General features: G+C 38.4%; 1 protein-coding gene across 5 annotated transcripts; it reads right to left on the bottom strand.

Moving 5' to 3' along the window:
* Positions 1–34321: 34321 nt before the first annotated feature.
* Positions 34322–266722, bottom strand: LOC135325048 (ADP-ribosylation factor-like protein 15). 5 transcript variants are annotated; one of them, XM_064502465.1, is made up of 7 exons: positions 265743–266049; positions 252905–252996; positions 252202–252258; positions 187093–187237; positions 184512–184571; positions 173304–173512; positions 34322–38194 (listed from the first exon to the last, which is right to left on the bottom strand). In XM_064502465.1, exons 3-7 carry the CDS (start codon positions 252253–252255, stop codon positions 38042–38044), a joined length of 621 nt encoding a protein of 206 aa, XP_064358535.1. In that variant the 5' UTR covers positions 252256–252258; positions 252905–252996; positions 265743–266049; the 3' UTR covers positions 34322–38041. The 5 variants fall into 5 exon arrangements, with proteins under 5 accessions (XP_064358535.1, XP_064358537.1, XP_064358536.1 ...); XM_064502470.1 differs by lacking the exon at positions 34322–38194 and adding an exon at positions 172501–172716 and having other exon boundaries at positions 265743–266054; XM_064502467.1 differs by lacking the exons at positions 252202–252258; positions 252905–252996; positions 265743–266049 and adding an exon at positions 266618–266722.
* Positions 266723–270960: the final 4238 nt, after the last annotated feature.

Raw genomic sequence — 270960 nt, 5'->3', positions numbered from 1 at the left:
GTGGTTGATTTAAAAAACTAAGCTGGCCCTACAACAACACATTTTATTAAAAAAAGAATATGAATGATAACTCAGCTGAGTACTATCTGGCCCATGTGTTCTTTTTTGCTTGGTACCTTGTATTGCCAGTGTAGCTGTTGCTGAGCAACTTACTGATGCCTTTCTACCAAGGTGTGGCAGACCCGTGGGACAGGTGGTGGTTATGGACTAAATAGGCAAGAATCAATTTGAACACAGTTAGTTCTTAATATGAAGGAATCCACATGTCAGTCAGTGCCATTATTATAAAGTTCCTGACTAATACACGAGATTAAGAAAATGACCATGCCCTGGATAATTCACACAGAGGGGAAGCATTCATCATCTGCTTTGGGCTCTGCGAACTCTTCCTGCAGTAACACACACAGGACCAAGGGTGCAGCTTCCCTGGAGGCAGCAAGGTCCATTCCCACCAGAGCTTTATAAACCTTGCTAAAGTCTTTGGCGCTCTGTCTTAGTAGTAACACATAGGGGTGGTGTAACACAATAGAGATTTCTAACAACTGAGGCAATAGGTAACAAATTTCCATAGACCTTTTTTTTTTCCCCAGGCTTAAAAGCTTTAACCAGCTCTTGTGCATTCATGGCCCTGTGCAGTAGCCTTCAGGGCGGATTTCACTGGCTATCCTCAAGCTTACAAATGAGCATGTCGCAACTTACGCTGTGCGTAGAAAGGGGTGCACAGGAAAGAGTTACAAGGTAATGGACACTTTTTCCATTTTCCAATGTATAATAATGAACTATTCTCATCTTGTTAGTATTATCCTGATAATGAATAAGCTATACTATTCTTATTTTGTACAATATTGTTCTCTAAAACCTCCATTGCATTACTTACATACATACATACACACACACACACACACACACACACACACACACACGCACACACACACTTAAAAGTCTACTACAAAATTTTCTATTGAGCCCCCTGCCACAGCACAGCACCATTACAATGAAGATCTTGTCACAGCTTCTGGTGTTAAAACCCCCTTTCTCAGAAATTAATCAACCTGCAACTAAAAAAAAATCTCTACAAGTGCTTTTACTCTTTGGGCTGACTGTATGTGATTAACAATTAAAGCAGATATATCAACTGATGAGGAAGAAGGGCAATGTTCAGAACACAAAATATTTTTATTGTAGGTTGGGGGGGGGCATTTGTTTGTCATACTCCAGAAAAAAGAGGCATATAACCTAGGTCTATCATTTTAGCTAATATACTACTACATTACTATTGTACATTATGATTTTTCCTTAATTCTAAGTCAATCATTGAAACTGTTGTTATGGGTATATGATATGAATCCTGTGTGGGTTGTTGAATACATCACCTCTCCCCACTATAGAAGGGCACAGAGAATTCCATTTTTACCGAGAGGGTAATGTCAATATACTCTTCTATTAGAAAATAAGTCTAACATGAAAATTGAGTTTTTGTCATAGCTCCTGGCCTCTATAATGCAATATATAGCAGTTGCACTGAAACCCCAGAGGCTTTAGCTTTGAGTTGTCTTTCTTTTATTACTTTGCAAGAGCTCTCTTTTAAAACCAGGGCGAGGAGGGGTTAGAAATGTAAACATAAAACAAAGAGGTCAGTGATACCTACACTGAAACATCCATTTTCAAAACCAGTCTTCAGTTTCATCTCCCAGCTTTAGAGAGCTGCCAGACTCTGCTGGTTTTCATATATCTTCGTCATCCACAGCTCCTGTTTAGATGATTGTTACAGTGGAATAACAGGAAATGTAACCTTCTCTATATAAGGGGAGAAAGATTGATTTAAAGCCTGCAAAATATCAATTTTTTAAGGAATTACTAGGGATAACTGAACTAGAGCTAAGAATTCCAAACAGCTCCAAGAAATAAAACAATATATGTAAAGTCCCAAGTATTTTTGAACTATGAGAATTAAAAGGATGTTAAAATCCAGCTGAGTATAAGGTTGGAGAGATTTAGAGGTCTATTATATGTTCTACCACACTTTCATACCTCTTTTGGCTGCTTCTCTTCTTTGCCTTGAAACAACAGATGATTATAAAGTGAATTAAGACTATTTGAATAGGCCATGAGGTTTGTGAAGATAAAACAAACACACACCCCCATCTCCAAAAAGAAGCTTCACTGGGAATCAAAACACACTGCCGAATCTGTTTGCAAGTCAATCTAGATTTTTCCAGCAAAATTACACTCCTTTTCACAGAGTTCATTCGAGACTGCTACCCAAGCAAAGGTAAGAACTCTGCAATAGTTATTTATCATGTTACTTTATGCTACACAGACAAAAAGTATTCTAACTTTTTTCAACATTTCAGAGTTACAGGGAAGCCTTTCAGAGGAACAGTCAGCACCTGAATAATTTTATTACTTGCTAAGGCAGACTCATGGCTTTTACTTTTTCTATCTGATGCTGAGGTTGAACATACTTTGTAAAGTATGTTTAGTTTCCCTTACGCTACATTATGTGTGTATGAAAGTCAGGAATTAGGCTTCCTTTGAGCTTTTCCACAAGAAAAGAAATGTTCTTGGAACACACTGATCTAAGAATCATTGCAAAAACATGACGATCCTCCATATAAACAAACAGTAACAGTGTTCCTAAATGTACTTTCGTCTGCAAAAGTTTACTTATGTTTTCTTGATAATGGTAACAGAAACATTGTTGAATTTAATAAATCGCTAGATTAGATGTAAAACATACCATCATTTTCACTACTTATATTTAAATGCGAGTCAATCCAGTCTAGGGAATGATTGCTGGTAATTATCTAGTACATCAGTCATTTTAGTCAAATGCATTAGATAGCTTTGCATTATCAGAAAAATGCATCTGTAAAACTGCTGATCCTGTGAAGGCTGATGAGCAGAATTTTGAGAGGAAACACTAGAAGAGAATAGAGAATAGAGCAAGAAACTAGCTCTTTCCAGGTGATGCTACGTTTGTGGTTCTGGAAAAAATAATGCAGGTTTCAAAAGACCATTTGGATAAAAGCAACAACTTTTTCAGTTCATGGATAGTAACTGTTGAATAAATAGATAGGGTTTTTTACCTACGCTTCTCTGAACTATGCTGTAAATAGTAAGATTAAGGAGTAAGAAAGTAAAAGAGAGGAGAAAGAAAGAAAGTCAGGCAGGAGTGCTGTGAACTTTTTTTCATGACCCTTGGAATTTCTAGTTGTTTGTCATTATACAACACTGAACCCTATCCAAGAAGATAAACTGGTGGAAATCAAACATATTATAGTTGAGGAAAAGGAGCTATTTCAAAGACAGACACCACATCTGAGTGCTAACGCTTGTGTGAAGATGATGTCAAAGCCTCAAACTGCCTTTCTTTTTTTTTTAAGGGGGGATTTTGAATGGAAAGTTGGAGAGAAACTCGGTTCCAAAATTACTTATATATGGCTATTCATATAGGGTTACATGGAAGAACCACTGATGCACTAAGTCGGTAAGGTCTTATGGCCTAAACTAGCATGGCCTAGCAAACAAAATGTGCCAAACTCTGTATTTAACTTATGCCTATAAAAAAAAGAGATGTTGTTAGAGAAATATAACTGAAAAGATGAAAGGAAAGGCATTGGCACTTCAAGCTCTTTGAATATGGTGAAAGATCTGAATGGAAATGCAAATGAGAGCAGAATAAAGCACTTAGCAGTACAAAAGTAGTTACCATTATAGAAAGGTGCGTAGTCATAGATATGATAACTATAGAAAGATGCATGGCAAAAGGAGAGCACAGATGCCACAAGGGCTGGAGAACAGAACAGCTACCCTGGCCAGGGCATGTGGAAACAGATGTGCAAAGCAAGAAACCAACAGATAGGTGGAAAAAGGAGTCAGAAAGGGACTTAGGCCATGGAATCAGAAAATGGAGAAGAGAAGGAAGGTGGGAAAACAATTTTTGTTTTAGGAGGAGGAAATTAATAACAGTTTATTTTTCTTTATGACGTGGGGAGTAACACTGAAAGGGGAGAATATGGTGTAGACCATGCATGGGAAATGAAACTGCAGAGATATTTAGGGAGACATTTTAAGGTCATTCATTTCTGTACATTGGCAGTAATCCATTGTGGAGAACAGACAGCTACTGTAGTTGTTAGTAAAGATAAATGTCGTTGAATTATAGATGAACATAATGGAAAAAATTCATGTCTAGCTGTTGTGTAAAATTAGGAGAGGAACATACTGGCTGTGTGGGCCTGGTGAATGCCAGGTGCGTGGGTGAGCAGGGAGCGTTGCGAAAGGGTGTCCTATTCAAGTGGTCTATTCAGCTCTTACACCAGGGCTATAATGTCATTATTTTTTCCTGCTCCAACCTCTGAGTACAAACCAAAGAATAGTAAACACTAAGTGCGTTGCTGACTTGGCATGTCCATCTTCAGTGGAAGGAGCTGCAGAGGGGAAAGACTTGCTTTTAATACGATTATAGTTCATAGAGGCCCCCATGATCACAGCTAGACGAGACTGGACCACGCTAATTCACAATGCACAACAGACTAGCGGAACTCCAACCAGTTAGTCAGAGATTTAAGTAAGTTAGACCTTAAAGCCTTTAGCTCTTCTGACGGACATAAATTTACATTACCTAACATTCATTATTTGAATGGATAAAGTGTACTTTTCAAGTGATCTCTCTGGAAGACTTTTCTGTGTAACTGCTCTCCACATCTCCTTCTTTCCTTGGAGTGACAAGTCTCCCTTTTGCTGCCATACTGAACAGTGGTATCTGACTCCTGTAGCTGGCACAGTAGCTAAGGGGTGTTTTATTGTCTTGTGAAGCGTCTTTTCCCTTTACCCAATGCAGTTATGAACAAAGTCACAGTGATGGTGTTGCTGCCACTACTCCCATGCTATACAGCTGTTGCTTTCCAAGTATCCATTTTCTCTCCCTCTTTTCTCAGCTTTGGCTGTTTTTCTTCCACTATTCTCTACCCCACATACTATTTATCCTTCTGCATACAGGTTTGATATGACACACCTGCTTTCCCAACAAGTTGCTTCTTCTGTCACAACCATTAAACGTGTTAATAGCCAATTTGCTGTAGATTGTGCTGTCTGCATACAAAATTAACCAAGTTTGCACAGACTGCCTCTCAGGCAGTGTTGTGCAGTATTGGGAGAGTGACCAATACAGCTGGTATAAATTCACTGGACCTACTCAGCTGGGGGACTGTTGAAGGAGCAGAGTAGAATTAAATACACACAGCTAGCCACCAAGGGCAGCCTTCTACAAACAGGCTGCAAGGGCTGCTATCTACAAGTATGGCCCAGGAAATTATGCATATTCTGACACAAGTTGATTAGTGGCATACCTATGTAAAAACTGAACGATGTATTTTATGTGTCAATTTCTGCATGTTTAAATAAAATACATCTAGTATGACAGCTAAGAGGAAGAAACTAACCAACTGAAATCCTATTAATAAACAACTTCTCATTAAAAAAATAGAAACAAACAAACAAAAAACACTTCAAGCATATACCTTTCCTCTACTTTTGTCCTGGAGCAGCACAGAGAGAGAATAACAGAAGGCTTGGGAGGCAGACAGCTTACATATGAATCACTAAGAACAGAGCTGTAAAACGGTCAGGGCACCCCATTGCTGTTTTACATCCAGTCTGTAGCTTCTCCAGACCTATCGCTGTCTGTGACCTAACATTGAAGGACACTGAAGTCCATGGAGGCATAAATTTTCAAAAGAGCAGTTCCTCAGTTCTGAAAACCCTGTTTCTGGATATGCCCAACCATGTGCAAATTTTAGTGATGCTGAATATCACGTGTCTATCCCCATCAGGATTTCCAAAGTATCCATTTGGTATTAGTTTCCCTTCCATAACCTGCAAGGCTAGATCTGGTGGACACTCTCAGAGCACACCTACCAGGTTAGGATGCAAGGAAACCTTGCTGGAGATTGACCGTTGCCACCTTTTCCTGCTGCTCGGTCACCCTGGGGCTAGATCAGTCACCTAAGATGTTGGACACTTGAGATCATTCTACCTTTCACCCTCTGACCATTTCTACTTGGCTTTGATCATGCTTGAAAATGGGGAGGGGAGTACCAGTATATAAACTGTATCACGGCATACTTCGGACTTACTTTCATTGTAATTCTGTCTCTGGTTTATGGTAGAAATTAATCTACTGTCCCTATGCCTGCCATTGTCCGAAATCCAAGTATTGCTTGTAGAGAAAGGAAAATAATAGTTTTTGAGTGAAAAGAACAGAGAAAACTAAACACCACAACTATATTACTACAGGGAAAAGTGGGAAGGAGAGAGAAAGCTGCCACCTCTGGCTAGGGAAATTCCTTAGCTACAGGTTGTTGAAAGCTAGAAGACTATCCAAGGAGCTATCACTATGTGTTGTCTTATTCATATAACCTTCCCAAGATGCTTACTGTCAGAGGCAGTCTAGATTGGGTTATTGTCTTTACCTGCTCCAGCCGTTCTTATGCTCTTTGGTTTAGTTTCCCAGAGCTGGATTTTGCCCCCACCATAATTCTCTCCCTCTCAAAAACACACCTTCCCCAATATCATCCTCAGGCTGTAATCCCTTGGAATTGAAGGAAAAAGGCCTTTTTCCTTTCAGACGGACCCATCCCTTCATATCAGAAGAGCACAGTCATTTGGCTCCAGTTCCAACATGTATTATCACTTATCCCTGCCGTGTGCACATCACAATCTGTGCCACTTTCCGGCCACTCGGACACCCTCTGCTTCTATGATTCAACTTCTAAAGATTACCGCCAGCCTGAACGCCTCCCCTGTGATAGCTACACGACACGTCCTACAAGTTATTGGAAATACCCCATGGAAGAATGAATTATACATCTGTGTTGTGGTCAAATCCTGAATCTTGTCTGATGCAACCAACTCAATTCTAACTGGCAAAAATTTATCCCTAAACGAAGGACAAAATAACTGTCTTCCCCTTCTGATCTAAGATTATGGGAAATACACCTTACCCCAAACCAGACCAGCCTAGGAGAAAGTGTCTCATTATATGGTCTATGCATAGAAAGCAAACCCACCCTTCTCGTATGAATGCTCAAAACATTACCGTCTTGGAAGAAATCTGCCCTTCTTCCCCAGTTACCCTACAATCAGCATACTGCCAAGACCAAAGTCCACGTGGGGTAAATCCAGCCCTACTTGCTGCCCCACCTACTGGGGATAACACAAGGGTTGCTCCCTGATCAGAATCTGGTACTGCAGGGGTTAATGGAGAGGGGGTGTGCTGGGGAGGAGAGGGTTAGCAGAAAGAAAATAGCCCGACACTCTTCCCAGCTTGTTTGATGGAGATGCGACCTGGCAGCATTGAAAAGCTTCAAGATTAATGGAGAAAAGGCGGAATCTGACAGCTTTTCCGCTGGTTTCACTCCTCCTGGGTGGGCCGATTGCTCTTGAATGTCACTTGCTACTTAATCTTGTGTATCTGAAACAGACTGACGTGTTTGGGGAGCCCCGCTTGCTCTGTATAGACATCAATTGGGAAGGCAGATAAAAGGAAACTGCATTGAATTACTCTCTTATGCCTTTTATAGAGCACTTTCTGACTACAAAATAATTAGTAGCCCCATCCAACGAAACCCATCATGGTTAGGGTACTCTTTAAACACCAAAAGTGAGGAGGAGCAAGTATCCATATCCCTTACTCTCTTCCAGCTGCTTCCCAGAACTACCATGAAACTGAGACATGTTTATACTCAAATGGAAACATCCCTAGATAATGTCATTTAGTATCACCTCACTCTCTGTGAGACGCTTGCATCGATTTCTTTTTTCTGCACTAACTCTATTGATTTCTGTCTGCCTGCAAGATCAAGATTTGCTGCAGAGTTAACAATTTATATTTTATATACTTTCCCTGCTGAGCAGAAAAACACTTATGTACTCTCTAAAAAGGCAATATGTCTCACAGCCAGTGAACATGCTGCATTCTCCCATGTAGCAGATAAAGGGCTGCACAGGACACTAAAACTTAAGTTTTTCTCCATCTGCAGTGAAATCAGAAGATGACTGTCTTGCAAAAGACATTTGATTCTTTTTTTTCCATCCCAGAATTTCAAGTCCAATTCTTACTTATCTTTCACCCATGTAGTATCATTTACAGCAACCTAGAAAGGGTGTCAAACAAAAATACCAATCCCCCATAGTACATGAAATTTGCTTCATATCCCAGACTGATTCTAGCACTACAAACCTGAGATTTCTCCCACTCACTTAATAAAGATTGGTCCAAAGTTATACTAGTGGAATAACAGAGAGCTGACACAACTTCTCAGTCTACAATCAATAACACAAGCAAAAACCTGACAGTGGTTGAACTGGAAGTTAACAGCTGAACTTCTGAAACATTTGAGAAGTTAGGCGTGCTTATGTTCCACATGAATTAACTTTTGCCTCCTGTTAGAAAGTTGCCTCAAATATATTACGCTGAGCCAATTTGACACAAGACATATCGATCATGAAGTCTTTGAAATTCTTCTTTTCTTTCAAACAAAAAATTCATAATCAAGTTTCAAAAGTTTAATCTGTGACACACCAGCTTCTAGTGAGGAAAAGTGCCCCAGATTAAACACCAATACCACCGTTGTGCTTCAACTGCCACCTAAAAAACAGATAGTTTGAGATGACTGCTGCTGCACCAATTATGTAGACCTATTCAGTTGAGGGGAAAAAAATTGCTCTGTTCTGTGCAGTTTTCTTACAGCATTTTCCCTCAGATCTAAGTGGCACTTTATAGGAAGAAAATGTGATTTTACACAAAGACTTGTAACAAGCTAGGGGAATAGCAGCCACTTCACTGGTTTTATTTCAGCCGACTAATTTCTATGCCCTTCTGAGGAAGACAGAAGATAAAAACTGAATGATGAATCACTTCAGTGAAAGTGCCACAGAGCTCTGTTATTGTATTCATTTTTAAATTTGTAATAAGGAAATTCTCAGACACCTTACTATTTTTAAATGAGCAACTGTTATTTTCTGATTGTTTCTGTTTCAGCAAAGCTGTGGGGAAATGCTAAAATTTTAATCTGACCGAGTGCACAATTTGTGCCAGTGTTAAAAAAAAAAAAAAAAAAAAAAAAAAAAAAAAAAGCTCATATTTGTAATAGTTGTTTTACTTAGTAAATCAGGAAAACTTCGTAAGCTCCAACTTTTTCTTATTTTTTTGTGTTGGGCCAATGACTGTTTTTTAATAAATGAATAGGGTAATTACATGTATAGACATCAATATGTACCAGTATCAGCTTTCTTATACTTCAGATCATTAATTCCACACTTAATTTTTAAGGTCATTTTATATATTTCTCAGTGTTAATCCTTTAACAAAATGCAGAGCAAGATAAAGAGAATAACCAAGCCTGGGTAAGATGGTTTATAGTAAATGGATTCCTTTATCAAGCATATGCTCAGTTTATATGGATTTAGGAATGAAATAAGGGACGCTAATGAAAAGTAGGCTATTAGAACATTTTTACAATATTATGTATGAAGAAAAAGAAGCAGCATGACATCCTAGAAATTAAAGGGTCCTCACATATTTTTTTTTCTTCCTCTATCCCTGGAAGGATGTTTACATTGTTAAAAATATAGAGAGTTTTAAAGACATTTACTAAATTTTGTTGAAAATTCTTTCTGTTGATGCAGTCCAGCTGAATTTATATCAGACTTGTCAGAATAAATCTTAATCTTTTTAGATTTCACTTTGTTTGCTAAACTTACTGGAAGTTTTTAAGAGCAGTGGTCAAATTCTGCATATGTATTTAACTTCATCTGTAAAGTCACTATGGCTGTTGGCAAAAATAAAAGTGAGAAAGTGCACAAGTGCTTACAGGAACCAGACCTTACGTGTAAAATGTTCTTAAAGAAACAGGCGAACCTGAAGCATGTTAGAGTTTCCATTCTTTTTAAGGATTTGGAATAGGCAATCTCTGATAATTAAAAGTATACTTTTTCCCTTGGAAAAAAAGTAGCATATGTTGGTATCGTATCAATGTTTTATCAAAGTAAAAGTAGGAGATGCAGCTAAACCTTAGACAACTTTTATAAAACAGGTCTATGGATTGCTCTCACATTAGGCCACAAAAGGGAAGTTCTTATTTGGGGACTCTCAGTGCAACAAATTGCAACAACTCTTTGATTTGCAGCCTAGTTCAAAGTACTTGAAATCATGGGTCACTGACAACACACTGCAGTGTTTCCTTCAACTCCTCATGATCCATGCACAGTGTCCTATAAGGACTAGAGTCAACATACAACTAACCGCCATTCATGTGTGCAAACATACACACAAACACATGCACCAAAGCAAAAACCAGAGAGAGTTTTACTTTCCCTCCACAAGCAGGAAATGCTGCTCTTCCATATGAAGATGTAATCACAAACCAAGAATGCTCAGAGGAACAACCCTGGTGGCAAGTTATAAGCTCAGACAAAACAAAATCCAAAATGTTTAGACTTTTATATTACTACAGAAAAACAGAGACGTTTGAGGTTGAGTTGGTCTTCATAGCTACCCAGCCAAAGACAAAAGGCAACAGAACTAGTGGCTGGAATTTGCAGTCAAGGGAGAGGAAGCCTTCACATACACCTCACAGCTTCTGTGAAGTTTCAGCCCACTGCCCAGCAGAGACGCGACATCCTGACACTAGGGGCTTAGTCACTGTGCGGAAAAAAATTACATAATTTTTCATTCCCATACTTCTATTAAGAAATGTGCTTTGAAATCCATCTGTTAAAAGTTGATTTTAAACTCCCGGAGGTTGATAAATATACAGGTAAAACTTGTGCTGTCACAAACACCTTCTGCCATTATTCTGATCTCGACGCGGCAGAACCGAGCTGACCCCTCAGGATCCCTTCCTGTTGCTTCAATTCCTATTTCATTATGTCATAAGGAAATGCGAAGGAGAGAAAATAACTGTGGGGCAAGAACTACTTTTTTTTTTTTTTTTTTTTTTGAATATGAATGTACAGTCATGGGCATAAAGAGCCTATTCATGGCATGGTGCTTCAGAAAGCAAGGGTAATGTAATAGTTAGTTAATAATAATTTCTTTTTCAGAATTCCTTCATCCCAAGAATGCCACAAGAAAAAAAGATGCCTTCCTTTGGCAAAATGGGACCAAATTCCATTTTACCACCCTCTAGACATACTGACCGTATGACCGTGACGTAGCCTTGTTTCTTGTGCTCCGTCCTCACACAAACTCACTAATATTTGTATTGACCGAATAGTTAAATGTGTTAATTGTTTTCAGGATTTCCAAAGCAGGGTGCTGTTCCTTAATGTAAAAGCAAAAGCTAACATTACAAGATTAGACGGAATGATGGAGCCACCTGGCAAGTTGCCACAGCTGTGGATGCGTGTTGGAGCCAACGACATGGCATCGCATGAACCCATGCTGACAGCAGAGGTCTTGGACAGGAGCTGAAGCTGAGGAAACACCACGTGGTGTCCTCCAAGGCACCTCAGGTCCCAGGCAGCACATCACAAGTGCTGGAAGTCAATTGTTGGCAGTGGGAAAGTTTTTGGCACATTTGACCCCTGTTCAGCGGGAGAGAAGGCGATACTAATGCAACATCTCGTATCTCCCAGGTAGGGAACTGATAGTCTCAGCTGGAGATCTAACTTGCAGAAGCAGGGTGGGCGTACTGGAGGTGCTGGGGCTGCGGGAAGTATAATTGGTGTGGCTGGTTTGCATAATTATTAAGATGGAGGACGGGCAAGTGTGAGCCTTTTAGAGGAGAGAGAGCAAAACCTCAGAGGGGGGGTAGAGCTCGGCAGGGGCAGAGGCTCTGCATTACCGGGCAGCCCTCACGTTCCTTGCAGCACGAGCCAAGATATCGCTTAGCGCCATACACGCGGAAGAGGTCTGGGACAGTTAGTGCGTTGCCACACACACGTATGAGTGGATATTGAAAAATAAACATGCATGAGAAACACAATGCGATTGTCTTAAAATCTCATCTTTTGTGTCAAGATTTGGGAGGAGGGGGAGGATGACCAGTGATTAGTTTGGGGACTTGACAACACTCAATTTTTTGTGCGGTCTCTCGCCCCTCCCTGCCCTCCCCAGTTAGTCTCAAGAGTGGGATTTTTTCCATCGTGCTTTCAGCAGCCCCAGCCTCTACCCCAGGTCGCAGTTCCCCTGAGGCTGTGCTGGAAACCTAGCTCAGACCTCCCTTCTCCCGCGTGCCAGGGAAGCAGGGCTCTGCAGCCGGTCTCAGGGGTTGCGTCCCCAGCTCCCCACGGCGCGGCCCCCCGGCCGGCCCGGCTGTCCTCCCGCGCTCCCGGCTCGCTGGGCGCCCCGGCTGCGGGCCGCGCTCGGGCTGCCGCTTTCCAGCCCCCCGCTGCCTGGCTTCGCGGAAGAGCGGAGGGAGCAGGCGGTGTAATCCAATTACCTCCTCCCAGTGGGGAAAGGAGAAGAGGCAAGAGGCAGGTCAGGAGACAGAAAACAAAAGGTTGAGCAACCGCCTGCCGCAAAATAGGGAATTCCAGGAGGGAGTGCTGGATTTGGTGGCAGCCTGATGAAAAAAAGTACGCAGCCACGGCCTTGCTGAGCGGAGGGGCCCAGAGTCTGGGGGGACCGTGATGAAGATTAATTGGGTCGGTTCACAGAAATTAGAGTTATTGTTTCAGGTTCTCACTGGAGTTGAGGACACGACCATGCACTGGCTTAAACCGTGTATTTTGCAAGTTTTCTTCAAAACCGAAAGGGTTGCTTGTTTGTTTGTTTGCTTTCCCCTCTGAATGAGATTGTAAATTCCATTGCTATGAAATACACGGAGCTCTTTTAGTAACTGTTGCTGCACATAAACTATTGCCACTCTTTTAATGGATTATTGATGATACAGTATAACACACTTAATTAGGCTGGCCACTTTATTGAGGCCATCTGCCAGTGAATCACATCTTGCCTAATTTTAAAATCCTTAACTCATTAACCTCTTTCTCTCTGTCTCTATACACATATATATATTAATTATGCCTGCGTGTTTCTTTAACATTAGATGAAATCTGATGATAGACCAGGCCATGTTCCAGCAATACAGTGGTTCCAGCTGCAGCGCTTCTCATAGTGGACCAGAAATGCCACACGCTGCAAAGCTGTGATGCTCTGGAAACTCCCTCTGCTAGGTCCAGTTTGTTTAACGAGTTTTGCTGTTAATGTTGTTGCCACAAGCTTCACACCAGATGAGGTATTCTGCAGCCAGTGTGAAGGCATCAGGATTTTCATACTGTGGGGCCTGGCTAATGTGACAAAAACGTTCTGATCCACATCAAATCAGGTGGACGAACCAGGGATGACCCTGTTCTTACTTCAATGAGCCCTGAGACAAACTGCTGCTACTGCTACATATAAGCTGGTTCTCAAACGCTCTGTGAGAAGAATTCACCTGTCTTATCCTGTGGAAAAAGAGGTTCATACTGCTAAGTAGTATCTTTCCCAAAGTAGGAGGCAGCGTCATGTCAAAGGTTGCACTTCAGCGTCAGATTACAACTGGGGAGCATGCTTTTTAATGAGAGTCTTTTCAGTACTGTGAAAGCACATGAGCTGCAGCCCTACCTGAAGGTAGGGCAGAATTAATTCATGATTTTTATGCTCAGTGCCTGGTATTTGACACATCAGCAACACTCAGTTCCCTGCTCTCACCTATAAACCTTAGTTTAAGAATCCTTGACCTGAGGCTGGGGGAAATCCATGGCTCTGCCTTTGCTACAGCAGCTTTCTTCCTTTAGGGGTGCAGTAAAAGGTATTGGCTGTTCTTTGCCCAATCCCCGAATAGTCCTAGAGCCACCTACCTGAAGGAAGGCCTCTTCCCCTGTATCTCATAGCATTGTTTCCACAATCTACTGCATTCATTTTTCTTCATATTTCATGGTGTTTTATCTTCCAGGAGCAGAAGCAGGGCAGTTCTGGGCTCCCCACTGATTGGACTGGTTCTGCTGGTAATCTGCCAAAGCCTGTAGTTATCAGGCTTCAGAAGACAGTGTAAGTTATGGTTGTTTATTCTGGCCTTTAATTAAATCTTATAGCAACCCCTAGAGTTTATTAATTTTAGGTGATTGCCTAAATTTGAGCTCTGCTTTTATCTCTGTTTTAAATATCGTTACGATATCTTAAGGATGTAGCAAGAAGACTCCATCCCTCCTTCCATACCTTCCCATCTTCCACCGCTAATGCTCACATTTTATACCTCCCAGCTTCCTTTGTTTCAACAGCCCCACAATGACTTTTATAAATAGAGAAAATTTGTTATTCCCAGAACAAATTATTACACTTTTAAGTGCCTGGAAAGGTGGTCTGTAATGGCTTTGCTGGCAAAGGCATGACTTTAATTAGTGCTGACAAGATATTAGCTCCCCATTACATTTACCTATTTTCTGGCTCCAGCACTTGGAACAACATCAGAATGCAATTTCTTTCCTTTCCCCTTCTCCTGAGGTTTCCAGCACAGTCTGGAAGGGCAGCTCCCTGCTGCCGTGACGTGGTACGAGCCTGGTGTATACTCAGCTGACCGGTCAGTGGCATTTACTGGGCAAAGACACCCAGGAGCAGTAGCACGGTGCAGAAAGGATGGATGAGCACTGTGGTAAAACAAAAGGAAGCGATAGAAAAAATTCTCATTCTCGGGTATCATAGGCCTGAAGTGCATTGTTGGTAAAAAGTGTTTCTCCCTTTGTCTGCCCTTTCCCCTTTTTTCCCTCTCCATTCCCTTTTCCTTTCTGTCCCACAACCTCTCTCCCCCACATGCAGCCTCAGATGATTGCCTCAAACCCTACATCCCTTTTCTACTTTTCCTGGAGTTGCCAGGTGTGGGGAATGGGAGATGCCTGGATTTCCCATGCCACTCCTCACCCCTAGCGTCTGGTGCCACCGTTGTCTTCCTGGTCCCGGTGCCTTCAGAAACCTGAGTCAAAGGAAAGCTCTGCTTAAAGAGTCAGGCTTCTGAGGGGTGAGTGCTAACAGCATAGCTGCACTATGGGTAAGAGATTTTTTAAAAGACTAGGTGTTTAATCTGGGCTTGTTAGCTGCACCTAGGACACCCTTGTTCTCTCCAGGTCACCACATCTCTCCCTCTTGTTACTTTACTGCTGAAAAGGCCAGTTCTTACCTTGCAGTCTGGAGGCAGAGAGAGGGTACTGGGAGTTGCAGCTTCCTTTGGCTTGGGCTCTCATGGGGCTCCTTTGATAAACTGTTTGATAAAAGGCTATTTTGTCCAGATGTTGTTGCCAATGTTTTTGCGATCTTTTTTTCCCTGACTAGTAGAAGAACTAGTCAGAAGGGAAAAATAACATTTTAAATACATTCTTCTCTCCTTTTGTCAGGCATACACTATTTTTCAGATGAGTTCCATTATGAAGTTTATTACTGAAAACAGACAAATTATCTGATAATCACAGCAGGGTTTCTAGGATTTTTAACTGTACAAAACATCTCTCAATTTCCCCCTACAGGACTGTTTCACAGCCTGATCAGAAAGCAGCGTCTGATATTCAGACTCTTTTTTCTTAATTAGTCAGAGATTCAGACAAATAAAATCAATGAGCTGAGCTCTGACAAACTGATTTATTTCCAGGAGCAAGGTCTCACTTTGTAATATCCTTTGAGGGCTGTGTATTACTCTGTGGTTCTATTTGCCAAGCTCCAGACAGAGGTCATGTAAAATTAGTCACATGTATGAAAAGCTACTCTTTTTCTTCGACCCATTATTCTTAATTACCCATATCCTTGAGCCATTCTTTTTCTCCTCAATATTTACACCAATCTCATGTTTGCTCGTTGTTATCATCCCTCTTAACAGTCTCCTAGCCAAGTTCCACATGACTAACTCCCCTAATCTCTGTGGCAGGGAGGAGCAGTAGAAATTGCAATTGGTGTGTGTTCACTGGCAGCCCGACAAGACGTCGCCTGACAGATGAAACAATCCCCACGCGATATTCCAGTATCAGCAGGCTCCCCCCATTACCTGGCAGCAAACTCTCCAGCTCTGAGAGGTTTCTCAGGAAGCTGGCATGCTGGAAATGGGCTCAGTCTGGATTGCCGTGCCCCCAGCTCCCAGTTAAGCAATTTGACAACTAACTTATGCCAATATTAGCAGTCATGGAATTGCATCTTGAGCTGGGTCAGAGAACTTGTCTGGCTGAAAACTAGCATGGAAAAAGGAAATAGAAAGACTGGTGTAAAGGTGGGGGAGGAACACAAAATGCACAGCAGCTTAAGCTGATGCGAACGCGTGCTAGCCCTGTGGGCAGAGCCTCTGCTAAAAACCACCCTGACCGCACTGCTGCCCTCCTTTTTCTGTGGGAAATATTTCCTAGTGCCAGCCCATAGGGATGGAGCAGACTTCCACTGAGTTTTCTACTGTAAGAACGGCACTTCCCCAGTAGGACTCATAATTACTCTTTAACTACATGATAGACTTGTCAGGTAAATACTGACTGCTTGCTGCACAGAAACTGTGGTTCTTGGAGATAAGGGGTCCACACAGAGGCTAAGCATACAAGATCTCAGTTGCACTGTTGGTCACAAATGACTGGTAGGACTGAATTTTTTCCATTGATCTCTGCTTGCCCTGTTTCTGTGTCCAATCACTTTGTGAGGAAAGAGAGGTCCCCCTCTCCTTAGGTAGGAGGAAGCTCTTTATTCTTTGAGCGACTGTTCTGCATTGATTTTGGTAAACAGCAAGCAGCTATCTATCTGCTGAGATGGTGTGTATTTAAGAGTTTCCTTTTACTTTTTGCAGGACGGTCCTGGTAATGCAGCATCTGCCCTGGATGTTTCTATCAGAAAGATTGGCTTGGACAAAACAGTGCACCGCGGCCCTGCACATTGCAATAGGAGGGGCTTTCAAACAGCCGGTGAGATTTACCTCAGTTTCGCCAGACTAGGTCTACTCTGGCTGACATAAGTAAAGAGGTCAGGTCCCCCAAAGTCCCCATTCCTCCAGACTGTATAATGGCTACTAAAAACACTAACTTAATTCCTAATGGCTCAAAGTGAGCACATATCGAGCCCATTAATAATATAAAGATGTCCAAGAAAAACTGGGAGAAAAGCATTAGGGGGAAAAAAAAATCCCTGCGACATCCCAAGAAATCTAATCATGATAGGGTGAGAAAAGAATGCAGCCCTGGATTGATGGATGATGTGCAGATATTTTTTGTTAGAGCCTTATGAAACAAGTAGAAAGTCCAGATGTTTCAGAGAGACTAAATAGTTCAATATTTCTGAAACGGGTGTTGTCAAGGGAGCTAGTTAACACTGAGATGCCCAGATAGGCTGTGTCTTCCACTTGGCTTTATTAGTTGGTCTGGCTGAGTTTTTTTTCTATAAAGAAAACTGTTCTGAGCTTCAGCAGAACAACTCTCTTCATTTCAACTAACCACACCACACTGCCAAACGTCACCAAAGTAGATCTGTGTGTAGGACCTGGTTGTTGTTCCACATGACTGGGGAAAATAGCACAAATGGGGTGATTATGGGCCAACATAAACTTCAGTCCTATTTTATCCATACCCACAGAAACCTGGGGGATGGAGAAGTCACTCAAAGACATTGAAATTGCTCTATACTCATGCATTTCTAACTTAAAAGATCATTTTTTTATTCCCCATCTCTCTGGGAATTTGAGTCTTGTCTGTTCAGCTTGGAAACAACAGACTTCATTCTCCATTTTTACTGTCCCTATCCTTTGTTTTCATTTGTCAGTAACTCTGCTGGTTTTTATACTGTTATCCATTTACAGCATGACATTAGAAGAACCTCTAAAAATATCACTCACTCTGTTTCTATTTTAAATATATTAGTGAGGTTCTTAAAAGACTAACTTAAGAGAAAATATTCTTTCCTTTAATTGGTGATTTGCTCTGCTAAAACCTAAATCAATCACAGTTCTTCAACACTGTGACAAGACCTAAGTCAGCCAGAGCTTTGAGGTATATTTACCTTGACATTTTATTTTGGTTAATTTTCAAAAGACGACAAACCTTGCTTTCAGGCTTTGTTCCAGTCAATCCAGTGGCTTCCCAAATAGCAGTACACCTTAGATAATCTTCTGTACTCTGGAGAGTTTTTCCATCACAGCTGGGGCTTGGCTGCTGGCTCGCTGTTCCTCTCGGCAAGGTGTCCTTGAGCAACAGTCTCCCTGCTCACTGCTGGGATTTTCATCCTGCAGTCTCTGGGATGCCCTTCCACCGGCTTGCAGAGGAATGAGGAACTCCTCTTCTGCCTTCCAGGTAGCTCTACAAAGTAATCAGTGGCCTTAACAGATGTTCATAAACATCTTTTTCTCACTTTCTACACCTTAATCTCTGACGGCTTCTCTTATTCTTGACTGGCTCTGAGTGTTTTCACCTCTTCCAGGTTTTCTGACCCAACAAATGATAATTACAGACTTTCATGACCTTCGTTCATAACAGCATTGGTGACACCCCCTCAATGGCTTGGAAGATGTATATAGCTTTACAGCGGTAGTTGTTTCTTGCTTATATTATATTTCTTTCCTTGGGGGGAGGAAAAAAAAGTGAGATGATAGTCTCGTTCCTTCCTCCATCACTTTGCAGGCTTTGCACTACTAGAATTGGTGCTTGACCAGCACCCACCTCTAGAGGCTTTTACTTTTACAGTTTATTACAACATTCTCCTTTTGCATGTTGATATCTCAAAGAATCCCAATTGCTTGAGTTAAAGACTGGTATTTCATATACTGCAAGTCTGATGAGCTAATACTTTCCCCTTGTTAATTGCTTTTCTCCTAAGAATCTTAACTTACTTATGAACACAAAACAACCCATTTTCACACCAGCTAAGGTAGACATACAGGTTTTGTAATGATTGTTTCATGTCCTCTTTACAGGGAAAATATGCTCAGAAATACCATTTCATTTACATTTTATGATTTCTATCTATTTTCCAAAATCTGATATTTCTTGATAGTAATTCTGATAACAATTGGATTATATGCAATATTTTGCTTTGACCCAAGGAGTGGTATATGTACATATATAGGGGTGTGTGTGCAAGGAGAGACACACACATACACACACTCCTCTTTCTTCATGTATGGAAAATGTTTTTCCGTAGCAGATGAATGCACACAGATTGTTAGTAAAACAGAGAACAGTGCAAAGAAAAATATGTAGTTTCTAAGTGTGACCAGTGTATGCAAGATGTAATCATTGTTGGGACCACTGAAAACTGCATGACCAGCAATGATTTATTAGTAGTGCAGAATCCAGGGAAATACTCCCCTCTAAATTATTGTTTCCCTGGCTCTAAGCATTCAATAAATTCCCAGCTTGAGCTGAGCCAGGGAATGTATTTTCTCCTCTTCTCTATGTTTGTCTGTGGTCTGCATTATCATTTACTAAAATAATGCAGTGTCCAAATATATTTTCTTGATCTGCAGATTTGAAAGCTTTTGTGGCTCCCCCTTTGACCCCTCCTCCCTCTTAGGAATTTCACAAATAAATCACTAACTAGCATTCACATAATGAATTGCTCTCTTTCTTAGTTATATACTAGTTATATACCTTTTAAACAAGAAGGGCAGAGTAACACAGACAATCTAACTTCAACTCACTAGGTTGAAAGGCTTGAAATGTGTCATTTTCCTGTTTACACAGCATTATTTGTCCCTTTCTTTTAGAAAATACATCAAAATATTATGGATAATTTCCCAAAGTGGTACATTAGTGGCAGATCAGAAAAGCCTCTTAAAAAAAGAAATCTCTGGTTATTTGTCTGAAAAAGCACCCCACCCCACCCATCAATGTTTTTTTAACTACTTACACGCTTTATGCAAGTCTCTCTTTGTACTAATTTCTGCAATTTTTGGGGAAAGGGAGGGGGAAGTTTTTATCACCAGGTGCCAAGAAAAACAGTTAAAGCTACTTTTGCTGGGGACTGCAGTCAGTGCTGTTTTCACTATGGACGGCAATGACCCAGACTGAGGAGCCTTTCATATTGCCTAAGCAACAACTAAGTTGTCAAGCTGACAAGCTGTTGCTGCTGGAGTTGGTCAGAGTCAAGTTCATCTTGGCTGTGAATTTGCTGAAGATGTTACTATGTGCAGTGGGGGTTGGGGAATCTGCTGATTGCCATTTTGAGATGATAAAGGGATAGATTCATCTTTCAAAGACTCAGTCACACACAGGTAACCACTGGTACTTCGTGGTGGCCTATGGTGAATTTCTGCTGATCGAGAGAGAGAGAGAGAGAGAGACAGACAGACAGACAGACAGAGAGATGCCATGCAACTGCTGTAACACCAGTTAAAGAAAAGAAATTGCACATCTTCATGTGCTGTTTCCAAAACTCAGTAAATTTGTGTTTCACTGCTAAAGACACAGAAAAAAGAAAATCCATTGTATGCTGGGTCCAGAGACAGGTAGCTGCTGCTACTGGAGGAGGAGGAGGAGGAGGAAGCAGTAAAGATCTGCCAGGCCATGGGTGGGACAGGCCATTTAAACCAGCAGACAAAGATACGTCATTTGAGCAAGAAATCATTAACTGGGCCTTCTGGTTTTGTTTTTAATTTTAAACCGCATTGGTCTGGGTGTTGTTGGCTTTGTAGCCATGACACGGCTGGTGCTTGACTCTTTTTTTGCTAAGATGCTAGACAAGTTCATCTTCTGAAAATTAGCACACGTGACTAAACACACAATGATAAAAGCACTTATATTATTTCCATAAATTCCCCTGACAGCCATTTGAATGCAAATTGAGCAGAAAGAAACCCTGTTTAAATGAATTAACAAGGAAAGGCGACAGAGTGGGGGGAGGGAGGGAGGAGCAGGACTGAACACAGACAGAGGTAGATGCAACCTCTTAAAAAATAGAGTTGCTGCTTATTCAATATAAGTAAAGAAGGCATTTTTAACAACATTATTTAAGGTCATAGGCCTCTTTAGTTCATTTATCCAGCTCTGAGTGCACTGATACAGTCAAGATAGTGAAACATGCGTCATCTATTTCAATACTGCAAACCAGGGACTGCTTGTTATGTGTTGGCTTTCTTTCCTTTTGTCCCCATGAACAAAAGAAACAGAAATCTCTTAACTGAAATGATAACAGCACAAAATTGAAATGATACAGCACAAAAATTGTGTCATATGTTTAGGATCTGCAGCAAACATGCCTCCTTTTGGCAAGGCTCTTGAGATTGTGCCTGCTGCCCTGGTGCGCGCAGGCTGTAGAAGATAGATGACTGCTAGAAGATTTACAATAAAGCTACACTTAATCAGTCAACCAGTTTATTTTGGCTTGAAAACTGTGAAGTAAGACAAAGGTTTATAAAACTTCAAAGAGTATGGTAGATTATTTAGATTGAGCTTCTCTGAGAAAGGGTGACACTGCTCAGCTCTAACACTGCTTCCCTGCACTGCTCCTTGGTGCAAGTCGAGGCTGTGGCACTGTTTCTGCCTCTGGGGTCTGACTGTGAAGGGCAAGGGAGGGGGTAGGGGAGAAATATGCTTCTCCCAATAAACCCACTATCAAAGAAGCCAGATGGGTCTGCAGGTTTACCTGGGTATTAGTCATAACAAAGCATTGCATTGGAAAGGATTTAGACAGGAAAAATACGATTGATGGAAATTAATCCTGTATGAAGTAGCATGGAAAAACAACTCCAGGAGGAAACCAGACAGAAATTAGGCATATACTCTCCCACATGTTCCTAAATCAAGCATAAGCTGCAATACATCTATATGCAGTCCTTTCATATCTTTCATGGTGTGCAGCATCAATAGATATATAGAGACCTAAAGACAAACCAAGCGTGTTGCGAGAAGTGGTGCCGGTGATTCAGCGTGTGGTACTATCACTGCTCTACTGCTGTTCAGCTCCGGTGAGTCAGGGATAACTGTATAGCTGGACATATCATTTTCAGAAGATATATAAAACTTTGGCAAGCTTATTTGCAAATACTGTGTTTTCATTTAAAAAGTTATTCAATCTTAAATAACTTACCGTTTAAGAAACTTTAAATCCCTGTCACTAAATTTCCACTAAAACTGTAAATAAATTTCACGTCGTATGAAATATTTGAGGCTGAAATAGTCACGTGAGGCCATTTGGTTTAAATACTCTGAACTCTGAGAACCACAGTACACAGTTCCACAACTCAGCTTTATATGCAAATATGAATTTCATATTGCCTGAAAATTAGAAACTAATTGATTTGAATTAGAGTTAAGACATGAATAATACATTTAAATAACACCATGAACTGTCCATAAATCTGAGATAGCTAGTAGTACAATTTCATCCAAGAGAAAGAGTTTGAAATATGTAATAGGACAGATGCTGAATTGTGAACAGATATCCTTTCTTAGTGGCTGACTGGGTTTGAGTTCATGTTGTTCAGAAGATACATGTGAATGTTTTGCTACAGCTGAAAGAAATGAACTATATCCAATAGATCCTTTCTCATACAGAATACATCAAAAAGACAATGCCAGAATCTATGAATTGCTTAGACAGAAGATTCTTCAAAATTAGCCTTCCATGAAAGCAATTGTTCCATCATTGTCTTAAAATGAGCCAAGAGGTAAGCATATCATCCTTACGTGAAGTTGCACTATGGTACACACATTTTCTCCACAGATTTATAGTACTGTGATGCAAAACTTAGCTTTTATCTCAAAGGACTCTCCAAGAAAAATAAAATCCAAGCCATGCTGGGACACTACCTTGTCTCCTCTGAAACACAGCTGCAGAAGAGAGTCACAACTGTTTACAAGGTCCAACAGGACTACTTACAAATTGACGTCAGTGAAACCAAGCCTCTTGTCACCAAATTCATTTGGTAAAGATAACAAAGCAAAGGCCTTGACAACTCCTGAAAGTGCTATAGTAATCTTACAATTAAAGGATTACAACTTTACTTTGGTGGTCTCATGTTTAGAAGACTCTAATTGCACAGGGAAAGCACTACAATAAGAGCTCATGTTCAAATACCAGCTTTGCTTCAGAGTCTGGGTGATCTTCAAGTCAACATCACCATCCATTTTAGTCTACCTTCCTGCAAAAGAGAAGGAAAATCCCCCTCACTTTTGCAGAGAATGTTGTGAGGCTTAATTTTATGGGCTTGTGAAGTTATTTGGATAATAAAGGAGAAAGAGCCATAGGAGAATAATGATGTTATAAGTCAGGGTGTTCCAACCACATCAAACTATGGCATTAGTTACGTATTGCTGTGAGGAAAGCAAGTGATAGAAATAGATCAGCTACGTTCACATCAGACAAAACCACTTCTCTAGAGTGCTAACAGCAAGTATTGCCCAGATATCACGTTCAAGTGAACCGCATAAAAACTAGATAAAAATGGAGAAATATCAACAAGGCCAGATCTCTTTTAAATTTTATTCTGACTGGACGGCAAGATATTTTAGGTAAAGGTCATGTAGCAGTCATCCTATAAAAATGTGCATAGTTAAATGTGTTACATAGTCCTGCAAACAATTGTTTATATGGTGATGGCCTGAATGTCAGCAGCACAATCGCTCTCAATTCCTATCAGATAGGCAATGGAGGCTCTAGTTGCTCATCAGTGGAAGTTCTAGCAATAACTGGCAGATGTGAAAAACAGCAACACTTTGTTAACACTCTCGATACAAAGCTGTAAGTCAAATTTTCAGAACTGCCCTTTTTCCCAGCAAGATTTCAATTGCTTGAAAGGGGAGAGTGAAACTGAGATGGTATGTGGCCAGTGAAAAGACATCTCCCTGAATGATCTTGAAATGTTAGTAGGCAATGGTGTGAACACAACTAGTGGCATTGCAGCATGCTGTAAAGGTACTACACTACTCATAGTGTAGCCCTTGCATTACACTGTGCCATAGGCAGCACCTTACACTGAGAGGATGCTGCCTGCAGGCCAGCTGGAGGTCACCATTCACACCATTCACAGGCCTCATAGTTGTTGATACTGGTACAGAAAGGAGGTATGGTCCTTCTGAGGCTAGGGCCCTTTTCAGGGCCTTGAAGATCAAGAAATTAAGCAAGAAACTAGTGAAACTGTACTGGCTTTGTACATTTTTAGCTTTACAGATAAGATTAGGATCCATGTTCAGAACCGAAGTTTCTGGCTGGGTATTAGACTTACCTACTCAGAGAATTGCATGGCCTTGAGATGAAAAAAATGTAGAAAAGAGCAAAATTGTCTGTCCTAGGGAAAGGAGGCAAGGAGGGACATCTGGCCAGCCGGGGATGCAGATAGAGCACTTGCTCTATCTGAGTTCCAAGGATGGACCCACTTTGAGATACATGACCAAGGACCAGTGGATTGTTTTGCAAGTGCTGGAACAAGAAAAGCTAAGTATGTTTAATTCTCTGTTCATGAAACACATCTGCCCTAAGTGAGGGAAGGTGAAAACCGTCATCCCCTCTAGTCGGTTTGTATGGGTTTGCCAAGTTCACCCTGCATTCAGTCACTCTCTGCTGGGGAAATGAGCCCTTGCCACATGTATTTCTACTCTGTCTTTTCATCTATTGAAGGCCACTGGAGACTCCTTGCATGCTACATAAATGCTGCAGACTTGGAGAGAATTCACAGATGGAGAGGAAAAGGTATAATCCCAATGTTTTGCGAGACCATCGGCACCATAGTCCCTGTAGCTCAGAGACCAACAAGAGCCATAGGTCTCTGTAAAAGGGTTGATAATTTGCTTTAGCATGAAGGTGGCCCATTCTGCTCTAATTTTGAAACTGGAGATAACTACAACAGGACTGGGAATTTTACAGAAAATGAAATCTAGCCCATGTGCTGCGTGGGAAAGATGTGTTACAAGGGCAGACAGAGAAATGAGAAAGGATGACAAAGTTTCAAAATAAATTCAATTGTAGATAAGTATATCTGACACACAAGCACTTCTGACAACAGAAACTCACATTTACATCCTCTGAAACTTCAAGGTAATATTTCTTATTGTTTTTCAACACAGCATTTTCTCCAAGTGCCATTTTGAGAATGGACATCAATCTTTCTTACAACACTCTTTAATGAGACTATTTTGGTAATATTTTTCTCTCTGAATTTCCTATACTCATTAATTCAAGAAACTGAGCATGATATATTGTGGTGTTATGTAACCACACAATACAAACGTGCAGATTAGACACTACTCAGTAAGAGCAAGTCATTTCCATAGACAAGGAAAAGAAGCAACAATTCTGAAGAATAAATAAATATTGCAACAATGTATGTATTACAGTTAAAATGTCCTATAAATGACTAAATGAGCACACTGTTTTTAAAGAGAACTTTCCTTTGTTCCGTAACCACAAATGTATGAGTAAACGCCAAACTTTCATCGTAAGAGACATTAAAATAGAAAAAAAATGATGGCATTTACCTTACTATACGGAAGGCTACATATCTCAGTACAGTGGTGGTATCCAACATGCTTATCTGCACTCCCACTTGACTCTACATCTGTCTAGCTACCCAGGAGAATGATGCATCTGGAAAGGTTGAATAGGCCAAGGGAGTTGACATATATTTTGCAATGTTCTTGAGAAAACTTACTGGAGAGGGGTCAACATGTTTTTTTTTCTTGCATCTATTTGGATTAAATAAAAACATATTGTATGTTTTTTGAACACTCAAATCTGTTTTTCACTAGGAGTGCAGAAGCATATTTGAAAGCGTTTGCTTTGAAGAACCTTGGAAGGGGAATGCTTGAGAGGGCATATTAAGAGGGTTAGTACTGGGCAACAGACGTAGACAAAAAGAAACAGAACAGGTTTCTGATAGAACAGATTACAGCAGTAAATGCTTTCTGAACAAGTTTTACAGTTACAGCTGAAGAATTAGCATTGTTTTTTATGGAAAGAACTATGAAAAAATCTTTATCAGGGCAAAATGAGCAAAGAATATAGTGAGTAAAAGATTTTAAAATATTGAATAAAAAAGAGAAGTACATTTCTATATTCTTTAAAGATCAAATACTGTATGAGGAAAAATCACATGCACAAGCATTACTGTGTTTCAGTAGCCTGAGCTATTTTCCTCCTTATTAGGTTGCTGACCCACAGAGTGGACAGAAGCAAAGCTTTGTTCATTTGCTTTAAAAAGTCAGTGAGAGTAAGACCTAAGAGAAATCTGATAACTTGCACTGTGATTAAGACCAGTTGGTGATGGCCTCCAAATCTTAATACCTCTAGTTTAATAACTGTGAGAACTGAACAGATCTTTGTAAATCAATGAGTCCACCAGGATTTGTAGAGCAGGATGTTTTACCTGCCAAGTGGTTTCTCTTCATTGCCTGGAAGAGAAAATTTAGCTCTCCTGCCTCATTATACTTTCTATTGTTTTCTCAAATTTAAATAGTATAGTTCAAATAAGAAATTACTATCTCTGCAGCTATGGAAGAAGATATCTCAGTAAAAAGCTGGTTAAGCACTTAACAAAAATCCTGTATTTGAATGCCTAGCCAGTAACTTCTATTCCATTGGTTTAACTTTAACTATGGAAATAAATGAGTATTTCTGGATCAGTCTTGAACCCTCACAGAAATGCAGAACAGTTGTCATTGTTAAGGAATAGATATTCAGCAACAGTCACATCTCTGGTAGCTCATACTCTGACCAGATGTTCTTTTACATTTGAAACAGATCTGAAATCGAAACACAGAGAACTCATTTCAAAATAGTTAAGAAGACGATCCGACAACACTGCCACAGGACGTCTGCCACACTTACTGTTGTAAACATAAAGTTAGGCAAACAGCTCAGTTCTTGCCTCATAATGTAGCTGAAGACGCTGACCCAATGAGATACATCATTTCAGATCATTTTTCCACTTACAAGAACAACTGTAAAATCAATTTTTTTTACGGAAAAAAAACCCACAAATGGACAGCAAATTTTAAACCTATGTGAACTCAAATCATCCCATTTAGCATCCAATGACATTAATTTAAATAAACTACAACAGCATCCTTTGATTAAATGGCATAGTCCAGGGCAGCGTCAGCGAGAATTGGAAGGTTGGAGAGTTTTTTCTATGTCAGCCTTGGGAATTACAGACTGTTTTTTATTTCCTTTTGCTCTGTTTTGTTTTAAACTTTACCATTCTATTAATGGATCTACCTAATGATTCAAAGATTTATTCATAATTAATGTGTTTTGCAGCTACAGCATTCAGCAACTAGTGATTTCAGAAAGTTAATTTACACATCAGTTATTCACTACCAGGCTTGCTCGGCTGGATCTAGTCCAAACCTAACAAGAGGGTCAAATTTCAATATTTCAACCAGATCATAAACTTTCTCAAATTTGATTGCTTGAAGCGGCAAAGCTTCTAGTTTCCATATTAACCAGCAGACGTTCTTTAAAAGAGGCAACCGTGGATTATTTAAAATACCTGGAAACTTCCCTCTACGTCTCTTGGTGCGAGGTGGCCAGCATAAAGGTTGCAGGCTTGTTCCCCCATGTCAGTAAAGGCAGGAGCCCCACAGCCATGAGAGAATCCCACATTCTGGTGTATGTGAGCACTTCAGGAGAGGTTAATGAACCCCCAAAGCCCTTCATCTATGTCCAAAGCAGCAGTAAATCAATATTACATAGAGATGCTAAGAGAGCCAAGGAAGCAAGGGTCAGAGATAGGATTAATATGTAAGTATCTGTTGTTCACTTCTGTATTTTTTCCCCACTTACCAACACTTGTTTTCAAAGTCAAAAGGCTGTGCTCCTTCAGGATGCTGTGAGCAGGGATTTTTCAGCAACCTTAAGGCTGTAAGTGACAATGTTCATGGCATGGCTTAGAGCTCTTCAAGTTGTTGGAGAAGGCCACATGCTCGGGTTTCTTTCACTCCACTGATCTATACGGGAGCAGACTTTATATAGCAGTGACCTGGGGCATAAAACTCAGTCCCAGAGAAAAATCAAAACCTTCTCCCTTCTCCCATTAGCAAAAGCAAGTTAACTTCATCAGTTAAAGAAACACAAGGGTAGGCACAGGGAAGAACTGGGACACTGTAAATGGCTTTCCATGCCCCAAAAGCCAACTCTGATTCCATTTAAAACACCTCTGAAATCTATCATCTACATCGTCTTGCATTTCTGAACTACGGACATCTGTACCCAGATGTGACACTCTCCCTGCCACAGTTCCCAGGACACGACACACTAAGTCCAGCCAGAGCAGCGGGATCCGGGAGTCACTCAGCACCCCAGCTTGTTTGCTCTGATGGGAATACTAAGTACTTAAACACAGGTATTTTTGTTACCGAGCCACTTTGCCTGAAAACACCGGGAGACAATTATGTTGAAGAAGATGCCATTACCCAGAGGTACTTTCTGAAAGAAATAGTATGTTAGAGGTCTGAATCACTCATCTGAGTAAAGGCCTTGCCCCTGGGGGGAGGGGATGCGTGAGCTGTTTGCAAGGTCTTCCAAATGTCTCCTCCGACCTAGGAGCCGGGCTTTGATCTGCCCGGGATGACAGTAAGCCAAACTGTCTCTCATTCAAATGAATCTGCCAGACAGTTGGGAGACATTCCACAAAGGGTCACCAGCAAGGGCTGCCGAGGAGGGCGACTCCAGCCCATGCTCCTTTATAATATCTCCTCACCGCCTCATCTGTCTGCCGAACAGGCCTGCTGTGATTTCCCCCCACATTCAGACTCAATTTGTATGCAAATCCTCCCTCATTTGTTCTTGCTCCCTTCAGAAAGGACAAATTTAGTATAATAACTGTAATTGCTTTAATAACATGAAAAAAACGACACCTTTATGGGACCAACAATCAAAGACTGAAATTGTAACACAGCATGACAGGTGTGGAGGCATGCCACCATTACCGATTTTCCCATTTCAGTATTTCTTTCATCATCTTGAAAAGTGCTTATCTCAATAAGTCAGGCATGGCCAGCTTGTGGCTCTTGAACCCCATGCAGTTCACAATTTATGCACAGCTCCCATGCTAAAGGCACGTCACTGGTTAGCTGTGGGGCTCTGCAGGGTGATTTGAGTCCCTCCCTAGAGGAAGAAATGGGTCAGTATGGCCTGGCAAGGTAGAATGACTATCAATACTTCCTCAGACTGGCTTCTCCCCTCAGCTCTATTATGTCCATGTTTAATATCTTATGGTCTACAGGTCATCGACTCAGGCAGAAAATTATCCCTGCTACATATCATAGAGCCAGAGGTCACAGTGCCCATTCACAGTGCTGGCCTCTATCCCCAATCGCACTAAGCTAACCTTTTACATCCCTTCTGCTGATCTAGGCCATATCTGCTCTTGGCATCCATCTCTATGGAAAAGGAAAATGAATGGACAAGTAATTTTTCAAGCACAGCTACCTTTCTCTTTCTCAAACCTAACATAGCCAACTTTTTCTGGTTTAATTTCAAGATTAGCCAATGAGAATCCATTTTCAGCATCAGTCAGTTGCACCTGGGCATGTCTGATCTTGTTTTTTAGTTAAAATCTTACCCTTTAACTAAGACAGTTACATTTCCTAGTTGCTATTTTCATCATACTCTGCAGCTTTAATCATAAAACTGAACCTTGGAGCTAGTCTTACTGCAATTACTCCTGCTTTAGTAAAAGATAAACCCATCAAAGATGAGCTATTGCATGAATCAGAGTTGTCTGCTGGCTTAACACCGATAACAAGATCCAAACCAAAACATGCCATTAACATATAAATGAAGAAAGATGGTGAGAAATGGGACTTGATGCACACTCAGGAGGAGACAGGCCACAATACTGTGCCTCATCTGTAGACAACTGCAAATGGACCGATCCCTTTGAGTGTCAGGAGACCTCTCCTGTCACAATGGCCTAAGTGGTCTTGCCTAGACCCCTGCTGCTACACCTGCCTAGACAGCCACTCCGAGGGCACACTTGCATGATACAGGAGGGAATTGTGTACACAGCTGTGAACATCCAGGGCTTTTTTAAGCATTACATGCAAGCAGGAATTAAAGGATCAGATCACTAACCAGAAACATGGACTAGTAGTGGGCTTAACCACCTCCTTCAGGCCTTAATCAGGTTAGACGTGAAGTGGTTCCCACAGATGATCTGCTTGAGAACATGCAAATCATCAGTATCCAGATATTATAAAAAGCCAATCTTAAAAGAGGAAATAGTTTGTCTTCTGTTTAATTTGGCCCAAACCTAAAGGCAAAATTGCATGTTGAATCTCTCAAAAGCAACCAGAACAACAAGGTTCATCTTCCCAAAGACGTTTTATCGAAGATTTCTCCTCAGTGTTGAAAAGGGAAGAAACAAACAAGATTTCTCCTCTACAAACATTGCATGCATTTTCTTTAATGTCTAAGTTACTATCAGCTTATCAAAACACCACACAACATTTGACCTTGATATTAAAATTATTTGGAGATTAAAAGCAAGCACTAAAAATAGGCATGGTATTTATATAGTCCATTATAGTAGCCTATATAGTACTGACACCTCTCAGGGGAGACAGGACTGAAACAAATCTCAGGTTCACACATCAGAACAAGGGAATAAAAGACAAATCAAGAAGAGAAAAGAAAAAGCTGAATTTCTGATCTTAGAGCCAGCAGAACCAGGAACATTCCTGATAGCCCTAAAGCCTTTGATGCTTGAACGTTAGGTACTCTTGATGCTATGGGAGGAAAAAAAAAAGTGCTCTTTAATCTGAAAGTGAACACTAAAGTCAGTTTGTTATGTAAATGAAATGAGAACCCCAACAACAAAATCTCAACAACATACTGCTATCTTTGGGTAAACATTTGTTTGTAATATCTTTTAAAAATAATACTGTCAACTTCGGTGATTGACGATTTCACCCTATTTATCACTGACAACTAGAATTATTTTTTCAGCTGTGGATCATGTTAATTGTGGAAGCTAATAGATAGGAATGTGAGGTAAATGGTCTCAATACCTTTAATATATGTGATGACTTTACCAGACGTGCAGTACTGTATTTACTGTAACCAAAAGGTCATGCTCTATATTTTAAAGGTAAACAGTGAGCTTCTCTGCATCAGTCACACTGCTGCAAATTATGTATGAAAATATTTTTGGAAAAGGCAATTAGGATTCTCTCTTTCTCTTTTTTTTTAAATTAATCTTAGTTTCACATGCTTCAGAAAAGGCTTTCAACTTAAACCGAGATGTGTAAACCAGGGAGGATTACAACTATCTGGCTGGCAAACAGGGCATTTTAATAAGGGTGAACTAAGGCTGTTATAATTTACCTTATTGACAATGAATGCTCTTTTCTACAGCAAGGTAAATATTGAGGAAATGGTGAGATTGCATTGTGCATTTCAGTATTAAATAGAAAAGCAATTTCATAGATACTGTGGTTTAGAAACACTGTTACCTTTAAGTGGTGAAATCTCGTTCACATCTTAAATCTCTATGTCTTACAAAGAGTAAGTACTTCACTTTACATGTGAACTCTATAATAAAACAGTTCTGATACAGTTTGGTTAATAGACATTTGCTGTTACAAGCATTAAAAATACATCAGCAGAAATGTGGACTTCGAAAGGTATACACTACTACTACTATATAGGAGTCCAAAAAAGGAATCTTTTGGAATTAAGGAAAAGGAATAATTTGGGGGTATAATCTCCTCTGAGAATATACTATCAAAAATTTTAGTATGTACAGTCTGCTATGATATGCATATGATGCTTGTGTTTCAAAAAGCAGCAAGATATATGTTAGCGGAAAATGGATATGTGCTTTCACGTAAATGTGATGAGGTGACACCGGAAAGGAAATGCTGTTTTAGCATGTGCTAACAGAATGCAGAATGGATTAATTTCTATAAAAGAAATTTTTAGAGTGCCAACCTTAACACACAGCAGGAATTGTTGCTTTAAAGCGGCTGTGTCAAAGTTGACAGGCCCAAAATGTAACCTACCATAAAATTAAACTTTTTACGAAATGCCCTTTTGATCTTGAAAAATCTATCAACCTTCCAAATCCAAGGCTGTCACATTGTTAAAATACCAGATACTTTGCTGTGTGGACATTAAATTTAGGTTTGGTTTTGCAACATGCATATGCAAGTTGTGATTTTGCTCTCTCCTCCACACTATCTTTGGGACTATGCAAGATATTCATAGCATTTAAACAGTACCAGATCTTTTATTCGGGACTTCCATGACTTAGAATTTCAGTTAGCAGCAATTTATAACAAAGGGATAACATGAGACCTCTATACTGCAAAGGTAAATGTCTCCTTAGGAGGAGGACAATTGTTCTTCATTCATGAAAGTTGCCAAACAACAAAAGGATTTATTTTTATCTTGTTTGGCTTAATACATACAAATACTTTCCAGTGCATGCTGAAATGCAATAAATTATAGTTACATGGTATAGCAAAAAAAAAAAAACCAACAACCCCCCCCCCTCCCCCCAAACAACAGCGTTTCACTTTTTCAAGGTGACAGGTACAAGAAAGAGAACTGTTATTGCTCGTTTTGTTTTTTGGCATTTTTAGCTCAAACTCTAATAGGTAGAATTAAGAAAATTAATTGTGAATTGCTTTCTTTATATTGCACACAATCATAATAGAAAGCTACAATTCATGTCTATCTTATTAGCATGTGGCAGGTTCAAAAATACATACAGAGTTTTCATATGAGAGGTAATGTTTCTTTATTTAGAAATTAATGATACAACAGCTTTTCCTTACAAATATGCTTTTTATCAAAAATAAGCTTTTTTCAGGCAATGATTTTCTCCTTTCCCATAATAGTAGTATGGTTGGGCATGGATTTCATGTCACCCCTCCTCTTCACACGTTAAATACCTACTTAGCTTTTCCTATTTATCCTAAATGACCACAGGACCTTTTGCTAAGCACTCCTATTGGTTTTACTGTAAACCTGCCAACCAGATGATTACAATCTGTCCCTTCTGTTTTCACAGCCTTATTGCCACAGACAACTGGGGCTGCATGGACTGTTAGCACCAATACTCACATTTAAAAACCTACCTTCTCTAGACAGTTTCAGTGATGTAAAAAGGAAGGCATATGTAAGACACATCATAAGTGGAAGTGCTCGACGTGCCTGGTGCACAAACGTTCATTCCACAAATGAGGCTGTCCTGAATATATTCCACCCAAGAACACCAGAATACCACACGCTACATTTTTCTATGAAATCTGGTGAAAAATAGCAGGATACATAACATAATTCTGGCTTCTTAAAAAAATAACTGGAATGAAAGCCAAAATACGTTATAAGTAGCTAGGATTAAGCACAGATTTCTCACAATAACTAGTTAAATTAGACCTGATCTTCAGACCAACCCACACAATAGTTACTCAGCTCACCCATGCTGGCTGAGCATGGAGAGATGGCTGAGCATGATCTTCACCTAACAGAATTCAGCAGCCCTACTTGATTTCAGGGGTCCTTTTTGACTCCGGAGACTGAAAAGGTACAGTTTTTGTTCTCGTGTAGGAGATGGAGGGCTCTCTCATCCCTGTGTTAATCTAGGCCCTGGATGACTAACCCCACAGCTGACACAAACAGATGTTTTTACTTGTTTGAACTATTAGGTCAAAGGGCTAATGAGCTAATGAAAATTCTTTGAAGATCTATCAAATGAGACATGATTAGTAGATTTTCAGGCCCTACTCATATGAAAGAAAAGAATGAAGAAAATATTCTGCATTTACAAATCTACTTCCATCCAAGTCTTGGATAAGAGGCAGATTTAAAAATAAAAAAATAAAAAAAACATACGTACTTCAAGAGCTGAATCAGGAATCTCCAGTCTGGCTGAGCAGTGCTGTACTTCCATCAGCTATGTTACAACTTGCATTATGAGCATCTTTTCTACTCAAACAATGTGTGACAGAATAACATTAAGATTACGTTGTCTCAGCAAGTTTTTTTATTTTTCCCTATAGTATTTTTCTTTGCTCAACTTTTTTCATGTTTTCCTTGGTATATGTCCTGTACCGTGTCAATGTATTTAAAAATATGTTCTAGTCATATAAACATGTCCCTCAATTTAACATTTGGGATAACTGTATGAGGATTATTCCAAGCTGTGTTCCAGCAATAAATCCACAATGTATTTCAGAAATATTTCCAGAGTAACAACACCTTACTGTAGATATCAATCAACCAATTTTTGGAGGTTTATGTGTACCTATGTATAATTTAGCAATTATTATACAGTAGTTATTTGTTTTCATCTAGGAGTAAGTAACTTACTCTGAAGATTCCATATCAAGGTAATAAACCATGCTCCCAAACCGGTTAATGCTGAAGAAATCCAAACTTAGCAACTCAACTCTACACAGTGTTTATTTTCATTTTGTTTTTGATAGTGGAAATCGTGTATAAATCACAAACGGTACAAGTTTCTCATGTCTGGCAGTTGTCCACATGAATAGGTCAACTACTGTGTATAGACACTGTATTTTTAGTATAAAGTCAAGATAATATGGCAGTTAACTAATACTCTCAACTACAGTAAAGATACAAACTTTTGTAATATAAATTAATTGCCATTACAAAAAGGCAACTGTATTAACTAATACGGTACAAAAATCTGCAACTTCTATAAATACAAGGAAATGCAAGAAGTTAAATGAAATAATACATCACAGATTTCTGTAAAGCGCATTTGAATAGGCAAGCTAAGATACACATGGAACATTATACAGCAAGAAAGAATATCAAAACCCACTAAGATTTAACTTTTTTTTCCATACAGATGCTAGAAGTACAAGTACAGGACACGACATGGAAGCAGTGGGATTACCAGCTAGGAAGGGGTAGACAAAGAAGTCTTATTGACAAGTTGTAAAGCATTAGGCAGCAGACAGAAGCCTGTCAAAACCAGCTGTTGTTGGATACTGATTGATAATGTTTTCATTCTGACGGCTGAAACACTGCAGACAGCCACAGGTCTGAGAAGAAGCCCAATGTGGGCACATACACATACACACACATACACACACAAAGTAATTCAACAGATGTCTAAAGAACATTAAAGCACAATATCTTTTTTAAAAAGACAATGTTCACTCCTTAATGAACTTGCATGGAAAGTAGAGCCTAGTGCCCAAGTTTATTTCATCTAAGTGATGAACACATGTGAAAAGATAAAAAAGCAAATGAGATTGGTCATCTGAATGAAAACTGCATGGTGCTCACATATTCTACCATTGCCATAGTATTCAAGAACACTTGAGACAAGGAAGTGCGACAGGAGTTGCTATGAACATTTTTAATCCCTTCATAAAAAGGTGAAGGTGTTTAGACATTAAAAAGGTACACATCATTTAAGTCCATCCACAACACAAAACCACAAAAGAACTACATTCAAAGTAAAGTTAAGTGTTGGTCTTAGCCATAATCAGTTATGAGGTATTGTTTCAACCTGTGGTAAGGAATGATCACTATATTAGTAAGAATAAGCATATTTAAAATCATTTCGAAAACAATCACTGCTCCTGTGCAGTTGGTATTTTCCTAAAGAAAAAGCATTAAGCATCAAAAGGTCCTTGTCTAACTACATTGGCATATGCCAAAGCCATGCCTCTTTGACTAGTTGGGCCTTTTAGATGTTAGCCACGTAGCACCTTCCAACAGTGCATACTTGGGAAATCATAACCAAAATATAAATCAAAAAACCTAAAATCTTTGGGCCAGACTCCCTGACGATACAAATAAGTACAGTTCCAAGAATTCAGTACAGCGGGGATTATTTTCACTTGTGCCTTTGGTCCCTCACTTTAATACTGGAAAGCAGGGGAAAAATAGTAAAAACATTTTACCTCTCACCTTCTAACTAATGTTAAATGAAAAAGCAGTAAAAGCTCTGAATCCCTCTTTTTGCCTCCCCAAACTGCCTGCCTTCTCCTGGAAAATACCTCTCTGACCCCTCCCCACCATTTCTTTCTTGTCATTGTCCCTAAAAAGGACAGAAATCTGGGGACCTTGTAGAAATCTGGGGACTCTGTATTTGCTCATGTTAGCTGAGAGTCTGGAACTCTAAATCAGATCCAGTTCCTCTTTAAACTCAGGAAAAGGAGCCTCCTTAAGCCACACAAGAGAAAGTGATGGGCAGCTGGGTTGCTTCTAAATTGTACAGAGAGAACTGGAACCAACATGGGGCTCCTCAGTCTGCATTTTAAAATGAACGATTCCAGTTCTTGGGTATTTCCAAGAGTCTGAGGACTGAGGAGATTGACCTGGCAGGAAAGAGAAGAAAAACAAAGCAAGAAGAGACGTCCTTCAGGCTTATGAGCAAAGCTTTCTGGCTATTCTATTACAAAATTAAACAAGGAGCTTACCAGTTTCCCCAGCTTCATTCTGATAATAGGAAGTGAGTTGAAACAGTGATTATCAGGCCATGCATTTGGGCAGATAGAGTTCTGAAGGAGCAAGCCAAGAAATCCATGGAAATTAAAAAGTAAACAAAAAGCTATAAAAACATTTTGTTTAACAAAGAGTATAATTACAAATAATAGAGAAACGGCTTTTATAAGCCTTTATAAGCTGATCCTTGCTATTTTTTTTATTCTCAAATAAACTAGTGAGAAAATACAATATACTTTAAACTTAAAAAGTAAATGTTCAGAGTGGAAGGATACGTTGCTTAAAGCCCTGAAAATTGATTTACAAGTTTAAACACATGAGAAGCAGAATCAGTGAAGGACCTTTGGCACATCACTACAGTTTGTGTTTGCAGACACTTATGCACATGGGGAGCTGAATGCACAAGGCACAACATTCAAGGCGTGCACCAGTCCAGTGACCGGTTCGCACATACCCTGTTGTGACTGACTTAGTTGTGAACCACTGACCTGGCACATTTCTTTAACAGACCAAACTGGTTTATATGGTTTTAAAAACCAACAGAAGGCAGCCAAAAAACTGCAAACCTACAGTGGGGAAAACTTGGAAAGAGGAAATATGCACTGTGTTACTGCAACCAAATGGGATTTTTCCAAATATATTACAAATGTTCTATCCAGTGAATACTATTTTGTCTTCTAAGTAACATTCAGCCCAGAGGAAGTTTTAGAGAACAAGTTATAAATCCTTGAATAGAGAAGCTTATAATACAAACACTGGCAGGCCCTTAATTGTGGTATAGATAGATGCCTTGGCACTGTTACGATAACAGCAGTACTCTCTGAGCAAATGATACAGGAGGCAATCCTTATTTAAAATCAGTCACACGTCAAACTAGTAACAAAGCATGCCTCCACAGCTGATTTATGAGACATTTGCTTTGCTCCTCTTCACGAAAACCTAGTTTCAGTGAAAGTTATTACTTTATCCCACTTCTGTATATTTACTACAATGTTGTTACTTAGACCATCTTTTTTGTCACCTATTCTTAACAAATACTGCTACCTGCACATACATCTGTGCCTTAATTTCCTCTTCGGGAAACTTCCACCAAAATAATGTTTTATGCCTTTGACAAGGTTATGCATTAGGTTTTAGAAGAGGAATCAACCAACACGTCAATTATATTTTCATTTAGCAAAACTCCAGACTAAACTGTGCATTAACAAGAAACTCCTTGCTTTTAAAGGTATCATACATCAAGATTCTCAGTGGCTGTGCTTTCTAGACATACTGGGGGGTCAGTAAACAAGCTAATACAAATTAGTCTTACAAATCCCTAAGACATTAGTTATTTTTAAAAGCCAAGATAGCAGTTAGAATTCCTCCTTTACAGACTATGTTATTTTTGTGCGTGCAAAATTTCTTATCAAGGATGACGACAACGCAAGAAAGCAACATGCAGTGTGCAGAACTAGTGGTAAACAAAGAGGAACTCCCTATTTCAGTAGTGTAGACAATTTTACTGGAAATAATCATGTACCTGATTCACAGAGTGTTTAATTTAACAAAAGGGCATTCTGCACTAACTGTGTATGAACAATGTATCATAGCACAGTCTTGATACCACACCACAATTAAGCTGTGAGCAGAATGAACAGGTACAGTGATGACCGGAGAACCACTCTTCTCTCTTGCGTTTCACATTCTTGAAGGTTCGAAGTCTCTCTCTTCTAGTAAGTTTATTAGAAGGGAGAAGCTGTCTTTTACTGCCTCCATATCATCCAAGGAGCAGGGTTTAAGGATCCAGCGCTTTCCACGTGCAAGTGGCTCAAGTTCAAAATATTTTTTGATCTATTAAAAAAGAAAAAGAAAAATCTATTAATAACACAGTGACAACATTTTTTTTTTTTTTTTAAGATGAGAGAGACAAAAAAAATCACCCCAAACTAACATTTAGAAGATCAAGGATAGTCATTTTTAGAATCCTACTCACAGCTGTTCTTATAATATAGGTTATATGTTGTGACCTGAAAGTGTTTTCTTTCAGGGTGAGTGACCTGCTTGGAAGCTACCATTCTACCAGTACATTTAACAGCATGGGAGGTCTGGGGAAGAATTATACACACTTAGGACAGAGCAAAGCACACGAAGCAAGTGTTCAGAAAAAAATAATAATAAAAACAAAAAATCAAAAAAATGACAAAACAGCAAAAATAACAGTAAGAAAGTTTAGGTTAGGTTTGTACTTTAACATTAAGGCTGTATGTTTCATCATACTGTTATTGGTAAACATTTGAGATCGATTAGTCTGGTAAGAAATTTTGTAGCAACAGTAACTGTCAAAAATTTACAAATCTTAAACATTCCATGCAAAGGTAAACAATAGTAAGGGGTTTCTTAATGACCTTGAGAGCAGTAGAAAAATAAAAATTCTTCCAAAATCAGTTACATTTTTTAATTAAACAGAGAAAACTAGAATACTAATTTGATTAGAATAGTAGCAAGTATTTTATGTGAGATACGATGGTTTTCTATGGTCTTCATTCAAAATCCAGTATATTCCAGGGGGCTTAAACTACTTACTAACAATAGGTAATATAATAGGAAACCCCTTAACTAAATTAATTCTGTTTGTATTTCTGCAGCAACCATGCAGCAAGGAGGCACAAGAATAAGGTATAATATAGAGTTACAAGCTATATGGTTATTATATGCCTTGACAAAACATACTGAAGAAGATGCAGTTTTTTGGAAAGACCAATCATCACTGACACTAATTACATCAAATATCAAGTCAGAAACACAGGCCCACCAAAAGAATGCAAAATAAAAGATTTTAACTTGGTATCATACTCCAGTCACTTTTCAAATTAGCAAGTACACTGTCAAATCTGATTTTTGATCCTATTCATGCTGCATGGAAAAAGACAGCAGTTTGCAGGCTATTCTGATCAACAGATTACATTAAGCTGTTTTCCTAAAACTTTTAGTCTTTGATAGTATTTGATCCAATAGCCTACTCACATCTGACTTGTCAAAATAGATATTTAGTTTTTCCATTGAAATCATATCCATCAATACTTGCTATTGTCAACAAACCAACAGAAATATTTGGTCCTAACTTAGTTTGCACATTCTTGTTCCTTATATTTCCTGCCAAAATATTCTTAATTTTCTCCTATCGCAGACTGAGCCACAAATATGCACAACAACAGAACAGTTACTTGTATTGTGGTAGGCAGCAGAGGCCCTAAGCAGGCAGCTGGAGCTGCACTGGGCTGGGCTGTGCGCAGAAAACAGAAAGAGGCTTCGAAAGCCCCAACAAGCTGCAAAGTCTCTATACAGCTCTTTAGAGTATCTGTACAACAGTTTTGTTTAACGAATAGTTCAGTCTGATAGAAGAAAACGATGGTAGTTGTATTAACCCACATAAATCACAATCCAGTTGCGCCAAGGCTGCAGGATTTCTGGTATTGTCTAGAAAAGAACTTTGATAGAGCTGCTAGTAACAGAGTTATCGGGAAGAAACCTGTGGCTTTGAGATGGGAACTACTGCTTCCCTCAGCCAAGATACAGATGAAACCTTTTTAAAATCTATTTCTAACGAAGTAGAAGGGTCTCAGAAATGACCTGCAAACATGTAGACAAAGAAGTGAGGAACTTGAAATTCACTCCCCCTTGGAAAAATTTCAGAAAATACACAAGTGGAAATAAATGGGTCCGACAAGAACCAGTGTTTTCATATCAGTGTTCCTATTCCTCAGCGTTATTATCACAGTGACACAGCAGTAACTGATCCGTTAGCATGGTTACATGTGATCAAAATATAAATACGAATCCCCATACGGGATGTAATGAGATGTCTTCTGTAGCTGAATTAGCACCCAGTTCAATTCGCCCCCCTTAGTATGTTAAATTAACGGCACTGATCATAGGGCTCGAGTAGCAGGGTAGAGAAGCACTCTCGCGAGTTTTAGTAACAGCCCCCCTGGCTGCTAAACCGGGGGGAAGTGAAAGCTGCACAAAACACAACAAAGCAAGGTTTCAGCGTAACTAGCTGATGAAGTAGCCTGCTGGTGTTAAGCTGACAAATATGGCTGAGTAATTGGAGATTTCTCGGACCTGCAACCTAGCGGATGTCCACCACACCCCCCCTACTGGAAGACTGTTGCCATCAGCCCCCTGAGTTCACTGAAATCTGTCCACAACCTTATTTACGTAGCCTCTGGAAATAAGGCTGTACCATATGAAGAAATGATCAGGAAAAGGTCATTACATTTTAATGAGACTACTTAGGTTTAAAAGCATTAAACATCTAGAAACGCATGCATAAGGAAATGATGGCAGCAAGCACAGTAGCACTGAGTCTTGTGCATTCGTGAGCAAATACAACATTGCTTACCAAGGTAGCCTCTAGCCAAGAAAAACACAATGACTTTAAGCTGTATTTCAGTGCCTGCAGACTCCAAGATATAACTGCTATTTCAGTAGTAAAACAGCTTCAATTTATTTAGTGAAACAAATTTTGCAGAGAAATTATTTATATGGATCTGAAATCTTGATTTTTACTATACTTTTTTTTTTTTTAAACTATTTCTTGGTGTGTAATAAAAATGTAATAAAATCAGCAACGTGATGCCATCATTTTTCACATCTGACCATCAGGTCAGAGTCTCTGCAATAACAAGTCCTGAATGAACAGTAAAATTAAAAGTGATCATTAAGCAGCGGCTTTTAAAATGGGAAGTTTTGATAATGGCATTGTAGCATAATGGTTTGTATCCACATAAGCAGCAGCTATTTTAGGGCTACCTACAGAGAAAAGAATTTGCTAGATTACATGTCTCTAATCCAAACATAGGAAAAGAACACTAATCGGCTCATCAATATTAAATAACTAAAACAGAAGTAGCACAGAAGTGATCTTCCACAACCCAAGAGACACTTCATGGTATGTTACTGTATTTCCTCATTTAAACTTCACACTACAATGGAGTTTACTAAATACCTGAGTTTTGCAAACCAGCTCTACTGTTTTGAAACTTTCAGAAAGAAGTTTGCATATACACATATTTCCTCCTGCAATTTACTACAACATCCCCCCTTTTAAACGGAAGTCATCCAGTTCTAAAAACAAATGTTTTTTCAGACTTAAAAAGGAACCCACACAAGGGAGAAAACAATTACGCAAAAACAGACCAGCACACTCAGATGCCCAACGCTGTTTGTACAGTTGAGTTTTCCACTGGAGTGCTCTCTCCGCTCTCCATCCGCTTTCCTTCCCCTTTCCCTGTAGCTGCTTTCCGCCTGACGCTCATCACTCACACTTGTTCCTTTCTGGATTTTCTGCAGAGGATGCACACTAAACCATCACCAAAACGTCCAAGGGATGTTGAAATTCTGTGACCGCTTTACCTAGGTAGCTCTTGCAAATCCAGACACTTGGCAGTAACTATTTCACCGCTTCCTTAACTGCACTAGTACAAAAGAGGTCTGTTGCCAAGAGGTGCTCTTTTGTCCTCCTCTGTTGCGTAGCTGGTGAAAAGCTTTTTGACTGTTCGTGGATGCTGAGGCAAAACACGAAGACTCAAACATACTTCACACCGCTGACGCATCAGATATGCATTTACATAGTACCTTTGCATAATTATGTATTTATTTGGGGACTGCTAAGTATTTAAAATATAACCTTAGAGGAAAATACAGTCTATTAAATCCACATTATTTTAAGATGTCTTTACTACTGTTTTACAGGACCTCACTGTATGTCTTGACTCCACATGGGGGACTTGTTTTATAGAGAAGCTGACATTGTATTTTTGCCACATTTTGAAGTCAATAAAATCCAGCAATACCCATTTGCAATTATTCCCACTCTTCCCACACTCCACCTTCTAAGTCCTATTCTACTGGCACAATACACTAAGCACATGGTTACCAAACGTTGCTTAATCCATGTGCTAGAAAAGTCAAGACACAACAAAAGGATAGATGCCTAGAACCTCAGCTGGTGTAAATTAGCACAGCAGCGTGGAACGGATGTTACTACGTAACCGTAGTACTACCCTACCTATGTAAGCTGAGAACCAGTAGCGCTGAAAGCTTTTGCATGTTCTGTTATAGAACCTCATCTATCCAGTTCACAACACACACAAATACAAGGCATGCAGGAAAATTTAGTGTCTGTAATATAGGATTAAAGAGTCATTTCTGTTTTGTACTCAAAATCAATAAAACCCGTTTGAAAGTATTACTTTTCATCAGAATTCAAAATGTCAATACCAAATTTCATCAACACTTAAGAAAATTCCAATCCACTCTAACTAATCTGTTGTGAACAAATGTATGCTGCAGAGAGTAACATACACTAGCAGGCTTTATTCAGAGAATTTGGTGGATGAAAAAAATGTCTGTTATATTGAACAGTTTTACTGGGAACACTGGAATTAAAAAAAAAAAAGTAATAATATGTGTACGTGATACCTAATCAAAAGCAGCACAACCATGTCATTCCTAAGGCAGTGTTCCCACTGGTCTGGATTTTTCAAAGACTTTTACAGGATTAAGCAAGGACCCCTACAAGCAGGTGACTGGTGGAGATAAAGTAAACTAAAATTTCCTAATTTGCTGAGTCCATAACATTAACCATTAAGGAATGGTGCATTCATTTACCCTAAATCTGCACAGACAAGAAATGCAGCAATAAAGGGAGATCTGAGTTCCCCATATGGACAGAGTAAATGTTTCTTTGGACTGTGATGCTGAGATCACATTTTCAGACATCATAAAAATCTGCCTTTTGGAGCAACTGTTTAGAAAACTCAAGAGAAAGAGGCAATTTTTGTTTGTACCCTGAGTACATGAACAACAAAAGAGCTGGCTGCAACTGTGACCAAAGCATGCTCATATTCAAAATATTTGGAGAAGAGAAAAAGCCAAAAAAATCCATTATGTAACATTAAGTTTTAAAAAGAGAAACTACATAAAATGAGTAACTTAAAGGAAATTAAGAGTGCAGCTAAAAAGGTAAAACGCTTGCAGGTGGCCTAGAAAAAAAAAACATAATTAGAGGCTCAGAGTATATTTATACTGCTATAGAAGACTTTAAAGGAAACAAAAAAAGAAATCTTTTAACTGTTGCAATAAAGGATGGTATTAGAGGTAACAGAAGTCATGTCTAAAGAAGGAAAACAGAAAAGAAAAGAAAGGAAATTCTGGCAAATTAAATAGAAACCACAAATGTTGACCTACTAACCATAGAGCGCAACCCATTGCTTAAAACACCACTGATGCTAAAAAGTACACTGAAATCCACTCCAGTTTATGTCAGTGTGCTAGAGAGCAAACTGCACAGCCTTGGGAGCAGCTACACAGGCTTTTCTGCTGATCCTGTTCTGAATATAGTGACTTACAAGAGTGGCTGGAATGGGTAGGTAGCAACTTCATTTTAAACCAACTAGTTGCACATGAGTCAACACCTTCATGCCGTTCCCCTAAAAATCTGCTAATAACCTCTTCATCTGATACACCACTGGGCCAACAAGGACCTCATCTGATGAGAACAGCTGTTCTAACATTCAAAACTCTCAGCAAAGTTACGTAAGGTTTACTCTTCCTACAGAGACACTTCACATATTCCTATAGGGAGACTTCATTCATGCTTGCTCTCGTATGCTTCTTTACAGTAATGATCTTATCCACGTCTAGAAAACCCCCTGTAATGTACCTTTATCCAATAAACAATCCTCCTAAAACACCTGTACCTCGTATCTATTGAATCTATATGGAATACCTTGTATGCGACAAGGACAAGAATGAAACCTGCTTCAACTGATGCGAAGGGGTGGAGATACTACTGTCATCTGGAACAGACCTCTTCAGTAACCTGTTCACAAGGATATTTCTAGGAACACTATCTTGAGATTAAAATCAGACATAGAAACCCTCTTAAATTCTAGCTTTATAAAGTTACTTAATTGTCAACTGATCCTTATATGCCCAATGATTCTGAAGTCTGTACACACAATGTCAAAAATTTACAACAAAGTAATTAAAAACATATTATGATAATTGGAATGATGTAACCAATGTGCTTTTTTGTTTTTTGAAGTATGACCTGCTGAAGTAAAAACAAAAGAAAATCCAAGATTGTCTTCCTCATAATTCAGAATGATTCCTCTAAACCATATCTCAAAACCATCAGAAACCTTTTTGTAGAACTTCTCACAGGTAGTGATGGATGCCTTAGAAATTAGTATTACTAATTTGTACAGCTTTTCAATCTGTTTTAAATTTTGTTCCTTACAAAAGATTATCTGAAACACTTCCAGCTGAGCTTTGTACTTAGCTTCATAATAGACATGGCTGATATTTTTGGGTCACAAGTCTCTACAAGAAGGAATACAAACACAGGTACACATAATCCACAAAATAATTTACACAGCAGTTTGTAGAACAGATGCACTCTTTCATCCTGGTTATCTTTAGTGGCTACAAGACACTACACTTTTCAAACTGTAAGTGATTGCTTAAAGAAATGTATTTTAAAGAAGATTCGTAACTGTTCTGGATGAGGAAATAGGATGCCTGGCAAATTAGCATAGACTTGCTGTTCCAGACAGAGAGCATGCAGTACTTGCAAATGCAAGTGTGAGACAAGAGAAATGGAGAATAAGATAGAGAGCTGGAAGAAGAATATGGAGGGATACTTATGGAAAAATATCAAAATATTGTATAATCTATCACTATGGAGAGAGTGGAAGATTTTCAAAATGGATAGGCATTTTGTATACAGATATATACAGACACGTTGTGACAGGTCTGGGACAAATCAGATGGATGAGAATGAGGATAGAGAAGTGCTGAGGGTGCAAAAAGTACTACTGAGATTTGCACGAGGCACTGTATTTAGGTTAAAGCACAGATAGGCTTTGGGGAGCTACTAGCATCTATCAACTCTCTTCATGCAAGTCTTTACCAAAGCTACAAAGTACTATAGAGTATTAGTTTTTTTTTGGTTTTGGTTACTTTCTATTAATTCGTTCAAAAGAAATAGTAAGAATCAGGTAACTAGTAAAAAGATATATCTATACTTTGCCTTTCACGTTTTCTTCACCAAGAATATTCTGTTTAACTAAGTGTGTGCTTTTCCTACAACTGGAAGACATATAGATAACATGACAATGGTGGCAGCATATCTACATAGAGAAAACCAGACATCCAGATGAAGATTCATACAATCTGTGTTGGCTGGATAACCAAGATAGGCGCTCACAATGTCCAGTCCCACAGGGAGCAAAACAACATCCACTCGTGAGTGGAGAGTGAAATAATAAGGAGAGAGAAGGTATATTATGAGAAGAATGCAATTAAAGGACAGTAAAACATTTTCCCTTAACATCTACAGCTTCAATTACTTAATTTATTTTAAAGAATTAATTGGTAGAGAAGCAGAATTCAGATCTTTAGATGCAGTATTAACCTCACATTTCTCTGCATTGGACTGCACATTTTAGCCCCACAACTAACCCTGTAAATCACTGCTCCTATTGCATCTTCTCCTACTAATTCTCTTTTCCAAAACACCTGGGGTCTCAACAGATACTATCTGACAGTCCTAACCTCAGTTCTTTTTTTCCACCAACAAATTATTAGAATAAAAAATCCCAAAGAGCAATGCTGAAAATTAGCTATGGTCAGATTCAGATATTTTGAAGTTGTCTAAAAAACACATTTTTTTCTGTGTACTGCATAGTGAAAAAAAGGTCAATTTTCTACCTATAAGGGCAATTTTTTTATATAAGAGCACTCAACATATCCAAACAGATTCTTAAGATATCCTAAATTAACTGACTGAATTTAAGATCAATTTAAATTTCGCATAATTTGTTTAAATAGCTATCACTGCACCACACATCTGTTAAAAAGTAATGTGGAGCATATCCAAAAATAATTTTACAGGAAAGCTTTTAAAAGCTTTTATTATACCACCGTTCATCTCCCCTCTACCTTCTCTTACCCTGTTTTGGTTCTTTGTTACATCTTCAGTTAAATAACCTAAGGAACACAAATAGCTAGAAGGAACATAATATTTGAGACCTTTAATCAGATTTCTATTAGACTTTCAGAGTTTTTGTAGATTTTTTTTTTTAACAGACTATAGATATTCATGGTTCACTTTAGAAAATGATAGTAACAAGATAGTATGCTGACTTCAGCAGTAAAATATGCTAGCTTTAAGTATAGATTTTGCCTTTAACTAATAAAAAAACTTGAGCCACAGGTACACAAGTGCTGAGTTTTTACGGAAAAAAAAATTATCTGTGGTGTCAAATGCCAAATAAAACTTTAGAATAATCAGAAGTCCAAAGATCAATCCTTATTATGACATCCCTTCTGCAAATGACATGTTTTCTCTTCAGACAACAGTTAAACGCTGTTTTCTGAAGAGGTGCATATGTGATGATTCATCTGCGTTTGCCTGAACATGTATATGAATCCAGTACTTGAATAAATAACGTCTGTATACTGTGCCCACGTTTGCAAAGCACCAAAACACTGTATGGACATGTATTCTTGTAGCAACAACTAAGAACAGAATTTCTAAGGGCTTTGTGGTTGGTTCCCCACATTTACACTGTTAAAACTGTTCCAAGCAAGCAGCCAAGACGAACACAGAGAAAATCCATTTATTCAACAGCAACCTTGGTTCTTTGCTATGTGTTCTCACATACATAAGACCAGAGAGTAGTCGTGTTACTTGTTCTGCACCAGGTACGGAGCAGGGTATATAAAAGGCAGGATGGCTTCCACCTCTCTTTAGTTCCTTTGCTGACGAGAACATTTGTTATGCAGAGTCTGCACAGTGGCAATGGAAGGCCAGTCAGTAACATAACTAGCTACAATCAACCACATCTGGCTCAAAAGCAGAAACTGTAAAACAAATTCTTTTTGGAAAGAGTTAACATACAATGTCTCTGAAACAAAATATGCTCCCAGGGACCCTGGCACCACCAGTTTCAGGTACTGGTTCCCAGAACTCCACAAGGTCTGTGATTCTCCAACTTCTCCAATGCTAGGGATGACTTCTACAGAAGCTCATTCTGAGGCTTTCCTCCCAGCCCTAGGGTCTGTGGAGGCAAAGCTGCACTTAGCTTATTCTAGGTCCAGGCCTCTGGCAGTGCCAATGCTTCCGAACTTGGAAACCATCGCTCCAAATTCCAGAGACCTCCAGACTCTTCTCCATATCTTGATATAAAATAACTCTTCACACAGAAACACTCAGAACCCCTTCGTGCTCTGTGCTGAGACTAGGACTTCACCTAAGTAAGGCCTCTCACAGCTTCCAGATCCTTCACAAAGCAGAAGGACACAGAGTAAAATTACATAGCTCAAGTCAGAAACATATGGCGATAAGTCCTCCCAAAGAAACAATCCTGTACGCAGGGATATAGACAACATCTATGTGCAGAACCAGCCTGACACTATGACTAAAATGCTAGTAAACGCAGGAAGCAGCATAGCCCGAAAGCAGAGCACTTTACACTGAGAGAGGTTGTTTCTAAACAGATACCTCAGATATTTCCTGTGTTGTGAGGCAATAGCCTCAATACTTCAGAGGTTTGCAGAGAGGGTACTATGAAAGGCAGGGATGACCACAAGGATTTTGAGAAGATGTGTGAATACAATGTGATGCTGAAGAACTGTACAGGCCACCACCTTCCTTTTGGCTTTTGAACTTGAAGGTAATAAACTAAAATCTCTCTTCTTCCAAGCTCCAGTGTTATTCCTTCCCTTACCTAAGTTGCAGTAGATAGTTCTACCTATTTCAGACAGGCATTTGTCAGCTGATTCCCACGCAATGGGAAATGAGTAGCAAAAGCAGGGTTCTGCAGGCTGACTGACAGCTTCTACCCTCTACCTCTGAGCTTGAATCACAGTTTTATCAACATATCCTAGCATTACAGCTTGGATAAACTTCTAACTGGAAAGAAAATTCAGCAAATACATAAATGACATCAATTTGGAATCATTTGTGACAAAATTAATGCCAGTTGACCAAGGTAGCTTCACACAACAGATTTTTCTATTCTCTCCACACCTCAGATAGAATAACCTGATTATGCAAAATTGTGGTCTAATGAAGGTATAATTGCCTCTTTAAATTTTGGATTCTTAGTGCTCAAAATAAGTCTCAGTTCTGCACATTTACCATTTCTAGTTGAGTTTTCTTTAAATTAGAAATCACCATATGATAACTTTGATGACCACTGGCAATCTAAAAAGTTATAGTGCATCACTATTTTTTGAGAATGTACTCAAGATTTACACCTTTTACCCCTTCTTAATAATGAACTTTTAAATATGACCACAGCTAAAAAGAACTTAAGTATTCTATACTAAGCCAAGAAAGGTTCTGTATATCGAAGTTAATGAGTTTAAGTCCCAAGCTCACATATAAGAAACAACCAATTATCCTGTCTGAAACACAGGCTTGTAAAACTATCAGTTACTTGTAAAATGGTCTGCTACACACGAGTAAGATGTTGTTTAAATGACTTGTTTGACTAGATGCATTCACCATGAAATTGATTCTTTTAAAGCATTATTTTTAAACTTAATGCAAGTTAACTGCATAAACTGAAAATGGGGAAAAAAATCTGGCATTATAAAGTGTACGTTTCAGTATGAGTCTAGTATTTTATGAGGTCGAAGGTTACTTGAACAAGAAACTCATCAAGAACAAACAGTCATTTCTAGGGCAGTAATTGAAAGGTTTAATACAATTAAACTGTCCTGCTATTTCCATGCCAAGATGTATGATATAGGATCTACTGTTATTACACCACAGCCTGTGCAGCTCCAAAGTAGCACAAAGATGGTAAAACAATACATAGAACATCTTTCAACTATAAAGATGAGAAATAAATCAGAGTTGTTATTTTTCTGAAGTATGAAAGTAACACCATGTCAGTGGTATCACACCTGACACTTTGAGTTAGATTTAACATTACAATTTTGTCATGCCTTTTAAGCAGAGGGTGGCACGAAAAGGAGGTAACTAGCAACAGACTACTGAATATTCCTCAATCATCAGCTTGGACTCACTTGCTCAACTTTATACTGATCCAGACTTAAAAGAAGAAGAAAACATTGCCAAGAAGTCATGGAGTTGTATACAGCTAAAAATACATTCTTTAATAGCATTTTAGATCTGAATGTTTAGCATGGCTCTATAAATACAGACAGATATACCAAGCCACAGCTACTAAACAGATCAGAGTTTGCACAGTAATGTTTTATGTTTCCTTCCATATGAGTTACCGAAAAACATTACTACTGGTTTATAATGAATCAACGTATTAATGGTACATTGCTAATAATTCACAGATGCCGTAGTGACTTAAATTAAAAAAAAAAAATCTACATGGTAATCATTAAAATTTGAAATCTTTGTAACAGAACATTTCCAGTTGTTCTCTCATAAAAGAAAAGACCTCATTACAAGATAAAGCAGTAACAACACTTTTTAAAAATCAGTACAACAAAGTGTTTCATATTTCATGCCCCCAAAGCTGCAAAAGATACTATGCTGCCTACTGCAAAACAGCAATTTTGGAGAAGAATCAAACTGTCAGATTTTGAATAAAGTATTTGCATGTTGTACAGCAGTTTCTTCAACACCAAGTGAAGAGTGCCACCAGCCACACTGTTTTACAAGCCCAGCTGTAGACAGATTAATAGAAAGGACAGCGTCATCATCATGTCTGTCAGACCACAGGCAGTGTGGAAGGAATTGGAGAGGGGAAGTGGAGAGAGGCGTAAAGAGATCAGCCACATAACAGGGCTTTAGATGACTTACAAGTAATAAAGCATGTTACTTCTAAAGATGTCTGTTTCATCACAGCAGAAATGGCATCATATTGAAAGATAAAATTTCAACCCATCTGCTAGTACATCAACTAGATGTTTGCCAACCGGAAAGCACAAACCTGCAAATGGACTCGATGGTGCTTGCACTATGCTGGAAAGGTGGACAATGCTCAGCAAGCCGAGGTGCAACACTGACATTTGTCTCAGAAAACCAAAAAGGGTTCATTTGTTCCTTTGCTAAGAGTTAAGATGCATCAACTACAGCTTCAGTAAAAATAATGTATAAATTCAATCAACTGGTTCAGATTAAAGATAAATTCAGGATGAGCAAGTAAAACTGGATCCTATCAAAAATCCACTAGCTGATAGTCTGACTGGAGCTTCAGCTATTCTCGGGGGAAGCGAGAGATCAGTTATGTTTATTTTATACAAACCACATGCAACAACATAATGTTTCTAGTATGATTTGCTTACTTCATTTTTATGAAAGGTTATCATGTGTAAGTTTTATGAATTTTATAAATTTTACGAAAAACATTAGTTAAGACACTGTTCTTTACTTTTTAGCCTTGACTATACTTTCAAAACAGTATGCAGAGATAAAAAGCCAATAAAATTATTTGTCGAAGATACATCATCCTGCTAATTTAGCCTGTATGCTCGCAAGTAATATATAAACCAGTCTTTCTTTCTTTGAGCACATTCAGTCATTTACTTTGCGCAATACATTTTCTAACCTAAAGGGCAAACAGGAACAGTTCAATTATTTGCTTTTCATTATTCACAGTGTATGATTGATCAGTTAAGTTGTTTGGTTTTCCTCCTTTACTGGATGACATTTTAAACACAGCAGTAACAGACAGAAAACTCAGTAAAAACAACCAACACTTGTGTTTGTTCACAGATACCCGGGATGACACGGAACCTTCTCATTCTCTATGTTCCTATCAGTAACACTGTCAGAGATGACAGTAATCTTATTACCAGTTATATAATTTATTTGCAGTTGATATAAGAGCACAAGTAAGATACAGGATTGCACTTGATACATCAGCTACAGATGTTAGTCTATAGGCATGAAGAACATCTGAATTTGTATGACACAAAAAGAAAAGGTAAATTCATTATTATTAAAACAGCTGCACACAAACATCCAACTGAAGCAAGAGGAGAAATAAGGAGGTACATCTTGTTAATGTCATATCCAGTACTGCTTAGTCCCATTAAGCACTCCCAACATCTTGATGGGCTATAAAGCAGTAAAAGCACTTGGTCAAGTAATTTTCTTTCCCGAATGGTTTGTCTACCTATCAGCAATCCCAATTAGTGGGGATATGTATGCATCCAGTGTAGCAGAAACCCATTTTAGAGGAAGAAAAAAAATGTCTATTGTCTAATACTTTAAGCTGATATTGGCATATAATTGTGTGCAGTGCATTTTTACCACACTGCAAGTTAGACTCAAATTCATTTGTAATCACACACCTGTGCAAACTGAACAGTATGTACAAGTGAATGATTAATTGCATGGAAAATGTGAGGAGAAAGGAGAGAGAGTAAAACAGGAGTTGTCTGTGGGGAACAATAAAAAAAATTGTTTGGAATACAGACAATTCAAGAAGCTTTTAGAGTCCTTCTTATAGATATTTGGGAGAGAATACTGCTATTTAGTTTAGTTACTCTTTCCCCATTCAAACATGTTTTAATGTTACTCCTTCCTACTGGTAAAAACAGCTGCTGTTCAGACAATGTATTGGGCTTGGCCACACGCTGCTGACCTCACAGCAGGCACCCTTCCAAAACCAGAGGTGGGGCGAGAAGAGGGCCATTGCACCTCTCCTAGTTAACAGGTTTTTTTTTTTTTTTTTTTTTTTTCTGTAAACACTACAGATTGCCAGATACTGAGAAACTACAGTGCTATAGACCACGGTACTGTCTGATACAGATAGATCTGGAACATTTTGAATCCTGATTTTCACTTAAAGCTGGGGATATTCAGAAGCAGAAAACAGTGAGGAGAAAAATTAGTAGAGGAACATCAAACAGAAGAAAAAAATTCCTTTTCCATACAATTGCTAGCATTAATATATTTTAGGACCAAAATTTAGGCCATCTTCCTGCAGAAGGAAGTTTGTGCAAAAAAAGTGGAGGTCAAGCCTAGAGTGACACGGTTCACTGAATGACCAAACAGAGGTTTACATATTTCCTTTATGGCTGCTGGCACTGTTTTTGGCCTAGAAGCCTCTAATGAACAAAGAGAGCTCTGATCCCTTCTGGAACCATTCATATGTGATTAAGATCCAACAATACAGCACTTTGATCCACTTAGCTATAGAAGGAGTGGATGTTTCCTGAAGGAGTCATTTCGGGTGAAAGGGGAGGAGAAGAAAAGAAGAAGGAATTTTCCCGATCAGGTCAATCTGACTGAGACATCACTCTTCTCACATCTAATATGCACTGTACTCTCTTGAGAGTTTTGAAGCTTTGGAAAGATGACAGATGACTGAGGTATGAAAAAGAGGAGTGAACTGTGGTTACAGTGTCTCAAGAACAAAGAATAAATTTATCTTTTTGAACATGGAACAGGATTCATTTTCAAGGGAAGAAAATTGAGTTAGTTGTTGCAAGCCATACTGCAACAAAAAAGGATATATAAATGGGTGATCATTAGAGCAAATTGTTGGCATCTTTCACAGATATATTTGGACAGCTTGCAGTACCATAGCCACAAATACACAATTCCTCACTCTGATACAGCTGAAAACAGCAGGAGATGTAAGGGTAGGTCTATAAAAAAAATCCCAGAGAATGAACACCTGGTTCCTTGAAAGTAATCTTTCTATCTTGACACCAATATACTTCATATAACCCAAGAGAATTAAAGGCCTGTTTGAAGTTAGAAGAGCATGTACATGACACACCATTTGGAGGAGTATTTACTTTTTTCAACAGACTTAAGTATTAAGCACAGGTGATGGATTCGGATCCCCAGGAACGAGCGGAGGATGGAATGTCTAGACTACCAGGAAAAGCATAACACAGGTGTGACAACTCTGCTCCACTATCACATTCCAACATTTTCATATAAACTAAGTAACTTCCATCATCTGTTGATATAAAAGCAGAAGAGGGAAAACATATTTGGCTTTGTCTACTACAAACGTCTACTCCTGATAATTTATCTTGGAAGCCTACTCTCCTTTTCATATTTGGATTGGATGCTTCCAAGTCCACCTGGGGATGGCGTCGCGCTCTGGCTAACCAGCAGAACAGTTTTTGGTTCAGAAAACATTTTAAATTCAGTGTCAACGGTTTAGCCAGATTGCTCATATTTGTGTACCTTTTATGCGGCTGTCCCTACTGGACAGCAGATGATTTTCTGCTCAGGAGAAAATCTTCATATCTGGCACTTAGACTTCAACTTCTTGAATCCCTTGCCAAGTGTATGCGTACTATGTGTATGCCATAGTATGCGTACTGTGGTTTCCTCACATCCAGCTGAAGCAAAACATACCATCTTTCCTCAGGTGATTTTGAAAATCAACATAAAAGCAGAGGTGCATGGACAGCCAACTACCAACAGCACAGAAACAGGAGTGAAAGGAAAGTGAATCAACAAAGTAGCAACCCCAAAGCTAAGATCTACTGTCAGTATTTGCAATAAAATGGGTTTTGCTACCAATCTTGTACCATGGAAAAGGCTACCACACACAATAAACTACTCAGTTTTAGTTCTCCAATGTCCAATGTGTATCAAATAAATCTTGAACTGCTGTACTTCTATACATGAGCAAGGCAAATTAAAATGCATCAATTCCTTAAAGCAGGCTAGCAGAAAAAAATATACGGAACTAACATTTTGCATCTGTGTGCTAGTTCAATTTCTATGAGGTTTCCGCCAATTCTAAAAAATGGTGTTCACAGTAGAAAGATGGAACTTACTTTAAAAAGATCACTTGCAGCTTTATACTTAAGCTGCCTCCATTCATAGTAATTGTGGGAGTAAACATCAATTTCAAAACAGCACAGACCATCTCTGTCCCTGAACACCTTTCAGACAGCATGGGATTTACAACACCACAATATCAGAATTACCTACTAAGCTTCAATGTCAATAGCATGATACCATGCATTCTGAAATGACAGTGTTTCAAATTCTTTTTTTAAATTTATAGTCAAAACAACTTTGTCATATTATATGATTAAATTGCAGTTTTGCTGCTGGTTAGAGTCTAGTCTCTTTTTATTACTCTCAACAGTCATTTCACCAATGTAATGTAGATACTGCCATTTAGAAGAAGAATTTGAAATTAATGCATTTGCAATGAAAAAAGCAAGAAGTATACAAAACTACTCCAGATTCAGAAATTTCTTTCCAAGTTACATCATAGTTTTCTTAAGAGGCCAAATGGCTTTTCTGATGCATTTAATATGGAGAATAATTGCTCAAATATACAAAAAAATCATTTTTGTATCACTTCATTTTTAAATATATGGATACCAGAAATGGAAACTGTATTTCTTAAACTAAGCTGTTGGCTAATTACTACTGTTCCTACACCAGAAGCGTTAAAGAGAGGACTACATATCAAGTGATCTGGGTACAAGCTACCCATTTTGGAGCTGCAGTTACAGAAAGGGAAATTTTATGTCCATATCCCACATCTGTAGTAATACATGCTCTGCAGAAGGCTTCTCAGTAAAATCTTTTTCAATAATTAATGTTTGTTTATTCCTGTCCTAGTTTCATCTGTTTAGCAAAAGATAATCAATCTCAGATAGATTCTGTTAATTTTCATCAACTAATTAAAAAAGTATTAGAGCACATTTGCTATTAAAAATCCATGAAATTGAGACAATTTAACAAATCCATTAGACTGGTACAAATACAATTTTGTTGAAACCATAGAACTGTAGCGAAGAAATCGGTCCCGTTGGAAAGTTAACAATAGGCTCTCCTCTAGGACTGACTTGCAAGTTAGCAGATGGGAAAGAGCCTGGACAGCAGCATCCCTCCATGACATTACAAAATCTTAGCTCATTAAGTGTTCTATAATATTATTGCTAAGAGCAGATCATCATCTGATAGACCAAAACATAAGATTCTCAGTGGACTGTGTTGATCAGCTGATCTGTCACAGCGCCCGCTTTTATTGACCCTTCTTAGAATTAACAACAAAGGCAAACAAACTGTTAGGCCAGGTGCTAATTACTGCTAACCTGCAATGGGAATTAGGCACCTCAGTGACATCTGTGCTTTTGGAAACCACCCTACCCACATATACAGTTGAGATGCTTGACAGTGAGTTAGAGTGACTGCTCTTCACCTTTAGGAGTCCTCCATTTTTCAGACCTGTCTGTACTGTAAAACCAGCCCTCATGTAATTGTCTGACAATTAATTTTAAATATTTCCATTATACTCTGTGTTTTGGAAAGTCTGTGCCACAGTGATTGCACTGTCTTAGATGTTGTTGCAACAGATTACGACAATCAAAATGTATGCAGAGTATTGCTATATTGCAGCTGTACGGTTATGCCCAGCTTCTTGATCAAGCTTTCCCAGAAAGCCTTGTCCTTCCCTTCTTGATTTATGTTCAAAGTCAAAGCCATAATGAACTTTTGACTGAACTTGTCTAAAATACATGTGTAGGGCAGGGCTTTCACTTGGGTAGCTGCCAGTCCACCTTTGGCTCACAGTGACAACCAAATATCCAGCTGCAGCGAGGATGAAGGATAAGAATTTGGCTATCTGCAGCGGTCAAATAGGAAAAAGTTTACTTCAGTCTCCAGGGTAAGGGATCACCTTCCTCTCTTTGACTGGCCAGCTGGAGGAAGGGGCACATTTTCTTTGCATTCATTGACCACAAGCTCAGTCTGCTCCTTTTCCTATTTGAACTTTACCGAATGAGAAGACTTGTCCACATGACTGTTGGGAAGATGCTGGACGCTGCAGGACTGAGGGCCAAAGGCCCCCCACAATGCACGGTAATTGTCGTTCCAAGTGTGGGCACACGTCAAAATTAAGGCACGTTTGGCCAAAGGAATTGTAAGTGAAAGGAACTAAGGGCATTACACAAATTAGTTTATGTTTTCTCTCTCCTCCTCTCATTTAGCTGCAGCTGGTGGGAACAGGGGAAAAAATGGTGAAGGACAGACAGAGGCAACTGGCAAAAAAAGAAAGATATGATGCTTGAGGAATGTGCCGAGACAGAAGGAGGGAGAAAGAATGCAAGGCAGAAAGAACTCAGATCATGATTAGTTTCAGCTTAGTTTTGTCTGTTGGCACTTGCAAGAGGCTGATACCAGGCATTGCTGTACGAGAACTCCATCTTCCGTTAAATGTGCTCATACACTAATCCTCAAATATCCCCAGTGGGTTCCTGTTCACTTCAGAAGCCAATTGAAAGCTCTCCTTCAGTTAAGCCCATGTTTTGGGATACAGTCCAGAGTACCCAAACAAACAAATAAAACACAAAACAAATAAAAAACACCCTTATACTTTACAGATGGTACTGAGGTGTTAAAATAATCCTGTTATTCCATGTCTTTCAAACCCACCTTAATCTGAAAAAGCCTTAACCACATGCGCAGAGGTCTTTTTATTCATGCTAGCTGAACAGTGCTGCTACCAATTGCAAATCACCATCATCACAATCCCAGAAAACACGGTTAAAACACATGATAATATTTACCATCATCATATCCAACTACAGTACCTACTATTCAGCTAGCAGAATATCTAGACTCATACACCATAATTAGAGATGAGGTAAAACATTCAAAGTGTGTCTTAATTAAGATTAAATTTCATATCTATGAATTTATTTCTTTCTCTCTTTTTTTTTAAAATAAATAGCCCCTGATCATTATGAGTTCAGCAAATTTAGTTAACTTATTGCTACGTTGTTTCCTTTCATATTTAAGGGCACCTCTACTTTTGGCATCACTTTTGTCAGGCATAAATATGCTCTATTTGATATTAATTATGATAGGGACACAAAATCTCTTTCTCAGAAAGAATTGTTTGGACTTCTGTAATGTTTTTGTGCAAGAATCTCACCTGACATTATAAATATCAATGAAGGAAATCTCATACATCTCTGTGAGCTAAACAGGTATCAGTTGCCGAGTTTTACAGATGTGAAGCTGAAGTTAGAGATTAAAACCCTTGAACTGGCAAGTTACTTTATCAAGGGTTTGATTATCAGCTGTGAGCAATCCCACTCGAGGGAGTAAATAATTCACTTCTGGCCTACAAGCAATTTTTTTCCAGTTCTTCCCTACCACTTCCCATTAAAAAGTATCTGAAGAGCCTCAAGGTGGGGCCATGAGTGCTGCCCAGACTGGGAAGCCAATCTTTGTTATCACAGATAAGTGAAATATCTTGGAATAGGCTCAGCTAGGTAATGGCCAGCCATAAGAAAAACAAAACTTCCTTTCAGGAACTGACACCAGCTCAGGCTTGCTCTTTTCTTTGTTCCTAGGAGAAGTTCACGAAACATAATTTCTGCGCTGAAACTGCCGCCTCCATAAAGAGCCTAAAAAGAATCACAAATGCACTCTGGCAGCCCCTGCATCTGGCACATCCTATGACCCCAGAAAGGGAATGAGACAGGTGTGCTGGTAAGCAGCTGTGGTGCATTTCCTCATTTTCCTTAGGCCCTTTTCTTTTTGGAAATCATGGGGAATTATTAGTGCTTATCATCTAGCTATTCAGTAAATTCCTTCTAAAGGAGTGAACGTACCCAGGCGCTCACTCTGTTAACTAGCCAAAAGCTAGATTGTCGGGCAGGCAACAAAGGAAAAAGGTACAGAGGGCTGGTACGCTCCAAAGACAAATGTGACCTGACTGTTTTGATCACAGGAAAGCAATAAACCACAACAATTTGAAATTATGAAAAATTTGGAATTTTTTAAATTAATCTCTTCCCTAATATGTATTAGTATAATATGAACTATACTTGCTGTCAAAACAGTACTCTTCCTTATCCATGTGTCTCAACTTTTTCCATCACTGTGATATGCGTATATAAAGTGCTGATTTCCTTTTCCCTTCCAGATAAGTTTGAATATACAAATTCAAGGGTTTTAAAGTAAAATAAGACCAAATTTATACAAACGATGTTTTGTTGACAAATATATTACTCTTCTGGATAAGTTTATGTATAAAAAACTGCAATATGGAGAAAAATTTTGTTCCATTACCTCACATTTACAGCTGTAGTAGAAGTCGCAGTACTACGTATTTGCCACATGAATAGCTGTTCAAAAGACAGCTTAGACTTCTGCTTGGCATGGAGCCAGGAAGACAAGATACTAAAACCTATTAACAGTGCATCATGAATGTGAATTAAAGAATCCTGTGGAACCATAAACTGTCTAGCAAGAAAATGAGAAAAATAATAAAATTTGATCAGAGGGTTAATATATTTTTATTAGTGCCTGGCAGCAGACTAGCAATAGACCATTTAAACGTGTACAGCAGTATAACTGACTTGTGTCAGATGCATAGCGGTGAAGAAGCCTGCAGACAGTCGAGTATTTATAGCTAATAAAAAAAGATGAACCTGACTAGACTTACCATAGATTTTATCTTTATTTCTCCAACTGATGTTATATGGAACTTGGAGATTCTCCAAAGGAACCAAAACATTACAAAATGCTTCCAGGGTGTCAATGACAGTAACTAAATAGCAAGCATTGTTGAGGAACTAGAATTCCCACTTTAAAATGTTCCCTAACAACCTAAAAAGCTCAAAAAGCAAAGCCCATGACAGAACTCTAACTAAACAAGGTAAAAAGATCTCTTCCTTGCACAGAAGCTTTGCCTGGTCCGAAAGATGAATGCCATGAGCTAGAATCATGTCTCTGTCAGTGACTGCAAAAAGTAATATTTGTATGGATGTCTGGCCCATTAGTCAAGAATACACAGTAAGTCTCAGGAATCAAATTGCTAGTTTTTCCCTACTAGATTCTACAATGGGTAAAAAATATTTTGTAAGTTAGTTTTTTCTGAAGTATCCTCAAACACTTCAGTCTGAAGCCTGACTTTATGGATGTAGAAAAATTTAAATATAAATACAAGTTCCAGGCCCTCTTTCTGGCTTTCCCATTTATGTTCTGTGATATCACTAAGCTAATATTAATTCATTTTAGTTAATAACACATTTAAGAAGTTCCTGGACAAAAAGCCTATGAACAACACTGAAAATTCTCTGAATAAATAAAACAATGTCAGAACATTACTATTTACTTGTTAAGATATTTGTACATATTTACACAAAATTTAAAGACAGAAAGGAAAAACATCACAGAAAAAGGAGATAATAAACATGGTCTTCCTCTCCTGCTTTTCAATTGGAAAATTCCCTTTCCTCCTCAGCTGAGTGCCTTTCCTGTGCTTACCTTGCTCTGATCTTTCAAATCCACCCAGCTGGACAAAAACCATCTGCTACAGCACCACAGCCCACAAGAACAGGAATAGTATGGAGAACCATAGCATCACTTAGCCCACAGGCTGTTTTCTCACGACTGCTGAAAACGTGTCCAAGAGCCAGGTCATACTGCCTTAGAGCTCCCACAGAACAGATTGCAATGACTCAGGATCCTTCTGGGTCAAAAGAAGTCAGCTAGGCCGACTGGTCTCTTTTATACACAGAACTAATTCACCCCTCTTATGACCACACTCTGCACATCCTATTTCTGAATCATTTACATGTATTCTGACAGTCAGATATGATAAATAAGCACCTGTTAGCAGCAGAGCAAAACGAAACTTTGGGACATTCAACAAGAACAATTCCTAATTTGCGATTCAATTTAACAATGGACAGCTGGAAGGGGATACCATTTTTTGTTTATGTGGGTTTTTTAAAGCAATGCTACACCAAACTATGTCAAACAAAATAATGGTATCAAATAAAAATTTTTTGTTGCATTTCTTGAGGATTTCTTGGAACAAGTACACATGCATAATCTGAAGATCTAATGCCTTGCTGTGCTAAAGCAACAGTTGTGTTAAAGATGTGACTTTAGCTCTAGGTCAGTAAAGCCTGCACACATTTATGTGAGTCGACTCCACAAACAGACTGTAAAAATGATACAGAGAAGCCGACTGATTGCCACTGGAGACAGAACCCCAAAGAAACCCCCAAACATTCTTAAAACCATTTTCTTGGAAAAGAGCCAGAAGTAGTACCTGAAGTCTACAGAGGGCCTTTGCTATTGATATTTTACATGGAAGCAACTTGGATGTGAAATCTTCATACAGAGAGACAGCTATGCAAGTGAAATGGCATCAGCTATGCAAGTGAAATAGCACTGGCTTTTCTTGGTATTCTTTCATGTTCTCTGCAGGAGAGGTTCACCAAAGTCTCAGGCCAGTACTGCTCTAATGATGGCAGTATCAAGACTGCATCTAGAATATCTAACATAAAGTAATGCAATGAGTACATACTTGGTATCATAAACAGTTCATTTTTGCAATTAAAAACTACCAATAATTCCACTAAAATGTTTGTATTACAATTCATACATTAAGAAAAGTTGGAGATATGTGAGCTGAAGTACAGAAACAGAGATCTGTTTTTTGCACTACTTTAAAAAATATTCTAAAAGCCAGCATGAGTGAAATTTTGGAACACCAGAGCAAGGCAGCACACCCAAGTTCATTTCAATATAACTTTTTCACTAATGTTAACTTGAGAATCAGAAAAAGGAGACATGAAAAATAACAAGGAAACTATTTCCTTGAGCTTTTGTGAGGTCTGCTAAAGCACAGATGGAAGATGACTGGTAGCTGCAAAGACAAGCAGCAAATAAGAATCTGGGAAGTTACCACACACTGTGTACCTCCACTACAAATGCCTTTTTTAAAAAACTCTGAAAAGAATTCCAGCAGTTCCAAACACACAAGGACTTACAAAAAATACAACTTTGATGGCTTCTAGTCAGAGTCTTTTGCTGTTGACAGGTCTTTCCTTAATAACTATAAGCAATATAGTAAAGCTGATTTGTAGATTAACCAAAAAAAAAAAAAAGAAGAAAGATGAAGACTCGAAGCATTGCTAGTTGACTATAACATAAGTGTCAGGAAATATGGTAAAACATTGGGACTCTTCATGTGGGACAAGTGAGGAGAAAAGCACAGTGGAGGTCCTATTTCAGAGAATAATGTTGTTCCAACTCAGAGGTCTGTAGCCCTTTAATGCTACAAGGTACCTTGCTGTTGAACTACAGCAGTCTTCTCTGGTGCTAAGCATGACAGAAGTTCAATATGTGCACTTACAAAAACAACTAAATACCACGGGTCACCAAGTGAGAAACTCTCAGGCAACGTGCTGTAAGCAAGCAGGAAGTGCCACTAATCTGCTGCAGCTGGCGGCTATTACGGCTTCCCCTACCGGAGCAGTGGAAAACGAGACCTTGCCCACCGCGAATCCCAAGGAATGCAGAAAGGAGAGTGCAACGCAGCCAGCAGACCGCAACCAGACAGCCACTGTGCTACCCAAGCAATTATTTCTGCATATTGGCTTTTTGTATCTAGACAGTCAGATATCTAAAAGTCTGGCTGTGAAACGGTGTTTTAATGCTCAACGGAGCTTGTTTCTGTTTTGAAGGCCCTGATACTCCAAAGCAAAGGCTCTGAAAAAGACTGCTGAGTCTAAGTAACTACCATAAATCCCTGTGACAAGAAGGAAAGAATTGTTCATAGAGGTTCTGTGTCCTCCCCTGCTCCCTTCCAAGGCAACTACAAGTTCAGCTGCAGCCACTCACCTGGGAAGCTCTGCCAGGCTATGCTTGCTTAGACTGCTCATGGAACGACAACACGAGTAAGTGCAAAAACTCCCTACTGAGGATAAAGAGCTCTCAGATGAAAAGAGAGACACGTCAACCTGAAGAAACTGGGATTTTCTGATGGGAATATCCCCATGGAAACTCTTCCAAGTCTCATATGTGAGACTATATCTTTTTTTGCTAAGAGTTTGGTAGGGTAATGTTAATTTTTTGCATGAAAAAGAACTTGATAAACATACCTTTATAGAAATCGCATATAAAGAATAGTTGGCTTATTCATTTTATATCAGCTATCCTAAAAACCTGAGCTACAATACTAAAGGCCAAAATTGTCTACTTATTCCAAATTTGACACATTGTGTGATTTGTCTAAGTTCTTAGCATTTTTATAGCACTCTCTAGGTTCAAACAAAGTGCCTGCTCTGTCTGTGATTGGCAATATTTAACATATAAAAGTTCTTTCAAGTTGGGTATCAAGTAAAGAGAACTAAAAGAACATAGAATTAGGAACCACTCATCAAAAGTCAGGTTTCAGTGACTTACTGAGCATTAGACAGAAATTCTATGGCAAAGGGACTCAAATGGGGAAGCACTCAATTACTTTAATCATGTACCTTGTGCATTGCCTTGTGGATGCTCCCATTTTGATCCTATTCCTGTCTCCAAAGATCTCCAAGGATCTTATATTTCCCACTACTCCAAGGAATACCAAAGACCATAGTTAAACAATAAACAAAATTCTCTTAATTCAGTAATGCTTTTAAGCACATGCTGAACTTCAAGTACATTAAAGTCCTATTAAAAACAACAGTAGCAAAAAACAAACTGAGGAGCTTTAAGGAAGAGAGATGGGATTCTCCCCATCTCTAAAGATCAAGGCTTAAATGCTACAAAGTATTACTAGCTGCTGATCCCCCAAATCAGCTTTGTTAAATCCTGTTTTCCTTTACCACAGAAGTAGCTTAATGCACTTCAGCCAGCCCGATGGCCCATTTTTGGCTTTCCGTGTTTGGTACTAAGCTCCATGGAGAACATCTTTCACAAAGACACTGCAGAGGAAGCTGAAGAAGGAAGGTAACATCCCGGAATGTCAAAAGCACAATACCACATTACTGATATTAGCACTTCACAAATTTTCTTATTCACTGGATGGCTAAACGATATTATAGTCATAATTTATACACAGGAACTTATATAACCTTCTCTGAGATTTGAATTAAAGAATATATAATGCCAAAAATAGTCAAGAACGAGTTTGGGCCAGATTTTTCAAATAAGATGCTTACAACTAGATGCCTAATCCAGATTCAAATGCAGGCTTCAGTACTGCCCACTTTTCAGAGATGCCGAGAACTGACAAATCTCAGGATTTCTGTATTTCAGCATCACTGAAACATTAACATGTTTGTTAACATGCCTAAATACAAATTATGTAATATAACTTTAGGTGGCTGGACTGACAATGCCCAGCCTTAAAATTTTTATCATGAGAAAATTAAAATTAGTCACTAGTTTATGCCAATTAAATGACCAACGGAAGCATCGAAAACCATGTGGTGACTTTTCATTTTACAACAGTATGCAGTCCTAAAAATGTGTTTGCTTGAAACTGAATTTCAGTACCTACAAAACTACTTTCAAAATTATTCATCTTGGATATATCTTGTTTTCAAGACGGAAAATGAAAAAGTACTGACATTCTTTTTGTACACAATTTTGAATCATTTTTCCTCTCTCAAATGAGGTTTTTTGGAAATATGATTGTAAATCATTCAGATAAAGAAAACATTTCCATAGATGGCCAAATCACCCCACAGCTGAAATGCATCCACACGAAAACTAAAAATAAAGCAGGAATTATGCATCCGACTAACATAACTGTTATCTATTACAAAGAGCAACAAGAATGTAGCTTACAGTGATCACAAACCATAGCATGCTTAGAAGGAAGACCACGCTAGCCTACATGCTACCAACTGATAACATAAGAGCAAAAATGACAACTACAAACCATGGCCATACAAAGCCCCCTTAGATGCAGGTCCATGCAAGATTTTAGTATAACTGGTCACTGTCAGTTACTGTTGATACAAAAGATAAGCAGAGAAACAGAACTCTACAGTTAGAAATCTGCCGGAAGCCCAAGCCGCATCTCCCACACACCAACAAGATCCTATCTAGCAGAGTGCTGGAATCCAAGCACACAGGTCAGAACCTTAGTACAAGCTCCAAAAAGTAAACTAACTATTTCTCAAAATAATTTATAGACCAATCAAAAGCTGGAGAATGAATTTCTAGAGAACAGGAAACCACTTCTTAATGTGGCAATATTGACCACCAAAACCCCAGCAAATATATGACACATTAGGATGAATCTGCAATCAGTTAAAATTTCATGAGGATGACGGGAGATAAAGGTGAGAAAATTTCCCCTTAAAACCATTAATAATGTATCTAATGTATGCAACATTCTTTCATATTTTTCTTTATATTTATCTATATATGCAAAAAATACACCATTATTTTAGTTTAGGAGGGAGAAAATTTTTCTCCTTCACACACAGATGCTATCTACATAGAAAAACAGCTTCTAATGCAGTTAAGACGGAAAATTCTCTCCCCTCCTACAATTCCCTTCTTCACCCTCAAATGACATATTATACATAATACCAACTTACACATATCTATAGAGAAATAAATGACTTCATATACTGTTGTATCAGAAGACACCTGGAATGTTTGTAATATTCTAATAAATTGCCAATTTTGGGAGAGCCCACATACTTGAACATTTGCTTTGCTTCCATCTGCCAAAAAATGTAATGCAATGAGTGTTTGGTGCCTAGTTTTATTTCTTGATTCTTATTTGTAACTGAATTACTAAATGTTTTATTAGGAGAAAAAGGACCTTAACAAAGTAAGAATTTTGGAGAGAAACAACTTCTTTAGCATTTTTCACCACATCTGTTTCCCCTTATTCAAACGGTACACATTATGGCACAAATGGATATAGCTCAGTGGAGAAAAATTAAGTGTTTAAAACCAAATACAACCAGATCAGACTGATCTAGTTGCAAGAGATTACATCTTGTAAACTCATTTTTCTTTCTGCTAAGTAAGATTCTCAGTGTCTACATTTCCCTCCCTGAAATTATCTGTCTACTTGTGAACAGGGGTCCTTTAAAGGAAAAACTTTTCCCACACAAGGTACAACTAACCTGTGAAACACACTGCCACACAAAGTTATGGATGCCGGAAGTAAAAATTTATTTACAAACTAAGTTGCAAATTCTCAGAAGAAACATCCTGTTAGAAAAACATGAATGCAACTTCCATGCTCAGGAAAGCCCTGAACTAAAGACTGGAAGCTGGGAGAGGATAATGGATGAAGTATCGCTGTATACTTAAGGAGTTCTTATACTCTTACAATGAAAGTCTGAGATCAGCAATTATCAGAAAGAGCACACTGGAAAAAATATACTTTTGCTGTGACCCAATGCAGCAACTCTTATGTTCTTCATGTGGATGGCCATTCCAGTCATGAAGTTCCAAATTTAAGTTTTTATCTGAAATGCAATCTACTTTATGTGATTTTAACTTGTGCATCATACATATCATTATATATACTTTATATATTAGCTGAAATGTGATGCTAATTAGAACAACTCGTGAAGCCACTGTTCAGATGACTGAACCTCCTTGGCACTCTGTACACTTATGCATGCCACCAGCAACTCTATATACTTACGGTGCTCACCTATGATCCGTACCTACATTAACACATTACAGCAATACAAACAAGGTCTGGGAGAAACTAAATGAGAGTTAATGAAAAATGACTAGTAAAGATTTTACAAAATTAATAAAGTTGCTCTAAAGTTCGATCAATAAAACATATTATATTGTCTTGCAAAGGAAAATGCCAATATCGTACCCATATTCACAAAATGCAATAGTGTTAATCATCTTCCAAGACAAATAATTTTGTAGAATTATTTTTTAAATTCTTTTACTAATCTGAGGTCATCTTTGCAACAATGCAAGTACATAAGGAGACGTTTCTATAAATCACCCATACTTTCCGAATACAGGAATTGATGCTTTCTCTGAAAAGATCGCAGGAAAGACAGAGCTCTCTGGACCTGGGAACATGTGAAAATTCTTGATCAGAGAACAGAACACCTGGAATCCAGTGCAGAAGACTGTGTTGCTCAGCTGGATCAGACATTGGTTTCCATAAACAAGAAAATACAGCTATAATTTCCTGTGTAATATTAGAATATAAATTAAAAGCAACCCTTATAAAATCATGTTTAAAAAATCCAATTATTTCTGAACAAGAAGATTACACTAAATGGTAGGAGTCAAGTACAACTTTGATTGACATTAAAATGTCGTCCTTTTAAAAGTGCAAAAACCCAATCAAACCAATGACACATACCAAGGTAAAAGGTATGTTAGGAGTCACTTAAGAAACACAAATTCTGTACAAATTAAACTTAGTTCCTGTGGGGTTTCACTCCTCTCACGTACTAATGTAAATAAGGACTAACGTCTTTATACTGAACCAGTTAGGAATCAGAATTTATTGCTAGTTTTCAAAATTAAGAGAAAAAATAAAGTGAAACCTGAAAGAATTGAATGGCATTAAACATCTGTCCTTTTAAACAAGGAAGCAAAATAACTCCATAATGTCATGAAATAAAAATTAAATAGAGATTAAAAATCACTAGTGAAAATACTAATCTGTGGAAGCCAATTGCAGGTTTCTACCAACACAAATTAATTACAAAAATTCCAAAAGGACTGGTAGGCTAAATCATAAAGAGGTATAAATCCCTATGCTTCAGGGGATTGCAAGGTTGAGCCAAAAAAAATGATACTGTGATAGGGTGCAGTCATTTATGAGTACTTTTGCAGGGAAGGAGGAAACATTCCTCAGTTATAAAGCATTAGTAATTAGATTGCTACATGATTAGCATGGCAGCTTCAAGGTTTCTAACACATAGCATTCTGCATTATATTATTACAATTATATTGGTTAAAAACAATAGTAGTATGTGCTTTAACCTTGCAGTCTTGATGTGTCTGTTGGAGTTGACTTTCAGAGGTTTTATGACTGCAGGATATTCAGCATACTGTGAATGGCCGTAAATGGTTTAAACATCACTCAGAGCTACCAAAAGATATCCACAGCTGAACTACAAACCAAAGTGGAAGAACTCATACACACAGCACATCATTTGCAGCCAGCAAAGTTCAGACCTCCCCAGCTTCTTGGGTTATTTTTCATCTCGCTTTAGGAAAAAGAAAACAAAATGTTTTGAATTTACAGACTGTTACTGAGTTTCTTAGATGTCAGCCCTGCACCAGTTATGGGAAGATTATTTTCACATGAAGGATAACAGAAGTAAAGTAATTTTAAGTAAAGCATTATGTAAGAATCCAGACTAAATCTTACGTTGTTTTCACCAACAACAGGCTTGGGAATCAATTAGGTATAAAAAACAGCATATAAAAAGGAGTGAGCATAGGCCAAATGACTGCTGTGCAGAAGGTATCATCGCCAGATCAAAACACGGAACTCCTCACAGCATTCCTCGACTGTGTGTCCTCTGGACTGTCTTTTTTTTTTTTTTTTTTTTTTTTTTTTTTAGTTTTGGTTGGTGCATAGGCAGAAAAAGTTAAGTAGACTGAAAATTCATGGCTGACAGAGATGTACAGGGATGATGAGAATGGCAGGGAGGAGTAGCTATGGATGGATCTCCAATATTATTGTTTTGGAATTTTTGTACATGAATCCTATTAATAGAAGGAAACAAAAAGTCCTATTAACTTTTCTTAAAAATGCAAAAACTCAAATAAGAGTAACAGGGAATGTGTTCCCTTCCTGCTCCACAGAAGTATTCCTTTATCAGGATGATTTAGATGAATATAAAATACACACTGATGGAGATAAAAGCTTTAGTGGACACAAGCAATTAAGCACAACACCTGCTCTTTTCATACAGTCTTAAAACAATGTTAAGAGTCTACACATTTTTCCCCACTTATTTCCACACTTTTTAACCTGTTCACCATAACTTCCATGTGACTTTTTCAGCTCAGTTTCACATCACAGATTTTTTGAATTAAGAGCTTTTTCCCTCCAGAATGACTTTTCCAAATCATACTATGAGGAGATACCTGTGCAAAACAAAAGCCTACTATATTACACAATATAATTTTGAATTCAAAACCTGCAGAGGGAATCATTAGAAATGACTACCTTGATTTTAGAGGTGCATCCTTCAGCAAATAGTATTTGTTAGAACTCCATATTTTAGAAGGCTACTTATTAGATCTGTAGATCTAACCCATGCTGTGCCACTGTGAATTGCTTTGGATGAGTTCATTTTGCTTGGCTATCCTATTCCCAGCAAAGGCAACTAGAAACTGTATTTCCCTGCCTGCAATGCATGAATAATGCTTGCTTTGACCTACCTCTCAGATGTAAAGGATAAGTTACACTCATCAAACGCTTTGAAAATTCAAAGCCCTATAAACATACTTGTTATTAGAACCTGTGAAAAACACCCGCTTTTTGGTATGTGCTGAAAATGGTATGATATAATAAAACCGTAAATGTACAAACTTCACCTAAACAGATAGCTTTTCATGTACTGGAAAGAGTCAGTGGCATGTTTCAGCAACGTACTTTCTAAAGCCTTTGTATCACCATGAAGCATATGGCTAAGAATCAATGCAATGAGATCAGACTGAAGTTCATTGAGTTACACAGTGATCTCATTTATCTTTGTTTTTGGAAGACAAGGTTAGGTAGGCTATATTTTCATATTAACATCTGCAGAGCATTCCAAAATCCTGGCATAACCAATGACATGTAAGTTCCACGTCTTGTGATTTATCTTTCTCCAGCACACATATATTAGTGTGCGTAGATGGAATCCTTTCACTTCAACTAAAGTATATAATGTAAAATAGTTTTAGTTGACAGATTTTTTTCTTCACCTGTTTTTTTAAATTAATTTACAAGTCATTATGATTTTATTCAACATTAAATCCATAAATATATCCACAGAGATTCTCCACTCATCTCTGGCAGAAATTAAGACAGGAAACAGCTGAATAGGAACTCTAGTGCATTTGCTTATTAAATCTCTGAGTTCAATAGGCAAAACTATATATAATGATAAATAGTAAGAATAAAAAGAGTGCATGTATACCTGGTGGGTTTGATCATAAAGCACATAGGCTTTACTGAAGTTCAATCATATGTTTCCATTCCTCAGTTCCTACTGCGAATGGGTAGAATCTGTCCTTTTCTTCAAGCAGGCCAGCACTGTTCAAGTTTGTCTAGTCAAATAACTTCACTACAGCCTTTTCATGTGAAGTTGAAACTATTCATATGTATATGTAACTCGTAATGATTTTTGTTCAATTATATTCTTAATTTGATGGCTTTAATATTCAGACTGGGAAAAATGAAAGCTTAAACACACACATTTGTCAGAAACTGAACTTTACCATGGTGTTCCATGCAATACAGGGAAATAAGAAACAGCGTATTATTCCATCCTATTTCCCAGCAGAGTTGCACATCAAAATACCTTCCCTTGCAGTTTATACAAAGGCCAAATACAGAGACAAAGGCACAAAGTATGACATTAACCATACTGGAGCTATTAATGGGATAAATGCTGCAGTCAAAGGCCTTCTGAAGATAAAAGCATCACTCTCTCCCGCCTCTGGAACTTTGCCCAAATCACAGTCATATTTTCATATTTGTCAGCTTTTTTTCCCTGTAATCAAAGGATTTCCTTTATAATAGTAAATAAAAATTAACTGTTCCTTCTGTGCTTCAAAGTAAAATGGTTTCACTAATCATGCACATGAAGTTTGCATCTTTCTAGGGAAAGATTTACTGCTTCAATTTCCATTCAAAAATTCATATTGCTTCAGAGTTAAAAACACTAGGACATGTAATTATGCAGAAATTAATTTCTTACAAGTGAATTGGTTGCTTTTTCTAATATCTAACTTTATGTTTGAGAAGAGCCATATTTACCAGTTAATTCTCAGAGAAAGAGGCTTTATAATGTAAATATACATGGAGTAAAATTGTCTTGCACAGTCTACACTAAAACCATGTTAAAAACTTGAAATTAAAATGTTAACTAGACTTGGCCTTAAAATCCATTCTGCAGGAGAAAGAAATTGAGCTAGAAAGGACAGTTATGTTAATCATTGATTTGACAGATTGACGGTAATGTCAGTTATGACAATCTCAGGTCTTATACACAATCTAAAGAGTTTCTGTACAAATCTCAGCTATTACTGTCTGAACTAGAACCAAACTTTAAGCAAGATATCTGGTTTAGTTTTAAAAATTGCAGAAGCTTCGCATAGGAACAAGTTACTGTGGAACAAAGAGTTACTATATATCAGAACATCCATGCCAACAATCCATGCACTCATTCACTTGAATTTGTCAAGCCCATGACAAATTCAAGATAGTTTACATCCTCTGAGAACTAAGCTCATTCAAATTACTTTGTGTTTGCTGAAGGCTAAGTGGGCAGATGGGCTATCACTGTGAATGAGCTGACATATGGTAAGTTCCTACTCTGCCGCAACTTTTTTCCTGAGCCCATACTAGAGTAAGTTAAATTATTTCAGTTGTTAATACCCTATCACACTGAAGATTCCTCTTCTACTCAAAATCCTCCAAGAACTTACTTATGGATGACAATAAAGTCACTTCTCAACGTTTCATTTGATTAAGTAGGAGATTAAGCTTCTTATCTTGCCTAATAGCAAGGGGATTTTGCTGTATCTCGAATCGGCCACTCTAATGATTGAATCTAAAAAGCTGGCTCTGTTTTGTTGCTGCACAAGACACTCAAAATGCAGCTTCTTGCTCTGTTGGAAACAGGGACAAAAACACTAGAAAGCGTTCAAACCTACAAAGACAACGCTTTCTTTAGCTGAGTTAGGAATGGCAGTTACAGTCTTTGGTGTCCAAAGTAAGTCTTGCTGTCGTCATCGCCCAAGGAAGTCGGCTGCCTTAAGGCAAAGCTTAAGCATCAGAAAGAAGATATAAACGCTGAAGTTACAAACTTCACCTCACTTTATGCCACGTTTCATCTTACCACGATTGCACATCAAGTTAAACTATATGCTTAACTGGTATTCTTCATTTCCTAACTAAACTCTCTGTTAGAAAGAAGAAAAAAGTGTTGCTGGCATATAGTAGCCCTTCAAATCTCTTTTGGATTCCTTTTCCATATACTGCAAGAGTGAGCTATTTTCCATCCTCCCACTCTCACCCAGAAGCAATGTCTGCTTGTCACTTAGATAGCAGTTCAAGAGGGATATAAGTAGTAACAAGTTGTTGATTTCAATATTTAATTTATTGCCAAGAGTAGAAGCAATAAGCAAAATTCTATTCGACTATCAGCAGTCAGCAGATTAAATACCACCACAAACAAGCCTGTACCCTTTAAGTGTAACTTAACCACACCTTACAGCTCTTTTGCTTCATGCTGCAATCCTTGACATAATGTCTAATGAACCTGCAATTTCTCTAAATTGGCCTAGCTACCTAAATCACTTGACATAATACAGTTGAACTGTTTCTTGCTTGCCAGTCCTTCAATTTTTTTTTTATTATTAGCAGCAAATTTGGAGTAGACTTGGTGACACACTGTGGAGAACTGGTACTAAAAGCAGTTTTGTCTCAACATTGCTGCTGCTGCTGCTGCAGAGCTGCTACTGCCAAGGTGTGTTGGGCAATGCTGCACTGGCACCCCCGGGAGCCGTCCGCGAGGTAAACAGCCTCGTGCACCTGCACGGGGGAAAAAGGGCGCGAAAAGGGCAGAAGGCCGCCTCTAGAGGAACAGCACGTCTGGCACAAACTGCATGTACACATCTACCATCTGCGCATGAGCAGGAGACCTCCCCCGATGCCTGCAGCCTGTTTCTGGAAGGTTCCGAGAGGGCGGACTGCGCATGACAGTTAATCTGCATGGGAAGCGAGGAAGCACCTCCCAGAGGCGGGGCAAGAACCTACAAAAACTGCAGACTGGGTGACTGGGGGGGGGGGGGGGGATATGTTTGCGATGACTGAGGATCTCGAGTGGAGGCGGCGGAACACCATCGGACTTGGCATGGCGGTAGCTAGTTTCTTTTCTCCTTTTCCAACTTTATCTTTTCCCCTTACCCTTGTTCCCCCCTCTCCTTTGCCTTTCTCCACCTTTTCTCCCCACTCCGTTGGTTATACGACATTTGACCGGTTTTAGGGTCTTAATCTTGAAACCTTCCCGATATTGGATTGGGACATCTAATTGGCGTCACGGACAGGATGCGCTGAGATGAGTGTCGTACAACCTTATGGTGTGGTGAGCGATTGTGTGTGAACGAGACGTGCGAACAAGTAGGAAGCGACTGCAGAGTTCCGATCCGCGGTTGTGCCCTCCCGCGAGGGAAGCGGCTGGAGACGAACGAAGCGAAAGGAAGGAGTGAATGTTAATGTCTTTAGTATAGTACTTTATGGTTTGGTCTCCTGAGGGTGTATAGGGGAAACTTGGATTTTAAGGTGTGACCTCCTCAGGACGAAATCCCCATTGTAGGACAGTGTTTGTAGTAGGTTATGGTTTGGTTTCCCGGAAGCGTATAGGGGAAACTTGGACTCTTTTAAGGTTTGGCCCTCTTGGGACGAAATCCCTTTTATAGACTATGGCCGCCCAGAAGGCAGGTGATTTTTGTGAGGAAATCGAGAAATTGTATGACCTTTTAGAACTACACCATTCTCGTCCCTCGCCCCCGGGACGAGACTGGGCACGGGACCATTGGTTCCAGTTGCAAAGTGTAGTGGACCGAATTGCGGTCTTGCAAAAAGAAGGTAAAGTTAAGAAAGGCAAAGGAAAAGCTATTCTTTGCGCCGTACTAGGAGCGTGCCTAGCGGCTGCGGTGGAGCAGAGGAGGCAGGCACCTTGTGAGACGGAGGCTGTGGGTGCTGCGCTGCAAGCGGCGCTAACGCCCCTGCAAGAACAATTACGGGAAACCACGCAGACGCTAGAGGAGGAGAAGCACCAAAATCTGATACTGAAAGAGGAGCTAAGAAACCAGCTCCTGAGGGAGGCAGACACCCTCACTGAAACTGAGGCGCTGCTCGAGGGAAAAGGGGTATGCCAAATTCACCCGCAAGGGGACCTAGAAAGATTAAAGGAGGCCGTAGACGACACCCCCCCATATGTGCCCGGTAGTCAAAACAGAATATATATATGAGGACAACAGCAATGACCGCCCCCAGATTGTTACCAAAGAAATTCCTTTCACAGCTACCGAATTGGCCAAGCTGCGAAAAGACTTTGCCAGAACGGCTAGGGAATCCGAAACCGAATACGTGTGGAGAGTATCCCTGTCGGGGGCGGGGGGACGGAATCCTGCTATCAGAAAAGGAGGCAGAGGGATATTGGGGCCCGGGCGTGTTCCTCACGACCGGCGATCGCCGAGCCCCGTGGTCCCTGACTCAAGAGGGCCGCATATTGGGTGGGGGGGTTGAACCCTTTGGAAAGGGGGGATCTCCTAGCTATAACAGGTTCTGTTGATCAATTGTTGGAAAGTGTACAAAAGGCAGCTTGTCTGCAAATGATGTACGATCGGGAACTCAAGCCAAACCTGAGCGCTCTGATGTTATTGCCGGTAGATCTTGAGCGGATGACTCCCCTAATATGGGGACTTACTGATTCCCTGAAACCTATTGGGATCCAATTGCAGGGGAGAATCCAAAATGTGCCCCACGAGGAGAGAATCGCAGCTGCCCTGGAGGGGATGGTAACCCCCAAGCATCGGTGGCTGGGGAAAAAGGTGTGGACCTGGGGGGAGGTAGCTCAGGAATTGATTAATTATGGGAGGAAATATGGGCCAGTCAGCCGGATTTACCAAAGGGTGGAAACTAGAGCTGTGCGGGCGGCAGAGCCAGCAAACAAGCCGCTGGCATTTTCTGGGAGGAGCCCAGACTTAGCCAGAAGAGAAAGATCCCTGACCTGGCAGGGACTATGGCAATTGGGGCTGCAAAAAGGTGTGCCCTGAGACTTGATGGACGGGCTCCCGACCAAAAAACTAGAGCTCCTGGTACGGAGGTGGTCTGGACAGGGACCCCCGCACCGGCGTTAAACGTGTGTGTGGGGGGGTGAGTTCGAGGAGGACAAAAGGGCGGTGGGAAAACTAGCTCCTCCACCCTCTCAGGGTGAGGGGGGAGGTGGAGGGCAAATGTTTGTAAGACAACTCACCTACAATAACAAAGGAGACTTGTTAATCACCGTAGCGGTGGGGCCAAAGAGAATGCCCGTAACCTTTCTAATTGATATGGGGGCCCAAATTACAACGCTAACACGGAGTGAGGCAGAACGGTGTGGCATCTCGGTCCCGTCCAAGCTCCTAATAGTTTTAAATGCTCTGGGAAAGACCCAGACTGTGCCCATGACCCTGGTAACATTGTGGTTACCAGGGGAAAAGAGTCCTGTGGACACCATGGCAGCTGTGGGGCCTTTTCAAATGAACCTTTTAGGTATAGATGTCCTGAAGGGGAAGCAGTGGTGGGATACCCAGGGGAATTCGTGGTCTTTTGGTGTTCCTCAAGTTAGAAGACTAACCGGAGATTTTGGTGTGGCAGTGCGCTTGCTGCAAGCAGCGCCTCCCCTCCCCCCTTCCCGGCTGACTAATGTAAAACCCTATCTGTTACCTTTGGGAACAAGAGAGGGAATTACCCCAGTACTGAAGGACCTGAAAAAACAGGGAGTTGTGATCCCGGCACAGTCACCCTTCAATTTCCCTGTATGGCCAGTTTGAAAACCAAAGTGTAAGTGGAGACTAACTGTAGACTATTGGCAATTAAATAACAATACAGGCCCATTGATGGCAGCTGTGCCAAACATTGCTGAATTAATAGCAACTATCCAGGAGCAGTCCCACCCTGTGATGGCAACAGTTGATGTCAAAGACATGTTTTTTATGGTCTCTTTGCAGTCTGAGGACCAAGAGCGTTTTCCTTCACGTGGGAGGGACAGCAATACACGTTCACTCGACTACCTCAGGGGTAAAAGCATTCCCCTACGCTAACCTATCATGCGCTAGCACAAGAGCTGGAAACTGTCCCCATACAGGTGGGAGCTAAAATTTACCAATACATAGATGATGTGCTTGTGGGAGGGAGCCAGGTAGAGGATGTTGAGAAAACGCAGCGTGACATTATTGCTCACCTAAAGCAGACAGGGCTGACAATTCTGCCTGCAAAGATCCAAACTCTTCTCCAGTGAAGTAAAATTTCTGGGAATCTGGTGGGAGGGGGGGATGGCCTGCATTCCCCTGGATACTCTGTCCTCATTGGACTCAGTTAAAACGCCGGAGTGCAAAAAGGATTTGCCACATGCTCTAGGGCTGCTTGTATTTTGGAGGAAGCACATTCCCAATTTTTCAATTATTGCCAGGCCATTGTATGACTTACTACAGAAAAGGGCTCACTGGGAGCGGACCTCGGTCCATGATGAGGCGTTGCGGCTGCTGGTTTTTGAGCCAAATGCCTACCAAGCTTTGAGGCCAATCCACCCCACTGACCCTATCCAGATCGAATGGGGGTTTGCCTGGACTGGGCTCTTTATCCATCTGTGGGAGAAGGGGCTGTTTGTAGTCAGCCTTACTGTAAGGGAGGCTGAACGAGCTATGGGAAAGCAACTCCTAGCTCTCCAAGGTCTGTTTAAGGTGACCAAAGTGGTCCTGGCAGGGACCCCGCCCCCTGACAGGGTGGCTCAGAGAGCCTCCATACAGAAATGGTATGCACAAATAGAGCACTATTGCGAAATCTTTTCTGTAACAGAAGGATCTGCTGAAGTATTAAATACACAAGATGAGGCAGACTTGAATAAAGAAACCCCCCAACTTCCCCATGTAATTCAAGTAGCTCCTACATTTTCTGATCAGATCCTAAATGCATGGTTCACAGACGCTTCCTCAAAGCGGGAAGGGAAAACCTGGAGATACCGGGCTGTGGCGCTGCAAGTGGGGACTAAGGAGCAGATCATTACAGAGGAGAGAGGGCAGTGCACAGGTGGGAGAGCTGGCTGCAGTGTGGAGCATATCCCAATGCAAAAGCCAGGCTACTTCCCCTGTACATATCTACACGGACTCACATATGGTGTTCAAAGGCTGCCTGGAATGGCTTCCTTTTTGGGAGCAAAATGGCTGGGAGGTTAATAGAATAATAAATATATTTGGAGAGCAAAAGATGCTAGTGGGAAAACCTACAAGATTCACACAAAATGGATTATTCCCTCCTCCTGACCTGAGGAGTGAGTTTGTTCTTATTTATGTTTTCAAAGGTGGTGGTCTGACCAAGGTGCATCTACTGCTCCGGACCATCCTGATTCAAGGATACATCCATGAGGGCGACGAACGACCACTCCCTCTACCTTCCCCCCACCCATTTAGTCCCTTCGAGAACAACAAGTTTGTGTTGCTGGCAAAAGCAGTAAGCCAAACTTTCAGTTTAAGCCACTGCTGGGTTTGCGGAGGACCGCTAGGGTTATCAAGTTGGCTGTGGATGTCCACACCCCTCACCCCAGACCAGATCGTAAGCAATTGCAGCGAAACCATGGTCAACACGTGGGACAACAGTGGGACCTGGCCAATTCAGTTTCCAGCCATGGGGCAATATTGTTTAAACTGTACCCGGGGGGAGGGATTGAAGTGGGGGAAAGTAAATGTGGATGGACACTCACTTGTAAGACACTCGATAAAGACAGGAATCTCCACTCATGGATGTGGCTTGATGAAACAGGGCGCAACTGGGGACTTGAGGGATACTTGTCAAACAAAAATGAAGCTTTAACTCTCCAGCGACCCAGTTATTCCCCTTACAAGCAAACCTGCAAATGGAAAGACACTTCTGGGGCTTGATATTGTACTGGCCAAATAGGTGATGGGGCAACCACATTTTTTAGCCCTCTGGGTGACAGAGATGCAACTTACTTTCAATTCCCACCAGAGATAAACGGGCCATTTGCTCAGGGCATCGGAGCCAAGAAGGGGCATTATTGGATCTGCGGACACAGCATATAAATTGTTACCCATGGGGTGGTTGGGAATTTGTTATATAGGGATTATCAGACCTTTGTTTTTCCTTTTACCAGAAACAGGCAGACCTCGGTTAGGCATAAAGGTATATGATAACCTTGGAGACAGATGTGTTGCCCGTAAGACGTGATCCATTAAGGTAGATTTGGGTGGGATGCAAAAATGGGGAAATGAGTGGACTCCTGAACGAATATTTCAACATTATGGGCCTGCAACCTGGAATCCTAATGAGCCAGTATTGGGGGCAAGAGAACCAATTTACAACCTAAATTGAATAATCAGACTACAAGCGGCTCTGGAAATTATTACCAACAAAACTGCTGATGCAATAGATCTTTTAACTTGGCAATCCCAGCAGATGCGCATGGCAGTCCTTCAGCACTGCATGGTTTTAGACTACCCGTTAGCTGAAGAGGGAGGAGTGTGTGGGAAATTAAATATTTCTAACTGCTGTTTGGAAATAGATGATGTAGGCGAAGTAGTCCTCCAGTTAACCAACGATATCAGAAAAATAGCCCATGTCCCCGTCTAAACCTGGAATGGCTGGAGTGGTGATTTGTGGTCCTGGTTACTGGGGGCACTGTGGGTGAAACAGTTAATACTGTATTTGTTAGGTGCAATTGCCACCTTAATGTTCTTACCTTGTATAATTCCTTGTTTTGTTCAATTAACCCAACATGTTGTATCAAATACGCAGTTTGTTTCTACCACCTCACCTGATGGTGTAAAGAAAGTCTGTGCTGTCCATCAGCCATGGCCAACCACAGTACCTATCATTTAAACCCATTCTCAGTTTCTCCTGAAGGAGGAAATTGCATATTGACATCCACAGCACATTTGCCAGCTGTTTTATGCCTACTGTAACAATCCTACCTTGTTAACTCAGTTTTGATGTCTGTTCTGTGAAGTTAAATGTTGTTAAAGAATAAGCTTGCATTGAGCAACACCTCTGTTCAATCCCTGTTAAGCACTTTATTTTTTACCCAAACCCATGTTGCTCCTTTAACCCTTCCTGTGACTTCCCCCTGCCCCTAATTCTCTCTCCCTCCCTTCCTTCCTTCTTCTCTCTTTCTCTCTCTCTCTCTCTCTCTCTCCCCGTGTCTCTCTCTCTCTCCCCCTCTCCTGCTGCCAAGCTGCAATGTTGAGCCACGGGGTGGTGTGGAGAACTGGTACTAAAAGCAGTTTTGTCTTGACATTGCTGCTGCTACTGCCAAGGTGTGTTGGGCAATGCTGCACTGGCACCCCCGGGAGCCGTCCGCGAGGTAAACAGCCTCGTGCACCTGCACGGGGGAAAAAGGGCGCGAAAAGGGCAGAAGGCCGCCTCTAGAGGAACAGCACGTCTGGCACAAACTGCATGTACACATCTACCATCTGCGCATGAGCAGGAGACCTCCCCCGATGCCTGCAGCCTGTTTCTGGAAGGTTCCGAGAGGGCGGACTGCGCATGACAGTTAATCTGCATGGGAAGCGAGGAAGCACCTCCCAGAGGCGGGGCAAGAACCTACAAAAACTGCAGACTGGGTGACTGGGGGGGGGGGGATATGTTTGCGATGACTGAGGATCTCGAGTGGAGGCGGCGGAACACCATCGGACTTGGCATGGCGGTAGCTAGTTTCTTTTCTCCTTTTCCAACTTTATCTTTTCCCCTTACCCTTGTTCCCCCCTCTCCTTTGCCTTTCCCCACCTTTTCTGACCACTCTGTTGAAAATGTAAAAGGTTGTATGACATTTGACCGGTTTTAGGGTCTTAATGTCATCCTTGGGATCGTAACGAAACCTTCCCGATACTGGATTGGGGCACACACTGTGACCAATGCTAATCAAGCTGGCAGAGGTAGGGTGTTCTCTCTCTCACACACTTCCCTTTTGAGCCTGCAATTTCAGCTGAAGTAAGTACCCTTTTTTGAGCTGTAAGTGTGAAAGGACTTCTCAGGTCTCAGAGACTTGTAGCAGGTATCCAAGTGTGTAGATACAGGGCTTGGAGGATGCATACTAAGCATTTTGAAAGGAATTACCAAGCCCTCAACCCCAGAGCTTCTGTGAGGGAAATCAGTACTGCTAATGATACATACTTCCCAGTCCAGTTGTAGGAAGACAAAATTGAGATACTTACAATCTCTGTAATTTTGTCTAATTCCAGCAATAAAATCAGTTAAGATAAAAATAGGGGCAAAGAGAACACAGAAGTGCAATGTTGATGGAACATTGCCAGTAGCTCCTCTCCTTCAAATCGAGACCTTTTGTTTCAGCTCCCCTGTCGATGACTGCTGGAATAAAATGCCTTGGCAAGTTTCAAGCCCTCAGGTGTTCGGCAGGCCAAAGTCAGTATTTTAAATACCACCACAAAACACCAACAGCATTACTAACTTAAAATTTTATCATGAGTCTCAGGATATTTGATGATTTTTTTTTTCCACACCCTGGTTTGCAGAGTCATGCAGTGACATGAAAAACTCACTTGCTGTTTTAAATGAAACGTGTTGTTGGAGATACAGCCACTTGAGCAACCAGGCTACCATGTTCCTTACCACCTTTAGGTTATGAAGGGGATTAAGATACAAAATACTGCATTACGCACTTTCCTAATCATATGCAGACAAAAGAGGTCTGCATTAAACAACGCTCTACTCTTAGTCTCCTACAAAAATACATACGGAGAAATGTTTTTTTGGCCATTGCTGCTACCTGATCATTGCCAGCAGCTAGGAATATAGTAAGATTCTTAGCTCATGAACACTTGACCAAATTTTCTGTTAGCTTTTCTCAAACTGGAACCACTATTTTCTTTTTTTTTGTTCTTGTGATGGAGCTTCTGCCAACCAACTTTCTTTTGTGAAACTACCAGTCCTCAAAATAGTGTGACAGACTGCTCAGACCAGCTTAAAAGAAAAAAGCTTATGTTGATAGGATTATGACAGCACCAAGCTTGTAGCTCTCTATTCCTGTTGGATTTTTGATGGCAGGAGAATGCCCCTAAGAGAAAAGTACTTCTTTAAACTCCCTGGGGGGATGGTTTGCAGGAAAGGAACATTTGAAATCAGATTTGTCCACTGAATTAACAGTGCTAAAAGTCTGCTCAAATACTGTAACAAACACATGAAGTACAGCGCAGCCAAGTAACTTTATAAATCAGATCGTTTTCATTTCCTAAATTCATTACCACAGTGATGCAATAATGGAAACTTTTGTATGTTTATAAGTTAGATGACCCACAATCGTTCCCTGCAGTAAGCACTAGTAATTTCTGATTATTAAAATAATTGTTATATTCAATTGCTATAGTTTGCTTAACATCGTAAGCCAGTTTTCTATTTAACAAACTGTATTACATTGGCAGCAAGATTTCTTACCTTAGCCAATGGTATTGGATGTGATTAATTTCTAACATTCTTTTTAGAAGGCAAAATAAACATCTACTCAATTTTCTTTGTTTGCCATCTCAACATCCTAAGCAGGCTGGCCTTCTCACAAATTCATGTTGGTTGTCCCTAATTAACTTCTTCCTCTTAAAAATGTTTGAATTACATCCAGTTAAATTCTTTTCCTTCAAACTCCCTCTCATCTAATATTAATCCCCAATTGTTATATTTAAATGACAATCCCACATTATTATTTTAAAGTAAACTTTCAATTAAAATAGACTGTTCAGATTTACAATAAAAGTCCTTGATGTGGCAACTGAAGACAGGAAAAATGAGGATACTCTTTACAATACTCCATATATAAAGTACTGTACAATAGGATCAAATCTTAAGACACTGCCACATCTGATCAGGAAAGCTAATACGTATAGTTCTGGAATATTGAGAGGCTTTGTTTTGGGATATTATTTTTTAATCCTTTAAGTTACTGCAGTCTCAATATTCTTGCGCTGAACTTAATTTGCTTTTTCAGCTTCTGCCATAGATTCCTCACCATGTAATCAGCAAAACAGCTGAAAAGAGATCTTGGAGATTTTCTCAGAGAGTATTCCTTTCAAGTAAAACAAATCCAAGCATTTCTAGAATAACACACAAATTAGCTGTGCAAGGTTTGATTCTATTCTGTACATTGCAAACTATCTAATATTCATGCATTTGCTTCAAACCTTCAATTTAGTAGCTGCTTTTCAGAGACTTGAGGACAACCTATGAACCCTCAGATGAGAGATCAAACTACAGGGGTCTTTTAAGCAAAATAACCACAGAATGGCTTGCTGGAAGTAACAACCACATTGTGAGGCTCTACAGATGAGATGCAATGAAGTTCTGTCTATATAATCTGCTTCATCCATTTCTTTCATAATTTACTTTTTATCTTCTCATCCTATGTCTCATACTTAAATTGTTTAATTGGTTGAAGTCTAGTACAGCCTCCAGCTGTCTAGACCATTGAACAAAGAATGCAATCCTGCACTAGCTCAAGGACACTGCCCCAATTTCTACTCTTGGATCTTTAGATTAGCAGTTATTCACACTGCTTTCTAGTTTGTGTCTGTAAGGTATTTCCCGTTCTACTTGTTTTAATTGCCTATCTTTTGTTTTATCCATGAATTACCTGACTACCAGAATATTTACCATAAATATAAATCTGTTTTGCCCAATTAAGTATTTTTGTGTGTAGGTCTTCCACCATTCTGTTCTTTTATTTCATTTACAAGGTATATTTTATGTTCTTCCATGATACTAATTTTCTTAGGTCAACCAAGACTGTTCTGCTATTGCATATTGCCTCAGTACAACTAAATAAATGTCTCCTTTCTCTCTTCTCCCACATCATACTTCTTCATTATGGGTACATGACCCCAGTTTCCTCTAAACTTTTCCATCTACAATGTCTGCTGAAAATTTAGTATTTGTAAGTTTATTTTCTAGAGACAAGTTCTCTGTAGCACTAATGTAAATAATCATTTAACCTAGATGTCTAAGAACCCTGGTGATTATACAACACCCATTGCCACAGGTGTTGATTTTCTCAGTCAAAACAAACCTCCTTATCATAGTTCCTAAAGAATTTCATTTGTTTTTCCACTTCATAATGCAGAAAATATATTTGGGCTGTGTACTTGTGGCATGGGGTGCATAATCCAACACTCTCACGGCTTCAGTTCACAATTTACATCTACCAATAATTACCTTGAAATGCCAGTCAGTGAACACTTAAAAAGGATTCTGTGATAAGGATCTAAGCCAAATCAGTTGTCTCACTCTGCCTTTCTCTCTCTAGAAGAAAAGAGTCTTGGTGCACTAAGAGACTTCATCTGTCTGTCTCTGTCCCCCTAGTAATTTGGCACAGGGGAGGTCTCTCCAAATATACGAAACCTTTGAGTTTGGTGAAAATGAACAACTGCAAAGAGGACTGTAAGCCCATTAATGGACCCACTCATGAAAAGAATGCAGCCCTAATCCAGTCTTCGTTAGAAACTGGAGAATCCACACAGGAATGTAACAGAGTACACACTTCAACCATGGCAAAGCCTCAGACAATGTTCAGGTCAACTGTAAGACTCAAGTCCGCCAGAACCCTGTAGCTTATAGGACACTTCTTTCCAGAGTTTTTCTCATCTTCTCCTTTTTAATTTAGCATCTGAGGATTGCACATCTCCCTTCTTGTTTCCATCCTTTTTGTCTGCTTATCTGTACTGTTTAAGAATTTGAAAGTTTATTTTCTTGGATTTGTATATCTATGAAGCCAGTTACCCTTCTGTATGCCTCTCCTTCCATTACTAAGCAGTAAAACCTCAATCAAGTTTTTAATCAGTTTTCCTTCTGCTTATTTTTTCCTTTTGATATCTGCCAGATCTCTTTATATCCCTTTCCCCCAGCTCCCCACAAGTTAGGACTTCTGTTTTATCTACATTTTCGTACTTCCCAATTACATTTACCAGATTTAAAATCTATCTTTACATGTCCCAGAAAACCCATCATTTTTTCTTTCAGATTATTCTTTCTATTTGATCCTTCCCACTCTTCTGTTATCTCCATACATTGTCAACATCTTTTGGACAGCCTGTAAAGGGATTACTCACTTTCATGACATAGTTATTTCTACTTGCTTATAAGTACAAGCTTACCACATGTTAATTGTGCAGTCCTCCCCCCTTCAGTTTTAGTCATCTCTTTCTTCTTTCTTGGGTCTGTGCATAGTTATTTCCTCTTTACATTTTACATGCTCTCCTTACTAATTTATTTTAACTAAAAATTCAGACACTACCAGTAAATAAAACTAACAACACGTGTCTTGTGTCTGTTAAGAAAAAAATTTCAACCTCCATCCAGTACTGTATCCAAGATGTAAATTATTCTAGTGAAGTGATTGGGGAGGAGAGACCATTTCAAAAAATACTGACTGCAAAAAGCGTGTCTCCACTAACATAGGCAGAGGTGTAAATCTAAGCACATTTCTGAATAAGATCAACTAAAATGCACAAGAAAACCTCGATCACCTGATCATTAAAAACATCTTGAGCATCTGTAGGAAAAGAGGCTCTTGAGCCTCTCATATTATCCTCATGCATAGTTACCCTCAAACTTCCAGAAGTTTTTCACTTACTTTCAAAGTATCAGTCTTCATATATAATCAGAAAAAAAAAGAAAAGAAAAAGAAAGAAACAGAAAATCACTAAATCTCTCTTATCAATCTGAAGACGACAGGAGACAAAGAAGTGGCATGCAAAAATTTAAGTCTCTGCCTTTGTATAAACATCACACCTGATCAGACTTGATTGGAAAAGTGACAGTATATTTGAACTGTAAAGAATCTGACGAGAAGAAAAACTGGAAAAAAGTTCAAAGTCAGCCTATGGCGGTATTGGTAAAGCAGCCAATAAAATACAGACTAAAAACTCACACTGATTTGTTGCTATGTTTTTGAAATAATTACGAATACTGAAATAGAATTGAAAATAGCAGCCAGCCACAATATTTACCTCAAACTATAATGAATTATTGTTTAAATTAAATCATTACAAGAAAGAAGATACACAAATGTATCATATTAGAAAACAAGCTTATATTCAATAGCAATTATGCTGACAGTATTTGATGCAGTTCACTACATGTAACTGTAATAGCACAGTCCTCTCCAAGAATGGTTTCTTCCAAAAGATGATAGGACTTTCAAATGTGAAGGCTCAAACTGAAACTATAATGGTACTCCTAATGCTTTTTGAAAAATGAAGTCATTTATTTACATTGCAAATATGAAATTTGTAGCCTGCTTCGACCTCAAATTTTGAAAAGTGATGGGATAGATTTATCTGGAGCAATCACTTGATTACTCAAGTGAACAAGAGGTACAAAATTTAAGATCCCTACAGTCTGCAGCCCCTATTATGGCACTTAAACAAAAACGGAGGAAGGAGATTTACATTTTAAGAACAGAGCTGGCAATGAGATATGAGGTTCCCAAGCTTTCAAGGGAACCAACTGTGAACATGTGGAACATAGGGAAGGAAACAGCAGCTACAAAAGCCAGCGTACTTAAAAGTGTTCAGACAGTAAAAGAGCTTGCTTGCCTGAAACATTGAATCAAAAACAGTTTCAGGACATAAATCATTGTTGGCACGCACGTCCTATAGCTCTGAATATTACTACCACCCTTTGAATTTTCTTTGAATTAGGGGGTGACTCCCAGCAGCAGCTTTTCAAGATTCAAAGCTTTATTTAGTTGAGATAATTTTCATGTATATTTTAAAGACATTTGAAGTCCCCTGAGGAAAAACTGCCAAGTATCCTAGCAAATACGTAATCTGGGCTCTCTACCATATGGAAATACAGATAAACTCTAAATGGATAACTGACTTTCTCCATACACTTTTGGAGTTGGTTGTGAATGGTAACTAACTAATCCTGATTATGATGTTAAATGGAATCGACAAAATTAAAGCAGAAAGTGCAGAAAATTATACCACCAAGCCTAGCACTAATAGACAAGATAATAGTTCAGAATTGTGCATGTTTTCAGTAGTTGCAGAGTACTACATACCTATGTTTTTCAGATATCTAATGGGTATTTTCCAATTTAACAACGTGGCAATTATGTTGGACCTTTGCAGGTTTTACTTAAGCTAGTACACATTTGGACCCAATACAATATTATTCTCTTTCTCCTGAAGCCAATTCCTATTCAAAACAGCAGTATAAACCAGAAAACAGTTTCCAAATATCAAATTGGAAGAAAATGATCTGCAGTAATTATTAGAACTACTTTAGAGCAGCTCAAGATAATTAATTGCTATCACTTTTTTTTTTTTTTGGAAGGGCTGAAAGTAGCTAGAAAAACAGTATGATGCATTTATTATGAACAGAAAGAACATAATCATCTCTCTCTAGTCTTCATAGGGGAGTGTTTTGCCAAGCCACTTTCTATGGCTCTAAAGTGGACATGAAAAGTTGAGAATAACCTTCTATCCACTAAAATTATTTCTTGTTTGATAAATATGCATGTCACAATAACCCAAGGTCGTGGGTGTACATTTTTTTCTACAGAGAGATAAAGCCTATGGACCTCATGAGAAGCTGGCATTTAAATCTAAATCCTAAATGCTATGACATATGTTTTCATTTTCAGTTTTTTTCCCCCTCCCTGATTCAAAGCACTGGCAACAGAAATTGCATCAACAGATTTTTGGCATAGCCATGACAGATCCCACATTACAATGAAAAAAAATCCCTCAAAAACTGTGTGACATTTTCTTTTTGAGACCAGGGAAAGTCCAGTGTGTCACAGCCATGACATGTCAGATTTCCAATATTATTGAATTAAATGCTTAAAAAACCCAAAGTGTTGACATGCCTGCTAAGACTACAGCCCTAATATCTAAGATTCAGAGATCATTAGACCACCCGATTTGACAATGTGCATAATGCACACTAGGCATTTCAGATGGTGTTTCATGCAATCACTGCAATGACATGCAACTGGTAACTCATACACCACAGTCTCCCAGGATGCAGATAACTGGAACGAGAATACACATGCAACACTTCCGCTTCTCAGAGGTACAAGTGCACACTATCCAAAAGTAAGTGTTAGGCACGGGAAGGCTGGAAGAGAAGGAGCAGGGAGGACAGAACCATAGTTTGCTTAATGTTAGCACCTCAAGTGAGCTCACGGTACAAACACGTAGCAAGCCATATTTTAGGCTGCCATGGTAACCGGCACCAGATGAGAAAATTTCCACCAGATTTAGTTTTTTGTTTGGACAAAAAAAATCATGACTGTCATGAATTTCTGGGTATATTTTCTATACCACATATACAGAAAGCCAGGTCAGAAAAGACATTCAAAGTTTGCACTGTATATACAAATAATCTGCATCTTCTTTCCAAAACGCTCAGTCTGACCTGCAAAAAGACGACCTGTTTAGCTTCACAAATAAAATGCTACTGTTTCACAAATGTAGCAAAGAAATAGAAAGGGATGAGCACCTAGGGGCCTGTTTCAGTGCACAAACAACAACTAGAAAACCTTCTCAACGTTGCAAGAAAGATGGATCAGGACAAAAGGCATATCTGAGAAAATTGTTCTGTGTGTACATCGTTCTTTCCACTTTTTTTTTTAAATCCAGAGCTTATCAAAGAGCTGTAACACTTTTGTCAACTGTCCAGGCTCAAATTCTCCACTTCTCTTGTCATCTTCTACTAAACTAAGGACAGCTCTGAACATGGTTTTGTTTTATATGGTTTAAAAGGGAAGCACTAGCGTGTATGCATAGATAAAAGGAAATACAGGTAGCAAAAGAAACCCACAGGTTGACTGGAAGACAGGTAATCAGATTTACAAATAACACGTAATTACATTTTAAGAGTGCTGACTAACACATAGATACGTTCTGTTTATTTGCATGCTACAGTGCTACTTTACATCTAGCATAAGGGTAATAAAGTAAGCAGATAGGTTAAGTAGATACACAAACGAATACTCACAGTATGGCAAGATCAGTTCAGGGCTGCAAGAAGTAGGTGACCAAACAAAATTATATTTTCAGCATGTCTGACAAATTATCTATCATGATAAATGGGTACCAAAAACTTATCTTAAATGACAAAATTAACCCTGCAAAGTGACAATTAGAGATAAGAAAACCTTAAGAACAAATTCACACCTAGTGCAAAAGGAGAAGACTCTGAAAACTTGCTTTCAATGCTACATTTTATCAAACTTAAAAAAAAAACACCACCACAATAACCATGTATGTAATTTAGGTAAGATTACTACAAGGTGTACCTCAAAGTATTTTTCTGCTCCAGAGAATAACCCTAGCTGAGTGGCTCCTCGTTTGTATACAATACTCTCTAGATCCAATTTATTCAATTTGTAATCACAGGCTCCAAGTCTGAGAAAACAAGAAGGATGGCATAATGTTTCATTTTCTATGTTCTGTCATGAAATAGTAGCCCACTGAAGCTAAGATTTCAATCTGAGAAATCCTATCAAAGAAAATGGAATTACTTAAAATTCAAAAAGGTAAAAAAGGAGACATGAGGCTAAGATACCAGTAATGCAAACTAAGGCTGGAATCTGACAGCTTAAGTATGATCTGTTCTTACTATCAGTCACAGAATCTGCATATTCCCAAAGATGCTATGCAAACTGTGTCATGTGACTGAACTTTGGTGGTACAAATGTCAGAATACAAGCCAGCTTTATGTTGATACTATAGAGCCGACAGGAACAGCAATCAAAGAAAATATACTTATTTTATTACATGGGCAGGCAGATGCAACTCTGAGTACATACAAGGAATAGATCTGTTGAGTAACGTGACATTTTTACACAGTCACTTTTCAAAGTAGAACTACATTTTAAGGGCTTTTGCATATGTTTTACCTAGAGACCTCTGTGATGAAGTGCCAATATCAACTTCCCCTTCTCTTTAGTTGCCAGTTTGATTTGATTTCTTTCTTCAGATATGTGCCAACCAGTTTCAACTTGTTTAACAACATTTTTTTAAAATCAGCTGCTTTGCTGGAATGTTGAACTGATGCATGTGTGGGTGTGTTTATAATACACGCAAAAAATACATTAAAGCAATATAAAGGGTCTGGTTTAAGCCTATAAAAGCAAAGAAATTAAGCATTAAGGCAAAAAACTGGAGCAGACACCTCTTTACGTATCATAATACCTTACAAAACAACTGCCTAACTTACAGAGAAAGTGTGAAAGTGGAAGTGCTCTGTTCATTTAACATTGCTGTGGTTTATATGGTTGAACTGCAAAACTAATGGAATATCACATGCCATTATTCTTCAATGGAAGAGGTTATGTTTGCAAAATATATTATCCTCAAATATCATAATATGTAATAAAATTATGCAGTGCAATGTATTTGAAGATTATTATTCTGTGCACTAACACAAAGTTCTTTCCAGCTAGATTATTTATGAAAATGTTAATGACACGAGTGTAATAAAGGATTTAATACTTGGATATACTATTAAAGGAACCAAAGAAGTGTCTTGATTTGGAGAGGCGTTAAGATTTCTCATTTCCTAATGAAGTCAGCTTTAGACTTGAAAGCTTGGCCGTTTCAGTCCTAGATCTCTAAGTTGCCCTAAGTCAGCATTTAGACATTCCTCAGGAAATTCCAGTTGCGGTAACAGACCTTTATATATTATATCATAACACAAAAATGCTTCAAGATGGGAATATTTCATAAACCCTTACATAAACCTAATGACAGACACACTTCCCCAGTAGCACACCACCTAATATCAGTGCTCACACTAACTTTAAATTCTTGTACTTAGCTCAGTATCTAATATTCTGACAATTCTTGAACTACAGAGCTCCTAGTTGAGCTCTTATTTTACAGCTACTTTGTAGCTCCAATAGTGATAAACCATGGAATTTGATGTAATATTAAACAACAAATATTAAGGTTTGCCTTGTGAAAGCTTAGAGAAAGCAAAGGAGAGGGGGTACGTGTGTGTTAGGATAACTGCTATAAAACTGACGTTTTTATTTATCTCTTTATTTTAACAGGACCTATGAGGAAAACATAGGCTTTAAACATCTGGATGATCGTCTCTTCTCTAAACAGTAGCTATTTGCCTAACTCTTATGATTTGTGACTTCAAGTCCTATAGCACGAACAAGCTTGTTTGCAAAAATAAGTACAAGTGTTTCCCCCATCATATAAAGAAACCTATTCAGAAGAACCTTATTCTTCTCTTCTAGTTCTTTTTGTGCCACATTTCTGTTGTCTGAATATTTTCAGTGTACGTCAAGCATAATCAAATGCCTGTGATCTTCTGTGACGCCTCCGATTTCCACATTTTCCTCCAATATTTTTTTTGCCGCAGCTGTCTGAAAGAATTATGCAGATTCCTTTGTTGCATTAAGTGAATTGCCTCAGTTTTCACAAAAAAAGTAAACAAAGAAGCAACCCACAGCACCTGCTTGGCCTTGGCTTTTGGCTAATCATGGCTGATTTCACTTGCCTAAAGTGTTTAATGATTTACTGGATCTTGCTTTTCCTAATCATTGCTTGACTTTTCCCTTATGTGAAAGTAATTAATTTCTTTAAATTAAGCTCTTTCAGTATGTAGAGGGTATCTTGCATCAAAAACATTTTAAGTGTCCTCCAGCTCAGTTATTTTGCTTGCCTCTTTTTGCCTCACTAGAAGATTGAATTTGAGGGAAAAAAATGATGTTTCAGCTTGTCTAAGCCTTATTGAAGACACATGGACAAAAGAAAATGGTAGTCTGTGAATTTATTTTTTTTTACCTTTTCTTTTTTTTGGTATTGTTTGCCTTTTCCTGTCAGTCACTCAACGGTGGATCCAGAAAGTAGTAACTTGAGATTTTACTCATGCAGTACTGCAGCAGAAGTTCCTGGCACCTGGAGTTCATAGAAAAGTCCCAGGGGATGTAAGCCAACTAGCAGTTGGCCCAGATTGGCCCTTCATGTTTCCATGCTTTCCTTTTTCTAAAAAATAAAAAGATCCCTCAAACAGTCCTTAGTGACTGCAGACACTGACCTAGCACGTTGAAAAGATAACATGCCAAAGAATGCAGTGTTAGTGATAAAAAGTTGTGCATACTCGCCTGTTAGAGTACTAAGGTTCTCTGGACTGCTATTTTTAAACACCTAATACTCAAAAATACCTAGCATAGCATAATTATAAGAGGAATTCTTATAATACTATGCACCCATTCAGATTTCATGTGTTCTTAGTTGTTGCCTTTATTGATGCAAGGTTCGTTTTTTAGGGGCCTGCTTATATAGCTTTGGCAAGTTGTATTATTTGCTGACAGTCACTGCATAATCCGCTGTCCTTGCGTGCCCGCGGGCCTGCTGTGGGGCTACGTTGTTGGTCTGCCTGACACTGAGGGTGTTCGGTTCTCTCGTACTCCCTCGCAGGAACAACCAAGCGGTCAGGCGCTCATTCGCACAATGCCCACTGCAAGGAGCGACTGGCAGGCACCCACTAACCACTGAACAAATGTCAGATAGGAGTTCAGGTTTAGAGGCTCCAGCACCAACTTCTGCATGATCTTCGAAATCTTCCTGCCAGTCCGACCACCTGAGTCTCCCTTACTTGACCACAATGCTTTCTGTATCCTTCCAGCATTCAAAGGCACATACGCATTTGACCCAGGAGCTCACAAGCAAAGCACTTTGTCATCACGGTTATGATCTAACCGAAATCAATTACAAAGCCTCATGGAGAAACCCACTCATTTCTAACAGAGAAGGCAGACACTAACACCAAAATGGTTTTAGTTCAGGCAGACCCATTGCCACACGTATTGGAGAATAACGCCCTGCCGTTTCACGAAACAACTGTCCTTTAAGTTAGCTTATTGTAATTTGATAAAAGTGTTTCACCATCCCAATTTAAGACTTATTCCTCTGATAATTATGTTTCTCTCCCAAGCAATATGGCCATTCATCACTATCTTAAGTATCAGAGTAACTGAAACCAAGCCCAATACCTCTACTGTTGAAATAGTGTCATATGTAGCTTGTAATGTGTTTGCCCCCATAGCAATACCTGATATCTTATTCTACACAATCTCTATCCAAATTAATCCATTTAAGTATTTCTATTTTACTAACGCTACTGTAAAGGATACAGCTATGACAAAAACAGATTATACAATTCCATACATAAGAATTAAAAAGCACATTTGATATAGTAGAGAGGAAGGTTTCATAGACATTCTTATACTGATGATGTCAGAGTTAAACTTATATCAGAGCTATTGATATGTGAAGATGCTTATAACATAAAATTTTTGCTAATTAGTTTTTGCATTTTAATGTAATTATAGTGAATGAACTGATATTGAAAAGGTTAACTTATTTTTTTATTACTGATTTTTATTACTGATTATTTTAAAATTAATAGTGTTTGTTCATAATAGTGTGAACAATTTATGTCAATCTGTGCTTACTACTGTGTCACATAAAAATATACCTACTTAAATGACCGAATGAAAAAAGAGGGAATCAAAATCCTCAAATCATTTAATCATTTAATTTTTATAACTTACATTTCTATCTGTGAAACAGCTCATGCATTAAGTTAAATACACAAAGATAGATGCATAAAAACATATTTTTAAATACACAAAGGTAGATACATTAAGACCTATTTTACTGTTTGGTTTTGTTGGTCTCAAAAATGAACGCAAGGCATTGACTTTAGGCAATGACTTGCTTTTTGTTAACAAGTAAATGACACTTCCTCTTTGCCTCCATTGACACCTTACTTTGATTCCTGAAAACAAAAAATACTTTTGATTTCAGCAGAAGATACTAGACACTCAGGAACTTTATTTTTATTATTCAGCTGTCTACAGCTGTACACTTATTTTTTAAAACTCTGGTTGTTCTTATTCAAACATTGTTTGTCCAAGTAGCAAATACATTGAACAACATCCTGAAGATTCTTCAGGGTCACGCAAAAAGAACAGCATGATGGACTTGCTAAAAAAGGAAATATTTGGAAAAATAAAACAAACTCCAGAAAGAATAGGAGTGAACAACAAACGGATAAAGGATGAAACAACCCATAAAACTTCTCTGCATAAATAAAACAAGACATACTTTTCCATGCAGAAACTCACAGCACTTTTCCTGCTAGACAAAACATTGGTATTTTAGCTGTGGCGGAAAATTAATAAAACCAAACAAAACAGGACAAGCCTGAGATCAAGGCACTAGGTGCAGATGTGATTAGGAGTCTGAACTTTAACCAGCGTGCTTTTAAAAGAAAGTGCATTTTCCTTTGAATAGCAATATTTTGGAAACATATCCTCAAAATTATACAGAAATGAAAATTTTCTTAGAAAGCATTCACCCATCTCATTAGGACAGTAACTGGTAACTCAGAGAGTTGTAGAAGTATTAGCATTAGGTGATTGCAAACGGAAAGAACAGAAACAAAAACCAGGTGCCTGGGGACAAAAGTATCTGATAAGCCCTTTCTATTACTGCAGGTATCAGTAGTAAGAAAAAATAGTATCCGAAATCTCCTTACAGAGAATACTAGCTACCACTCTATTTATTTCGATTTGTGAAATCAAAATAAAGATTGAGCACCTACTGTTTGATGATTTGGTGAATAAACATTTCAGTGCATTACCAAATGCAGTTTAAAAGACCTATTCTTATTTTCACTGACAGACCCTGGCAGCTTAACCAATTCTAAAACTATGTATATTTAATTAAAAAAAATATTCTTTGGTTTTCAAAGACAGACAACTTATTTTTGGAAAGGCTAAAAATCTAACTCCAAATGATCACTTGTTTATATTTTAGGTAGAGTGTTAAAATAGCGTCCACATAATGATACGAATGATTCCTTTTTAAGGAAAGTCCATCGGCTGTGGCAAAAACACACAACAAAATATAGGTTATAAAAATGAGAGCAGGACGAGTGGTGCCACTGTACGAAGGCGAAGGCCGAGCCAGGCGGGCAGCGTGCCTGCCTTCCCGAGGTCCCTCCTGTGAGGTCCGACTACCCGACGGAAAATTTTACCGTCATATGAAAGAAACTACAGAACGTCCAAGGTAAAACCATTACAAAAAGGAGACAAAAAGAGTAAGTAACAATTATGTGGAATACCCAGAAAGCAGCAGAGCTTTCTTAGCTTTCCCAGGACCAAGGCGGGCAGTACAGGGAACAGAAAAGAGGGAGCTAAGCCTGCTTCAAAGGACAAATCACTTCTCATACATTCAGTTTTAAGTTGACACTCGGAGGCATGTATGGCTGAATAACAGGGCTTGCAAGAATGTAGATGTCAGTGGTTTGATAGTCACCATGGAAGCAATACAGAATCATGTTCATGACATCAACTAATATATCTTAAAATAAATTACAGAAAATCTGGAATACCTTTTAAAAAAAAAGAACAGATGATGTACTCATCAACATCAGACAAGTGTCCACACTTTCAAGCAACATCATGGAAGAAAACTGGCAATAGCAATAATACAAAGTCTATTTAGAAATGAAGCCAGATCTCCTGGCTTGCACACCTGTACAAGCACTAAATCAATCATCTCTCAACTCACCATCCAAACAATCTAGCCTGGAACAATACAAAGTCATGCAAGAATCGGTTTAAAAAGAACAATCGTTCCCAGCTTGGAAAAGAAACAAATTAAATCCATATGTTACATAAGAAACAAGTGGTTCCATAAGCAGGAGAATGAGTAAAACTTGGTCACCTATAAAACACAGATTTGTGTCTCAGAGCAGATTTCCTTGCATCGATTCCTCGGTATCTATCACAGGGTGAACTTGTGCTGCCTTTTCTGCCACAGTGATGATATTAATAGGGTCCTGTCTATATTTAGGGAACTTGCAGTAGTGCCACGTTTTTCAGGAGAGCACTCAGAGATGATGCTGAAACTGGACTAGATTCAAAAGTTATTGCTAGTGGAGCACATGAGCAGGCATATACATGCAGAAAGCACAATCACGAGTACTGTTTCCTTATGAAATCAAGTTTAAAAACAATTCCTCAAAAGATATTTATCTTAGAGCAAAACCTTACCTGTGACTGAATGTTCCTAATTTACAAAGAAATAACACTTACATACTTCTTTAAAAATGAATGTTCTCACAAAATTTCTTGGACAAAAATCTAAAAAACCTGTATTAGAAAATTAGACTAAAAAAAAAAAAAATGGTGTCATTTCTTTTTTAGCGCCTGAAGAATCAAATTTCCAAAATAGAGAAAGCATCAGAATTTAACTATTTTAGTACCCCAGAATCCAAATCTTTTAAATTAACTCCTAATCTCCTCTTTGTACTACATTAAAAAGGACTGTACAGATCAAAAAAGTTTTAAACAAGAAATAGTTCTTCATTGCTCTGAACTGATCGATTGAAATGAGATTCTTTACAGAATCTCATAGCTTCATTACCATACTTTCTGCAATTAAATCTGTAGTCACGCTGGGGTTTTTGTATTCAGAGAGGAAAATAAAATCTTATCTATCACTGATAGATATCACTGATGTTTACTCCATAATGACGTCTTATTTAGCGTACAACTTTAGGAATATCAAAAAAGCTCACAATAGTACTTTCAGGAACTAGAATTTCTTCTTATTTTAGTTAATTCCAACATTTTACAAAAGTTAATTCAAAAACTGGTATTGTAGAAGTCTCTGCCACAAAATTCCTATTACTAATTGGTTTTGAAAAAGAGCTAGCTTTAGGGTTTTTGGTTTCAAAAATGTAGTGTTTCAATTATTATTTGAATAATTTGGTTTCATCTTCGATATTATGTTATTAGAGTGAAGGCTAGAACAATCTTTTCAATATAAAATAAAATAAAATGTTAAGCTTTTCAATAGGTAAGCACCATTAAACTTACAGGTTCCTACAACATATTTCAGGTTCAACAGAAGTTAATTGGTTAACAAAGCACTGTTCCAAAATAATAATGTGGGGTTAGTTTTTTTTCCCAACTTTATCCCAGACCAAAGCAATTAAAGTTGGTATTACTCTAGTATGGTGGTCAAAACGGAAGAAGAAATAGTATGCAGTAGGTCCAATGTCTTAGTTGAAAAGACATCAGCCAGTAGCATGTTTAAAAATAATCCAGAAGCTGCAGGCACAGTTCCTAGATTACACAGTGACATGTTTCGGCAAGGTTCACCAGTTGCCCAATTAATCTTAAGTTACATATATCAAAAGGTCTCTTAACAAGCGAGTTAACACAGGAAAATAATAGTTTAAGACTGCTAAAATACAGATTGCCATTGATTTTAATTATTAATAATCTGAAAATATATTTAATATTGTTTAAGGTTTCATCAATATCTTTCTACCTCACAAGAATCAAAAATGTATGTGCTATATATACATTTCTCATATTTCACAAAAAATAGATTTACTGCTTTCTCATCCTAAAGAAATCAGTCAGCAGCTAATGGCAAAGACAATAGCCATTAGTCAAGAAGATGTGCCACATAAACATATGCAAGCTCAAGACATGATCATAGTGATAAGAAACACTAAAACAAAAAAAAATACATATATATATAAAATGAACCATCCAGTAGTTACAATCTGAAGAAGTCCGAAAAAGAAACAGAAAACTATACTGACTCCTAGACAGCGTCACCCCCCATCCTAACCCGAGAGGAGGGAATCATTCCTTAACAGGAGCTATAGTAGCACCAAAAGCTTTGTTGCAGGTTTGACCCTGCAGTCAGCTTTAATTTTTCCTGCTCCTGGTGGCTAGTGCAGTTAGTTATCCTAGTAATTTCTTTCAAATATCCTCCATACACACGCTTCACAGAACCGAGGTACACACAGAAAAAGCATGAGCTTTCTTTTAAGGTGTCACAAGAAATGTACCTCAAATGTTAAGTTAGTATCTTGATTAATGCATAGAAAATGAGATTCAACTTACATTAAGAAAAGTTTATGGGCTGATTTTCTATAATCAAGTACTTTGCAACTTGAGACGCTAGGCTTAAAAATGCGTACTCAAGACAAGGTCAAAGATTCAGTTAAATTATGCACTCTTGGCATAAGCATTAGTTGTATTAGAAAGTATTCAAAAGGACTGCAGTCACTTATCCTCAAGTGAGCTCAATTTAGAGTATTAAACACATGCATCCTGGTATCTTTAGTAACTATGTTTACATAACAAGCATGTCCATCTATCACAGAATATTAGAAAACTACTATTACTTATTCAAGGATTTGAATTCCCAAGGAAATTATGTTGGGCCAAACAGTATTATACAGTTTTTCATAAGCATTTATGGCAGAACTTTAACTACTTTTCTGTTAATGAAATGTCCTGAGTTTTCTCTTTCTATGTTTATCTTTAAAAGATTAATTTTCAGAAATTAGAAACATGTGACAATGATTTCCGCATACTGCCAGAAGCTAAACGCAGTCTTTATAATGAGAAAGATTTATTAGAATTAACTCATCTCCAGGTAAATCAGCTAGATTTATCAAATATCAGATAAGTTTCCACAGTCAGAGCTGCAGGCACAAAAGCCTTTATCAAATAGCCTTTCACACTTCTAAGAGCCAGAGAATACCTATTATACAGAACATTTAGCACAGTATTTTTTCCAGTTCAAAGTCTGATGAAATAGCAAGTGCTCACTTTCTTACAAACAGGTCAATATTACGACCTCTTCAGCTTAACCAAATAGTCTCCCAGCTGAAGGATCTTGGGCCCTAAGGAATTTTGCACTTCTTTGAAACAATACCAAAGTAAGGATTTTCTTTTAAAGAATACCATAAATAATAGTAAAGCATCAATTCCCACATGAATAGCACCAAATAAAATTTTATTAGACCTCCTAAATTCACAGTGGAGTCACTGGCATAATTTAGCATGTCTAGATTGACAAGGAGGCTCAAATTTTCGCTGCATGCAAAACCCATTATATATTACATTTTAGGAGCACACACCCACTATATCAGATCCACACATAATCTTAAATACGCTCAAATAGCGTCACAAGGGTATTTGTATGCAACTTTCTAGCAGAAGAGAAGTATTGATGCTCACTGTGATCAGGACTTTTACTGTGCTCACCTCACACTAGCAAAGCAGAAAGCTCACCCCGAAACAGGTTTCTTCAGGCAGCGACAAGAAGCGATCTTTGCCTTCATGCCTCCCATACATACTGCGGATACAGAAAATGCAACTTGCAGCACGTTTAAAATATGGTATATTGGCCATCTCTGAGAACACGGGTACTATGGATACTTAAGTCTACCTCTTTGCCTAGCCTGCGCCATGGTGGCATTACACCAGGAGGTGACTGGTCCCTCGGGTGGTGGCTGTAGCCACACGCTGTCCCCATCCCTGTCCCCCCTTGCACGCTGACGATCCCTCTCCCGCGGCCTGCTGCCCTCGCTGCTCCTGCAGTCGCTTGCTTGCTTAGCGCCGTCAGAAGGGCTAGGGCTAGCCTCGGTGTTAACAGTGGGGGGTTTTTTTGGTGATACCACTGATCTTCAGGAAAAACCGGCAGCACACATCCTTCAGCAAGCACCAAAACGCGCAGTTCGCACCTCCTCCGAAAGAACTGGACAACCCAAACGAGCACGTTCCTGATCACCACTGTAATACCTAATAGACCACTTTATTTTAGAAGTATGATCTAACATATTGTGAGAGTTGGGATATAGTGTTACTATGGTTATAACCGCTTTTGCTTTGTTCCCCTTGCAGGCAACAAATGAAAAATAGAGCGGGATATCGTATCGTTCACAGCATTAACTGGCCCAACTCTGGATTCTCCTCTTAACGCAATTCTATTTCTCCATAGTCAATGAAAGTTTATTAAAGGTTATAAGAAAATAAATGGTTTTGTGTAGCTAGGCTAGGGGATAAGCTTATTTTTGCTAATCGAGATGGAAAACTTTTGAGGCCCAATTCCCACCTTAGGCTGCTTACTAGATAACGTGCCAATCTTTAAAGCTGTTACAACTAGGTTTCTATGACCCTGCCAGACAAAATACACAAGGAATTAACTGGAATGTTCACAAATGTGCTCTTTTTTTTTCAAAAAATTTTGACTTACCTAGTTTGCCAGAACTATATTTAAAATAGAACATCTACCAAGAGTTTTATATGGCCCCCATAATTGCTGTGCACCTATCTGAAACCAATCAAAACAAGTAGAAGTCTATTTAGGAATATGGTTGGGAGATATTTTAATCTATAAATAATATATGAAACTGTCTAGGGAGGATTTTAAAAAGGGCTTTGTTGACATGGGTAAGAAATTTTGCACTAGCGAATAGAAACAGTTGAAAACAATGCAATCTTCTTTGGATAATAGATCATTTTATTGTCCACTCTAAGTATTGTAAAGAAAACCAAAGAGACTCAAATTATTGGCTCAGTTTAGAAATTATAACATCGAACAAATCAAAGTTGAAAAATAAAAGCCCAAAACAATACTGGGAGATGAGAGGTCTGGTCAGGTTTTAGACAGACTATCCAAACAGCTGGAAAAGATGTTGATTCTCTGAGGGAAATTTGTAATGTATTTGACTCATGTTTTTGTGGAGCTGCGGAGTATCCTGAGGGGTTTGAAAGAAGGAACATATGCCAAGAAGTTAAGAACATTATCTGGAAAATGATAGTATTTTACTAGTTTTCCAATATAGCCAGCAATAGATGCTAAAGTTTAAAAAAAAAAAAAAAAAAAAAAAAGTAAAAAAAAATCTGATGAAGTAGTTCAAATGAGAGATTATCTATTGATGAAGGGGATTCTTTTTTGCTGTGTTTTTACAAAACACAAGTAGGCACATGTTTTTGAAAACTAGTTTTTCATTTCAAAAAATGTTTACATAATTAAATCAAGTTTAAAAAAGATTACCCATTCCTTCCTAATTTTCACAATTATTCCATTTACAATCTTTAAAATGCTAGAAGAGAAATAAAATTCATCATTAATACAGCTCACACTGACTTTTTCAAGTCACATATGTACTACATGTTATACGTGACAGACCACCCTTAACACATTATACTATCTTCACAAGTAAATCTGTTTTAAAATGATTATGACTTTACAAACTACTTATTTTTAGAGATTTGCAATATGCTTCCTCTCACCATTTTGAACTACTTTATGAAACTGGTAATTATGGAGAAATTTTGTTTCTTTCTGCGATTACATGTTGTTTCAGAAAGCAGCTTTATATCGTTAAAGATAGGGCAGGAATGGCTGACACATCACTTTTCCAGGCAAGGTTTGCTGCCTTCCCTTAAAATGGCAGCTGAAATTTGTGAGGTATCAATCTGAAGTGAATAGAGCATGTCTGTAAAGTTAGTAATAAAAGTAAATATTTGGAGACTAGTCCGGGTTACTACTACTTGCTACAGTGATGAAGTCTGGGGTTTTTACTTCTATTTACGTGATCCAGGACTTAATATTTGGGGGGAAAATACATGAAATATTACAATCTGCAAACTCTCAAATGCCCTTTGATTTGGCATCTGGTGGGATGAGGTGGGTTTGACCACGAGGCCAGGGGTGCGATGGCCCCGGGCTCGGTGCCCCAGCGGGGTCCTGTGCACTGGCCTCGGCGGTCCCTCAGCCGCCCCTCAGCACCGCGCTGCCACCGCCGCCTCATGCACCCAACTGGGAAGTCAAACCTTCGACCAAATGACCACGGTTAGCCTGATGAGAGCTGAAGAGAGACCACGATGGCGTGATGGCAAGCAGCACCGAGATCAAATGCATAAGGAGGGATTCACTCTCAAGGATTTACAATTCTGTGATTCTCGCAGAATATGGGACTTGACTGACCTTGCTCCACGCTGGAGCGGGACATGCATTCTTTCAATTTCTGGTAAACAGTAAAAGCTAATCAAGTCACCAGTCAAGCTGAAGTTATCTTTGTTCATTAGAAATTTGTATTCCCTTTTAGCATGGAAAGCCTACAGCTGTATCTTCCACTCCCACTGCTAAACCTCCACAAGTGTACTACCAATAGTGCTTGGATTACTACACAGAAGGCCCCCTGGCAGCTGCTGGCATTTTAACTGCTATATGGCTAAACCTTCTCTTAGCGGGTATAGCCATATTGCTGGGGTAATTGGCCATTTAGCCTGAGTAATACGAATTTTAACAAAGTTAAAAAAAAAAAATACACAGGCTAAACAAGGTAGTAAGAGCCCGATTTGTTCTCAGAAAAATTCAAAAGCATTTTTGCCATTAATTTTATTTGGAATAGGATACAACTCTGCAGAAGAGTAATCAAGTTCGAATTGTTTGCAAGCTTAACAGTTTTAAGGCTAAATGATGAACACATCTAAACCTTCAGGGAAAAATTCTACTTGCTCTTTTAGTCCAAAAATGACAATCAGTTTAAGCGGCACAGTTGAGCAGATCCAAACACCAGTTTAAAATTCAATCCAGAATCCAAAACATAGCAGCCAACATAGAAGTATCTAGGGATGCCCAGATCAGTCCAAAGAATTTACAACACAAAAACAGCATTTACTTAATAATCATAATAAATGTACAAATGCACGCTAATATGAAGGCCAAAAAAATCATTATATTTACAGGCTATGAAATTCTGACTAAATTCTGTAGCAGATCTGTTAACTTGAAAAAGGCAGAATTGAATTTTCATTACACCTTGAAAATTCCTAATCAAATAAACAACAGAATTTTAATTCTGAGTAGAAAACTAGCAGCAAACACGCAATTAGAATGCTTCAGGTAGAACAGACAACCCAAATCTATTTGAAAGTCACTATTTTTTTTTTTAAATACCAAAAGAAAGGATCACTGATTCACAAAGAAAATCTTTCAAAGTAAACCTGTTTTACCTATGTTCTTGATTTAAACCACATCTCAGTTTTGGATCTATCACAGAAGTGGAGGCAATCTTTTTAGAAGAGTTTAAATCCTTATGCACAAATATTTCTGCATTTTAGGAATAAGACAGATCTGTTTTAAGACAATAAGACGTGACAGGTAGCACATTTGTGGGAGATCAGTGAGTCCCTTGGCTACTCTGCAAGATGCAGGTCTAAAGGCAGAGCGACATCAACCAGCCGCGAAGTGCAGTAACCCCCGGGGACAAGCTGTCATGTCTTATTGTCGTTATGAAAGAAAAATGGTAAACAAGGAAGCCAGTCTGCAATTATGAATTTATGGACGTGTGTTAATGAGTATCTCAGACCTAGTCAGACAGCTCCTTTTGGAGTATTTTTCAAATTTCACTGGCTATTTCAGAAGGCTCCTTCAAAACTGATCAAAAATGCCACCGTCATTAGAGTATATGAGAAAAAACACATTAATATGTTAACACAAGCTGTACATAAATACACTCGGAAAGTCTGGGGAATACCCTCCCTGTAAATTTCAGGCATCAGCTCTTTCCAGGGGACAATAAAAAATAATCTGTGTATAAAAAGAAAAAGAGAACGAGAACGCGAGCGCGAGACTGCGAGAGCGAGCTCCAGCACAAGAGTGCAAGCATGCGAGAGCACGCGAGTACGAGCGCGAGCGCGCACAAGAACGAAAGAGCGAGAGCGCATGAGCAAGCAAGAGCGAGCGAGCGACAGAGAACGAGAAAGGGAACGATTAAATTCATAAAGGCACAAAAAGAATGACTGAAGAAGACTCAAAGGACCGAATTTACTATATTTCTGGTTTAAAACACACAGACAAAAATGAGGTATCAGAAATCATACATTGTGATTTATGCTAAAGGAATCCTTCAGAAAAATCCCCAGGCAATCACACAAAAAGATAGTGAGGATAAGATGATACAATTTAAATGCAGATCACCCAGACAGATACCCTCTCGGTCATTTAGTAAGTCCAGACAGATGGTTCTTGCAGCAGTTCTCTTAACCTGACTATCCTTAAAATCAGTGTAAATCACTTGGATGAAACATGATTTAAATGCAAAACCTAGCAACAATTTTTTTATATATATATACACACACACATACACACACGCATATACATATTTATATATAAAAATATATATACACACTTACTAAATATGTATGTATGTATGCATGCATTTCTCAACATGAATTTCAGGATTAAAAAATATAAAATGCAATTGGAGCAGGAAGATACTGAGAGAAAGAAAAGCACTGATTATTTATAATGAGTACTGGTACCAGATATGGGAGTAGGTTTGTGATGGCAGTGGATAAGCAGTTCATAAAAGTGTCTTGGGCTACAGGTCATATACAATATAACACAATATCTTTTTTATGGGAGAGATTTAGTTGCATGTCTATTTAATCCTTTGCTGCATGCCTTGGTATACATACTATCCTTAAGAGATCCAGCACAGCCTTGTTTCATATATGGTGTTTAACAGTACCCAGAAACTATTTTGCAGTTCGAGTTTTATTCCTGAATAGAACATATTTCCCCCAAATAAAAAACACTCTTTCCATGACTTTTTGAAAAATGAATCCAAACATCCACTAAACTCTCTGAAAAATTCTTAAGAGCATTCTATCTGTGAAATAAAGATGAGCAGACACAGGAAAGACAGCACTTCTTGCAATAAGCTAAGATCCGACTAAGTAAACAAATTTTGTCTGAAATTGCGTTTCATCTGAGTTATGGGAAAAACTGTTACTAATCATTAATATTATGTCTGACTCCCTGCAGATTAATTCAGGAGTTGCATGTTGCAAGACTCGGACCAGTTTCAGAGCAGCGTGTCAGTACGTTTGTAGATTTGAAGACATTCTGGTCTAAGGACACGAGAGGCCCCATTTCTTCCTCCGTTTAGTATTTCACTTCGAAAAGTCGTAAGAAGGAGGGGGAGTATGACATTGCAGCTGCAATATATTTCTAGTTACTGGTGAATACTCTCCCTCTTCCCCCCAAACTGTCTCTGCAGACCCTCAATCTAACAAGCTTCCTAACAGCACTAACGCACCCGCAAGCGGAGCAGTACTTCACTGCAGGGCTGTGCTCCTGGCTCAAGCAATTGAACTGGCTCTGACAGAGCCAGAGAAGCACTGAGCAAAATCACAGAGTGAGCTTCATGTCGCAGTTTTGCAAATCTCTGCTATATATTATTTTACACATTCAGGTCACCAAAGCTGCCTTTGCTCTAGCTCAATGTGTTGCAAAACCTTGTCACCTTCCACTTAGGAGGAGGCAGATACGCAAACGGAAATGCTACTGCTGGACATACACTACCCACTTGCACATGACTTGGAATAACAGATAACCTGCTGGACTTCTCCCCAAATCCTACCAACACTTTGGAGAGATTTATGAAGGGCTTAGTCATGTTCAGGTAATAACTGATCACCTGTTTCACGTCATAACATACTTAGTCTACATGCCCCATAAGAATCAAACTACAGGAAAAAAACCTCAGAAAGTCTAGAAAGATAAAAATTTAACACCACCTTTGGGAAAAAAAGACAAAGTATTCTTATTTAAGATGATAATTCAGAGGACAGCACATGACAATATCTGTCTCCCTTAAATTCCAGCCTAAGAGTTTTTAAAGGTTACTTCTAAACAAACCACCTACACTTACACAAGCTTCATAGGTCAGAGTAAGTTGTCACAAATATGACTAGGCATTCTCAGAGACTCATGGATGAAACTGGCTGTACTCTTCACATATGTGAGGCACGACATTTTGCTCCACAACTATTCGCATTTCTATGAAAATCATCTGATAAAAAATGCTTATTGTTTCTAAACACTTCCATGCAGTACTAACGTAAGCGATCCAGAAATGCGATTGATTCATTTTCAAAAACCAGCTTTAGTTATGTAGCCAGAGTAAACATGTAGCACACAGCAAGAAAAAATATTTAGAGTATTTCAGGTGTAATTACATGAATTATCATTAAAACATAAGAAGGAATCCAAACATACTTAAAATAATATTATTTCCTTCAGAAATAAAATTACTGAGAATGATCCAAAACAGGATCAGGGATCCTATATCTATGCAGGTGATGTTATTTTACACAGACCAAAATATCACAGCAAGATTAAAATATTTGAAAGACGCAATTTTATAATGTTTGGATGTGGCATGTTCCTACTCTTACATGGTATTTGATGCAGGTACAGGGGTCTTCCTCGTTCAGACACAAATAGATCTGGGTGGAATCAGATATCTTCTTGCTAAACAGCTGTAGCAGTACACAAAGTTTTCATGCTGCAGATGTTTCTACTGCCATTCCCCCCGACAGGCACTTGAGCAAGATAAAACAGCTAATTGTGTGAGCTCTACTACATTTCAGCTCAAAGAAAAACAGGTTAGTTCAAACTGTCTTCATCGGTGGATTACACTAACACATTTTACTTCGCTTGGAAAATAATGAGGAGAACTCATTGATGGTTATGTCATCTCAGTCCAGGGGACTGCAATAAATGTTTTGTGGGATAACTTCTGAAACCGCTTGTGGCTGTTTCACACAGACTGACTTGGCTCCATTTTCATTCTGGTTGTTGCAATTACATTTTCAAGTTGTAGACAGCAAGAAAGAAAGATGGCCCATTTTTGCTACAACAAATCCACTGGTTTTTGTATTTTCTTGGTGCCAGCAAACAACACTGTAACAATACACATGCTGTTGTCAAAAAACTAAAGCTTTTTAAAAGAACATTAACAATAACATTCCTAAAAGGAAGTTTTAATCATAATCCATACCAGGAGTCTTATGAGTCCAGCATTTCAGAGAAAAGAAGTTAAGAGTCTGAAGCTCAATCAAAAAACTCTGCATGCAAGGCATCAATATTTCTCCATTTTCTCCTATCTCTAATGGAGAACTACATTTTCTTGAATTGCTGGTATTCACTTTATTAACAGCTTCCACTGATGCTTGCCAAGAATCATTCATATTGATTTTTATAGTTACCATAAATCAGGCTCTACAATGGTAAATGTACACACAGTGTACAGAACTTAAGTTCTATTGCCTTGAGAAATAATGTAGCTAAAGAATTTCCAGGAAAGTGGGCATTCTTTTCTATCAAAGTAGGCAAAAACATCGCAAAAAGGTAGGGGGTGTGCAGGCTGCCACTGTGTGATCTTGTAATTTAAATCAAAACCTTTATTCCTGCCTTCAAGAGTGATGAACAGCTTGCTGAAGGCATGTGACTAAGGACTCGAGACAAACTTTATAGGGAAAATCTGCCTCTACAGTTTCTGATCACTTTGACTAAATCAAACCACAGAGAATATTCTTGTCAGAGATGAGCATGGCTTTTGCAGACACCCAGCATCCTAAGGAACAAAAGAGCAGTTACAGAACAGGAACTGTCTAGACAGTCAGCAGAAACTTGCCTGAGCATTAGCAGGCGGCATCAGCATGCCTCTGAGCCATGACAAGGGAGGATTTTGCTCTTCCCCTAGAGAGACTCCTCTCGAGCAGAGTTCCCACCTACGAACAAAATGCAGAACCACTCCACAAGCTTCTTAGCTCTCTTGTCATGTCTTACCTACTGTGCAATTTCAGGCCGTGTGTGAATGATCAAATCCCAATTTTGAAGACACTGACACAGCACTTAAATACTCATACTATGCACCTTGTCTGCTATTATAGAAGCATGTACACAATAAAAGAGAGGGAGGCCAATAGTTCTAGTTTCACATCCTACCTTTGCTCTTGTTTGGGATGTGGGCATAATATTAAAAGGACTCCAGAGTGCCCTGAAGAAGGAAATCTAATAACATCCTAAATGTCCTCGTAACTTAAGCATCAGATTACTGCAATGGTTATTTTTGTTCTATAACAAAAACTGCAAGTTAATAGCAATGGAAGCACATGGAAATATACTGAGAAGAATGTTAATCTTAAAATTCTTTAAGCAAATAAGTATAACTTGTTTCTATTTTTATTTTGGCTCCTCTCACTTTTTTTTTAAAAAAAAAGGCCAGTTGGGTTTTCATGAATACATTTCTTCTGCAAAGTGATTCTACAGATGTTTATAATTTTTAAAAAACTAAAGTAATATTGTTACGGATCAGGCTTGGGAGAAATCATCATAGACTGTTTTCACCAACTGCATCACAAAAACGTTTCAATATTGACCCTTCACCAACTACAAACTATAGCAAGTATTGAGTGTATTAGCTATTTCCTCCCGGTACCTAAGTTTTGAACATTAGTGCATAGATGACTAACGTGACAGCCAGCTGAATCTACAAAAACTGGTTTGGAGTGGATTGTTCTGGTTGTAGGAACTTAATTCCATATATTAGTATTTATGTACATTAGCATAATATTTAAATATATTCAAGCTGGTTTTCTTTTAATCTGAAAAACTCAGCAGCTCATTACCACTGGCAGTTAAAATGATCCTAGACTCAGTGGCAGTGTGCCCAACCTCAAAATCATTGAGGTTCATTGCAGCAAGCAAGTCTCTCACTCTCCACAGTGTCCAGTGGGGACAATCAGAATTGTGCTGATTGAGAAGAAACTACAACAAGGATACAAAAAGGTCACCACACCTAAACAAACATTGTGGCTGAAGTCAATTTAAAGCTTTCTATGTTTCGTAAACTGCGAAGATTTTTTTTTCCAAGGAAAAGCAAATTGAGATTAATCTTTTATTCCATTTAATTTCTCTTAAATCATCTGGTCTTTCTAGTATTTATTTTTTATGCTCTGCCAAGCAATATTATAATTTACAGGAGTTTTTGCTGATATAAGAAAAATGGAAGCCCTCTCCAATGCCAAGCAACAGCAGTTTAGAGAGTTTAACTGGTGAGTAATGCACTGATGCAATACCACAATGCAAATTTTTTTCAAAATATTTAGGACTTGGAGATTAGTTGCGGAAATGGTAATGTTTCCTAACAAATCAAGTGTTTCAAGAACAGACCACCCAAATGTATTATCATAAAAAGATGTCAGTTACTTAATTACATGATAGGACAACACATTTCTACTTTTTCTCCCTGCTCCCCCCGCTTTTTTTTTTAAACACAAAATGTATCCTCTCTAGAGAGTAAAAGGTTTACAGCAGGAGGGGGGCTGACTTAACTTTGCTAGCAACCAGCTTCCTCATGTTCCAATTATTTTGGAAATAGTTTAACTTGAACCATGATAATGTACATATAACACAGGGGAATGAAAACACTACCCCTTTTCTGCATCTGAAATGGCTTTACTGAGACCACCTACGGTGACTTAAACTGAATGTACTTCCAGCTAAATTTAAAAATACTTGTATTCTTTCAATTATTATTTTATATCATTTCAGCTTCCCCACACAGATTGGTCAAAAACTTCTGTATTTCCACAGTCTGTACGAAAAGTCAGCCATTTCTTGGGATATTTCAGAAATTTTACAGCAGACTGCTTACATGATATCGTAACTACTACCACTTCAAGAAAACATACAACAGAACATTAAGAAGTCAAATGTAAGTGAGAAATAATTTACATTAAAACTAATCTGCACCATGATGTGTATTTATTTACATCAGTTTGCTGACAACAGTCAGCCATTCAAAATAGGACTCCTAACTATTAATGCAAGTAAGTGCAGTTCTTACTAATGTAGAAGATCTTCATAAATGCTGTCTTAATTTACACATACATTACTGAGCTTCCTCTCCATACTTTAATTCTCTTTTAAAATGAGTAAAAAGATTTGGCTAAAATGTATGCAACGATAATGTGCCTGAACGTTTAGAGTGGTATCTACTAGCAACATTCCTTACACACCTGGATATCCTAGTAAATATTAAACAGATGCAGCCTGTATTTTTCTATTCAAGAGCAAAGTGCTGAAACAATTACTTTGTACTTCACTACCTATAAGCCAGTATTCTGTGTTCATCACCATTTTACAGGATAGTAAAGTCTACTAAAGGGACCATCAACATTTGATGAGAAAGCAATATGTATTGGCAATCCATTAAAAAAGGGTAACTAAAGGACAAAGTATTTAAACAATTGAATTTCACAGCAGATAACTTTAGTGGGTGTCATAAAATGTGCTATATCTGTAAAAACATGAACATACTGAAGGGGAACATGGAATAAAATTGGATCAGAGGTGCTCTGGCAGAGAAAGCAGAGCAAGAATAGGGATTTTGTAAAAGAATTCAGCCCTGTTCCTCCCCCTTTTCTGGGTGATTACTGTACATGTCCTTTTGGGATTGTGACAAGTTTTTTTTCTTTCTTTCCTTCTTTTTTTTTTGCTGCAGGCCTACCATTTATTTTCAAATATTCAATGGATGACTCTGCACATTTCATGGGTGGTTGTCCCACTGGTGTACTTTTTACATAAACCTGAATTTGAAGGGAACCTATACCTCATCTGAAAATAATCTACTGTGTAAAGAAACTTCTATTTATCTCCTCTCTGCACTAAAACTGTTTAAACCAGATGTGTCAAAGTTATTCTGCAAAAAAGGGGCTGAATTCCATCTTTAATTATGCCCCATGGAACAGGTCATAAACCTTGTGCTATCACTGACAAACTGTTTTTGATCCCTCTTGAAGAGAAGCTGCTTTGGCCCAGTGACTAACTACAGAAAACAGACCTACACAAATTAAAAAATGTTTTAGTCTTGCTTTGTAAACATGGGGAAAATAATCTGGGGGAAAAATGCTATTAGATGTTAAGGTAGCATTGACTGGAAGACTGGGAGGCAAACACTTGGATGATCCAACTTGATAGGAAACATGTAACGCAGAAGCAAAACTTACTCCAAGCCTCACTTCTCGGGAGGTACCCGGTTGGCTGGTTGCTGCAGTTAAGTGACTGGAAGAAGCTCCGGCCCGTCCTGTGCAACAGCGCAATGTGGCTGCGCTGTCAAGTGGATCCCTGAACCACCCCACAACAGAGGGGTCTCTCTGGAAAGACGGCAGGGTGCATGAAACGGGGTGATTCAGGTCACAGCAAAGAGCCCTCAACAGCCATGTTAGCACAGCTATCAAGCACTGCAAACTTGGAGTTTGGGAATGAGAACAAGTGGCCAATGACAGGGCTCAGGGAAGGAGAGGGGGGAAAAAAAAAAAAGACAGAGAGGGAAAAAAAAACACGCTTGCTTGTCAATGCCAGTATGCAACTGAAACTTCTCCCTCATCCTTTTCCACCCATGCATCATTTAAATTTTAAGCATTCTTCATGCCTCACTACAGTACATCAGTTAATCAAGGCTGCTTCATACCTTATTTGCTGTTGACAGCCCTCCCCTAAAACTGTGCTTATTCCTAAATTATTAGCTGGTTCAAAAAAAAGATTTTTGCAGTGAATATGTCTGTTCCTGTTATCTGCACTACAGTGTCCAATGAACATATGAACAAAAGACAGTCCACACAGTCAAATAAATTGGATAAAATTTACATAGTTAATATATAAACTTCAGTAACCCAATTGCTGTCTGTTCTGATGATGAGGTCTACTTGCAACACATCTTCAGGTAAGAATTCCACCCTCCTAGTAATAAAGACTTCAAATTTACATAGGGAAAAGCAGAGCTGGCATGTAGGCTTAGCTTTAACAGTATCCATTCTTGAGATACTAGCCACTAAAATCTGGTGGGAACTTAACAGGAATCAAATAGAGGGAAGATGGCTGTTCAAATACTATGATCGGATAAGCTTATATGTTGAAGCAGCTTTGAAAGAACTAGTTTGTCTGTACCATGAAACAGATAATCCTAGATCACAAAGTCACTCCATTTTCTACCAGTCACTGGGGAGAAAGTCATCATTTTTCCTAACACTGGTACTTTGCAAGATCTTGGATCTTAAAACATCCCTTTTGCTGCTTACTGAACACTTACTACAACAAGTCCTTTGACTTGGACCAATACCATTTAAAAATCCCGTGTATTTTTGAAAGCTTGCTATAGACCTTTCAGAGGCAATACTAGCTATCTAAACCCTTATTAGGCACCTAAATAAAAGCCCTTTGTTTTTCACTGATTAGGACGCTCTGTCATGCCATTCCACATTGTCTAATTTCACTGTTTTATCCACAAGCTATTCCCTGAGACATTCTGCTAAGAACAGAAAACAACCACTACGCTACAACACTGAGCCAGAAAAGACTAGGACAGAGGTAAAAATGGTTATGCTTCAGATGATAAGACATATTATCATGCCAGACTAAGAGGGCACGAAAGACCTTAGGAGCAGCAGAAAGAACAGAGAAGCACCAAGTATTGCAGAGTGTTACCTTGAGACTTCACACGAGCACTGTTGCCTCATCTATATCCCTATAACAGAACCTGTCACCCAAGCTCAACAGCACCTTCAACCTGGACTAGACCTGAAAGCTTTAACTACGATCCCCTAAGGCAAGGCACCCCTTTGCCTGCAAATTGTTACCCTCTCCTCTCACAGTCCACAGCTAAACTGGATCCCTCCGGTATTTGCCACAATTCCTTGGCATGCCTCAAGCAGAAGATTTTGCCTATAATTCACTGCAAGGAATCAGAGATCCCACACTGGTTTTCCTTACATGCATAGGAGAATGCCAGCAAGGAGTCACAGAAACAAGACTCTGGAGGTCACGTAGTCCAAGCCCCTGCCTGAAGCTAGACTACCGCCATCGCCAGGCCAGCTGTAGCTTTATCTAGATGAGTCTTGAAAAACTCAAACAAGAGAGACCCCAAAGCCCCTCTGTTCCAGTCCTGCACTACTCTGCTGGTGAAGATCCCCTTCCAAGCTGTCCAGCTGGAGCTTTCCAAGCCCCAGCTTCTGCCCATTACCCTTTTTATGTCACCAGGCTCTACCAAGAAGAGTTTGGCTCCATTATCTTTGTAACTGCCCTTCAGGTAGGCAGTTATTCTGACCACCTTTTAGCCTTCTCTTTAACAGACTAAACAACAAGCCCAGCTCCCTCAATCTCTCTTCCTAGGAGAGACAGCTACAGGCCCCTGGCCACCTTGGCAGCTCTCCACTGGACCCTCTCCGTTTTCTCCACATCCCTGTCGAACTGGGGGGCCCCACACACACTGAAACACCACAGTATCCACAGGTGAAGGCAAAGGGCACAACAACTTGAATATGGCTCTATAGTGCTGCTGCTAACACCCAAAATAAAATTTGGACATTCAGCTCATGGTGCTAATCACTCGTGTACAATCTGTGCAATCAAAATGTAACCAGAAAGGGAGAGATCCAGATGGTAGTGGCTAGAACTGAAATCTAATTAGTTCAGTCAATACAGTAGTGTATTTTTAGATCTTCCACTAGTCAAAACAAGAGATGTTGCTCAAGGAAATTTAACATTGCTAAAAAAAAAAAAAAAAAAAAAAAAAAAAAAAAAAAAAAAAAAAAAAAAAAAAAAGAACGATTGCAAAAACTGTATGCATGTTAATTCTATAGAGACTTTTTTGACAACTTAGGCAAGAGCTGGAAAGCATATTTTAATTCATACAATGACTAAAAGTAAAAGCAGTGCCAGAAAATATGATTTGGAACAATTCTTGGAATACAGAGGTTCATCTGTTTTGCAAAAGAAAGAATCAGAAGCACAGAAGTATAAGCAGTTATTTTAAATTTGCCTATTAAGCAAGGACAACAATAGCTAACAGATGCACTTATTTCCAAATGATTTCAGCAAAATGTATATACTACACATGACAAATCTTGTTTTCTTTTTTTAAACCCAGACTGAATCCTATGTCCTGGTACAGACATGAGGAAAACACAATCTTGCCTAGAAAACTCAGCATTTTTCTGAGGAATGTAAGACTATATATTTAGTGTTATGGTAACAATATCTTTCAGATGATTTCATAGCAAAATTGGAATATAAAAAATTAATCTAGATTGTCATTTCCCAGAACTATTGAAACCATTCATTAGATACCTGCTTTTGTTGGCACTTTTTAGTTTGGAGCAAGAAATAACCATTCAGACTCAGAAGGATCTCTTTGTTAAAAACAAACCTAGTTATATCCAAATACATCTTAGACTACTGATGAAACTTAAACCTTTGTAAAGTGTTTTAAGCACCATAGTTTTGATTATTATTGACACATAACACCCATTACATTGTTTGGGTCTGTTTTGGTAAGTGTTACACAAACATGTTAAGAGCGAAAACACAAGAGGAAAACATATCATCTGGGAGGAAAAGAAAAGAAATAGACAGCAGCCAACTAACAGCTGGCTACTGGATGTCTCTAGCTGTGTATCTGGCAAATTGCAAGAGCCAGCAGTCAGGTGGCAGGCTGGGAACTTCCAGAAGAAGGGCAGCTAAACTGCAGATCTCTAACCAATAAGCCAACACAAGGAAAAGGTACCGCAAGCAGAGGCAGTCATTCTCGTACCGGAGGGCAAGCAATCTGGTTAAATGCAAGGTAAGAGCTTCCTAATTAGAAAACAACACATAAACCTCTTAATTTTAAAATAAACACCTTGACCTCTCCATTTAATAAGTTCAGTTTTTACTTTGCTGTATTTAGGATGCCACAAGAGCGACACTGATAACAAAACCAAAAACACAAAACAAAACAACATCAACAACAGACAGGGCCCTAGAACACCAGGCAAGGCAGGAAGGAGTTCTACATTTCAAGAACCACTTAGGGCAAGCTGCCCTAAGTCGGGTTCAATTCTGTGTTATTTGCCTTTCGGTGATGAGAGAACTTCAGTGGGATGGTGAAGAGTCCCACTGGCTCAACACAGAATAGTAGCAATAGCCAAAATAACAGTGACAAAACCACTTTAACAGCTCCAGTCCACAGCAGGCTTCAGCAACTTGCCAGTTGTATTTCAAAGACATACCAAAAAGGCACAGCAACCCAACCATTAAAATTATTCATTCAAAACACATTTGACAGTTTTCATGGGGCCAGTATTAAGATCAGGAATGTTTTATTTTCTTTCATTTTTTAAAATCATTTTTGAGAAGTTATAAACCCTTTCATATGTAGTCTGAACGTAAGATCATTTTTTAAATTCATGCAAACGTTGTTCAAGTTTTGTTCTGTTTCTCATATTTTGGTTTCCCTTCTTCCCTAAACAGTTTTATGAAATATTCAGAGTTTCTGCCACCTTCTACCCACATTGAGCAATCTGAGATTTTAACCAGGGTAGAGTTTTCAAGCTGAACACAGCGTATTCTCTACTCCCCTAATCCTGCAGAACCTCCTCCGCCTCACATCTGCAGCACTGGAGAGTTGCCAGTGGCAGGTCTGTTCTTCGCGGCACCATTCCTTCTATGCCTGTAGGGAGTTCACTGCAGAAGATAATTCTGACCATATCTTACTAAAAGTTGATGCCATTTGATGATAGCTTGATAGCCTGTTCAAATTTAATCGAGGGTCTTGCTTAATTTCTGGAATAGCTGGTGTTCTCGATAATAAAGAAACAAAACCCCAATTCACACTACCACAGTGAGAAGCAATTTTTGCAGCCTCACAGTTCAGACCCAAGGCTGGAGTGGCACAGGAATACCAACAAACTCCCTCACTTTGCAAACCGGCTTTCAAAGTTGGCTGGACAGCCAACAGGAGGAAGACTGTATTGAAGGCTGCCTGCACCAGACAACTTCTGGGCATAAACACATGACAATTTCTAGGACTAACAACCATGAACTTTCCACAGATTCTAAACTAAGTTTAAAATAACATTTGCAGGTACAGAAACTCTAAGTATAAACAGAGCTAATCTCATGCTGTATAGTTGGAATATTGCACCTGAAATTCCTCAGAAAGTATGCACTTTCCCTTAATATAAAATTAAGTTTGGGTGTAACTATTATTTATATTCCAGAAGAACCTCAAAACTTTCTTTTTGCTAGATGCCATACCTAAGTGTAACAAAAATGATGTTCTCTACACCCACAAAGTTTAATTTTAGGATCTAAAGGCTCTTGAAAAGCCCAGAGGAGCCAACCGCTGACTCTCGTCTTCCTCCAAGAGCAAGTGGAAAGATGGAAGCCCTAAAGAAGGAGCCCTAACATTGTTACTCCTACTGCTCTACCTCTCTTTTCCCCTTCCTCCAAACCATGCCAACCACCTTAAACTCGATTACATTTGGAAAGGTTCCTTCACTTTAGCTACTATCTCAGATCTGTCTCAGATTACTGATTTTTGTTTGTTTGTTTGTTTTTGCGTTCCGGCAGAAACATACAAGAACAGATCCTACATTTTTAAGCATAAATTCACTTTTTAAATACTGTTTGTGGTTACTCATTTTTTCTGCAGTATTATCATATTCCAGGCTTTAGCTGCTGCTCCATTTCTACCAGATGCTGCAAATCACTAGAGAATATTCTGATTAATATTTTTTGTCATATGAATAAGAGAAAAATTTTTTTAACCAGTTCCCATGCTTCATCTTTGTTTTTTGCTTTTTAAAAATTAAATTCGTAGTATTTCTCTCAATTTGAACATATCCTCTATTTTAAATGAGAAATTAACAGCTCTGCAGGTATTAAAACAACAATTTTAGCTGAACTGCTAATAGCTAAATAACTATTTTTCTGTATGTATGCACAGAAAGGCAATACCCTAATGCTAAACTATATTTTCAAGAAGATTATCCTTTATTATTTTTATCATGGTAAATTCACAAACCCCACCAGAGACTGGGGCCCCCTGTATGATATGCTGCACAGACAGCTATTAAGAACTCAGCTCCCGCATGAGAGAGTTTACAAATCTGTATTTCTCCTACAACTGACATAAATACAGTGTGGCTGTTCAGGTCTCCAGGATCAGCCTGCATTACACACTTGAGAACAAACTATTGAACAATGACTCTTCTTCTGAGTTTGATCAGAGGTACTGTTTTAAAAGCATGCAAGATTTTGAAACACAGTATTCAGGATTGGGCCACAGGCAATCTTCAGACAGCAAAAGGCGGACCTTAACCTGATTTCTCCAAATTAATCACGTTTCTGTGCCCTGTGTGGGCAGGTCTCAACACCTGCCAATAGGAATAAACCAAATCAGCTTTCATTAACCACCAATTAAATTCCACTTTGTGACATGAAAATGGAGGATTTGTGCAATTGCATGAATCCCCATTTTGCTTATCTAATTGTTACAGTACTTATTATCCCCTAAAGCCAACTGTTATACAGTGCTACAATACAAAATCATCCATGTATTTTTTGTTTGTTTGTTTGTTTTTAAGATTGAGTGGCACTTTGGATGAAAAATATCAAGGAACACGCTATTAAAAGAGTAACGCCAATGTCAAATTGACTTTGACACTTCAGAAAATGAAACCCTACTGAAAAATCAAGCGAGTTTATAACTGCTAAATAGAAGCAGTCAAAAAGCAGTGCTTTTGGAATGGCAAACTTTTTTTCCATTTTGGAAGAGGTAGGGTAAATGTTTCAGTCCAGCTTTGGATGGAGAAAACAAACAACCCCCTTCTTCCCCCCCCCCATAAAAAACTTGGCCTCTCATAATATCAAGAACACCAAAGAGAACACCAACTCAGTGTTTTTTTTCTAATTCACTCATCTCATGATATTTCTCAGTGCTGCACATTCACTGTGACAGTGGTTTGTCTGACGCAAACACTTGTTCATTATTTTGTTTTACTGCATTGCCTGATGTGCAGCTGTTGACTTTTACCCGTTGCGATAGGTGCTGTATATACAAAACAGCAGCTCAGCCCCAGAGCTTACAATGCGAGTATAAGAACACAGATGGATGCAGACAGCAAGCAAAAAGGCAATAAAGCTGGTCAGAGTATTCTCAGCACGTCAGCAGGTGACTGGTATTTATGTAGACAGCAAGTTTCTTTCGAGTATGGGGGCATACAGAGAGGATAGAGATGCTTATTTAAATACTAGGTGAACAATGGAAGCTAGTACCATAAGCTGAGTTAGACAAATACTGCATTTCACATAGGCCAGTAAATGTTCCTGTTTAAGTATTTCATTTCCTCACAAGTGGAGTCACAAATAGACAACTATCTTGCTAATATGTAATTTGTTTCCACAAGCAATCCCCCACTAGTCAGCCCTCTTATTTTCATGGTAAAAAACCCCTAAACCCAATGCATCAGTGTTTATCAACCAAAGGGATGCCGTGTATTTCCAAATTTTGCAGTGACAGTGATAGGAATATAAAAAATAAATTTAAGAGCATATGAATAAAAAGTTTCACCACACTCCTGTAATTATTGTTTATGGTGAAGTTACTGACAGATTGATCTGATTTCACAGTTGTATCTATAAGTTACCGAGCAGGTAGCCTCTAAGCTTCAATTCTCAATGTAAACTGGGAGTAGCATCTAAGGCAAATGCAACGCCACTGGGCTCAAAAGTACCACATGAACCGTTGTTAACACTCTTGCCATTTCCCAATGAAAAGTAGCACATCCTGTTAGTCTCTTGAAAAAGTGCTACGTTCCAAAATTATGTTCATGGCATCAAGGATATAAAGATGCAGAACTGTTTACCTTCAAAGAATCAAAATATTAAAACGATAAAATAGGTTAGGGGATCAACACCACTGGCACCAGAGAGGAAAGGCCTGTCACCTTGTTTTTTCCATTGGTATTCTTCCCCCCCTCCTTTCTCTTTTCCACTCATATCACTCCTCCTCTTCCACCATCTCTCCAGAACTCCAGCAGGAGATCAAACGATGCTCCACCCATTGTAAATCAAGCTAGAGGTTGAGAGGCCAAAATACACAGCCAAGGCATAACTGAAGAGAAAAGCTTACAGAACCGCAGTTGCATCAGCAACAGAGGTTAATCATTTTTAAAGGGTAGAAGTCACACATTCACTGGTTCCACAACTACAAAAATGAAGTGTGTGGTTTTGTAGCCAATAAAAACCAAAGTTAGAACACTTCACGATATTCACTCACTTAAAAGCCTAAAAGCTTCTTTTACTCAAAAAGCGTATGAAGCCTGTTTCCACTATTGTGTTAGCAAACTACTATATTTTGAAACCCACTGGGTTTCTTTTTAACATTCAGATTTGTATTCAGCATGGTTCAGTCTGATTTCTATTAACTTGTCTGCAAGTGTAACAATATCCTTATCCTTTTTAAGCTGTTTGAATGTTTTTTTTTCAGAGTTTTATTTAAAAGTTTAACTGGCTGTTTTATAATTTGTCACCTTTTGTCTTCTTTCAGCGGTATGTCATTAAGTCTTTAATTTGGCGTTTCCTGTTGTCTGCAGTGGGATATATGCTGTTTTAAATCCAAAGGATTGCAGACATAGATGGTGGGTAAAAATCTGTGAACCATAAGTAAATTCTTATAAGGAACATACAAAAAAAGATTGTTCTTCAGTCAGACTTAAGCCATTACTTTCTTCAAAAGAAGAAAAGCCACAAGTTAAGAAAAAGGCACCGCCAAAGACCTTCTGCCCAAATGTGCATCTCCATGAAGTTTCCTGCTGAGTGCATATGAATGCACTGCGATCTGGGAAAAAGATCCAAATAGGATTTCAAACATCCAAAAATTTTAACTCAAACATTTAGGTATTTCACCATGCTGCTATTCATTCATTCACTGATTTTTTTTGTCTTAGTTTAAAGAGATGCTAAACAAAAGAAGAAGAGCTCTACATGTATTTACATTCCAAAACTAAGCTCCCCTCACCACCCCCCTAGTCTGTCATCCCTTCATAGCTAAACAAACCGTAAAGTCTAGCCCTATATTCTTGAAGCAAAGTAACAAACACAGTAAGAGAAAAGTTTGGTCTTTCAAGGAAAAAAAAAAAAAAGAGCCAAAGCAATTTTAATCTATTATAGCTGCCCATGTTGTTTTGACTACGAATGGCATCACATTCAGATAATATGTGCAGACTAAACTGGCGGAGGAGTGGGATCAATTTCTTTACTATTTTGGCTTGGCTGAGCGCTTTGTTCTTTGATAATTTTTCAGTCATTAATAGACATTCGTATCCTATCACTAAGATGGACTGTTATATACAAACGATACATTTTTCACAGAATTATTTTGCAAACAGAAATGAAGGGTAAATATTTTAACATGTAAAAAGTAGCAAAGAACTGTAAGAACTCTACAGCAGAGGGTTTCTCGCTGGGTGAAACCCTGAAAGGCCCCGCGGTGCTGCGGCACGGGGAGGGCAGCAGCCCAGGAGAGGCTGTGGCTGGGCAGGGTGGCCCGCACGCGACCAGCACACTGCGGGGCCCTTCCTGCAAGCAGGTGGGACGGATGGTCGGGGCAGGTCGCACAACTGCAGAGACCAAACCCTGCCAACTCCACACCGGTGGCATAGCAGGCTGCCGCGGAGGTTGTCACCACCTTGGAGTGCTTTTGCGCCAAATGTTTTGTAATTTCCTGGCGTAAGAGTAACATACCCAGCCTTTGTTCAGGTTTCAGAGGCTCATCCATTAACAAATCCCATTTGTACTTTAGAAGGCATTTTCCCCATTTCTGAATCTGCAACACCAACATTTTTCACGCAGTACAAGACATGGCCTAGGGTTTGTCTCCTTCCCAAGGAGTTTGGACTCTAAGTAAGATTAAAAAGGCACAACATCCCACTGGGTCATTCCAAACTATTTTCTGACTGTGCTGAAGACCTCTTGGAACATGGGTTCTCTTCTGCTGAACAGGTAGAAACATCTCATTTGAAGCAGGGAGAAGAATGAGAACAGAACAGCAATGAGCTACTGGAACAACAAGGAGGTTCCCTTAGGCACAGGAGAATGTATTTAAGTGACTGTTTAAAGAAATTCATTATGAATTATGTTATCTGCTGTTTGTTCTTCATATTTTGAACCTTCACCATAAAACGTACGGTTGAAAGCTTTTAAACATGGGATTTCTACTATAAAGCAATTAAATCTTGTGAATATGCAAAATGATATATTGGAATAATACATCCACCTAACCAGGTCCCTTTGATGGAAACGGTGAACCTTATTCTTGATGCACTTACAAAATAACTTTTTGGAATGTCAGAAAGATCTGTTGAGACCATAATTACAAGGAAGATAAACTGAGTTACATATTGTTCACAGTTGCAGTTCTTCAGGTGAGCCATTACTGATCAACATACTGTTTTTCCTTTCTGAGCATTAAATGTGTAACAGTACTTTTTTTTAATGGCCGGTGCTAAAGTGTATTAGGCTACTAATACACTTTCCAACCGTTTTTATGATATGTGTTTTGCTTTGTTACTGGGATTCAGCCTTAAAGGCTGGAGAATTTCAGGACGTGACTTTTGAACCAGTTGATTTGTAAAGTTTTGGCCTCCTCTATGCCAAAAGAATAGCTATCTTTGAAAATTGGGGCTCCCTATATTCTGCTTTTAAGCGCAAGATAGAAATTCAGAATCAAAATTACCACAGCATTTTTAACTACTCAAGCCCAGCATTTATTGTAAGTCACATTCATATTGTTTTTAAGAGGATTCAATTATCTTTTAATTACTTCATAAATACAAAGTTTTGGGGAAGCTGTATGCTGCTGCAAACTCAAAGCAAAATTCTCATTGGTAGTAAAAGCCCATAATCAAATAGGGACAGATAAGAAATGCTCAAAACTGTTCTAAAAGGTTTGTCAGTGAGAAAATGAAGAAATACAATAACTATTCCATCCTAACATTCTCTGGACACTCTTATTAAAAGCCTTCCTATGGTTTTGCTTAATCCACTTTCAAAGTGGACTAAAAAAGACACTCTTAACCTCCACTCAGAGAGCTACTGTAGAATAGCTATTCCATGATAGCTAGTCTGGGTTATTTCTCCATGCAGACAAGCCCTAAATGACACCTATCTTGGCAGTACTTCTTAATGTTACATCATGCACCATGATGCTTCACAGCCTTTTGGAAACAACTTTGTGGGTAGATCCAGGTATTCTGCATTCCAATTCCTGGAAACTCTTCTGTACTTCTAATTTATAGAAGGCCTGGTATATAGAAGTGGGTTTTCATCAAGCATTTGTACAGGAAATGTGAACGTTTCTCTGTCCCATTCTGAAGGTTTCCACCCTTATCTCTCTGTCATCCCAGGAAATTTTCCATCCAAATTAAAAACAAAAGTGCCAGGTTTTTGTGTATTTTTAAACAACAAACATTAATAAAATTGCTGTTTTAATTTGTGAAATGATGTGTTTAGAATTTCAGAAACATTTACAAAAAGCTATAGGTCTTCACTTAAAATTGTTCTTTTTCCTTACCTCCACAAGAGGAAATTAGTAATTCTGATATGGTAGTTACATTACTAATCCAAAAGCTGTGCATTAAATCTATTCTATGATGATACAAAACATGTGCAACTGTGCAGATGCATCCATCAGGAGAGAGGCATACAATAATTTAAAGAGTAAGGAACAGCAAACTTTGCACTCCCAGAAAAAAAAATATTTGTAATAATCCACTTTATCAAAAGAAGCACTGACGAATAGGTAAGCAAAATGTCTCTTGCTTTACAATAGGGGAAGAAACTCTGCCAGGCAGTGAACTCCAGCCAAAGTTACAGAAAATTATCACTAAATAACACTCATTTGTCATATAATACCTCAACTTAACTGCCAGCATTATCACCGTGAAAATCAGCTTATTTCACTTAACTGTAAGTTTAAAACTGTTAAAATGGGATCGCAATGGTTACTTGTGTTTCAGATATTTCATTAAATACATTACCACATACATTCAAAAAAGCAACACAACCAAAGTTTCCATTTCTCCATAAACAAATTTAAGACACATTGGCACATCATTATTATTTTGGCACATGCTAACCTAAGTTTGATTACACAAAAAGCAGGTCTGCTGGAAATGAATTATTCAGTCTCAAAGGATGGTAAGGCCAAGAAACTAAAACAATTTATTAGAAAAATGTTCCCAACATGACAAGAAATAGGGCACTGTAGCAAACAAGAGAAGTGTTCTGGACATCATCACAAGGCTCTTCGTGACCTGGTTAGAGAAGATGCTCAGAGGCATGACGTGGGGAGTCTTGAAAAATACGTAGAGTCAAACTCAGTGACAAAGTGATTATTTTCCTGGCCTGTTCCAGTCTGCATGATTTCCATCTGCTGTTTACTCATTTGCTTCACCTTTATCTGCTGGTCCACATTTTATGAGAAATGGACAAATTTCATTTCTGTTTTATACTTCAGCTTCAGTCCCCTACTTCCCTCACTTAACCCCAACTCTTAAAAGGTTTCTAAATTTTTCTAATAGCTATTTTCTACTATATACAAACCAGTTGCTACAAATGGGGAAGATGACCATAGCAGTCCTAACCCCCAGACCTGATCATTGAAGCTCTGCTTTCTAAAGCAGGTATGTCTAGCATACAGCCTGCTGGCCATACCCATCCCACTAAACAATTTCATCGAGCCTATAGGATTTTCATAAGTTTGTAAGCATATCAACAAATAAAGCACCACAGAAGACCACAAACCCAAACTAGCAAAACTGCAAACTGACACGTGTTCTGTGAGTGAACACACCCAAACCATAACCAGAAGTGACACTGCCAGGTTCACTCTTCCCCCAAACTAATAAACCTTTCCAAGAGCCCATTGCTGCTTCGGGGTCCAAACTGGCTTCAACATGACTGCTTTGTTACCCCTATTTTATTAATATCTATTGAACGGGGCTCAAACCAGTTACCAGAATCTTACATAGTTTCACCATTTGAAACAAATTTAAAGTTCTTTCTCTAAAAGTAACTCTGCAAGAATGAACATTAAAGTTCTGCATGTATGTTAACCTGAAGACGCCACACCAGTGATCCTCCTCCTCTGCTGAAATTCCAATAAGGTGGTAGAAGCAAGCACTCAGAAGTGGAGAAAATGGCTGCTTAAGCAATCTGAACTTTGCCCTCTTTTGCATTGACATTACAATAGCAAAATAATTACATACATCAAATGCTATTTTTTGTCAAGACTGCTCCCCAATTCCATGCAACAGGACCAGCCTCTGGAGGAGAATGAGTTATACATCTAAATATATGCAGGTTAGATCAAATTAACAAAACAATCGTGCAATTTGCCTGACACACTGTGGCTAACCAGCAGAGATCTACTTTTCTGTCATCCAGTTAGGAAGCTAAAATTCTCCATTTTAGTTCAATTCTCCTACACTGAAATCCACAACTACAAAAAAGCATTTAACTCCAAGGGGAACGTGGCTGAGAACAATGCACAGTGCTCTCAGAAACCCCTATTCTGGGCTTTATTCCCAGTTTAAGGACTGGGCTTAGAAAGGTGTTTAGGTACCTTCAGAGGAAGAGGGATATCTGATGGCATCTACAAAAGGGCCCAGCAGAATCGCCTTGGGTTGGTTAGAATTCCTCCCTCATTAACAAGTGATTATGAAAGCACAGACTATTAACATCAGTCAGCAGACATGACACTCGATCTCATGCTTTTCTGATTACCTGCCCCAGGACACCTTTGTCTGGGCCAAAGGGTATTTAGAGGGAGGAAGGCAGCTGCAACCATAGTCACCACTATTTTATCTGTGTCCTGTCTGGAGTTTAAATTTTGTGTGTCATACTGACGCAAGACACTAAGATGGTTCAAGTGTTGTGCTAATAATGTTTAGTGATTTTGGCAGCAAGCCAGGAACACACTGTACAAAGCAAAAGCTAGATGGGTGATGACAATTTTCAACGGCTCATAACTTGTACAAGTCTCAAAGTTTTCAAGGGGCCAGAAAAGAGACTCCCTCCTATTGGCAAGCTCATACCTATACTGCATTCCACTTCTCTTTTGCAGGAAGGGAGTAACTGGAAGTTACTAACGATTATTCAAACCAAGAAGTATTATCACAGAAAGAACTACCTAAAATACAGCAACTCAGCACTTTCCCTGAAAAATTTAGAGACCATCTCTATGGTAAAATAATTTTTAAAACTCCCACAATAGCCAGTTATCATCCTGAAAAATCCTCATGAATCTTTGCCTTGTAAAACCCCAGTTCTACAGTTCTGACAACGCATTTGTAAAAATACCAGAAGCTTTTTAAAGGTAAAGGACTTCTAAGGTGAACTTGTTTTACTGGTAATAAAACTATCCATCAAGATAACAACTTAGAACAACTAACTACATGGTGCTACTCACAACTATGAAGCACCACACAGCAGACAAAAACAGGGCTTACCCTCACTATCTCACTTTATACGATGGAGTTCTTCCCCTAACTATATAAACTGCCAGTTAAATACTTTTGCAAGGCAGCTTAATTAAGGAGGAGAAAAAAAAATCCATTAAATTACAGGAGTGGTCAGCGGGATGACAGGAGACTCATTGTTGCATGAGAGCCTACAATTCTTGGCCAAGCTACTAGAAAACTAGAATTTTCAAAAGATGTTTTCTCTATATAAGCCTTGATTTGACCTAATTAGAATCTTAAACAGATCTGGAATCCTTCTATAAACTGCTAAAGGTCTTGCCTGCAGGAATCCGCTTGCACGACTGATATCATCGTCCCAGAATTGTGTCTAGTCCAAGCTATAACAAATTGACAAACACTGGGAGTAAGTCTTCTCAGAAAAGAAACTTGTTTAGAAGTTTCAAATCCAGGTAGTTTAATTCCCTGCGAGTGAGCTTAGGCAGTTTTGGAACTCAATTCTCTAGAGAAAACTGTGACAAAGGCTGAAGTTTTCTATAGTATGCAAAAAAGGGTTGTGAGAAAGCAAGTGCCAAGAGGATTCAAGCTTTGGACTGATCTCCAACAGAGTCCCATCGACTGACCTATTGGTCTTCAACAGCTCTCCAATTTAAAAGTAAAAGGAGAGAGACTGTATATTGCGCAAAACAAAGACAGCACTTAAGATTAATAACAAATACTTCAAAATCTGTGTTGAGCATTTAGTTTCAGACAAGATGTAAATTCCCTCTCAGTTTTCTAATTTGGCAGGAGATTAAGCCCCAGCAGTACTCTTAACACCTGTCGCACACAATGCAGTTCTTCAAATGGGCTACTGTTGTGCCCAGCAGCAGGTAGAACAGTCTGATTTTATTTTCATTTTTCCTTTTTTCTTGAATAGACTATGACAAGAGCTCTCTAAACAAAAAAGCAAAACAAAACACAGAATAAAAGCCTGAAGCACTTTCATGCCTTTCTCCTATTCAGTTTCCTATACAGAAACAGACGAGGAAAGAAGCAGGAACCTTTCCTGAAAATAAATATATAGTAAACAAATAATTTGTGGGGAAGAGCCTATAATGTCAGAGGTTTCCCTAGGAGAGAAAAGGACCATAATACGATCATTAGATAAAGCTCTTGAGTTTACAGTCACCTACCCAGATTGAGTTTTATCTGGTTTTCTTATAATTAATCTATTTCCCAATACCCTGTATTGTACATCAAGTCTTTGTACTCATTTAAAATCTGACAAATCTATTTACAAAAACATATTGTGCCTTGAAAATGCCACTCCAGAACAATAGATCTGTCTTCACTCTCTGGATTACTCAGAGACGATATCCTGTTCATCTCAATACCACTTTAGTCTTACAAAAAGCAAACAATAAAATTGGGGGGGGGGGGGAGGGAAAGAGGGGTGACACATAACTGCATCCCATCTTGTCCTAACCAGTCTGAAGCAATTCTACATGAGGAGATTCCTCTGGATATTACTTAGGCTTCCTTAATGAAATTCAGGTGTAATCCCTAAGGCTTTATAGCAAAGAGTATCTTTAGCTCAACTACAGAACATAGTATTTGCCAAAAGGGGATTAATTATGTTTAGATGTGTCTACTATGAATACCAACAAGTCTAGAGCCACTATTTAGAGCACATTTCTAAAATACACTCTTAAGACCTTAACATTCAGTAAGAAACAAAATATAAACAGTTTAATCTTAAAAAATATTTCCCATTGTATTTTTCAGAAATACTTCAGTTTTATTAGTTTTATTTTTTATGAAGATCAGTGACAATACGATCACCTATTCTTGCCCTCTTCCAACGTGAATGAAATAGAAATTTTCAAGGATGACATATAGTGAATGCCCAGCGTAAACATCTCTGATCAATGCACTGAGACAGAAAAAGATTTTAAACTTAAATAGCACTACTTAGCAATACTTTTCTACACTATAAAAAGCACAGATGGGGAGCAAAAGCCTCCACTGCACTCCCACATTGCCCACAAGTCTGTGGCATGAGGCACGTTTTCCAGTGGTGCACGGTGGGTCCTGGCTAGCATTTGTCTCTCAAGTTTGTTCTCTCTCCCATCCTTTTCCCGAGGAAAAAGTTTTATGCAGGAATACCATTTTGGTAAGGTTTTATGTTTCTTCAATAGTTTTCATACAGTCTAGATTAGGTGCAAAGCGGTCATGCCCTATATCTCCTTTGAGCAACAACATATTTCCCAGCAGCTTCAGTCTTCAATTTTGCTTTTTCTTATACTTTCAGCCTGTCAATCCATCCTCTCCCGCCTGGGATTGAAATGTACTCAGTACTCCAAGCATTCCACTGGTCCATGGGGTCTGAGACTGCTATTTGTTGCCAGACAGAGCATGTGTGTAAGGAAGAAAAGTAAAAATACTGACTAAATGAAAATGGAGGAATAGCTCTAAATGTAAAACTGTGAGCGCACATTATCCTAAACACCAGCAGTTCTATTCTTATATTTCAGTAAGATGTTGCATGAGCTATGTATTTCAGACAAATATCATCAAAACCAGCTGATATTTCACTTTCAGCCTTCTGAAATCCTAAAAATATTGAGACATTACACTTTGAAAGTTAACCATTCATTCTTTAGAGAGAAAGTTATCAGGGGACTGGACTGGTAAAAGGTGCAAACGAGACATCTAAAGAATCAGCTAATGCATGTGTTTTTGGAAACTCAGTGGCAAGAAAAAAAAAGTACATCATTTTGAAATACCAATCTAGAGCTTTTCCAAGTTGTAGAAATCAGCTGGTTTATCACACAGACACTGCAAAGGCTAACACAAGTGTCCAAAGCTAGCTAACCAGTACTATGATCAACTAAGGTACAAAACCCTAACACTCGTTCAGTCCCAACTGTATCCCTATATAAAGATATCCAGATTTTAAAAGGTTTGAAATGGTGGGGGGAAAGGGGAGGGGGGGAAATCACAGAAGAATCAGTGCTGAAGATCCTTGAAAATTTTAGCATAGCTTACGCATTCGTCAATTCTTTGCACATTGACAAAATGAAACAATGTCTTCACTTCCCTCATCACTTTAGGATCTTTATTATCCTTTTGCAAACATTTCAGATTAAATTCGCTTACCCAATTGTAAATTGCATCTCTGTGAAGGGAGGGGAGGGGTTAGTTTAAAAGCAAAGGAATAGATCATATCAAATACTCCAATACGTACTTCTCTAGATGAAGAAAATCTAATTTAACATTGAAATGTGGTTTAACCAAACTTTGGCCACAAATCCTTCAGGTAAAGGGAAGCTGTAAGTTATGTGCTGCATCTACATTTATAGTACTAACAAAACCCTACATTTTGAGTATTTCTAATTACGCAGACTAGGGAGGTCTGACTGAAGTGATAATTGATGTATTTTAAATTTTACAATAGTGTGAACAATAGTGTATTGTTTACAACTAATACAATCCATATTCCAAGTTAACACCTGGAACAGTGTATATTCCAAAGCCCACCTGCTTTTTCAGCCCCAGCAGTTATCTCTGGCTATAAAACTTGCCCTGCTACAGACTTTCATGACTCAAAGACACACAGTTCCTTGTGCTGGTAATGGCTTTTGTGTATAATGAATGGATCAATTGATCAATTCAGGATTGTATTCGATAAAGAAAGGGTAACAATACAATTCAGGTTCTTTTAGTTAACTACCAGGATAAAATATTCCCAGGCACCCTGTGATACAAGCCCACATGAAAGCAAATAGGTAAGAGGTCTGCAGGAAAACAAGAAAAACACAGTAGCTCTTTTCCCTCTCACGTATATGAATACACACACTGCATTCTGCTAATAGCAATATCTTTCTGAGCTCCTGTGTCAATTCTATAGCCAAACTGTCAAGTTCTAGGGAGAGAGACTTTATATAGATCAAAAAGCAAGCCCCAGTTCAGTGTTTACCCAAACAAGGGTGAGCAAAAGGGTAACGCTGTTCTGCTTCAACACCACAACTACGGAAAAGGGCACCTGTAGTGACTGATGAGATGACCAGGTGACAAAAAAACAGCCTCATCTCTGCTCTCTTCAAACAGAAGTCCAGAAATAGTTAACCTAATTCATGAACATGCTTGAACGTCAAATTCTTCAGGCCAGCATAATGCATAAAATATACATGTTAGTCTAATAGCCAAATCCTTTTAAAACGAGTAACTTGGTAATAAATCAAATTGTCAAATGGCTATTAAAACACATCATATTTTAATTTTTAAGTAGGCACAGAGGAAGTTTTTGTCACCCAATTCCTGTATCAAATATGCTTTAATTTAGCAGTTATTCTCTTTGACAGCTATAATATGTATGTCCCAGCTTGCTATATAAAAAGCTCCCACAAACAATACAGCACAAAAAGGATGGACATATTTCCAAATTGGAAGCAACAGACACTACCCACACAGTTCAAGCAGTACAGCCAGTAAAAGTAATTACACAATATTGTGATGTGTTGCATACAATAATGTAATATGTTACAATTACACAATAATATAATACGTTAAATCAAAACCCAAACAGTTTTGGGGGTCATGAGACTGGAATTTTTTTTTTTTTTTAAATACAGATTTTGGCTCCCTTAATCCAATGCATTTTAATTACAATATTTAAGTTTTTATTTTCATTTTTGCTCAAGAAACCTCCCCACATTTGACAGGATTAAGCTTAGATTTTCACAAGGTGTTTTTGATCGAGACATGTACAGTAATAAGCAGCGAGTATTTGGGATGGATTCCTGTAGCATGCCACAGTTTATTAAAACCGTGAAGAACCCAACAGAAACGAGAGGCTTTTGAAAAAGGCAGGCAAGCCTGAAAACGACAGGGAGAGGCAAAGCGGGTCAGCCGAGCTGCCTTCCCCTCTCCCAAACAGGGTGTTTGGGGAACACCATGTCCTCGTTCTGTTGTGCAGATTGTCCTGTATTTTACATCTTGTGTTCCTTCCTATTACACTAGGACTGTAACATCACTGGCTGTGTCTGGAAACAAGAGTAATGAGTAATTACAGGGTTAAAAAAACCCTCCTCTTAATTACTACATTTCAAAGCATCTTCTTTTTGACAAGGCAATAACAGCAACACTCCAGGCTTTTAAACAGACTGTCCTAATTTTTACCACTTTAACTAGAAGATCAGGCCAAATAGGTTTGATGGGAGGAAAAAGAGGCAAGGAAACAAGTTGGAAGAAGTAACTTTTTAAGGGTGATATAGGGGGAAAAGAAAAGTTTCAAATCATCTTTAAACAAAGATGTCTACAGGATATTTCTTTGCAAGGTATTTAAGGAAAAATCCAACCCAAGTTGTTCTGGGGGCGGTGAACCTTGGAAGGCCAAGTTTCCTATAGCTTCTCTCAAGGGCACAGACTGAGGCTTTGCATGCAGTTACGACCACTGGTGAGCTCATGCTGCAACCCTTTCCTTCGCAAGGACTCTGCACGATCAACTCCTGTCCACCCAGCTGCCTATTCTCACAGCATGCACAGCAACTTAATTCTCTCTGCAATCTTGCCATCAATCTCTTTAACATAAACCAGGCAAGAAGATTTAAGTTCAGGTTCAAATAAAAGCTCAGACCAGCCACAGGTAGGAGGGATGTGTATTGACATGTGATTGTGTCACGTGCCGACAGAAGCCTTTGCACAAGCTCAAACCGCTTGTCCAATCCATTTGCTCTCATCTGGATAACTACAGCATTGTACTTTCTAAATCTGGCCATCTTGATACTACACATAGCCTTCTCAGGCTCACAGAAGCATCCTGCAGCCAAAATCCTACTCCAAAACCATACCAACACATAAAATCCAGGATCTTTTATCCACAGGTTTTCACAACTTTGCCCCTTCTCAGCAATTTGCATTTTGTCTTTCAATAGGCACTACTCCTGTCGGCAGGAAAGATGCTAGCTTTCATCTTGCATACCTTTCATGGAAGGAAAAAAAAAAAAAAGGAGGGGGGAAGGGATGGGGTTTTGAACTTTCTTCCAATAGTTTTTCCTCAAAGAATGACCAGAAATGATGGAGAAGAGCGATGGTTTCCTATACGAACTCCAAACAATCCCAGAATACTGCAGCCAGATATTTTTGTGGAAGAGCTGAAAACCTAGATGTCATAACTCTTCTTTCACACTTCTTTAAGAGCTACTGTTTATCTACATATTTAGAAAAGACTTGCTGCTATTGTGCAATGTGTGTGACCAGGCAAAGTTATAAGTGTAGTGCCTCAGCCACACTGTTATATATTTGGTTCTGTATACATAAAAAGACTGATGCCATGATAGGACAACACAGTAGAAAAACATTCTGTAAACTAGTAATGAAAAACAGTGAAATAGTTAACTTCGACAGGCCTTTCGGTACCATTCAGGAACTTGTATTCTAATAGCAACCCAAAACAACAAATATGCTGTGCAGATGCATCTTTAGACCCAGTGAAAGTTCCCTCCCTTTCCAATCAGAATGGGCCAGAAATACTGTTTTCTTTGACTATGTTTTGCAGACACCTGATAGAGTTTCTTAAGGTCAAGGAGAATAATTGATAGTATGGCTCGTTAACTGTGATCACTACAGAATACAGATACAGGAGTAGACATACCCCCTACCCTGGGATCTTGAAATCCATGACTCTACAAACACTTCCATAGAGAAGCTTTTTTTCTTCAGGGAGAATAGCTTTATTGACTTTGAACTCAAATGCTTAATTCCCTGCAGGATTCAGTCTTGTACATCTACTGTTCTAGTTCAATCTGTCCTGTAATGTATTTAAATCATCATGTTCTTAGTCAAAGTTTTTTTTTCCCCCACTGACAATTTTGCTAAAGTATGCAAGACTCTCCATTTTTACAATATGCATTTTTAAAATAAATTCTACAATTTACTTTTAAAATTCATTTTATAGTTTTTATAATGTATAAAAATACATCTTCATAAGTGAAATTGCGAACTGAGACCTCACCTTAACGTCATTACATAGGCTGCTCTGTTTCTGGATGCTGAAACAGACTGATCACTAAATTCCCAAAACAACAGCTGAATGCATTCATCATGATTTTAAAATGACTCCACCCTAATAATTATGCCAAGTGAAAAATACTTTTAAGATCTCTAAAATAGAGGGGTGAAGACTTTAGAATTTGTGTAGCAGATTTTGTATAAACTGAAGAATTTCTAAAATATTATCTATCATACAGTATGAATTTTTTAAATAACATACTAAAAGTGTTTGTCATATTTAAATGGTAGTCTGATACAGTAAATATGTTTGAAAACAGCAATTGAGATGTTATCTTAGCAACTCTGTTGATGGTCTGCTATGGTATCTCAACAATCTAAAACAGGACAGCTATTGGAACAAACTAATGTACATCTAAAACAGGGTATCAGCATTTGTGAGGAAACAAGGGTATTAAAACAGGTATCCATATAACTTTTAGATCTGCTTTTCTTGTTTGGAAAGACACTGGCCTAATCCAACCTATTCCACAATGCTTGGCTTAACCTAAATATGTACCATAACACTATGTGCCTATTTATTTAGCTGTTACAAAACCTGTCTACCATCTTCTCCTTGCTTTCCTTTTTTAGCAGAACTGAATGCAGCTCAGCGACACTTTGATAACCTTTAATAAGAAATGCATAATTTGACACAGAGATATTTATTAACCTTAGCTTCAAGCTAAAACTCAAAGTCTGGATTTTTTAGCACAAAGCTTCATATGAAATACTTACTTCATTTAAACAACAAAATAATGATGGAAAGTAGAGGGAAAAAAAGCATTAAGCTAGCTATATATCACCACTATCCTGAGAATTATGTTAAAATGATATGAAGGGCAGTGCTTGATAATGCTAACAGCTAGAGTGATGCAATTAATCTCACTGCATGTCAATGCTGATGGCCTTAGAAATATGATTTGCGTGTGCGTGTGCACATGTGCGCGTGTATATATATATATAAAAACTTGTTTCAACTCAGTCAACAGATATTTGAGATTTCACTTTCTATAACAGAAATACACAGCCCATTAGAAATTTTGGTTAAATGAAAATAACTACAGAAATGCGTTATTTTAGATAGAATAGGAAACTAGTATTCCAGGGCAAAACTGCCATCCGGTTCAGTGTACTTTACTAAAACTGTAGATAAAAACATTCTTCCAGTTTATCAGACATCATGAGATGCAAAAGTGAAACAAAAAAGGATGGTCCAGAACTGACAGGACAAGGAAGCTGTCCTCTACTATTTTTTCTTTTCCAGAAGGCTGAAGTCTCAGAGAAAACACAAGCATAACTGGAACATATAACCCATTCTTTTTATGACTTAAAAATAATAAGCACATGACAGTACATCATAGTCGCATCAGTTTGCTGCAGAATATCTTCTGAGCCACAGGTAAAGAATTTAGCATCCTTTGTAAAATTATCAAGATGATACATGTGACTGTCATTCACAAAACAGAATAGCAGGCAGTGAAATATTTACCTCATTTGAAACTAATACAAGATTAAAAGGAAATATATGGAATTGATTTGGATATTTTTAAAAAGTAGGATCACTAGAAAATTATCAAAAGATTGATCCACATTGACTAAGCTTTTTTGATCATATGGGATGTCTGGCTCTCATACTGAAGACAGAAATTATAATAAAATGTGGTGGAAACTGAGGAAGTGGTGAGAAAGTGGGAAATGTAAGCCAGTCAGATGATTACATGTGAATGAGAAACTTTTGGACAAGACTATTAAGTCAATAACTCAAGACCAAGTTACACCATTAAAGGTGCAGGTATACTCTTTATTAGTAACAGCTGATGAAGGAGAACGGGAGGTGTCTTTTACTGTTCTCTAGCACTAATTGTTCACAGCAATTGAAAGATCTAAGCCTCCACACAAGACAGGTTTTTTTTTTTAATCATTCTTATTGATGGAAATCTGAGTCTCTATTAAGAACACCACCAATTATATTCCAGAACTAAAGCACAGGGATTAATTTGTTAATTCAGACAAGAAACCATTTAGGCAAATGTTCTATGGTACTCAATACATCTCTTGTCATAAGCAAATGTTTTCCTCTTTCTGTCATAATTTTGAAAGACTGTAAAAACAAACGTTCTATTACTCTCCTCAGTATAAAGAAATACAAGATGTAATTATAACAACATATAGAACTATACCTGAAAGTTTTGGGTGGGAGGGGGATGATATTTTCATATATTTATGCATTTTTATTCAAGTAAGATTTTCTAGAGATTCTTCTTTTGCTCTAGTTCTAACACCGCTTCCCAAAACAGAATAAATATGGTCAGTCATGTTCCCTTAAATTCACCAAAATATTCTGTTCAAGAAATCTGTTTTCAAAAATTCAAAGCCAAAAGGAGGAAGAAGAATGTTAGCATATCATCCTTATTTTTTAGGAAAATGTTCCCATCAATGATAATAAGGAGGGTTCTGGTAACATAAAAAAAGAAGTTCGGTGTGATAGAGCAAACTATTTATCTAACTATTTATGTCCCTATATTGCTCTTAATCAAAGCTGCAGAAGTGTTTTTCCATAAAACTGGTTTTCATAAAAGTATTTTTTGAGAACAAAAGGTGTCATTAAAACATCATTTTCAGCAAATTTCTGATGAAAAATCCAGGGACCGTCTTTGCTGAAATCATTCCTGTTTTCTTGCCAGTTTGCCAGACAGCTTAAGACCGAGTCCTTCAGAGCCAGTGGCTCCACAGCACCCGAAATGCGTTCCCTGCTGCGACAGGGAGCGCTAGGGCTTCCCGTGACTTGCGGGAGCTGCCTGCGCAGCGGCCTCCTTCCCGTGGCTTGGGAACCACCTCCCTCCGCAGCTGCGGGAAGCCCAGTGTTGGGGAGCTCTGGGACTGCTGGCACCTGCATGGATGGACTCGAACCTGAGAGCAGCAAACCAGCCCCAAACAACAAAATTTAATATATCAGTGTGATTTCACCCCAACTATATGGGACTGGAGAGCTGTGAAATTGAAAAGAATGACAGCTTCAGTCAATGGTTGCTACAGAGTCCAAAATAATGTATTTTCTTTAGAAAACCCTGTATTGCCATGGTTGCCACAGGTTTAAAAAATATATATTTTCTTTAGAAAACACTGTATTTCCATGTTGAAGTGAAATTTCAGAGGTTTATCATTATGCCTCTTCCCCAATCCCCCCCAATCTATTTCTTGGCTTTCACCTCAGTTTGAAGGGAAGAGTTCTCAATTCCCTCACAAAAGTAGTGTGATTCATTTCTATCTGTATTATGGAAAAAAGGCAGTAAAACTGGTTGTCCAGGCAGTTACAGCAAAGTAAGCTGAAGAATATGTTTTTGCGCTACCTTCCTATTGCAAGACAACTTCTCACAGTACAGTTCTATAGTTCTTGTTCTTTTCCCACTCTAGTTTTAAAGGTTGTAATTCTTGGGCTTTCTACCATTTCTCTTGAGATTCTTTCAGTATCCTTTGAGAGAAGAATCTCTCAAAATAATTATAGTACTCCATACACAGTTTTCCTTCCTTTGTTCAATGTCATCAATATTAATTTTAATCACTATACTTATCAGAACAATTCCTTTGCTTCCTTAATACTCTTCAAATATTTATAGACAGCTGTTTCCTTCTTCATCTACATTTAGCTGAGCTGTATATATTAAGTTCTATTACTCATTCCTCACAAATCAGTCCCAGAATCCTCTCTAAAATGGGCTCCATTTGTATGCAAAATGTAGGTAGTTATCATTCTGGTACTGAAATGTTTGAAAGCATCTGGGCAAGATATGCAAGCTGATCCTGAATATGGTTGCTTATTGATTATACTTCATTCTTGAGTAGATCAGAGATATTTTACTTCCTTACTACTTTCTGTTAAGTTTTTATGGACTGAAGTGAAATTTATTGGCAGCAATTGCTAGGATTTTTTAAATACTTTTTGAAGGCCTTGAGTACATTATGTCAATACCTCCCCTTTTTTTCAGAACTTTTAAAGCATATGTTCCCAAAAGTTCATTAGCCATTCATTCATTCATTCATTCGCAGTAGCACCATATTAACAAAACCCCCACCACCACCACATACCCCTAACTTGCAAATTAAGGACTAAAAAAACAAAAAAACCTGATTCGGAGAAACATACATTGATACAGATGATATTTATATATTTTCAAATACTACTACAGAAAAGCCTTTTCTACATCAGATGCTTCCAGGAATTTTCTTCAAAAACTGACAGACAACTATATTTGTACATTGAAAGTCATATCTATTATAAAAATATGCCTTTTTAATAGGGTGAAATGCACTTGTGTTGATCAGGTAATAACAAAAGCCATAACTGATTATTAAAACATTTAATCAGCATTTAACCCTTTAAGTCTTTGATAATACATTTGCACCTTTTGAAAGCATTTTATTTTGGGGAGCTAATAGTTTCACTAGGAATGAACAGATGTATAGAACTAAGCTGTGAGTAGTACGAACAATTTTAAGCATATATGCTACCCTTCACTTCTATATCCTCCATAAGCAGGTCATTTTCTTTCCCTGTCAGTTTACACTTCTTCCTCTCCTGGATAGCTTTCAACTATGTGACAACGAAGAAATCAAACACCAAAATAGCAGCAGCTACATATCCTCTGCATGACAGTGTAATTTCTTCTGCCTTAAGGCAGTGTCTAGCACTGCAGTCATAGCCTGCTTACTTCTAGCTGGTGCTATATTACACCAAAGACTTAACTCTTGCTTATATAAAACTTGCACAAAGACCAATTTATTCACAGTGGTCCTATATAGGGTTTGGAGTCCACCAACACTTCCTTTTACAGCCAAGACAGTGACAGCAGTTGGACAGAACTCTATGTCTCATACAAAAGTACAGAGGCGCTCAAGCCCTAGTGCTACTTGTATTCTATAAATAAAAAACAAAAGAGCAAATGTCTCTGCACATCCATCATTTTTTTCATTCGGAAGCTGTTTAGAATGGTTTAAAAGCAATCATCTTATACAATTTTTCAATATCCTTTACCTAAAGTCAAATTTATCTGAAACAAAACTTTCGTATGTTAATTGAAAGGTAAACATTTGTATGAAGGGGTACTTGCAGGATCATCAGAACTGGGATGCTGCCTTCTGATAACCATATGAGCACCAAGGAGGAAAAATCTGAACTGAAATGAGGACATGAAAAGGCAACAATAGATGTTGCAACTTCCAAAAGGGGAAGAAAAAAAAATCATTAAGCTGCATACATTCTGTGAGCATTCGCAGCTTCACAAGGTAGTAGCAAACAGAATGAGAATGACAAGAGACAAGAGCATTAATGCAAGATGTGTTAGAAGAGCAGCACTGCATATGCAGCTCTGCATATAACATTCCACACACATGAGAAGCTGCATCCGTGCCCACTGTGCCCTCTGTGTAGCATGACCAGATGATGTTGCTAGTGACTACCTGCTCATTGACACTGCAAGTCTGGAAGAGTTTCAAATTGTAATTCTTCAACTAAAATGCTTCCTTTATAACAAACTTTTCAGATATGTCTGTAACAGTAAATTAAACATGTCCATGAGTATTCCAGGGAACTGAGGCCAACTGGTACAAAATGACATATGCCTAGGGTGGTAAACTCCCCTAGTCTGCAAAACAGAGTGGCCTCACAGAAACTGCCTTTTGGGAATGATCCTTGGAACACTGATCCCCAAATGGTGTCCAGGAATTAGCTCACTAGTTTTGGCATCAAGTTAATCAGGACATTTTTCTGTAAAATTTTTAGTTTGGACATAGCTGAGGAAACGCAAAATGTTTCCAGATCTAGTCTACAACCACATAGAAAGAAACTGCAGCCCATCAAACCATTTTCAGTTGGTAGAGGGGAAACAGTTCAATGTCATGCTAATCATATCCAGGCAAAATTGAAGTCCAAAGCTGAGGAATCGGATACCACTTTGTTAGTGCAGTGAAAAGGCAGGTAAGGAACAGCATATTAAAGAATATTCATATCTCTTAGAATAGGGAAAGCACAAATCAGACATGCAACTATCATAAGCTTTAGCTGAAAGGGACAACTGCAATCAAAATCTGGTTAAAAACTGTTAGCTTGCAGTCCACACACTGCAGAGAGGCAGTGAAATGGGCCTGTCCCTGTGTTCCTAATATACATGGTTGTCCTATTTAACATCGTCATCGTCCTGTCCTACAGGACCTGACATGATTATCCTACTGGAGGGGAACTGTCCCATCCTCCACTGTTTCCCCAGCCTGGCAATCAGATGTCAGGAACCAGCTGGGGACAAACAGTGCCCAATTCCCCAGCTGGAAACAACTAGGAAATAATCATGATCTTCACACTGCAAGTTCCAAGGATCTGATGAAGCCCCAGCCCCAGCCCATGATGTGTCTCACATCTCATCTTCCTGCGCATACAGTAAAAGGAAATACTCATTAAACAAAGTTTGAATTGCAGAGCATGCACTTCAGAAAACTGTGCTTTGCTGGTCACATTTCTCCCTCTTTGTGCATGTAGCTTAGAAGTGTTCCTTGGGCCACATTCCACAATATTCTTTAAGATTGCAATATTTTCATGTACAATTCAGTTAATCACAAAGCAGAACACACGTACCCAGTCTACATATGCTACAAGACTGACCACTATACTAGAAAATTCCATTGTATTTTGGCAAATCCCTATTTTGTCATTGGTTATAATCTATTTTACATAAACTATGCTCATATAAACTCTTATATAAAGCTTATATAAATTCTGCTTACATTAGCACATTTTGCATTCTAATAAGGCAAATTTCACCAGCTTTAACATTTAAAAATGTCCTTTAGTGATGTCCTTTATCTGTTACAACTGATAGAGAATAATTTTCTGCACAATAGCCTATACTACCACTACTTGTTTACAATTACTCTACCCAGCTGTTTTGCTACTGCCAGCCATCTTAATGTGTATTGCCTCCTAGTATTAGAGAAATCAACATACCAAATATATTTTCACATGTCCCAGTAAAAACTATTCTTCTTTTTTTCCTCCATGTAGTTATTTTGAAAACAAAACCCTTATCTTCCGTAGGTGTAAGATGCATAAACAACGTCTGTGTATTAAAATTATCTTGAAGCAAGCGTTGATTTTATGGCATATTTCCAAATCCCAGACTAACAAAATATGCAATATATCTTTTATTGTACCAGAAAATTAGGACCGTTTCCATAGCTAGCAATTTAGTCCTTTAACTGAACTCCTGTCAATGAGCATTGTGAATTTTTAACCCTTGCTTCTCCCTTTTTAAGCAGAGACCCTTTTTCCTTTATGCTTTTAATACAAATGGCCTCACAAACATAAGTTCTGCAATTCCATAAGTTACATCACAGCATTAATCTAAAAATAGCTTTTAAAATACAATCTTAAAAACATGCTTTCAAAAATCAGAGTCAATAAAAATTGCTCTTACTGCTGCCTCCCTGGTATAATTTTCTCCTCTGACACTTGCAGTGAAATACAATCTTCAAAAGACTGAAGCTGCATGAGTCTGAAGTACCTCACATGGCCAGCTCTAATTCAAAAAAGTCAGTCTGTTTTACTGAAGGAATGCTATAAGCCTGACCAGACAACCACTATCAAAAAGTTTTTAATTTCAGAACCGCAAAACTGATCTTTTGCTAGCTAGCATAAACCAATTAAACTCCTATAAAGAAAATAAAGCCACATTAAAAAAAAAATCCTAATTCAAATCACCAGGTCACACAGAGCTATGTATCATCAGGAGTTTCCAGTAAAGGTGACCTGTAATCTTTCCTATTCATATTATAACAACACTTGGTCTTTCTCGAGCATTTACAAAGTTTTACTCCTGACACCTATAACGTTAGATTGATATCAAAATTAAAATTATATTACAAAAGTTAACTTCTGAATTTAAACTGTGCCCTAAGTATAAAATGGGGGTGCCATTCTTCAGGTTTTATTTATTTTATATTATGTGCTGAGGTATAGCAAGAGTGAACAGAAATGGTGATACACAAAGAAGTGTTTGCAAAATACCATAGCAATAAAAATTCCTACAAGACCACCTTATTGGTAAGTCTTCCTTTTGCTGGGTCACAGGACTCAGTAATTAACATTAAGGCTCTGACACTGAGTAAAGCCTCAGCTTTCATCTATTTCAGATGATCTCTTCAAAGCTTCATTTTAAGATTTACTTGCACTAATTAAGAGAGATCAGAGTCAATTAGCTATCTGCAGGCTGCCCATCACATCACAAGGCAACTACATTTGCAGTGATGCTGCATGACAGCAAACTAGATCAATTAACATTACACTAATTTTCTCCCCAGAATATGCAACTCAAGATTTTGGTCACTTCCATGCAAATATTATCAAGGCTTCTAAACCCAACATTAGGCAAATAACAATAAAATTCTTTACAAATAAGAATCACTTTTTTTTCTCTAATCATAACAATAACTTCCAAGAATCACCATGAAAAATGATTAAAAATTCAACAGTATTCTTTCACCATTCCAAAAGTAAGCATCAAGCTTAGCTGCTTTTTATCTCCATTTCAGAAAGCATTTAGGAGAAACTGAACAAATCTGAAGTAAATGCAAAAATAATTAATGTTTTCATATTGTGATTACCCTGCAGTGCCTCTCTAAAGTGCATCTTCATCTTGAAGCTAGGCTGGGCAGCAATAGCTCAGTACCAAATCCTGCATTCGGACCACAGAAGAGTTTCACTTGGCAAGTGATTGCACTGTAAGTGCTGAGGCAGCACTATCATTCATCTGTCAGTTCTGCACTTTGCAGAATATTTGTCTCTTTGAATACAATGTAATCTTATGTTCTCCATTAATTACAGGCTCAGCAACTAGTGGTAGAAAGTCTCTATGCAGTATATAAAACTAATGACATTAATCAATTACAGGAGCTAAGTCCTTCAGTTAAGCCAGGACATGCCAAAATGAAGCTTGCGTACCTCAATCTGCCCCATGAGAATATGCATGGAAATATAATCCCAAATTATTTATTAATATGTATTTTGCACTACTATGTCACAATGACCATTATACACGTAGCTCCAAAATCCACCTTGAAGGCAGACCTGAGCTTCCTTTGCTTGGACTTCAACTGGACTTCAACCTTATAGAGTACAGCTATGACTTCTGACCAGCAGCAGAGCACCCACAGTACTGTGCTGAGTGGCAGGACATCCAGGGCTCAGTGTCACGCCAGCATCAGTGCAGGACTTCTGGGCTACTCAGACTACAGTCAGTTTCCTTGGATCTGCAACTAAAGCCTATCTGGAAAATATTGTGCAGACACACTTCCTAAATCTTTGATTTTACATATCTCTTCAAAACAAATATGTACTTATTTAACATATTGAGCTAGATAGTTTAACTTTTCTTTGGTGGGAGACTGCAAACTACTGACTGTATGCACCTTCTGAGTGCTTTTTATTTTCTTCGTTTTGCAGCATATTGAAACAAAACTAACTCATTCTGAATTCTTAATACCATCTTGTTCTCTTACAAACGAGGCATACTGGCATTTTCAAATACCAGAAACATTTTAAGATGTCACAAAATCATTCCTTCAACCAATGAGACCATTTACAGAACTATTTATTACTCGGCATGCCACAGATGTGAAAATCATTCATATATATTTTTAATCAAGATAGTCAAGTAAATAAAAAAATATTTTTCTGCCGTCTGATGCTAAAGTACATGCATATGTGGAATACTTAATTATGTTAAAAATGAATATTGCATTAACTTGCAATCTTGATCATGATGCAGGTTGAGTCAATTTATTTAAGTGTTGATACAACATTAACATATTTGTAAGTAATCTTGAAAACAGAAGGAGCAATGAGGTGGCAAAATTTGCACCTAAAGCAAAAACACATGTTAGTAAGGAGTGGAAACATCTGAAGGACAATTCAGAGGGATCTAGCCAAAGTAAACAAAGGGCAACATGAGGTAAGATGTCTTCAGTCACAATAATTATATGTGAATGGCTTCCGAGGGGAGTAAAATGAATTACACATATACCTTACTGAGCTCTAAATTGACCGTCAACTTCAGAACTAGCATAGGAACAGAAGACTACATGGAGCCTGCTAGGCTAATCAAGTGCATTCCTCTTTTCCTGCAGGCAATGGCAATCTCTGTCCCAGCTCTGAAAACTGATGAAACTATGTCTTTAAAAGTAGTTTGCTCTCTTGACCTGATTATGATTGTAGGTTTATTAGCCCAAGACACTTGGGAAACATTGCATTCATATACAGACATTTCCATTTTTGCCTTTACTAGCCAAGTCTTGCTCCAAGGCTGGATCATACAACCTTTCTCACTAACCTAAACCTGACAATGACACAGATCATACCTACACCACTTTCTCTACATTTCCCAGAATAAAGTTCAAAATAAGTGGACAGCTCAATGAAGATTCCTGCTATGTATGTGGCAGTGATTAAATAAGTAAACTAATATTAAGAAAGGAAAAGAATTAGTGGGAAAAAAATCCCCCAAAATACTGCTTGTATACCATAATTTGCTAAGGCTCTATTCAAAAAGAGTGGTGTTTAGTTTTTTGTCAATCTCTGGAGAAGGCTTTCAAAAGTAACATAAATATCAACAAGTCTATGATGTATTGGACTTTAAACAGAATTTAAACTCCTAAATGATTACACTGCTTTCAGAAATGAGAGCTCAGGTGCCAAGTCATTCATTCATCTTTAAAACTGGTCTCACTGAAATACTAGTACTAAAAAAGTGTCGAGAAATACATGACAGAAGGATCAAGGACATGGCAAAACCTGTACTAGGAAGCAAAATCAAAGATATCCTGCTTGTAAGAGATGAACAAGTATGCAGTAAAAAAATTTTTTTAAAAAAAGAAAAGGTTGAGGCTAATAAGATAGATAGGACCTTAAATGGAGGGGATATTTTATTATTTAATAAATTCTAAATCCATAAAAATAATAAAGCTTTCTTCCATCAACAACCCATTAAGGATTTCAAAAACTTAACATATGTTATTAATCTCCTCTTAACCTGCTCAAGCCCTTTTCTTCAGAAAACTGAAACTTCAAAACCCACCTTGCACATAAGATTCTAGGCTAGGGGCTATTTCTTGTATTTGCAGGAGAAGGGTTACCTGACTGGCTTGCTCATGTGTGCATCATCTCCCTTTTCATGTCTACAGAAGGGCCAGGATCCTGAGAGACACCCTCTAAAATAAGCAATCACATCGGTTCTGACAGCTCTCAGCCTCATAAACAGACAATTCTGGGAGGCTGGACTCCTAGATCTCACAAAGAAAAAGAACAGTGTGAGGCAGAGAGGAAATAGAAAGTACTTATGTTTCCAAGGCTTTGAAGCTCCGCTGGATTGCAAACAGCTGCACTTCTTTATCTTGCACTTTTTATTTTAATAAAGCTGAACTTGGCGGTGTTTAAGTATATTTTTTTCCTGTTTAATGGAACTAGCTGTGATGCCCGGTATTGATTATAAAACTAGACTACTTCTCCTTGATAATGTTAGGGAAGGTTAGTAACTATCAGTAGTGTGTTCTCCACAGACCACTTTTACACCTTACTTTTCAAAATAATACAGCTGAAGCAAGAAGATAGCAGTTATGAATACTTTTTGCAATACTGAAGATAAAAGCATTGGATTTTGAAAGTTCTTTTATAAATCTGAAGAATTTGTACAACATTTTCTCCAAAAACATTTTGTGTGAAGAGCCTGATAAACCTGCTTTCTGCATCTCGGGAACAACTCCCTGCGCCCTGCCTTGACACATCATGCCTCTATAAAATCACGCAGCACTGCAACAGGTTCCTCATGTAAGGAGACAGAAGGGAAGGAAAAAAAAAAAAAGCAACTAAGTGCAACTTTTCTTTGGAAAAGCAGTACAACTTTGCTGCTGATGCTGACCTCCCCTGAACACAGCTAACTCCTTTTGAAAACAAAAAGCATTCAGTAAAAACAAAGAGGTGAGGCTATGGTAAAAAGGATGAGGAAGAGGAGAAATGGAACACAAGGCTGGGGAAGAACCATGGGGTCAGAAACGACACCGGAGAACCCTACTCTTGTCTATTTTCTGTCACACACTAAATGGAAATCAGAAGAACGAACTATTTTAAAAGTATTTTAAATTGAGCTGCACTGTGAAAGAAGTCAAAGATGTACAACAATTAAACTAACTATAGTTTCTTGAAAAGCTTGCTCTGGGCCTTGATCACTGGCCCTAAATCTGCAAGTCTTTTTTTTTTTTTTTTTTTTATTTTTTTTTTATCCCATTCTCACTCTTGCAGAGGAACATAGGCAAAGATGCTTTCTCAAAGCCAGATCCAGTCAGAGGCTTTTCTTCCTCCCCACACCGCAGCCCAGCAGAGCAGAAGCTCTCCACACAGCTGTAGAGCTGCAACAGCTCTGAGTGACTGATCCCTTCAGAGAATACTAACTTTGCTTCCTATCATCTTCTATACCCTGAGGCAAGCAAAGACTTGCGAGTGTTTTACTTCACTTTCATAAGCCTTAAAAATGGTTCTGAAAAGCAGTTTTTAAGAGTAGATTACCATTATAAGTAACATTCAGAGAATGCAATCCTATTGAAAATCGGAGTAAATTACTACCAAAAGACATGTTTAATCTTATTCTAAAAGCTTTTTGAATGGGCCAGGTCACATTCACAGCTCTGGAAATTATGATTCAACTTCTATCATTCATTTCTGTCATCTCTATCTTAATGCAAAATCTTGTTCATTTGGCCAAAAAGTCAGCAGTACTCTACATTTTACTGAAGTAAGAAAGATTCTGAGGTTTTCGGGTTGCAGGGATGGAAGAAATGCATGACTGTTAACTGGTCTTTTCTTTCCTGAATGTTTCGATAGCCTTAAGCTTTTTTAAAATGACCAAAGTGAAATGCATACTTCAATTCCATTCCCAGTGGAAAGTGGAAATTTTTTTCTACTGTAATTAAAAATAAAATCACTATAATTGCCGAATCACTAGGAATCTCTGAGAAGAGACACATGAATAGTCTTCTTCTCTGAGAAGAGACACATGAATAGTCTTCTTTCCCTTAAAAGTCATTGCTATAGATTAATACTTCTGTTGGGTCTCCTCCTCCTATTTTCCCTTTTATATTATTTGGGATGAGCTAATTAGTCCTGAAGCAGCCTCTTAATCCCCTAAAATCTCCCATGCTTTTCAAGTTCCTCTTTCCTCTGCTAGCTGTCTTGTCCTCCCTCTGTATTAAGCAGGAAAGCAGTTTTCTTCAAGATGTCATGATGTTAAACGATCATGCATTGGGATGAGAATGGCATTTTTTCCTATCACTAGCAGGGGGGAAGAGGGGGGAAGAGGGGGGAAGAGGGGGGAAGAGGGGGGAAGAGGGGGGAAGAGGGGGGAAGAGGGGGGAAGAGGGGGGAAGAGGGGGGAAGAGGGGGGAAGAGGGGGGAAGAGGGGGGAAGAGGGGGGAAGAGGGGGGAAGAGGGGGGAAGAGGGGGGAAGAGGGGGGAAGAGGGGGGAAGAGGGGGGAAGAGGGGGGAAGAGGGGGGAAGAGGGGGGAAGAGGGGGGAAGAGGGGGGAAGAGGGGGGAAGAGGGGGGAAGAGGGGGGAAGAGGGGGGAAGAGGGGGGAAGAGGGGGGAAGAGGGGGGAAGAGGGGGGAAGAGGGGGGAAGAGGGGGGAAGAGGGGGGAAGAGGGGGGAAGAGGGGGGAAGAGGGGGGAAGAGGGGGGAAGAGGGGGGAAGAGGGGGGAAGAGGGGGGAAGAGGGGGGAAGAGGGGGGAAGAGGGGGGAAGAGGGGGGAAGAGGGGGGAAGAGGGAAAAAACTTTCTTCGCAGCATTAAGAAAATAACATTTGATGGAAAGCTATACAATTTGAAAGTATTAGGAAAATTAAGATGGTTAAGTCCACTGCAAGTGATAGCCACTGCAAATAAAGGAAAAAAAACCCACAAAGACTAATTCTCAGAGATAAATAAAGTCTGAGACTTCTCTGATGACTTCAGAGCTACCCCTCCTTAGTGACCTCTCCTTTACTCAGAGAGGAAAGGAGAGAAGATTAAAAGCAAGATGAGTCACAAGGGTAGACCGAAGTGATTCTACCCCAAAAGTTTTTGCCTCAATTGTACAATATTGCACTGCAACCAATTAAAATGCTTGGCCTGTATGTGAGAAAGGAGCAAGACAGCATTTCTCCTCAGAGTTAATTTGCGCCCAACAATTTAAAGCATATGTATGTCATTCACTCCCTCCTTGAATAAGATGAAGACGTTTACAGAAAAGTGGATCCTTTCCAGTACAGCAATCAAAGATGTTAATCTCAAAGGCAATCAAGGTTTCCTTACACTAAATCACAGATTTTCTGGAGTAGAGTGAAAATTCCTGAAGACCAGTATGAAGACCAGCATGAACATCTACATTGCAGTGTAGACGCAACAGGTTGTGCTATAAAAGCGTAGAACTTTTCAGCACATGAAAATTGATGCTGCACATAAAAGAAGCTTAGGCCTTTGTTATAATCTCTATCTCCTTTAACTCTAGGTATATGAGGCCAGATTTTTTTCATACCATGTTATTTGTATATCTTTCAATCCTTCTGCCACTTTTCATTTCTCTAGAAGGATGTTATTTTCCAAACATCTGGATGTGTTCTTTTCTCCATAATCTAATGAGCAATATTTTATGGGCTGTATATTCATATAGAAATATTGTATATGTCTGCAGTTACATACACTATGTTGAATGTAAGAAAGTAAAGGATATTGCTTATGTTCTCTATACCTGATTGTGTTTTATGTTTCTCATGATGAAGAACAGGACCAGCAAAGTCTACACACATTGTAAAGGCCTGTTTAAAAACTACTCACCTCATGATCTAAACTACTTGCAATAACAGATTATCTGATTAAAGGCTCCTCTAACATAAGTAGATAAATTTATCTTGCCTACAGGCATAAATGAGAGTGCATCTGCAAACTTACAATAATGTTTATCTATCGGTCTCTTTCACAGCTCAATAACGTACACTAAAGAAGCATTTGAATAAATTCATCTGCCTTTTGTACTTTGGGGGCAGGGGGAGAAGGAGAAAATGCAGACATCTCCAGTTTTCGTGTAAGCCAACAATTTAAAAGGGGTCTATTACAGTACACTTGGCTCCTGACGGAACTACTCGAGAACCTGTCATATGGCATGCCAAGTTCTTTTAAACTCTCTGAACAGGTTTATTATTACTACTCTACAAGTCTGCAACAAGTCTTGGCAAACCTACCACTCAACATGAGGAACACTAGACCAGATATGTTTAGAAGCCAAAAGAGCAAAGTTGCCATTTTCCATTTACAAGTCACCTTTAATCTTTTAAACTAACCTTTCAAACTATAGCCAATCCAGGGTCTTGTCTACTCTAGCAAGACAGATACATGGCAATGTAATGAGACAGTTCAGTTGTCAGGCAAGCTCTTCTTTGGCCAAAACACATTTCTACCGAGTTAATTAGTCTTTTGGTAAATGTAACAGAAGACAAACTAAAATAAATAAATGCTGCTGGGCAATAAAAGGATAGTGTACAGATATAAATTATTTCTGTTGATATTCACCGCAGCAATGCCTGGAGGATGCATGTAAACATACAAGCACACATCCAATTTAATTTTGAATGATCCCTTCCCCTGCTCTCGCCCGCTTTTCATATACCTACCAGATATCATCCGGAATGACAGAACTGTTGTGTTAGAAGCAGCCAGTGATCTCATTGATACTGATCAGATGATCAGCTATAAGATAGTTTCAAAATGCTGCAGTCCTTAAGTTTCCAAAGGTATTATCACATCCATTAAACTCTGTATTTGTATGAGTTTCCAGCTCTCAGAATTGAGATAGAAACAGTTTAAGACAGAAAATTAAAAATGAAAATTCCAAAACATAATTCTGTGGCAAACAATGACAGCTCTAGGAAATGCAGTGTACAAGTAATCAGAGCAAAAAAAGCTTTTCATATAAAGCCATATATGTCAATGGCCAGTAGATGCTGAAAGTTTCTCAGAAGTTTATAAAACTAGCTAAGATATGTGTAACAGAAAATTATTGCACTATGTCAAAGTGCAAGCATAAGCATACATTTTAAGCTTCAAATGAGCATTTTCTAAATAGGTATTTTCTCACCTGAAATTCTTAGAAAAATACCGTCTTTTATTAATTATCTAAGCAATCAAATAAAGAGTACATTTTAGTAAGTTATTATAAAACAAAGGTGGGGTACTATGCTGAATCCAGATTAATAGCGTGAATTAATGCTTGAATACGTTGCCTAAAGAAATATACCAGAAATGACTTTTTTTGTTTTGTTTTGTTTTTAATAAGAGACGGTAACACCCCTGGTTTTACTAAGGATTAGAACACAGCAAAAAAACAAGGAGCCAATGAGAAACAAATGTGCTGAATATTCCAAGATCATTTCTAAGTCTTCAAAAATGTGGATTTACAGTATGGAAGAAAACTTACATTACGGACATTAGTCTGTTTGTTTTAAAAGGGCAGAGACCCCGGTATAGTAGCTCCAACATGACTTAGGGAGAACAAAACTTCAAGCAGCTATAAACCATGATCAACAAGCATTTTTAACTTAAGAGCCTGGTGACTTCACAAGAATCTGAACTGTCGACCAACACTCAACTCTCCCTGAAGAAACCTCCAAGCTCCGTACTGACTACGAGGATCTGTCTGAGGACATTCTGCCAGGCCATATCCACGCCGCTCGGAACTTTAAACTACACCAGTATAAAATCTCAAAACATTGAATTAGTATTTGCTATCCATTTGGATCACCTATGTGTTGGTCACAGAGGTAAGTGGAACTCTAAAATTTTAATCCACAAATAAGGAGCAGGCAACACTTTTCTGCCATCTTCACAGTGATGGATGCTAATAGGATGGTAGCAAAAAATGTTTGTCGGATTTCTGTGTTTAGCACAGTAAACCTAATTTCAGCACATAATCTAGGCGTTCTGGTTTGTCCATTGTACAAGCCAAAATGAGCTGCCCAAATCAAGGTAACCTTATAGAAGTAAGCATCACACAGTCAGGGCTTGCAACAGGTTAGGTACACATACTCTTGTCCTTATGACAAAGACCAGCAGTTGGAAAGGTCATGACAGACCTCCCAGGATGATGAAGAAGAGCTGCTAATTATGCCACAAGTTATGCAACTGCTTGGGGGAGTGGGTTTCAAAAACCCAAGCACACAGCTACAAAGATAGGCCTATGTACAACAGATAGATATCTATATAACTGTAGGGATAAATACTTACCTGTATGCACAGGCACATCAGACAGAGCCAGACACTCTTCTCCTCAGGGGAAACTCACTACCATGAGACACTAAGCGTATTTTGGTCTACATGACCACCACATACCTTCCTATAGGCCGCAGAGATGAACCCTGGAATCTGACTCAGAGACTGATGAAAGTCAGATTATCCTCATTAATAGTGTGATAACAGTACATTAATGGAGTGAAAGGATAAGCATACAGGAAATAAGTAAAGGGAATATTTCTATGGATTGGTGCTTCCTTTGAAAATAAAATTTGGGGCGAGCAAACTGTAGGGAACGAAAAATTGTCTGTATAGGATTTTTCCACTCCGGTCATGCAGTAAGAGTAATCAATAAATAACTTCAAGAACTGCTGAATAACAAACACCCAATGCTGTACAATGGAGTTGTTTCTTCTGACGATATAAAGAAATATTTCAAATGACACAAACGTCCTTTTTCAACTCATTCTGAACTTACTGCCAGAACATGCTTGGTTACTGCTTGACAAGTTAAGTTAATTTTCTCCTTTGAAAATCACTTTAAAAAACTGACTAATTAATGTTATTATTCCATAGCAACTTCCTTCACACTGTCACAACAAAGATCTGTCCCATTACAACGAGATTACATAAAATATGCATCCTGCTTAGTTGTATAACACCACCTAAAATGCTCTTTACGTAAGCTCCTTTACCAATGATTCTTCTGAACATGCATGCCTTTTGGACAATCAAAAACCTAAATTTGCTTTCTTTAGTTAGAAAGGGCTGTTTTTATGGTTTTGCTGCTGCTTAACTCCTTAAAGAACTTATTAGCATTATTCAAAAAGATAGTTGATAAAGAACATTTAACTGTTTAACAATACTCAACAGACAGTTGATTATAGAAAGACATGTCAGTGCACATATGGCAGGCGGATAAATTATGCACATCTGGATTACTTTTGGCAAGAAACACAGTTGAGTGTCTAAAGCCAAGTTTAGCAATCTGTCACTATCAATATGTGCATTTATTTAAAAGACGTCAAGGATTCAAAGTCATATTTTCTATTTCTTCATAAATGTTCCAGCGCTTCATGAGACGGTAAAGCAGGTGACAAAACACATTGCTTAAATTGCCAAAGGCTGTATAAACAGGGATAATTTTGAACTCACCATGCATACAGGAGTAGCCAAATTCTCAAGTCAGCTCTATTCTTCAACAGTCTATACTAAAATCTAGCATACAGAGAAGACCCATAATCAAGTTCAGCATAGCCACCCTCAAAACTCAGCTAAAAATTATTAAAACAATTTCATAATTTCAAAGAAAATTAACCAGAATGAAATCACCAGAAAAGCTGCAACTGCAACCTAATTTATAACAGTAATTCTTTACATTTAGTGATAGTTTAATGAGAAAATATTCCACCCAATAGCTAGCTTTCTGGACCAAAATAAAACCACAGCTATTAGCTTACACCATTTTGAAATGCAATCATAAAACTGGAGGTTTAGAAGTCATGCTTGTTCTTAATTTAAATCTAACATGAGTAGACAAAACAAACATAATAAAGACTTAATAAACTCAATAGGTATGAATTAATATGCGCATCGCACACCAATGGTTGTATAAGAGCAAATTAGGTGGCTTAAAAGCCAGAGCTGTTTTTCTCAAAATAACAGTGAATATGACCAACAAGGCTTTTATAAATCTAGAAGTATTAATAAATAAATAAATAACAGATTTTTTGGAAAAAGTCTATATACTTTCTTAGGCATTAAAATCATTCAACTCATAGCAAAACTAGCAAAAAACCCCAATATTAACACTACCTATCACTTCCCATAAAAAAAAAAAAAAACTACAGAAAGATTTTAAGAATTCTAAGAGTTCTCATTGCATAAGAGAAGGTGAAAATCCCTTCAGCAGATATTGTCTCTTCTTTGCCATATGAACTTTCATCCAGGTTTAGCTGAATGGTCATATTAAACTCATCCACACTCCTGTTATGATTTATATTTATTGAGGAGAGCAAGCCCAGCGTCTTGTTTACACAGGCTAGATGTACACAGAGACAGCATTATGCATGTATAAGTAAACTGAGTTCTAACATTCAGTGCTTGACTTGATTAAAAAAAGTTATTTGCTGCATATTTTGTATGCAACTCATACAGCAACTCATTCCCATACCCGTATATTAATATATAAGTACATGAACTACACAAAGATTTTGATTTACAGTTGTGATTGATCTTTAATTATATTCATAAGAAAGAAGTTACTTGAAATGGATTATAATAATTTTTCCACGTATTTAACATATCCCATACCAAAATTAAACAATTTTGGAATGCATTTCTCCACCTAAAACCTTGGCATGCATTCTATAAAAGCAGACACAACTCACATTTTATTTCACACACAGAGGTAAATAACCAGGCACAACATGCATTATATTATAAAATAAGGAATTCATTCATCATCGTACTGAACACTAAACCTGCAGCTAAAAGCTTTATTTCTCTCCCTCTCTAATTTAAAAAAAAAGTCTTAACCTGTAAACCTATGAAAAGGTTATGAAGAAGAAAACCTGGAAACCAGAAAAGAAGCAGCAGAATTATTTCTCTTCCTCACAGACAATCTCTTTTCTGATGAAAAGTAACACACTGACTGTCAGGAAAAAAATTCACAACATTCTCAGGACAAACGCACTATGCAGCAGGAATTCATGCAAGTGTTCTCTAGAGATTCACTTAAGATGGCTTTTTTGTTTGTTTGTGTTTTCTTGCTTGTTCCCTTTGAGTAGATCATTTTAGACATTTCTGACCACAAATAATTTACTTCTGTTTTCTCCAGTACCCCTATAATTTTCATTCTTCTTCATGAGTACCCAAAGTATACACACAAAATTTGGTACAAACTTTTCCCACCAAAAAAGAAGTACTTGACAAATTCTCTTGACAGGCATGCATACAAACATATTTTAAGTAGATTATTAATTAAATTGAACTGAAAGAAATCTTTCAGAAAGGATAAGTGCAAAGGGCTGCTTACCAGCACAAAATTCTTACCCAGCATTGAAATGGGTAAACAACAAGCTTAATAGTGTCTGAGGTTAGGTATAATATAAGTTGACAATACAGCGTACACACTCTATCGGACACTTGACATGAATCACTTATGTGTCAAGGTTAAAATGAATAGACAGGGAACCTGATAACCTCAGTTGTACTGAATTTCACTTTAAAATGCTTTCAGTAGATTACTAATAGTTTATATTGTGGATCAGTGGCTTTTTTATTGCATAAACATGTTCAGACTCAATTGACTTTACATCAGTGTCTGGATACACCGTAATGTCTTGAACATTAAAATCTCTGCCAGCAGAGGGGGACCTCTATTGTGATTTCTTTCTTTCAATGCACTCAAAAGGCAGTCTTCTAAATCCATTATTTAACTTCAAATGCATTCTTCTTGCAAAATACATATACAGGACTAAGCAAATATTCCTATTTCCCATGGATATTCAAGGCAGAAAACACAAACTGACTGTTTGTTCACGTTACTTTGATCACACCATGGGACAACATTTTCTAAAGCTACTTCTAAAATTCCAAAGTACACCAGCATGACAGTATGTTAAGAGAACTGTATAGAGTTTTCTTGACATTTTAGGCCACTGTTACAAGTAACGTCTTATCAGTTTATACAACTCATCCTGCATCACTGAATCTTTGGAGCTGTTTTTCTATCACACAAACCAACACATTTCTTCCAACTGTACTTGGGTCTCCTCATTATTCAAAACTGTAGATTGCCATTATAATCCTAGAGTTTTTATAGAACTTCTCTACACAGACATAAGCTGAAGGGCAGGAGTGACTTCCACAAGATTGTACAGCAAGTTTCCAACAAAGATGGGAAATGAACCTGAATTTGCTAACATCTAAATCCCTTTCAGAGCAATTGTAATGACTTCTTCTGCTATAAATAACATTTATTTCTAATCTTAATTTCTCTTCCCCCAAAGCCCCTCTTTCATTAAAGCAAACTATGTGTTGCTACATGAAGAAACTGATATTATAATTACCTTTTACGATGAAAGAATTAAATTACATTATATTGTCAAAATATGACTTTTCTGCAGACAGCAATTAAAAATCTTACTGCATAAACATTTTGAATTTTGAAAAATGCAGGTGATGGACATTTAATGATTTTGCTGGATAGTCATCAAGCGAACAACTTTATAGAACTTTATAGAAGCTTCTTATGAGCTAAAATATTTTAGATATACTCAGTTTTTATTTCATTTACTTTGTGAGGCATTACCCCATACAAGCTGGTCTAGATGGTATTTGTTATGGAATCCAAGGAGCAGAGAGAAAGAAACAAACACAGATCTAAAATAATTCAAGAAATACATCTTGAACACTTTTTTTGGTGGGGGGTGGGGTGGGGGTTGTTTGGTTTGGTTTTAAGAGCTAAAATTACAAGTAGTCTTAAAAACCAGCCCCAGGTAAAGTATATTGCTTTAAGGTGTAAACCACTTTTGTCACTGCAGGAAGCTGGCCACATAATAAAAAACAAAACAAAACACAAAAAACCCTGGCTAACTTTGCCAAACCCTAATCTGGGTGCTTAGCCGTGCCACTACGTTGTGCTCAAACAAAACTTTGATCATAAATTCCTTTTCAGCAGCCAAAATGAATGACAATAGGAAAGCAGGTTTCTATGGCAGGGCTGTTCGGCTAAAGCTTTCAATAACCATGTCAGCTCCCAGGGGCTTTAATTTGCTTCTGTGGTGGCCTTTGTCTTTATCTTTAAAGAATTCAGTAACTACATGACACACATGCACCGATTTTTTTTCAGTATTCTTTGGCAAAATTATAACTGCTCTCAGACATACATTTGTGGGGGACGATGATCACCGGCACAGATTTGCAGGACACCAGACAGGTGAGTCTCCAGGCCTCTGGCAGTAAGTTTTGAATCCTGACAATTTCATGTAACAATTGGTACAAGGATTTTTTTCTTGGAGTCAAATAGGCAAGCACAGCTCATTTGCTGCTTTTTAGCATTCTTCTGCCCATCTAATGCTTGGTGGCATTAGCTGGTATACCTAGTCTGTAAATATTCCTTTTGCTGCAGAACAAGTTTCATGAAGAAAAAAATTTTAAGAGTCTAGTTTTTTTCTCCTCTTCATCTCTTCTCCCTTGTCATTTGTCTGTTAAATTTAAGATGAAATACCTGGGTCTGCAAAGACAGGCAGGAGATTATTACCATGAGACAAAAAACACCTCTTTTTTAAATAGCCTACCAGCCTCAGAGACTGAGTACAAGAGACATGGCTTGGCCCCTCCAAGACAAAACTTTAGCTACTACATGTACATAATAATGCTGCCCTAGTACTATGAAATATATTAAAAAAGCTGATATGGCCCTGAAATACAGTACTGCAGCACAGTAAAACCTTGCACTATCCAGTATGTGTTTGCAGCACAGAATTTAAAGGGGAAGTAGTACAGGGTTCCTAGAAAGCTTCTGGTATTGATCCAAGACTGGCATGGAAAATTATGATGATAGCGTAAGTTTTATTTTGCTAATTGCCCTCAGCACCTCAAAGCTCATGAATAAGAAGAGCACGACTGCTTGTGGTATCTATAACACTTCTGTAGGAAAAGCTCCACTAAAAGGCTACGTATAGACTCAACTTAAACACAGAGAGGATTAAAATAAGGTGACAAACCCATCAAATCTCTTTTTGAAGGACAGCTATTTCCAATGGCCAAGAACCAGAAAGTTGCTCAATAAAGGTAGACTTCATTTTTTCTTCTATCAACAGGAATTAAGACTTTCAGAGTGCTTTCAAATAAGACAAATGTAATCATTATGGTGATGAGTAACTGTTCATACCTGTCTCAGTAACAAGAGCTGCAGATAAAAAAAAAAAAAATCTATTTCTTTGATCATTGCACAGAACAGGTATCTAAGCAAAGTCTGAAGATGCAACAGAGGAAAATTTGATAGAAGCTGCACGACTCATGGTCCGCCTCAGATCTATCTCTGTTGAAGAGGGAGGGCAGTTGTCCAGAGTGCAGTCAGCTGAAAAATGCTAAATTTGTGGAATCCTGTGGTGTTTCGCAGGATTTTTGGCAGAGTTTTCCTGCATTTCTATAGAACTACATCGGTTTCTTGCTGTGTCTTTTGTGGGGCTCAAGCTGCAAATTCTGTTAATAAGTACAGGATTGCCACACTTTTCAGCAGTAGCACTTTATACTAATCTTTGCAAGTCTCCCATAAACTTGACTCCTGAAAAGCCACATCATTTTGAATTGAGAACAAAGAAACTGATGAAACAGCAATTAAGGTCTAAAAAAAGAACGAGGAATATGTTTTAAAGATTTCATTTTCATCTCTGGAAACATGCAGAATTGCATCTTAATAAAAAGAGCCTGCAAACCACTCCACTATGCAATCTACCATAAACCATTTTTTTTGCCTATTAATGCAAGTGTAAAGAATCTTTGCTCTATCAGCACTTAGAATTCTGGCTTGTACTTCTAAATATTCTAAACAATTCTATGTCTGTTTTGTTTTGTTTTGAAATATACAAAACCCCCAAAAGGTGAATGTAAACTCCATCAAGAATATGCAGTTAAACAAGGGAACCAAAAATAATTGAAATAATCAGGATCAAAAGATGATGGAACTCTTAATAACACAGATAACTAACTAGGACATACATATTATCCATGTATTAGGTAACTCAGGCATGCTGTTTCAGAATTTGACACTGCTATAGTTATTTCAAATTATCACAACAGAAGAGAATCCAAACTGATAAACTGCTCAGCAAAGCCTTTTTCAAGAGTTCAAAAAAGTTTTGAATGACACCATGCTCAAGTGTCAAAGCAACATTATTATCTCTGTAAATTAACTTGCAGCTATTGCTGTCAAAAAAGTTACAAATTGACAAGTTATGTAAATATTCTAAAAATATTTTTGCATATAAATTCAAAATTTAAACCCAGCCTCATAAGTGCATTGGAAATTTAAATTAAAAAAAAGATTAATTTTCAGGTGCATTAAAATCAGCTGATGATTTCCATGGATATCTTTGGCACATTTTTTCAGCATTTGACCTATTTTAGTCACTTGAATATGATGTAGCCTATCCCTGACTGATAATTCTAAGCAATGTGAATCAACTCTTCCTCTACTGTTTAATCATAATACTCAGACAATACATACAGGGATTCTCAAGCATTTTCAGCTACTCATTGCGGGTTCCCAGAATATTTAAAGTTCTACTTTTCAGAGCACAGAGAACTTGAAATAGTTTACTAGAAAACTGTCATATTAGTTTACTGCTATCTTGTAACTGAAGTTCTTGTAATTCATGTCACCGTTCTTTAATTTGCAGATATCAGGCTTCAGTGCTTATAAAGGCACTGGGATGTTGACTGAATTAGAGACATCTTGGAAAAGGAGAATGGAAATAGTCAGAAAATAGGGTGATAGCACCAGCTGGGAGACAACAGTCTGGTTCTCCGCTATGCTTGTCCAAACTTTCACATTAAGCAGCTTAACTCCTGCTTTAGATCCAAACTTCCATCAGAACCAACACAACTAGATGACCATTATCTTTGTGGTTGTAGATGACAGTCCACCAATGCTTAAATTCCCTTAAAATGAATTTGAGACTGTTTTCCTACCTGAAAGGTGTCAAACAAATATATTTAAACACTGAGATGTTCAAATACTACACGAGGTCAGTTAAATACTTAAGTATCCTGAGCAAGAAGCATGAGACTATCAGCAGGCCTTTTACCTAAATACAACTAAGAAAGGCACAGTGCAGTCCTAGATGTAAACCTGGTTGTCTCTTGTATGACGATTTATAGCCTGGGCAGACGATTTATAGCCTCGGCATATTTTTAACTCAGTTTTTGTGCGTTTGAAAACAAAATGGAATGCGGGAAAAAAAAAAGAAACATAATTATGAATCTGAACTTTCCTGAGAAGGACAGCCTTACAAAACAGTTTGCACTGAAGAAGTCAGAGTTCTAGTCTCCCTTCAGCCATGACCTGTGCTAGGACATTAGTCAAGTTCCTCCTCTTTCACATCTTTGTTTCCTCCTCCCCCGCAACCCTGTCTGTCTGTCTTGTCTTCTGCATCAGTATTTCATTGCGCTGTCCTTAGCTATTACATCCCAACAGGGTGTCAGTTATGGCTGCAGCTTCCAGGTAACACTTATCTAGAGATACTTAAAACATACCACTCATTTCACCTTCATATGCTTTATAGAGATTCAGATATGTGCAGGTCCTTCATGTAGGAATGGACTCAAAATACCAGGCCATGACTGAACCAAACCAACAACACAGAGAGGCTCCATATACCCCACTGCCAGACATATTGGACTTTTAACAATCTTACGGCAACGCTCTAGCAAAAAATGGAGATGTCACTTTGTTGACCTACCCTTCAACCACAGCTCACTTCTGGATCCTCCATCCCTCTGCATACGGATCAGGGACTTGATGATCTGCTGCCCTCCGCATGCGCAAAATGCATCAGAGAGATCCCAGGCCTTGCCACCCAAAAAAGCAGACCCCGCAGGCTTTTACCCAGGCGGGACAGCAGCAGCCACCTTCCTAACTCAACTATGCTGTCAAGTAAATAACAACAAACTAACATATAGCAAAACGAAGAGCTTGATTCATTTTTCCTAATCTCAAAACAGGCAGGTCTTCAGACAATAAACATTCCTTCTACGCTACACGTAAGGGAAAGGTGACTAACAGAGGCAAAGGGCATTTAAAAAGTCTGGAGAGTTTGGAGAGGGTTTGGAAGGAATAAGCTTGCCAGAAACTGCTGGCAAGCACAATCCTTACAACAGCAGGCAATGGGATATCCAAGCATGCATTTTTGCTTCCCTTCCCAGACATAGTATTACCACCCCCACCTTCTAATTTATGCAGGGGCAGGGTGGCATTATTGTATTCACTTTCTTAGTTAAGCAAGATTTTTTTCCTATTGCACAGAAGGAATAATTTCCAAAGCAAGAATTATTCAAATATATCTGGGGAGTATTTTAAGCTCATTTTACAGTTCTGAAATTTGAACTGTTAGACTCCATTGGCATAGCAAAATACTTCATTTTTATGCAACATATTAGGCTACTGCATTCCCAGTTTAGAACATTTTAGAGGTATATTTCTAAAATATAGCCTGGAGACAAAAAAGTGACTTAAAAGCAGCACAAGAAAGCACATCCATTTGCTTTAGGAAAGGAGCACCTTCAATTACTTTTATATTTTGTTTCTCCCATTTTGCTGGACATTACTGTTTCCATCTTGTCCATGATGTGGCTTAAATCACAACCACTTTACAACATTGAAGTTTTTAAAATAGATAACCTGTAGCAACTGTATCTTAACCTGAAGTATAACATTTTGCTGCAGGTTACATATCATGGCAGACAAGATGAACAGCAAAAACTTCTGCATTGCCTTTCAATGTGTATATACAGAGTTAACCTCTCTACTTTAAAAGAAATGCTTTCTTAAAAAGCCGTAATGAATCAGAAGCAAAATTTTCTGAAAACCTGAATTTGGCAATAACCCTTTTTTTTTTTTAAAGCAGTCTTCCTGAACTGAGCAGCAATATGTGTCAAAAAAGATTGTAAGAGTCTTTTCATACAATACCTAGCGAGTTTATGTAAAAACAATTTATATAGAGGCAAACTTTTTTTTAAGAAAAAAAGAAAGCTCAGACTGCAAAAGCTATTCATGTCTAAATAAATTTTCATATATTTCTGTTGCTTTTCTAAATTCTCCAGATGGGGTAAGTAATACTACTCTTTCAGTGTCTGTGATTGGCAGTATCAGTAAATAAATCTACTCTTAGATTCACTTTTGGTTTTAAGCAAATTTGAAGTACTGTTCGAGTGTCTTGATTCCTAAACAAACACCTCCAAAAATTAGCACAGCAAGATGACAGTGTCTTCTCTCTGACCAAATGCCTTGTAATATGCAGCTTGGCGTAGATGACTTAATCCAGACACGCTGAGTAGCTGAATAATAACATCAAATAGAAAAGCTAATAAACAGTGCATAGACACTGAACAGAATGTTATTTAGGGAATAGAGAAAGTCAATGGAAAGAGAATAGTAGCAAAGCTTAAGTGTATTTTGATTGGGTATTCTGATTTGTTAAACATTTACCCATTATTTTATGCCCTAATAAGTTTCCATTGACTAACATGACCTAAAGCTGTAGAGAAAGCTAGTCAAGTGTAGAGTTCCCTAGAATGTTTCTCCAGCAAAATAATCTAAAGTTGTGGCAACTGAACATCAGCTAGAACAATCCATAGCGTGGAAATATACCATGGTACAATTATTTGATTCTAGTTTGCGGTAAGCACTGGGCTACTTTGGACACCACACTCTCTCAAAACAAACTAATTCTGTATCAAAGTTTTAATTATAAATTAATTCTACAAAGTAGTAAAACTAGAACTGGAACATTTAGAAAGGTATACGTTTGCCTTGTAGCTTAAATAATAACAATTTTCCCCTTTAATACATAAATCACTGGAACACCTTGAAGTACCAAAAGAGCAGAGAAGAGAAGTAGTTAAGAAACACAGCATTGCATATACAAAGTGTACTTTGTCTCCTAAGTTCAACTGTCATTTAAACTTAAGTTTACCAGGAGGTAAAACTATAACATACATACACTGCAAGCAAAAGAGAATAAAGATAATCCAAAAATAATCTAGTGTCACATACTAATACACAGTCATATGTAACTAATAAACAAAATCCGATGTTCAATGTAATTAGCCTGACATATGCTGTTGTCTTTTGTTCCCTTTAAATCAAGTAAAGACACTCCCTTAACGTCAATGAAATCATTTGAATGAACAAGAGGAGTATAGTTCGTAAAGTCAGGTAATAAAAGTTCTCTCAGTTATGGTCAGCTATTCTGAATCATTTAATTTCGTATATTTACTAGTCTTGATGAGACACAAAGATCAAGGCAACAAACTCAGGCCCTGTAGTATAATCTAAAAGTTAACACAGTTGTACGCCAATTGTGGAAAAGTGATTTTTGACAGCCAGCAGGAGTAAGAATCAATTAGTGAAAACTTCTGGTACCAGACAGAAAAAAGTATCTTATCCCTAAGACCACCCATTTGTTTTATTACCTTCTGCTTCAATGCACAATGATAATATAGCTAAAAGGCTGCACTTCAAATTTTACTAAAGCCAGATGAGAAATAGCAATGACAAGAGTTTGCAATGAGTTAAAGGCTATCAAAGCAACAGATTAAAAGGATATTCTACATGGTACTTGTACTCTTCAAATCATGGTGGTTCAGGCCATTGCTAATTAAGAAAAAGAAAAAGGAGTAAAATTCAGAAATAGGTAGTGCCCACTTCTTTTTGCAATTGCAAAGCAGCCATAAGAGATGCGCAAATATTAACCAAAGAAGACGGAGTATATTAGTCTGCGTTAAAGACAAGCTGTCAAAGTCCAATTCATGAAGCAACGCTCACTTTTGGGAAAAATGTTTCTTCAGAACATGAAGACAATTTTTTTTCTGGTCTTTACATTTGTAAATGTAAATGTGAGATACATTTGTATCCAGATCATGACCAATTGCATGAGGTTGGGTATTCAGTGTTCACTTGAAGAAAAATTATAAAGGATATGAGGAAAAAAAATCAGAATATGCTGCAGAAGACTAGAAAACTATGTTCCTGGGCTACTGGCGCTAGAGTTTTTTATATACATATGTACGTATATACATATGTGTGCATATATATATGTGTGTGTGAGTGTGTATAAAATTTGTATATTATACAAACACGCGCACACATATACTCTACAGCTCTCAAAATAAGCAGCACGGGCACATAATTAAGGGGTCCCCAGGGCTCATAAAGAAAGTGCAACGACCTTGTTAGTGTTTGGCCTTTCTTTCGCACCCAGTCTCATTGTAAAACAGTCAACCATGAAAGTACTTTAAAAAGCTGATTTTCTTTTTATATTTACGGCATGATTTTATAATGTACCTTTCATGTTTTAAAGAAGCTGGTACTTCTGTATATCTTCCTGGCAAATTCAACATGAACCACAAACTTTCTAATTGACAACTTTCAGAAATCTGAATGCTTTTGAATACTGGGATTTTTCAACTTTGCAATTTAATGACAAGCCTGCCTTTGGCCTTTCCTGACCTGTTGTGAAGTAAATCAGGCACACTAATGTGGGCTAACAAGTCTTTTTCACACTGTTCGATCACCCTGCATCTTTTTTCTCCACAGACACCGCCTCTCTCCCACTCGCTGTCTAGCCATCCTCCCTCAAAGCAAACAAAATGGTCACTGTAACCCTGCATTACTGCTCATTAGATCACAGGTTAGTCAAGTGGAACTGCCTGAGGTTCCCAAAGGAGAGCTATACTTCAAAAATCTGTCCATGTCAAATGAAGAAAAAACCCCTGAGCGTGGGGTCACCCAGATCAATGATCAAAAGAGACTGAGAATAGTGGAGGGAAAAAAAGAAAAAAAAAGCCCTTTTTTTGTTAAAAAACAGCCTTCTGTATAATAAATCAGAATACAAAGATACTAAGCATTTTCTTCCCCTTAACAACACTCCATTTTCATTTTAAAATGGAGTAACTTATTTTAAAAATTATCTTCTGAGAAACAAGATTATTTTTAAGTGTTAAGCATGAGGTTTTAGTAAGGCCCAAAATTACCTTCACAAAATTAGCAGTCTCAGCAAGAGAAATAATCATGGAAAATACTGGGGATTTTCTCTCCAATGTACAACCATTTAAATATTAAAACATTGTAATTAAAATATTTTTTAACTCAATTATGATTTTAATTTAAACAGATGCATTCTGAACTTTATGAGAAATCATATAGGCAGTATATAGACTCCAAACAAAAAGCAGGCATCCAAAATTATATAATTTGAACTCTTCTAGTACATGACAGATGTGCAGGCACATGTAATATTTGAAAAAAAAATGTGCAGCACTGTTTCTGTAGCCACTGTTTAAGAAAATGTAAAGACAACTAAAAACACAAAGCAAGTCCTCAAATATACAAAAAATTAATAAGAGAATAACTATCTGTAAGTAATTTTGACATACAGTGCATGCCAAATTAGTCAAAGAGTAGTATTGGCTGTATAATGAAATTTTGTGCACACATGCTTTTGAACATTGGATAGCCTTATACAGAACGACTGGAATACAATATAAAAAAAATGAACCTAAATAATGCACTGTAAAATATCATAGATAACCAAGCTTATTTAAAATGAGTTACTTGTTTGTAAACAACAAATAGAGTGCTGCATCATAAAGGATCGAAATATTTGTACAATACTGATGACAGAACATCTTTTCATCTACAGCTCCAAAGACCTTTATTTTTCTACACCAAAAACTAATGTATATTTCACTCTCCCATCTCCTTTCTCCTCAGCCTTGAGTAAAAGCATGATTAGGTGAAAAGAACAAAGGTAGTACTCTTGTAGTTAATATATGCTCTGTTCTAAAAGAAGGACTGCAACAGAACAAAGCTATAGTAAAGAAAAGGAAAGAGAAATCCTTAAAATACTTTCAAATGTTTCATACCATTTCAATAAAATAGTTTATTAACTTTTACTACCACACAAAAAAAGAACAAAATGAGAATGTGACTGCTGTGATGATATATTATATAAAAATATTGGGAAAATATTACAGAACAAACCTGTATCAACAGGGAAATAGACAGTACAACGTAATTTTAAATAAATAATGGTATTGTAGCAAATATATAACAGATCCATAAAATGTAGTAAACCCAATTATCCTCCTTCGTACATATGTGGGGACAAGACAAAGTGCATGTTAAGAAAAACTCATTCACTACTGCAGTTTTTTCAAGTTTGCTAGATGCCTCACAGTCCATAGGAATACTTAAACATAGAACTTGAGCATGCATTAACTTTAAAAAGGCCTACACACACATTTTGAAGTTTTAGTTTCAAGACAACATTTCTGATGCTTGCAACTTCAAATATGAGCAGAATTTGAACAACCAAAGAAAACAGAGAAATTGGAAAACCAAAGAAAACAGAGAAATTGTGTGCACGCACTGGCACTCATTATTCCATACACTATTAATACTCTATGCTATTTAAATAGTAGACAAAAACAATTTTAAGAATGGCCTAGATGAATCTGAATACCGCATCAACAACTACAACACATATTTTCAAGACAGTATGATTTCCCCAAGTATTTTTTTTATAAGTTCTCTCATTTATTTGGATGATCCTTTACTAATAATTCTTTTCTATACAAACTCAAAATTTCGACCTGTTCAATTCCAGCAGAACAAGTGTACTGTTTCATGTCAGACTGCTTTAATAGACTTTCTAAACATTTAAACTATTTTGAGAAAACATTTATGCTTATAAAGATTCCAGCATGACTAATGATATCCTGCAGAATCAACAAATCATCATTAGAATAATGTCATTATATTCAAAACTCTGCTTCTAGTCTTATAAAGAAGATTGTTCCCAGATGCTAGAGAGTGGATAATTCATGTTTCTTCAGGGGGTATGTCTGCATCTCCTGTTGAATCACTGGAATAAGCTGATGGGAGAATGGTTTTCTCTTTTTGAATCAAATGCCATTATGCATTGGACAGAAGAGATTTCTGAAGAAATAATAGACACTGTTCTCAACATGTATCCCTACAAAAGAAAGCCTCGAATGAACTGCTTTAAGCAAAAACTCAGCAGTACTCCATCCTCATCCTCCCTGACCTGTGGGACCCTTCACCACTGTTGAACTTGCTGAACTCCTCTCCATTCTTCATTTCCATTTCGTCCCCAGATTCCTCTCTAATTATCTCTTCTGCTTTATTCCTAGTACAGTTTTGAGGGTGGCAGGAAGACAGCTGGACAAGATTTGTTATTGGTCCTCTTACATTACTCCTGCTACTCCTTATCTCTGGGTTATTCCACCTCAAAGACATTCAAATACACTTCTATGCTGATGAACCACAGATCTGCCTTTAAATCCATACCAGAGATGCGTAACAGTTATTACCTCAGGCTCAGCATGGCTAAATCAAAATTCTCAGTCATATAAACTGAACTCGAAGCTATCTCCCTTCTTTGCTGCTTTTCAGCCATTTTCCAAACCCACAATGTTCTGTCCAATATTCAAGCTCATAACCTTGGAACAATCTTTGACTTTGCCTTCTCCCACACCCACAGAGCACCTCCAATTTTTGCAGAAGCATAATGGCTCAAAGATATCTGGGACAAAGAGTTTGGGAGCATGAATGGATAGGAGAAGATTTCCTCTCACCTCACAAAGCAACAACATTCATTCTTTGTGCTGTGACAACAGCAATTTTGTCCTAGTGACATCTATTCAGAATGCTGATGCAAAGATGAACCCTTTCCAATCCTATCACTGCTCGGAGCTGTTTTGTAAAGTCTCAAACATACACTACCTCCACTTTCAGAGCTGCATGGTTGAATCCCCCTCATAATCATGGGAATCCTATGATCACCCATCTAAAGCAGTTTCAAGCTCTGATGGGCCAGCGATGCATCCATTTTCAGTCTTGCTTTCTCTCATTCCTGCTGAATGGCAGAGCTCAGAAGGTTGTGATCAGTGGTGCAAAGTCCAGTTGGAGGCCAGTAACTAGCGCTGTGCCTCAGGGGTCAATACTGGGTCCAAGCCTGTTCAGCTTATTCATCAATGATGTGAATGGTGGGACAAGAACAAGTCTGCTGATGATACAAAACTGGGAGGAGTGGCTGATATATCAGAGGGTTGTGCTGCCATTCAGAGGGACCTCTACAGGCTGGAGAGATGGGCAGAGAGGAACCTCTTGAAGTTCAACAAAGTAGTGCAGAGTCTTGCACCTAGGCAGCACACCAGTACAGGCTGGGGGCTGACCTGCTGGAAAGCAGCTCTGCAGAGAAGGACCTGGGATTCCCCAGTGGACAAACTGACATGCCCCTGTGGCAAAGGCGGCCAATGGCACCTCGGGCTGCATTAGGAAAAAGCATTGCCAGCAGGTCAAGGGAGGTGATCCTCCCCCTCTTCTCAGCCCTGAGGAGGCCACACCTGGAGTGCTGTGCCCAATTCTTGGCTCCCCAATACAAGAGAGAGATGGAGCTATTGGAGTGAGTCCAGCAAAGGACCGCTAAGATGATTAAGAGACTGCAGCATCTCTCATATGAGGAGAGGCTGTGACAGCTGGGACTGTTCAGCCTGGGGAAGAGAAGACTGAGGGGGATCTTATCAATGGGTATCAACAGCTGAAGGAAGACTGTAAAGACGACTGAGCCAGGCTCTTCTCAACGGAGCCCAGTGACAGGACAAGAGAAAATGGATACAAACTGAAACACAGGAACTTCCATCTGAACACGAGGAAAAACTTTTACTGTGAGGGTGACTGAGCACTGGAAGAGGTTGCCCAGAGAGGCTGTGGAGCCTCTTTCCTTGGAGATATTCAAAAGCCATCTGGACAGGGTCCTGGGCAGCCTGCTCTAAGTGACCCGGCTTGAGCAGGGGGTTTGGACTAGATCTCCAGAGGTCCCTTCCCACCTCAACAGTTCTGTGATTCTTTGCGATTCAGCTTGCCACTCATTCCCAAGAGAAAAGCCTCTTAAGCATCTTCAGAAATAACTCAGCGCCTTCCTTCCCATTCTCCTCAAAACACTTCTTACACAATGCCCACACATGATTTAGCGGTAGGGCCCTGCCAAGCCGTAACTACTGTGTAATACGTTGATCGATACTGTATCATCATTTTTGTGTATCACTAGCTGTACTTAGCAGTTCTCTCATTTACTGCTACTACTCAGTTATTCTTCAACCTCTGTTCTGGCACAACCAATAAAGATGTTGACCATGATGTTCCACAAACGTGAGCATCTAATTCCCAGGGAATGGATAGAGTCCAAAAATTCTTTTCATACACTGCACACCTACTCTAATTTAATGATGATTATGTGATCATAAACAACCTGAAAACATTTTAAAAAATTGACTACTCTGCTCAACCTTGAGTAACAAAAGCAAATAACATATAAAATAGTTTAGTTAAACAAAATGATCAGACAGGCTCTTGCCTTGCTAAACATAACGATCACAATATATTTTACTCCCCTTCAATCAATAAATCTATTTAATGCTAAAGACATTGATACTTTCTCTTTTAAAAAACTGAAAAGATATGAAGTCCTCCACTTTTAAGAAGAAATGCTGCAGCTTGATTTCTTGCATTCAAGAAATCATTTTACTAAAAATATAAAAAGGATGTTTGAAAGGAAACACATCCTGATTTATTTTCTTATACAACAGCCGAGTTTGTAAAAACTTGGTCCAATGCATTACTAAATGCTTTTCCATTCCTTTTCATCTGATCAGGAGATTTCTTTCTTTCTTTCTTTCTTTTTTTTTTTTAATTGCTGTAGCATTCTATTTGGAAAGCAGTTCTACAGCCACTGGTTTGTTCCACTGGAAATATTTCTTCTGAGAGAAGTCATCTTTTGCTCATGAAAAATGTCTCAAACAGTAATTAAATCTTTGAGCACTCAAGAATTCCTCTTAACAGCAGTTTCACAGACTTAGAGTCTCAAAAGGATCATTACGATCATATAGTCAGATTTGTATCCAACAGATTTTGTTTAATAATTCTCTACTAAAGCCCAAAAACTTGCAACCAAGCAAGAAAGGTTTCAGAAAGAACTGTTTATAAAGCTCAGCTCTTCTCATCTCCAGCAGTCTTTAATAAATACTATGTAAGCATAAGTACACAAATAGTTATGAAAAATATTTACTAGAAGATGAGAAGATCTTTGTATCTGAAAGCATTTGAAAGTTTCTCTCACTTTGCTTTTCATTTATTTAGACTATGCTCTTGACTTTGCATTCACTATTACAAGACCTTATGTTTAGCTCTGCAAGTGTACATCCTCTTTGAACAGCAGTTTCATTTGTCCTGGCTAGGAAGATGATTGGGACAGTTTTCAATGCACATTGTGAAAACAAATGCTTTCTTCCTACTTCTCTCTCAATTTGAGCAAAATTATTTCCACACCTATCCAAAAGCTGTCATTGTTAAGGAATCTTGGAAATAATTTTTCCTTAATTTCCTGCATAACCTTCCTCAACAGAGATTCACTCTAGTGGAACTAGCCAAAAAGGTGAAAGAGAAAGATGGGAAAGAGAAGCTCCAAGTCTTACTGCGTTTACGTATGATGGATCTTAGACAGAATTCCACAACACTTCATGCACCAGTACTAATTTCAGCAACTTGCATTCACTCTCACCCTCCTACTGCCTCTCTTTTATGCCTGTACACCTACTTGCCCAGTTGTCTTGTGAACTGATTCTTTTTAAAAATAAGACCAGGAAGAAAGAGGTGAGCAGTAAGTAAATTTTAACTCCAATTCAGTTCATCACATGGCTGCACAAATAGTTGGGCTGTCACACCTGAAGAAGAGACAAGACAGAGAAAGGGGCCAGCACGTAAGTCAATACTGCTGACAAAAACTCAAAATTCACCCATCTACGCGATATATTTACAAGAAACACTTGCAGACACTGACAGTGCTTTAAAAATCAAGTTACTCATATTGAAAAGCTATACGCAGCAATACTCTTCAAAATCTTCTCCAAAACATGTACCTTTTTTTGTAGAATTGTACCACCCGATTAGCTGCAAGTGCCACTTAAGTTTTCATTTTCTATGTAACTGTTTGATGCCATGAAATTGGTGTATGGGAACTGTATTTCCATTTCTGTGTCTTGACTACTCTATTCCTGTTCTTCAGTCTCCTGCACATTGTGAAACATGCACATCTGCAAGTGTCCTGAGAGCACTTTTGTCTGTACCTTTAGGAGGGTCATTCCAACTCAGAATTTCTAGGTGCACTCTTTCAGCTGAGTCCATTGCAGACTTTTTAAAATTCATCAAGAAAAGTATCAGGAATTTATTATTCAGAGATTTTTGTTTCTTTGTTAAACTGGGCATGTACATTAGTACAGCACAGTTATTTGAAAGCAGTATTATTCACCTAAGAAGCATTAACAATTCCAATTCATCTTTTGATCTGATGAAAATATATGGAGGATCTTATCTGTCACGACCTTGTTTATCATAAAACAGCAATTGAAACAAAAATCAATCTAAACAAAGGAGTATATTTATTGTTTGGATTCCTCGTGTCACCTTTTTATGAAGGGTTTTCACAAAGTGTAAGGCCTTTCTAGATAATTTTATTTATTAATTCTTAAAAATACTTCACGGTTCATTTCATACTGTCTTAATTTCTTCTTTGCTCACCATTACTTCCTTCCATGCCAGTGACTTAGAGAACAGACAAATCCAACTTCTTCCAAGATCTGAAATTTCTCATTTTAAGAACTTTAAAAGGTCACTTACATTCTGCAGCAGTAAATATTTAGTGCACAACTCACCATTAGTGTAATCATTCTAACTATGCAATGATTAAAGCAAACACTACCTGCTTAATATTTACACTGGACACAGATTTGCAACCGTATCAAACTGCTTTGGTCTTCACATCCAGCTACAAGATTCGCTTCATGATGTAGTAACAAAATATTGTATACTGTTTGATTAAACATTTGGTAACAGTAAATGCCATATTTATATATATACATATGCAAGCTTAAAATTTCAACAAAACCAGCACAAAATAGCTTATCTTCTTTATGAACTTCTTGTATACTCTAAGTCTCAAAATGTGCCAACTTCCACCTTAAAAAAAAAGTAACAAAAACCCCAAACCAAATGCAGTAATAAAGGCATTTTCAAGTTAACTTAGAGCAGAGGCCTGTTACACCAATACTTTGGGGTCTTTATTGCCTGCCACTATTTTCCTATAAGAGTGAAGAGGACAATTTTAACCCACATAGCTTTAAATGGTTTGTAACATAGCTATCTGAAAGATCATTGCTTTTTATAAACAGTTACAGTTAAGACAAACAGATTTCTTAAGCCAGAGAGCCATCATTTAGGATGGGAAGAGGTCACAGGCAGGACATGCCCCATTAGATTATCTCCTACTTTAGAAATTCATCATTCCAAGTGGCTATATGGAAATCATTATTAGGATTTTCTGTAAAGATCAATTTTTAAGAAGCCTCTGCTTAATTGCTGCCACTAAATGTGCTAATACAATGTGTATTTATTAATTCAAATCAGATTCTTGTTTTGTTTTGTGTTAAATATCTCTACCAGGTCATATTAGTAACTATTGTTTTAGGATCTATTTATATGTAAATCATCTCCTTAACAGCTCTGAAAAAATTCTTTATTCAGAAAAGGACTTCCTATGAGACACGTGAATAGGAGTCATTTCTGCATTGCTCTAAACATGGCAAGATTAATAATCAAAATATTTCCTAAATATCAGTTTAATAGTGTCCTCCTCTCCTGCAAGCGTGTTCGTAACTGAAGTTGTGAAGGAAGCAGCCAATACTGAAAACAGCAGCTTCCAGTTCCAAAACAATCTTCACATCTCAGGGGCACACCTTGGATGGGAAGAGGTATTTGCAGTGAGGGGATGGCAAATATTAAGGTCATTAAGGTCACAACTATCTTGAAACAGGGTAGGAATCCATATTTTGGCTATATGCTGCAGTAACTTGAAGATAAATTATTTCAGGAATAGCTTATTAGGAACTAAAAACCTGCCCTCAGTTTAACTTTGGTATAGATATCCCTGTTATAAAAGAAACAGATTTGCAACAGCTGCTTTTTAAGACTTCTCATAGGTAAATTTGTTTGGGAGGCCTGACCAGAATAAGAATAGGTCAGACTGCAGAGAGTGCTTCCATTTTCACTCTTGCTTTCACCCTGTTTTTGCATTACTTACTGCTGGATGCATTGTCTGTTCAAAGCTGTTAGCTGCAATACTGCATATCTCTGAAACTTAACCTCCTAATGTGTCATTGTTCAATGCTGTTTTTCAGATTGTTAATAATAATATCTATAATTATATTTGCCCACTGGTAAGTTGATGGCGTTTCCAATTAGAAACTTTTCCCTTAACTAGCAGCAAATAATGAAGGGATGAACTACAGCAAAAGTGTATGAAGCCACTGATCCCCTGATTTTAGTAGTGAGGTCCTGGAATTAAGCCTGCCATAGGCAGGCAGCTCAGATTTTAAAGCATCAGGCCCGGAAAAAGCAGTTTCTGTAACACGCCAACTTTTCAGCAGGAGGAGGAGCCTCTGCAGATTCCAACAACATCAACGATCTTCTGGGATGCTTGTTAAGCGTTAAGACACTTAAACATCAAGGAGACATTGTTTATCTACAAAATTATTTTCAGATATAAACAACAGAGGAGAAACTGGCAGGGTAACAGCTAGCGGTCCTTACATCACTAAGGTGGCTCTTTCGCAATAAGAGTCAACCTCCACTTTTCTGCCAGCAGCAAATGGAATTAAACACTGTGCACTATTCAAAAACCAAATACCTTGAAATACTCTAAAATAGATAAATACAATCTATATAAACATGGGATCATTCTTTCAAATTTGCTTTTGAAAACATTGTTTGCAATTCAAAGACATTTTTAATCGTGTAACAACAAAGAAAAAACAATAGAAAAAAGATAGTTTTCTGGAGTTTCACACAGCCATCATCTTGAAAGAAAGATCTTGTATATACAACATACTTGTGATCAGCTTACGACATAATATCTTTTCACTTTTTCCAAGTGGTGTCCTGGCAATATTTAAAATGATAAAATAATCTTAAAATAGACTGAAAAGATACCTTCAATTCATTGCCTACTCATTTGTAAATCTATATAGAAAGTTCTGTTATTCTTCAAAAAGGTAAATTACATGACACCTTTAATGATTTCCTGCAGTACTAATGGTCAACGATATTTATGCAAGAAAAACCTATTAATTGCCTGCACTTTTGTATAACTAAAAAAAGAAAAAAAGAAAGAAAAAGAAAACCAAGACAAACAAACAAAACCCTGGAAGATTAGTCTTTAAATGTCTTCACATACAATCTTGAACACAGCATAAAATAAATAAAATAAAATACAAAGAAAAACCCCAAAACCAACGCCCTACCACCCAAATACGCAGCTGCTTCACCACAGAACTGGCAAGGCTTCAGTGCTTGATACGATTTTTATTTTGACCAGTTCTACACAGCTTTTGTATTCAACAGCCTGGTGAACAGCTATACACTGCAACCAATTTTGCTTAGAAATGCAAACAGTGCATACAAGTCCTCAACAATTCAGACAAGCATTGCTCAGCACAGCCTGTTCCCAAAGTACGCTGGCTACGGTCAACTTCCAACCCATCCTACCTGCGACTCCCAAGCGTTGCTCTGACTCAGGAGGGAAAGCAACCCTCAGTTTGCATACTGTTTCAAACCACATGAATCTGCTGGTTTATCCAATCTCTGATATTATTACGCAAAGTAACAGAGATTCCAGAATAAAAATCAATGAGTCGGCAATCACAGTAGCTTTGCTGTTCACTTGCAAAGCAATTTACAATGCTTTATTACCATAAATCTCCTGCAACACTTAGTCTGTCACAAAAATCTGACTAATCAAAAACACTTGTCTGTAATCAAAAGCAACTTTCATGATGGAAAACCAGAAACATTCTCTGTCAGTAAGGGCTTTATTAAAAATTATAATTAGGTAAACTGTTCTGGAATTGTACTCAGTATTTTGGAAACAGTGACCAAACACACCAATCAATATGCCACAGTTACTCCACTTTCCCATCTGCTGGATAACTGAATTTATTTTTCACTTGTAACTATTTATATTCACTAACTCAGAAGGGACCCATAACATCAACAAGAACTGACCTGTGCTTGATTAATTCCTCATAGTTATAATTTTAATCTAAAATCTAGTTACTTTGTAGCATACCTATTGAATAGGATTGTCCGAGCATTACTGTCTGGTTAATATTTGCAGTTTTTATTTCAATATGATGTAGCTGAAATCACTCAATAGCTATTTGAAAACACTTATATATGTAAGTTGTTTTGATGTTCTTCTGACAGTAGCACCTATTTCTTTCACATGGGAAGGTAGAACAAATACCATACAGATTGACATAACAAGAATAAGAGGCACAGTATTTAAAATGACATCTTAATTTATAGTTTCCAGTATGAAGTGATAAAGATGAAGTACTCTTTTGGTTTCATTTAAAAATTTAAATAACTAGGAAGTAAAACAGACAATCAGCAACTGAATATAGGAAAATAAGGTTACATTTATGACTGGTATTTCAGTTTAGCTTCTCCTATAATTTTCCCTGATCACTTTAATTATATGAAGTATATTCCCCAAACATGCCTGTAAAACAGATAAGGTTCAAATGCATTTCATTAACAAAATTCTCATTATAGTTTTGAATTTAGCTATTCATGACATTGCCTAATACTTAAGGAATGCAGTTTCTACAGTATTGCTTTTGTCTATGCAATACATGAAGAAAACATGCTAAAAATAAATTGTAAAATTTTGGAAAAATTCAAGCAACCACACTTCCCAACAATAAATACCACTAACATCTGTTGCACAAACTGCTTGGTACTTGCACAGTTTTGTGAAGGATTTTTGCTGTAAATAAGTTTTTCCTATAATTCTTACTATGCACTACTCGCCTTTGAAACTTCATTTAATTATACTCCAATGGGTTCGTTCATATGCATTAAAGAAAAGCAACATGTTGTCTAAAAGAATGTTTACATTCTTTTAAATTTCAACCGTTGTTCGTTTGTCTTATGATATACATAAAAAGAGCAAGGCAATACTGGTATTTAATGCCCTGGGTTCTACAAAAACGTTTACCAAAACGCTCACATTGCTCAACACATTTGTTAAAATTTTTAAAATGTTCTTTTTGAAATAGGAAATGGTCCTATGATAATTCAAGCATTTTATTTTCATTTCACATTTCACTAAGGAGAACAGAGGCACGGCAAAACATTTAAGAAAGCAAGAAATCTCTATTTCATCATCTGCAAAATTCACAGAGTAAGGTTCCCATTTTGCATTCACAGAAAATGAAGGACATCATTTTTTCAGGAACAAAATACCAGCAGTAACTTTTGATGGTCTCCTTCAGTTAATCAAAATACCCTTTTTTGTAATTTTGTTTTTCCCTATTCTCAACTGAAGAATTTCAGCACAGCCATACAGCGAGCTCTCGATTTCCCCCCCACACCCCCAAAATATGCATAAGCTGTGCACATTTAACAAAATTCTTGGATTCAACATTTCAGGCAGACTCAAAATAGCAAGACTTGTTTATCATGAAAATAAACCAAAAGATTTTTTTTTTACACATAGTAGAAGCATATTAAAATGCTACTGTAAGCATGTAAAAATCTTTTCCTCTACTGAGATATCAAACAATTGGTAATGATGATCATTACTTATGTTATTAGGAGTGTCGGGCTATAATACCTGAGCCTAGAAAGGGATAAGGAAGGAATGAGGATCCTCTCAATAAAAGAAGAAATGCTAGCTGTAAATATGCAAAGGATTCAGTACAAACGCCAAAATCCATCTGCATGGCCTTAACCGCAAAATGGAGAGTCTGTAACTGCTGTATTGCAAAATAACTGGCATATGTCACATGGCATAAAAAGGGTGTTCCTTCTCCAGTTTCATAGGAATAGTGAATGTAGGAAAGGAACATTTCTTAACTAAGATTTCTAATCAAAGTCTTCAATTAAGTTTAAACACAATTTGGCCATTTTAGAAAGGAAATAGTAGTAAGACAACGAACACTTTAAAAAAAATCACATCAGATTGAATTGGTATTCTTCAGAAAGACCGTATTTTAGATAAAGAAGCATGTCTAAGAAAGCAGGATTTTTTTTTTTTTTTTTAAATACAAAGGAGCAACAGAGTAAGATGCTGAAACGGTTTTGACTCCACTGCAATGAAAAACACCATTCACAGAACAGACAGGAGATTTCACATAGCCTTTAATGTGAAGAGTCCTTTAAATGACTTTTATATATGAACAGAATGACACAATCAACCATACGTCAGCATAAAAAAATTTAATTTCTTCCAACTTCAAAAGAATACGTAGAGCTTCTCAAGAGTCAGTAACCTTCAACACTTCCTCAAAGATATAAGCAACATAATAGAAACGTATGTAAGAAGAATTTTTCAGAAACCTAAGAGCAAAAGGTATACTGAATAAAACAATATATAATTTATTATGTGATACCTGCAAATTAGACAAAGACATCACATGTTAAAAGAATAAAGCCAGAACCAAATAACAACTTCAGAATAAGAACTGCAACTTTGCCCTCACACCGGTACACAGCAACTAAGAATAAAGCTTTTACATAAAAGGCTACCCATGGCTGCAAATTTAATCTACTGCTTTAAGCAGTGGTGAAGAACAGAGTAATGGGATAGTGCAAGATCAAAACTAATAGCAAATAAAAACAAGCAAAACAAAAAACACTCTCAGCAGCTTTTGATAGGAGTAGTTAAAAACGCCTTTCTCCCTTAAGCAGAATATGGTGAAAGCAGGAGAACTGTGTTTACTGGTGTGTTTTTCAGAACAACCAAGTCTGTACAGAGTGCATTGCACCGAGTTCTTAGGGGCAGGGACTGTTCTGGGGCTGTGTACTTACAATGAAAGTTAACTGAGGCCAATCCTTAACTAGGATGCCAGGGAAACAAACAGTATTGGGTCAGTAGTATGCAGATAGTAAATATAAAGAGGCAAGATGCTGCCATGTTAACATACCTCTTGTACGGAGCGAGCTGCTGGCTTGTCTTGATGATTGGCCAGTATTAAAAACGGCAAAGTACATAACTGTGGGTGCTGGAGAGCAGAATGCAGTTCATTCCTAGCAGTTTCTAGATCATCTTCAGAGGAGGCACTGTCTAATACGAATATTACCCCTTGGGATCCTTGGTAGTAACGACTCCAGTATTTCCTGATATTGTCAGCCCCTTTCAAGACAATAATAAAAACTAATCAAAACAAGTACAATTAAACAGATTTAAAACGCTTATCTGGTAACAACCCTCCTGCTTAGCATAATCAAAGAAACAGGAATTTTTTACTCCTTAATATACATCATTGAAAGAATAAAAAGAAAACAACAATCACAAGTCTAGCACATGCAAACATATCAACCGAACAAGATTTTGATAAGGGAAGAATCTGACTCACAGTTCTTCATCACTGAAAATTTCTGCTCCATTAATGAGCACCGGGGCATTATTATGCTTCCAGTGTTATCTAGCCTAATTCCGTATCTTCTCACAGAAATATCTTGTTATTAATATATAAATAAGTCATCCTTTGCCCATTCTCTTTTCCTTAGCCCTGTAGCTCATTGCTGTCATTTGTCATTTCTGTCATGTCAGTTGTTCATTTTTGAGCATGATCAGATCTTTCAGTTTACCTCCAAAACACCATGCAAATGCTTCATCATTGGAGAAAAAAGGGTCAGAAAAGTCTACTCAAGTTGTAAATGCACATTTAATGAGGAGAATCAGGATACGACAGTAAGGTGAAGGAGGAGATATGGTGATAACTTGCACAGGCATTCACTGCAACTAATTTTGCTCTGTCAACCATGCTAAGGATTCTGGAAAAGTCCAACAGAGCAGACACATCAGTGACTGTACAGGTTTATGTGCCATAGTAATTTTTAGGACACAGTTCAGTGGCACTCAGCCAACTCAACACAAGCCAAGCAATAAGGTTATCTGTGGAAAGCGTTGCCTCCTCTGGAGAGCAGCATGTGTTAAAACATTGAGTTAGAAAAAAAAAAATTCTTATTTGACAGCTGTCAAACTAAACTATGATTTGGATGTGGGTTATTCTTTGTTCGTCTGAGAATGGCACTACACTCATGGGGACTAACATTAAAAAGGGAACAGCAGCAGCAAAACTCTAGCATAAAAAGCGACGCATCTGTAATAAAGATAGTGATTTAGAGAAATGTGCTAAAGGTATCTTTTACATGTACTATTCTTATTTTCAGAAGGGGAAAAGTGAGACTTTAATGTAGACACAGATATCAAGTACTGATAATAAGAAAACTCCATTTCTTAGTGAAACAAAACAACGACCCACAAAAGTTCTGACTATGTGGCAAGCATGAAATGAGAATTTAATGCAACACGATTACTGTATCATTGATATGGTACTTAAAACATTCACTTAATTTGTGCATTGTGCAAAGACGATCATTAAAGAAAAAATAAGGAAATTGGTATTCAAGAAGGAATTCATACCATATATAAGCATCCAACTCAGAGTACTCTAGTTTCACTCCATGGAGTTTCTTTGTTCTGTCTACTGACTACACTGGGACCTTACAGATCTAGTTCCTGTCTTCTCTACCTAGCACAATTTAGGTGGCTAATGGAGTTGTGAGCACACACTTTAAAAATACATTTTACTACAAAGAATATTCAAGTCAGAACTGAATAATACTTTCCTATAAGAGACCTAAAAAAAGAGATCATAGCATTTAGACAAGACCTTGCTTAAACTCTCTATTAATTCAGCCAGACTCATAAAATAACAATGTAAAAATGGGTCATTTTATTTTATCATCAACTTATCAAGTTGAACATTACTTACACAGGAAAGGGATTACATTGAAACTGAACTGTATGTTTCCATACCACCATAACATCTACCAATTGTACTTGTAAAGAACTTCATAGCATCTATTAAATGCCCCAGTCCTTCCAGCTTTCTGTGTCTGTACCAATTTAGCAAGTTGCTACAGGAATTTTCAGCTACCTAGAGATATTATTTACATGGCCATACACAGCAGTATCACAGCCACAGGATCCCAGTTATCACATTACTTCAATGCTGGTAGAGAATCATTTTTCATTAACTGAGAGGCTAACAACACAATCAGTTCTTTGAAGGTCTTTTTTTCCTAGCAACATGACATCCATCTTACCTACTTGAAGCTCCAGCCAGATACTTTTCAACTGTGTGTTCCTGCCTGACTCTTAGAAGTCTTATCTCAGTAACAGTACTGATGATTTCTAAGAGAAAAACTGTGTCCTGAGCTGTAGAGTGCTTGACCTATTCTATCCAGGTACAGCACACAAATCCTTAAACAAGACGCTGGACTTTTTGAGCTTATGATCCTGTCTTTTTGGTTCAAATTCCTTAGCTTGGGAGGGCCTAGATGGGAGAACTTTGTTTCTTCACATCAACTGCCCCAAAAGAACAAACACCAGAACTCAGTACTGCTCTTTGTGGCTCTGTCCAGTTACCAGTGAGTCTCAACAGTGGCATAGTTTTCAGAACCACCTACTAACCTCCAACAAAACTTGGTATTTCTTTCAAGATCTTCCATTAGAATATTCCATTAGAACAGCAACCTGATCTGAACTTTCTTACACTTCAATTCTGATAAAATCACAGCCTGTGGTTTAAGGATTAAAAAAAAAAAACGTGCACTAAGCAGACGAGATAGAAGACTGAGAATGTCTGTACCTCAGGGTGCCATTTTAACTCATTTTCCTGGCAAATGCACTTGAAAAATAATTCCTGGCATCAATAAGCTATCAACAACTAGAAATCACAATTTCTACAAGACAAATAAGCTTACATTCTTTTGCCTTAACTCTTCATATGGGGAACACAATCCACTCTCAGCTTCCTTCTCCCAGGCATTAGGTAGTATGTTGCGGTGCTATTCAGGACAATGGCCTGTGAATAATGACCCAGCAGTTGCACTTCTTGATGGGACAAATTCAGTCTTACAGAACAAGAAGTTGTTTTTAAAGGTCTACTTTAGCACAAACCATCCCATGAAATAACGTCTTCACCTTTTCCAAAGATTTTTAAGATACGGAAGTTCAAAGTATGAGTCCTCTGCCAATCCAGACTCCAACATGTATCTGTTACACTCCGAGACTGTCAGAGGCCAATAATATGAACCAGCAACTTATATGGTACCCAAGCTGTCATATCAAAAAATATTAATATACATGATAAGCATTTAGGTTTTTCAGCCTAATGTCATGCATTTCTCCAATAACTTTGCAGGTCCATGTCTTTTAGTCTTAAACCACTTCATGCATAAACTAAACTACAAAATTTGGGCAAAAATTCCAAAAACATCACAAAAACTTGACAACAATTCACATTAGACTTAAGGAACATGTTATGTGGAAGGTTTGCTAAAATATGGCATTTAGTATAATAGTTTTCTCCAAGACAGGCAAGAGGCATGACTCATGCCCAGGTGTACAATTTGTTTCCCTCAGCTATGAGCCCATGAGTGCCAAAACTCCTGTGATGTGACTAGAACATCCTATTTACATATAAATTTAAACAAAACACAGTCCTGCTACTTAGAGAAGCAAAGATAATATTTAGTCACACAGGTTTGAATTACTTTATAGAAGGAAAAAAATTAACCTTTGTTCTCAGAAAAAACTAAGGGGTAATATAGTTCAAAAGGATACTTTTCCATCCTTACTACAGGACTGGAATCATTTAACTAATTGTTCAAAATTAACAAAATTCTGTTTTCATATATAATTTTGGAAATATCAAATAAATTTTTTTTGTTAACACCAAGAGTACAGTATGTCCATATTTGCCACAGTTTATGATTTTTTATCACTGCCAATAGTACCCTCTCAAATACCACTTGGAAGCTGGAGGGAAGAGTTTATGTGAGTTGTGTGTCACTTAATATATATCCAAAACAGGTTGCACAATTGTTCACTCCAGTAAATATTGTGTGAAATGCACAGTTGCAAATCTTACTTCTAACTATTTAAGCTTCTGTTTAAATCTTCATTCAGGGCAGTATGAGGCTACCTTTTTCTTCCTTTTCAGTACTTCCAGGAGAACCAAATATAGCATTACTGAAAAATTTCATCTGATCCAACTCAAAGATGTCAAATCTGTTCATTGTCAAACTTGCCTCATATCTCCATCAGGAGGACAAAGAATGCCACACACTTCTTGGTTCAAGATAGTCTAGCCTATGCATGCTCTTACTGACCTCAAAATAGTCTTATTAACATGAAGCCCATCACTGCTTCATAAGGCAAACTGACATGTCTCTTATGTAACCAGGAGGATGCTTGATATACTAGCACATTTTTAAAAGATCTGGCTTTTCCTTAACTAGCTTGAGCATACTCACCATTTAAATCTCCCAGAAGGAAGATCCAGAAGAAATATAGCCTACAGATTTATGGATTTTTTTAAAAAACCCAAAATATTTTTCAACCTGTTTAATCCTTTTTGTTACAAATGAAGTTATAAATCCTTTCTAAGATGTAACTGGTTTTTGCATGTACATGTTCACATGCCCAGCGTGTCCACATTCACAGCCACATCCACACACATAAATACAGATGCTTCCTGTGGCCCTAACGTCAGTCACACATCAATGGTTACTTTGTCTTGATACTGCTTATCTATAAAATGAGCAGCAATATAGATGCTAAAACAAAGCCTTCCTCAAGATTCAAAAGTTCCAAGACTGGTACTTTCTAGATTTTTCAAGATCAGCAGATCACTGTCTGTTTTCCCTAGGGTTTCAGGCAGAGTCCTTCTGCAATCATTTACAAAGAATGACAGTAATGCATTGGCAGACTTTTTTCCTCAAGAAGAGGACTCTGAGACTGCTAGATCAGTTATATTCACTGCAGTAATTCAGTGATATTCTGAAAAAACAGCATAACGACCTGAAAAATGCTGAGGAATAAATTTTGGTCTGTGTATTCAATATATACAAAAACCAGAAATTACAGTTTATTGTATTTACATTTTTCTTAATAAATAGCCTTTTATGAAAACTATCTCTGTCATCTCTTGCCTACCTTCCATTTTTTCCCAGGGAGATTAATCTGGGAATCAAGCCTTCAGAATTAGCTAATACAGGTGCTGTCACCAACTTTGAATCTCCATCTATTCTGACATTTAAAACTGTTAAGAATAATATTTAGGTTGCAAGCACTTAGAAATTATAAAAACACCATATTTACATTTGCCTGTGAAAAGTCAGTTTGATCTTCTTAGGCATGTATGTTCTACTGTCATCCTAAAAGGAACATGCAATTTAAACCAAAGATCTCCTGTTCTGTTCAGGAGACGCTTATAGATTATTTTTAAAGGAAGATAAAAATATAATTGCCATGCAATAAGCTCTAACATTGTCAAAGCCTGAACTCTGAAACTTCAGTAGTTTGCAGTAGATGGTACACCACACTGAACTGGACTTCATGTATGGCAGCAGTTCTCAGACTCCTCCCACCCTACTTTTTTCATTTTTCCTTTCAAAGGTACAAACACACAGTAAGTTCCCTAGGGCAGAGGAAAGAATAGTTGGCAGCAAGATGATCTAGTGGACTCCACTCTCCATCACTCCATCTCTGCCCTCTCTCAACCTCTGCTGGAGGAGGACTCCTAGGCAGCTGGGACATCACCAAGCATCTAGCACCACAGTCCTCCTGGCTGAAGACTGCTACTAGTACCCAGGCAGCTTGGGGGTACCTTCATATTAGCTGGAGTCGCACCTTTGGCTACAATGCGGATAATCTCATATGGAAAGGTCTTTATGCATCTATCTCTTTGGCACCTAACACTAGTAGAAATATACAGAAGGAAACACATCTACCCCAACTGTGTATTTCTGTCTATCTAGCCCTTCTGCTAATAGGCTCGCAAAAGCTTGGAATCAGCTTTTGCCTTTCAAAGGATCAAAGCCTTTTCTGCCTAAAATCAAAAATCAAAACCTTTCTTTTTTTTTTTTTGGGGGGGGGGGAGGGAGATTCAGAAAATGTGGGCATTATACTTTCTGCTGATAAATTAGGCCACCATACTCCATCCTTTGGGTTACTCTGAAGAAAACAGCCTGAAGAAAACAGAGTTTCAAGTTTTGTTGGAAACAAGTTTGCTAAAAACACTGCACTTTTCTTGCCACAAAAAACAGCAAGAAGATTTTTATTGCTTACCCTTTTGCAGCTTGCACTTTGACAGCTGTTCATGTGGCACCTATTTGTTTTGAATCGGATATGCAATGGGTTGTCACACAGTAAAAGACTAACGATGGAAAAGGAAGAATGTTTCCAAAGAGCAGGGTAAAGATCACTATTGCTGAATGCTTATCTGCATTTCCTCAGGACTCAAGCTCATATGATCAGTAAACAGGCGTAAGTGATCCCTCTTATCTATGAAATGAGGAAACCATGTGAAAAAGCCAGGGCTTAGACACCATTTGACCAGAATGCTAAGCATGACTGATAGCAAACAGATCTATCTTTAATACTTTTGGAAGCTGAATGTCTCTGCGCAACTCACAGCTTGTATAGCTCATCAGGGTCATCTAAAAATTTCATCTGTTAAGATGTTCGGTAAGCTGTTAGATGCAGATATGTCTCAGATGACATTACATGCACTCCATGACCAGATTTTGTAGATGTGTCAACTGCCTTTTAGACAAATGCAGTAAGGAGATTTTATTGCTTTGTTTTAGTATGTCCCTGTAAGGATGACTTAGGCTGGTATTTACGTGTGGGATCAGTTTTCTGATGACTAAACAGATGAGATGTTAGTTGCTCTGCCAGGCTATGTTGTTGGAAGGTTGTTCAGTACTTCCCTCTTTCCCTATAGAGCAAGGGAGGAGGGCAGTTTTCCTGTAAACAATTTAAACATTAAATTCTAATTAATAAGCCAACATAATTTTCTTCTTCCTTCCTCATTTTTTCTGAAGGCAGATGCTACCTGACATCTGTTGAAATCTTCTCCAGGGGTTCATATTTTCCATTTGATTTGGCTTGCATGACAGTGTGACTCTCCTCCTACTCTTTTGTCCTTTGTTCTTCACTTCCAAATTAAAGGCAAAATACACATGCTGTATTTTACACCAGCCCTATTTAAAGTTATTTGCTCTGGAGTTCTCACCTAGACAATTAGTTTAGATGGTCTAAGAGTGTGAATTCATTATGCTGGTCATGAAGCTTATGGATAAGCAGTAGTGGGGAGGACAGTTCTTTTATCTCTCTTTTCCTAGGAATGCTCAACTGAATGGAAATTTGAGCATTCCAGATATTAACCACTCTGTTCTCACTAAGCAGTTAACATATTTTGTCTTAAAAGAAATTTAAAAGATGACTAGACAATATGTTGATTCTCTATGCTTGTGGAAAAGGTCTTCGGGTAGATTAAAAAAAACCTTGAACATATGACAATATAGGACATAAAGCAGAGAAAGCTACTAAATGCTGTAACATGTTAATATTTTTAAACGTGATAAGGAAAAACAGAGCTATTCACATCCAAAGTCATTCATTTAAATTTCACTAGGCTCTGTAGGAAGCAACAGGTATCTCAACAGTAGTTTCTAAGCCTACATTTACAAGGTGGCAAATTTAAACTATGAAATACTTCGTTTTGCCTTTTTTTTTTTAACTGTAAATTATTAGATGGCCTCTGGAACGGGTCTGTAATCTTGATTTAGACCTGAATAAGTAGCCTACTTAGCATTCCATTTACCGCATTGTAAAAGTGAATGACTGAATAAACATACTGATAAATGATAGTTTCAGGCACTGTGTATCCAGGTTGGAAGAAACACTTGTTAGAATCAAAGAAAAAGCTTCACCTTGTCATTGGCCCTTCATTATCTCTCTTGAGAACAGCCCTCAGCATTCAGTATCACATACTTCTTTCAGCAAAACCCTATTACATGCTTTTGAACAATAACTGTTAGCATCTACCTTATTTTTCCAGTCTTTCCCCACTTCCCATTACATTCATCACAGACAATTTCATCCCTATTTCCCAGAGATTGCTGCACTGTAACAGGAAACAATCAAGTCTGTAATTTCTTCCTATACCATTACTAAGTTGAGTAATATAGAAATATTTCAACCTATACTGATAAGAATACATTGTGAAAGCATGTGGGCTAAGGCATGACACATCCTCACAATAATATAAATCACATATACTCTTTTATGGATTAAGAGTTTGGAAGAAAATGCTATCTTTTGTATTTCTCCGAGAGGAGGAAGGGATTATTGGTATATCAAAATAGAAACTTGGAGAATGAGAAGTTAAACATGATCAGTAAATAAAGCAAGAGCTGCTTTTCAAATAATTCAAGCATGTCTGTGTTCGGTTTGAAAGAAATTATATATACATACATACACACACACGCACTCTTACTGATTCAGGATATAATTCTATCCTTTTAAACAAAGCTTTTAACATTTGTGAAATTGGATAAAAACATGATTTCTTGCAGGAAGCTAGTCTTGCTTATAAAACAAAAACATTAATCCACAAAAAGTACTAAGGTATAACTCACCACCACCACCACAACAGGAATTCATTTTCAGTTTTAATATTTTGATATCATGTACTTGAAAGTAAAACTTTTGCTAAAGAGCACAGCAAATTTTATTCCATGTCCCTAGTTAATCCTAAAGACTGATGAAGAGATAATCAGACCAGAAACGGACAATGAAAAAGAGACTGTTTTCTATATGCTTTGCATGAAATTTTTTAATCCCTACAGAAATGAAGAAACAAAGCCCTGGCTTCATTAGCAGCTCCAGAAGGCAACCAGCACAGTAAAAAAATAGCACCATCTTCAACCTCAAGGAAGGATACTACTTCAGCCAAAGAAAAAGAATACTATGCAGTCAGCATGTGTTTCCCATAACTGCTTGGCCGCTGAATGTAAGAACCTAAAAAAGTATTAGTTTTGTTGTAAGTTCTTTAACATTGGCCATGAAACCTTTGCTGTATAAAGACACATGAATTTTGCAAACTTCAGGTACCTAAACCTAAATGGTAGTTTTAAAATAGGGTATCAAAATTAAAACTAAATAGAACTTTACCCTTTGAATAACATATAGCAATGAATAGCGATCATTAAAAACAGATGCCTTTCTACCATCCTCCAAGTTTCTAAGAACAAATGCCTGGAGAAGACCTCCACAGTAGAGAAAACAGAACTTAGGTAACAACACTAACAACTGAAGGTAAAAAACAGGAATAAGAACAAAACCATAGGCCTCTCTTCCTCAACATCAGAATCAGAAACCCCAAAATAAAATTTAGCAGTGAAGCAGAATGGAAAAATTATTAAATGTCAGATTCATTTCTAGATTTTCAGAGAGCACCAGAGAAACCAGGCACACTCCAGAAAGCTCAGGCTTTACCTTGATCACACAGAAACACTTCTCTCAATGAGAAGATTAAATACTGACCAACAAGTTGGGAAACTTTTGGAAGTCTAGTTTAGCTCTCTTACTTAGGCAAGTAAAAGCCTATCAAAACTAGCATTTTTCTCCAACAGCATCTCATAGAAAAAACAGATGACACCATCTCTAAGGACGGACATGCAAACGTTCATAGTTAAAGGGAAAAAAAAGAAAACAGTGGAGGAAATCAAGTATTCTGGATTCCTTCAGGACATCCTGTCGTGAGACATCAAAGCACTTCACTGAGATAATGTTTCTCAAGACACACATACACGCATAAAATAAATGTTATATGATAAGCCTAAATTCAGTCTAAGGAACAGACTCTAAAGAGAATCTGCTATGGAATACTCAGACTCAGTTGTTGATACTAAAACTGCATTTATTTATCCTCATTATACATTTAATAGCAGAGATAGCAAAATGTATAAACTGGGCTGCAAAAGATTTGTCCTATTTCAAAAAACAAAAAATCACCTAAGTGCATGTTACGTACTTAAACAGAATCACCACTATATCTCTGCTGTGCTCCATTTACTGAAGAAAACTTCCACTTTCTTTATAGGATACATGAGTAAACAAGCATACACGTGGACCAATAGCAGTAAAGAGGAAACACTCTCCTTTTAATGCATGCTTACCTGGAAGCTTTCTGAAAAACAGTCTCAGATAAGACAGCCATCATAAAACTTGATTTTATAGCAAAGCTTCCTTTGAGAACCAAGATAATTTCTTTCTCAGAGCACTTAAGACAAGTTTCAGCCTTGCTGAAAATCTAATGAACATCCTCATGATTCATTCTACTGTATTTATGCAGAATGTAACATCTACAGAAGTTCTAGAATATAAAGAGGATCTATATGGTTCTTTAATTAGAAGAACACTAGATGAAACTAGACTCCATAAGAACACCCAATAGGAGAGTATTTTCACCCTCTCCTTTTAACAGTTCTCTCTTGACCACTTAAGACTCAAGGTCTGACACTAGCTAACCAAACAGCCTCACAACAGAGGAATAAGAAGCTAAGCATGTCTGTATTTTGAGAGGCAGATTTATGTAGGGATTATTTGCTTATGTAGCTGTTTCTCATTTTGTGCGTGCACATCTTTCACATCAATTTGAAGGAGAAACAGAGCCATAGTATTTGGCAACCAAATAGCTTACCTGAGCAAAGACAGATTTAAAACAAAACAAAAAAAAAAAAAAAACCCACACCCAACTCTCCTAAACCCAATAAATACAATAGGATAATAGATTTCAATAAATATATAACCCACTGGAAGCTGACTACCCTTGCAACACTTTTAGTGGTGCAGCAAATGCATTGGTTCTGCCAGAAATACTTCCATACTCACATAGTTCACTGAGCAGTTGCTTAAAAGTAAAAGCTCACACATACAATAAGTACAGGGAACACTTTCCTGAGCTGCCGTATGAGCCATACTACAGTTATAGCCTCACTCTGCATTTTTTGCATGGCTTAACCTCTGCAATCCAAGAAATAACTAAGAAGATACACAGCACTATCTGCCTTCCACTCCTCCAACTTTTTACTTTTTTTTTAATTCAGTATTTGCTCCATTTTTCACAACTTTAACCACTGTGCTATAACTCAAATTTTAAATAAACTGAAGCCATGCTGATTCATCATTTTCATATTCAAACGAATGAACAGTTTGATGAGTATAACTTCTTATAATCAAATGAATAAATGATTAAGTGTTATACCTCCAAGTTCTTTTACATTCAAGATGGCATTCTGGAATGGCACTGCTTTTATGCTAAAACCTAAAAACAAAAATAAAGAATATTAGTAAGTTATTTGTTAAAGAGGACATTTGAAATCAGCTGCATACATTCAGAAAAGTCTAACTTGTTCACCAGGATTTTGCATGGAAAATTCTCAGCCTAAATAAGATGATTAAAAGTATCAGTTATAAGAGGAAATAAAAGATCAGGAAGAACTATGAAATTAGCAAAGACACTTTTTAATAGCTGCAATATATAAAATTCAGCATAACACTTACATCCAAGTCATCTACCACTTGGCAGGGATTTAGTATTAAGTACATCTTTATAAAAATCACCTTTTAATGCGTCTGGAACTGAAGTTTAGATTTCAAATTATCAGTAATATGAAGTGATCCTTCCACAATTTTTAGGAGACACGGAAGACAATGTACAACTCTAATTACTGCTTTCTTGTATTTAAACTTCACAGTTTTGGGTTACAATTGGAGTATTAAGCATGTCTATACATATTAACAGAAAGAACTTTTTACAGACCTGAGTGGTATGTACAAAAATGGTTACAAGCACATTAAAAATATCTATGGATCCTCTATTATCCTTTTATATCTTAAAACAAAAAACTTCATAAAACACTTTATTTTCCTATAATTGAAGAGTGTGTCATTGAAGTGCGTCATTCCAGGTTTACTAGTTATCAGTTAACAGAAACAAGGGATTTGTTCACCCATATCAGACCAATATGATATTCTAATACTCTGACTCCAACCCCAGTCAGTACTAGATGCTGCAGAGGAAAGTGCAAGAAAATCTGGAGGGAATAATTATGCAATAGCTTGCTTGTTATTTTCTTAAAAATTAATCCTAGAAAGAAGTAAAAACTGAGATGGACTTGAGTGGCACTGATGAGAAAAGCAAAAATATAGGTTATACTTTGAAAACTGAGTGGAGAAGCTGCCACATTGAATTCTTGGATTTCTAATTATATCTTTTAATATAGCATTTACTGGTACAGATAGGTAGATTTACTACGATAAACTGAATGACTTAAATACGTGTCATTTTGATTTGGATGCTGCCTAATTTTCTCCAAAGTCCATTTTCATTGCTCAAGTTGCCTAACTACACAATAGTATTTTGTTGCATCTAGAAACATAAGAAATGTAATTTGGAAAAAAAATCATATTTTCATTGTTGCTTTTGAGAGCTACACTGCTATTTATATTACTGTTACTAAATCTTTCAGGGTCCAAAGCATTAAAGTTTAATTTGCACTAATTTCATCTGAACTTTAAAGGTAAAGCTAAGGAGGAAAAAAAGACTGAATTGCTCAGTGATTTCCTTCTAACCTTTCAAGTTTGGCATTGACATCTTTGCCACACAAAGAAGTTTCAGATCTCTTTAGAATTCCTAATAACACAAGTGTGAAGGCAGTGAACTCAATGGGTTAATTATGCATTGCAGAAGAAACAGTATTTTCTTGTACCTGTTTTACTTTGTTGACTTACAGTTTTATTTAATAGCCTTATGTTCTTGTAATTTAAACAAAGACATACTGAAAACCAGTTAGGGTTGCTAAGGGACAATCATATAAAATTCAAGCCCACGAACCATAAGTACAGTATAAAGCCATATAACCATATATACAAGTTACTCACAAAACACCCACTATTTTTTCCCTCAGCAAATCAACCATACTAAAATCACTGTAGCCACACAAATAGATTTCTTCCAACTCTATGACCTAGTCTGTCCTCTTTCTGAACTTTGCAGCCAGGTATTCCTTTTTCTCATGCTACAGTTTTGTTTTGTTTTCTTTTTTTGGGGGGGGGGAGAAGAGGGAGAGGGCAGTGTCAAAGTATCCTTTCAATATTAGGCATTCTAGTTCACCCATATCAGTATGCACGCTTAAGTTTTTTGCACTTAGGTGCCTTTAGTTGCGGTTGTGTCCGTTGTTATTTATCTTCTTAATACCACCATAACCTTTTGTAAATTTATTCTCTGATCTTAATCTGCCCTTACTATGTAAACAAGTCTCTTTGTTGATCTAAAAGAAAGGATTATCACCAGAAATAAACATTTACATTACATTTATTCTTTTGGTTGCTAGCATAGACCACAAAGCAGTACTGACCAAGTATGAGAAGAAATAAATCCTAATGTAAGTTGCATAGTTTCACTATCCTATCCTGTTTTATATCACATTTCCTCCTCTTTTCCATTTCTGTAACAAGAATGCTTAAAAAACAAAAAGAAAAAAAACCTCTGACATCCATGCTAAACTGATACAGTTCACTTCCAAGGGTTCTACCTTATTACACCACAATGTATGTTCTGACTTTCAACATACAGTAAACTGTACACTTTCATGAACATTACCCATTGCATTACCAAACTCTGAACAAGTAAGTTGACTTAACTTTAAAACAATCAATTATTTATTTTTAAAAACAGGATAGAAAGCTGAAGTTCTCCATTGCATATGCTATGTGTTTTTAAAGTTACCCATAAGCAGTGTTAGAGCGCACCATGGAATAAAGGCAGTATCCTTCCTACCTACCTGTGGTAGACACTATATTCTCTGCACTTTCACTGCAAAGCTGTGACAGAAGACTTGTCTTGCCAGAACCAGTGAGGCCTATGCAAACCAAGTCATATTCCGGTCGTGGTGGTGGCGGTCCCTTGCAGCAAAGTGCTCTAAAACACTGCCAGAAAAAAAACAAAATAAAAGGAAGAAGTTACTTTTTTTGCATATCTTTCTCTCGCAAGATTCTAAAAGTCGAGTTTATAAATTTAAAGGTGCTAGAGAGAAGCAGAATACCATTCCAACTTACCATTTTGGCACTATCAGCAACTAACAGAGCAAGATCAACTCAAACAGAACTTACAACAGCTTTATAAGATAGCATAAATGTACCAGTTAACTTTTCACCTAAGTCTCATATAGCTGGATTGAGGAAAGCAACTTAAGTTTCCTGAATAGCATAAATAGTGCACATATGGTGAGACAGGTGCATGCTCTACTCAGTCAGGTGGTTGGGTATCTCATGTGTTTGCTTCCAGAAGCAGAACTGGCAGAAAACCTCTGTGCTAGTCCAAGACAATACCTGGCCTGAGCATCAAAGCAGCTTCTGAAAAGCTGCTGGCCAGGCACTCCCTGCTGTCACAGGCAAGAATCAGAGAATTTCAGTCCACTGATTTCAGCCTCCTTCCTAGGCTTTGTCACATGTTCTGAAGGAAAGCACTCATCCTACCTTTTAACATCAACTGCTAAGAGTATATAGCTTTTAAAGAAATATATTTTGCTGGACATAGCTTTAGTCATAAAAATGCAGATACCATTTCACTGTGTCTCTTGCTATTCCCTAGAGAAGCATGAATTAATCACAACATAAAGCATAAAAATCACTTACACAAAACCTTCTTCATGGATATGCTCATGGCTCTTAAAAAGTACGGCCCAAATAGGCCAAGCCCATCCAACAGGTCCCTTAAGCCCTTAGGAAGGTTCATTAGACCCTTCTTTTTATGTTAAACAGAAAACTTTTACATGAAAATCTAGAAGATTACTATTCCGGGAAAGACAGCAAGTTCACATTTGAAGTATGGGGTTTAATCACCTGCTAAAGTCTGCAAGATACATTTAAATCTGCATACACACACGTGCGTGTGTGTGTGTGTGTGTGTGTGTGTGTGTGTGTGTGTGTGTGTGTGTGTGTGTAAAATATATATATCACACACACCCAGTATCTGCTACCTTCACATAAGAACAATGAGTCTGTTATAACAAGGAACAGAGAACATATTTGCGCAGTCTCTCTCACCCATACACATGCATGTTCTACGTCTTTACATAGCATCAACTTCTAGAATATCCAGCAATAGACACTTGAGTTTCCCCACCTAAACTGAAGGTGCTGTTTAATATCCCATTTAAGTAACTTCTTCCATCTTAACCGGAAGCCAACAACAGCATTGGGTAAAGAACTCCAGTCTTTACATGACTGCCTAACTACTCTCACTGGGGGCTATTTGAGGAACAGAAAGACTGAACTGAAGTTAGTAAGACACTATCACTTGCCAATAGCAGGTTCAGGGTCTGCAAGCAAGTCAATAAAAGACAACACGATTATAAGATGACAGTTACCATGAGTACAGAACTTATATTGGATTCTTTTGGTTTCGATGTTATATCTGAACTGTCTGAGTGTTAACAGCATAATTGAGGTTCTTTTTGGAAAGAATGTGCAACTCCCAGTTATTTTAAACACGTCAGAGACTGAACTCATATGCATATACACCAAGTTGAGCAGGTGATAATTCATCCATCTGAAGACAGGTTTTGGCAATAATTCAGTCTTGTTAAATATTTCTTCTTGTCTATGCCTGCATAAAGATTACAGTTCTACAAAAGGGATATCATGCACAATTTCTGTGAAAAATGCCACATCCCAAAGTCTTGTTTTACTTCCTTATGCAATGCTGTTGAAACAATACTCTACATTGGTTTAAAGAAACAAAAGATAAGTTCAGGGAAAAAGTTAAGAAAGTCCATCAGCACCCTATAAAAAGGTGAAAGAAAATATTTTTGGAGTAAAACCATTTACTGTAGTAGTTAAGCTGAACAAGGGCAACAGATCTTAAAAATAAGAGCTTTATTTCTGTTAAAACTTGACTCTGAAAAATTATTCTTTTCAAGAAGGCTGGGCCTGAATTTGTGTTCATAGCTAAGCAAAGTAAACATGCCTTCTAACTTTATTCACTGATGTCAATTTATATTTATCCCAGAGATTCTACAAAGCCATAGCAAATATTGGAAGATCTGGTACTTAAGTGAGAAAGGCAAATTAAGCTTATTGCACAATATAAGCTCCCTAAAACAAAGTTTCCACTTAATGGAGATCAGGCTGATGGCCACTAAAAAAAATTCTTTCTAGCTCCCCCAAAACTCCGAGGCTTCGAGCCAGGTCCCTTACCAGCCAGTCTTTGAAAGAGTCAATTTGTCCCCTTCAACACGGAATATCTGCAACAGATATCACAAGTTCTTGAGGCCATACTGAGAAACAAAGAAATGGATGTGCTGATGGACATCTATGAACACTATGACAGTCTTTGTGCAGCCAGACAAGACTCCTACAGCCCTGAGGACCTTAAACATTGAGATGGTTACTAACCCCAGTTCTGTCAGTGACCATCAACCTCTGTAGGCTATATACAAAAGAGAAGCTTCACAGGCTGTTTTTGTGAACTTAGTACTGGTGCCTTAAGTCTAACTTTGTTAGCATCTTCATGTGCCACTGATTGTATGCATGATGGAAAATCCAAGTCAGCTTGCATATCCAAAGCAGAACCTTCACCCACTCACTCATCCTTTATCAGTAAACACAGTCAGATATGAAAGATCCTGAGATTCAACAAATGCAGAACCACCGAAGCCAAGAAAATTGCTTGCTCCAGACCACTTTCACATTTTATTCAATATGATTCTACTATCTTCTTCAAATGCACATCTTTGTCCCTATGAAAGGCTAATTTCCTTCAGTAGATATTCTGGTTATGCTGGAATGAAAACAAAACCTTAAGTATTCTAGACTCAAAAGCTGATAAAATTCAAGCTGATGCGTACACTATTTACCACTGGCTGACCTGAAAAATCCCACGATTCTATTATTATCAGCATGTTTTAGGGGATACTTGTAATGCTAAACTTTATAAACCTGTTTTGCCATCTTCCTTACTCAAGCTCAAAGAACAATTCTTCCATCAAAAACATCACTATACAAGCAGTATGATCACTGCCTTCACATTCCTCAGCAGCTTAAAGCTACTTGGCCTCTAACAAAATCAAGACTATTTAGACATCCATTACAGAGACTAAACCTCTGTATTCTCACTACTCTGGCAGCTGCATCTAGCAGCTCCACAAGATCTGTGGTAGAGTAAGTCATAGAGCATGAAATAAAATTACATCCTACATTCTGCTTTTGACTATGGACAGGAAACGCATCCTGAGATATTTTGTACAACGTGGACTAGAATCACAGCTTTGCTTAAGATGCCATCATGCTTTACAGTGCACTAAGAAAGATACTGAACTGCAAATAATATGTTTGGGTAGTAACAAAAGAAGTCATTCCTCAATTCCAAAACACCACATAAATGCATCAAAAATATTGAGAGAGTTGGTCAGTCCACAGTTAGCTCTCACTTTTCCAGAACCGCCAGGGTACTTTCAGCTCCGTTTGGACAGCCCAAAGCGCAGAAGAGAAACTTGAATTAATATTCTCTAACTGGTCTTCAGACAATCCTCAGATATGGACCTGGAATTCTTTTTCGCTGATTCCTCAACCTGATCTCCTCGATGAGTGACCTATCAAAACAGCATCATGCATGTTCTGCTTTGTAAGGCTGCCTGTTAGATATTATGGAAGAAACTCTGAACCCAACTGAGGTCAGTTGGTGGGACAATTAGAGAGAATGGACATAGAAAATATTTGATTCATGCAAATTTAGGGTCAAACAGAGCTAGCTGGCTTAGTCACTGAAATACTGTTTGAGGAAGGGTCATGCATTTCAGCCCCACTACCAGCAACAGCAAAGAACATTTTTTGGAGCTCTTTGTCTTATCAGACATTGTTTATAGATAGATTCTTAAAGGAGAGATATGCCAAATAAAGTGTCAGTTCTCAAGATTTCTGAGAACATTACTCTCAAAATTTGTTAAAGCCTTTGGATGGTGGGCAGAGAGGCAGTCAGGGGTTAAATACTTCAAAAATGAAAGGAAGAGCAGATTTGAAAGTATTGAAAATAAAACAATACGGTATCTTGAAAAAATGTCTGTATTTGGCCAGTTTTGGAAAAAGTGTGTATTTACCCAGTAAACTGGGAATAATTAACTGCTGCAGACTGCAGAGAAATGTACAATATTCAGCACCACTATTAGTGTGTGTGTGTGCGTGTGTGTGTGTGTGTGTGTGTGTGTGTACGCGCATGTGTATGCATGTGCACGTAACCACATGCAAGAGCTAAGGAAAGAAGTTAGCCAGTCCCACTCCTACTTAGGGATTTCTATCCCAACCAGATTATTCCAGTTTTAGGTGGATCAGCATTTGCGCTGACAATCCTAGACAGTGGCCTTTTAAAGCCCTATGGAGGTTTCTTCTGGAAAAAGCATTAAGTATTGTGTCTATAGCAGGGGTGGCCAAACACTTCTGACATACATGCCGCTCAGAGATCACAGATTGAAGCTCTGGGCAGCAAAGATCCCTGAATTGCTACTCTCTCCAGCACATTGCAAGGCCTCAAGCCATTGAGTTTGTCTTCGGCTACTCACTGTACTTCTCGTTTCACTCTCCTTTGGGGGGGGGGGGGGGAGGGTGAAATACTCCATTATTTCTGCTTTGTTCTAGACCCATCTTCTGCCTGTTTCTTTTGTTGCTGCTGTTTAATAGGGACAAATAGAAGCAAGGGATTTCATGCTTAAACACACACACCCTCATGCAAAAATACCTTAATTTAGTGCAACATTAATGCTAGCAAACCAAGCATTCAGAACTCCTGAAATGCAGAATTAGGGCTGAAAGCTCAATCATAATTCTGCTCCCCTCCCCTTCTTGCTTATACTTTAAAATATGACCTCCTTTTACATTTTGTTTTTATTAAGACATCATTGAACAAATGGATGTCTAGTACTTAACAAATTTATATCCAGAGGACTGGTTAATCATTCAAAGTTGTTGACAAAATCTCAAGGAAATCATTAAAAAAAAGTGTCACAGTTGCACACAGCAGGCTCAGTAGTTCTAATGTCACAAGAGATCACAAAAGCACAAAGGAATCTCAAACCTTGAAGAGATAAAGTGAAAGGTGAGAGAAAAACACAAAGGAGACAGTTACAATATTAAAGATAGGAAACAAGTGGGGAAAGCTGGGGAATAACTGAATGCAAATAATAAGACACTCAAGGCACTTGAATGAAGTTATATATAGCTAAGAGACAGAAAAATAAGAGGATGTATAGTAAACTAATTTTTAACTGTATGAAAACTGTAACATTAAAGTAGTACAATACATTCTATGCTTTTGGCTGTGTGAATTACAGCTGTAGACACTTCAGTTTCTATACTGCTGCACAGGTGGCATTACCACTACAAAAACAGGGGGGGAAAGAAGGAATAACTACCACACAACGAGTGATACTGTTTCATGTTTTCAAAACATCAGATTGAGAAGCTGCATCATCTTATCTGACAGTAACAATGAGGGCAAAACAATGGATTTCTGTTCTTTTTGTGGCTACCAATACAGAAATACTCACACAGCCACTGCCATCCTGAAGTGATCTCCGGAACAGATAAAAATACTAAAAATCAAGGCTATCGTGATCAGCTACCTTCTTTGACAGACCGCAGTCTCATTAAACCCTTATTTTCAAGCTCCTCCATTACGATGCAGATCAATGAGCCAGCCTCGAACAGAGGGACTCCAGCTCCAAGTCTACTAAGCTATCGCTACACTCCATCCACAGGACAAATTAATCCTCTCATTTAATCTGGCTAATCTTCATATGTGTGGATTCAAGCAATGGGCTCACCACAAAAGCACTCTTCCTCTTCAATGCCTATCAATTCTTCTATTTCTTATCAGCCTCTTATACAGAAGACAGACAGGAATATGGCATAAAAGACAGGCTAATATAAAACAGAACAAAAGAAAACAAATTCTCAAGAAAGTGAAGCAATTTCACAGAGTAAACAGAGTCCTAGTTAGGTCCTACTTTACAGAAGTGCTATAGGACACTAAAATAGCCAACATGCTGCCTGCAGTAAGAATCTCAAATTCTCCTTCAGATGTGGCCATGAGGCCAATAAGAAACACATCTGCTGTCAAAAGCATCTCTGTATATCAGAGGCTACAATTCTGGAGTCTCAACAGGAGCAAACACATTTCAAATCATTTTCAAAATCTATATGTAGTAACCGATTGAACAAGACAGAAGCTCAAGTACAAAAATAGACAAATGACATGCAGCTCCATTCATTCTTTGATATGTTTGACAACCCCACTACCAGCAGAGAAGGCTTGGAGGAGTAAGGTCAAGAAAAAAGAGAGGGCTAACTTCTGACAAGCCAGATATGCTATTGCTATTCAGAGTACCTCACTTTAAATACAGAGTTCCCAGTCATGATGCATTGTTCCTGTGAATTAAGACAATAAACATGGTTGGGTGAATGATGTCCATAACCCAGAACAACTTTAGGATTTCTCAAGAAAACCAAGTGCTCACTATCCTAAGGATAAAAAGAGTTTGAACTCAGTAATTTATGGTGGTCAAGCTACTGGTTGCCACAATGCACAATACCTGGGGATGAAGGATAGTACGTTAGTGTTTTACAGCACTTCGGCAGGAGGGATGGGATCATTTGTTTTGATCTTCCAGTCAGAGAGAGTGCTCTGGGTTGAAGATTTCAACCAGAAGTAGAGGGCTTTAGGTACAAGCAGGTTCTATAAGCACAGTGAAGCGTGCGTGTTACAAAAACAGAACTTCCCCGGAAGAAGCTGCAAGGCATCAGAAGTCCTTCCCCTGGAAACTATGAACTACAACAAATCACCAGACCTTATACCTGAAATGGAAAACATACATTTCTGACCTCAACCTCTCAGCACATACACAGATATACACTATAAATAAAGATAAGCACAACCGAGTGATGACACTCCACTCCATTCACACTCTGCTTGAAGAAAGCACAAAGAAACAAACATCAAGTTCCTGATGTATTGAGATATTCAGTAAAGTAGTATGATTTAAAAAATCTACATAAAATAAAATATCACATGGCTATGATAAGCCAAGGCTGAGTCAGGAAAACAGTTAAACACACACATAAGTGCAGCTCTGAACAGAAGACAATCACTCATTTCAGTGCATTGTTGAATCAAGCTTGAAGGCTTCTCTGAAACTCCTAGGTTTCATCAAGTGTATAAGCATTGCTCAAGTTCGGCGTCCTCTCCTCTCTGAGGGTTTGCTTTCCATATATTCCCCTGCCCAAGAGTAACTAGTCTGTTTCAACCCATCAGTCCACTCAAGTTTAACAGTAAGAGACAAAGGTAACAAGCAAGATGAATGAAAGCCTTTGCAAACAGCTTGTTTCACAACCTAAGGAAACATAAAACTACCGAAAAAGCCCTACAAATCATTGAAAATAGGGGAAGGGGGGCAGTAGCAACACCATTTGGGATTAGAAATGTGCAGAAGTTAAGGATGTGGCATCACCTGTCATTTCTAATTTCTACTAAGGATGAAAGATATATACAGATTTTTTCAAAAATAGCCTAGAGCTTTCAGGCTTGCTAAAAGCCATCATTTTACAGGTTCTGAGCCAAGTCAGAAAAAGCTTTTCCGTGATTCATGTGTGTTACAAGGTGGGTTACAGAACACTTCTCTTTTGTTCAGCATTGCAGGAATAATTACCCGTGTTCTATGCTCACATGGGATCACAAAAGCCAGAAAGAAGCATATAGACCACTCGGTGTTCTTTGATTTTTCTAATTAAAGCTGACTGTGTGTCATCCAAATGCAACAGCACACTTAGTTTTCTGAGAGAAGAAAGAAACAATTTGATACACGTAAGTCCCTGGACAGCCATACTTGATATACATGGTACACATAATATTACTTCTGTAATAATATAAAAAAGCAGCTTTGCGAAAACAGTGATATATCCAAATGAGCAAAAGAACCTCAAAGAAACAAAATTAAAGTGGAAAAAGTGTTTCAGATGCAAACAAATCCAGATGTATGCTGGATAAAGAGGAAGTATAAATGAAGACTTGCATGGTATTCCAGACATTTACAAAAAGAAGGGGGAAAAAAAGAAGAAGCTGAAATAGCTAGGAAAGTTCACAGTATATGAAAAGAGTAAAAATGTCTCGTAATCTTCATGGCAAAAACCCTGTCACCAAATGCAGAGTAAGATTTCAGTAAGTTGCACTGGGATGTACGTGGCAAGAGTCTCTGAAAAAAAATCAGTTAGGTTAAAATAAGCAGAAACAAATTCATTTGAAATGTAGCTGGAAGATTAAGAAATGGCCAAACATGCCAAACAGGAGAAGTGTGCACTAACACGCTGATAGCCACAAGATCTCAAGAGGGATACAGGAGATAGCTTAATACATCACTGACACAAGTAACAAGATCAGTTTTCTTCCATCTACTCTATCAGTAACATTACAGAAATAGATAAACTCTAGAGAGTTTTTTCCACCCCGCTTCAGCCCACGCTTTCAGAATTGCTAGGCATCATAATTGTAACTAAAATTAAACAGCTCCTTGGGGGGTTTAGGGGTGTGTGTTCATTTATTTAAAAAAAGAGAGACAGACTGCACGCGTGAAACTCCAGGGGTGTTCTGAGGGAAAAGAGGAAACGTCTTTACTTGAGGCTGTGTTTCCTCTGAGATTAAGCCCCAGGATATGTCTTGTTCTTTCTTATGAAGGATTTCAAAACTAACATTTACCACCAAATCAGAGTAAAGAGGATAAATCTCTAGGGACAACAGGCCAGACTGTTTGCTGTAAAGTCCAGTCTTATTGGAGATGTACATAGCTCGGGTATGTTAGTAAGTACAAAAAGACCAGATGCCAGTCAAAGTAAGAAAATTTGTACAAAAAAAGGGGGGAGGTAGGGAGGGGACTCAAATGTCCCTTTTGGTAAAAAAGAAACCTAAATCAGAGTATTAAAGCTATTTTATAAAACAACAGAGAGCAAAGTTAAGTAAGATCACAACAGTGCAACAGCATATTAAAAAGGAAAATACAAATTTCAGTTGTCACTTTAAACCTATCTGCTCACACATCCCAGGTAATAATTCTCTTTGCTCATATAGCACAAGTAGCACACCATAACAAATTTGGGCACTGCACAACCAAGAAGTTAGTAGACCAATGAAGGTTTGCTTGCCTTAAGATGATTGGCAGGCAAGAGAATGAAGAAAGCTGTGAAAATTGATGCAAAAAAGTTACTAAAATAGAAACAGCCGTTAACATTTAAATGTAAAGGTGAAGGGTATGTGTTACTGATGTACACAGAGGTCTAACTAGAGGTAATTGGAGGATTTAGATAAAGCAAAAGGTGGACAGCAAAGCAGGGATAGCTTGATTTTGCAGGTGGTGCAAGTCTTCCAACCAAAGAACGCTACTTTTTGGAACTTAAAATTAGACTACCTTTCGACATTAGAAAATGCAATACAAGAAATATACCTGTATTTGCAATGAGACAAATGAGAGATCTAATGAGTAAACTCTATTTATCAGTTCATGGCATTATCAGTCTCCAGCTTAGGATTTTAAGCATTATAGTTGCAAGCAATCAGCATCTCCTCTTCTTTAGGCTCTCCATAAACGCTGTCGCTCTTACCTGCTCTTTTCATTTTACAGTCACAATATACAACTATTCCAGCGTGCTGTATTTACAAAAATAGGAACCTCTGGCAGGATGGGTGTTTTGACCAAAAGACGTAGGGAATAGAAAATACACGGGACCTTCTCATCCCGCTTTATATGGCATAACAGTTTTACTTGGCTAGTACAGCGCATTACTCCCGTAGGAGGAGACAGGAGATCAACCCACACAAAAAAATTAACTTAAAATACATGATTAGAGGAAGGCAAATAAATCTGAAGTACCATTAAAATTCTTCAGCATTTAATCAATGAAAACACCTTTGAATGTAAAACATTAGTTGCCTCTACCAAACTCCCACTGAGTTAGGCTAGCAAAACTTTAGCCAAATCTCTAATGCTCCAACACAGGCATTTTGCACCTTCTCTCTCTAGTTGCAAGTTTGGCTTTGTTTTCTGGCTAAATATCTACATCTCCAACCAACTTTCTCAATCTGTTTTCTGCTGAAGAATCTACTTGGTATTTTCTCCTAGTATGGCAAAATTAGAACTGTTACATTTTTCACTGCTAATCATGCAGTGATCAAGGACTATGGCCTTTAAACTGTCTCTAAGTGGAACCAAACAGGTGCTCTGCAGTTCCTTGAATATTTGGGGAACATAATTCAATTGGAGATGGGGATTCTCAGCTGAGAGGAATGAACGGATCATATGGAGCAAATTCAGCAGCAACATGACAACTGTATTTTTAAGCTGCGTTCATATGCTTGTACTGTTTTTTTAAAAAAAGTTAACAAAAACAAACAAACAAAATCACACAACTTGAGAGAAAACACCCCTTACTACTCTGTTCAAACAAGAATTTCTGCTTAAGAGATACTGATCAAACCTCCTCATCTGACTTAGAGAATAGGTAAAGAATATTTTATAGATAAATTCTGGACACACTTAAAGGTCAAATTGCCTTTGAAAAGCCACAGCTGGATTTTAACTTGGGGGGAGGGGGGGAAGGGAGAGAAGATGGCAAGATATATCTTTATTAGTTGTGAAAAAACAGCAGGCTCTTGCAGCCTTGCTCATGAGACAGTCTGCCATAAAGCTATGCCTACTCGCAGTTGCATCAGCATGCCCTCTCTGCAGCGCAGAGAGCCCAGACCAACAAGTTTCTGCTGGTATAACTACAACCACTTCTTATCAGTCAAGAGGCATGAAATACTTCAAGCCACAGGAAGGTATCGCTATGCCAGAATTTTTTTTGTGGCAAAGATTTGCCTTTATTCTTAGAGCTGCTAAAGATCTGAGGCTATTCAAATTCTTCACATTTTGACAGATGCAGCATACAGGCACTTGTAGCAAATACACACTTTTAAAGGGAATAAAAGTCCTCAGTCTGAAACCTTTGTGTGCCATTACTTTTCCAATGCTACTGCTTTCACTGATGGTGTATGTTAGGTGTCTGTTTTTCAGATAATTATTAAATAATACTTCAAAAATTTCTGTAAGTTAAAAGACACCAATTAGCAACAACCTGTTCCTTAAGAATATACTTTATGCTGATGAAATATGATCACAAATCCAAGCAGAAATACACTCAATATGCAATTCAGACAACTGAGCACAGCTTTGGGGTGCTCAGTCATTGATCTCCTTTAATGCTCAGCTGTAAGATTTAATGCTTATTCCAGGGAGGTTGCATATGCCTTAGTAAAAACTGACTCACTTCTTACTGGAACAAAAATTTTACCATTCATTCTAGATCAGCATAAATCTTGTCAGGCTAAGAAACTCCTCCTTTTGCTAGCAAGAGAGGCAATTTCAAAGACTAAAGAAAATGCCATAACAATGAGACTCAATCAGAGAAACATAAGCAATCTGGAGTTGCTGGCACAATTTGAAGTGAGACAACAAATAAAAAACAGGCTCAAGAAATGGAATATAGATGGCTTTTAGAGACTGGACATCTCATTAGTTGTAAAAGCAGAACACTGGCTTTTTAATTCAACCTTTACAATTAAAGTTTTCAATTTTTTTTTTCTTCACTTGCTTCTCTAATTAAAGACCAATACAATACTGAAGATTTTTAATTCATAACTGGAAGTTAGGATTTTGCAATACATATATAAAGGGAAATGATTTTTACAGTGAGACTCTAGTAACTGCAAATTACCTGCATATCATATGATCAGTATTTTTGAAATGTAAGGAATGTATAAAAAGTATGAGAAGAGATGCACATAGTTCTTCTCATGCCATAGAGATTTTTCATTTAAGAGAAAGCTCAGGAGTACTTCTCCATAGCAATTTATAACAATGAAAAGATACGAGAAGCCACAGTACATGCCGTATCATTTTATATAAGGATTAAGGAGTTCAGCATAGTTTGATTATGTTATGGGTAATAAAATTCAGAAATGTAGGTTTTGAGAACAAACTAGCTATAGCAAAAAAACTGTCACATGCAAAGATCACAATAACTTATAAAAACACCGGAAGTATTTTACTTTGCTGACCAAGAAGTCATCAAGATAAAGTCCCCTTTATTTGACAGAATGTATAAATGATCACATTTTCTCGTCTTTGCATTAAATTCTTAATCTAACAAATTTATTGCTACAAAAACATACAGTCACAAATTATGCCTTACAGAGATTAAATCAGTAAGAAAAGACAAGCTGTAAAAGCAGTGGAAGAAAAAGATTAGAAGACTGTTTCAGAACAAGTGTTTCCTCATAAGCATTCAATGAAGTAGAGACATTAACCATGGTTTACAAGTGGGCTGCAAAAGATCCTCATATTACACCTAGGCAGGATCATCATGCCTATATGTGAACCTTCACATAGTAGGTTTGCAGAACAGAGACAAGAACAAGGCTCTGGCATGCTATTATGATTTAAAACACTACTTCTGCAGAGCAATAGAAAGCAAAAACTCTGTCTAAAACCCCACACCCAATAGAGTAAGCGTTGGGAGTGGGGAGCTGCAGCCTCCTTGGACTTGCACAGGTAAGCAGGAGGTAGAGGGAACTTCCTGAATAGATACTGAACCAAGAATTAAAAGGGGAGATCCCTCAAAAGACTCCCCTAAATTTCAGCTCTGCAGATCGAGAGCAGAAAGATTAGAATTTGAAGTTATTATTGCATAAAAATGACTAGAAAACACATATATATAATCAGTTATAATGGTGGTATCAGCAAAAAAAATGTTAACTATCAGCTGTTCTCCTGCAAGAGGCAAAGTTTCTGGTGCCCGATGAAAAGGATGTGCCCCAGTCATTGGGTCTCCTGCAACAGAAAAGTTGAAGCACCTGCAAATTGTGTTATGGCACTACCTTCAGCTGAAAAATGCTAAAGAAAAAAAAAAAACACTAAAAAGTATGGACAACCTGGGGGAGAAAAAGGGTAAGCTTGACCACCTCAATATACTCTAAACTAAAACTATCTTAAAAGCTACTGTTTTCCTATTGAATCAAGTTCCTTAATAGAGGAAACTAAAAATACAGATCTTTTTAAGCAATTAAATGCACTCTCTGAACCCACATATTTTGATCGAAAAGAAATGTTACCCTGGCAGATGGCTGAAGATGCAGCAAAGTATAAGACAACTTCTAGTGAACTTGTGTTTTCTCAAGTTGACAAATCTAAACGCATTTTCCTAAAAGACAGTGATATCCTTTTGATTATCACCAGGCAAATTAACTTTCAAAACTAATGTGCACTTGCCCACCTTTTTAAATTGATAGACTAGCAGTGAGTTTTGGGGGGGGTTTTTAAATTACTTTATTCTTGGAAACAAGCTAGCATCTTTTAATTAAACTTATTTTTAAACCAAGCTAAGCTCACAAAGTTGAAAATAATGTCAGTCTGACTAGTAAGATTTAGACAAAGATGTAAACAAATACAACATAAGAATACTAAGAGGAAGGGAAAAACTGACTTGTTATTAATGTATTATTTCTAGTGAAATACCATTGAAGTTCGACAGGACCCAGACGACACTGCAATGCTTGTTAGGCAACAAAGGCTGTATGTGCAGTATGGAAAAGAAGTAGTAATCATAAACCTGAGGTTTTTTGTTTGTTCAGGCTTTGAATTTGTTTTTGGGACTCATTCAACCTCCACTTAGTTTAAAAGAAGAAAGTTCCTCAGCATAGAAACATAGCCTTAAAAAATGAATAGATTCAAATGTTAGTCCTAGGTGTTTCTTTCTAAGCAACAAAAAATATGAGGATTTGATTGTGATGTCTATCTAGTGCAAGTAAAATAAAATAGTCATTTAAAGAAGTTTATTGTAAGAGGACACAAAGCTTAAGTCTCATTTGATTCCTATCCAGAAACAGGAATCAAAATGAACTATTAAGCTGCAGCCTAAATGTTTGAAGTTTCTTCAGCTGGGGACATTATCCAGCCTTAAATGGTAAAAACAGTAAGACCTCTCCTAAAAAAAATAGGAAAAAAAATTCTTCTACAAATAAAACAAAAGAAAGTTTTACCAGACCAGACACCCATTTGGAAACACTCGTATCAGAAAAACAAGTATTGACAGCAGTAAGCCAACTGTTGAATAGCACAAAACCAGGTAAATACTTTCGCACTTAATGTGCATCTGAAGTCTACTGGAACACCATTAAAACCAACTTGGACTTCCATGCATACTAAAGTATTTTGATGACAAACGTATCATGATCCTTCTTCCTGCTGTCTCCTGCTTTTCTCTTCTTGCTAAGCCTTACATTCCAGCCTAATAGCCACATACTTGCTACTCCAATCAACCATAGTATTCAGTGGTATTTCCTAGAAAGATTATTCTTGTGTCAGATAAACACAGAAAAAAAATCCTTCAGGGACAGTTTGATATACCACAGATTTCAATTGAAATACTGAATCAAGACATTAAGAGTTTCCTTAGTAAGTCTACCAGCATGGAAAATGGGGTAAAAGCATAGACATTCTAGCAAAACTTACACTGTATCACGCATATGAGGTAGAGTTCACTCCACAATTTTAAAGCTATGTGAATTCAGAAGGAGCAGAAAAGTCATGCTGTGTAAGAAAACTGTAATAAAAAGAAACTGGAAAAGTTTAGATACAATAACACAAAAAGCATTATTGTATTACATGATCATGTACATTTCATTTGGAAATGAAAAGCAGCTCATATGTAGAATTTTAAAAGTATGAAGTCCTTTTCATAATTTTCTAGTTAAAAATCATTTGGTAGTACCTGACCAGATAGAAGGTAACTTATTTTGTCACAGTTTAAGTGTGGCACAGAATCCAAATAAGGTTAAAAAACTTAGATTCTTTCCATGAGAAACTATTGAATTTCATCAACAATTAAACACTATTAAATCAAGACTGCACAGACTGAAGAACTGTGTGAATTTTCAGTGCACCTCACCTGTTAGTGTTCTCATACAATTCTGTGCTGCCCACATTTTCAGGAATTAGACCTTTAAGTTTCCTCATTTTTAAACACATTCAAAGAATTTAACATTATTAGACTGTCATAAATGAGTTAAGATTTTTGGCAGGCCATCTGCTGTAATAGCTTTGAATTTCCCTTAAGTGCTTATTGTAGCTGAGTTATTTTAACAGGAATTAACACTACCTTGTGGCTCAGACAAAAATCTAAACTCAACTCCTTTGCATCACTAGCATGCCAAGTGAAGGACAATGTTAAATATGTGGTATTTGCTTACAGTAAATTATGACGCATTACGTGTTATACATATTGGACATTCTTTTGATCTCAACTTGAAACTATTAATCCTTCTAAAGCAGAATAAAACCATCTCCCTAGGTTTGCTCTCCAGAACTCCAGAGCATTTTAATAGAAACAACTTTGCCAGTGACAGTAGGGTTAAAAAACGAGCAGGATTTCTAACACTGACAATTCCACAAATTTTACCTATATTTGAAAAGTTATACCAGTCCCATACTGTATTCTGAATTTCTGCAATATTCATTAGTTTTAGTGTAAGAAGCATCACAAGCAGAAGACTGATTGGCTTGTAATGTTTCCTGTGCTAGTTGTACTGTAAATCTACTTAGTTACTTTAGTATATAGATGAATTTAATCAATCTTTCCAGAAAGAATCTCAGCAACTAGAGTTACTTCAGTGGCTCATTAGCTGCTTATTGAAAACAGTCTTCATGACTGATAACTTAGGACAGTGAAAACAAAAAACAGACTGCACTGATTTATTATTAAAGAATTTGATATCATAGCTTTTGCCATTATAAATTGATATTAAAAGCAGATATCAGTAAAAGCAGCCTTCCTATACTTTCTTGATTCCTCCACTGCCCACAGAAAAATGCAGAGGAAAAATAGGTTTCTAACATTGCAGAATCCTCTCCTTCCAATGAAGGCAAGAGACGAGAAAGTTTCAAAAATAAGTAAACTCTTACGTATTCTGTTCCGTCACAGGGAGCAACCTCAGTGTACACTTTTCAAACCATGTTTTCCCTCTCAAAAAAAAGACTGATCCTGCAGCTTTCAGCCACTTTACCTTGTTCAACTAGCTCATCATGTGGCAGAAGTTTCAGACCTATGCTTTAGCATTTCACATGGGCTGGCTTAGGTATTCCCCACCATGTCGTGGATCTTGCACTTCAACACCTAACTTTGCCCATTCCCAACACATGGAACTCAGACCCTGGAGCAGGATGGAGAGTTTCACTCAGACCTGAGCATCTACAAGTTTTGGAGATGTACATCATCATGAGGGTAAAGTCTTTTGCAGTATTTCAGAGGCTTTCCACACCTCTGCTAGAGATTACACTTTCCTCTCTCTCAACTAAGGCAACATTCACATAATTCCTTATTACAGAATTTTTTAATGCACAGATTTGAAGAGGAAGATTTTAAAGCACTGCAGCAAGTTAATTGTTTTTCCATATTTGTATATAACCTTAGAAGATCACGCACCTGAGAACCCGGGAAAAAGTGTTGAATTTACTTCAGTCAATGCTTCCACCTGAACACCCAAAGAAAACTGTTTCAATATTGAAATCCAGCTATTTCCCTGTTGTGCTGATCCTACAATCACAAAACATCTTTCTCAGCTCCTCAGGTAAATTCCTCTGCATAGGTTTCCAGCTCCTTCCCTAGGTAGTTCCCGATTTACTTATCAGAATTAATTTATTTTTGACATCTTGCAGTTATGGCTATTATGTAAGATAAAAATATTAATATAAACCAAGTGGGACTACCTCAGCCCCTCATTCTTCATTATTGAAAATATTGATTTATATGATTCTCCTGGAACAAGGTTTGTCCCAGTTTGCCAGACAGTTTGCTCAGCAACCACACCAAAACAAATCTGAAGCTTCTTCCTCTTAAGCGCATTATGCCATCTTTAAGTTGCTTAGCACGGTGAGGGCCAAGTTTTGGTCTTCAGTCTCAATACACGCAATGAGTGGTGGCCATCAAAAACAACTGTATATGTTAAAGAGAACACAACCTGACCTATTGTGTAGCCCGATTCCTTTACGGGTTTTTGTTTGTGTGTTGTTTGGAGAGGATTTTTTTTCTTCTTCTTCTTCTGCAATTGCCAATTTTAGACACTAGTGGGTTAGGCTTCCAAACTGGACTACTGAAATGACTGCCACACCCTGATAAGCAGAGGAGGGGTTTGGTTTTGTTTTAATTGGGAAGTACTTGTAGTACTTCTGGATGCTTACATAGTAACAGTAGCTAAAAACTCTTGCCATCTTTGGCTGTCCAGAAGACTGCACTCCTTCTCAAGGAATGTGGATCCAAGCATAGCTATCCACATACTCATCCCCTCCAGGCTGAACGCTGCCACACGCTGCACCTGAGGGACGAGACGTTCCCATTGAATCAACATGCAGAGCTCTACTAAACAACGCGTGGAGATTGCTCATCCAGACCCTGCTGGCTCCTGGTCTGCTACCAGATTCTTTCCAAGATCTGATTCTTGATTACATGCTAATGAACGGGAGTGGGTCCATTTCTCCCTGACTTTCAGTGATGATAGCAGTTGAGAGATCACCAACACAGGCCAAATCAGGGGAGTGAGACTCACATCCACAGCAGCCGACTTCAGCAATGAAACACTTGTGGAGTTGCCACACCACAAAACAGTTATTAGTTCAGCAAAATTTCCTTTGTGATAGCGTTGCATTTATAGGAATAGTTTCAATGGCTACAAAGAAAAAAATGGAAAACACCGTCTCGGAGCATTATATCCAATTTCATTGGGCATTCGTATAAGATTACGACGTATTTTCTACATGAATGCCTTGAGTGGTCATCTGAACAAAAATGGTGTTTAAAAAGTTGCCTACTTCATAAGCTTTCTCCACAGGTACTTCCCCACATAGAAATAAGAGCAGGGGGTAGGAGGAGAGGAGGGAGAGGATAGACATTTTTGTCTGCCAGTTGGAAAGTAGTTCATAAAAAAAATGCAAGGCGGGGGGGGAAGACCATTCCACAATTCAGGTTCCCCACATCTTCCTTGTTCCAGCTGGTCCTAGTTTTCTGCTCTATTAGAGAAGCTATTCACTTCAGTAAATAGCACTTTCTGTTAGTCAGGTCTTGCATTAAAAAAAAAATTTTGCAGCCTTGATGCTAGATTTTTAATACTTGCCTATTCATATGTAGCTCTACACATCAAGAATGCTATTCTACCACTGCAGAAAAACAATTACTCAAGGCATAGGCTTTAGAAAGCAATCACTGTAGATCCTGTGCAATACAGCAAAAGCTCCAGTGCATCTGGACCATGCAAAGGAAGAGAACATAATCTTGTCCTTCTCAAAAGTTTTTTTTTTTTAATTAATAAAAACAAGTAATGTACTTTACATATCTATAGCAGGCCTTAGACAGTTCAAGTGTAGAGCTACATACAAAAAAGTGATACTTTAGCCCTTTCAGGTCAGGCACAAAAAGAAAGCAAACATGAAAAAAGAAGCGGATTCTTATTACTCTTGTACATTATGTATACACATGATGTAAGTTGGCCTAAACTAACCCAGTGAATCTGCACACACAGCCTGGTGCTCACCTATCTAGACTGTTTTTAAATCAATTTCAGTTAAACTGCAACTTGGGCATAGACTAGGCTGTAGATCAGCATGTATTTGCTATCAAAAAATCATAATGCAACAAAACAGAACAGAGCTGGAAAATGCCACTCATCCACTTACAATGATCAGAGGGAAAAAAAAAAACACTACCTGAAGAGCCGAATTAAGCCATCTGTCTTTGTACAGCTGATTATTTTAACATGAATTTCAGGCTGCCATGGCATGAGAAAATAATAGTATACTAATATGCTGCTGTCTTCTCATGCAAAAGACTTTTCTAGTGTCTTTGTGGATGCTCTAAGGTTTCCTATGTGAAATGTAAAATTAAGATTGGTCAGTCTCTCAAATCAGAGCCCTAAATGCAGCGGCATATTAAAAAGGAGTTTTCAATTTCCCCTTGTTACTTCAAAAACCACTCTGATCTCCACTTACAGAACAGGCATTTGCGAATGCAAATGCATCAGGCATCACATTTTTTCTTTATACGTAGAAGTACGCTATTGCCAAAAGTTCAGATTTGCATTTGTTTAAGTTTATTTTGCAGTTGTACTGCATGTGGCATATTGAATGTGCCAACTCTCAAAAATCACACTGCAGTCTGAGTTGCACCCTCTGCTAAAAGAAAACTCACTATAAAATCTAACAATACCACAATACTATAAACACAGAATAATCTCTTTGAGACAATTTAGAGCAATTGAGATATTCAGAGGCCTAACGATAAACCTACTGGGAACCTTTTAAAGAGATACTTACAGCCATAAATTGTGTGAGAGGACAAAAAAAAAAAAGGATAAATTGAAACCAGAGAGGCTCAAACTGCATATAAGAAAACACTTTTTCCTCAGGAGGACAGTCCAGCAGTGGAACAGGTTACCCAGAGGGACTTTGCTGTCTTCATCCTTAGAGATTTCTTCCCCTTGCTTTTCAAGACCAGACTGGATAAAGCCCTGAGCAACCTGGTCAGACTCCAAGCTGACCCTGCTGTAAGCAGAAGCTTGGACTGTAGACCTTCTGAGATCCTTTCCAACCTGAATTGTCCTGTGAACAGGAAACAAAGTCTAGAGAGCTCTTTTCTGATCTTTCATTTACAGAAGTCTTAGGCAAGAACAATTTTCCAACAAGCACAATTTGTAGGTTGACAGTGTGCTTGCAAAGCCACCATCACTGAAGGAAAAACAACAACAGTAACAAAAACACGAAAAGGCTTGAACGACTTATTACTTTGGATAGATTTCCATAGTTTGCTCCAACATAGGCATGTCTTCATTGCCATTCTTGTCCAGGTGCTCAAACCTGAGCACCCACATTAGCTTAGTCACCAGGTGAGTAGCCACTGCCCAAGCTAGTTTCTTCACCAGTGAAAGCATTTCTAGAGGTGTATCACAAGGGTTTTTTGTTTTGTTTTCACAGCAAGGGAGAAAGAGAAGCCTTTCCCCTATGAACTGGAAAGCAATTGCCGAGCATCTGTCTGTGCTTCTGGGGGAGCTGTGGGACAGCTCTGAAGGATTGCCAGATTTATTCTGTATCCTCATTTGCAAGGCGGGCAGGTTGCCAGCCTGAGTTAAAACAATACCTGAGGTCTAGTTTATATTCCCAGCTGGGCCAGCTAGCTGGGATTTAAAACACTCGTAAATTTGGGTGTGAGGGCTGTGTGTGTTGACAAGGGAATTAGGCCATGGTTCTACGGACTGCTCTTTCGATGCAATGTCAGCTCAAGCAGCTCGGCTCTCCCCCACATCTACTTTCTTCAGGATCTGAGCAGACACAGCCAGTCGGGGCAGGGATGGCGGTGGAAGCACGGCCTTGGGAACGAGGCCCCAGCCAGCTCCCAGGGAAAGAACGAGCATCTTCAAGGGGCCGGGCAGGCGGCAGCAGCTACTGCGAGCACCTTTGGGCTGGCGGGGTCAGGCTGGTCTCTCTTTATTCTTAAGAAATCCGTCCCTTCTCTCCACTGGCTGCCTGCTTCTCCCTCCTCCCTCCCTCCGCTTCTCCCCCCTCCTCAGACACCAGTCTCCACAGTCATTTCCCTTCCCTTTTCTCCCCGCACCCAATTCCCTTCCCTCTCGCGTTTGGAGAAAGGGGGAGACGACTCTATGTTCTTTCTTAGTTAATCACCTGTCAACAAAATCTTCCCCCAGAAAAGAAGACGTTAACTCCCCAAGGACAAAGCCCTACGAAACGTCATAAATCGTGCTACTTGCAAACCTCCGGTGTTAGATAACCCGGGTGTGCCATCTCTCCCCAGACCAAATATGCTGCGCGGGAGGAAGGCAGCAGCGCTGCTGCGGGCGGCACGGAGCAGCTCCGGTCACGGCGTGGCAGCACCCAGCGCTGCCCCACGCGAACGGGGGGCTTTGTCTCTCAGCATTAACAATGCTTTGCGATACACCAAAGACACTTGTGAGAGTGCAAAGAGAGCACCACAGCATCCCATCTGGGACTGGCCAGGCCAAATATTTTGTTATTAGTCTCTCTGTTACCTTCTGTAAGTTTGGGCTGTCCCAAAAATGGATGGGGGAGGGGGGTGACGCAAAAAAACACACAGAACCACACATGCCTTTTAGCCCATCTCTGATAAAGCACTTCTAATAAGCAACAAAGTCGCACTCAGAGCAGTAAGCCATGCCCATTAGAGAGGCCAGCATTTATATAAATATTCCATTGTCTTGCTGTATAAGTAATGATTCTTTAAAATTTAAACTGGCCATATAAAGTCCTTCAGCTGATTGAGACAAGTTAAGACAGCATGAAGACAATAAGATTTCATCTGAGGTTTTCACCATATCAAAATAAAAACAGAAGTATGCTTAAAGAAAAATCTGAATTTCTAAGCTAAAAAAAAAAAAAAAAAAAAAAAAAGAAGGCACCATCTAAGCCTTCCAAGGCTGCTAAACGGTTTTCTGATGCTCCAGGAGCAAGCAACAAAAAGTAACCAAGCATAACTTGGTCTTGAAAAATATTGTCTGTGTTTACTTCATGTGGATACACATTTCACAACATCTGCTTAGAACCAGAATAAACCTATACACTCTACAGTGAAATTAAGCTATAACCTATAGTGAAGTTAAAATGCTTACACAACTATTTAATATTAAGTAATATTAATACAGCATATTTTAAATTCATGCAGAAATTTAACCAATTAAAATATACATAACTGAAAACAACATTTACTTATTTCAAATAAAATTAGAGGGCAAGATAAAAAAACAAAGTCAGATAAGTCTATCCTGTTGTACTGAAAGCCAGAAAACGTCTTCTCCACTCAGACATGAAAAGGTACAATGTGGAGACAAAGTTCAACAAACTATTCTTCCCAGTAGTCACAGATAACATCCATAAGAAAAAAGAAAATTCTCCACATAAAGGAAAAGAATTCTTATTCTGCTGTTAGATTTGTTTCTCCGACATCTTATGTTCTTTTCACTACAGCACTCGCACAGAGGAAAGTTGTGTAACAAAGATGTTCAAAACACATAAATCACAAAATCTAGCCAATAAACCAAGATTACACCATCACAATCTCTAACCATGGATTTGTGAAGAACAAACTAGTAGAGTTTTCCAAGAGACACTGCTGCAGATGCTGCTGCGTAGCAGAGAGGATGTGAGCCCCGAGAAAGGAACGGCCCGAGCGCGCAGGCGCGTTGTGCGGGGACAGGGGCGAGCTGCCTTCTGCAGGACCAGCTCTGCTTTCCTGGAGCTGATTCTGGTCAATTGTAGATCAGCCGTATTTGCTTTCTTCCAATGTCATAAGGCTCCTTCAAGCAAGAAAAATAGTGAGAGCGGAGAAAGGGGTGGGGGTGGGCCCCCACACACTTTCTATAAAATGGTTTTATATTTGATCAACAATTGTTCTCATTTGCGATCAATAATAATTATTCTCATTCTTAGCAAATAGGGGAGAGATGTTCCAAAAACATGCCACAGAAAGCCTAGCAAATTAATTCAAGTATTTTGTAAAATTATTTCTTCATTAAGTTGTATCATTCCCTGAATATACAGTTCACTATAACATCTGCATCATTTCATCATCCCATTACTCCCTTTGCCATTCTCAAAATATCCTTAGTACAGGGAAACATTTTCAAAACATGCTCTGGCATGTCCAACCCCAAAGATCACTACTGCAATTCGGCCACTTGAAATTTACACCACCTCTTTTTTGCACCCTCAGATGATGCATGTTTATCTTAATTTAAACTTTCCCCAGCACTCCAGCTTAGCAACTGTACACAAAATACTGATGCCCTAAAAAACATTTGGCTCATTTTAAATATCCCCTTCTCAAAATCATCTCTCCTCTGGTCAGCCATCAGTGGTTCTTATATTGCATAGTAGCTATGACCTCTACATTTGAGGTGGCACGATCAAAGGAGCCCTGGCCAGACTTGGAAAAACATTTCCACTGAGAATGGACATACTGCCTGTCAAAAGGTTATTCCCACTGCGTATAGGGAGCAGCTCATATTACTCCAGTGTAACATGAAAGTGCAAAATCTAGCCGTAGTAATCCACATACATGTTTTTCTTTCCAAAAAGGGCATATGGGAGACACTGACTGGAACAGAACATCCGTATTATCATTTGAAGGGAGGCGATGGAGGGAGGAGGGACAGCTTCCTTAATCAATCCAGCTGTAGGAATCAGACTCTATTAAAAAATACTTTAAAAATTCTGCCTCTTACTATGGCAGATACTTCTCTTCAGTTGCTTTTCTCTCTCTTAGTTAAAAATTTATATATGCAAATATATATCTACATGTAGATAATCATATACATACACATGATCAGACTTTACATTCTGTGGAAGACAAAATAACTTTGGAGGCGTAAATCTTAATGTCAATGACAGGAAGGCTTTGGTGAACCATTACCATAAATCTGACAAACGCTAATTTGATGGGTGGCTGTATCTGTCTGCTGCAAGACCAGTCTAGACAGTCTATTGAGAAATCCTAAAACACAACTGTTTGTTCCCTGTAACACCATCTGGATATGGCAATAAGAGCCGACCCAGTGCCATTCACACATGGATCAAAGCACATGCTAATGCCATCATGAAGTCATACACATAAAAAATTCAATCTGAGAACTCTATGCAATTTTCCTAAGTCCTCAGTGAAGAAACCTCAGACTTAGCGCAACTCAAGCTAAGTGCATGAAGAGGGGGAGAGGGTAGAAAAAAAGAACAGAATATTTAATGAGCTTGGCCTTCCAGAGGAATGTTAGGCCACCCATTGTATTGGAAAAGGCTCATGTCACACTTCAGTCATGGCACCCATCAGGGTGCCCCTTTACAAAAATTGATCCGAGGGTTTTTGTAATTACCTGTTTCAAACTGAAAGAGGGCCCAGAAATACGAGAAGGTTTCCAAGGTGTAAACCTTACATTTTATCATTTAAGACAGAGCTGGCAGAATTTTCAATATTGCAGACAATATTGAAAACCCCTCTCTCATTAAACTGCACTGTGGCACTAGATCAAAGCACCAAGGGCCCCCTATTGAACTTCCATAAATATTACAAACATAAGAGCAAGTCTGGCTATGCAGAAACTAAAAGTGAAGCCAATTTTTCTTCTACCTCCAAAAAACAAAACGTGCCTTCTCATGATATAGCGTAAAGTGATACAAAAAGTACTAAATAGCTATACTGCAAACTTTAAGTTGACAAAACTTGATCTGCCCCTCCACCCCCCACACACGATAAAAAATTATTGATGTTTATCAGCATAGCTCACTTTAAAAAGCACCCTAGAAAATGTTGCTGAAGTACTGCCTTTCAAGAGATATTTCAGTTTTTATTTGATGTAATTCATTATGTAACAATTTCAACAACCTGCACAAGACATTTGGCTTTGTCATGAAATCAGCCTTTTTTTTTCTGTGAAATGTCTACTACTACAAAGCTTCCAGCAATTATATTGTTCCCAGCCTTTTGACCACTGAGACTGTATGCACTATTTCTCATTTAACTTTGTTTTCTTTGTTTTTATGATTCAGGTTGTAAAAGCAGGCTTTAGTATTTCTGGAAAATTCTCATTTATTATGAAGCCAGCTTGCTAATACTGAAGATGTCTTAAGACTGAGAGCAAAGGCAGGCTTTCAGGGCCATTCTGACACAAACTCTGTTTTGAAAATTGACAATTTAAAAGTCTTTCTTTAACCTGTTCAAAGCAATCTAAATATTCATGTAGAAAACATTTGGACAAGACCAGAGTTCTAGTTCTTTAAATAATTTTCTTTGTAAATTCAAAAATGACAACTTGAAAAATTCATTTCTGCCATCATGAGCAACTCAAACTGAGTGAAATAACTAGTAAAGCACTACATTTGGTACAGCAGTACCATAGGTACTAACTTTTATAATCTGATGCTAGTAATCTTTATGCTTACAGAAAAAAGAATATGCTAACATGAATAGCATGTCATCAACACTGCATCCCTAATGTTTCATTATATGGTCACTGTAGAAATATAAACTATAGTCTACCACAGAACCTGCAGAAACCTTGTAAGTCTACACACACACACACACACACACACACACACACAACCACAGTGATACTGAACTACTGAAACTGAATTTCCAAACATATAAATAGTTTAATAAATTCTTGCACTCTAACTTGAAAAGATATACTTGTAAGAGTACAGTTATGAAATTACAACAGTTAGATTCTGGTGCATCATCCAAACTTAAGTTAAAAAAAAAAAAAAAAAAAAAAAGCACACTCTACACACTCACATTCCTCATGACACTCTAATTCAGTACTCCTGGGGAAATTTATAATTGTCTTAAAAAAAACTAAAGATCTAAGATCTTTACAAGGTCTTTAATAAAAACTTCAGGAGAGTAACTCTGCCCTCCCCCCAAAAACACAAGAAAGCTCATTTTTGCAATCAGATGACTCTTTCACAAAATAATGATCAATTAGTCTTTCCATTCAGAGTGTGCTCACGGATGAGCAGAAAAAAAAAAAAAATCTCTACGACTTCCGGTACTAGAAAAGCCAAGAGGGACTGGCTCGGACTTAGGACTCAGAGATTGATAAACTATGAGTCATCAGGTTTTCAGAGTGCAGGGATGTTTCAATATGAGGAAAATGGGAAATTTACAGGAATGCACTGTGCATCACTAACCAGCAGTTGTTTCTGTAGAAACTAAGTAATTCCCCTTGAGAGAAAACAAAAGTAGATGGAAAAAGAAAAGTTAGGCACCTACACATCCCAGTGCCTTCTCATTACATTTGAAATAGCATTAAATGATATCATACTAGCTTTATGCTCTTTTGTATCTAAATCACACACAAAATAGGTAACCAAACGATACATATGCACTGAGCACCTATTCATAAACAAACACCTATAACATTCCCCCTCCCCCAGTTCTGACATGGCTGGTTGTCTTCAGAGAACTGACCTAATTCTAAACAGAACAATATATAACCTAACTATGAATGTTTCAGCAGCAGACGTGTAACAAAGGGTATGTTGCACAGGATTTAAAACTTCTGTTAATCCAAGTCTGCGCCCTGCAATAGAACAGCACTGCCATCTACTGCTCACGGCACAGCAGGCACCTTTCGCAACCCGACCTCCTCTGGGGAGCCCAACCTAAAGTCAGCGCCGCTCCTCATCACCACACAAAAAAGCGCAGAATCAGACTGACCCTCAAGACGACAAATAGTCTCGGGAAAGGCACCTGCATCAGTAACCTTTTCTAGTAATTTTACAAAAAGAGAAATAAAAGGAAAGTTTGGGTTTTTTTATTAAACTTCTATGAAGTACAGAATTAAAGGGGAGCGCTAAAAGAGTTGTAACTGCCCCCACAAGCAGCTCTTCCAGCGGCGCGTGACAGCTGTGCAGTGCCCTCTTCTGCTTTCCCAACAACACAGCTGCACCCCCGTGCAAACACGCACATAGTCTCTTGGAACCGAAGCATTCCCATTTTTCAGTCCTTTGCCGACCATGGACAAGGCTGTACATCAGTAATAAAATTTGTTTGTATCCTGGAAAGCTATCAATTCTCATTCATCCATGCACAGACTTCACAGAGATACCAAATTACATACACAGTGCTGTAAATACAACAATCATTTAAATATTTTCAAATTTTATCACAGCAAATTTATTTCTACCGGAACTTACACATTTAAATCATAGCTCCATTTAAAAAAAGGCTGCAAACAAACTATGCATTAGCTAATAAAAAGATATTTCATTCAGCTGTTTAAAAAAAGCTGCCAACAACGTATTAATATGCCCATTTCATTTAAATCACAATCTTGATATGATTAAGAATTTAAAGAAGCACAAGAATTTGTGCAGTTGACTTTCTCATTGAAAGAAAAGCAGCTTGTAGGGATGAAAAAAAAGTGTTAAGTTTCACAGGTAATATTTGAGAATCCAATATGAAAAATGCTCTTCCAGTTAACAACAAATATGGACCCCCAGAAACCACTGACCTACAATTTAAAGAATAGGGATATGAAGTGTTTTGTTAATGGGTTATATTTCACACACTGTAATCATGTTCCTGAGACTACTAAAACATATGTAAATATGCTGAAGACAAACTGAACAACTTCATTAGGAAAATCAAAAAAGTTATCACTATTTCACACGGTACGAACAGCCATGTAGCTATTTCAATCATAAGGTAAATGCCATGTAATTATGGTACACAATTATTTACAGCTCACAAATTACATGGCAATAAAAGCAGGTTATCTGTTACCATATGTAGTGACTTGCAGTTGATTGTGATAGTTGGCAGATGTTGAAAACAACTTTAAAAGGGTCAGAATAACTGTGTAATATCTATAATTACAATATGGTAAAGTTACACACACAGAGGGTTGGGGTGTTTTCCTCTATTCGGGTTCTTTTCAACAGATTCTATCAGAAGGTGACTGACCTTTCCAAAACCACAGGCACAGTTTACACCAGGAGCTCCGCAAATTTTGGGGGAAGAGGGGTAGGGAGGAATTGGAGTATGGGGGCCTTGGAACTTTTTAAATAAAATAATATGTTATCAAAACACAACTAAGATATCAAAATTTAATTTTGCATTGTTTAACAGAGCCAAAGATCACCAAAAGACTTGGCCCTCAAGCTTTATTCCATTTTTGATGTGTAGCTTCTCTGGCATGTTTCTCTCTCAACAATATCTTTAAGAAAGTGAAAAGCTCTCCCAAAAGACCACCTTTGCAGTCACTCTACCCATCTCGTTGAGAGAGAGTTGTTTAAAGAATGTTAGAATATCCTTGTTTTGCATAACCTGCAAAAGCAAGCTACAGCTTTATCTTCTACACTTGGCAGAGAAAAAGAAATACAGGTGATCTGGAATGTTGAAAAGGCCCAATTTTTATATAGTTCTGTTCAGAAAGTGCTGCCAAAATTAATCAACCTTTTTCCTAAGAAACAAAACTGAGAACAGATACTTAATCTACAAGTTACCAGACCATTAAATTCAGTCTGCAGAATGCATCAGGGATACAAAAATTAACTTTCAGGTACCAGATGCGATGTATACAAACTAGTATCTTTTTGTCTTACAAGCTACACTCACTTTTTGACTTAAAATCACCAAGGTACAAGAGACAAGGGCAAAGGCTATTTCTAAAGAGCCACTTTTCAAATCTCATTGTTAGAAAAACAATATTTGGGAACTGAAATCAAACATCTGATGATGTTTGTCTTTCTTCAAATAATATTTAAAAGGGAACTACCATCAGCTTTACAATACGGGATGGGATCCACCTACCCAAAGTCATCGAAGAATCAGAACCCTAAGAATGAGCTAGTTGTCTCGGGTGCCTTTTACAGCCAATGAGAGGAAACAGGCACTTCCAAAAATGAGATTCCTCTCATTCTGTAATAGACACCTAAGATAGGTCACAGGTCTAACTCTGTGTTTAAAGTTAGAGGAAATTAATCCCACCTGTACAGCCACTATAATGAAGAAATCGTTATCAACAGGATACTCATATTGAAGGTGAATTAGACCATTTCATTTTTCTTTGGCAAAAGATAATAATGCATTCATGGCAGTCTGACTAAAATCTTCCCTTTTCATTAAAAGGTATGAGCTGCCCCCTCAACATGAGTCTAGTTCTGACTGGGAATTAATACTGCAAAAGAATATTATAAGTAGCAAAAGAACAGAAAGAAGTGAATGACTAGAATTGTTAGACAAACAGTTTTTTTAAATGTATTCTCAGGAAAAAAAATAATTCCATTATTAGATGGAAATTGTAGGATTGCTGACAGTTATAAAGAAAAGCAAGGGGCAGACACACATCTGTGAGAAAAAGCAACTAACATGCATATTATGATGATGAAATAGCTTCCATTCCAACAGTAACTCAAGATGTTAAACAGCAGCTACTAATTGGACACTTTTACATCAGCAGAGCTGGATAACTTGTATCCAAGAATGTTGAAAGAGATAGCATAGGTACGCCCTGGACTAGTAATACTTATTTTCATTACATTGTGCAAAACTGGAACTGGAAAAGTTCAAAAGAACAGAAGAAGCAGATGCTACGTCAATATTTATAAAAGGTAAATCAGATGCCCTAAATAATTACAGGCCTTTCAGCTTGAAGTGGTGGGGAGGAGGAATTCTATGAAGTGATGCAGCATGAAGTAATCCTGATGCAGGATTTTGATTATGAGCAATTAAACTAAGTTAAACAATGAATGCCAGTCAACAGATCTGCACACACACGCACACACATGCCTTACTGTCTTTAATGAGTTAAACTGGGTTTTTAAAAAGGAAGTTTTTATGTAATATTCTCAGAAAGACTTCTGAAAGACATTCGGTTTTACACTGGAGGACATTTTGATTAGTCCATTAGAATAATCCAATGGCAACAACACACTCTTAAAACAGAATAAATGTATTTGATTTAGGGACTTCAGGATACAACTCCTAAGAAGGAATTTTCATTGAGTGATACTTTTCTAGTGTGATCCCACAGATCTGCCCATGCTGTTTGACATTTAACAGTACCAGTCCCAAAGATAGGGAGGGGTGAGAGAGATCCCAAGATCCACCTCCCTTCCCAAGATCATCACCAGCAGAAAGAAAAGACTGATAAATAAGGAAAAAGAGAGATCACCAATACATTACTAGCTTATTAGTAGCACAGCAGTATCATTTGGCATAGGAGCTCTTGGAAAAAGCAACAGAAAACAATCCTGTTTCAAGTGACTGGATGTGCACTGAGTTTCTTGAAAAAGAAGGCAGCAGAAAGCAAATCACATGCAATATCAAATATTCAGGCAGTTGATTAGATGGCCATCTCCTAGCCTCAATAAACTGAGCATAGATAAATGGCAGATAATACAAGAAACCCAAACGTACACACGTTTGCCTCCAGAAACAAAAAAAGAATGCTCTATTCTCTATCCTGGAAAACAGCGACTCTGAAAATGCTTTTCAGCTTGGTGGGTAAATTTTCACTCAACACGGTGAGGATCAGCCATAGGCTCAAAGGACTGGTGTCTCTTTTGGAGAATAGGGAATTACCAAGTTGGAAAAGAGAGGTTTTATGATGTCTGTAATTGACAGAAGTACAGTTCCTATTGCATTGCTGTTGTCTGTCCTGATATCCCCAAAGAACAGTGTTCAAATAAGTAGAAAAATAAAATCAAAGAGGCCATGGAAGAGTCACTAGAATGATCAAAAGATTAGAAAAAAGAATTTCTGACAATGCAAGGCTTGAGGATCTCATAATATTTACGTTATAAAAATAGACCACAGAAAACCATCCCCAAAACACAGAGAAGGGGATCAAAAAAGCAACAGGCATTCATTAAAGGAGAGGCAGTTAAACACTGGAATATCTTGCCCAGATTGCTGTGAATTTTCTACTACTGGAAATATTCAAATCATAATTTGACTTTTTCCCCCCTCTCCCCTAAAACATGTTTTGGTATAAGAAAACCTATGGATGCAATTATGGATGAAGATAGACAAGGTAATTAAAATCATACCTTCTGGATTTAAACCTATTATATATCCTGGTTGATCAATAAACATAGCTTTAGTAAAACTGACAGTAGGTAGCGGATGTCCTTGAGATGAGTATTTCCTCTTCTTAGTTCCGCAAGTGCCATTATGGGCTCTTCAACACACCTGAGTATTGGTAGATGCATGTACTATGCTGAAGCATCCCAGATATGTGAGATCAACTAACTCTTCAAAGCAGAAGTCACTCTAATTGTGACAACACAGGGTTCACTAAGTTACAATTGCCATAGGCTGAATTTGGCTCATTGTGCTTAAAGAAGTTCAGACACAGCCAACAGCACAAAATAAATGCAACTCCTCATTTATAATACAGAAGCCCAACCTTCTCAACGCTCAGAGAAATATCTCTTTCAGGACACCTGTGCATGCCAGGCATGGGAAGACATGCTGGGATCTCCTCTGGGACAAAGCAGCAGAGCTGCTTCCTGCCTATCTGGTCAAGGGGACTGCAAAACATGCAGAAGCCACAATCACTACTGCAGGGCAGAGAGCAGCACAACACCTTCCTCTCAATTCTGTTTCCCCTGCCAGCTCCACCTGTGGTGCCAGCAGCAGAAGCTGTTCAAGGAAAACACCTGCAGATCTCCTACCTTAAGCAAGATGCTTGCTACTTCTGCTACCACTTAGAGGCCACAGCACCTCCCTTTATCCCTGCAACTGAATGCAAGCAGGGAAGCATTTTGCTCTCCTACGCCCTGTCGGCCAAATGGGTAAGCCTGCCAGACAGACCACTGCCTACCACAAGGCAGGCCATACTGACTTCAGCATACTCATCTGGCTGTCCACTTCAGAAAGCTTTTTATAAGAAGATGAAGTTTTTGTTCCATGCTTGCTGTGCCTCACCATTTCCATAAAAAATGCATCCAGTTTTCTGTGGAAGAAAGACAGCCTTGCTTGCAGGCATCACTCCAAAAAACTTCAGATCCAAAAGTAGAGATGTGCTGTTCGCTTCTCATGTCAACAAATGTAAAGGTTCTCCAGGCTAATTTATGCTGCTGGTCACATGTATGCAATCCCTCTGATTTCAGCAGATTCAGCCAACTCTGTCTGGAATTCAATAAACTGTTCTGGGAGTGCCCAGAAAGGCACAGAGCTCCAGCATCACCATCACTGCAATCTGGGATGATTCTGTAGAGGTAACAGGACGGAAAAGCAATAATAGTGTTTTACTGAGTGAAGCAAGCAAAACTAACTCCAAACACACAGGGAGCAGATCTTTTATGTTAGAAAGTAGTATCTTTCACCTGTTTCATTTTCGGAATAGAAGTAACAAGCCATAAATTTTCTTGTTTAAATCAAAAATACTCTATGTATGCATGCAAACAGGTCTACAAAGTCTGCACTAACCTAAGTGTTACAAATGAAGTGATCTTTGTAGGTGACCATTATTGGGCAGCACTCTAGACAGTTTTTCTTCAGACCAATGCACTAGAGAAAGTTCACTTTGAATGTGATAAGGTTGAAAGGAAGGACAGTCACCAAGTTGCCATTCAAAAATAAGGCGAGTTGCTGCTGAGAACATGTTCCCTTTTCCCAGTTGAGAACTTATTACAGGGAAACCTCACAATTGAGCAAACAGTTCAGAGAAGAGGGCATATACACACCCACACCGGAACAGACACTCAATTGTTCAGCTAGTGAAGGCAAGCCTATTTCTCTAAAGCAATCCCTTCTCCTCTCAGGAGATAAATCTTATGCAAACAATACTTGCTAACAACCAAAACATAAGATGTCAACAGCTTTAGTTTGTTATGCTATTTAATATCAACTTTGTACCAGGCACTGTGTGAGAAGAAAAAAATATATTGAAAAATGCGCAAACTTGTTTGTAGTGTTATTAGGTCAAATTCAGGACAGTTTAGTTAGAAAAGTCTGGAACGATTCTGAACTACAGGAGGCCTTTGAGGGTCTTGGAGATGTTCTCATGGGTCAAAAAGGCATACAAACCCCACAAATCTTAAATGTGAGAGTATCTGAGGTTAAAGTGAGCCAATGTGGATAAAAAAGATCAAAACAACAAAACCCAAAATAGTATGAAACTCTCAGCAAGCCAAAACACAAACATTGTCAGCCCTCTCTATCATGTAGAGAAATGAAAAAGATCGGACTAGATGGACAATACTCTTGGAGAAAAGTTCCTCTGAAAATTCAGTTTGCATTAATACTTAAATAATTGTCAAAAGACTTTTTCCATAACAAAGCTTAAACATATCACCTAAAACAATTTATCATCAAGTTTAAGTAATCATATCTGAGACAGCAGCTTGCATGATAGAAGTTGCATGCTTTATACTGTTTTATTTGACTATTTAGGGAGTATTTAGCACACAGTCCCAGAGAATGTTCTTCAGTTCCCACACGTAAAAAACAATGCCAGTTTTGAGTGTGGCATTTGTCACTTGCCAATCTGAAAAGATAGACTAATTCATGATCTGAAGGAAAAAAAAAAAAAAAAAGAAAAAAAGAAAAAAAAAGAAAAAAGAAAAAAAAAAGAAGAAGAAGAAGAAGAATAGTAATGCCCTGAAGTATAAACAACATATGAAAACAAAATTTGGCTTATTTTCCTTACAAAATTTGTGCCCTGATGACTGATTATAAAGGACTTCTAGATGATAGGTCAAGGCAAGGCTCTTTCTTTAAATATGAATGAACCCAAATGAAAACCCAAATGAAAAAAGAAAAGCCTATCAGAATTTTTCAGCAATTCATGTTGACTCAGGTGATGCAGAGTTTGGTTAACATCCTGATTTGGACCAGATGCTTCTAAGTCCAACATCAGTAGCGAATCAACTCCATATCAACAATGAAAATAACCTTTAACATATAGACAACAAGTTTTTCAAACTACTAGAAGCAACACACGAGCATTTACGTAGAAGCCTCATGAAGATCACTACACTTTGATACAAAAGTAAGAGCATAGAAGGTTTTAGGAGGAGCCTCTGGATAGTGAATATAACCTTATGGGAAAAGGCTTCTGTTGTGAAGGGTTCTAATAAATTTAGTTAAATGAAGGTTACCAGAAAAGCAAGGACAGATACAGAAGAGATTATCAAATCCTGTATCTCAATGAGATGTGAAAGAAAGCAAGATCTGAAACATCACTAATCTGTAAAAATGAAGAAAAGCAATGCTTTGGCTAGCACTACTGCTCACGTAAGCAATTCAGGAATCATGAGCAGCAAACTAACCCAATGACAAAGTGGCACGTTTTCTGGTCTTGGATCTTTAAATTAATTTAGCTCTAACATCAAAACCTTGCTAAGTTACAGTATCCTACCTTTTACATTTTGCTCTTTCTGAATTTTTTGGAACAGTCAGCAACCAAAAGGAGGTGGGAGAGAGGTGAGGTGATAAGGGAACACATAGGGACAACACAGAAGAGGTAAGAAGTACAAGCAAATAAGGGTTGTGTAAATGCAACTTGATTTTGGGAAGTCAACTCTTGAACTGATTCACTCAGCAGCTGAATCAATTCTTTAAGGCCTTCATTGGAGGTTATTTTATAATCTCTCACAATAACTCTAAAAACTTTACTATTCACTTTCCTAGAAACAGAAGGATTTGTTATTCATTTTCCATTAGGAGCAGGACAAAAAAGATAATCAGAACAACTTCCTTTGTATTAGCTCCTTTTGCTATTTTCTACAAAAAACTGAGAACTACCATCACAATGTTTTATTTTCCATAAATCTTGAAAACAATACTTATTTGTTGAAATTCAGTACCATGTTGCAAAATAGGCTGAATGCAGCACTTAAGCCATGCTGCTACAAACAGAGCCAGGTGGTTCATCAGGGGCTGTATGGAATATATATAGCAAAAATAAAGGTCTGGGACCTTTTCCTTTATGGTACAGAACAAGGGCATGCATTAAGCTGACACTTTTTGAAATAAATTAGCTCAAAGGGATGCAGCAAAAGGTTTCCACGAGACAAGTAACAGCTCACTGCTGTTGAAACTGTAGGTGCATGCTGTACATTCCCACCCCCTCCATTTCATTAGCTTGTGGTGCTGATCTGATCACCCCACTGAGACCATTCAGTTCACTAAACCCTCAGAAAACTAGCCAAAGAGGAAAATTAGCCAGTTTGCTAAAGTGGCAGAGAACTAAACAGGTGATGGAGACTCAGAAGCTGACCACCACATCACACCACAGGCCCTCTCCCTGTGCCAAAGGCAAGGGAAGAAGGGACACAGCACGGACCAGGACACCCCCTTCAGCAGCCAAGTGGTTCTGTCAGTTCAGCTGTCCCGTGAAACTTTTTTTCTAACCATTGCCTCAATTTCGAGGTTTAAGCATTTATTCAAAATGTGACAGCTACCAGTAACAGTATGAACTAGGTATGTGTTTCAGTGAATCGACAAGGTTTCCAAGCTCCAGCCCAAAACTGCCTAGGCGTTACTATAATTCTCATTCCCCCCTTGTTTACCATTGAACTAAACTGTGTTGTAAAGAAATAAACACACTTAGAAAATCGGTTTTATTTAATTTTTCTCATTTACAGCCACTGTTGGATTGCAGTGCTGGTCTAATTTGTTTCAAATATATCTGGAGTGCTTCTTGTTTGTAGTGCTTGGCCCTCATCAGCACTACATTTTCACAAGCTTCACCCTACAAGGCCTAAAGTGATACAATTCAGAATTTGCCCCCTTTCCCTCCCCCCCAAGGACACAACTGCCTATCCAGAAGGGATTTACATTGGCTCTCTTTTCAAACCAGACAAATCCATCTTCCTGGTATGTCTTTTTCCGGAGTGCCTAATAGCTTAGTCATGATAATGGAAATGGCAGAAAGGCAAAAAGAAGTAAAGGTGTCACAGCCAACTTTTCCTTGCCTCAAAAATCTTGCACCTACTTCAAATAATTAGTTATGTAAAAACAGCCCTGCTTTGAGAAGTCAGCAACAACTTCATTCTTTCTGTAAATACTCTATAATCAGAAAAGAAAATACGGATAAGGATCCTTCTCCAAGGAAAACTGCACAATGAACTAGATAAGAAGCAGCTGTGAGAACAGTGAAAAACACTAGTTTCTTCAGGAAGCTAAAAAGGTGGCTTCTTCAAAAAACGCAGAGTTAATTTTCCACTCAACACATGGTCAGACAACAACAACAACAAAAAAAAAAAAAAAAAAAAAAAAAAAAAACAGTCACAGGATATTACAGAAGCCAGTAATTTGACAAGAATGAAACAGGTTCTAGGCATTTATATAGCAGCAAGCATATTCAGACAGCTCCAATGATAGGAAGAAAAAAAACCCAAAAGTGATAGCAACAAAAACAAGATGTTTAAAACAAAATTTTAATCATTAGTTATTACATAGAACCCTCATAAACAGGCAGATTATTCCACATCTATTCACTGCGGTACTTTTTGTGCCTTTACTGACTGTTTGAGATGATGCTCCCAGATGGATCACAGTTTCAAAGTACAGCAATTTTTACGTTCTTATCATCTATGCAAGCACTACAGGTAATAAATGCTCTGCTACCCATTACTCACATGACACAGGCAGTCCTCTTTGGAAGAAGTCAAATTAAAAAATGCCAACCACAGCAAAACCAAGGCAAACAATATAGAGCTTAACAGCTGTACAGAGTTGCAAGGAAACAGCAAACGAGCACTGCAGAAGAAAACAGAGGATCGTCCCTAACATTCTCCTTCCTCCTCTTTCTCCTTGTTTTAACCAATGTAGCAGATTGCTTCTGGGTGTCACTTTCCCTGCAGAGCAACAGCACAGGAGAGGATGGCTCTTTCTTGGCTTCCCAAGTGGAAAAAAAAAAAAAAATCACTTAAGAGTTTTGTGGACCTCTGGCAGAAATGTTGCCTCTGTCCTAGATCCTACGTCCCTTAGCCATGATGGTAGTAACAGTTAATTTCTCATTACAATCACATACCTCACATGCCTGGCTCAGGCAGCCACACACCCAAAACTTCCACTGTTCCAAAACTACATAATTTCCATTAGATACTATGTGAAACCATTTTAAGTGCCCTGTGTGAACTGTTCTGAGTTATCACACACTTTCTGCTAATTTGACAGCCACCAACCAGCCACCTCTAACCTCACAGCTTCTCTGTACTCTTTTGTCCTTGACTTATGAATCCCAGTTTCCAGACACATCTGCTCTCCCTTATCTACCTCATAAATGCCCCAATTCCTAATCTCTATTCCTTGTTCCTTCAAGCTTCCTCTATCTCAAGCCATACAGTCTCCCAGTAATTGCTCTGGAGGTCACAAGTCACCTGGCTCCTATCTTAACTTTCCATCTTACTGAAGGTAAGACAATGCTAGGGAAAATACGGAGGTGAAAAAAACAAAACAAAACAGCTCCCCCCCATTCCCCTCAGCTTCTAAAGTCCTTCAAAGTTCACCTTCCTGAACCTACACCAGTCTCATCCCTTTCCTTACGCTACAGCTCCTTTGCCTTACACTCCTCAATAGCAGGGATCTAAAACTCCAGTCATCCCAACTAGGAATGAGAGTTCCAAGTCTTAAACTGCAGCTTAAAATAAGGTCTGTCTGCAGACAATGTTTTCTTAATAACATGGCATTTAAGTCCTTCATTAAAACACTTATCCCCACCTAACTACAGCTTCAAATGTTTTCAGTCAGCAGTACAGCTGTACCTGGGCTGTACCTGCATAATCACATGTTTTGCCAGCATAAAAAGAAGCCTTAAGGTAAATCTAAACAGTAGTAACTAATTTGTAGGTGCTGAGTAAGCCAGTAAATTGTATCGTTGAACTAAAGAATAGAGGGGTTTTCCTCCTTTGTATTCTTTTTTTGATCGGTATAATATTTTAAATAGACCGCGTAAAGGCATTGAATAATTGACAAAGTTCAGACCTGACACCAGCTATTTCAAGCTAACTTTCACATTGCCTCAGTCCCCAAACAGAAGATTAAAGGCACCCTCTGGTGGCCTGCTTCAGAACGGCGCTCGCTCCGCAAGCCTGCAGCAGCAACCGGCAGCTCGCAAAGCCCAGCAAATGCATGCTCTGACCTGGAGCACAGAAAAATCATACAAGAGGAAGAAAGTCTGTCAGGAATAATACTATTTTAATCAATTCTTTTGTAAAAGCAACTTAATATAGATTTAATACTCTAGAAGTTCTGTCTGCATCTACTTTGTTCCCTTCTTGATATTCTTTTGGGAAGGGTGGGGAACTGAATAGGGCCATCACCTTAAGGAGGTACCTTTCCCCCCTCCATCCCCCGAACAAGAGCAATCCTGAATCCAGAGCAATTACTGAATGTACTTTTGTCCTTCTACCTGGTCTTTCAGACTTCTTTCACCTTTTCCAGAACAGGCTGACATGCCCCAGGATGAGCTTTGAAAAGAACACATCAAACTGATTATTCATAAGACATAGTAAATACAAAGTAACAGATTTGGTGAGGGTGGGGAGACACACTTTACAGGCATTTACAATAAAAAAAGGCTTTTGATTTTTATAGATTTAAAAATAACATCCTGAAAAATACATAAAATTGAGAAGATAATGTTTTGCAATCTCAGTGGTCGGCTACTGATGTGCAACTGACTTGCCATGGGAAGACTGAGAGCTGGTACCCACACAAGGACCGCTTAGGAGATGAGCTTGCTGAATACTATTTAGACTTTTGGTGGAGCGTGCTCTGACAGCATACTTTATTTAATTAGCAAAATAACATTTTGCTAAATCAGATCTGAAGTAGTTTTCTAATACTGTTGTTTTCTAGCCCTTTCTAATTGAACAGAACTAGGACTAAAAATAACGTTCGTTACATGATGAACTCTAAAGCAGACTACAAAAACCAATTTAACCTAGCAGGATGCTCAAGGGAATTCAAGACAATCATACAAGCCTATACATCATATACACCAGAGGAAGTACTTTTCCCTCTATTAATGCAGGAAGGGCAAGTTTTAATAACATATCTGCTAAAAATTCTTTCCCAGTCTCTTGGGTCTTGCCTGTCAATACCAGACAACAACAAAGTTAGGACACAAATTAAAGGTTTCTTCCCAAGAAGAGAAAGAACCCCGGATGATCCAGTAACAACCTAGGCTTTCAGTTAGGATCCCTTGTTGTTGGGTTTAAATAAGTATCTGAACCTGTTACACACAAGTCATAGTTAGTGTTCTAGAATTTCTGGAACATTCTTTAATTTAAACTCTCTAAAATGCTGAAAGAATTTATGTGATGATCAGAAAACAAAGCTGAAATCTTAGTGTTTTAGAAAAAATTACTTTAAGTTTGCCTCTTCGCTACTCTTCAGTTTCTTCTGCTACCCTACAATCTTAAGATACTTAATGCTTTTACTAAAAAAAAAAAAAAAAAAAAAAAAAAAAAAAAAAAAACCAACACACACACACAACCACACACACACACACACACACACACACAAACTGTCCTCGCTCCTGTGCCAAGAACTCCCAAAAAACCAAAGATGACCCACAGACTGTACGCGAGGAGAACCACGAGCGGTGCATGAGGACAGAGTCAGGGATTACATGACAGACCTCAACCCCTACAAGTCGACAGGACCAGAGGGGCTGCACCCATGGGTGCTGGGCAAGCTGGCTGATCAAAACAACCATTGAAATGGGGAAAGGCCCTAATAACTGTAAAAAGGCAAATGTAGCACCCACTTTCAAAGGAAGGCCAAGACTTCAGTCCAAGGAACTACAGACCAGTCCACCTCACTTTGGTCCCTGTGAAAATCATGGACTGAGACTTCCGTAAGACCAGAAGCATTACAGTTCAGATGGGCGGACACCAAAATGGATAAAAACTGATTGGATGGTTGGGCTCAGAGGTAGTAGTTAATGGCTCATACTCTATCTGGAACCAGTAACAAAGCGAAGTAGTGCAAGGGCCTACCCTGTGACCTGTCCTGTTTAACATCTTTATCAAAGACCTGGATGGGTCACTCCTCAGGCTTGCAGGTGACGCTAGACTGGGGAGCAGGCAACGCACTCAAGAGCAGGGCTGCCATCCAGAAGGACCAGGGCAGGCTGGAGGAATGGGCCTTGTGCGCTTCAGCCCGGACCAATGCCAAGCCCCATCCCTGGGAAGGCAGAGCCTCTGGCAGCAGTCCCGGCTGGCCAGGGACTGCCTGGGAGCAGCTCTGTGGAAATGCCCTGGGGGACAGAAAGCTGCCCAGGAGCCAGCCGGGGCCCTGGCAGCCACAAAGGCCAGCAGCTTCCTGGGCTGTGTGAGCAGGGGCACAGCCAGGAGAAGGGAGAGAAGTGAGTCTCCCCCTTGACTCGGCACTTCTTAGGCCACACCTAGATACTGCATCCTCTGGTTTGGGGCTTCCCAATACAAGATAGACTCTCCCAAACTGGAGTGAGTCCAGTGAAGGGCCACCAGGATGCTCAGGGCTGGAGCACGTGAGGCTGAGGGATCAGGGCTGCTTCAGCCTGGAGAAGGAAAAGTTTGGGGGAACCTCAGAGCAGCCTTCTCACACCTACAAGGAGACCATTGAGAAGAGGGAGCCTGGCTCTGTGCAACAGTGGATGGCAGCAGGACAAGAGACAATTAGCATAGGTTGAAACCAGAGAGGTTCAGACTGGATATAAGGAAGCCTTTTTCCCCCGTAGTGGAGCAGGTTGCCCAGAGAGGCTGTGCGGTCTGTATCACTGAAGGTTTTTAAGACCCAGTTGGATAAAGCCTTGAGCTACGTGGTCCGACCTCTTAGCTGATGCTGCTTTCAGCAGGAGTTTGGACTAGAGATGTGCTCCCAACCTAAGATCCCTTTCAACCTGAAATGTCCTATGATTCTCTGAGTCTAAAATACAATCAAAAATTCAATGCAAAATTGAGTCTAGAGAGCTCCTCTCTAACCTTTCATTTACAGAAATCTTACATTAACTTAAATAGTTGACAAGATTTTACAATAAATCCAGTCTTTAAGCTGATGGTGTCTTTGCAAAGCCAGCATCATGGAAGAGAAACAAAAAAGTCTGAACAACTTAATTCAGATCCACAGGCTTGCATGCTATCATTTTCCATTGTGGGGGGGATATGGGAAGGAGGGACCTTCGTAAGTAGTATTGCACTGCCTGTTACACGTACTTATTAGAAGTATGAAGACAATTGTACGTCTCTCCAAACATATACAATAACAACCAAAGTCACATGTTGCAGAACTCAGTTCTGCTCCCCCTGAAGTCAGTGTAAAACACAAGTTCAAGAAAATCACAACTAGATAAAAAAATTCAAGTTTTTTTGATCTAAACCGAAATTTATTCCTTTAAATGTATGCAATTCCATAGATCACAGACTTTTAACACAGGTGGAGAATAAATAAAAAACCCTGCATTCATTTGTAACAGAGAAAACAGGAAGCAGATGTGCTGCTGGCATGTAGAGTGATAACAGAGCCCTCCCGTTAGCAAATGAACCTGCCAAAGCAGCAGTGAGAGGTACACCACAACTCTTAAATAACAGTGCAGGGCAAGTGAGAGTTTCCTCAAAGCACCCAACTCACTAGTAGAACAGTGATATTCGCTTTAAAAAAAGGTCTGCTGTGTGAAGTCCTTGTGCCAGGGATTAGCAGCAACGGAGGATTCTTATATAAGTAAACTGATTAAAACTCCAGTAGTGTGCATGAAGTCCTTTGGATGAAAATTGGCATATGAAATCGCCATTAATCCATCAATCTTCTTAAGAGGGATGGTAAGTTCAGAGAGAGTGCAGTCAGTTAACAAGCACACACTACAGCACAGTCAGATGAAGGGATGCAAGAAAGTTCATGGGATACTGAAAGGTCGGTAAAAGCTACAGGAGTCTCTCTCATATTTAAAGAGCAAGTAGAAGGGATTGCACAAATTCCAAGTAAGAATAACTCCAACCCAGCTTTTCCGTAACAAATGAGTCCAACAGTCTGAGGAAGGCTGACAAAAAGTAATGATCATAACACAAACAATTTAATTACTGGCAACTAAAAAGAGGTCATTTAGGTTTACCAGTTATTGGACTTTATATTCCCACTGACATACAGATTCCAAACGTTCAGAACAACCATTTCATCTGGTTATTAACCTCAAGACTCTGCAGTATCCAGGGTCCAAAAGCAGAGGAATAGCAGCTGCAGTGATCACCCCCACTTGTGAGTCATCAGCTTGAGCTTCATCCAAGCTAAGGCACAGTACCTAACCTACATTCATCACCACCTGGGCAAAAACACATTAGAGGAACATGAGAACTACTACAGGAAGAAATACGACTTAACAGGTCTTCCTGTTCTCTACTTAAACATAATCTGTCTATGCATGGCTTTAACACTCTACTCAACTACATATGAAAAAATTGCAAGGAACTGCCAGGAACCCTACACCTAACAGAAAGGCTATCTTCTTCCATTGTTGAACAGGGTCTACACACTTTCCAGTTTTTTGTGTCACACTGTCAGCTATTTGGCCTAGACTGAAAGACCCTAAAAAGCTAACCTCTGTAGATTTGCTCTTTGCCAATGAAAAAAATCATTGCCCCAGGTATGTAAGCACTTGGAAGAAAGGAGATTTGTACAAATACTTAAGAGACCATTTCTACAAATTAGTCTATCCATATTCGCTCTCTAGATTTTTACTTATACATTTTCTTCCTTTTCTCTCTACCATTTTTCTTCCTCTTCTATTCTCTTTACAGAAAGCTTTCAGATATTCAAAACATACAGATGAACTCAATCAGCACACATGGTAAAACAGCTTTACATATGGCAATACTGGAATGATAAAAGTCTTTGGTACCATAATTAAGATGATTACAGAATCCCCTTGCAAAGACTGAAACCTAGATTTCCCTCAGAATTGGTCATGTTTTGCTTTTTTTTAAAAAAAAAACACTTAACTTTCTAAAATTGCATTTTCACCCTGTTAACTAAGATGCAAAAAGTTTTAATTTCGTATGTCATTATGTAAAAGGAGGAAGCTGTTTGCTATTAAATTACTAATTAGGCAACAGAATGCTGGGATACCAGTTTGTTTGCTAGGTTAGGGTTTTTTTCCTTAAATAAACATAACAAACACCCAAAACCCCTAAAAATCTTTTTACAATACCCTCATGTCTCCCTGCCCCGCCCCCTCAGAAATGCCAGGATGAACAGAAGCATGAGGGGATGCTACTGGTTTAAGGAAACTTCCATTTCCCTTCTTCCTTCCTTCTATCCATTCCCTTTCCCGCACTTTGCACCTCCTCCCTGTAGATCAGAGAACTGAAGCACTGTATATTCAATCGTATTTTATTACTCTCCTGCAGCTGCAGAATTGCATCAGGCAGAGACCTTTTGACTGGCTAAGCTACCATCAGTTTCTGTGCACACCCCAGCATGTGTTGACTATTAATGAACGGCAGAGGCCATAAGGTCTCATTTCAGGATGTCAGGACACAGTGATCAAATCCAGTTCCACTCCAGATATGCATAACAATTCATGCGCACACCCTGCCTCTTTCCAAGCCGAGCTTGCCGACTGCACTAGAACAGGGAAAAAATAGTGAGAATTTTCCATGCTACTTCATGTATAATAAATTTTATTTTACTTTCTGCTCTCCCGAAATTTCAGCATATACTTCTTTTTTAAAAAAACTCTCAGAAGATGGACATGTGTAGTTCAAACTGTGAGAGCACAAGTCATGTACACAGCGCAAGATCTTCACACAAATCCTGTGTAAAGAAAAAGAGCACAGTGAGAGCTGAAGATTTAAAAATACCTTGCTGTCGCACCGCTGCATTTTTGGCAGTATTTCATTACTTCAATCAACGTATTTATCTCTGGCTTTGGCCGAACTCTCTACAGAACATACTATGCTGGATGGTGCCACAGGACCAGCATAGGTCTTAAACATTAACTTCAGATTTGAAGTGGCAAAGAAACATCTATGGTAATGATTTTAATTTCCCTTCTGTAAATCTTCTGACAATGAAGACTATGACACTGCAGTGAGCCTTGACTCACACAGGGCAAATCACAGTAAATTTGTCTGTCACGAAAATCAATTCCAGAATTCTAGAAGAAAATTAATATGAATCTGAAATTGCACATAAAGATATTAGAAAATTTACACTTTTTTTAACTCAATGCTTTGTTGATCAACTGAAGAGATTTTAAGACCTAATGGACATATGATGAAAATAAAATTCAACATTTCTGGATTGCCCAGATATAACAGCCATGACTGCCACAGAAAGACTCAAAGAACAGTCAAGGTAGATTTTCACAAGGTGTCAGAAAAAGTTTTCCAAATGCTTAAGAAAACTAAGCAGTCATGAGATAAGAGGCAAAAGCCTTATGCAGACAAATAATTGGTTAAAGAAGCAGTGAACAGAGGGTAAGAGTAAATGGCCAATTCTTGCAAAGGAGGGAGTTAACTTGTCGAATTCCTCAGGGATTTGTGTTGGATCTGATCTGAAAAAGGAGGTGAGCAGTGAGTGAGGTGACAGAACTTGCTGTTGATATCAAGTTATTCATGGAAATACAGACTAAAAATTCATGGAAGGACCCTGTAAGACTGAGTGGGCAGCAGCATGGCAGATGAGATTCAACAAGTAGTTATCTACATGGAGGGAAAAAACATAGTTCTAATGAGCTGATGGGATTTAAGCTGACCATTATAGTACTCAGGATGAGATCTTGCATTATGATGGTCCCATGAAAATAGCAACTTGGTGCTTGGCAGTTGTCAAAAAGATAAATCAAGTGTTAGAAATAAGGACAGGAGCATCATCAGACCACTGCATAAATCCATGTTTCAGCCTTATATCTAATACTGTGTTTAGTATTAGTCCCGATATCTCAAAAAGGACAGCAGAACTGGAAAAGGTTCCTTAAAGAACACCACGGATGATCAAAATAGGAAAGAGCTTCCGTTCAAGAAATAATATATGTAAGCTTAGATTTTTTTCAATCTGGGAAAGACAATTTTGGGGAGATACGACAGATTTACAAAGTCATAATTGAGCTGCATAGAGTGGTGGTATCAAGTGACTGTACACTGTCTCTTCTAGTACAAAAATTAAGAGCCGCTGAATTAAGCTAACCAGAGATGTCTTCAAAATGAACAAAACGGTGGTTTTTCATCCACCAACAGTTATTAAGTGCATAAACTACATTCAACTCAAAAATTGCCAGAGCTGAAAACAGCTGGTAACTGGGAAGATATTCGGGAACAGTATCACATAAGTGTAATATGAACATTTTTGTGTTCTATTTCTATCTTCAGAAAAGGGTTCAAATAGTAGAGAAGAACACAAGGCAACAACACTGAACAATTGTTGAGAAAAAAAACAGAGTTAACAGGAGCTAATTAAACTACCACCACCCATCCTGTGTAATGAATGACTCATGGGGCCTATGGGGAAAGGGAGAGGGAAAAACAAAGCAATATAAGTAATTAAAGACTGCACCATAACACACATAAAACAAGGCAGGCAAATTAGGCAGGATTAAATTTCTTTTGTACGTACCCCACTATGATAACTTGGCTTTGTGACCACACATTTCCTGTGTACAATTCTTTCATTTCTAAAATGGTGTAGATAAGTTTCCAATGGGCTGGAACAGTTTGATATATGAGTCTTTTGACCGAGAACGCTATTCACTCATTAGAATCAATGGAATGGAACGAGTGAATCTCACCACCTTCTTTGGAAAAAGATAACTGTCTAAGCTGTCAAAGAAGGCGCTTTACGCTAAACTGACTGACCTTGTACTAAAGCAAGTTAAGGAGCACTCATACACTATGTTTTTGCAGCTATGCAGAGGAGCCGTACCTCCCTCTGTCCACTACAGGTAGATCAGCGTGCATGGCCATATTTATAGATACTACTGAGTAAGAAGACACTGAGATGTCATCATATGGACATCCAAGTGTTTGTCATCAGTACCAAAGCATCACGCACATCTCTGCCACTTATACTGATACCGTTGACAGTTATTTCTTTACCTTCTGCATCAACCAGAACCAGAGTGATGACTGATTATGTGTTAAATTGTGCTGAGCTTACAAACGGGTACCTCTGTAAATGGGTAAGTGAGATTTTTTTTAATCTTGGGTTCTTTTCTAGCCTCCAGTTGAGTGTTTCCTACTCTCTCTTCCTCTCCCTGTCCTGTTCCCACTCTGCTCAGTTACAGCATCCTCCCTTTGTGCCTCATCATGCTGTCTTAACCCATCAGACAAGGCACCAAGGAGGAAAAGCTATCGGTTCTTAGTTCCCATGCCTGAACTCAGACTGGCACACAGTTGTTCAACCTGCACACTGCCTCAGTGGCAAGGAAAGTCCTCAACACCTGACAGCAGCATGAGCAGTTCAACCAGGACCTTCAGGAGAGAGTGGCAAATGGTGGGCAGGGTCGAGTCGGTACACGAACTGCAACTTCAGAAAACCAACAGCTTTTATGGATGGAAACATTAGGGATTTTCTTTAAGAGCAGCAAAAAGCTAATTTCTATACCAGTTTCTAGTGTCTGATGCTGGTTGCTATGAGAAAATACACAAAGGAGAGTTGAATTACACATGTATAGGACTATGAAATACTATCTATCAGTTATAGTGTTAAAATGGAAGGTTTAATATCTTCTCTAAAAACTGCTGCTGTTCAGTGAAAAGAATTTTTAAACACCCATATAAATGTTTAATCCTACCAATGCTATTAGACCAACCCCAGAAATAAAATTATGTGACATTATGTTATAAGGTATTACACACAAAGTGTAACATCTATTAAAAGGAAAAAAATCTGAAATGTAATGTCTCCTTGGCTTTGAAAAAGGTTATCTAGAAGCATTTGATTTTATCTCCTTTGCATAAATTCTTATTTTTCTTTTCTCATGTCACCCTAAAAAAGGAAAAAAAAAACTTTGCAATAGTCTCTAAAGTCAGATATTCGGAGATTTGAAAGATATACGTATATATTTATTTAAGACTGGAGATATTTTATTTCCATAGCATTTTGGGAAGCAAGATGGGAGAAGACCTCTACCATGTTTTACATAAAGGAATAGCAGTTATTTATCTAACTGCATCACTATCATATTTTGGCATCCACATTCACTTTTCCCTGTGGAAAAAAAATGCTAATAAGCTTTTCCCAATGATAGCTGTCTGTTCTCCTGAATAATTACAGCTTTGTCACTTTACAGTTTATATTTGCAAGAATGTTACCTTGACATGTATTATCGAGTTTCACATAAAAAAAAAGAAAAAGCAGCAAGATTCTGACCTTCACTCGTAATCACTTCATTCAGCATGCCTTCATGTTGCATCACTAAAGCTCAAGCTATTCATTTTCTGAGTGGGTACAGATTTCTCCTTTAGAAACTAGGGAATCTGTTTTAGTTTTAATAGCAACACACCCCATTTCAGACTTTCATTAGCTGGCTGAATTAAACTGGTATCTAGAGAATCTCTTTCTGTGTGCGGTTATATTGAGCTAAATTGATTTACCAACATACAGAGCAAGTCAGACCATGTTTTTATAATACTCAATTCAAGGTCATTGATAAGAGTCTACTTCCTGTACTAATTACAGCTTTCAAATATTATACTGATATCATAACTTATGCCACTTAGTCTTTCAAGCTTCCATATAGGCACCCACTTAGTGTCTGATGAAAGACTGAATGGCATTTTTAATATTAATTTTTATGGCCAGACTCTGTCAGGCAGAGGCAACAATATCAAGCAAGATTTAAAACACACAAAATTCATAATATCTACTGAAGTGTTTACATTATCCAGGGAACAGTTAACTACCTTTTGCTGGCAACAGCCCAGTCACTTCAGGACAAGGTAGTGAACTTTTACATCCACATCCACAAATTGCAGCTGTTTCTCACTCTCCTGACTGGGAGAAAACAAGCTGCTACTAGCCATCAAAAATAAGCTAACTAACCATTGGTAATGTTAGCTCTTACTAGATAGAGCCGGGGAACAGAGAGGACTATTTGAAGACAGGTAAGTACAGAAGACCAATTGAATTTGTGAAGTTTGAGAAATACTGGTATAATTTTAGGGAGAAAAGCTAATCCGTTTCTTTTAAATTCTCTCAATTTCTGGAATAAGCTTGGAGAGACTAGGAAGAAGAAACTAATGATACATTTAGTAACCATATGTCCACTTGAAAGGTAATGGCAGAGAAGGATCACACGATATCCCAACATCAACCCATACTCCTGGAAACAAGAGGGCAATCATTAGGAAATTAACAACTTACAATCACTCACAAATTCAGCATGATTTTTCTCATCATTTTTAAGGGAAAACACACATTATTAGTAGTAAAATTTTATCAGTTCTAACAAGCAAAGACCTCTTTGCAGACTTAGCACACCTAGCACGTCATGCAGCCTGTCAATACCCTCTTATGTAAGTGCCACGCAATCTTCACGGAATAGCTCTGTAGGACATATTTTTTGTGACCAGTCATGCAGCACACACAGTGAGCAGCAAGACAACCGAAGCAGAGAGTGATTTAACAATACGTGGTATGCAACAGTCAAATTACTAATGCACAAGCATTAACCAAAACAATGACTGGAGCTCAGGCAGAAAAATAGATCATGTTCAGCTGAGTAACTTGCTTACAACAAGTAACTTAGCTGCTTCTGGCACTAATTTTCTAAACAAAGTTTCATTACACCACAGCTTCATAGAACTAAAAGAGGGAAAGGATCACCAGAATACTCAGTGCATTAACCTGTATGCCATTACTATTACCCAAATAGTGCTATAAGACAGACCCAGAGACTTCAGTTACACTCAAGTACTACAGCCATCAGATCGGATCGTATGCCACAAAAGGAGGTTTGGCAGTACCAGGACACCATCAGTGCCCGAGCTCTGCATTCAGGGAGCCGATTAGGTCAAGTACAGTTCGTAGTAAGAAAACCACTTCCCAACACACTTGGAAGCACCAAGTCCCCGATAGTCTGACCTCAGGGAAAATCTCTTGATTCAAATTCTTGATCTCAAATCTGCCAGTCAAGTTGACTCCAGCCACATGGACAAGAGACAAGGCAAGCATCTAAGAGCACCGAGATAACTGTCCACCATTCCCAATGTTCTTTCTTCTGCAGTAGCAGGTACTCGCGTAAAGATGTGAGACGTACTACCGCAAGTATTCACTTCACCCTGTTCTCCTGTCCTTTGCATGCACTGTGAGCTACAAAACATCTCCCAATTCCCCACTGTAGATAAAGACTTCCAGGATAAAAACTCTAAAGCCAAAAAAACAACATTTCTCAAGAAAATAAAAAGGAGAAATAGCCAATGTTTTGAACTTTGCAATACCAGCACAAGTGTTTGGAGAACACTTTCTTTCTCAAGAGAGTCAGGAAACATGGTAAAAAAGGACGATCAACTAAAGAGCCACAGAGATCACTTAGCAGCCAGTAGCTTACCAAAGAAAGCTTCACAGCCCAGGGCTTAGACAAGCCACTGGAAAAAGCTTACCAGGAAGACGGTTTAAAAATGGAAGAAGGGAAGGAATCCTGACAGAAATTGTTACTAACATCTTGCTGACCCTGCACATGAGGGAATAAGTATTATAAATAAAAGAAAAAAGAAATCAACTTATGCAAGACAAAGAAGGACTGTATATCATAATGCATAAACCTTTTGGATCCCAGAACTGGTCATTCCAGAAAACTCAAAGGCAACCTCCCTTGAAGCCCCTGAATATATACAATAGAGATGGAGTGTAAAATGATTTCGGTTCACAGACAAATACAGTTTAGCTTGAACATCACAAAAGATCTTCTACTTAGACATTCTCCACAATTCTAGAAGTAAAAGGCTAAAATATATTATGTCATCAAACCAGAATACTGAGTGAAGTAGAAGCTGAGGCATGGAGATGCCAAAAGAAAATAAATCAAATCCATCATACCAGACAAAGCAAATTTAGCAGGCCAAGCAGAAAGCCATTCCCATCACTGACAGAAAAGGTGATCTTGGCTTTGCTCAGGGATTCAGGTATTTACATGAAGAAGGTAGGTGTTATAATTTCTGCATCTAGTCAAGGCTAGTTCACTTCTGCTGAGGCAGCATGGTCCACAGCAGAAGGAATCAGACTAGAAATAAGCAAACCTATGTGGTTAGCTAAGCGTAGTATAGCTGTGAGAACTATCTCAAATTTAACTAGGAAAAGCTAATGGATGGAAAAAAGCATTTCAGAGAAACATTTCAGAATACAAACTGCTGACAGAAAGAAAAGATATTTTAAGAGGATCACACTTGATACTGGATGAAAAAAAGAAGCAGTTGGGTGGACAATCAGATATCAAAGAAATTTCTATATCTATGCACCTAAAATCAAGATCTTGACTACAAAAGCCATGTATAAAACACAGCCAAGTTCACTGTCAGTGTATTTTAAGTTTGAAGACACTCCAGTGATTCAAAACTAGCCTGTTTGAACAAGAGGTAAAATTAATGTAGTATCAACCAGACTGACCAGAATTTCTTTCCTATGTTCATACGAAAGTATTTCCCAACTCACCTGTGATAGCCAGTCTCAGGTTTTACTATTTCCTTCAAAAGGTTACATCAACCATGATTTGCCCTCAAAGTAGGACAGTCTCTCCAAGATGGAGATTAAATAAAGAGTCAGTCATACAGCCAGAATTAGAAGTGGTTTCACATTCTGCCCCTGCCCTCAAGTTTCTCTGGCAATGATAGCCTCAAAAGGCATTTCCCTGTTGCTGTATTGAATGTTCATGTTAACAAGAAAAACTGGCTATATAGAATAGATTCTGAAAAGGGCCATACACAATAAGCTACCAAATAGGTAAATTTAAACAAGCAAAAAAAAAGTTTTAAAAGTCATATTTAGGTATTTGTCACAACAGGCAGGCATGCGGTTTTGCAGGGACGACTTTCACTTGTCCAGCATTCCACCTGTAGAATAGGAATGCTCTAAGAAAGGACTTGCATAGTTTTAACTCCACACTGCACGTATGTCAGCACCGCAAACCACCTTCTTGCTCAGCCATTCTGAATGTCGTTCAAAAATTTGATTCAGAACAATGCTTTTTAAAAAACACCAAATTAAAAAAATCATTCAGAAAGCCAGACACACTGATTAGATTTTTCAAATTAAGAAAGATTACATATGACCTAGTATTGCCTCAGAATAACTACATAATGCAAGAATTAAAACCTGATTTTACATAACAGAGCATGTACTTTATAGTTTTACTATAATTAATAACTTGAAACACTACTGTTAATAGATTAATTGTAACACTTCTACCTTGGAACATTCCCCCCCCCCCCCTTCAGAATGGCATGAATCCATCTTAAGCACTGCCCGGAAACTAATGAAAGAGCTATTTCTAAAAGGAAACTACCTTTCTCAACATACAAGAAGCTGTGTGTGAGAAAGCTCCACCAAAGTAAGTTTGTATTGAATTATTATTTATACCTACATCCTGTTTAGCCAGTTTGGAAAAAAGTTTAGTTCATGTTTTGTAGACCTCTTTGTGTAAAGCTTTGAAAAGACTTCTGCTAAAAGAAGGAGGGCCCCAGTACTTATATCCTCCAATTCACGCTGTGTAGCAACTCAGAACCTTCAACCTGGATTTCCCCAACAAAAATAAAGCCACTTTATAATTTCCTCATGAACTTTATAGCTTATATTTCTTTGTTTAAAGAAATATGAAGGCAATGCTGAAGTATGAGAAAAAAATCATTGTTTATAGTTCTGTAACAGCATTGAAATATTTTGACTAAGCCAAAACCAAGTTTTGCAAGAGGTGGTCATGCTCATGGGGCTTTTCACATGTTTCTAAGAATCAAATGCTTTGAAAAAGGTAGGACTGGACAGAGAGAGTTAAGGACCCTTTTCTGGCTTAATTACAGCGCCGCCCTGAAGCATAATTGAGCTTTGATTGCAATTTGGACACCTACACACACTGGTAGAAGGTGTCAGGCTACCTTGAGAATTTTTGGCTTACATTCAGATGCTACTAATTCTCAAGCTAGTTAGGCAAGGAAAGTACATGCTTTCACTCTGTTTTACAAGGATGTTCCAGCAGACAAACACATGGTCTCTCAAGTACAACTAAACTGATAAAAAGGTAGATAGTATCTCTTTTAGAGCTTGAACTAAGCTAATTACACAAGTTATTCTTCAGTGCAAATACGTGCTTCCCCTTTATATACAATTCTGAGTGCATGTGTAGTTGGGTTCCTGACAGAAGAAGAAAAAGTCACAGCCCACGTGAAGTGCAGCAGCAGATGAAGAGCGCAAATGGAGACCCCTCTCCTCCCCTGAGTGAGCAGCTGGCATTGAAATAAGCTAACCAGCAAGAAATTAACCAGGACCAGCATGGATTTAGTCATACTTCCTGAAACTTGAAGACAAAAACCTATTAAAGCTACCACTTCTATATCCTATCACATTCTGAGAACCCTGGATAAGAGGACAAAAGGAGCACTAAGCATTTTTATAGCACAGATGGTACTCCAGATACTGACACTCTCTAGATGGACAGAGTCTGTATTTCCCTACTAGCATGGTACCTTTTAGGTCCCTTACATCATTGCTTTTAATTTCATTTATCTGTATGGTTACCTGACCAAGTACAAGGTAACACTGGAATAATCCTGTATTTCACCATGAGAAATATGATCTTAAGTCTAATTTCTATAGTGTATTTCCACTGGAGAAGACCAAAACAAGCTGTATCTGGCAGGGTAGAGGAAGCACTCACCTCCCTCCCCACGCCCCATAAAACAGTATTTTCTCAAAAAACAAAAATAATTCAAAAATACCCAGTCACAACTGTTAACTCACACCACCACACAGTATTTTTTTTTAAATTGCCTCAACGTCATAATCATTGTAAAAATGTGTTTAATTTTTCTAGACCACAGTTCTTAGGTATGCATTCTCCTTTGAGATTTTTTTTTAAGAAAAGTACAACACTCATTCTAAGAATTTAATGTTTTCTTTCATAATTAGATGCACTTCTACCTAAGACAAACTAAATTTTAAATAGCAATCTGCTTAAATTATCAGATAATCCTCTCACTTTACACCACACAAAAACTCTTGCCCAGTTCGTCTTCATTTTAAACAAAGATGCCATTCAAAATTAAAGATCAAAGCATAAAAGTTGATTATATAACAATGCAATTAATCTCTATTTTAATTCTAGCGTACAGCCCCAAAACATAAGTTATTTACAAATGTTGCATAAAACAGTCAATAGAAATTTATTGTTTGGAAATTAGTTTTCATTAATGTATTTTTTATATTTCTGGGTTTGGTTTTACTCTTGTAAGCATTCATTCCACGCTTCTACTATGTGGGCAAAAAACTACATAATTTTCTTTTTTCTCCTTGAAGAACTTGCTGCTGCTTCTCTTTGCTCTTCATCTTCATTCCACTTCCGGTTGGTTGTTTGGCTTTTCTTTAAACAAGGGAATTAACATTAACTTTCCAGCAAAACATAGTCCTCAAACATTAATTCCCCCACATATAATAGTTTGAAACTTTTGTTCAGAGACTGCATATAGGCATTTTCAAGTCAAGAGTTTCTAAATCCAGCTGCACAATCTCTTCTCTCTTAAAACATACAGAACCAGCTGGATTTGACACAGCTCAGCTTTGCTATCTTGATAATGACGGCACTGAAAATCACGTTCCTTGATGACAACTGATATTCGAATCTCTTCATCTCACAGGAGCAACCCAAACTGCAGTAAGGAAAGTCAAAAGACTGTCCTTCAGGAAAAACTATATAAACTTATAAAAGAGTTACTTAAAAAAAATATTTCTATTAATTCAAATTCAATTGATAGGTAGGACCATGTCATTAAATCACAAATTAAGAAAAAAATCCTAAAAAATGCTATTTTATAAACTAACATTTATTACTAATTTTCGTTGAACAAAGAATTTTGAAAGACAGCAAGAACCATCTGAAGATCAAGTAACACAAGGAGCGTAACATCTAAAGATCAACACAAGATTTTTAGCAGAAAGTCTTTTATATTCACATGTATTTCAATTCCCATGACTTGTAGCTGAAAATTTTACTTCACACTTTCCTTTCTATCAACATAATCAGAAGCTGCATATTACATCAACTTTGTAGTTTCCAGTAAAAACAACATAAAAATGCATAATCATCCCATAGTCATCTATTTCACAAGTGTTAAAACACCCATTTAATTAGTTGGTTTAAATACATACCCTCTTTTGACTGCCATCTCTCAACTGCTGCCATCTCTCAACTTTATCATAGAGCAACATAGCTTTACTGAAAGCTGAAGCCAAATGTAATTACAATTTTGACAACCATCAGGATGAACTTGTCCCTCAAACTATGCATCTAATTATTCTTTAGGACAAAACTTTCCCTTGGAATTATTCATATTTTCACAGTACCCTATGGTATTCTGATGGCCCTGTCTGATTCTTAGTGTACTGAAGGTATGTGTATTCACTTACTACATAAACATAAAAATAGGTTTTTACAGTTTCTAGATGAAAATTTGATCAATATAAACAAATCAAGTTAGTATTTTTTTTTCAACTGGAATGCAGACTTCTCAAAGCTATGAGAAACTACTCAAGTTAAGCACTTTTTGGATAGACTCCAAAGCAAATAACTGAGACAGAAGAGAAATTTCTAAGACTGCAGATTAGTCTAAACAGAAACTTGCAAATAACAATAAGTAGAAAAGCAGCCACCTTAATAGATTTGAAATCTGTACTTTGTTTACTCCTTCATATACAGCTATGCAATAAACTGTTTAGTTTGTTTAATATGCAACAAACATCTGAATAAACACTAATCATTTAGATCTACAGTCCAAACGCCATAAGCATATGAATGCTTATACATTAAAAAGTGAATTAACCTGACCCTCTCTAGTCTTCTACTAGGTTATAAATCCAACCTGCTAGGTTACCCTGAATCAAGTGACAAGAGTCCTTGAGCTAACGGCCAGTCAATGGCTTTTGGTAGCATACAAATAGAACACGAATCAGATTTACGATTTGTTTAAACTTACTAGTTCGTTCTTGTAGACAGAAACAGCACCACATTCTATAAAATTCACATATTTAGGTTCAACTCTACATAGAGATTTCCAGGTTTTCAATAGCACCTTCCTTACTGTTAAATGAGAAATAGAATAAGTTCTCTCTGTTAAAGATCATAGCAAGCAGCTGTGCTGCAGTTAGGTAATGGATGCATCTGTAAGTAATGCAAGAAGTTGAGGTCTCAGGTCTTGTGGGTTTCATAGCAATTAAAGTTCCCTATTGCTGTTAACCAGGGATCATCCAATGACAGAGGCATTTGTGACATACTTTCATTCAAAGCAGGTGCTGGCTCATAACAGGTAAGTCTCTTGAGAAAAAGAGGAAAGAAAAGATCTGTTTCACAGTTTCATCCACTGTTTTAGGAACATGCTGGCGTATTTATGTGTTTCTATTGCCCAATAAAAACAGATGTTAACATTGTTTGGGCTTGTCTTCTAAGGGTCTTTCCAGGCACCCTGGATAGGAGATTGCATACCCCATAAATGCTCCTCATCCAGTAATTTAATATGTTCAGCATGAAAACAATAGGCTGCTTTTGATCCCGGTTTTAGTAGGCAATTAAGGCAAAAGAACAACCAGCATCTACACAGTTGCATCTCTCAATTCTAACCTGCAACAGAATGTACTCCTCACTCCGGTTCCAAATTTGTGATTCTGTCCAGAATGACCCATCAGTTAATTTACAGAAAACTGAAAGAGTATGTGATAACAAATTTTGAAAAAACGAAAGAACAGACTTTCCCTGTTTGTGAGGTGTAAGACAAAGAGCATGAACTGTAGCAGGAGAGATTAACATGAGATTTAGGTTAGACCTTAGAAAAACTGTGTGTAGAAGAATACGGCTAGCTGAGCTCAGGAAGAGATCACCAGAAAAGATTAGGGAATCTGCTAGTGTTTTTTTTTTCCTTTTTTTTTTTTTTCTTTTTTTTTTTTTTTTTTTTTCTCCTTTTACAGAATCTGGTCAGACATGGTTTGGCCATAGCTCATTCTGCTTCAGGGCCAGTGATGAACTAGATGACTCTCACTTCTTTCAGCCCTATTTGTTATGACTTTATCATGTGAACATGAAAAAATCACTTGTGTATCAAGGCAGGCTGTCTATTCCTAAGGCTTCTTATACCTTAATAATCCATGTAATGAAATCTTGCATTTCCAACAGCAACACATTAATCCATTAATTCATCAGTCTATAAAGCTTTTTTCTCAATTAAGCATTCCTTTAGAAGGGGAAGCATTTAAACCTTGACAAACCCAAAGCAGTCACTGAAAAACCATCTGCAGAAAGACCTTTTCTCGTACCCAAGTAATTCCTGCAAAGCTCCAAACAAGAACTATATCAAGCTTTTTAAATAAGGAATGAGTTTGCAGTACAAAATACAAATACATGAAGTAAGAAAAATCAGTTTAAGAGCTAGGGAATAAAAGCCCGATGCTTAAACAGCAACACAAAGACCTGCAATAGCTCAGACTCAGCATGTAATACTAAATTTTACATACACATCTGCATGAGTGTGTGCACGTGTGCATATATATACACACATACATGTCTGTGTGCACATATATACACACACACAGGCTAAGTTTTGGCTCTGCATTTGCTGTGCACTCCCCCTATTCAGTTCTACATGGAACTCTTTTCCCTTGCTAAGGGCAGAAGACTCTCTGGCAGCAGCAGTTGTGGTAAGCAGGCAATACACACACTGAAATATAACAGAAGCAGTTTTAGCAAAAATAGTCCAGCAGTGAAGGGAACAGGTGATCAAAAATACAAAAGCCTGAACACTGCTAATACAGACTTAGCACAGTTGGCACCTATGGAAAAAGTGGTTACTTAGATTAGAACCATATGCCAAAATGGGAAAGACATTAGCTCACTACCTATGTCACCTGAAGAAATCATAGCTTGAAAGTGGCCAGAAAAAGGACAGAGGAGTGGCAACATGAAACCTAATGTTATTCTTTGCATTATTATTTTTCAGGAAACAGAGGAAAAATACTAACATCTCCCTTTGCCAGAGAAGAGCTTCCTAATGCGACAGCACAGTATTTCAAAAATCCCTAACTCCTACAAACAAGCCTATCTTTCTCAATCTCATGCTAAAATTCCCAAACAAATTTGCAATTGCAACGTATTTCTGCAACATAATTACATTCTAATCTTAAGAGTAAAAATGGCATATGGCTAATTAACTGTCAGAACTCAAGTGCACAGATGTCAATGGATTGAATGCATGTAGCAAGTTACAATGCAAGGCACCATGATTCAGAATTACTAGACTCTTCCAAACCTTCTCTAGAACTTGCTATGACATACCAGCAAATTGCTTGCACTTTACGCCAGTTTACATTGTTATAAAAGCTCTTATCTCATCATGCAGTTTGAAAGTTAAGCCGTTGGCTGCAAGATTCAGGAATACGTGCTGACAAAGTAATAAAAGCATTATGAAGAAGAGTTCCACAGCCACTTCCAAACATATTCAAACTTCATTCTTACTAGGAGCTTTATTCAGTGACATGCAAACACTTGAAGGAATGCAGGTGAGGATGGAAAACTGGGATGACAATAACATTTATTTTCAAATTAACCCCAGCAAATGGTTTATATATCTATTTGATAGTCAAGTAGGTGAGTGAGAAATCTGACATGTTGGAATCCTGCAAGCAGCACTCAGAGACTGTTTTGGTAATCAGCCCAAAAAATTATGCTAGCAATCACTTCTATCATCTCTGTTTGAAGCTGATTTAATTGCTATTACCAAGATTTTAAGTGCTGACTACATTATTAGTAGAGGGTAGTAGTTGACATAAGATTAATTCACATTACATTACAGGCTCTGCAGAACACACACCTAAAACCTCAGTTTCTTCTATTGCGGTTTTCTTGGTCATTATCAGATAGTCCAGAGCCTCATGGTTCTACTAGCTCAGCAGAGCTCATGCCATGCACCTTTTACTTTTTTTTTTTTTTTTTTTGGGGGGGGGGGGGTAATAAATTTTGACTCTTTTCCTCCTGGGGTGTCTGGATTTAGAGCTCCTTCTATGACTTTCGTGTTATTCTGGCCTGAAAGGCAGAAGTCAAATATTTGTTATTCTCATGCTACTGAAGCCTCTGCTTTTTAAACTGGTATACAGAGGAGTGCATTTTCCCATTTCGTTTTCTTTTAGAATTACCTTCTTTTTCAAAGTCAACAGGTATGTTGCAGTGAAAAGCATTTTAGAACCTTTAAACTGAGCAACATCCCTCTGACATCCCAAAACAACATTACCCAAACTGCTCCTGGGACCCTCTCCTTGGTAAATTCATTCTCTACCATAGCCAAAAAATTCAAGAGAAAATAATCAGGAAAAAAATAAAGCATAATCCTGATAAACAGCAAAGCAAAAGCATCTGAAACAAACTTTATGTCCATGATCTTTTACTCTGTATTCTCATTCCACCCTCCCCTTGTCATTCCAATATCTTTTACCTATATTAATTCAGCTTCTTCACAACAAACTCTGCCTTGCCTTCCATGTGTAGACAAGAAATAAACATGGCACAGAATTTCCATGGTTTCCACACACACTGCTGGTTTGATACATTCCCTATCTGCAAGTAGTCAGCTTGTCATAGCAGCAAGAGAGCCCCAACTTACACTGGGCCTCCAAACATGACCATATACAGGTGGTTTGTTATTAAAGGGTATACAACTCAGGCTAATGCACTGGAGTATCTTCCATGTAATCCAAGATGACAATAAAAGTGAAGTAAGCAGGTCTTAAAATAATCTCAAAGTATTCTGAGGATACCAGCATCTAATTGCAAAGAAGATGTAGCAGCAAAAATTCAGCAGACCACTTTAAAAAGCTAACTTCAACATCTGAACAAGTGTTTTTAACATTATAAGTGAGGAGAAACATATAAACAAAGACAGTTAGATGCATACTAATAATTAGAGAGACGGTTCCCCTCCTCAGAGCTTCCTTTGACATATTTGACTGCATTGATTTGAACTACTACCCACTTGTGTGACCTCTTCCCTTATAAGATACCTGTTCTTGAACACATGGAGGACACCTTCAGAACACAGAACTATTTACTGTAGTAATCATAACAGTAACACTTATATCACTGATGCCCTCAGGAAATAGTACAAGCAAGTCCATAGGGAAAAATAATTTCTTAGTCTAAGAAAACCGGACAAGCTTTTGAGCTCAGAGTAATCAAAACAAGTCTAAGACCTGATGAACAAACTGATCCCACTTTCTATGCACAATCCAAATTTTGTGCAAAAGAAAAACTTCACTTAATTGAAAATCCATTTCTAGTCTTTGTTCCCTTCAATATTCAAAGTGATATAACAAATCACTGGATTTGTACACTTCCCAATCAGTAAATCAAAATGTCCCACTGCTATCTTTCAGAGTCCACAGGATAGCTCAAATTTCAAGCATTTTATATTTTTGGTAAGAAATAGATGATTAGAATGTCGAACACCTATGCTTCCCTAAGTATTTGCAATTCACATTTTAAATCTATAATCCATTTAAAAGAATTACTTTTCATTTTTATAATTGAAGAGGCTACTTTGCAAACTATACCAAAAAGGGATGCTCAGTAAAGGTCATCAGGAAAATTCCACATTCCCAGATTAAGCCCCTGAACCACTCGAGCCTACAGGAGTAGTTTATCTTACATGTGGATCAGCCACTGTAGGCAAAAACATGACTTTCTGCCAGTACATTACACAACTGTTTTCTGGAAAGAGAGCAACATTGCAGATGAGGAATCTTGATTTCCAAAAAGACGACGCAGAACAGTGTTTATGTACAGGATAACTAAGCACATGGCCTTGATAAATATAAGCTGAATGGCAATTTGCCTGAGCAGAACAGATTTGAGGCTCTTGTACTAAGGATCTGGGCTTTTCTCCTAGTCCTGCCTAAAGTTAATGATCTGTGGAACAATGCCAGTGCTTTCCAGAGCAAGGAGACCTTGAGCACTAAGGGACTCTGAAAAGCAGAGACCACTCAGATGAAACAGAATCTGAGGTTGTAATTCCCCTAGATCACAACAGGGCTCTATTCCAGTCTGCAAGGTTGTCAAACAGAAAACACTTCATTCTGACAAAAATTAACAGGCTGACTAATTTGGTAAACCATACATTTCCCAATAAATCCATTACTAGTTGTCAGAGGTTTGTAAGGGGCTATAAATATAGAGTATATCAGTTAATAGCTCAGGGAAGCGGTGCTTTTGCAGCAGCATTGGTTGGGCCAAGTTGGTGAGCTCTTGGAGCAGATAAGGTGAGCTCTGGACACAGGGAGAGGCTGCTCAGCAAATCAAATAGTTTTCGTTATAATTAATCATATGGAGAGAAAGGGGAGAGAACGGGGTTCTCATCCTCATTCCTAGCCCACTTCACTGTCTTAATTTTCCCCATTTGAAAAAGGTCACAATTCTTTCTTCCTTTTGGAAAAGTACAAGGGAAAGTTTATATCTGAAAATCCATAACATATCTAAGTGTTCGTATGCATCAGAACATTATCTCTCCTTGTCCCTTTCTGCTATTTAGGTTGGTTTTGGGGCGGGGCCAAAGACAAAAACCAGCTCAACTCCACATTTGCAACAGCAAACTGGACACTGCAAACAAAGTAAATACTTTCTCTGTCCAGGTGGACAAGAGTGATTCTGTACCACCATCTCATCAAGCACAGGTCATTGGCAAGAGTATGGAGATGGCAAGGACATTTTATTTAAGACTGAAAGTCAAAAATACTTATACCTTTCCTTTCTAGCAGTCTACTTAGAGAATATCAATAGTGCTTATGAATGGAACTGTCCACATTTCCCAAAGGGTAGTGCATAAAAGGATTTTTCCTGCTGCCTTTTTGTGCCTTTGTTTTGCTGCTCATGTCAAGGACATGACATGGGAAAGGGAGGAGTAGACAGGATATGCTATATGAGCTCTGTTATTACTTTAACTTTGCATTTTCCAATAGGAAACCACAACAGGGAGGGGAGAGTCTCACAGGAAGCTTTCCATACTGTAAGTCACAAGCTTGCTCCTGAACCTTTCCAAACATGCTCCTATGATTACCTCCCAACCCATGATAACCTTTAGTTGCCACCTTAACTGACTTCTCTTAAGAGCTTCCCCTCTAATGCTTCATGAATAAATGTTAATTCTGTTCTGTCCTAACATTAGACAAATTCCTTAGCACACCAGCTGTTTCCAGTCAAACCAATTTAAAACACAAATTTATCATTATAAACAAAGACAAATGTAAGTTAATCCAAAGTAAACCAGAAACTAAAAGCACACATTTGCATCATTTGCTATACTTACCATATATAAACTATAGTAAGTACAGCTTTTAAATACATCATTTATTTCCACATCTCATTGTGGAATAGCAAGCCAAGTGGCTGCTCATACCAAAATATCCATTACTCATCACCTTCAGAAAGAAGATGCCAACATCGATGCAACGCTGCTTGAGTACATTAGTTTTGCCATACCTAGCATTTAAGTAGAAAGCTCTGCAGAGGTTTTTTTGTTGTCCATATTGTTTTGTTTTTACAGAAGTGTTTTACAATCGTCTATCTATTGATGCCACACTCTGCAATCAAGAAAAACTGTTATTTTCTAATTTCTTGAGATGGGAAAGTGCTTTTTCCTATAATTTTTCTTCTTAATGCATGCCAGCCAAGAACCACACTTCCATTAGGCCTCCTTAGGTTTTCTGCATGGTTCTTAACCACTGCAGCAGCTTCTGTCCTTGCTTTAACAGCCTGCCTACCAAAAGGACAAGCAAGATAAAAATTACTAGTCTTTCTGCTTATTCTTGGAGTCGCATTTCAGGGCTGGGGATTGCAGAGATTACTCTATTAGCCCTGCCTCAAAAAAAGATTATTATATGCCAACAGTTTAGAAGAAAAAAATCTGAAAGTCTAATACAGAGCATCAGAGAACTTTCCAGAGATGATATGTAGGCATACAACCATGCACAATATTTCAAAGGTGGAGTCCTGAATGGCTATAAAGGTAGCAAGTATCGCATTGACAAAACTGTCTTACAAGACAGACAACAAACTTCAGAGTATTTTTTTCTCTGAAGTTCACATAGGCTAAACTCTCCACTGTTATTTCTTTTTTTTTTTTTTTTTTTTTTACTAGCTTAAAGTAAGTTAGGAGCAGAAAAGAAGTTAATGATAACAGCACAAACTCCTGTCAGAATTTGCCATGCGTTTTCGTATGCTTGCAACCTCCATGGCCACAGACACTCAAGTAGCAGTTTCTCCACCTTTTCCCACACTTAAATCAAATTGACACATCTTACTCAGACACTAGTAGAGTAGAAGAAACAGAAATATTCAGTCTGAAAAGGATGGTATTTCTGCCAGAAGGTATTAGTTGTGTAACACAGACACAGGAAATGGATTTTTCTTTTTTTAAATCCCAACAGTTTCTGTTTAGGTTTATGACAGTGTTTTCATTTTTAGGATACACATAGTTCAGCTTCAGATCCTTACAGATACCTATACAGTTTTTATATTAACCACCTCTACTTTTCTACTTCGCTCTTGGCTTGGGGATATGCTTCTAAATAACCTCATCCAGTTTTATCCCCCCAAGTAGGTAGCACATCTCTTTCCCCAGTCTTAAAGACCTCTGCTTTTCCCAGCTCAAGACACCAAAGCTTTTTACTCTTAGCCATGGTAAGATATTAGCCAGTGAAACAGGTAGCAGATAGTTGCTGAGGCTCTTTTGCCATAGATATCTATGCATAAACCCTTCCTCCACCTTATAGCCCATGCAGTCCTGAAAAACAGGAAGCCTATTTAACATAATAGTGCAGTTGAAGTAATGGGTGCTTGGGAGTGTTACTGATAAGCAGCTTGATAACAAACCAACAATTGAGATTTCTGTAGTCCAAAGGACTAACGAAGTCTATGCAAGATACTTGTGGCACTGTACAATGAGGACATGCAGAACAGGAAGTGTCCAAATAATACAGCACAAACTGAATACATGGTGCTGCTAAGGACCGGCACTTCAGAGACTTAGCTTTTGGATAAAATCAATTCAAAAATCACTTAAAACTGAACAAGAGCATACAGTAGAAAGCACATGATATAAGATACAGGGAAATTGATTAAAAGGGAAATGCGTGTTGGAGTTTTGTGCTTTGTTTCTTGACCATCAGTAGAGAGCACTATGCTTCCCAGCTGCCAGATTGCCACATACCTAAGCAACAAAATCCAGTGACAAGGGACTATTTACATGACTGAGAAAGAGCAGGGGAGAGCGTGGAGAGAGCAACTATTGCACTTCGTTTCCTCATAGCTCCCACTTCAGCAGGCCTCTCCCTTAGCTCTGATACCAATCAAAGCTGTTCAAATCCAACTCTCCTACCAGATCATCGGAAACCCGCTTTTCTAATGACAGGCATTTCTATATAAGCGAGTACTTTTGCCATCCAGCACTTCCCAAAACAACTATTTTAGCATTCACATACACTTTATACGCAATGTATGTCTTCTCCGCACACTGTCACCACCACTGCACATCTCTGGATGCTCTTAAGTCTATTCATCACCCTCCTTTCCAGTTCCTCCCCTGTAGTCTCAGCAGCTAGAGAAATCAGTTCCTTTCATTACTTCCATGAATAAAGCTAGCTCTTCATATTTTGTAATTAAAAAGTGCTTGATGAAATTAAAGATAATGCTGCCCAAAAGAGCACAGTAAGATATCAATCACCCAACCATCTCTACAACTGCAGCTACCACAATTTAGTGAAATGCAATATAAGCAACACAGTGATTTATTTAAACTAAAATAGAAGCAATTATTGTCAGAGGGAATATTTTGCCATACAGCATGCCTGCTTATATACATTTCACCTGATTCTGCAATATACAGATATCTTCGCAAATCAATTTTGACATATTAGTATAGGCTTTTAAAGAGTTAGCAGATGGTTTGCATACCTTGCAGCCATTAAAACCTCATGCTATAACCTTCTCTGATCCTTTAAGATAAGCATGCTCATATCACATAGGAATTTGTATAGAGAAAGCTTTTCTGAGGAAGTTAAATATCACAGGAAAACATGCTTTTGACTTCGCAAGTAGCAATTTCCTCTTTAAGGATTTTGTCTGTACTACCCAAGTTTGTTAAGTTCCATCTTTTATAAAAGAGTCTTTTAGATGCTGGCAACACAACACGGGCAAATATCACGGTAATAACCTCATGCAGGTATTAAACCCTGCCTAGAACTCAATTCTAGAAACAAAAGCAAATTTTAAGCTTTGGGATTCTGCCTCCAAGGAAGAGTAACTGGTAGTATATTGTTCTCATCACAGGTGCTCAGAATTCACATACCATTTTCCATTCTATTAGGCTATATTGTCAAAAAGGGTATATGCTAGGCTTCTTGAAAGGTATTAACAGTGGAAGCAGCACTCCCGCTCCAAGAGCTCCAAGATCTGAAGCATGGTCTGAGCTATAATGTCTGAAACACTAAGCAGAGCTTGCTCTAAGAACCTCTACAAAATATTCATTCATCTATCTGTTCTCATCGTCAATACAAGCAGCAGTGGGAAATAATATAACAATTTTTTTTATCTTAGCATATTTAAGACACGTGTTTCTAAAGAAGGCTTCATATTTCCTTTATATAACTTAATTGAGGTTTGGAAGGTTTCATTTAATAGCATTAAGGCACTCCATACAAAGCTACAACAATGTCTGCATATAGCTAATGCGCTTTAATATATGACTTAAACATCGTGGATATTTAAAAGCAAACATATACAAACCCTTCAGTAATTATACTGGCCAAAATTCTCAGTGACTGATGCATAGAAATTTCAAGTGTCCTTATCACAAGAAGTGGGCTGAATTTTTCTTCAATTTTTAATTAGAGAGGAGAACACTTTCTCTGCGCCTGTATTAGTAAAGCTTTGATAGGATAAACCATGCTGTAGTTTGTTAATGTAAACTAATATGATAAATCCCTCTTGCTAACTACATTATTAATCCTGATCCCAAAACCCTAAATAACTTCTTTTGACTAAAATGACATTAACACTAACAAAAGTTATTTATTTAGTTAGAACATTGGCTTACCGTGAAAATGCCAATTCTACAAACAGCAAATGAGAGCTGGATACATTCAGACATAGTCTAAAGAAATTAAAATAAAGACATTACCAAAAATTCTACTTATTAAGAGTTCAAATTACTCTCCCATCTCTCCCCTCTCCCCCAGGAGAAACACCTGATGGTATACTACTACGTTTTTGCTGTAAAGCTGTAGCAAAACTGAGCAAGGTAAGAAAGATGCCATACAAATTCACATTATCCAGATACTTACTACCTTTCACACAGAAGCAGCTGCCAGCATCACTGCACTTACCAATACAGTATTTCATTATAGGCCTCAGATTACTCAGTGCTCTCCAAAATGCCCATATACCACACTAACATTTTGCATGCAAGCTTTCAGTCTCATTTATTTTAATCAAGTTTGATTTAAAGATAATCTGCAAGAGACATCCTAATTGTCAGATTAATGTGCTTTATGGCTTCTTAGCAGTCCTTAAAGAGGCTTCTATGTTTAAATACTACGTTCTTCTCTCCTTGCATCATTCAAATTCTCTTCCTCCATATCACAAAATGGTGTGTATACCTTGATGCTCCTGTATTTCTGAAGTTGCACTTCTTGAATTCCCTGAGATTTCTCAGGTTTAAAACAGAACTCTTTACTGTCTTGAACATTTTATTTAATCTAGTCTTGCAGCTGTCAATAATCATATTAAAAGTTTTTTACCCTGAACTTGCTCAACTTCCAATCTGTTGTGATGCCACAATTCTACGTCTTCTAGCAGTCACCCAGAGCGGCTGATGATGGACTATGAATTGCTGACGGAACAGATGAGAAAGACTTTCTTTAAACAGTATGAAGTAGTCAGAAAATAAATCCAAATCCCCCCGCCAAAACAGACCTTTTGTAAGTTTGCCATTTTTGATATATAGTCAAGCACAACAGAACCGGTTTACAGTGATTTACTTAGGACAGTAATTGAGGAACTCTTTTCTCACTGTGGGCAAAAGTTTAAAGCAACTAAGTGGAACATTTTTACCATATGTTTACCAAGTTCACACATCATCCACACATACTTTATGACATGAAGTGTTGTATACCACAGGCTTCAAACAGCATCCGTGAAACAGCTTTTTTCTGTGCCTCTACTTTCTACTCCCACCTCCCGCCCCAGAAATTCTCAAGTGAATTATCTAGTTAATTGGAATCTTGATTTAAAAAGTTAGGAGAGCAGCTCTTACGAAGTATATGACTAAAAACAAACAAACAAAAAAATGCAGCAACATTTTTCTTTTGCTGTAACTGTTAAATATAAAACAAGCAGTATCTCACTGAACTGTCTGAATGTCAAAAGGAACAGTACAAGGACCTGAAAGAAAACCTCGACAGTGTGATTGATTTTCTATTCTTACTGGAAGCAAGCTACGATATTACCACCTATAAGGGAATGCGGCTTAAAAATGTCATTTAAATTGCCAGCATATTTCTTTTTTTTCAGCTTTCAGAACAAATACCCAATTTTGTGACTTGTGCCCCCACCTTCCCATAGAAAAAAAAACCAGAAAAATAGCAGTAGAACTGACCATTACCCAAAGTGTGGGGGTGGAGTAGGGGTATAAACGGTACCCAGACTAAACCTGACAGTATTTGTGTTCCTTGTTCCAAAGGTTCTAGTGATGACTTCTCCAAGCAGTATAGTCCAGTGCTTTACTATCCTCACTGCTAGAAAGTTTCCTAATGTTTAACCTGAGTCTGCTGCAATTTAAGCCCCTACTTAAACACAGGGTGACACATACTTTGATCTGTATTTTCAGTATTTTTCACGACAGATTTTGTAGTGATGGGAGATCAGCCATTACATACAAAGTAAAAGATTATTTTTGGTTGCAAAGTAAATGTGCAGCAGTAGCATACCACTACAGCTTCTCAACATATATCATTAATTTTTATTCTAACCAAGCAAGTGCAGTATTATAAATTGTTTTCCCTTTCAAGTTTGTTCAATACATCCAGGCTTTACTGGATATATTTTATTCATAAGGGAACTAAGCAGCAGTTCAAATTCCACAATGGATACCTGTGGACCATTGCTTCAGTCAAACAGAGCAAGCTGCACCTTAGTTACCTTGCTCATCCATTGATGGGCTTGCTACTGTTGATGTTTTTGAACTAATAAGCAAGCTATTACGGAATGGAGTTCTAAAATTATGTCATCTCCCTACCATCATGTACAGTATCAAGTGAACACTTCCACCATCCATTTCCCAGTAGATATTAAGCTAACTCCTTCCCCAAGCCTCCAAGCCAATACCTAGTATCTGCAATCTATAGCATTAAAAAAAAAATGCTCATTAATTCCAAAGCTGTTATTTGCTTCTCCCACTTGTATTCATACACACACCCCCAAAAAAGAAATTGGCATAACCCCCATATTGTTTCTGTTTAGTTACAGGACAAAATAGCTAATGAGTAAATACCAGGAATTAATTTAAATAATTAGATCGTTAGAGGCTATCATGCAGACTATCACTCTTACCACATATACACTAATGCTGTGATCACCTACTGCTACAATGGGGAATTAAAGTCAGATTAAGAAAACTAACCTTACTGCCCAGTTTCATCCAGCACACAATACAGATTACTTTATGAAGACATTTATTCCTGATATTTATAATCTTTCACTACTTGAGTTTGTAACTAATTTTGCATTACACAACTGGGCAATAAAACAACTCTTGGAGAATTTGCATTTTAGTTACTTACAGTTTAGTGTTGCTTTCTGAAAGGGTTTTACATGGTAAGCATGAAAGTAAAAGAAAAAATCATTTAAAAATATATCTACAGATATTACAAAGAAAAATACCTTGTTTGATTCAACTCTGCAAAGACTTATTTTTAATAGAAGCCAGTTAACATATCAAAACTGAGAAAAGGAGTCTTCAGGTTGAGTAAGTCAAACAAAGTAAGCATGCAGCCCTGTCAATATGCACCCTTCTGCTTAGGCAAACAGTCATCGCAAACATTAATTTCTCCAGCTGGAAATTAAACTCGTGGCTAACATTGATACATATTTTCCAAAACTTCAGTTATTTTAATTATGTGTTGTAAAAATGTGACTTCGTGATGACTTGGAAATACGTCTGCATTACAGCTGTGCAATCTTTCATTCACCACAAGCATTTATTCTGTCCATATTTTAAGCATTCCACTAATTCTGAATAATAGTACAAAACAAGGTTCATTATATGGTGTTGCAGAAAAAAAACTCCTACAGCTCAGACGCCAGTACACATTAGCTTGCAATGCACAAATTCATTGCTAGTAACTAGCTCTACATTTAATAAATACAAAATGAAGTCCCTATCCATAATATTTACAAGAGAGCAAATCTTGAAGAGACTAAATACAGCATGTTCCACAACTGACCACTTACAGTTGAAATCACTGGTTGAACACTGGTCTCAAGATCCTAGATGGGCAAAGGACCCTACTGAGGGGTATCTCAATTAGCTTCTTGGAAAAGAAACAAAAGGTTAGACATCTAACAGAACAGGGGCTAGTAGCCTCATTTTGCCAGCCAACGGGAGTGTTCATCTTGATCTCAGTTTGCCTCGCCATAATCCTAAATAAATTACGGAGTATTCAGTTCCAAGAGCACAAAACACAGAAAGCAATATGAGAAAAGGAAAAGGTTTTTTTTTTTATGGTCATGTTCTCCTTTACCAAGATGAAGATTGAGATGTCCTCCTACTCGTTTATGTAAAAAAGCCAGAAAAATTCTGAGTTCACATGTTTTGAAGAATAATGTGTAAATACCTGAAAGCACACACAACTATACTACAAGAGGCGTGGCAAGAACTTTGACCAAGATTGCCATTTGTGAGGCCTGTGTGCTGAATTCCAAGTAGTACCCTGAATACTCCTCTTGCTGCACAAGATGACATAACCCTTTAGCACATGCCATTAATAACATTTCTAATTTAAACTCCTGAAATTCTCTTTTAATACAATTTTTAGGGATAAAGGAAATACAGAAGATTTTCATGTTATCCTTTAATGCTGCCTAGATTTTTAGAATACGAGGCTTCATGTATATAATCATTACAAAAAGAAATCTGAGTTTAGAGACTAGCGGAAACCTGATGCTGACAGAAAGCCAATGATATTTGAACAGGAAATAGGAGTGGTTCCAAGAACGCTCTTGTCATCATAAAAAGTAATCAAGTGGATGCACTAGCGAACAATGCTCTCCCCTCTTTCAGCCAATATTCTCACTAGAATGGTTTTCCATGACAGTTTCCAAGACTGCAATGGTTCATACAGCAACAGATGCAGATTAGCCAACACAAAATTAATAGCTGCAAGAACACAGACATTTCTTAAAAATTCTGGACTTTTTTCTTCTTGTCTTGCTGAAATCTGAAACTAAGGAAGTTTCTAGGCAAGAATAAAGCCCTAGTAGGGGAGGCAATGTCATTACTCTGCACTTGACACAAGCTGTCAATTCAGGTTCAGTGTCAGCCGCCTTAGATCTAAGTCATAAATCGTTTAGGATGCACGCCTTGGAAAGCCAATAGCCTCTGTTCACATGTCTGGGCAGCACCTCCAAGCAGAAGGAACACTTTAGCTATACGTCCCTGGAGCAGATTAAGTATTTTCCTAAATCCCTCTGAATCCAAAATCTCAACGCCTGCGCAGTCAATCCAATTCTACCTACACTGGGGAGTGTTCCTGGGCACCGCACAGAATATCTGCTTTCTAAGAGCAATATCCTATTCTGGAACTAAATCTTGCTTTTCCCTCCACAAGGAGGCATGGAGATGCTTAGCACATAGCATAAGCACCAGGACACACAGGGAACCATCTTTCACTGACAGATCCTTCACAGGTTCCAGGAATCACAACTTCAGGATCTCCAAAAGGCTGCAGTCACATCTGAACCTCATGTTTAATATTCTCTAATGCTCTTCCAAGAAACTAGACTATGAATTTGCACACTCATTTCAGTCTCCCTAACATTACTGCACAATGAGACCCACAATACTGGGAAAAAGCAATTTCTCCATGATTTTATGTGCAATCAAGTGCCATCAAGTTCATTTATTGGGAGAAAGGACTTCTTGCCTGTTCACTTTCTCTTCATGATTTCATAGACCTCTGTAATAGCCCTTTCCTCACACCATTCAGTTAGCTCCTTCAGACTGAAGGGCTACAACTACTACTTCATCCCTCCTTGTATGAAAGCAATTGTTTTCTTTTAATTGCCATGTCATCCTTCTCTACATCTTCTTTGGTTTTACGATATTCTTTCCGAGATGATGCAACCAGAAATGCAACACTTAAGATGAGAGCGAACCTTGCATATAAGTACTATCAAAATTGCATTTTCCTTCTTTCTCTTTCCTAACAGCACCCAACGCTCTAGATGCCTCCTTGATAGCTGCCAGTGGTGAGGTAAGGGTCCTCTTTCACCCTCCTGAGTACTGGTGGTATTTTAGAGCCTATCAATACATCTGTATAGAAGGCATATTCCATACAGAAGGCATATTCCTTCTACTCTAAATACATACAACTTTGCATTTAACCACTGAATTTCATCTGCCATTTATACCAATATATACCCCAATAACAAAAGAAGGAGTGTGAATTTTTTCCCAGGTTCAATATGCATTCTTCATTTCTCTCTCCACATCAGACCCTCCACAGTATATACAGTTTATACCACTAGACATGAGCATGAAATTCCCTTGTAATTGCTGCATTCTCCTCTCCCTCCTACTGTCTGCCACAACACTACTATCAACTCTTATTTAAACTTATTATTGACATTTTACAGAAAAATTTACTTCATTTTTAATTGCTCCAAAGTTTTATATCCCTATTAGGGACAAAACCATACAATGGAAGACTGGGCAGTAGTTGCTGTAAGAAATAAGAGTGTAGAAAACAGATGCTTCTTTCATACAAAAAAGAAAAAAAAAACATTTTGCAGACTCACTTTCCCCATGTCAAAAATTCCTACTGGTTCTCGGATGCCACCTTGCTTCCCTTGACTCTCCAACATCAAAAGCTAACATGGTCCTGTGAACAATTCTTTACTTCTACTCCTTTCCCCAAAAAACATACACCACAAAAACAAAGCACTATATAAACATTCACGTTCTTCCTGCTGTTTGCCCTTATAAGCAACAAAGCTGTAGGGCAGGACTGTGTATAAACATAAGAGGACTTGTCAGATAGACTTCCTGCTTTGCGTCTCCTCCTCAGATAGCAGGAAGCTACTTACATCTTTGAGTTGGCAACTAATACAGTCACCTCACCAGGCTGCCAGTGAGCCAAAAGAAAAGTTCTATACTCTGAAGAAATCCGGTACAAGATGAGCCAATTGCTTATCCAACTGCAAATACCCTCTTATTTATATGTCCCCAGAGACTTTTATACAGTAAGACAGTTTGCATTTCAGAAAGTTTTGTTGCACACAAAGTATTATGAGCCAACACTCAAAAAAAATCACAGGATTTTCAATACCGCTTATATTTTCTCCTTATGGCTTTACAGGTGTAGGGGCCCACATTCATGCTTCCAAGTTTGAAGCTATGAGGTCCCTAAAATTGCTTCTTCCGTTAAGCGAAAACTGATATCCTCACATAATCACATAACTTCAGCACGCAGGTTTTATGAGAATAAGCATCACAAGCTGGCAATATTAAAAAACATGAGCTGATGATACTGAAAACAAACCAAAAATAGTAGTCAGCACTGAGTATTAGGAGGAATATGCTGCCCTTTAGATGCAGATTTTCTCACTTATTAAAAGCTTGCATTTCTAACCTTTTGTGAAATTCATCACCATGCTGCCTCAAGCTAGAAGCTCTGACTGAAGAATTTAGGAGGAGCATACTGCAGAACAACATGGGGCCCAACCCAAATTGAACCTTGGGAATAATTCACAAGAATAAATAGGGCTATTTGTAACAGACTAGCACATTTTCAGAAATGGAAACATTTTTGATGTAATAGCATCTGCTATTCCAATGCAACCCTCACCACAGAAGAGGCAAAGTAATTTGATTTTAAGAGTCCTAATTCACTTGTTCCTTCACTGTGTGCATCTGAAAAGACAAAATTTCTGGAGCTGCAATACTCATGTGATTTCACAGAAACTTCTCCTGGAAGTTACGATCACATTAAGGCATTCTTTTGTTTTCCCCAGGAAGCTATATCAAGTTTAAGTGTTTACAACAGCCACCTTGGAATCAAAAGTTTACCTGGGGAATTCAATAATGCTTCCTATTGCGGGATGAACTAATACAAGGTTTCACTTTTATCTCCTGCAAAGGAATTTTGCTCCTCCTCTGCTCACTCATCTGTCTTCAGATGGGCGATTAGGTTCCACTACATTAAGTCACCAATATTTTTATTGCCCATTCTACACAGCTGATAACATCTTTCATTCAGCAAATACTCCCTGCAATACTGGCTAGGTAGATTCTACTAAGGAGGTAGATTTGTTTTTAAGAGCACCTCTCTTTCAGATCTTCAGCCAAACCAGGTTCTCGAACTCTCATACTTACTTAAGACAGAAGCACTGCTCATTCAGGGGAGATTGCTTCCCAGAATTAACTCCATTTGCCATTCCCAGTTGATTTAGATTTGAATGCTACACTGAAATACCAACAGGAACCTATCCATAACAACTGCTTTGGTTTAGGTCTCAGAAATTCGTTTTTAGTTTCTTTCTACATTTTTTGCTGTGCTGGTGCAGCAAGTATTCAGAAAAAGCAGCATTCTCACTTCCAGATAAGGTGACCCTGACTATGTCTACATTAGCAACTATTACATTAATAGTAGAGCATAATAGTAGCTGGTACTGGAGACCAAGTATTCATACTCTGTATCTTCAGGGATTTTATTTCAGGCTAATTCTGATCTGATCCTGCAGGCTGACTACCTATTAGTTGAGTGCATCTTCCAATCTGATTTAATCCGAAAAGAAAAAAGAAGTTCATGTGATCTGTGACCACTCTGCAATGCAAACCTGGGTACAATAAACAGGGATGACTGAGATTCATTTCAGAAGTTCATATCTGACTCAAACAGTAGTCTAGATGCAGGCACCCTGTACACTAACCAATTTAACACTTGTTTCTCACATTAAGCTATATCTTTATCTTGAAAGCACTGTCAGACTCTCATCCTTGTGCCTAACCAGCTTCCCAAACTGAGGGGTGCTATCTCTAATAGACTGAGGACTAGAGTCTGAGATGGCCCAATAGCTCTCATAGCTACATGAACAAAAAAAAAAAAAAAAATATATATATATATATATATATATATATATATATATATATATATATATGATGAGAGGGAAGTTTATCAAATGGTAAGAGGGCAAGGCTGCACACATTTGTGGCTAATACTGCAGGTGACTGATAAAACACCTATATGTACCTGGAAGGAAAACCCCAGAGTTCCTACTGTGGAATTCTCACCATCTTCCCCTTCTTCAAGGAATACTGATTTATGAAGTTTCAGTAAAGAAAAATTCTAACCTTGAAACAGATGCTTTGATAATGCTATTTGTAGCATAAAAATATTTGCCATGGTCTGCAGAGACCAAACAATGGAACAGGCAATAACGATGGTAAGACAGGATCCAAAATATATCAGAACTATTAAGTGATCTTGATCTATCTTTATTACCACTTTCCAAGTCAAACTCATCTTTGGGTGCAATTAAATAAAAGGGAAGGTCTTAAAAGTATTTTTTCCAGGATAGAAAAGTCACTCAGAAACTTCTTCCCCCTGTTAATAGCATCTGCTATTTAAAAAAAAAAAAAAAAAAAAAAAAAAAAAAAAAAAAAGAGAGAGAGAGGGAGAGAGAGAGAGAGAGAACGAGAGAACATGCACACCACACACACTGTTTGGTATATGCAGCTTTCTGAAATGCCTTGCCCGAACCCTAACTGTACAGAACTTGCATCAAGGGGAAATCATTTCAAGGCCTATTAGTCTAAAATGTGAAAGTTTAGTTTGATTTATTCATAACCCATCCAAATTTTAGCTTCTGTGTGCAAGTATACATAAATAAAATAGTTCCTAACAGCTAATAAATGTACAAAACTATATTAAAAAATCCCAATCCAAGCAACAAAGATACTACTCCTCTAAGAAGAATGTGTGATCTCTTGACCTTGCAACACTTACATTCCTGCTTAACGTCAAGCATGAGAAATACGACTAGTTGATGAGGTTGTCCACGCAACAAGTGTTACCTTCAGCTTCAGGTTGAGATATACTCCTCATTATGCGAGGCTTTGCCCGAGAAACTTTTATATGATGTGAAAAGGTTTGACATAATATATGATACAATTTAAGGATAATTCAAAAGTTACATATTAGCATACTAAAAATACAAAATGCAACAGGTTACCAAATTTATTTTTACAAACTCTCAAGCCAATATAGTCATTTCTTTTTTTTTCCTGAAGTCATACTGATTCAAATTTCTCCATCATCCTTTCAAGTACCTCCCAACAGATCTACACAGATCAGACTGACACATGCAATTTTTCAGTGTAAGATACGTATCTAGCGCAGAGTTGCCACTGAAATACATTGTGAAAGCCTACTCAGCAGCTTAAAATTTGCATTGCAAGTATCACATATAGAAATCAAAGCACTGCCATTGTTTCCCCACAAGTTTCCCAAGTAAAAACTGTAAGACTAGTCACGTGCCATGATCTTCACAAGATGCATCATGCTGTAATTTCTTAAATTAAGCATAGTCTACTGAACATAGGCCAGCCAGTGCAAGTCTATATACACACTATAATCCTTCCAGATACAATGCAGAAAGAAAGAAGATTGTTGCAGACACACCACAGGATTATGTAGTCAGAAAAAAAAAATTTAGTCTATATTCACGCGGCTATGTTAGCATGGTATGGTTTAAAGGAGTTCAATGTAGGAAGAGGAATAAACTGCGAGTAAAAGGTGCCTCTATATGAGAATGGTTAGACTCTTTTCTAGAGGCTGATACAGGCTGTTAAAATGGGAATGCTTCCTATGCTGTTAACAGCATAGGAACAAGATGCCTTCACAGTTCATACAGTACTGCATGTGTAGCATGCACTGTGAGATAGGTTAGGCCTTGAGGAAGTCTCATTTCAAAGACACTTGTGGATACAATAGAAACGCTAAACAAAAATTGAAGAACACTCAGGATATTGTTGTGCTGAAGATTTACAGTTTTAGAGACTGCAAAAAATTCCCATGCTTCCTATGCTGTTAAAAAACCACTACACACTTAACGCTAAGTAGCAATTCCAATATAAAAATAAAGCTAAGATCAGGCCCAAAAGCCTCTTCTAGTTATTCAAGATATAAAGACCACTTCTACCATTCTGTTACAATGCAAAACCAAACCATAAGGCCAAAGAAGGTACTCTTCTAATATCAGCACTAATATTTCAAAGATCAAATGGCCTTAGCCATAAGTCATGGATCACAACAGAGTAGGAGAGGTTCTGTATAGATTCCATGTATCCATCCTAACAGATGAACTTCAGGACAACAGACCATGATCTAAGTTGGCTACAACTGACTTGGCTCTGAACAGGTTCCGAACATCTTGAATATCCCACTGATAATTGCAGGTGCTGCAAATGTTCAGTATTTCTTTGGATCAGCTCCTTAAAGGAGAAGAAAAAGTCTATCAAAAATGTGAATGCACTGACATTTTCACCATAATCCTTTATGCTTAAGGAGACCTCCAAGATGTTTGGCACTATCAGGAAAAGAACCCTCCTGTGAAAGTCTGGAAAGAGACCACCAAAGGTAGACTCCACGCGGAGAGGGAATGACTCCTGAGTCTGTGCTGCAGCAAACCTCACCAGTTACTCTAGCTTTCTTCCACTGAACTCCCTCATTTTACCACACCGCTAATCAAAACTTTACCTAAAGCTCTGGCAAGGCACTACTGCAGCCGGAAACAACTGCATCCTTAGCGCTGCTGGCTGCTTCACATTAAAAGCAGTGGAGAAAACCTCACTGCCTCCAGGCTGCCACACCGGTGCTCAGTGTGAGGAACCAGCAAAGGGATGCCTACTTGGGTTTTGAAGCCTACGTAGGTGAGAGATTCCACCATAAATGCCTAAGACCTAGATGCCTAATACTTCCTTAACATATACACCTTTTTGCTACTGCTCTTACAAAAATAAGGAGGAGCTGGTTCCTCTGCATGCCCACACTGTAGCTGCGAGTCTTGCATCAATAACAGCAGGCCCATCTTTATTCTAGGGCAAACTGTATCAACAGTTTCACCCTCTAGGCTGCAAATGGGCTGTAGAAAATGACTTGCCTAACTTCCCACCAATTTTTTTTCTTCTTCTGTCAGAGCATTTTCTAAGATGCCTGAACTGATTGTCCTTTACCAGAAAGAACCATTTCATTTACTATAATTAAGAGAGAAAGGGCAAGGAGGGCCAGCCACATGCAATCTGTGGAGACAAGGACTGGAAGTGGAAGACCTCTGTATAAATGCAGGAGAACATATCTGACTTGACCTGCCAAACAGAATTTGTTTCCATATACACAAACACAAAGAATTAAAACTTTCTTCTACTATTGAGAGTTGATGCCAGGTGCAACAAGCACTCCCAAAATCAAAAGACTCCTTCTACAGTGTAACAGGTATGTTCTTCCTAGTAAGAAATGGTGGCCTGTGATAAATGAAGGCATCCTGACATCTTGGACTGCCCTAGAGCTTCAGTAGACCAGCATCCTGTTTGAGCCATAGTCCCCAAACCCTTGCTTTCATCGTTTATAAAAATTAGCTTAGCTGATTTGTAGCAACCTTCACATAATAAGATGCCTTCACGGTTCATACAGTACTGTATGTATAACATGCACCGTAAGATAGATTAGGCCTTGAGGAAGTCTCATTTCAAAGGTACTTACAGATACAATAGAAACGTTAAACAAAAATTGCAAGAACACTCAGGATATCATTGTGCTGGAGATTTACAGTTTTAGAGATTGCAAAAAAAGAAGGCTGAAACAGGAAAGAGTAAAGGAGTAAGGAAAGAAAGAAAAAAGGAGTAAGACAAAAGGACAAAGGAATAAGTAAGAGTTGTAAGAAAAGCAGCACAACAAAAGAGGTAAAGGAATAAGAAAGCACAAAAAGAACTTAAAAAAAAGTAGAGATATTTAACCTCTCCCCCCTAGTTAATATGAAAACATGCCCTCAGTTTTCAGGGCTTATTAAATTTATTGTTCTCCGACTGGTTGGCCTTCAATGCAACGGCCTGCAGCAGTCACAAAGGTTAATGCAAGCATTTCAAGAAGTACACAAGACGGCCAGTTTCATCTGGATATCAGTTTATAAAGGAAAAAAATCTAAGGAACAGCTCCAGGCTCTCAAGACGCTGCACTTAGTACACAGCAAGTTTATTATCAGTATTTCATTAACTAGGTCTTAAAGAGAAGTTTACCTGCCACTTCAACCACATAGGACTGACTGACACTCTTTCTCAGGAAGGAAAGACAAACAGACTTTTTGATATAAGCAGAACACCCCCAAAATAGGGGGGTGCTCACACAAGAATAATGTTTAAATTAATATATAATATATTTCTGACTTCATTGATTTCATCATCACAGAAGGAGAAGCCAGCCACTGCCACACAGCCCTCAACTCGATATGGCAAAGTCACCACACAAATCTTTAGAACGAGCATCCCAGAGATTTTGTTGACTGGTCAATGAGCCTCTCTCAAAAGCCTACAGCCTCATGTGAAAACAACAAAAAGGCTGATTCTAGTTTCTGACTCCAAATACTTCCTGACCGGTTGCACCAGACACCAATATTGAAGAGGGATGAGCAAGCAGAAGAGCCTGGCTTCCTATTAACCTAGCTTACTCCTCGTAACACTGCACAAACTAAGAAGGAGCAAAAACTGGTGTTCAAAAAGGAAAAAAAAAAAAAGGAAATTAAAAAAGAGAAAAAAATCTGGAGTCATGGGGTGTACCTACTACAGCCTCCCCTTTTTACATAAAGGAGGCCAGGCAGGCAAGCACCGCGCTGCAGCTAAAACGGGCACTCATCACGCCGCAGGGCCACGGCGCTCGTTTCCTCGGCAGCGGCCCGGGCGCGGCAGCCTGCACGCCGGCCGCGACCCCAGCCTGGAGCGCGCCGCGATACCATCTCTCGCGGCGAACCGAGGCAGTGCTCATTAAGGAGCCATAACGGGCTCTCCTGCACGCCGCGCCGCCGGGGCGCGGAGCCGCTCGCGCCCAGGGTGGCAGTTGAGCTCATTCAAGCGTACCCTGCGCTACTGCACTTAGGGGAAAACAGCGGCCGAGGTCGTGACTCCGGCAGCCTAATAGCCGCCAAATGAGCGCGGCTGCAGCACCCTTTAGCAGAGCCGCGCCGCTTTATCGCCCTTTAATAGCCCGCGCCGCCGCCGCAGCTCCCCTCGGCGGCGCGGCCCGGCCCGCCCCGGCCCCCGCGGGCGGGCGGCGATGCCCGACGGGGCCGCCGCGCCGCGCCGGCACCTACCAGGTAATCCATGTACCGGGCGGCGCCGGGCGCCGTGCCGCCGCGCCGCTCCGCGGGGCTGCCGCCGCCCACCGCGGCGCTGTGTCCCCGGCGCCGGGGAGCGCCGCTTCCTGCCGCTGCCGCCGCCGCCGCCGGGCGCCCGCGCAAGGTGCGCGGCCGGGGGAGGCGCGGCCGCCGGGCGCACGGGGCAGGCGGGCGGGCGGGCCGCGGCGACGCCGGGGGGTCTGGGGGCGCGGCGCTGCCGCGGCGGCGCTGTCAGAGCCGCCCGCGCCCGCTGCTGCCCGCTCCGCTCCGCTCCGCTGCTCGCCGCGGCGCGCCGCAGCGGCCCTGCGCGCGGGCGGGCGGGGCGCGAGGCGGGGGAGGGGCGCGCGGCGGCGGCGCTCGCGCCGGGCGGCCGCGGCACAGCCAACCCCAGCGCGGCGCCCGCAGCGCCCCGGCCTCGGGAACGGGGAGCGCGGCCCTGCCCTCCCGCGCGACGTCACCGTCAGCTGATCGCACACGTGGGGCGCGCGGAGGAAACTCTTAAAGGCGTACGCGCGCCCTGCTGCCCCCCTCCCTCGACGGCGCGCTCTGCCTCCGCCCGCACCCGCGGCGCGGCCCGGCGCCGCCGCTGCCGGGAACCGGCACGGCCGCGCCCCGGCGGCGGCAGGGCGCGCTCGGAGCCCGTGGGCGGCGGCCGCGGCCCTGGGGAGGGACGGGGAGATGGCGTCGGGCGGCCGGGGCGGCTGCGCGGCGGCGGTTGAGCCGGCGACCGTTACAGCGGGGCGCGGGGCGCCGGGGAGGGAGGTGGTGCTCGGCGCCGAGCGCAGCGCTGCCTTGCCTGTAGCCAAGGTTGCTTGTACTCTACGTTAATAAATGTTGTAGCTACCAGGTACCTCGGTTTTCATGGGGATGTCGATGTGCCAGCGAAGGTTTGCCCCTGCTCCCCCTCCACCAGACGGGGCTTGTTGAAAGATGAGTGCCTCGCAGCTACCACCTGGCTCTCTGTCACAGGCAGCAGCGAGACTGCGTATCCCCTCCCCCATTTTAAAGTATTATCTATTTGGAAGCTTCTGGGTGGACTGGGGGAAGCTGTACAGGCGCAATTGCTTCGTGCTGGTGCGGTACATCCGTTGTAATTTCGTCTATACAAACGTGTAGGCGCAGGCGCTGTACTGCGGCAGGCACAAGGCAGGCGAGGCCGTACACGCGTCGCTGTGATTTGGTGGTATGCAGCAGCTCCATCCTGGATATCTAGTTTCTCTATATAATCCATAGGAAAATTTAATTGCCTCAAGATGGAAAATGCAGAAGCCTGTGAATCCTCCTGGCCATAAACACTACACCCTAACTTTTAAAACCAAAGCAGGCTGCAAAGAGCAATCCACAGAAGGAACAAGTGGCTGTAGTAATCTGGGCGTTTATCTGACGTTTTGAAGTAGGGGAGACTGCCTAGGTTCAACACAAGGTCCTCTGGCCCACTGAATCCTGGCTATTATTCAGAGATTGACAGTTCAGGAGAGACAACGTGGCCTCTGCCTACGCCAGTCTGTTACCTGATGTTCCTACAGGGCCTTCTTGTGGTAGATGAAAGATGAGGTTTTGAACCACTTCACATGGATAAGCCTCTTTTGTGGACAGAGGAATGGGTGTGAATTCACAACCTCTAGCTGTCAAGTGAAAGAAAGTATAGCTGTATTTTGAGCTGAGCCTAAACTTTCAGGCATACAAGAATAGTTGTTCTGAGAGGACAGCCAAGGCCATCAGGCCGGATAGAAAGGGGGATGGCAAATCTTTGAATAGTGTTTGTTATATATGGCTTAAGGCTGAGTCATTTATAATATTAGCAAAACCAAAGTATTCCTTTTTGAGGATGCCAGAAGTAGAACTGCAGGCACCTGTGAATTTTAATGTTCAAAATGCACATCTTTGCTTTTTATGTACCTCTAGTGTTTGGCAAAAGTGGAGCAGGTATATCAGGAACCACAATTTTTAATTCAAGTGTTAAAGAATATTGAGCTGAAAGTGTCTAGAGGTAGCTGCATAGCACAACTTACTTAAAACTTGCTTAGCACGAGTAGCTAAATTTGTTGAAGCCTTAGGCCGCACTTAGATAAAATAATGAACTTTTACCTAGTTCAGTAAGAAAAGGGCCTGAGAGCTGGTTCAAACTGGAATGATAAGGGAGTTACCAACAGTTTGCATTCCTGTACTTCACACTCCAAAAGGGAGGATGCCAAGGCTTTGAAATAAGGCCTACTTGGGCACCAGGACCTTGGGAAACAAAGCCTCCTCTCACTGCTGAAACAGTGTTAATTAGGGGGTCTGGACTATCTTGGGGTCTGGATTATATCCCCTTCGTCAGGACCTTGGGAGATAACACCTACTGTCACTAATTGCTGGAACAACACCTCTTTGTCAGAGCCTTGAGAGACAAGGGCGGGACCCGAGGAATCAAGACACATCTGTCAGCAAAAACCGCCACAGTAAAGATAAACAGCCTACCTAGGGACAGTGATGAGACCCAATAAGGAGCAGGAGACCCCAGACCAAAATATTACTATTGGTCCAAACTACCGCATGAGGGGTGGAGAGCTTAGACTGGAAGGTATAATTGCCCAGGGATTTCTTTGCTCAGGGTCCCTCTTTGGAGGCACCCAGCTCGAGCTGTAATTACAGTACGCGCGTCATTAGAATTTAATTATTTAATTTGCTCTGATTTGGCTATGAACTTTTCTGCGGGAACCTAGGGTCGGGCCCTGTTATGGTGGCCGACAAGCCTAATTTCATCAAGCACTAACGTTTTTGGTGTCTACGGGCTTTTTACTGTGGTCTGTTCTTTAGAAAGGGGTGGTACAGGGCAGAGAAAGACCTTTTACCCTTTCAGTACTAGTGTGACACTTGGTTGTTCATCATTACCAGAACATCTCGAAAACACTGGGCATCTTTACGCAGTATAAAGAGTAATCAAAATTGCAAAAATTATTCCTGATGCATATGGACAGGAGTTTTGTAATTAACCTCAGCAGAAACAAACTTTTGACTAGAGGGGCCAAAGTAGCTAACTTATATTCAGCTGAATTTTTGAGTAAACTTTCTTCTGAAAAATTTGATATAGCAAAGTAAGACATTTATCTTCTTCATCATGTAGCATAATTCCCCCAACCACTTGCAGAAGCAAGGCTAGTCTCTTGTGATGGAAGCTGGCATTTTCCCTTAAGCTTTTCCACAGCCTACATTAACAATACCAACTACCTTGCTGGAGAAAGAAAAGAAGACTTTTTTTCTCAATTTGACTGGGGGATGTGACATCCGGAAAGAGGATATCAAGTGAGGTGATTTTAAAAAAGAAAAAGAAAAAAAGACCCACAGCATAATATAAAGGATTGCAAAAGCACGTAAGGAGCAAAAAGGAAAGAGAGTGAATGAGGGTTCTAGAGTTAATAGGAATATATATTCATTAGGATATAAAGTAAGTATTTGGCTTAGATCTAATAAACTGTGCAGGTGGTTGTTACTCTGATTTTACAACGAATTAAGGTCTTCTGCAAACAAGTTCAGTTACAGCATTCAGTCAATTTCAGAGAGTGCTGATGAGGCCCCTCCCAAAAAGCAGGCAGTCCTTGTCAATAGATAATTCATTTTCCTCATATATCCAGTATACAAAAACTTCTTTCCTTTGACTCTCATAACTTCACTTTGGAAATCAGTGTCAAATACAGCAGACACACCAGATTAAATTCAATTTATATGAGAACAAATGAAATTGTTTACTTTGAACCATTAAGATATGTGCTAATTTTAGCATTTTAATAGCTATGGGCTGGAAGAAGGGATACAGGCTTGGCCTTTCCTGCTATTCAGTATTCTGACTGTTTTTCTCTTAGCAGCAGCCATTGCTGGCAACTTTCTGCTGATCACGAGATGCTCTTTCAACATTGGGAACTACAACGTGAACAAAAGTGGCTAAGCTGTGCCTCTCAATAATGTGACAAAGGAGCTGCAAGAAACTCAGATTTTTATCTTTCTTCTTCTGTCATAGTGTGTGATTTATTTATTTATTACATTTTGCAGTGATTTCCCCTGAATCCTTAAAACCCTTTTTCTTCTTTTTAGCAGCAGTAATACATCACTCTAAGAATCACTGCCTTTGGACACTGCTCTAAATGAAGGGTGAGTTGAAGAGAATCTAAAGGATACCATCAAGAACAAGCAGAGATTTTGGAAAAGTGGCCTATTGGAGTAATGGGAAAGGGCTGGCAATTCCTTCTTTTAGAGCCAATCAAGGGTGAAAATAGAATCCATATGTAAAAAGTTGCTGTGAAGAGGACATGGTGGTGGGAAACAGAGTGATTGGCTTGCATTGCAGCAGGGGAGATTAGGTCGGATACTGGAAGACACTTTAATGGTAAGGCTAATCAAACACTGAAAGAGATCACTACCAGAATTAGTAGAATTTCCATGAGTGGGCATGGGTTAGGTAAACATTTCTCAGGAATGGTTTAGTTAGCATTGTTCTGGCTAGGAGAGAATGGACTGGCAGACCTCTTTGTTTTGTATGATTCTGGTATCTTAAATCTACTTATGAAGATGTGATGTTTTTATATATGCAGGAAAAATGCTCATTCACAAATGACAGTTTTATATGTGTAATTTTCTTTCTAGCTTATAAACAAGTGTTCATGAGCTGACTAGAGCATCAGTTTACAAAATAAAAATTTTCTCTTGTATACACTGCAAACCACACAAATCTGATAAAGAGAGAAGCTAAGCCTCGACTTATATATTAGTCATTGTGTTCACTGTAAACAAAAGATTATTTATTTGATACGTAGCCTTATGGCTCATTCATTCTATGACATAAAATGAAGATTATCATTGAACAATAGCATAACGTAACCAGAATACAAGTGCTGTAATACAACTGCCTTCTAGCCTACACAGAAACACTTCAGCAGCGTAATAATCATGAGCAAGTCCTATAGGACTTCTTGCATCTAGAAAGAAGTAAGATTTTATATTGCAGTGTATAGCAAATGCAGTGCTAGCTGTCTTCACGAAGAAGCTTGTCAGCAGGAAATAATGCATAAAGATAGAAGTGAAAAGATCAAAGTTTTTTAATAGAGCAAAACCTCACATCACAGCTATTAGATAATAACTCTGCTTCCAAAAAGAGAGGTAAACATCTTCACAGAAGCACAAGTGTGTGTTTACTTGAACCCTGTGGCAAAAAATATTT

This window comes from Dromaius novaehollandiae, chromosome Z, assembly GCF_036370855.1.
Source record: "Dromaius novaehollandiae isolate bDroNov1 chromosome Z, bDroNov1.hap1, whole genome shotgun sequence".
Taxonomy (NCBI): Eukaryota; Metazoa; Chordata; class Aves; order Casuariiformes; family Dromaiidae; genus Dromaius; species Dromaius novaehollandiae.
This window is presented reverse-complemented; position numbering and strand designations above follow the sequence as displayed.

What these genes read in the sequence shown, in the direction of transcription:
- LOC135325048 (XM_064502465.1), bottom strand. Translation starts at nt 252,255, where the DNA reads ATGTCTGAATGTATCCAGCTCTCATTTGCTGTTTGTAGAATTGGCATT. An exon ending in GAATGTAAAAGAACTTGGAG is followed by an intron (nt 173,513 to 184,511) that starts GTATAACACTTA and finishes TTGTCTTGAAAG; the next exon opens with GGGCTGACAATATCAGGAAA. An exon ending in CAGCTCGCTCCGTACAAGAG is followed by an intron (nt 38,195 to 173,303) that starts GTATGTTAACAT and finishes CTTTTTTAATAG; the next exon opens with ATCAAAAAATATTTTGAACT.